This window comes from Rattus rattus, chromosome 9, assembly GCF_011064425.1.
Source record: "Rattus rattus isolate New Zealand chromosome 9, Rrattus_CSIRO_v1, whole genome shotgun sequence".
In the NCBI taxonomy this organism is placed as follows: Eukaryota; Metazoa; Chordata; class Mammalia; order Rodentia; family Muridae; genus Rattus; species Rattus rattus.
The window spans coordinates 31,299,473-31,587,830 of NC_046162.1; the positions used below are offsets into that span (position 1 = coordinate 31,299,473).

The 288,358-nt window shown below is 44.2% G+C and overlaps 8 protein-coding genes, 13 non-coding genes and 3 pseudogenes across 24 annotated transcripts; 13 read left to right on the top strand and 11 right to left on the bottom strand.

Moving 5' to 3' along the window:
* Positions 1–2,767: 2,767 nt before the first annotated feature.
* LOC116910720 lies at positions 2,768–2,886 on the top strand (annotated as a pseudogene).
* A 56,618-nt stretch (positions 2,887–59,504) lies between these two features.
* LOC116910252 (60S ribosomal protein L30-like) lies at positions 59,505–60,689 on the bottom strand. Its single transcript, XM_032914142.1, is given in 2 exon segments — positions 59,505–59,569; positions 60,353–60,689. Coding segments are annotated over 2 exon segments (402 nt in total).
* Positions 60,690–79,421: 18,732 nt separating this feature from the next.
* LOC116910706 lies at positions 79,422–79,562 on the bottom strand. The gene has a single exon (XR_004389233.1). It is a non-coding gene; the product is annotated as a small nucleolar RNA SNORA48 (small nucleolar RNA).
* A 21,800-nt stretch (positions 79,563–101,362) lies between these two features.
* Rack1 (receptor for activated C kinase 1) lies at positions 101,363–106,923 on the top strand. Its single transcript, XM_032912548.1, has 8 exons — positions 101,363–101,873; positions 102,901–103,072; positions 103,542–103,689; positions 104,500–104,595; positions 104,898–105,008; positions 105,230–105,370; positions 106,436–106,546; positions 106,816–106,923. The coding sequence occupies exons 1-8, from the start codon at positions 101,765–101,767 to the stop codon at positions 106,879–106,881; spliced, it is 954 nt and encodes a 317-aa protein (XP_032768439.1). The 5' UTR covers positions 101,363–101,764; the 3' UTR covers positions 106,882–106,923.
* On the top strand, positions 102,146–102,213 carry LOC116910662. Its single transcript, XR_004389194.1, has one exon. It is a non-coding gene; the product is annotated as a small nucleolar RNA SNORD95 (small nucleolar RNA).
* Positions 103,308–103,387, top strand: LOC116910650. Its single transcript, XR_004389185.1, has one exon. It is a non-coding gene; the product is annotated as a small nucleolar RNA SNORD96 family (small nucleolar RNA).
* On the top strand, positions 104,204–104,271 carry LOC116910661. The gene has a single exon (XR_004389193.1). It is a non-coding gene; the product is annotated as a small nucleolar RNA SNORD95 (small nucleolar RNA).
* A 721-nt stretch (positions 106,924–107,644) lies between the features above and the next one.
* Trim41 (tripartite motif containing 41) lies at positions 107,645–118,387 on the bottom strand. Its single transcript, XM_032912452.1, has 6 exons — positions 116,871–118,387; positions 113,488–113,583; positions 110,207–110,437; positions 109,625–109,647; positions 109,281–109,408; positions 107,645–108,869 (listed from the first exon to the last, which is right to left on the bottom strand). The coding sequence occupies exons 1-6, from the start codon at positions 117,675–117,677 to the stop codon at positions 108,268–108,270; spliced, it is 1,887 nt and encodes a 628-aa protein (XP_032768343.1). The 5' UTR covers positions 117,678–118,387; the 3' UTR covers positions 107,645–108,267.
* Positions 118,388–119,598: 1,211 nt separating this feature from the next.
* Positions 119,599–119,671, top strand: Trnav-cac. The gene has a single exon. It is a non-coding gene; the product is annotated as a tRNA-Val (tRNA).
* Positions 119,672–125,426: 5,755 nt separating this feature from the next.
* Trnav-aac lies at positions 125,427–125,499 on the top strand. Its single transcript has one exon. It is a non-coding gene; the product is annotated as a tRNA-Val (tRNA).
* Positions 125,500–133,691: 8,192 nt separating this feature from the next.
* Positions 133,692–133,764, bottom strand: Trnak-cuu. Its single transcript has one exon. It is a non-coding gene; the product is annotated as a tRNA-Lys (tRNA).
* A 396-nt stretch (positions 133,765–134,160) lies between these two features.
* Trnaa-ugc lies at positions 134,161–134,232 on the bottom strand. Its single transcript has one exon. It is a non-coding gene; the product is annotated as a tRNA-Ala (tRNA).
* Positions 134,233–135,707: 1,475 nt separating this feature from the next.
* On the bottom strand, positions 135,708–135,819 carry LOC116910765. Its single transcript, XR_004389274.1, has one exon. It is a non-coding gene; the product is annotated as a U6 spliceosomal RNA (small nuclear RNA).
* A 1,403-nt stretch (positions 135,820–137,222) lies between these two features.
* Trim7 (tripartite motif containing 7) lies at positions 137,223–151,057 on the top strand. Its single transcript, XM_032913738.1, has 7 exons — positions 137,223–137,777; positions 138,570–138,665; positions 143,689–143,919; positions 145,969–145,991; positions 146,588–146,703; positions 147,142–147,177; positions 150,006–151,057. The coding sequence occupies exons 1-7, from the start codon at positions 137,259–137,261 to the stop codon at positions 150,515–150,517; spliced, it is 1,533 nt and encodes a 510-aa protein (XP_032769629.1). The 5' UTR covers positions 137,223–137,258; the 3' UTR covers positions 150,518–151,057.
* A 3,160-nt stretch (positions 151,058–154,217) lies between these two features.
* Trnat-ugu lies at positions 154,218–154,290 on the top strand. The gene has a single exon. It is a non-coding gene; the product is annotated as a tRNA-Thr (tRNA).
* A 2,683-nt stretch (positions 154,291–156,973) lies between these two features.
* On the top strand, positions 156,974–157,045 carry Trnap-ugg. The gene has a single exon. It is a non-coding gene; the product is annotated as a tRNA-Pro (tRNA).
* Positions 157,046–157,332: 287 nt separating this feature from the next.
* Trnav-aac lies at positions 157,333–157,405 on the top strand. The gene has a single exon. It is a non-coding gene; the product is annotated as a tRNA-Val (tRNA).
* A 297-nt stretch (positions 157,406–157,702) lies between these two features.
* On the bottom strand, positions 157,703–157,784 carry Trnal-aag. Its single transcript has one exon. It is a non-coding gene; the product is annotated as a tRNA-Leu (tRNA).
* Positions 157,785–165,810: 8,026 nt separating this feature from the next.
* On the bottom strand, positions 165,811–174,409 carry LOC116909877 (immunity-related GTPase family M protein). Of its 2 annotated transcripts, XM_032913614.1 has the most exons (3): positions 173,991–174,409; positions 170,760–170,975; positions 165,811–167,506 (listed from the first exon to the last, which is right to left on the bottom strand). In XM_032913614.1, exons 2-3 carry the CDS (start codon positions 170,784–170,786, stop codon positions 166,298–166,300), a joined length of 1,236 nt encoding a protein of 411 aa, XP_032769505.1. In that variant the 5' UTR covers positions 170,787–170,975; positions 173,991–174,409; the 3' UTR covers positions 165,811–166,297. The 2 variants fall into 2 exon arrangements, with proteins under 2 accessions (XP_032769505.1, XP_032769508.1); XM_032913617.1 differs by lacking the exon at positions 170,760–170,975.
* On the top strand, positions 168,150–169,321 carry LOC116909878 (annotated as a pseudogene).
* A 17,224-nt stretch (positions 174,410–191,633) lies between the features above and the next one.
* Positions 191,634–216,367, bottom strand: LOC116909389. Of its 2 annotated transcripts, none has more exons than XM_032912950.1 (3): positions 216,237–216,367; positions 200,564–201,795; positions 191,634–193,116 (listed from the first exon to the last, which is right to left on the bottom strand). In XM_032912950.1, exons 2-3 carry the CDS (start codon positions 201,773–201,775, stop codon positions 191,794–191,796), a joined length of 2,535 nt encoding a protein of 844 aa, XP_032768841.1. In that variant the 5' UTR covers positions 201,776–201,795; positions 216,237–216,367; the 3' UTR covers positions 191,634–191,793. The 2 variants fall into 2 exon arrangements, with proteins under 2 accessions (XP_032768841.1, XP_032768840.1); XM_032912949.1 differs by lacking the exon at positions 216,237–216,367 and adding an exon at positions 215,479–216,147.
* Positions 216,368–234,629: 18,262 nt separating this feature from the next.
* Positions 234,630–248,020, top strand: LOC116910010 (T-cell-specific guanine nucleotide triphosphate-binding protein 2-like). 2 transcript variants are annotated; one of them, XM_032913796.1, is made up of 2 exons: positions 234,630–234,756; positions 246,302–248,020. In XM_032913796.1, the coding sequence occupies exon 2, from the start codon at positions 246,321–246,323 to the stop codon at positions 247,581–247,583; it is 1,263 nt and encodes a 420-aa protein (XP_032769687.1). In that variant the 5' UTR covers positions 234,630–234,756; positions 246,302–246,320; the 3' UTR covers positions 247,584–248,020. The 2 variants fall into 2 exon arrangements, with proteins under 2 accessions (XP_032769687.1, XP_032769686.1); XM_032913795.1 differs by lacking the exon at positions 234,630–234,756 and adding an exon at positions 240,873–241,068.
* A 14,967-nt stretch (positions 248,021–262,987) lies between these two features.
* Positions 262,988–263,961, bottom strand: LOC116910208 (olfactory receptor 2V2-like). Its single transcript, XM_032914083.1, has one exon. It carries the CDS (start codon positions 263,959–263,961, stop codon positions 263,050–263,052), a length of 912 nt encoding a protein of 303 aa, XP_032769974.1. The 3' UTR covers positions 262,988–263,049.
* Positions 263,962–266,167: 2,206 nt separating this feature from the next.
* Positions 266,168–268,303, bottom strand: LOC116910253 (annotated as a pseudogene).
* Positions 268,304–288,358: the final 20,055 nt, after the last annotated feature.

Below are 288,358 nucleotides of genomic sequence, written 5' to 3' on the forward strand. Positions count from 1 at the left end.
ATGCTCTTTCAGAACACCACCATCCCTCCACCACTACCACCACCACCACCACCACCACCCTCCTACATTCCATCCCCCACCCACACTCCCCACCTCACACCCCACCCCAACCCCTGAGCACACCCCCCCCAAGTTGGGTGAGGAATCTAGGTCCTTACAATTTGTGGGGATCAGGAAAAGCTAGTCTTGGGAAGGAAAAGCAACTCTCTGTTCTTCAAGGAGCCGCCAACACTTTCAGAACATGACCCTCATTCAAGGCAAGCTGAGTAGCATACACAATGACCTCCAGACAACATCTACCATGGGAATAAATACGTAAATAAACAGGCAAAGAGCAAAGCATTCCTGTGACCCTCTGGGAGGAAGGAGGGGAATCTGCAGACATCAACTGAACCTAGTCATTTATCCATTCGTCACTTTTTAATGCCTGCCATATGTCAAGCCCTGAGGTATGGCGCTTATGAAGCAGGTCCTGCGTCTATAGCAATTACAATAATAATGCTTCTTCTTTACTGTTTCTAAAGGAAGGAAGTAAAGATAGGGAAACAGAGAAGAGATATCAAATCACTTGAAGCCAGGATATATTCTCAGGTGATCTGTCACTTGTCAACCCAGTATGAAAAGGTGTTAATTTGAATGAAGAAAGGGGCAGAACAATTTCTTCCCCTAGCAATACATCAAGCTGTTCTCCTGGTGACCTAGCAGGCTTGGCAAACTGTGTACACTGTACAAAATTGAATTCCCAGGTTTGGGGAAGCCTAGGCAGGCTCATGGTACATGAGGATTTATTGCTTAACTCACTTAAAAATGCCTCCCACTAAATTTGTTGTGCCCTTCTCCCCCTGCCTACGGCCCCGAGTTAAGTACTGCCAGGGTAGAGCAAAGGTTAACGACACACCAAATAAACCAAAAGCAACCCCAAGAAGACAGGCTCTGGCTTCACAGCGACAGCAGAGCTTCTTCCTGTCCCTCAATTGCTTGGCTGTGACCCTCTCTCCACATTAGTGCCTTCAGCCCTTAGATCCCACCCCACCCACCCTGCAACTCTTCCTTCTTCTCCATCTTATCACATAGCACTTTGTCGTATGTCCCCGTCAAGTGCTGGTCTTTAGTTAATGCTCACTTTGCCATTGAGCTCATCACTATATGTTGGTGAGACTCAATCACCGTGAAAGCCTAGATTCAAACTGGAGAGACGGCTCAGCAGTTACAAGCACTGATTGCTCTTCCAGAGGACCCAGGTTCAATCCCCAGCAACCACATGGCAGCTCACAACTATCTGTAACTCCAAGATCTGACACCCTCACACAGACATGCATGCAGGCAAAACACAATGAGCATAAAAAGAACGAGAAACAGAAAGCCTAGACTATATTTCCTCACTGTATGCCCCTTTAATGTTGGATTCTTTTGAGCTGGTTATTTTGAAAGGAGAAGCAGGCACAGGAGAATCTCTGAAAACAGAGTGAAGGGCTAGCCTTTTGTAACAGCTAGGAAATTACGGCATTTAAACCTGATGCATAAGACAATTCTGCAGCCTGCTCATATTTCTCTCCTTGAGACTTCCCTGAATAGTGGTACATGTTTATGTATAGCTTGACTTTTTTCCTAGCTCCAGTCACCTGTGGCCAAACACAGTACAAAAACTGTTCCACAGAAAGTTTCAGAAATAATTCCAAAGTTTTAAGTTATTCCTTTTTCAGAGAAGTCTGAGGAAATCTTCTCCTTCCTTCTCCATCCCATGCACTACATGAATAATATCTCTGCCCAGTATATCCCGGCTCTCCATGATGCCCACCTGTTGGGTGACTTTACCAAAAGTGACTTCCTATTCAGCCCCAGATAAAGAGGGTCACAACAGACAAAAATCAAGGGGTCCACCCAACTCTAGCTCAATTAATCAATGAATTTATTGTGGATTACTTACAAGGGCATGGGTGAGTGGTGACTTATGGGATCAAAACAACCCATGACAGCTATACGACCCAAGAGTGTAGCAATTATGAACCACCTATATGTCCCTGAGCAGGAGCAGGGCCTTAGGAACCTCACTCTCTTCCTTAGCTCTCCCACCTCCTGCTGTGAGAGAATATTAATAGGCTCAATCTTGGCAGGGTCATATGGGGTGATCACATGTCGCTGCCATGTCAGTTTTCAGATGATTGTTACGGTACTATAGTGCTTACATAGAAGTAACTCTTGTTTTACTTAATCTGGGAGACACCTTAGTGTTTCCTATAAACAAAAATGTTTATAGATGTTCTCGACTGAACTAGGCATGGCAGCTCAGACTTGTAATCTCAGCACTTCCGAGGTGGAGGCATGTGTTATATGAGACCCTCACAGACAGACAGATTCTCAGGTCTACCTGAGACTGACCTGAATTCAATCCCCAAGACCTACATAGTGGAAAGGAAGAACTGTCTCCTACCTGCTATTTTCAAACCTCCAAGAATGTCCCATGACATGTGCACATGCACACACACACACACACACACACACACACACACACACACACACACACACTAATTTCTCCTTAACTCTCAACTAAATAAAATCATTTCCTGGTGTTAAAACCTATGATAAGAAAAGGCTTCTGTCTATAAAACTGAGGACAAAGTGGGAGACCTGCTCTTTTCTAAAGGAAAATGGGAGAGGAGTAGATCTGGGGGAGACGGAAGACAGAGGGAACTGGGAAGAGCAGAAGGGAAGGACTGTAGTCAAGATGTATTGCATAAAAGAAAAAGGGGGAAAAAAGAAAAAAGGTCCTGCCCCTAGAGATATTGTAGATGTGGCTGCTCTGCCACAGGTGGCAGAGAAGAGAGAGGTTATGTCTATGATCAGCTTTCTGGCATGTAACATCTGAATGATTAGTAGTCTAACATTCCCTGAAAGAAGCAAACCTGAGATGACCACCAGTCAGTGCTACACAGACCCAGGTAAACTCTCAGGGAGCAAGATGACCCCCACATTGGGCCACACAGGTGGCCAGGGTGAGGAACAAACCCAAAACAACCACACTTCCAGCACCATGGGGCCTGGACAGGAAGCTAGACTGAAGCTAGATGACACCATATAGCACCACACAGGTCGGGGGGTAAGGGCAAACCATGCCCAAGATGGCCCCTGCCTGGTGCCATAATGTACAGGTGGAACATGGCACTCCTGAGACAACCCCAGATAGTCACAGACCCTGAGTGCCACTAAGAAAATCAAGTAAGTGATGGAGAAATGAAAGAGTAAGAAACAGAAGGATGTAGGTGCAATGAAGAAAGGCAGAACCAGAGACTTGGGAGTAGTGAGGAACAGCCTGATGTGAGTAGCCAATGATGTCACTTGAGACCATGGTGGGGTCCTAGCCTGTGATGCCACTGGGGGCCATGACTGGGTCCATGGCTGTGATGATTTGCATATGCTCAGTCCAGGGAATGGCACTATTAGAAGGTATGGCCTTTTGTAGGAAGTGTGTCACTGTGAGTGAGAGCTTTAAGACCCTCAACCTAGCTGCCTGGAAGTCAGTATTCTGTTAGCAGCCTCCAGATGAAGATGTAGAACCCTCAGCTCCTCCTGCACAATGCCTGCCTGGATGCTGCCATGTTCCTGCCTTGATGATATTGGACTGAACCTCTAAACCTGTAAGCCAGCCCCAGTTAATTTTTGTCCTTATAAGAGTTGCCTTGGTCATGGTGTCTGTTTGCATCAGTAAAACCTCAACTAAGACAATGGCCTTGCAGCAGCATGGGTCAATTACCACCAAAGGCCAGGCAGATGTCCCTAGAAACATGTTGATGCCTGAGGACTGTGCATAACTGGCCCCACCCCTCACCTAGGCATTGTGAGAGAGCTGGCCCTGGGGGTTGAACAGAGTTGACACCTCCTCTAGCCAGCTGCAGTACTAAAGAGAGCGGCCCTACACATTGTCTAGAACATACAGTAGAGCTGGCCCTGGTTGTAGGAGTTGTGGCTATGCTGACCCTGAGGGTATGAGCATGGGAGAGCTGGCCCTGCCATCATTTGTCATACAGTGGCTTGAGTGAGGGAGAGATATGGTCCTACCTCTTCCCCATTGCCACCTAAGGCAGGCAAGAGACCTGGCCCTGGGATCATGATACAGGAGAGCTGGCTCTGCCCCTCACCAGCTGCAGCACTCAGAAGAATGGGCCCTGCACCTTGTCTGGGTAGCGTAGTAGAGCTGCTAGTCCTGAATGTAGGTGTTATAGGTGAGCCAGCCCAAGGGCATGAATGCTGTGTGGTGGCATCAGCAAAGGATGCCCTCACCAACTTCAGTGAGTGAAAGAGCTGGCCCCACCAGGGTCATGAGAGCAGAAGAACTGTCTCTGTCCCTTACCCGATGCAGCACTTGGAGAGCAGGCCCTGCACCTCACCTGGGTAGCACAGCAAAGCTGGCCCTGGATTGCAGATGACCCAGCCCAGAGGAGGTGAGCATAGGAGAGCTGACCCTGACTCTTGTCTATTGTGAGGTGGTGCAAACAAGGAAAAGATGTCTGCCTTGCCTCCCTGGTTCTTTACCACCTATAGCAGGCAAAAGAGCTGGCCCTGGGGTCATGAGAGTGGGAGAACTGGCCCTATCCCTCACCTGCTGCAGCACTTAGGAGAGAGGGCCCTGCACTTTACCTGGGCAGCACAGCTGAGCTGGTCATGATGGCACGGGCACAGATGAGCCAGCCCCAAAGGCCTGAGAGCAGAAGAGCTGGCTCCGCCTCTTGCTGGCAGCGGCAAAGGACGGGCCAGCCAGGGCAGGGTGGGAGAGCTCACCTTGATGGTGTGGGTGAGGGGGACTAGTGGGCTGACCAGTTCAGATACCTCTCAGGCCCAGATCAAGGGCTTAAAATTGGCCCACCTCAACATCTTCCCCACCAACAAACTGCTGGAGTGCATGAAGGGGCCAGTCCTATGGATACAAACTTCAGGATCTCCATGACACAGGGCAACCAAAAGATATCCAAGAGGAGTCCCAGTGAGGTTGCAGTGTAGCAGAAGCCCGAAGCCTCATACCAGAGCAACAACTCATTGAAATGAATATTTGCAAGCAGAAACATGTTGACCAAACGGTATACTGTAGGACACAGTGACACACCAGAGCTTCCACGAGTTTTTTTTCCCTCTGTGGGAGAGGCTACGAGGGTGGAGGGTGGGTATGAGGGGGAGTTAGAGATAAGAGGGATTGAGGTACATAATGTGAAATTTGCAAAGAACCAATAGAAAGGTTTTTTTAAGATTGAGGAGAAAGAACTAAAAGTCAGTGCTAGTTTTGCTGCTGTACCTTGACCTCCAACATTATAGCCTGCTAAGTAATTGCTTACTTGAGGTAGAAAAGACATCAGATTTCTAGATAGAAAGTATAAGTAGGAAACCCACTCTTACTGATGGAACATATAGTGTGCAAAAGCACTGGTGCCGTGGGAAGGCTTCAGCATGTCTGCTGTAACAAGTAACACCAAAGGCTACTTAGTCAACTTTTTATAATACATTATTAATATTGTTCTCTTTAGTAATCCCTAATAATATACTACTCTGTGGTTAAATCACAGGTTCTCAACCTTCCTTATATTGCAACCCCTTAATGCCTTTCCTCATGTTGTGGTGACCGCCAAGCCATAAAATTGCTTGTCGCTACTTCGTAATTGTAATTTTGTTACTGTTATGAACCGTAATGCAAATATCTGATATGCAGATGGCCTTAGGTGAGCCCTGTAAAAGGGTCATTAAACCCCCAAGGCGGTTAGGACCAACAGATTGAGAACCACTACGTTAAACTTTATCATAGTATGTTTGTTTGAGAAACGTGATATTTGTGGAGATTTGAATGTGAATGACCCTCATAGGGTCATGTATTTGAAGGCTTGGTCACCTAGGACTTGGTCAAGAGGATTACAAGAATTAGGAAGTGTGGTCTTGTTAGAAGTTTGTCACTAAGAGTGGCCTTTGAGGTTTCAAAATCTCATGCCAGGCCCAATCTCTCTCTCTCTCTCTCTCTCTCTCTCTCTCTCTCTCTCTCTCTCTCTCTCTCCTCCTCCCCTCCCTCCCCCCTCCTCCCTTCTTCTTCTTCTTCTTCTTTTCTTCTTCTTCTTCTTCTTCTTTTTCTTCTTCTTCTTCTTCTTCTTCTTCTTCTTCTTCTTCTTCTTCTTCTTCTTCTTCTTCTCTCTCTCTCTCTCTCTCTCTCTCTCTCTCTCTCTCTCTCTCTCTCTGTATCAGAATACAGATCTCAGCTACTTCTCCAGCACCATGTCTGCCTGCATGCTGCCATGTTCCCTGTCATGATGTAATAGACTAAACCTCTGAAACTGTAAAATGCTTTCTCTTACAAGAGTTACCATGGTCATTTTGTCTTTTCACAATGATAAAACAGTAACTAAGATAATATTGTGTATAGAGTTTATGGTTTCAAGCATCTATTTGAATTCTGGCAGCATATCTCCTAAGATTAATATTGGTTTGTTTATTGTTTACTGTTGCCCTTAGTCCCTAACTGTATACCTACTCTTTGGGTTATACCACTGATTCTCAACAATCTGAACAGTCTTACAGTCTGGCAGGACACGTTGGTCATTAAACATGAATCTCCCACGTATAGAGAAGATATGCATGTCACTAAACTTCGGCTGCTCCCTTGTTGGTTTCTTTTGTTACAGAGAATCCCAACTATGAACTAGAGAGGAGAGTGAAAAGTAGCATGTGGAGCCAGTAAAAATCCCTTGCAGCTAATATTTTGCAAGCAACCTGTTCTGCTTCACAGAAGCAGGCCAAGAAGCAGGAGTCAAAGAAATGATCATCCCACTCCAAGATAAAGAGTTCAAGATGCAAGGAGGTACAGCAACCTGCCATGCCACCAAACAAACAAAGCAAGGCCATAAATGAGAATGAGTCATGCCTCATTGCCTTCAGTCATGAGAATGGGACATTAGCAGTAGACCTGACATTTGGTAGAACCATCAAGTGAAGTTACAGAGTTGGGGAACACGGTAAAAACAGCCCCCCAAAGGGGGCTCAGACTCATACCTCTGTGTAAGTACATTATCCAATTTCAGCATACCTACAAAGTGAAAGGTATCTTTTTCCCTCTTGGTATTCTCATGGTGTTAAAGCAATGGATTAAATTTTTAGAATTAAAACTTTTTAAAAACTATTGCTTTTAGCCTTACTTTCCAAGTGAATTTGAGAAATTATGGCCTTCTAAACCTCATCAGTTAACACTCCCATTTTAAGTGGTTCCCAGGTAGACTTTAAGAATGAGTCCTTGGCAAGCGTTCATTATGCACCTACTGTTTGTCTCCACATTTGCTGAGCACCCACAGTGACCCAAGCACTGTGCTAAACACTGAGGACGGTACTGAGGTGACACAGCAGACTTCCGCCCTCAGGGAGTCTTACAATCTGGCAGGACACCCTGGTCATTAAACAGGAGCATACACGTCAGGATTTACAATCATTGTTCTTCACAACTCTGCTGGTGGGAGTTTAAAATAGTACAACCTTTGGGAGGGCAAATTGCAGCAGCTATCAAAAATTGTAAATGCCTATAACATCAGATCCAAGAGACATAAAGATAAAATAAGAGTCAAACTAAACTAAACAGAAGATACTAAAACAAGGGCACAATGTTTTAAACGTTACAGACATGAGAGTAGTCTCTGCAACACTGTTAGGAATATTTTTAAAAAGGGAGGAAGAGAAGAAGGAGGAAGAGGAGGAGAAGAAGATAAGAAGCTAAGGAGTAAAGGAGAGAGGAGAGAGGGAAGGAGGGGAAAGTGGTACGTGGGACAAAGAAGGAACTAGAAGTGTGGGCATAGAGGATAAATTTGATATAACACATCACTAGGGGAGAGGGAGGAAAGGAGGAAGGGAGGAGAGAAAGAAAGTTTCTTCAGGGGTATAGCCCCTGAGAAGCTATTCAATTCTAGTAATGTAGTCATACAGCCAGGCACGTACTGGCAACACTACATGGACTCAGCGGGTTTTCTTAAAGAGCACTTAGGGCTGGAGCAGTGTCTCAATGGTTAAGAGCACTTGTTGGTGTTACAGAGGACCTGAGTTCAATACCCTGCAACCAGATCAGGCAGCTCCCAGCTGCTTGAAACTCAAGTTCCAGGGACTCAGATGTTCCTCTTCTGGCCTCTGTGGGCACCTACGTACACATGCACATGCACGTGCACACTGAATACATACATACATATAGATTAAAATAATAAGTAAATGAATGATGAGATCAATCTTTAAAAGAAAAGGCACATATAAAGTTTGGAATGTAAAGTGGCAGGAAGACAAAGGAGGAACTAGATAGGAGAGGAGTAAATTTGATCAAAACATATTCTATGTATTTTTAAGACAAGACAAACGGAGCATTTTTAAAATGTGAAGAGTTTGAATATTCAACCATTCATGAAATGGCACCCTAAGGGGTGCTAGAAGGAACTTCTAGAAGGCAAAGAAATCATAAGTGAAAGCGGATCATAAGTATTTGCTAATGGTTGGTAACTGGTTAAGCTTCCATTTGGAGAATAGTTTACTCTCCTGGGATTCTCTAGGTTCTGGAATTCTCTCTGCTTAATAGGGTCCACATGTAATGTTAATCATGAGAAAGGGAGGAAAAGGGGAAATCTTTTTAATGTCCATCCAGAGAAGTGTGACTATAAAAAGTTATGACATAGCTGGTCATAATGGCTCAGATCTATAACCCCAGCACTCAGAAAACTGAACCAGGAGGATGGCAGTGAATTTAAACAGCTCATTCCACATAGTGAAACTCTATCTTAAAAAAAGAAAGAAAGAAAGAAAGAAAGAAAGAAAGAAAGAAAGAAAGAAAGAAAGAAAGAAAGAAAGAAAACTGGTCCTAGAGTGGTAGAGCAGCAGCTAAAAGCACTTATTGTTCTTGCAGGGGACCTGGCTTCAGTTCCCAGTGTCAGCATGACAACCCACAACTACCCATAATTCCACTTCTATGGGAGCCCTCTCCTTGCCTCACCAGGCATTGCACATTCATGGTACACATATTTACACGCATATAAAACACTCATACAGATAAAACAAGCAAAGATCTTTTTAAAAAATAAATAAAATTCACAAACATAGAATTCTATACAGTCAATTAATGTGTTAATAGACTTGTCCTTACTTAAAATGTTTTTAAACACACCAAGAGGAAACAAGTTTAGTAGGAATGCAGTGCACAGGTTATATGTGCCTATTATGAGGAAATACAGATATACTTATATAGGCACATAAATGCCTCTCTAAAGGCAAATGAAAAAAATCAAGAAAGAAACAGAAAACTCTTACCAGTATCTCTGAGGAAAGAAATGAAAATATTTGTAACTGATAAATTTCTTAACTACTTACAGTTAATATTATTTTGTGTTGCTTTGACAAGACAACTTACAAAATAAGAATGTTAAAGACCATGACAAAAGAAGAGGGGAGTCATCTTTGAGCATTAAGAAAGGATTAGAAACACCCTTCATTTCTTGTCTCTTAACTTACTCTTCTTCCAATCTGTACTCAAATCCCAGCAAGACTCAAAGCATCCTGCAATGTATAATCCCATCTAGTGGCAAGAAGTGGTCACTGAAGATATCCAACCATAAAGGAAACACATCTTACAGCTAAGGCTGTGAAACGCCATAGCTAATGGCCAATGGGGATCCTTGGGACCACCCCCATATTCTCACAGGGTTGCTGCGAGGATGAATGGGACAGCTATATAAGAAGTTATCATTCTAAGTTTATGCTCTCAGCCGTGCAACAAATTTCATTTCTTACAACTTCACTGAACTTCCATCTTGAACCCTGTCTCTACCAAGATGCCATCAACTTGTTCTCAATACCATCCCTAAACACACTTCCACATGGAACACTAGGTGTGATGGTTTATATATGCTCAGCCCAGGGAGTAGCACTATTAAAAGGCGTGATCCTGTTAGCGTAGGTGTGGCCTTGCTGGAGTAGGTGTGTCACTGTGGGTGTGGGCTTTAAAACCCTCATCCTAGCTGCCTGGAAGTCAGTCTTCTCCTAGCAGCCTTCAGATGAAGAAGGCTAGGCTTCTCCTAGCTCTTCCTGCGCCATGCCTGCCTGGATGCTGCCATGTTCCCTCTTTGATGATAATGGACTGAACCTCTGAACTGTAAGCCAGTCCCAATTAAATGTTGTTCTTATAAGAGTTCCCTTGATCACGTTATCTGTTCACAGCAGTAAAACCCTAAGACACTAGGATTGTATTAAAGCTCATGAAAGGAGGGGAGGTCTCTGAGAATGGATAAGCTAGGAGAGAAAATTTAGGTCTACCATAAGCTGTCCCAATGCCTCGTCAAAAGAAAGATACCCAAATGCTGTCAACAAGGAAAGGTGGGCTTCATCCAAGAGGACTGCTTGCTGCAAAGGGAGTTTGCTGCAAGGGAGAGATACGGCTTCACACCAAGGCAAGTGAGGGTTTCTGGGAATTGATAGCCATGAGGCAGAGTTAGGGGCAGTAAATGAAAAGTCCCTTAAAGGAAATAGCAAGTCTATGAGGATTTTACTAACCTAAATTAACAGAACCTTTTTCAAAAACCAGACTAAACAGGCCAAGGACTAAGCTTTAAACTAGCACTGATTCTCAACCTGCCTAATGAGGCAAACTTTATCACAGTTCCTTGTGTTGTAGTGATCCCCAGCCATAAAATTGTTGTTGTTGTTGTTGTTGTTGTTGTTGTTGTTGTTGTGGTTGTGGTTGTTGTTGTTTTCTTTTGCTACTTTACAACTGCAATTTTGCTACTGTTAGGAATAGCAATGTAAATGTTTTTTAGAGATAGTGGTTTGACCAAGGGGTGGTTTGAGAACCACCTGATCTAGAGGAACCTGACAGCGGTTAGTTCACAGGTCTGTCAGCCTGTGAGACTGACTCCTTCAGAGCCCATCCCACGTCTACATGAGAAAGTCCATGTGTTAGCTAGGTAGGAGATTATCTGTGGAAGAGATGATGAACCGGCCCCGGAGAACAGTCCATAGAAGGAATACAGGGTGAGGGATGTGTCTCGGTTGGTAGTGTGCTTGCCTACAAGCACAAAACCCTAGCTTTGATCCCCAGCACTATGTAAGACTGGGTGTGATATCACACCCCAACACTTAGGAGGTGAAGGCAGGAAGATCTGAGGTTCAAGGTCATTCTTGGCTTCCTAGTAAGCTTGAGGCCACCCTGGACTACATGAGATCCTATTACAGTAAAACAAAATAAAATAAACAAAAACAATAGATAAAGAAACAAGAATAGGTGGTGGTAGTCACTTGAGCTAGGCAAGCTTGGGGCCTTGCTATGGAAAAAAGATGTAAAGATAGTTGGTGGTGGTTGACCCCAGTGAGGTCAGCTTTGCTTGAAATACATCCCGGCCAGGTGACAGAGTGTCATTATCGTCCTGTCTAGTGAACCTCTCAACTTTAGATTACTTACATCTCTCTAGATATTTTTGCATCTTATACATCTAATTATACTTAATTCTAGGTAGAATGCGCTATTAGGATAGCAAGAAAAAGAAAAACACAAGCCCTAATTCCTGCCAGGGTCAAGGTCATTGTTGCTTGGCTCAGGCTAATCTTTTTTAAATGTGTCATTGCTAACTAAACTTAATTCTGGCTGATTCTGCTACTACTGTGTCCATTTGGTTTCCTCTTTTGGGGAGAGCACAGAATCTGAGCCAGCTACTGAGATGGATTGCTGCTGGGATTCAAGCCAGACTGTTAGAATGTGGGCCTGTCCCTTCAAGACACTGGTCACCGTAAGAGATGAAGGAATTAGTCCATACTCCCACAACTGGGGCAGAGAATTGGGGAGCTGTCCTGTGCTGTGGCAAACAGCTCCTAGTTTTTGGTACCTGGCTTTTCAATGCTCTTTGTCACAGAATGCTATAGTAAACTAAGTCACATCGTATAAAACTTTCCACCACATCAAAAACTTTAGATAGATATAGATATATGCCGCCCAGGCCTCCCCTCATCATCCTCTCATTGTGACTTTATCTCTACCTTACTCCTACCTTAAGTTATTACTCTTAATTAAGTTTCTCTCCAGATTTGAAAGGGAAACTGTCCTCTCCCTTTAAGGTCTCTTCTTCTATTTTTAATATACTTTACTATCCCTTTTTAGTGTTCTCTCACCTTAAAGACTTATTATCATGATCCTATGACCTTTGCTCCTAATAAACCTCATTCATGAAGGTTAAGTATATGTCATGCCCTCTCCCAAACCAACCACTGCTGCTCCATTCTAATATCTGACAAAGGCTTCCTCATGACATCTGCAAGACCATCTCTGTCCCCATCTAACACAACATTTCTCAGCCCATGGGTCACAATCTCTTTGGAAGTCAAATGAGCTTTCACAAAGGTCACCTAAAACCATCAGAAAGCACTGATGTCAACATTATGATTCACAACAGCATCAAAATTACACTAATGAAGTAGCAATGAAACTAATCTTATGGTTGGGGGTCACCATAACATGAGGAACTTTATTAAAAGGTCACAGCATTAGAAAAGTGGAGAACCACTGCTCTAACAGGATCGGTCTCATCAGATTTTTCTTTCTAACTTTCTAGGGCTAAGCCAAGACTAGAAAGTAACTCAGAAAACCATTGTTTTCATTACCTCCAATTCACTACACACACCACACAGGCACACACAGACACATACATACACACACACACACACACACACACACACACACACACACACACCTCAACATTGGTTGAAATGCAAATCTGTGAACCCTTCCCTAGACCTAAGGTCCTTAGTGGCTAGGTCTAGCAGGCTTTCCAGCAAGGCTTACCTTTTTAAGAATTCAGATGCATGTGAAAGCTGGGTGACTACTCTGAGAGCCGCTGGATTAGGGAAGCACGCAGCTCCCTAATGTGAAATCCCAGAAGGAACTCTAAATCTGAGAATTTGCACATTTAATTCATTCCCCTTGGGTTTACAGATGTCACAGGAACACATGCATTGACTTTTGACATACTCAAGAACTAAGCTTTTATATTTGTTAACATTCATTATTTCCATTAGATGTTACTTAGGAAGTTTTTGGCCTTGGAAGGGGAAGAGTTTTTCAAACTCCTACCCCTAAAATATAACTCCAGTATAAGCCATATGGACAGGATCAGAGAACTCATTAGTCCTACAAATTCTACACTCCCATGTCTCCTTACCTGTGCCCCAAGGATGAAGGTGATTCTCCCAGCTTACTCACTATTGTTCTGCAGATTTCCTCACTCTGCACAGACTCAGCTGTGTTTGCAAACTTGCATGTTTGCAGTCACTAGGCAACTGCTCCTATTTTTGAAGGGAAAGGAGCCACTGAGACTGGCCACTCTCAAACATTTCTAATAGATACCTAACTCAAACTCAGCCAACCATAGGCAGTCCTAAGAGTTTGAAATGGGAATCCTGAGATATCCAGTCAGTAGCTGAAGTTAGTTGAGCTAATAATTATGAAATAGCCAGATAGCCTAAAGAGGAGGAAAATGAGCACATGTTAAATATAATAACGGAGAGGCAGAAGATGGTTGGAGGTGATGGAGGAGAGGACATATAATTCACATATTTCCCTTCAGAAAGAAAGCTTAGTGGGATGAAGGTCATAATCAGGCCTGGAGTTAGGAGAGTTCTCTGAAGGCTCCTCAGGGCCTCCTCTCACCGTCCCTCTTTCTCTTTCTTTGTTAACTCTTTCAATGGAGATTCTCTCCAGGTTTAAACAAAAGCAACATCTGGCTTTTATATCCTTTCAGAGATGGCAGGAAGTTTCATACCACAGGACTAAATTCAGCATAGTGTATATGACAAAGAATATGAGAGACCAGTTATAGTTAGAACTATACATTAGAACTATACTGCTGTCGGCCGCACAGCACAGAACAGCTCCTTAGCTTTCTATTCCAAGGAAAAAGCTGCCAGGAAAAGGCCTAATTTTTTTTCAGGCTTTTGGATCTGGCTTCTTAAGAGTGATCGGGATCTTAGAGGGACAGGCTGTGGTCTAACAGTTTACAGGGAATCAGGCAAAGTTTCAAAGATAGCAACAGCTACTGGTATATCTACAGTGACACTCTGGCTTGGTTTACGTCTTCATGACATAACCATGTCTTTTGACGTGGGGATGGCTCATCCCCATCCTTGGGTTCCACGTAACATTTTATGTTCCATCTTCGCTTCCTAGAGTCCTTGCCTAAGTTAGTGGTTCCCTTAATTTGTCATGCATTCATTTATTTATTGAGCATCCCAGGGAATTGAGCTGGACCAGGTGCTGTCCTTGGTGCTGAATAAACTACAGCCCTAACCCAGATACCACAGAGTGTACCTGCCACTACTTCTGTACTCACAGCTTGGAGTATAGCAGCCTGAATATAACAAAATAGGAGTGCCCACATTCAGGAAGAGAAGTAAGGAGACAATCTATCAAGCATTCAGTCCGTATGAGGCATCCTAAGGGCTCTATGTTCACTTCGCAGAGCCCTGAAAGAGTTACTACCACACCCCACACCAAGCCATGGTGGTAAATGACTGTAATCCCAGGTATGCAGAAGGATCATAAGTTCAAGATCACCTGAGGATATACCGAAAGTTAAGGCCAGCCAGAGATACTTGAGACCCTATCAAAAGAGAACGGTGGGCAGAGAGAAAGAGAAAGTTAAAGCATACCTATGTGTCCAAAGATACATAAGATTCAATTTTAGGTCATCTAAATCTTCCAAGCCACTGAAAGACAAAACTTGAAAGAATATAACTCATGCATACATGTATATGCACACATGTGCACCCACGAGCTCTCGTGAATGTACATGCACGCACACGCACACGCACACACACACACACACACACACACACACACACACACATTCACACAGAATTCAGGTCCACTCCTAGCAGCATGAACTCAAACATTATCTTGTTCTCTGTAGGCACTGGCCTATCCGCTGCACCTCTACCATAAAAGTAGAAGAAGAAAAAAAAATAAACTCCTCCCTCTCCAGCAATAACCTTGAAGAGCAGCTGGACTCCATAATACTTTAATTGGACAAGAGCCTTCCAAATTTGGGCTCCTGAGCACAGCAGGGATGCATTTCTATCTGCCTTTTAGAAAATGTGTCCACCCTGATTGCATATGAATGCTCTTAGGATAATGCCAGAGAATCACTTTAAATGCTTTCCACCAGCAGGTCAGCACTTACCCATCGATGCCTCCCCAGGGAACCCCATTCCAAATGCTTTTCAGATCCATCCCTGCCAACTCCCTGCCAGGGCAAGGACTGTGGGGAGCTCTGGCCCAGGTAGACAGAGGTATGGATGGTCCCCGGCAATAGCCCTTAACTCCAGGGGTGAGCAAGCTCAGCACCAGGAGACTGGTCAAGATTTCAAGCCTGAAGAATTGGGGAAGGATACAAGATTCTAACAGCTAAGGGTGATCCCAGGAAGCAAGAACTGGAGGATCAACATACCCAGCCCACTCGTGCTGTACGCACTCAGCTTTCTCATCAGAAGTTTGTGGTGCTCTAATCTGTCTTAGTAGAAATAGACATCGCTCACATGAAGTTTTTAAGGTGACAGTTCCCAAACCAAGGATGCTCATGTGTTATTTTATTTTTATTTGTGTGCATGCTCAAGTGTGTGGTGTGTATATGTGCTATGTGTGTGCATATGTGGGCATATACATGTATATGTACATATGCGTGTGTGGGCATATACATGTGTGTGCATGTGTGTATTTGTGGAGGGTGCACATATGAGCGTGTAGACAGGCAGAGGACAACTTTTGAGAGTGAATTTCTCCTTCCACAGCGGATTCTGTGCTTAGCCTTAACTGTCAGCTTGACACAACCTAGAATCATCTTAGAAGAGAGTCTCGGTGATAAAACTGTCTACCTCGGGTTGGCCTGTGTGCATGTCTGTGGAGGATAATCTTAATTAAAGTTAATTGATGTGAGAATATGAAACTTACTGTGGACAGCAATATTCCCAAGACAGAGGACTTGGAACTGTTCAAAAAGTGGAGAAACTGAGCTGGGAATAAGCAGAAAGACAAATGGGGCTGCATGCACTCCCCATTCTTTTGACTTGTGGATGTGATAGGACTGGTTGCTTAAAGGTCCTGCCTTGCTTTTCCCTACAGTGACTGACTGTAACCAGGAATGGTTAGCTTATTACTCCAAGCTGATTTTCTTTGTAAGAGTATTTAATTACAGGGTTGGGGATTTAGCTCACTGGTAGAGCGCTTGCCTAGCAAGCGCAAGGCCCTAGGTTCAGTCCGCAGCTCCGAAAAAAAGAAAAGGAAAAAAAAGAGTATTTAATTACAACAACAGAGATAGAACTAAGACACATGGTAAGTATGTATCCACTAAGCCATCTTGCCAGCCCCTACTTGTTAGTTTTTTAACAAGCAGATAATCAGGAATAATTTTCTCCATTTTGTAAGTGACAAGACTGAAGATCCAAAAGGTCCTAGTGGCTTCCTTGACTTGTATTCGGGAGGTGGAACCAACAATGGGCAGGGAGAAGGGCAGGACAGATGGGACATTTTCATTGTCTCCATTATGCCCAATCCAGATTAATCTTCTTTACCTCCTGTGCCCCACTGTGAATTATCTCCTAACCCCAGTTAAACATTTCTGAGAACGATTTCCAGGATCCTAGGGCAAGACACTTGAAATATCTAATCCCGATTGTCAACATAATGAGATTTTAAGAATCGGCTAGGGTCAACCCTCTGGACATGTCTGTGAAGTGATTTCAAAGTGTAGCTGAGGTGGGAAGACTCACCCTGGATGTAGACAGCACCATTCCAAGAGCTGGAGACCCAAGCCGAATAAAAAGAGAGAGAGTTGAGCACCAGCATTCATCTTACTCTGCCTTCTGACTGGATGCAACATGGCCAGTTACTTACTGTATGCTCTCACCATCGCAGGTAGAACCATGATGGCCTGTCCCCTCAAAGGATGAGGATAAACCCTTCCTTTAAAGTTTCATCAGGTATTTTGACACAACAACAAGAAAAGGAAACTAATGTAACACTCAACCCCAGAAACCTCTGCTATCACCCAGCCCTGAAGTACCCAGGATCCTGGAACAAGTTTTCTGACAAACTCACATCCATCTTCATGCCTTTAGGGCAGCAGTTCTCGGCCTGTGGGTCACGACCCCTTTGGGAGTTACATATTAGATATTTATATTACGATCCATAACAGTAGCAAAATTACAGTTTTGAAGTAGCAGTGAAATAATTTTGTGGCTGAGGATCACCACTACATGAGGAACTGTACTAGAGGGTCACAGCATTAGGAAGGTGCGGAACTACTTCTCTAAGGCCTAACACCAAAATCCTAAGATGTGAAGAGAGTTGGGCAATGAGGACTGGTATCAGAGGTTTAGTTTCTATAACTTCTCTAAGAAATAGTCTTATAGGCCAAAGGAAGGGACTTTGGGATAAATTTGTGGAGGCTCTCTGCAACCTTCTTTCTGCCTTCCTATCCCCTCTGTTGCAAAAAGATGTGTTCCCTGTCCAGCTGGTTTCTGCTTTGCTCATGGTCTAGCTGGTTCCTGCTTCGCTCACCACCCAGATGTTTTCTGCTCTGCTCACTGCCCAGCTAGTCTGTGCTTCGCTCACTGACCATTACCCAGCTGTCAGAGTGGATCCTCTCTTTTCTTTGAGTTCTCAAATCCTTCTCGAGTTCCCAAAGTTTTTATCAGAAAAAAAAAAGCAAAATGGATACACAAGAGCTGGCAGGTGACTCATGGGACACAGGCACTTGCCACTAAGACTGGTCGCCTGTGTTCAGTCCTGGACACCCACACTATAAAAGAGAACCAACTCCTAAATCCACATTCATGCTATGACACATGAACACACACACACACACACACACACACACACACACACACACACACACACACATGATAGATAGATAGATAGATAGATAGATAGATAGATAGATAGATAATAGATAGTAGATAGATAGATAGATAGATAGATAGATAGATAGATAGATAGATGGAAAATAGATAGACAGATCAATGATAGATGTAATTTAAAACTCAGGCATACTGTACATACCATTAATCTCTTAATCCCAACACCAAAGAGGCAAAGGCAGGCAGATCTCTGAACTGCAGTCCAGTCTGGTCTACATAGCAAATTTCAGGCCAGCCAAGGCTACAAAATAAGGCCCTCCCTCCAAAACAAGCAAACAACCACACACTCAGCTATAGGGGCAAGGGTGAAACCCTCATAGGTATGTAACCAAGATTTTAAAGGCAAAAAAAAAAAAAAAAAAAAAAACAGGCTGTAGGAGCCTAGACAGACTAAACTTGCTCACTCAGCCTTAATAAGTCAATAGTGATGGTGAAAAGCAGAGAAGGGCATTTGATTCAAGGTGGCCATAGGAAGAACCGGTAGAAGGTTCCAGTGACCCAAGTGTGCTTCAGGGGCCTGATATGAGGCTTAGGCTTAAATAGATGGGAAGAGGTGTGTAAAAACAAAATGGCACTGCCAAAGTGTGGTTCCACCCATCCCTAACTCATCATTTTCTCAGAATGATCCTGAAAGGTTGCCCCATAGATTGTTGTTGTTTTTGTTTTTTGTTTTTTGTTTTTTGTTTTTTTTTTCAGAACTGAGGACCAAACCCAGGGCCTTACACTTGCTAGGCAAGCGCTCTACCACTGAGCTAAATCCCCAACCCACCCATAGATTGTTAATCTGTCAATCACTGTGATCAACCAAGAGAAACAACCCGGTTTCTACATGACAATTATTCTGAGTCCAGGTGCAGACTCAGCTCGTTGATAATTGCCCTCATCTAGTGTGGGAGTATGGTGACAATTTTGGAATTTTGGTTTCTTTAAAAACACAAATATTGTAAGACTATGTTTTCATTTTAATCCCAGGTGTGGAAGACAGGGCTGCTTCCTACTGTCCACAGCAGCTGACTATGTTTTGTCTTGTGCTCTAGCAGGGGCTTGATTTTGCCACTGCACATAGTTTTTGCAATTGTGTGATGTTTGGAATTCTGGTGTCTTTTCAGAGGATATAAATCCTAGGGCCTTGAGAGGTGGAGTGAGTTATTGGATGGTTGTTGGTTGTTGGTTGTTGGTGGCCACAGTGAAGTAGTCATGTGCAAAGAAGAAACAAGAAGAGTACATTAGATATCTTGACGGTAAAGATCAAACTTGCCTCAAGGAACTCAACCCCCCCCCTAATCAGCAGAAAATAGTCTAACAATAATGGCACCCCTTTTCTGACTCCTGATGTTATTCAGATATTTCTTTCCTTTCCTCTCTATCCTTTTTTTTCTCCCCTATCTAATGTTAAGGCATTGAAAGTATAAAAAGAAAAGGGGTAGAGAAAGTGGAAGAAAGAAGAACCCACAAAGTAGCAAAGACCAGCTACAGGAGGGTGTCCTCTGAGGTTTTGCTTTTTCTAGAATCCAGGGTGACTACAGGCTTAAGGTAAGGAGTAATCCCTATGCCTTGTGTCTTGAGGACAAGTGAGATGTATTAGATAAACTCTCCTTCTGTGGGTAACACGCCTCCCTGCAAGGTAAGAAGTGACCCAGAGTAAAGAGACAGGTTCTAAATGAAGGCTGGGATGATAGCTTTGAGCTCCCTTGGGGACCATAGGAGATCAATGATTTTTAGCAAAATCAGCTTCTCAGTGCTTATTTCAGACACACATCCCAGGGACAGAAAGAAACTTTTTATCCCACCTTCCTGGTACAAGAGACAACAAGTCAGCATCTTAGAACAAACTGTAACTCGGCTGTTGGCTTCTTCTGCCCTTGTCTTCAAGTTCCAGCAGGGTGCAGGTTTGCCCTTTGTTTCTATCACTGTGTCAGCTGTGCCTAGAGTAGTGCAGGTAGGTGCGCAATGCACACACATACATGCACACATGCATACACACACACACACACACACACACACACTCTCACACACCTCATATCTGCAGTATCATATATCATATATCTCACATCACCCAGTGACCCAATTTCCTATCATTTACATCCTAATTAGCCTCCCCTTGAGTGTGAGCTTTGTCTGGTGCCTTGCTTCTGGCTAAAAGAATTTGGCAAGGAAGGTGGGATGATATTCTTGTAGCTGATTCAGTTACCAAAGCTGGTGATTTCTGTCTTGCTAGAAAACTCTTTCACGGTGGCTTGGACAAAGGGAGATGCCGTGTTGAAGAAGCCCCTGTGGTAAAGACGTGGGACTAGAGACTTAAGCTAACAACCTGTGAAAGAGCACAAGTCTCAGCCCAACAGCCCTCAGAGAACCTTCAACTTTACCCAGAATGCCATGCCAATAACCTCGGAAAGACGCTCTCGTGCTGCTCAGTCTTCTTATGAGACACCTGCTGTGACTTCAGTTGATTTACAGCCTCATGAGACACCCTAACGCTGAGAATCCCTGACCAACAAAACCATGACATAATAAATGCATTCCTTTAAATTTGGGGAAATTTCAACTGTCTATTTCTTGTCACCAAAGTTTCCAGCTTTAGGATTAGATTACATCCAATTGAGTTGTTGGTCAAAGAGGACCTCACAGAAATTGTGTGAGATCCCAGCCCTCTATGGGCAGTGCCACCCCTAGGCAGGTGGTCCTTCCTGGGTTATATAAAAAAAGCAGGATAAGCAAACTATGGGCAACAAGTCTGAAAGCAGCATTTCTCCTTGGCCTCCTGACTCCGGATTCCTACCCTACTTGAGTTCCTGCCTTCATTTCTCTCAATGGACTGTGACTCTGGATATGTACAAATAGCCCTCTTCTCCCCGAGTTGCTTTTATTCATGATCTTTATTGTAGCATTAAAAGCCTAGGTAGGACGATGTGTGAAGATCAGGTCACAATATTTTGGACATCTCCTTTCATCAGGAGAATCTTGTATTTCCACTACTGTCTCTGCAGTGCCTAGAATAGTGCAGGTAGGTACACAACACACACACATACACACACATACCTGTACACACACACACACACACACATATATACAAATACACACACACAGGCACAAACACACACACACACACACACACACACACACACACACACACACACACACACACACACCATAGGAGAAGGCTTGGCTTTCAGCACCTTTACTGGCTAAGCCATCTCTCTAACCCCTAAAATCCTTTTTAAAGGATCATCTTTCCGTGCTTCCCCGTGGAAGAGCACAGCACCTGTACAGCAGTCTTGCAAAAATTAATCAAATATGAATGCAACCTCAATTCCAACTCCCACTAGACATGAAATATAAAACCAGAGGACCAGACTAAATGACAACACATGTGCAAGCAGCAAACCCACATGACACAGAGGCAGTTATATGCAGTGTGGTTTCACCTCTAAAACCATCTCAAAGATACATGTGATGATAAAACTGCAGAGTAAAAATAAATTTATGAATGAGCTGACATCAGTGAGAATTATAGTAAATCTGTCCAAAAACTATCTCCATTAAAAACAATGGGACTGGGGCAGAGATTATCAAAGAGTTTCAGAAATTCGCCAAAAGTTAGCAGCAACCTGTGGAGCATTGGTGGATGTCAGCAAGAACAGCCAGACTATTAACTTGCTCTCTCCCCTCCTTCCTCCCTAGCTCAGCAATACCTGAAAACCAATGGCCGGTGATGGAAGCTTCTCTGGCAATTGCTGCTGGGCAGAATAAGAATGGGGCTCTTTCAAAGCCTGGTGACCAGAGGATAACCAATTTCCAACCTGCCTGGTGGGTCCCTGGATGACTCCATTTGAGCGTCTGTCTTTGACCTGTTTTGGAACTCACTCTGTCTGGGCATAGTTTTCCCAGAGGCATTTGTTGAAAGCAATTGCTGACTGGAGCAGTAAATAACAGTTGAGGTGATCAATAGGCCAATCAAAAAGCTTAAAGGTGAAACGTAAGGAGGAATCCAAGATGGCAGACAGCAGCACTCTTTAGGGAATAAACTGAGAAATCTGAAAATCTGTTCTCAGAAGAGCAAAGGACACTGGAAAAATACTCAGGGCAGCAAGGACAGAAAGAGGTGAAGAAAATCCTCTCCTCTGGTTCTGGGTCCAAACAATGGATAACCAACAGAGCAGAAGCAAGGCAACCCTTCAAAAAGAATTCAGCTTGACAGCAGCTCAGACACTCAGACCCTCTGTGGAATACTCTCTCAAGAAACTCAGACCTAGTGTCTCAGAACTATACACTGAAATCTCACTAACTTAAGGCTGCAGAAAAGAAACTTGGAGTCAGATCCACATAGTATTCTGGGAGCTGAAAACCTAGGGGAACCAAATAGACATGGGAGCTTCCACACAGGATCTAAGAGCTGCATGGAAGCTGGGCCAGCATTCACAATTGGAGCCCTTGAGGGAATTTGATGCAACCAGATTTGAGACACCACCTGTAAAATGATTCTTATAGACCCACAAACCAGGACAGCATCGGGAATTGAATCCTTCAAATGAAGACTAAGAGGAGAGAAGGTTACATTACAGAGGATTCTTGGGGAGACAGCATTCCAGAAGCTGGGGAATGAGAGTCCAGAATCAATATCCAGAATATAAAAATAGCTAAAAACAAAATCTAAACAAGGAAACAAACAACCCAAAAGAAAAAATTTAAATGGGCTAAGGATCTGAACATAGAGTTCTAGAAAGAAAGAAAGAAAGAAAGAAAGAAAGAAAGAAAGAAAGAAAGAAAGAAAGAAAGAAAGAAAGAAAGGAAGAAAGGAAGGAAGGAAGGAAGGAAGGAAGGAAGAAAGAAAACCTAATAAATATTCTTTAAAGTATTCAGCATCTCTAGCCATCAGTGAAATCTAAATTAAAACTTTGAGATTCCATCTCATTCAGTCAGGATGGCTATGATAATGAAAACAAGTAACAACAAATGCTGGTGAAGAAGTGGAGACAGGTGAGCCTGTGTCCATTGTTGGTGGGAGTGTAAACTAGTTCAGCTGCTATGGAAATTAGTCTGGTCATATGAAATTGGAACTTTCATATGACCTGGCTATACCACTTCTTGGCATATACCCAAAGGGGGGGGGAAATATATATATATCCTGCCACAGGGACATTTGCACATCTATGTTTACTGATGGCACTACTCCCAATAGTAAGGAAACAGAATTGGCTTAAATGCCCATCAATTGATGAATGGATAGTGAAGATGTGGTACCTATACACAATGGAATTTTACTCAGCTAATAAGAGCAATGGAATTCACAGGAAAATGGATGATCTAAAAAATATACTGAGTGAAGTAATTCAGGCTCAGAAAGACAAAGCCCATACGTTTTCTCTCCTATAACAACCCTAGCTTCTGACTTTTATATATGTGCATTTATGTGGGAGTAAATTTTATGGAACCTAAGAAACTAAAGAGGAGGTCATGAAAGGTGGAGGAAAGGATTATTTAAGGGGTTGGAGGAAGATAGTGGGCCACCTCTAATATGAGAGTAAATGAATACTGGAGACAGAGGGGGGAGAATTAGATGGAGGAGAAAACTAAAAATATAAGAAAAATTAACAATATATAAATAAGCTGTAAAGAAATATACTTCAGAAAATCAGAAATATATATAAAGAAAAAGCAAACTTTAAACAGAGTTTCCCTCTATGGATAGATAAAACTGCTCCTAGATACCATAGGTCACTAAACAAAAATACTAGCACCATATGTGAGTTGCCTTCTTATAAGTTATTGGTCAGTGAGGCCCCTTAAGACTCCCTAACAATACAGGCAACTGCCACTCCCGTTGGTTGCCCACTGAAAGTAGATGTCAAGACCCTATTGCTCAATATGTCACACACTGGTTATGGGATGAGGACAAATCAAGCTGGAGATGGACTGGAGGCTTCCTCCTTGCTGGATAGCACTTGTGTTGCTAGAAGGTGCTCCGGAGAGTTTTATCAACAGTCTTACCCAGCTGTGGATGTTGGGTGCTTTGATACTGCGTGGCTAGGAAAGACAGGTCCACTGGTGCAACAGTGGCAAGTCTGTTACTGGGGTAACCAATCGCATGTAGATCCAATTTAATGCTCGTTCCATGCATGGGAATTTATTTCTGGTGCTGTAAACCCAGGTGAAGGCCAGTAGCTGGGGAGATCATAGGCTACAATTGGGAGGCTATTGTTGCTGATTCGCTAAGTAGATGACGTACCTGTCAAATTGCCTTCTAAATAACTATGTTTATGCCCATAGGTTAGTGCTACTGTCTGTCTTGATCAGAGAAGCTTCTCTTTTTTTATGGATTATCAGTGACCAAAAGAAGACACATCTGGTCAAAGCACTGAAATAAGCGACTGACTGTTGAATGCCCAGTCATAAATTAAATATCTCTATCACCCTCCCCCACCTCAAAAGCTCAAGAAGTACTATAGGGGGGAAAGTGGGGGGGGGAATGTAAGAATCAGAGGAAGTGGTGAAAGCAACATGGAATGTTGACTTCTGGGTGTGGCAAAGCTGTTGCATTCTTGAACTCACAGCTGCTGTGATCGCCTGCACAAGATCTACATAAGACTGGGCCCATCCACACCTTGTCACACTACAGGGAGGGGACTCATGGTGTTCCACCCCTCCCTGAGGAGCTGTCTGCAGTTCATGGTTGAAGGGAGGAGACACATTTTCTTCAGTGGTGTCAGCTACTGATAAGGTGTCCATGCCTCTATTAACAGACTTTGTTCATGCTCCTGTAAACATCCCTAATAACACACACACACACACACACACACACACACACACACACACACACACACACGTGCATGAGAATGAAAGTAGAAGGATGTTAGCAATCAGGCATTTCCATTGGCCTGCCCTGCTTATCTCATCACCCGCCACAGCCAAGTGCCCTGCATAAAAGGTCCCAGCTATCCTAGACCTCTCTTTCTCCAGTTCTCTCCCTACTTCTATCTTGTCTCCTTCTCTCATTCTCACTCTCTCACTCTCCTCCTCTCCTCTTTCCTCTCTCTCTCCCTCTCCCTCTGTCTTGTTCACCCTCTCTGTCTACCTACCTATCTCTACCTCTCCCTCCCTACTCTGAGACAGCCTTTCGCTCTCCCACTCCCCAGTAAACCTCTTACGCTAGATCTGTGGTGTGTTGTAATTTCTCAGTGGCACACCATGGCGCTGGCCACCAACAGTCCTACCACCTTGCCGCTTTACCCTATCAAAGGAGGCTACTTGGGAAGAGGGAGGAAGGGAAAGGGTAATGGGGGGGACATGATTGAAATACATCATGTGTATGTATTAGGAGGTGATCATGAAACTCATTATGTAATTAATATATGCTAACAAACAAGACATGAGATGTGTACAGCTGGTTTTGAAAACGTCTAACATACTGCTGTGTGTTTAGGAAGTTACATGTAGGTTTGCATGAATGCTAAGAAAAGACTCACGGAGGTCTTAAGCTCTCACCTCTAGCTAACAAGGGGACTGGAAGTCAAGAGCAAATTACTGAGCACTGAAGCTGTACCTAATTGACAGCTCCTTGGCAAGGACTGGAGAGGGATTGATTTTTTTTTTTTTTATCCCAGTGTTAGCTGATTGAGTGGTGACTTTGGCGACACATGTGTCCATGACTATAGATGGTGAGAATTGGCTTTTAAGGTTATCAAACAGTAAAGAACTGTAATAACAAATCTTCTGGGAGGGAAAAAAATGCCCCATTATATTACCTAAAATCTCCAGCATGTTCTCCAACAAAGAACATGAACTAGCGTCTAGCATATACAAGGCCTTACATTACATCCCCAGCAGGAAGTGGGAAAGAGCTGGAGTGGGGACCTGTCATCTTGGCCAGATTTAATTGATAGGTTATTTCTCCTCTGCTGATGAAATGAGACAATTCAAGCCAGATTAGATTAGATTAAAGGCAGGTTTGTTGGGAAGAGCTCTCAGGCAAATTCACTGGCCCCAAAGACTGAGGCCAGGGAAGTGTCCATGGAGTGAGGGAGTGGGGGAGAAAAAGAGAAAGAGTGGGTGCAGAGAGAAGAGAAGGAGAAGGAGAGGAAGAGGGAGGGGGAGGAAGGAAGGAACAGAGGGAAGGAGAGAGCAATGCAAAATGGCAAAATGTCTGGATTATATAGGGAGGAGCCTCTGAAGGAAGGGCAGGCCCACCCCCTGGGCTGGGAAGTTCAGGTTGGGGGCAGGGTATGCCAGGTAGGGACTGAGGAATACTGAGAAAACGGGGAGGCCAGGTCTGCTTTGATATACAATATACGCACCTCAGTCCCTTCTCTCCAGTCTGAAACCAAACACTAATCAGCTGTTTTAAATGTTACTTTAAAACTAAATGAAATCACACCTGAGGAACTGTGGTGGGACTGTCTTTGGACAGTCTTCCTCTCTTTTCCACATTACAAAAGTTCCTAGCTCCTGGTAGTCTGAGAGAAGAAAATGAGACACGTTTTTCACATGTAAAAACCCCATCCCCACAGAAATGGCAGCCGCTCACAGGGGGCACGCAGCAGGATGAGCAGTGGGGCTTCCACAGTTGTGTCTACTAATGAGTCTGGACCTGAGTGCCCACCCACTGGTCCCTATCGGCGTGAAAAGTTCTCATCACCACACTCAGCTTCCCTAGAGGCCTCTGCAAAGTCTCTGCTCAGCTCTAAGACCTAGAATGGACCGCCCACTGGTTCTTACCACCCCCTGTAGCTTCCCATTCTCAACACTCTCTCAATTGTCTATTTTTTTAAAAGTCCAGAAGCTACCAGATCTCCAATTTACAAGTGAACAAAGGACATGCTAACCACTCAGACCAAAATCTCAAGAGAAACAAACAGAGCTGACACCAGAGAGCAAGCTGACAGCCAAGTCAGGACAAGAAAATAGCCAAAAAATATTAATCGATGTAGAACAACGTGAACCACTATAATTCTCCCACATGCTGGAAAATGAACAAAGTCTTAGACTAGGAGCTCCACAGGAGATGATGGAAGGTCAGAGAATGTTGCAGACAAGTCAGGCACCAGTCTGTTTTCCAAGTCATTTGATGTGAGACGTTTGTTATTATGGCCCTCAACAGGAAAGCTCTTTCCAAACAACTGTGACAAGTGAAGCTGGTATTTAATAGTTAATGACCTCTGTTTGGTCATCAAAGGCCAAGCATATATAGACCATCACAAGTTCCAAGCCTTCAGATGAAGATGTAGAACTCTGCACCATGCCTGCCTAGATGTTTCCAGGCTCCTTCCTTGATAATAATGGACTGAACCTCTTGATCTGTAAGCCAGTCCCAATTAAATGTTATATTTATAAGAGTTGCCTTGGTCATGGTGTCTGTTCACAGCAGTAAAACCCTAAGACAGAATCTCTCTTAAAATTCAATGCTTTTTGGGGGGCTGGAGAGACAGCTCAGTGGTTAAGAACACATAAGGCTCTTACAGAAAACTGAGATTACGTTCAACACCCATATGAAATGGCTCACAAGCACTTGCAACTCCAGCTCCAAGGGATATGATGTCCTCTTCTGGCCTCCAAGAGCACCTACACTTAGGTGCACGGACACATATACACATAATTTACAAAAAAACAATAACTAACTAAAGAAGTAAGCTTCAGTATTGTTTTAAATGTGATCTCATTGTGTTAAGAACAGCAGGGCAGTGAGGGCACACACCTTTAATCACAGTACTTGAAGCAGAAACCAACCAAGCTCTGTGAGTTCAAGGCCAGCCTGGCCTACAGAGAGAGTCCCAGGACAGATAGCCAAGGATACACAGGGAAAAGAAGAACATAAAGTCAGTCCTAATGTTAACAAAATGCATAAGACTGTATTGCTAGCTATAGACACAGTGCTCATGAATATGGGAAAGATACTTATAGAGAGAAGAGGAAGTTAAAAGAGGTAGGAGAGTGACCAGAATGTATTATATACATGTGTAAAGTTCTCAAATAAAAATTTAGTAAACTAAGAAAAATTAGTAAATATATACATACATATAATATCATTGTGTCATTTGTGAAGGGCCCAGCCTAACATTACAAACTCCATTTTGTATCCAGACTCCATATCACATTGAGTTTTTCCTTAGGCTAAACTTGGGAACTGAAAAATCTACAACGTGTTCCGGGAACCAAGACACCTCTAGCAACAGCCACAACTTTCCAAATAACAGCTACTCCACCCTTCGTGACAGCCAATCAGCTCTTGGGAGGAAAACACCTAAGGTTCCAGATGTCTCAAAATAGATTGCTCGAGTCAGTCACAACTGCACCTCACAAACTGAAATCATTAGAAATAGAAATGTGCCAAGCTGTAACTTCTTAAATGTTAACCAACCATGTAACTGCTAAATTAGAAAGCCCCTTACCCTGCTGAAAAGAGGATAAAAAGACAAGATTTTACTTCCTCGGGGTCTTCCACATCCATCCACTGTTTTAAGTTGGAGAGGTCCGAGCTCGAACTCGAATAAAGACCTTTGCTTTTACATTTAAGTTGGACTCCTGGTGGTCTCTGACAGTCTGTGGGGACCCACAATCTGGGCATAACAATATGCTAATAGTTTGCTTCTTCCTTTCCACCTGAATGCTGACCTTCTAGTATTATTTTAACAGAAAAAAAAAATAAGACACTAAGTCTGGGCCTTGTTCATTACTGAGTGAAAACATTCCATTCTTTCATCCTTAATAATTTTAAAACGTTTTTATAAAAGAGAATTGAATTCTGATTAAATACTTTTTCTGTGTCTTTTACTCTGCTAAGTTGTTACATCACATCAAATGATGTTAATATGTTAAATCCTTCTTTCACCTCAAGGGTAAATCCAAGATAGCCAAGATATATGAGCCTTTTAATGTGATATTGCTTTGACTATGCTAGCATTTCTTGAGGATTGGCATAGCTAGTATTTGCTGAAATTTTTCACATCATTATTCGTCTGGGATATGGACCAGTAGTCTTTTTGTTTGTTTGTTTGTCATGTCTGTGGTAGATTCAGATTAGACTGATGGTAGACTCATAAAAATCTATCTGAAATGTCAATTCTTCTGAGCTATACTCCTACATATTGTGTTCTTAAAGAAATATAAGTCAGTCTCCCACAGAGACACCTGCACATTCATGTTTATCATGAATTCTAGCTATGATATCAGCTTAGCTCCCCAATCAATAGACAAATAGGTTTCTAAAACATAGTGCATATGTAACAATGAAGCATTGTTCAGCTGTAAAATATGCTCTTAAGGACTAAAGAGATGGCTCTGTTTTTAAGAGTAATTGCTGCTCTGCCAGAGGACCTGAGCTGAATTCCCAGCACCTATGTCCAGCAGTTTATAATTCCATCTGTACAGGTGTTATGGTTTGTATATGCTCGGCCAGGCAGTGGCCCTGTTGGAGTAGGTGTGTCACTGTGGATATGGGCTTTAAGACCCTTATCCTAGCTGCCTGGAAGCCAGTATTCTGCTAGCAGCCTTCAGATGAAGGTGTAGAACTCTCAGTTCCTCCTGAATCATGCCTGCCTGATGCTGCCATGCTCCCGCCTTGATGATAATGGACCGAATCTTTGAACCCATAAGGCATCCCCAATTAAATGTTGTCCTTATAAGACTTGCCTTGGTCATGGTGTCTGTTCACAGCAGTGAAACCCTAAGACAACAGTTATCTGATACATCTGCAAACACTGCACATAGATGCACATAACCCACAGAGACACATACACATAGACATAATTAATAGTAATTAGTGATAATAATAATAATAATGATAATAATAATAATAAATATCCTTTTCAGGAAAATGGATAGAATTAGAGAACATTGTGGTAAATAAAATGAATATAATTCCCAAAGATAAATACTTCATGTTATCTCTCATTTATAAAATCTAGAAACCTCAAAAGGATGAAAACAGAAGGGAGTTATGAGGAAATGGACTCCAGAAAGAAAGCCAAAAGAGAGGAAAGAAGAGATGACTATGAAAGTATCACAATGAAACGCCTCATTTTATAGGATTGTTATGTACTAATTAAAAAAGACTAAGAAATTAGTTGATGAGGTAGGGATGACAGAGGGATGATGGGTTAAAAGAGTCACAATGAGTGACTTTCTGGTGTAACTGAAATGCTTAATGTATTGTCTTAGTGCTGGTTGACCAAGTTATCAATTTACCAAACCAAACACTTAATCCGCAGTTTAATAAAATTGTTTCTCTATAAACTATAAACTGGGTTCTAATGGATCATATATAAATATCTCTTCCTATAATTATAGCAGATTCTCAGACCTGAGAGATTTGCAGAATGTAAATAAAGGACCCCTAGACTAAATGACTTCTAAGGTTTTCCCAATAATTCATAATTTCAATAGTGAAAAAAATACACCTGGAATCATAGTAGTATCACCAAACTGATGGGGGAAAAAAATGATTACCTAAATTTCTATTGACTCACACTTCATCTACAACATAAATCTAGAGTCCGTACATATATCCTTCATGGCAGGTTGAGTTAACTATGGTCAATGACAACATTCTGGCTCAGGAGAGAAGAGATGGCAGTCAAAGAATGCATTATAAATACAGATTGAGAAAGCTGCCAGCCGAATGCTTGCAGCAAACCATTGAACTGAGAATGGGGTCCCCAGTGGAGGAATTAGAGAAAGAATTGAAGGAGCTGAAGGGGCTTGCAACCCCATAAGAACAACAATGCCAACCAACCACAGCTCCCAGGGACTAAACCACTACCCAAAAACTATACAGAGACAGACCCATGACTCCAGCTGCATATGTAGCAGAGGATGGCCTTGTTGGGCACCAGTGGAAGGAGAAGCCCTTAGTCCTGCCAAGGCTGGATCCCACAGTGCAGGGGAATGTTGGGAGGGTGGGAAGGGGAGTGGTTGGGGAGGGGAACACCCTTATAGAAGAAGAGAAGGGAGTGGGATAGGAGGTTTATGGATGGGAAACCAGGAAAGGGAATAACACTTGAAATGTAAATAAAGAAAGAACCAATAAGAAAGAAAGAAAGAAAGAAAGAAAGAAAGAAAGAAAGAAAGAAAGAAAGAAAGAAAGAAAGAGAGAGAGAGAGAAAAAGAAAGCAAGCTGCCAGTCAGAGGAAACACATCATGAGACAGAAGTCCTGGCTTCAGAGCTTCAAACTTAGTTCTCACAAGGTAAAGGACACTGGAAGCATCACAAGCTGGCTTGCCATTGAACTCCAAAGATGTTCCTGTACCACCATACCCTGCTATATGACAAGCTATATTTTCTAGAAATTTCTTCTTCCTTTTATATGTAGGACCTGTTATCTGCTTTATCTGATCCATGGTTTGTGGTGAAAATATTAGCCTCTTATTCAGATTATGCCTGAATTTGCCAGAGGCAACAAGTGAGCGAGATGAGGGAAGAAAACCAAGAGAGGAGTGCATCTCTTGCTAACACTGGCTCCGTTCACACAATTGGGAGCTATTGGCAGAGGTCATTGCCTGCCCTGTGGTCTAGAATGCCCATGAGTCAAAGATGAAGGTTGTTGGTCAACTGCTGAGCTTCTGAGCTTTCGGAAATCATTTAAGAAGGGGCTCAGCTATGAAAAGGCTGTGAGCAAATTAAAGCTAATGATATCATTGAAAATTATGTGTTGGCATGTGAGCAAAAAAAAAGATAGTTCAGAAGCTGAAATTCTCTGTTCTAATGGGGAAGTGTGTGAAAAAATATGACCGTTCCGCATATACTTACTTACATTAGCAAAAATTTGGGAATCGATGTCCTAAAACAGGGCATGTGGCATGCCTTTAATTCCAGCACTCATGAGGCAGAGGAAAACAGACCTCTGTAGACTGAATCCAGTCGTTTCTACATAGCAAGTTTCCAGGCAGCCAGGACTAACTGCATAGTAAGACCCTATATTAAACCAACCAAACAGGAAAACTATGAGCTAAGTTTTGCTGTAGCCTTGAGATGAAGTATTATATATAAACACTAAATATCCTGCCCCAGAAGAATACTAAATGACTGTCATTTGTTTTAATATAATTAAAGAATTAACCAAAAAAAAACTACATAAACTAACTAAAAATAATCTAATTTTTTAAGAAGAATATGTGGTACACACCCATGGTGTGTACACGAAGGAGGTTGAAGCAGAAAGTCAGTTCCAAGTCAGCCTGGGCTACACAATGAGACCCTTTCTCAAAATGTATGTATATGTAGGTATGCCTGTATATGTGTGTATGTACGGATAACCACATATTTATGCCCATTATATCTATGTTCATATGAAAAGAACACAAAGAGAAAAATAGAATCACTGATGCTATCTCAGTGACACAGGTTACGATTTTGTCCCCCCTTGTTCAAGAGCTAAACAAGGCAACTTACTCCACCTCCATCGAGTCCATTTAAACTCACTTAGTTCTATGTTTCATAAAGAGACAATAAGCTGATGTGAGTTGTAAACAAAGGACGAAGAGTTGGCGCCAACACTGAGTCTTCTTAATGTTCTACTTGGTGCCACCTTGAGCTCGTAAGCATCTCTCTCAGGATACCATGGCTAGTAGTGGCTGCTTCACAATCGTCCCTCAAGATTACAACGTGCCTGTTGCTGGGTCCCTGCAAAGTGTGCTTGTTGTGGAAGAGACAAAAGGATCAAGGTGATTCACAACATGAGTATTCGGCAGGGTTCTCTGGAGGAACAGAGCTGATAGGAAGTGTGTGTGTGTGTGTGTGTGTGTGTGTGTGTGTGTGTGTGTGTGTGTGTGTGTGTGTGGCCCACAATGGCTGGCTCACACTGGAGAGGTCTGAAGTTGCTCAGGCCACAGGGTAGAATACCTCAGCAGTCCCAAACTAGTGCCAAAAACCTAGAGGGTTTCCTGGAAAACCACAGGTCCTCTGTTATCTTGGGAAACCTGAAAATTCTGGTTCTAACATCAGTGAAGGAATGAACAGCAGAGAAATAAACTAGTTCAGCAGTGAGAGGGAAGGCTGAACTTGGGGAGCAGGGAGGGTAGAAGCCGCTTTTTACTCCAGGCTGCTACCTCAAATGAGGCTTCCAACTCGGGTGATTCTGTTTCATGTCCATTTGGCATTAACACCCTCCCTCACAACACGCCGCCTGGTGGACGAAATGTGACCTGCAGCTTCACAGCCAACACCTGGGCCTGGTTTTCCCATCGTGCTCTCTGGGCCCTTGTCACAGCCGCCGATCCTAAACATTCTTATTGGAAGTAAAAGCGTAAATTTTGCTGGTCATTGACTCACACACAAGATAACACTCTAAATATTAAAATTTTACTTGGTCCATTTACCAGCATATCTTCTCTGCAGTGGTACCCTCGGGGTCCCTGCTGTACTTAGCCTCACCCTTTAAGTGTGGGATTCATGAGGTCTGGGCTGGAGGTGGTACTCACATTGGATCGGGGCAAGAGAAGACATGGGAAGAAATCACTAGTCACCCAAAGCAGCAGCCATTACCAACTTACAGGTGTGATTCCACACACAGGACAGTCATTAGAAACAGACACAGAGCTAGGCAGGAGGGGTCTCTGCTCTGGACTCCACCTCTCAGAAGGCCTGTGTCACTCACACACTTATTAAAGAACATGGGACAATCAGAGAGATGCTTCAGCAGTTAAAAGTGCTTGCTGCTCATCCACAGGACTGCTGTTCAGAGCCCAGCACCCACTTAGGCACCCTCAACCATATGTAATTCCAACACCAGGAAACCTGATTTTACCTCCTGGCCTTCAGCAACACCTGAATACACTCACACAGACACACACTCATAACTAAAATAAAATGAAATAAAAATTAAAGAACACAAGGGCACCTTCAGCAATAACAGACAGGACCCATTCTCTAAACACGTGCTGCCCTCAAGACCAGCACCACCCGGACCTCGAGAAAAAGCTCTTCCCTCCCATGAGACCCTTAGACTATGACTGAATCCACTTGTCACGAAGGCATGGGACTTGGTCCACTGCTGGCATCAAAGGGACAGCAATTCAACATGCCAAGAGGATGTGTGCAGTGGGAATGCTTGGTTAGAGAGACAACAAATTAATTAACTTGTCACTTCCTTCCACAAAGATAACATAAATACATAAACATGACAGATTCCTGAATAATGAAGTAGCATTTCCCAGCAGGGCTGTGTCCGTTTTATTTCTGATGTGCTCCGTGCTCCAATGTGTGTTTCAGAGATACTCACGTATCAGGACAGCATCCATAATTTGCAAGGGTGTGTGAAGAATGTTTGTCATTCTAAAGACACCTTCTATATGTTCTATCATGGGAAGGTACCTGAATCATATTAGGTTTTAAAGGGAGGAGAGGATCCCTTTCCCCATCAACACAGTGCGTGCTTTTGGCTCCAACCTTTACCATTTCATTCCACTGGATTCTCAACATCAAGCAACTCCTAGCCAAGAAAAAGAAAAAGAAAAATTGTCCCATCGCCCCTGTAAATACTAGAAATAAAGCCAAGGATAAATCCCCAACCCTAATATCTTATTTTAAAAGGAAACTCTTTGCACAGCAAGCCAACTTCATTTTCTTGTTATCCATATTCTCTCATTTTTCTTTGTTGAATGTGCATTTAGTCAGTAACTTGTTGAGCAAATAAGAGTTATAGTCCTGAGTCATTCTCTGTCTTTAAATAGATAAATATGCTGGTGCAAGATTTTCTCCCTGTCTCTACAGATATGAATATGCGTGATGGAGGACACACAGCTACTTCAGGGTGTGGTATCAGGTGACCAGATGGAGATAGAGAGGGGCAGTTCCCCCATCTCCCTGGAGAAACAACCATGGAAATCATTGAGAATGCAGACACAAGGACAATGTTACCTCTTAGGATATTGAAGAGATCTTCCTGCAGCTTTCTCCTCTGGAAAGGATCTCGGAATAATTGAGGACACTGAACACATTAACAAGTGCCAACACAGAGAAAGAAGAGAGTCTGGCATCAGATCCTTTGTACTGCAGGAGCCCATTCTTACGGTACAACGTGTACACTTTCTCAAGTGTCCCAGCATAGCCTGTCAGCCTCTGGCCCTTTGGCAAAAGTTGTCCAAGACTCTGAAACCAAGACAAGAAGCCTCTTTGGTCCAGAGCCTTACACATCCCAGCTTCAAGTCCTTCATTCTCCCCTTTAAAGATGTCTGCTAGCTCTGTTTCATCATTTCTAAAACCCAGCAATTCATTTGGGGAAACAGGAGTCTTTTGATCTCTGATTGCCTGCTCATTCATAATTGATAACTTTTTATGAAAAAAAAAGTTACCACTGGCTATCCCATTTGATGTTCCCAAAGTGTCAAATATAGAAGCTTCACTAGTTGAATCGAATCTTACTCCAGGAAGCTAGAGGGGCTCCATGGTTAAAAGCGCGCACTGCTCTTTCAGAAGGCCTGAGTTCAATCCCCACTACCTACATCAGGTGTCTCACAATCACTTGTAATTCCAATTCCATGAGCCTCTAACTCCTCTAGCCTCCAAGGGCACCTAAGTTCACATGCATGTATACACATACTTCAAAATAAAATATTTTTCTCCAACATGGAAGCTGGGTATGATGGCACATGCCTTTAATTTAAGTACTCAGGAGGCAGAAGCTGGTGGATTTCTGAGTGCAAGGCCAGCCTGGTCTACAGAGTGAGTTCCAGGACAGTCAGGGCTACAGAGAGTAACCCGGTCTCAAAAAAAAAAAAAAATCAACATGGTGAATCAAGGTAGGCTGGTAGGTTAACTGAGATGGGAAGCCTTGCCCCGTTGCCTAGATATGGATCACAAATGCTGTAAGATAGAAAAAAGCAGCTGGACACTGCCATGCATTCATCCTTCTCAGCTCCCTGATCAGGGATGCAATGTACTTCTTCAAGCACCTGCCGTCTTGACTCTCCTGCCATGATGGGCTATGAGTCAGAATTGCCCCTTTCTGCCGTAAGTTGCTTCTGTTGGTTTTACCAGTTGCTTTCATTTATCACAGGAAGAAGAGAAATAACTGAGACAATCAACACTGTAACCCACTCCAGGGGTCCACATGTGATGTGGAGACCTTGCATACTGGCCAGGCATCCGATGTGACACATCAGTCCTGCCCCAGCTTATGTCTTATTCATTCTCACCCTCCAAACCCCAGGGCCTTTGTTCCTCCTTCTGCCTCATTCTTTCTCCCCACAATGGGACAATCGACACTTCTTTCCCACTCTTCAAATCTCAACTAGATATAGTCACTGCACACCCCTTTTAGGAGTTAAACCTCTCCCAGGATGTCTCTTGTGTTAACAGTGATCTTGTTCGTCCCCTGTCTTCCAACAACAACCGTGAGGGCAAGAACCTTGCTCACCTTGCTCCTATTGTTTCCCCTGTGCCTGAAACACTGCCTAGTACCCAGTTGGTGACCCAGTTAAATAATTTCACTAGTACCCATAAGTGACCATGTGAAACAAAGAGAAATCGTTAACACCTCCATTGTACAGTTAAGGAACAGAGGCCCACACAGAGTGATATGCTCAAAACTACAGGAGGAAAATGTAATGCTTGAGATGACACAAGTACAAGTGACGGGGTTAGAGAAAACAGTATTCTCTTTTCATAAGCTAAATGTAGTACTACTATATAACAGGTGTGTGTGTGTGTGTGTGTGTGTGTGTGAGAGAGAGAGAGAGAGAGAGAGAGAGATTGAAAATGAGAAATTCTTACATCTAACCATTTACTTATTAATAGAATGTTTAGTCACTTCCATTTTTATGGGATTTCTGGGTGTACAAATGCATGTGTGTCAGGGTCTGTATGTGCTTCTTGTGCTTTTTCTTTGACTGGTTGGTTGGTTGGTTGGTCCTATTCTGGTTTGTGTTTATTTTATCTTATTTTAGGGGGTGGATGGGGAAGTGGGAGGATCTGGGGGAAATTGGGGAAGGAATAACTTTAATCAGAATATATTATATGAAAAAAACTATTCTCAATTTTTAAAAAAGTTTGGACACTAATTCTGAGTTATTATATTAAGTAAAATGGGCAATGAAGTCTATCAGGTAGGAGCTTTGACAGCTCCTGCCTTAAAAAAACTTAACGTCTTCTAAGGGAGTTATAATAAGCACATGAAATGGAGAAGCTTCAGTGCTACAAAGAACTGGATTCTAACCCCACAAAATATTCATATGTGGATGTTACATTTCCCCGGTGTCTCAGAGTAAAACATTATTTAGAGACAACATCTTCAAAGAGGCAATTGGGGTTAAGTGAGATTACCTGGTGGCCCTAATCCTTAGGACTGGCCTTGGAGATAGATCTTTCCTTGTAAGAAAAGCAACAGGAGGAGCTGGAGAGCTGGCTCAACAAATTAAGAGGACTGACAGCTCTTCCAGAGGTCCTAAGTTCAATTCCCAGCAACCACATGGTGGCTCACAACCATCTGTAATGGGACCCGATGCCCTCCTTTAGTGTGTGTACTTACAAACATAAAATAAATAAGTCATTTTGGAGGAGGAGGAGGAGGAGGAGGAGGAGGAGGAGGAGGAGGAGGAGGAGGAGGAGGAGGAGGAGGAGGAGGTGGTCAGCAGCAAAGGGAAGGCCAGGCAAGGATGCAGCAAGAAAACAGCGTCTGCAAGGTCAATATGGAAGCCAAGGCAAACCCCACTGACACCTGGATCTTGAGCTTCTAGCATCTGGAACTGCAAGAAAACAAATTCCCACTGTTTAAACCATCAACTCTGTAGCATTTTGTTATAGCAATCCTAGCAGACTAATATAACAAGGAGGAAACAGAGAACACTATACATAGACTAGGGAAAATTCTCAACTTAGAAGACACGGGAAAGGGGCTTGAAAGAGACAGAGTTTGTTCCAGACTCTAAGTGGAAGTCAACCATGGAACTGAGTAAATTAAGTAAATGGAAATCAGATTTGTTCCTGTGAAGACAGGCTGGGGTGGGATGCACAACAAAGGCTGGACCTCTGATGACCTGCGAAAGCCCCCAGAAGACTCTATAAAAGAACATCAAGAGAAAATCTAAGAATGAGAGATGATCTGGCATCTCAAATGAGATGGGCTGAAAGGGGAAGAAGAGGAATGCTTGAAGAAAAGCAGGGAGATTATAAAAGTGGTTCAAAAAGAAAATAATCAAGAATTAAGCAGTTTGGAGAAATGGTTCAGTGGTTAAGAGCACTCACTGCTCTGGCAAAGAACCCAAGTCTGATTGCCAGCACATGGTAGCTCATAGCCATCTGTAATCAGTTCCCAGGTATCCAGCACCATCTTCAAGCCTCTACAGTCACCAGGTATACACATGGTACATACATGTATGTGCAGACAAACATTCATGCAAATAAACTAAATCTTTTTGAAAAAAATAATAAAAGAACACATTATAGTGGGTACCTTAATTGACCCCTATGCAGCTTCTCATTCCTCCTTTCTGGAAAATGCTCCCCAAGTTTCCTTCAGGAGGCCACTTCCATAGCCTCCTCAGATTTGTTTGAGTGAAAAAATTCCATAGGTTGTTCTTGCATCCTGGGCCTGGCCAATTATCTTATTCTAGATCCCTAGCAATAATGACAGATTTGTCTCATCTCTAAAATGAGGCACATAGAGATGTAGGTCAGTTGGTCGGGTGATTGCCTAGAATACATGAAGCCCTGAGTTCAAGCCCCTGCACTCTATAAACCAGGCATGGTGGTTGCAGGCATGTAATGTTAGCACTTGGCAAGTAGAAGCAGAAGGATCAGAAGTTCAAAGACATCCTTGATTACCTATCAGGCTCCAGGCCAGCCTTGGCTACACAAGACCCTGTCTTAAACAAACAAATAAATAAATAATGAGGCATATGGACTTTGATGTTCCTAGGGGCCTTTTCAACATGACAGTTTCAAAATGCCATACCCATCCTGACCCAGGGTTAAGCAATTTTCTTCCTAGGAGTGTTATCTCCAAGGCAGATAGGGTAGCCCCACGCATTTGAACATAGTCATTAAACACCTGGCAAGAAATGATGCCCCACACACAGTTTAATAATTCATATCCCAATCCAATTACTGCACATTTCATAAGCAAGTGCTTATTAGAATATAGCCATTGCTTCTGAACAAGCAGCATTTTTAAGAGGGGAAATTACAATGATTATCTCCAAGATAGAGGCGTGAGTTATAGAACGGTCCCCCTCCTTCCTCATATCTATCACCTTCCTCCCATGTTCTCTCATGAAGCCTCCAGCTCCAGCTTGGTATAGCCCTCCACCCCTTCATACAAGGTCTTCCCTGTCTTTTCATCAAAATGCATCCCATCCTGAGTCTCCAGGGGACCCCAGTGTAAGACACTGTTCATTATCCTGATTATTATTAGTCATCTCTAACTTATTGTATGTGGAGGTAGAGGTCGTCTGGGGTCCAGAAGAGCAGCAGGCTGACAGGACTAGGAAGCCTTGGGTATCTGTGACCTCTTCTGAGCTTCTGAATCCTCATTACTAAGCAGAGCAGACTGGTTCAGACTTGAGTACTTTCAGCATGCAGTACATAGGTGGCCATCAGAAAGTTTAAGAATAAGGCTAAATAAGCTGGTTGTGGTGACTCAAACCTGGAAACCCAGCACTAGGGAGGTTGGGCTAGGAAAATCATGAGTCTCAGGTCAGCCTAAGCAACATAGTAAGACCCTATCAAACTCAGAAGAACTAAGTTTTTTTTTTTTTAAGATTTATTTATTTATTATATATAAGTACAGTGTAGCTGTCTTCAGATACACCAGAAGAGGGCATCGGATTTCTTTACAGATGGTTGTGAGCCACCATGTGGTTGCTGGGAATTGAACTCATGACCTCTGGAAGAGCAGTCAGTGCTCTTAACCGCTGAGCCATCTCTCCAGCCCGAAGAGCTAAGTTTTATCCAAATGCTATGTGTACTGGAACAGTCCTACTAGCCTCAGTTTCTGTTAGGAAATAATATGGTCCTAAAAACATGTAGTCTGTGTTAGTTTTAAGGGAGAGTAAGGCACAAAAGTGCCTTTTCCTGGGAAGAGTTGTAGCACAAGGATAATCATATCTCTAAACCTTGTACTCAAACTCAGAATGCTGAAGCAGTCAGCCTTTCATGTTGGACTTGGATGTTCAAAGCGTCTAACTCTTGGAACTCAGCAGAGAGCCAAGCTTGGGGTGGCGCTAACAATGCAGGAAGCATAAGAGAGAGACAGAGGAAATAAGAACACTGTGGAGCTGTTCAAGTGCTGCATCAACCCTTACCTGATAGCCTAGCATCTATGCTCCTGAAGTTTTTCGTTCCATAAGTCAATTACATAGTAATGGGATAGGGGCTGGAGCAATGGCATAGCAATAATCCAGTTACACAATAATGGGGGTGAGCCGGAGAGATGGCTCAGTCATTAAGCATCTACTGCTCTTGTGGAGGACCCAAACTCTGTTACTGCCATCTAAACTGGGCAGCTCATAATTGTTGGTAGCTCTGATTCCAGGGGATTCCAACACCTCTAGCCTTCATAGACACCTACATTGTCACGCTCACACATACACTTTAAAACATAAATTCTATTGATTAACCTGTTTTTAGGACAGCACACTGTAACTTAAAGCTAGAAGATACTTCAGTGACAGCATGTTTATACTGATATGTGCTCAGAAGTCATTGTTTCTAGAAGATTTACAAAAGGATATGTGATCTGCTCCCCATTTCCCCAAAAAATTTAAGATCCCCGCAGCATTAACATTCTGCAAACTTGTGAATCTGTGAAACTCAGATTTGTTGGTTTAAGATGGTACGTAATGAGTAACTCTTATCTTTGTAAAATGTCTTTTGTTTGTGTGTTTTAGTTTTAGTTTTAGTTTAGTTTGAGGTTTTCATTAGAAAGGAGATACACTCTCATTAGAGGAATACTGGTAAGCTCTGGAAAAACAAACACTAAAAAGACAGCCACTGTGTCCAATTTGAAAATATCCTCCCAATTTTTATTTCATTTTTCTGAGTATGATATTGAGGAAGTTCCAATATAGCTGAGTTCAAGTTATGTGTACAAGTTGTGGATGCCTCTTGACTCCTAAGATTATTTTATAATGACATATAATTTCCACACCATTACAACCATTTTAAATAGTTTCCCAAGCCCGCTAACTGGAGACTACCTCCCACAGTATGGCGCTATGCAAGCTGACAAGAGAGAAAGGAAATCGATAGTCCTACCCAGATGTAAAGCCGGTGAAGCACAACAGTGACTAGCCAGGCAAAAGATCCCCAGTGGTGAAAGAGTAGCACTTTTATCTGGGAGCAACCAACAGATAACTGATTGGACTTAATGCATACTCAACAGGAGGGAAGTCGTGCTTGGAACTATAAAACTAACCAATTACTCATGCTTAGAAAGGTCATGGACCCTAAAGGAAAACTTACTCCTGCCATTTTTCTAAACCAGTATGATTTCTAACTGAATTCTAAAAACTCATCCATATGCCTACCGATAAGTGTCTATCTCCGCCTGCATCAAAGAAGAATCTTTCTACAGCAGATAGATACTATTACAGAAAGCCACAACTGGTCAAAGTGCAGACTCGGGGAACTTTAGAGAAACAAAGATTTTAAGAGCCAGGAAATCGGGGTACCTATTGTTAACGTGACAGAGAAACTGTACTATGAACTCTCAACAATATGATTTCTTAAACAAGATCTGCATAATGACAACACCAGTTGATGTGGCAATATGGAGGGGGGAATTTAACAAGGCTCCACCCCAGATGAAGAGCTATAGGCAATCAATGGCTACTGAGAGTGGGAGAATCAGTCTTTCCCAGGGTTGAGTCCCTTGAAAGGTTATTGAATCATAAGTGCCAGCCATACACACTCACACATAGGAACAACACTAAATAGGTTTAGTAGGTTATATGTGTTTGTGGGTATGTATGTGTGAATGAATACATGCATATATGTAGCAGTAAGAAAAATAAAAAGAGTGGCTGGCATGGGAACCTAAGAGACCAGGAGAAACTCTCAGGATTCTACGAGGATGACCCATATAAAGACTCCTAGTAATGGAGGATGCGGAGTCTGAACTGGTCATCTTCTGTAACCCGGAAACTTCCAGTGATAGGACTGGGACACCAATCCAGCCACAAAACCTTCAATTTAAAATCTATCCTGCCTGCAAGGTCTGCAGGGGTGATGGAGGCCCAGAACTTATAGGAGTGACCAACAGATGACTGGTCTAATTTCAGGCCCACTCCATGGAAGGAGGCCATGCCGGGATGGCCAGGAACTGAAGGTTAAATAGCCCAAAGAGCTAGGATAGAAAAAAATCAATAAAATGATTCCTAATGATATTCTTCTATACGCATGGATTGGTGCCCAGCTCAGTCACCATCGGAGCGCCTTCCTCCATCAGCTGATGGAGGCAAATGAAGAACCCAACAACCAAACAACAGGCAGCGTTGGAGACGTCCATCGGTTACCTCCCCTCAGACCGAGAGAAACCCCACAGAAAAGGAAGAGGAAGAATTGCAGGAGCCAGCAGGATCAGGGACACCAGGAGAGAATGGTCTACAGAATCTACTAAGAAGGTATCATGGGGGGAATCATAGAGACTGAAGAGACAATCATGGAGCCTTCGTGGGTCTGCACAGGGCCCCCTGCAAATATGTTATGGTTGTTTACCTTGGTGTTTTCGTGGGACTCCCAGCAGCGGGAGTGGGCGTGTCCCTGACTCTTTCACCTGCTCTTGGGACCCTTTTTCTCCACCCGGGTTGCCTCATCCAGCTTTGATGCCAGGGTTTGTGCCTAGTCGTGTTGCCCCTTGTTATGCCATGTTTGGTTGATATTCCTGGGAGGTCTGATCTTTTCTGAAGAGAAATGGAGGAAGAGTAGATCTGGGATAAAGGAGAGGTTGGGGGAAGGGGTAGACTGGGAGGAGTATAGGGAAGGGAAACTGCAGTAGGGATATATTTTATGAGAGTAGAATTTTTTAAAAGGTCATGAATTTGAGAGGGAGTTTGGAGGAACACGGGAAGAATTAAAGGTGTGAGAGAGAGTGGTATAATGATGTAAATATAGTATTCATGGATGTATTATGTATGTATATATGTATGATGTATGTATCAAAAAAAACTAAAACTTTAAAATAAAAATAAAATGAGTTCCTAACATTCTTGAAAGAATATCTATAATTTCCTTTACCATTTCATGAATAAAGGATAAAATGAGGCTGTTTCCATATATTCCAGAAAAATACATTTGTTTTATTTCCTTTTTAATAAAGGACTCTTTTTTAGTGTAAAGATGTTGCCAGCAGTAGATGCCCACTGAGTGTCAGAGCAAGTGGGGTACAAGGTGAATACCATTCTATGTTGAAGTTAGGCCCTGATTCTTCCTCCCAGTCCCATGCCTCCAGAAATAAGACTCAGACTCAAAATATATTTACAAATATATTTGCTGTACAGATAGGCTCTTCTCTGACTAGATATAATGTAAAATATTCCATTTATTCTAGCCTACATTCTGCCATGTGACTGGTCACCTGTGCTCAAGTACCATGCGTCCATCTCATCACATCTCCCCAGCCAGACCTGTTCCTGACAATTGATGTAGTCTTCTTCTACCTTTTATAATTAATTCAGAAATCTGTCTTCAATTTTCTACTTTATGAACTATGAAAATCCATTCCATGCTACTATCTTCACTTTGCAGAAGACGACCAGTAAGACAATGAGTTGAAGGCAAAATGACCAGAATAAAATCAAGTTTAGGATCAATTCAATCCACACACGAATCTTGCAGTCTTTTTTTTTTATATATACAAGTTAATTCTTTTTTCTGCTTCAGCTATTAGATATCTTCTACTGTTTAGAGTTGAATTTCCTTGTAATTTTTGAAGCAAATTACTTAACTCATTGTATTTAATCCAATTGTAGGGCTTAGCCAATTAATATCTCCCATTAATTTTTGAAAATCGTTAAGAGTTTGCAATTGGTCCCTACTGATCTGTACCTTTTATAGTCACAATTTTTTGTTGATTGATTTTTTAGAACCTAAATAACTAAGTAAATCGCCTCCTTTTATCTTTTCTGAAACAATCTCTAACCCCAGTATGGCAAAATTCTTTGTGTTACTTTAAATATATTCTCTAAAACATCTTTGTCAGAATCAGTCAACAAAATATCATCCATATAATGATAAATTATAGATTGAGGAAATTCCTTACAAATTATTTCCAATAGTTATTGCACAAAACATTGACATAAAGTTGGACTATTTACCATTCCTTGTGTAATGTCCCTTCCAATGGTACCTCTTTAGTGGACCATTGTTGTTCAGAGTAGGTACTAATGAAGCAAACCTTCCCTTATCTTGCCCACACAAGGGTCTGGTAAGAAAGGCATTCTTTCAAGTCAATTATTATTATAGGCCACAATCTCAGTAACAAAGAAGGTAAAGGAAGTCCAGGCTATAAAGGACCCATTGGCAGAATTATCCTATTCACTGCTCTTAAATCCCTTTTCCTGATTTCTTTTTTACAACAAATACAGGAGAATTCCATGGGCTGGTAGACTCTTCTATATGTTGAGCCTCCAGCTGCTCTTGTACCAGTTGTTCAAGTGCCTGCAATTTTCCTTTTGTTATGGGCCACTGCTCTTGCCATACATGTCTGTTTGATAGTTGTTTTAGGTGCAAAGCTGATGGTACGTCAACAGTGGCCACTTTTATAAATTTGGAAAATCAATCCCTGTGGTGTCCTGTGTTTGGACAATGGGCATAGCTTGTGATTGTTCTCGATCATATCAATACCTACCAGGAGCATTTACCACATCACCCCTAATTTCCTCATTTGCTTTCTCTGGAATTGCAGGAATTTTAATTTTAGTGCCCCATTGTCGTAAAAGATCCCTTCCCCATAAGTTTATGGGTATGTCATTCACATAAGATCTCAACTTCCCTGTTTGCCCTTCTGGTCCCATACAGGTAGTCCATTGGATACTTTGCCTTGTTTGTGATACTTTACCAATTCCTATAAACTGTGTGTAAACCTTCTGAAGTAGCCAATCTGGATTCCAAGACTTTTGGAAAATATACTAACATCAGCTCCTGTATCCACCAAACTTTCTATTTCAACACCATTCATTTGTACCATTAATTTGGGTCTCTGATCATTTACCACCGTTTGCCAGAACATATGTTTTCCAATATTCCCAAAAGTCTCTGTTCTTTCTACTGCAGAGGCCTTGCCCTTGTAAGGAAACAACAACAACTGAGCAACTCTATCCTCTGCATTAATTTACATCTCCTTTTTCACATATGCTATGATTTTAGTTTCTTCCTTCCTATCCCCATCTACTATACCCAGATGCACAATAAATCTTTGAGAAGTTAATCCACTTCTTCCTATGATTATTCCCACTGTCCCTAAGAGTAAATGACCATAAACACCAGTGGTTAACTTATAACATCCAACTTTTGGGGATAGTGTAAGAGGCAAATCAATGGTCAGATCCAAAGCTACACTTCATTTTGTGGCATGTATAAGATCAGAAATATTTAGGTTTTTTTATTTATTTATTTAATATATATGAGTACACTGTCACTGTCTTCATGCACACCAGAAGAGGGCATCGGATCCCACTACAGATGGTTGTGAGCCACCATGTGGTTGCTGGGATTTGAACTCAGGATCTTTGGAAGAGTAGTCAGTGCGCTTAACTGCTGAGCCATCTCTCCAGCCCAGAAATATTTAGTTTTAAGTTTCTTGCCTGCTTGGTACCTTCTGCTTGATCAAAGGAAGACAGTTCATATTGTTTGCTGTGGGGCCTCAAGCAGTTTGTTTCCCAATTGCAAGAGGTTATCTCTTATATCTTTCTTGGATCTATAATCCTTTGACCAATGTTTGCCCTTTCCAGAGCAACTACAATACTCTGTTTTGAGGTTCATAGCAGCCAGAACCTGCTTGTTCTCTTCTATGAATGCTTTAGTCTCTGAAGTCAATGTACATGCTATTTTGAATTCAGAATGTTGGAAATGACCCAATTCACCACAATTAAAGCATCAGGAATTTTTATTCCTGAGACTTCTAGCTACAATTTGCTCAATGATATTGACATGGTGCTCCTGAGAACCAATACCAGCTGTCACTCCTATCCATTTATCTATCATATGCCTTCAATTGTCTGATTGCTCTCTGACATTCAGTATTTGCATTTTCAAATGCCAAAATTTCTATCAATGACTGTCTGGTTTCAGGATCTGATATGGTTCTATTTACAGATGATCCCAATTTCTACAAGAAATCAGCAAGTGCTCCTGCAGAATCTTGTATAACCTTGACAAATGAGGTAGATCCCCGCCCAGGCTCCTCAATCATATCCCAGGCTCTTAAAGCTGCAACACAAAATTGTTCAATTGTGACATCGTCAAATTGAATTTGTTCTTGTAGATCAGCATACCCTTCAGCAAGGAGTTGGTCTTTAGTAACATTTATCCCCCTTGCTGTATTAAATTGTTCTATTTTTGGGCTTCATAACTCCACCATGACAACCATTATAATTGTTGACCAGCTTCTAGCACAACTGACACTAATCCCTTCCACCTTGGGGAATAACTCTATACCACATAGCCCTGTTACTTAACATTTCTTTAAGGAATGAAGAATGCAAGCTATACAAGTCAACAGCCTCTTTAAAATGTTTTAGAACTAGCATTTCTATTGGACACCATGTCAACTCGTTATAAGCATGACCACCATCCTCAGCAGGCATATGCTGCACAAAGAATTTGAAAGCTTAAGGTGCCTATGTAGACCCAAGCAAATCCTCTTGTGATACACTTGGCTGAACACTAACCCAATGTCTCTATACCACCTCTTGCTCTTCCTGACCCCTTGTCTAACTGAGGTTGTTCTGGGTACCTAGAAGTCAAAGTGTGTGGAACAGGGCAGGGCAACAATTTGTCTTCCAACCTAGTTTGCTTCCTGCTTTCATCATGAGGTAAATTCCCAATCTCAGACACCAAGCCTAAACCCTGTTGTTCTCTTTCCACTGGTTCTTTTTTGCTTTCCAAGACCTTCCACCTCTATCCACAAACTCTCTACCTGCAAAGCCAACTCTATAATCCTTTCTGACACAAACAAACTGAATGAACCTTCTGATTTTTTCAGCTTTTCTCCCAATCTTTTCCAAAATAGTACACATGAAGACTGTGAAGCAAAAACCAGAAAACCCCCTCTAGGAACAAGGCAGCTGCTGCTATTTTGCCAGCTTCCTTAAACAACATTCCCAACCCCACAGAACCTGCCTTTTTCTCTACTACATTAGAAGTAGAGTTACCCAGTATGCCTAAGCCATATTGGGTACCCCCTGTAGGCTGATTTTTCAAAACATACTGTAATAATGGTTCTTAAATGCTTCAACTTCCCTTCTAAACCATCAACCAGAGGTAGCAGAAGAAGATGGTTAATAGGACAAGGGGAATGTGGGCCTGTTTAGAAGTAGTTCTTTGCAGCAATTCCAAACACAAATCAGTAGTGACAGTCCAGTCCAAATGGCAAACACCAAAAACGAATCAATAATGGTGGTTCAATCCAGAAGAAACCTTGAGGCTCCAATGAATTGATGTGAGTTCATGGAGGAAGCAGCCAGAATACCACAGAACTTTTTTGGAGGTTTTGACAAAGTCATGACAAGTGAAGATTGGTAAAGATCAACAAAAAATGTTGCAAGGTGAACCAATGCAAGAGTGTCATCCACTGTCTGTTAGGTTATATTTATACTCTTTCCAAACACCCATGTCCTCTCAAGTGTCTTTTTTCAGCAAAACATAACATGCCCTCTCACCAGACAGCTTCCAGAAAAACACCATATGTCTGCTTCAGCAAAATATCCTCTCCTAAGACTGTTTCCAGAAAAACATAACATGACACAACTGAGTTTTGAAAGAAACCAGACATTTCCACTTCAATCCTGGGTCTAAGAAGTTGGGGTCACAGAGACAACTCCTTGGGGCCCATGGCTGGCTAATAGAAAGTGGCATCCATTTGTAAGGTGCTCCTCCAGCATTCCTGGCATCAACCCTGGAATTGAGTGCCCACTCTAGGAAGTGTGCTTGGGAACCAGCCCTGGGCAGAAGGCTGCATTCCCCTTCTTCATTCTCTGAGGAAGAAGAGGCATTTGGCACAAGCTGCCCCTGTTTGAGCAGCTCTGCAGTGGTCTGGCTCTCTCTGTGCTGGAGAAGGAAGTCTTATTCTGTGTTTGAGCTGTAAAAAAGATTGTTCTAATGCCCAAATCAATGTGGTCAGTCTAGAGGTGACCTTGAGTCTAAAGGTCAGTCTTTAGGCAACCCCTGTGCTGAGGATTCTCTCTGAGTGTTCAATTGGTTTAGCACTCTCTTGGGTAGAGAGAAAAATGAATCTCTTCATGGAACCATTTCAGAAAGCATACTAAGAAAACAAGACACTCAACAGTTGTCTGAATCTACCGCCTTCCATAATAGGCTGTATGAGGTTGAGATTCTGTTTGAAAGAATTGATTAAAGAGTCCATTTTTGCTAATTCTAGATTTTAGCAATCCATGTTTAGGCAGATATGAGAGATAACAGGATTATTACTGATAATAACTACTTCCATTAGCAAGTCAGACCATATGCCACTTTGAGATACCCATGCTTAGCTCATGCTACAGAAAACTCTACCCAGTAGATAGTACCACTTACTATCAAGTGAGGAAATATGTCTGAGAGTTTCCACAACAGCCAGAATCACATCATCAATGGTAGTGGGTCAGGATCCACACAGGCCAAAGGCCTCAGAAGGCCCATACTCATCCCCACTGAGGACTGATGCAGGAAACTGTGAGTTCTGCCAGCAGTAAGTTCAGAGCAGGTCAGAGAGACCAAGAACTCTGCACCCCACAGTATCAATCAAGGATGTCCCAAAAACTACAGAGCCCATTCAGAGTCAACAGCTTTGCATAGGTCACCTGAGAAGGAGTTTTACATAATTTTGCTTCTGTTTTTTTTTTTTTTTTAAGAAAAAATTCATATCTCAACTTGCCAAGTTAAGTTGTACAGTTTAGGAGTATTTCACATATGCACAATGCTGTGCAATGGCCACTATTTAGTTCCAAAATATTTGCATCACTCTAAAAGAGCCATTTCTCCCCCAGTCTTCCTGCTGATCAGCCTCTGGCAGCCAATATCTTGCTCCTGGGGAATTGCCCATTCTGGGTATTCCATATCTACAGAATACCCTCTGGGAGCAACTGCCATACCCAACTTGTTCTGTAGGCAGTGGACCAAGACTCAAAGTATAAGGTAGTGAGAATTCGTCTTTCTATACCTGTCCTAAAATCCCACCCCCCTGATACTTGACTAGTCTTTCCCAAACTGGACATCCACATCCACCTTCAACATAACCTTCTCCATCAATAAGCTAGAGATTACACCCTCTCCTGAGCAATGACCTGAGAAATCCTAAGGATTACACCACTTTTTCCTTTGGCTCCCAATGGGCAAGACAAAGGTAGAACTGATTTTTATTGGTATCCAACAGTGTGAACAAAAGCCTTTAGCCCAGGCATAGATGTCCTCACTTTGAGCACACGTCCTTAAACTGTCTCCCTTACCTGCACCTCACTGGCCTTTGCCCTGAGCAGCAGAGCTCTGAGGACCACATGCACCCTTGTAGATCTTCTTCTAAAATTATTTCTGTGTTAGTATCTTTGGCAGTGAACAGTAAGACTAGTTCTCATCGTGTTCAATTATTTTCCCTTCTGGTTAGAGAGAGAGCAGGAGAGAACTTCAGAGCTTCTCAAAATGAAGATGAGAAGTTGGAGAGAGGAATGGCAATGTCGGCCCAGTGCCTGAATATTTCCCAGTAACACATGCACACACACGAGGGGAGGATCAGGATAAGGAGGATAAGGATAAGGAAGGAAGGAAGCATCTGATGGTCAACAAGGGATGGAAGATTTTGTCCTTTGAGACAACCTTTACATTTCCCGAGACCACCGTGCAGAAACAAATGGACACACAGAACGCCCTGCTCATTTGATGTGCTCTTTAAAGTGTGGGTAGAAGAAAACTCTTGATTCTCACTCCTCTGCAGGAAAGAAGTATTCTCCAAGACTGTCTAAATGCTCACAGTTTCCCAAGACAATTTCAGTTTATCTGCTTCTTAACCTAACAGTAGTAAGGTATGATATTTTTTAAAGATTTTATTATTTATTTCATGTATATGACTACACTGTAGCTGTCTTCAGACACAACAGAAGAAGGCATCGGATCACATTACAGATGGTTGTGAGCCACCATGTGGTTGCTGGGTTTTGAACTCAGGACCTCTGGAAGAGCAGTCGGTGCTCTTAACCGCTGAGCCATCTCTCCAGCCCGTAAGTTATGATATTTGATTACCTAGTATATTAGAAAACTTCAGAAAGCATTTATTTATTTATTTATTTATTTATTTATTTATTCATTTATTTTCTGGGGACTGGAAAGAGGGCTCAGTGATTAAGAGTGCTTACTGTTTTATCAGAAGACAAGTTCAGATCCCAGAACAACATTAGACACCTCACAACCCACTGTGACTCCAGCTCTAGGGAAGGCAGTGCCCCTTATCTACTCCATGAGCATACACACACACACACACACACACACACACACACACACACACACACACACACACACACACACACACACACACACACACACACACACACACACACACACACACACACACACACACACACACACACACACACACACACACACACACACACACACACACACACACACACACACACACACACACATACACACACACACACACACACACACACACACACACACACACACACACACACACACACACACACACACACACACACCCCACACATACACACACATACACACACACACACACACACACACACACAAACACACCTTCACACACCACACAATCACATACACACATACACACACACGACACAAACACACACACACACACACACACACACCCACACACACACACACACACACACACACACACCCACACACACACACACACACACACACACACACACACACACACACACACACACACACACACACACACACACACACACACACACACACACACACACACACACACACACACACACACACACACACACCACACACACACACACACACACACACACACATACACACACACACACATACACACACACACACATCAGATATACTACATCTACTTTTAAAGTATATATTTCCCATTCTCCTCACTACAATTTGTCATCTTCATCCTTCCTCAACTTCTCTCAAAGGTCCCACTTACTTCAGGGCTATAGACCGAAGTTGCCAACATAGCTATGCTCTCGGGTTCTCTGAGGAACAGGGCTCACGGTGAAGCACATACCCAGGTTAAAAGGAAGCAAAGGGGTCCACTGAGATGAATCAGGAGGTAAGGGTGCTTGACACCAGGCCCGAAGGCTTGAATTCAATCCTCAGAACCAACACAGTGGAAGAAGAGAACTGCCTCACCAAAACTGTCCTCCAACTGCCACTTGTCTGATGTGGCACGTACACCCATGTACGTACACACACACACACACACACACACACACACACACACACACACATGTAAATAAATAAATGCAAAAACATTAAATAAGTGAAAGGAAAAACAAAAATTTTGTTCATCCAGCATTGATAACCAGACATCCAAATCATCCAAATAGTTCAGAATTCCATAAACAGAATCCCCTAAAGCACTCAGTCATATTAAGGCTGTGATTGGCTGGGCTGCAATCACAGGTGTCCAGGGCAAGAAGAACCTCAATCTCTGTGAGATGTTCATTTTCTACATCTTTCTGTGCTGGAGCATGGATTATTCTTCTTATAACTCTTTTTTTGTTAACTGAGTCATAAAAATTATGCATATTTATAAAGTATCATATGATGTTTCCATATATATGTATATATATATTGCATACTGTTCAAATCAGAGTAACATTATAAATCTTTTCTTATGTTTTTTTTAATATTTATTGATTGATGCACTGTGCATGAATATCCCATCTGTGCCTAGTGCCCAGGAAGGCCAGAAGAGGGCACCAGATTCCCTGGGACTGGAACTATAAATTAACCTCCATTAATCCTCACAGACCCACCCAGAGGCTTGATTTCAGATCTAATTAAGTTGACAACCAAGATTAAACATCACAAGGGCATTACCGTTATCCACCATCACTGTAGTCCACATAGAATTACAGAACTCCGTGCCTGTCTTTAATCAACTGTAACACAGTACCCACGAGCCAACCTTTCCCAGCCGTTTTTCCCAGCATCCAGTAGCCACCATTTGACTCTCAGCAGCTAGGAGACAAAAGCTTTGACAATCCTTACGTGAGTGCAATAAAGCAGGGTGTGCCTCCTGTGCATGGCTTGTTTCACTTTTCATAATGATATTCAGCTCCATCCATTTTGTTACAGATGGCAAGACTTCATCCATTTTAAGCTGAATTGTGTTACATTCTATATAGATACTTTTTTTCCTTGTCTTTCCTTCATTGGGCAGACATGTAAATTTTTTCCATTTTTCAGCCATTGGAATAACACCGCAATAAATACTTGTCATACACAGCATGTGTCCATGATCCTCATTCCGGGACAACTAATTTGCTTGGGGGCCAAGTATACTCAATGGTTACATTAATATGCACAGTAAAATTAAACATTTATGCAACCTTTGTCTCCTCATTTCCAAAGAACAAGTCCTGTCACTGTCTGCAAAAGATATTTTCCTTGACACTGCTTATCTGGTCCCCTTGACTTGAAATTCCACTTAAAAAAAAAACAAGAATAACTTACATTTTTTAAGTGTAAACAGACTCCAGATATTTTTTAAAAAATCGGTCATACAAATTCAGTATAAGAAGACATGAAGAAATGGGTCGGAGCAGACACTCTATAAAGACTTCTTAGAGCCCAAGTAGAGAGCTCAGTGCTTAAGAGCACTTGTTGCTCTTCCAGAGGACCCAAGTTCTGTTCCCAGCACCCACGTCAGACAATTTACCACTATCTGTAACTCCAGCTTCAGGAGGTCTGATGTCTCTGGCCTTGGTGGACACCTGCGTTCATATATACATACTCACATACAGACACATTTGCCTATAATCGATTTAAAAATAATAAAAATAAATCTTTTAGGAATAACCTGATACAGGGGCCAAGGAGGTGTGAGGGTTCAGAACAATTGCTGCTTTTGCTAAGGACCTGGATTCAGATCCCAGCACCCTCATGGTGGCTAACCATCATCTATAACTCCAGGTCCTGGTATTCTGACTCCCTCTTCTGGCTTCCATAAGAATCAGGCACTCACATGGTGCACATACACACATAAAGGCAAAACACTCACACAAATAAATAAATCTATTCTTTTTTTTTTTCTTTTTTCTTTTTTTCGGAGCTGAGAACCGAACCCAGGGCCTTGTGCTTACTAGGCAAGAAATCTACCACTGAGCTAAATCCCCAACCCCAATAAATCTATTCTTAAAGAATAACTATTTTGCCTAGCAAGCGCAAGGCCCTGGGTTCGGTCCCAGCTCCGAAAAAAAGAAAAAAAAAAAAGAATAACTATTACTCCTCTTGAGAGGCTGTTTAATATGCAGCAGAAACTCTAGTTTTACTTTAGTGTCCAAACACTGGGTTAAGAAGTCTGAGCCCCTTTTCCCCAGTGTAGGGAATGCCAGGGTATTGAGATGGGAGTGGGTAGATGGAAGGGGGAGCAACCTCGTAGAAGCATGAGGAAGGGGTATGGGAGAAGGGGGAAGTGGGAAAAGGGATAACATTTGAAATGTAAATATATAAACAAAGAGAAAAAAAGTCTGAGCCCAGAGTATGGGAGTTGCTGTCCAGATTAGAACAAGCTTCTCTTTTTCGAGTGGGCTGTCTGCTCTTAAATGAGAATCAGGCTTGTAAGGTGATACATAAATGTCAACCTGGAAGTTAAAAAGACCCAACTGTGAGTCTTAGCTCTGTCACTTACTACCTGTGTGACACTGGAGGAGTCACCTAACCTCCCTGATCTTATTTGCTACTCACAAAAAAAAAAAAAAAAAAAGGAGAGGAAGGGGAAAAGGAGAAAGAACCAGAACTGTTGTGTAAACCACACGAGATGACATGTGAGAAGCACAGAGCACAGAACTACTGAACGCTGTCCAAATCAGAATGTTCAAAATCTTTTCTTAAAGCTTTTAAGTGTATATTAATATATTTACTGGTATTAGTTGGGCCTCTGTAGGGCAGATGCTGATCAGGGCTCAGCAGATGCCAGGAGAGGGCACCAGATCCCCCTAGACCACTTTGAGGGGTCAAACAACCCTTTCACAGAAGGCACATGTCAGATATCCAATATATTAGCTACTTCCATTATGATATATAATATATGATCCATAATGTAAATATGTATCAAAGTACATATTCATACGTCGTATACAAAGTAGCAAAGTTAGAGTTATGAAGTAGCAACGGAAATAATTTTGTGGTTGGGGGGGTCACCACAACACTAGGAACTATATTAAACGGTCACAGCATTGGGAAGGTTGAGAACCACAGCTGTAAAGAAACAGACCTGATAGAATGAATGTATATTAAGAGGGGTTCTGTTAGGCTGACATATAGAATGGCTGAGTAGACCATAGAAATGTTCTACAATGTAGGCACTGCTGTCACACAGCATGTACTTTCTAAAGCACTTACAGTAGTTATGCAAGATCCTAAGATTAAGCACTATGGGTTTCTGGTGTTTTTAATTGTTTGGTTTTTAGGTTAGGGTTGCTATTTTCTTTTCAGTACTAGTTAGTCCTTGTTGAACTTGTATTTTGTGCTAGGCCCTGTCCCAGCACTAGTTCGCCTGATTTTCATAGAATCCAGTCATTTCCTTAGTGGAAGAAAGAGAGAAAGCAGAATTAGGTACCAGGTTGCCTGGTCCCACATCTGCCCTCTAGGTCACTGTTCACATCAAGGAGCAGCTGTCAGTTTTGTATAATCCAAAATAATAATAATAACAATAACAATAATAATAACCAAGGTTATTTTTAAAATAATTTGAGGTTTTTAAATATATGTTTGTGAAAGGACTAGAAAGCCCTACTGAATGTCTAAGAACTGGAACAAGGAAAATCCTTTAGTGCAAGGGAACTATTTATTTATTTATATTTTTTGACGGAGTCTCACCAAGTAACTCTGGTTGGCCCAGACCTCACTATGAAGGTCAATCCATAAAGTTTTTCCTGCGTCTGCCTCCCAAGTGCTGGGATTAAAGAGGTCCCACTCTGCACACCAGTGAGTTTCTTTTTTATCTTATTTATTTATTTTTATGCATATGTATGATTTTTGCCTGAATATTTATGTGTTCCGCATGCTTTCAATGCCAGCAAATCCCAGAAGAGGACACCAGATCCTCCTAGAACGAGAGTTAGAACAAGTGCGAGCCACCCTATGGGTGCTGGCAATGAAACCCATTATCTTCTGGAAGAGCAGCCAATTCTCTTAACCACGATACCATCTATCCAGTGCCTGAGACCGTCTTTCTTAATCTATAGTATAGACAGTAGTACCCAATCCTATAAGGGTGCTTTAAAATCTAATAATATGGTATCTTTTTTTTTTTTTTTTTTTTTTCTTTTTTTTTCGAGCTGGGGACCGAACCCAGGGCCTTGCACTTCCTAGGCAAGCGCTCACCATGAGCTAAATCCCCAGCCCCAATAATATGGTATCTTAAAGCAATCTGTTTAGACCTGACTACTTCTGCTTCCTAAGTACTGGGATAAAATGCCCGCGTCACTACATCAGAGGGACATTTCCAAGGTTTAATTTTCTTGTGTGGGAGTGAAGCCGGGATTAAGTCTAGGCTTTGGGCATGCTAGGCAAGCACTCAACTATTGAGTTATATCCCAGTCGCAGAGGAACATACGGAGAACAGAGGTTTAAGGGCCTGACCTACTTGCTATGAATAGAAGAAATGATCTCTCCCCAGGACCTGTAGATATAAATAGTGAACTGTTACTGTAAACGCTGACGGTCCTCGGTACCCTGGTGTGCCGCATTAACGTGGGAAAGGAATCATTTACATGATCACATTCCGTGTTCGTAACAAACCACATCGGCATCCGTGAACCAGGAAGCCCACCTTTCAGAGGTTAATCGCGTGTTTGGACCTCAGTGCACAAAAACCGGCCTGGGTCTGAGAGCTACACGGTCTCTGCTGCTCTTTTCCCCACTGGCTCGGAAAGCTGCACGAGGGATAGGAGTCTGAAACAGTCTCGTGCAGTGAACACCAGCTTTTTAATAACTTCTCATCTCTAAGTATCAGTGCAGGTGCCAGGCTCTGGACTTTCGAGGCCGACACTCACAGAGCCAGCGTGGCCCCAAGTTCCACTCTAGGAACCTGTGGTTTCTCCTCTCCTGCTCTACCCACACCTACCTCTTCAAAGATGTTCAACATCTGGGTACAGGCCTGGGCTGCAGAAGAATCTGTCTCTCTGTGCTGGCTTGCCACCTCTCAATTCCAGAACGATGCACTACACCTGATTTATGGCCTGACAGGCGGCCTCATTCTGGTCCACGTCTCTGAGCTGGTGAAGTGCTCGGGGGGATATTTACTAGAGATGTGCTCCTCCGGGTGCACTGTAGGGAACTCTTTAAGTGGAAAAGGCTTGAGAGGCAGACACGTCTCAAAGAGCCAATTATGAGATGCAACTGTTTGATGACCACGTGCGGTGGATTTTGCCGTCCGTTCCGTTTCATCTAATTGAACCTTTCACTTCCGCGGGCAGCTCGCCTTACAAGCTTGTGTTTGCCTTTGTTGGCAGGAGGTAATCAATAGGGGAGATGTGGGTGCATTTCAGCATTTATTAGCAGCCCAATTGGAAGTTGTTTTATTTTAATAACATCCTGGCCTGCGTTCTGTTCAGGGTAAATCAACAGCTTTGAAGATTAATAGAAGACAAAGGCCTGCTTTATGTTAGCTCGTTAGGGATAGAGAAACCAGGGGAGGAAAGGAATCCCATAGAGAAATTGAAAAGTACCTTAAAACCACATTTCCTTTGTTTGGGGGGGGGGAGTAAAAGCAAGCAAAATGCCCTCTGTTTGTTCTGAAGGTCGGAAAATCCGACTTTCCAAAGATGTACCTTCCTAAACATAACAGGGAGAGCCTCCCTTCTGAGCCTCTCCACCGCTCTAACCTACCATTTTTACACTGTTGGCATCCATTAATCTCAATGAGAGCAACAACAGGGATCAGAAAGGGGAACCAGATGTGGTGATACACCCTTGTAACAGGCCATCCTTAGCTACATGGCAAGCTTGAACCAGCCTTGGCGACCTGAGACCATATTATAAATATATAAATAAATAAATAAATAAATAAATAAATAAATAAATAAATAAATAAATAAATAAATATTTTAAAAGGCTGGGCAATGGTGGTACATGCCTTTAATCCCAGCACTTGGGAGGCAGATGCAGATGTACCTCTGTGAGCTTGAGGCCAGCCTAGCCTACAGAGTGAGTTCTAGGACACAGAGAGACCCTGCCTCAAAAACCCATAGAGAGACAGACAGACAGACAGACAGACAGACAGACAAAGGAAACAGTTACATACTGCCATTTGTTAATCAGACATGAACCCAAGGCCTTAAATGTTCATACTCTCAAACGCAGGGCATGCTGGTGGAAACCGGAAGCCTTCAGAAGAAGCAGAACGCCATGGTGAGTTATTTATGAACTCACTGCACACCTTGGCCCCTAAGATTCAAATGACCAGAAAACCTCTTCATGGATCAGAGCCAGATGACTCAGCCTGTAAAGCACTCATTGCCCAAGCCTGGTGACTTGCGTTTCATCCTTGGGACCCAAATAAAGAGGAAGAAAAGAACTGACTTCGCAAAATTATCTTCTGACCTTCACATGCATGCCGTAGGGCACAGGTACACACCCAACAACAATAATAAATTATTATTTTATAAAGCCTTTTCTGAGATCCTAACCCATGTATCCCACTACACCCCCTCCGCTTTTATAGTACATCTAAAGCAGACAGACTTGTAGGAACATTCCATAGAATGACGGTGGGCAGGGACTGGGGGAATGAATGAGACATCGGTGTTAGAACAAGATGATTGGAGTTCAGCTGGATCAGATGCTAACGTTCTGGAGGTAGATAGTGACGATGGCCGAGCAACAGAGGCAGGGACGTTGCATGCTTAGAATGAGGATGGTGTTGTGTAGAGTTAGCCACGTCCATACTCTTTCATCTTCAGACTCCATTGCTCTCTTCTGTCTCCCATGACAATGGCTGTACTATTGGCCCTACTTCTCAAGACAGCCATCAGGAAACTCACCCTGACTTCACCTCATGACCTGACCACTCCAGAACCATCCTCCTGCCTAAGCGAGTGTCCACTGGTCAGCTTCCCCTTACTCTCTGCCGTCTTCCTGGCCCAAGCAATCCCTAAAGGACCTCGTTCCTAGTTCCCCAGCACCCACCCAGACCCTGCTTCCTACAGGCTGCTCTCCACCAGCAACAGGGATGAGCCTTCACAGACAGAAAATGGGCTGCCTTTTCCTGTGCGGAAGCTTCCAGCCACACTTGGAATAGAATCCAGAATCCTCTCCAAGCCTTCCTTGACCCTACACTTGGCAGGGTTATTCCTCTCGTGGCACATTCTCCCTTAACCTGCTTACTCCAACACTTTGAAACTCCTTTCATTTCTCAAAGCAACCAGGCTTCATGCTCACTCGGAGCTTTTATCTACAGCAATGCCTTTGCCTGGGACACCCTCTCCTCCGTCAGTTGCTTGGCAGAATCGTTCTTTGACTTCCGGTCACAGCGGAAGTGGAACTTTCCTAATGTTTCCCTCGGTGATGCCCTGTCTATCTTCCACCCTCCCAAGTGCTCTCTTCTCCCCCCTACCCGTGACACTTTCTATATATCCATATTAGTCTATTCGTTCCCAGACTATCAAATTCCTGAGGTAGCAGTCAGGGTTGCCTGCACAACCCCGGCACTTAATACAATAGGTGGCAAACAGTAGGTGCTCAATACATGTATGCTGAATGAATAAATAAATAAAGGAATGAGCGATCTTCTAAAGCACCCTAATAGACAAATGAGAAAACCTACCATTAGCCCAGACAGCCTCTGCCTTCTGTTTCCCTGGACTCCCAGAGAAGTTTCTGCACAGCTATCCAAGCCCACTCCAGATACACTATTACATGTACCCACTCAAAGTCACTCAACGAGGACACATACACTCCAAGGTCCTCACAAAAGAGCTTCACCTGTTTTGAAAGAGTGTCAGTGTGACCCTCACCAAGGACAAGAAGACTGCTTCAGCTCTTCTCCGGGCCGACATAAAGCCCCTGGCGAGTACCACCCATCTACCCTCCATCATCTACTCCCTACCCTTGATTTTCAATGGCATCCTGCCTTCTGCACTGGTGAACAACTTCCTTGAAACCACATGAGAACAGTAATAGAGACAGAACATAAGATGAGGTCTGTGGCTGCCAAGAGCCCCGAAGCCATCCCGATGCCTTAGTCAGCATAATGAGCCAGCCGGGGCTCCCTCTGCAGACGCTCCTCTTGCAGGGGACCTTCTCCTAAGGTAACGCTCCAACAAACAGTACTGGGGCAAGAACTGCTGCTACAGTGATTGTTATCCTTATTATGAACTCTAGTTTATTTTCATTTAACCGGTAATTATTTTAAATTACATGGCTGAAGGGTTGTTACAATGGATATTTCGTGGCTCATTCTCTATCAATGCGAAAATATGGGCTATTTTAAGTCCAGCCATTAGGAGTTGCAGTGATGAGCACCTCTCAGTGCAGTATGGGAAGTCTAAGCCTAATGGCTTTTCACAATAGTCTAACTTCTGTTGCCATTATAGAGAAAGATGTGAAGACTCTTTTCTCTTTAGACAATGACAGGCTCCTGAATGTCAGAGATGCAGCAGCCTATCTTGCAGTCCATTTGGATGTGGCCCTCTTCTGAGAGAGAGTGTGTGTGTTTAAACAGGGCATGATGACCTTTAATCTCAGCCTTGTAGAGGCAGGCTGATCTCTGAATTCAGGGCCAGCCTGGTCTACAGAAGGAGTTCCAGGACAGCCAGGGCTACACAGAGAGGCCCTGTCTTTGGGGGGGGGGTCGCAGAATGCTCAAGTTTACAAATTTACAGCTAACACTTAAGTGGTTATGACACGCACACCTCATCTTTCAGAACTGATCTGGTTACACAGTGAATTCTCAAACCTGCCAGTCTCAGATAATAGGGTATACATATAAAACAAAATGAGGGACTTAATTTCTGTTTGTTTGTCTTTTTTGTTTAAGGAGATCTTGCAACGTTTTATTAAAGGAAAGCTTTTCTGGTTTACTCTTACCAGTCTGTTCCAGCATGCTTCTAATAATATCAGACTCACCCGGGTCACTGATAGCCAGTATGCATACTCTGTACTATTTTCCTCATGCTGCACCCAATTCAAAATTATTGTCACTGTGATGACAGACACCAGTTTTAGCCACCATGGCACAGTCTACTATTTCAAACTTCCTCAAAGCTGGGCAGCTGTTGGCGAGGATAAGCAACTTCGCTTTCCCTTTTCCAGTCATCTTCAGAGTCTGTTTGTACCCCAGCACACGCTTTCCACTTTTCATACCCAGCTGGAGCCTTGAGTTGATGGACTCCAGAGACTTTTTCGTCTTCTTCGCAGCCACCATCTTCCTGCCTTAGGTACGGGATGGCAGGGGGATGAGAAAAGCTCTTTTTGCATTTTAAACATACTATCTTTAAATCATTGAATCCAAGGACTGAGTGGGATGAGCTTGGAATATCTTTTGTGACATAAAGTAAGGAGATGTTCCAACAGTGATAAAGAGATCAAAACAAAACAAAAAAACGAAACCAGAAACCAACTTGAAGAAACTTCCACTGACCAAATTGGGAAATTCTGAACATTAAAATAAATACAAATGGGCCTTCAGGATCGGGTGTGGGGAGGGACAGAAGGGAGGGGCATGAGAATTATTGGAAATCTGCAACTGATAGGAGTGGGAGGTGGAGAGGCATCTCCAGGACAAGACAGAGACCTGGAATATGGGAGGCACCCAAAAATCAATGGGGGTATCATTAGCTGTGACTCACAGTACTAGGGATATAGAACCTGAAGATGTCACTTCTGTAGCCAGGCAGGAACCCCAGGGGAGCAATAGGACATCACCCAAAATCATCCTGTCTATAGGAAATACAGAGACAGGGGATGGGGCAGACACTAAGGGAATGACCAAACAATAACCCGCTCAATTTGAGACCCATCCCATGGGCAAGCACCAATTCTTGACACTATTAATGATACTGTTGTGCCTGCAGACCAGAGTCTAGCATGGCTGTCCTCTGGGAGGTTCCACCCAGCAGCTGACTCACAGATGCAGACACCCACAGCCAAGCAGTGGATGGAGCTTGGGGAAGAATAAGAGGAAAGATTTCGGGCCTGGAAGGGAATAGAAACTCCACAGAAGACCAACACAGTCAACTAACTTGGACCCTTACGGCTGAATCACCAACCACAGAACATACATGGGCTGTGCCTAGGTTCTCCCACACATATGTAACAGATGTGCACCTTGGCCTTCATGTGGGTCCCGAACAACTGGAGCAGGGGCTCTCCCAAAAGCTGTTGCCTGTCTGTGGGATGTGTTCTTCTAGCTGGGCTGCCTTGTCTGGCCTCAGTGGGAAAGGATGCACCTAGCCTCACAGAGACTTGATGGACTAGGCTGGGGGGAATCCCTTGGGAGCCCCCACCTACTCAGAGGAGAGGAGGGAACATGGGGGAAAAGATTGTGGGAGGGGGGTGACCAAGAAAAGGGCAATGAGTGGGATATAAAGTGAATACGTTTAAAAATAAAATAAATAATAAATAAATAAAATAAAATATAAATGGAAGAGTTGGAGGACCGGCTCAGGAATTAAAAGCAGTTGCTGCTCTCCTAGTGGACCTGGATTCAGTTCCCAGCACTGACACGGTGTCTCACAGTGGTTTGAAATTCCAGTTCCAAAGGATATAATGCCCTTTTGTAGCTTCTACAGTTACTAGATACATGTGGTACACAGACATACAGGCAAAATACTCCATACACTTGAAATAATATTATGCTTTAGTTAATAAATAAATAAATAAATGCAAACAGGGTTGAAAAGATGACTCGGTGGTTAAAATGGTTATTGTTCTTGCAGGGGACCCAGGTTGGGGTTTCAGCATTCACACGGCAGGTTACAACCACCTCTTAATTTCAGTTCTGGGGGATCTGACACTTCTTCTGACCTCTGCCCACTCCTGCATGCATATGATATGTATACATACATTTAAGCACACACACAGACTCATATAAAATAAAAACTATTTTTAAATAAACAAAGGGAAAGGCTGGGAAGGTGGCTGCTGGATAAGAGTGATTTTAACAAAAGATGCCCCAACATACAACAAAGACACGTGCTCCACCATGTTCATAGCAGCCTTATTTATAATAGCCAGAAACTGGAAACAACCCAGATGCCCTTCAACAGAGGAATGGATACAGAAAATGTGGTACATCTACACAATGGAATATTACTCAGCTATCAAAAACAATGACTTTATGAAATTCATAGGCAAATGGATGGAACTGGAAAATATCATCCTGAGTGAGGTAACCCAATCACAGAAAAACACACTTGGTATGCACTCATTGATAAGTGGCTATTACCCCCAAAGCTCAAATTACCCAAGATGCGATCCACAGACCAAAGGAAGTTCAGGAAGAAGGATGACCAAAATGCAGATGCTCCCACTCATTCTTAAAAGGGGGAAAAAATATCCATAGGAGGGGATATGGAAGCAAAGTTTAGAGCAGCGACTCAAGGAACAGCCATTCAGAGCCTGCCCCACATGTGGCACATATACATATACATATATATATATATATACATATATATATATATATTCACCAAAACTAGATAGGATTGATGAAGCTAAAAAATGCATGCTGAAAGGGACTGGATATAGATCTCTCCTGAGAGACATATCCAGAGCATGTCCAATACAGAGGTCAATGCTAGCAGCAAACCAGTGAACTGAGAACAGGACCCCGTGGAGGAAATTAGAGGAAGGATTGAAAGAGCTGCAGGAGCTTGGAGCTTGCAACCCCATGAAAACAACACTGCCAACCAATCAGAGCTTCCAGGGACTAAACCACTACCCAAAGACTATACATGGACTGACCCAGGGCTCCAACTGCATATGTAGCAGAGAATAGCCTTGTTGGGGCACCAGGGGAAGGGGAAGACCTTGATACTGCCAAGGTTGGACCCCCAGTGCAAGGGAATATGGGGGGGCAGTAAGGGAGATATATAGGGGGAATACCCGTATGGGGGAGGGGAAGGGGAGGGAATGGGTACTTATGGACAGGAAACCTGGAAGGGGAATAACATTTGAAATGTAAGTAAAGAAATATATCTAATAAAAAATTTAAAAGGAGTGATTTTAATCTCCAACCCCTACATAAAAAAACTGGGCTCACACTCAGAACCCTAGTGCTGTGGTTGGCAGAGACAAGGACATTGCTATGGCCTGATGCCCACCAATCTAGCTCTAGATTCAGTAAGAATCTACAGAAAGAAAGAAAGAAAGAAAGAAAGAAAGAAAGAAAGAAAGAAAGAAAGAAAGAAAGGAAGGAAGGAAGGAAGGAAGGAAGGAAGGAAGGAAGAAAGAAAGAAAGGAAGGAAGGAAGAAATGGTGAAGCAGGATACCTGACATCCCCCTCTGACCTCCGTGTGTGTGTGTGTGTGTGTGTGTGTGTGTGTGTGTGTGTGTGTGCGCGCGCACATACAAGCAGAAAAATAAGCAGTAGTGTTTTATAATCCATGGAATAAGTTGAAAACCATGGCAACCATCATAGTGGTGACTACTTCAGGCAAGAAACATCAGTGGCTCTAGCAAGAGACAGGTTGATAAAGAAAGAGGCATTCAGGGGATCTCAAGGTATCTCCTCACAGGATACATATTAACTACAGTGAGAATGAAGAGCAGCGTTGCAGTAGAGACAGGGGCCAGCCTACGTGGTTAAAGTACAGCAACCAAGGGCTGGAGAGATGGCTTAGCGGTTAAGAGCACTGACTACTCTTCCAGAGGTCCTGAGTTCAAATCCCAGCAACCACATGGTGGCTCATAACCATCTGTACTCTTCTGGTGTGTCTGAAGAAAGCTACAGTGTACTTATATATAATAAATAAAGAAATCTTTAAAGAAAAAAAAAGTACAGCAACCAAATAGCCACACTGTGCCACTCCAGCCACAATAGGTTAGAGCAGAGCGCACCATAAAGAAACAGGGCGAGAGCAGAGAGGGCGTCTGTGAAATGCATGCCTTACAATCTTCATTCGTGTCAAGCTCATGGAAGTCCAGGATAAGCTGAGGATCTGTTTCAAGCTGAAAGAAACTAGAGAGACATGGAATCTGGATGCTACACATGAACTTGACCTGGACCCTCAGCGATCAAGAGCATCACTGAAACAGTTAACCTTAGTGGGAGCTGTCTGTGAAGGATACGCCAGGGTTCTGCTGTGCCCTGTATTTCAAATGTCCCTCATCAGTTCACATGTGTGAATACTTGGCTTGCAGGTGATGGATTTGTTTCGGGAGGTCATGAAACCTTTGAGGGGTGGAGCCTCACTAAAGGAAGTGGGTCACTGAAGACGGACCATGAGATCTTAAAACTCAGCCCCCTTTTCCCTGTTTATTTTCCACCATGAGGTGAGGAGGTAAAGAATCCCAATGGTACAACCCCTATCACCACACCTTCCCCACCATGCTCAACTGTATCTCAAACCGAGAGCCAAAATAAACCCTCCCTCCCTTAAGCTGTATTCAGGATAGGGTTTGATCAAAGCAACAAGAAAAAAATGTAATATTATCCCTAGAACTTGGGGGGTTTGAAGCTATTTCAAAGAACGAGGAATGCAGCTCGATGGTGTAGTGTTTGACATGCATGAGACCCTGGCTTTCATCCCAGAACTGTTTATTTTGAAAGCCTCTTTTCTTTAGGCCCCGTGTTCACTATTCTAGAAAAGGAGACCACCTCCTTTTACATGCCACTTTCGATATTGCTGTATATGAGATATGCTTCTATTTTTCCATTCCACAGACAAGCCTAACTATGAGGGAGAACGGCATTTGGCACGAGGAATATTTACTTCTTTGGACAACATAGCATCAATAAATGTTTACATAAGCCAAGGTTGGGAATTCAGGCTTTTACATGCAAAGATGTGTAAGTTAGCTCGTCGTTTGGAAAATACAAATCAAAGCCAGAATGAGGTATTTGCTCTGCCCCATTGTGATGGTTAGAATAGCAATACACAGGCAGAAAGTGCTGTCAGACATGTGGAGGAGATGGATCCTCTGTGCACTGCTGATAGAAATGTACATGGAGCAGATATCACAAAAAACATGTGGAGGTCCTAATTAGGAAGGAAGGAAGGAAGGAAGGAAGGAAGGAAGGAAGGGAAGGGAAGGAGGGAGGGAGGGAGGAAGGAAGGAAAAAAGAAAGAGAGAGAAAGGAAAATAGATAGGTTACTATATGACACAAAAATGCCCACTTCCAAGCAAATATTTCAAAAGTCAAGACAGGTATTTAGAGATTTGTGGACCAAGATTCAGAGCAGTAGCATTCACAACTAAAGGATGCACAGCCCCCAAGGATCCATCAGTGATGAACAGGCAAAACAAACAAAACAGCATCCAGTGGGAACGATGGAATGCAAGGTAGCCCTTAAAGAGAAATTTTGGCAGGTCCCGTAAGAGGTAGTATTTTTCCACCAGCCTCAGACAGCCCCTCCCATCCAGGAGGGAATGTGCCAATCTCATCTGGGGCAGTTCTTGGAGGTCGTCTCTGGGAGCCCTCACAGCAGGACTATCTCAACCTTATCTAAAGAAATGCATTTCAAGGACCCGCCCTGCTTTGTAGCAATCTAAGAGTCAGACTGAGTTCAACAATGCCCCCATATGCCCAATCTCCATCGCTGTAACCTGCCCTTTGAGGAATGTATAAAACCGTACTAACAGATTGTTCGGGGTCGCCTCTCCTCTTGAAGTAGGCGGACCCCAGCTTGCTGGAAATAATTATCCTCGTGCTATTGCATTGGTCTCTGGTCTCACGGCTCATTCCTGGGAGTCTCCTGGTAATTAAGACTCAGGTCGAGTCTTACAATCCTACAACATGGACAAACAAACCTTGAAGACATTCCATTAAATGAAATAAGCCAGTCACAAAAGAAAAAGTTGGGCATGGTATCGCACTGTTTCAATATCAACACTAAGGAGGCCGAAGCAGGCAGATTTCTGTGAGTTCAAGGCCAGCCATGTCCACATAGTGAACTCCAGGACTACCAGGAATATACAGTGAGATCCTGTTTATAAATAAGTAAGTAAATAAATCCAGCTTGGTCTCGTTCCATCAACATGAGATATCTGGAAGAGCCAAGTTTATAGAGGCAGAAGGTCAGGGACTCCTGGGAGGGAAAGTGGGGAGGCATCATTTAATGGGTAAATGATTCTAAAAATGATTAGTGTAGGTACTTTGAAAACATTACAGCTGTACTTAATTCCACAGAATTACCCACTTTAAAAGGCTAGAATGGTAAATTTTATAGTATCTGTATTTTACCACAATTTTTATTTTAATTTCATTATAACTGTGAGGTCAAACCTGAATTCAACTTCTAATTCTGCCACTGTTGAGCTATTGTGATCCTAGACAACTATTTCATTTTTCTGGCCCTCGGATTTATTTTTTAGTTTATTTTATCAGATTATGTGTATGTGGGGTTTTGCTCTCATGCATGTTTGTGCACCACTGCATGCCGGGTACCAAGGGAGGGCAGATTGAATGCCCTGTTACTGGATTCACAGACAGTTATGAGCTACCATGTGGATGCTGGGAGTCAAACCCAGGTCCTCTAGAAAAGCAACCAGTGCTCTTAACCACTAGACCTTCTCTCCTGACCCAGGTTTCTGGGTAAGAAAGCAGAGACCTGATTCAAGTCTCTAAAACAGGATGATTATGAGGAGGGAAATGCATAGCAAGCACAAAGCCTAGTACAGACTGGGTGTACTAGTGACCACACTGTAACAGTTGTAACACTTGTAACAGTTTAACACTTGTAACAGTGTAACACTTGTAACAGTGTAACAGTGACCACATTGTAACAGTGTAACAGGGACCACACCCGCAAGACTATAAAAGCACAAAGCACAAAGCAGTTCAGGTGTGAACTACATCAGGTGTTCTGGTGTGGTTTTATAGGCCAAGAAGAGGTGTGTAGACTTTATCCCAAAGCCTATAGAAAGCCGCCAGAGTCATTTGAGTACGCAGTAGAATAGTACAGAATAAGAGAGAAAGACACAAAAACTAAGCTCAGGATTCTGGGACAGAGATGCCTACGAATTTCACTAAGCCATGGCCTTTTTGCCCATTGCAGAAACAATTAGCATATTGGCCCAAGGGCAGATAAGTTAACAAAAGGAGACTGCAGAACACAGACTGTAACACAGAAAAGGCCTGGCCAAGGAAGGCCAAGCATGAACTCCCAAAAGACTGTTCTGTCTTCCCCTTCCATTTTAGACACCATGTGGGGTGTCCAGGGGCTTACCTAAGGTGTCCCACTGGATTCTCTATCTGTCCCCTACCCCATGCCAGACTTTTGTGGGTCTTCATCTGTAACGAGCAGGGCTGGGTCACAGAACAGTCCGGCTCAGGACCTACACCGCAGCCTGATGTCATTTCACATCTCGACTTCACTACCATCCACTTAATGTCCTGGGGTCTCCCGTGAAACCTCAGCTTGTGTGTGAAAACTCCAGGTAATGAGAAGGCACGTCCCATTCCAATGTCATTGATGGGAGCCAGCCTCTCACTACTCATGAGCACCCTGTGGGAACTCCGGAACTCTCTGGAACAGACCTGGCATCTGAGCGTGAACCCCTTTGCTCCCCTAACTCACCCACTAACCCACCTCTGTACATTTCGACAATGTTCTACAGCTCGACTGGCTGCTCCTCACTGCTTCACATTGGCAGCTTCCCCTCTCTGACAGAATTCATAATTATTATATATAAGTACACTGTAGCTGTCAGAAGAAGGCATCAGATCCCCACTACAGATGGTTGTGAGCCACCATGTGGATGCTGGGATTTGAACTCAGGAAGTGCAGTCAGTGCTCTTAACCACTGAGCCATCTCTCCAGCCTGACTCACCCTGTCTTAACGACAGCTCTTTTCTCTAGCTCTGCCAGTCAACCTTCAATCTTACAAAATGTCCTCACCCTGGGTTGGGGATTTAGCTCAGTGGTAGAGCGCTTGCCTAACAAGCGCAAGGCCCTGGGTTCGGTCCCCAGCTCCGAAAAAAAAGAAAAAAGAAAAAAGAGACAAAAAACAAAATGTCCTCACCCCTTTATTAAGCTTGCCAGGTGGCCTTAGATTGATATCATCTACTTTTAAAAACCTGGTGTTTTTTTATTAGAATTTAAATGGCTGGAACATTGAGTCGTGTGGTGTGCCTTACCAGTCACGCAAGCTTTCCTCCAAGTCCCTCAGCGATGCTTCATAATTTTATTTAAGTGTGCCCACGTGCTTCACTGATCCCTAAACATTTAGTTTTGCCCTATCTTTTTTCAATTGTTCCTTTTTTTTTTTTTTTTTATTTTTGGATGAGTGTTGATTTAAAAGGCTAAGCCTTGAGCTTTCCAACTTGACTTTAATACCAACTGCCTTCCGGAACTCTCCTTGCCTTGTAAGAGAGTGGAGGGGTCAATAGTGTGGGCGAAGGCTGCATACATGGGCACATGTGCGTGGAAGTCAGAAGACAGCCTTGAGTGTTACTCCTCAGGCACTCTCCAGTTTTGCTTGAGGCAGGAACTGGCCTGGAACGTCGCCAAGTAGGCTGGGCTGGCTGGCGTGAAACCTCCCAAGGTCCTTCTGTCTCTGCCCTTCTCGCCATTGGTGGAATTACAAGCAAGCCTCACAGTGCCCGGCTTTTTACTTGAGATGGGGGGGAAAGGGGGGTTCCTCCACTTGCACAGAAAGTGTTCACCAGTGGAGTCATTTCAGCTCCTTCTAAAATCCCTCATTGGCTTTCTTAGGTTTCTAAGTGATGTGCAAGCAATAATCTAGGTATTCACTTTTTAGTAAAGTCTCTTCGTTTGTTTTTCATTGGAGCTCTTAGAAGACGCTTAATAACAGTGGCTATTGGGCTCCACTACCCAGGGAGGCTGCCTGGGAGTGCCTACTGCATGGGGTGGCCGAACCAACTTGAATGCCATCAGGGCCTAGATCCAGGGCTTCCAGTTCGTCTACCCCAACATCTACAAACTGCTGGACCTGGAGAAGAAGCTGGTGCTGCAGAACCAGATCCCAGAGCACGTCATTACCACAGAAGATGAAAACCTGAAGCACAACTGTTATGTAAAAAGTCTCAGCAGTGGTCCCTTGCTTCAGAGACCAGAGAGACCTTTAGTGGAGACCAGTGATTCCTAGCAGTGAGTATATTTTTTTTTTCTTTTCTTTTTTTTTTCGGAGCTGGGGACCAAACCCAGGGCCTTGCGCTTGGTAGGCAAGCGCTCTACCACAGAGCTAAATCCCCAACCCCTGCAGTGAGTGAAGCTGCATATGGGGGGGGGGTAGCAGAGTGGTATTTACTCTGTGGAAGGAGACTGAGCCACATCGATGTCTAAGGCCTGAGATGCTGCCGGAGGCCATGTTGATGTGCGCCATGCTGCCACTGGGGGCCATGCCTGGATCGTATTCCAACTGCAGTGTCCCGGTGGCCTGTGTTAGCACCGAAGGCCAGGCAGATGTCTCTGTCTGTGCTGCCGCCTGAAGCTGCGAGCTGTGATGCTCCAGGGGGGTTCATGGAAATGTGAGTATCCTGTGCTGCCCCCCCCCGAGGCCATGTGGCCATGTTGCTATCCGTGGTCCATGCTACAGCCCCCTGCCTAAGCTGGTGTAGCTCTGTAGGAGAGCTACATCAGAGGGCTGTGTTTATATCCATGGGTCAAGCTGCCGCGGGAACCATGCTGAGGTCCACTGTTGTGTTTTATGAAAAGATAAGAAGAAAAGGAATATGTCTGGTGAATGTGTAGTCAGGTGTAGGGGAAGGTAGTGCCTCCTCGGGCCCCTGCTGAGGCATCCCTTCCCCGTGCGGAACCAGCCACATGACTGAGGGGAGTTGAGGGAGTAGAGACAGAAAAAGGCGGGGGGTGGGGGGGACACATTGGCCATGAGCACGTGGAGAAGGGGAAAAGGAATGGGGAGAGAGGGGCTAAGGAATGAGTTGAGTTGACAGAGCTAGCGCAAGAAGGCAAGAGAGAGAGGAGGAGGTGAGCAGCCCCCTTTTATAGTGAGTCAGGCACACCTGGCTGTTGCCAGGTAACTGTGGGGCGGAGCCTAGACAAAATGCTAACATCCGTGGCTTGTGCTGACACTAGAGCCTAGGTGTATGACTGTAGTCTGTGCTGTCACCAGATACCAAGTCTATGATCTGAGCTCCTGCTGACTGTAAAGGGCAAGGAAGCTTCTTCTGCCGTGGTATGGATGATTGCAGACTCACAGCTGAGACAGACAGACATAGGAGGCTTCTGTGACAGCACCCACTCCCACCCACCCTACCCCCACACAAATAACAACCTAGACAGGAAGCCATTGAAGAGAACTCTCAAAAATTGGGATGAGGATGCTGAAGTGTATCTAGTCACCATAGATGGTTACTGGCAGGGGTTGGAGTGGGGAAGGACTCACTTTTCTTTAAGGAGCTGGCCACCGTTGGATTGACCATGTTCCGGTGATATATCAACAACACAAACTGGACTTGGTTTGGTTTTTTTGGGGGGGGGAGAGGCTTGGGGAGGGGAGTCCCAAGGGTGGGGATCAGCAGACCTGGGAAGACTGGGGAATAAGGATGATCGGGACACATTATGTGAAATTCCCAATAATCAATAAGAATAGTATGTTAAGGGCTAGAGAGATGGCTCAGTGGTTTAGAGCACTGACTGCTCTTCCAGAGTTCAATTCCCAGCAACCACATGGTGGCTCACAGCCATCTATAATGGAATCCAACGCCCTCCTCTGGTAGTTCTGAAGACAGCTACAGTGTACATAAAATAAAAAATCTTAAAATTAAAAAAAAATAATATGTTAAGAAATAGTGGATGTTGGGTATTGCCTGACCCTGGTGGGAAACACCAGACAGTCAGCAAGTATGATTATACCCACCGTAGATAAAACAAATCATCTTTCTCACCAATCCCCTGCAGGTCCCCTAACCTGTACATGAGAGGCAGGAGAAAGTACACCTGGCATCCAGAAGCTGCCCAGATGCTCACAAGCACAGCCGTGAAGTTCTCTGTGGGACAGAAACCATCTCAGAAAGACAACCTCGAACAATGCGACCCTGAGACTAAAGGAGATGACGCACACCAGGTACGGTGGTGGCGGCTCCCAATCCCGGTGCTTGGGAAGTGAAAGCAGGAAGATCGGGGGTTCAAAGTCCTCCACAACTACACGGAAAGTTTGAGGTCATCAAACTTCAAGAGACCTCATCTCAGAGTTAGATGATAGACAGACAGATGGACAGACAGACAGACAATTAACCAACAAATAAATAAGATGAAGTTGGCCTCATCACAATTTTGTCTAATCAGACAATAGTAAGGTTATTGCGCTACCCATAAAGTGCCAAGCATCTCTTTGTTTTGGCCAAAAGAGTGACTGTTGGGCTAGCAAGATGGCTCAGTGGAGGAAGGCACTCGCTGCCAAGCCTGATGACCTGAGTTCAAATCCTTCGAACTTACATTGGTGGAAGGAAAGCCAACTCCAGCCACTTGTCCTTTGCCTCTCTGTCTCTGTCTGTGCCTCTGTCTCTCTCAGTCTCTGTGTCTCTCCATTCCTGTCTCTCTGTCTCTGTCTCTGTTTCTCCCTGTCTATCTCTGTCAAACATACTTATACATTTTTATTATAGACATGATAAAAGTGACTGTTCACTTGTTAGCCAACCATGCGTATCTTCCCAGTCTCACCCTGGCTGGGAGCTAGCAATAATCATCTGTAATACATTTTGTTTGCTAAAGAAGCCACAAAATCAGCGTGGGTCCAGAGACCCACCCTCGAGCCACATTGCAAAGAGCTCGCTGTGGCAGGCGAGGCTTGCGTGGTCAACATCAGGAGTCCTTACCCTTGAGCCTGCCTCGGACCCTCAGGATTTATGGAGCTGATCTTCAAGGGGTTTAGACATTTTCTCAAATTAGCTCCAGAATCCGTTCTTCCTCGCGTACATTAAAGAACACTTTTGGATCCGTGCGACTCTCTTGCCTTAAATTCTACTTCCTTCGACAGTAATATTGTCATCCCCTGCTTCCCAAAGTGGGATTTTTATGATTCTTCTTAGGCCATGAGTGAAAAATGATCATACATTCAAGTTTCTAATGGGAAAATATTTTAAATGCTTTATTTTAGTGCGCGTGTAATTCGCCCACCAATACTTCCTCTTTCGTTCAATGTACCTACCACACTATAACATTCTAAATCACACATTTAAGGAATTCATAGTAGACTTAAATAGAATATAGCCTAGGGCTGGGGTGAAGCTTAACCGATGGAGTATTTGCCAGGCAAGCACAGAGCCCTGAGCTAAGTCCCCAGCACTGTGTAAACCGAGTGTGGGCCCACACCTACAATCCTAGCACAGTGGGTAGAAGCGGGAGGACCAGAAGTTCAGGGCCATTCTTGGCTACATAATGAGCTCAAGGCCAGCCTGAGGGGCTGGAGAGATGGCTCAGTGGTTAGAGCAGCAAATGCTCTTCCAGAGGCCCGGAGTTCAAAGCCCAGCAACAACATGGCGGCTCACAACCATCTGTAATGAGATCCGATGCCCTCTTCTGGTGTGTCTGAAAACATCTACAGTGTACTCATATACAAAATAAATAAATCTTTTAAAAAAAGGCCAGCCTGGGCTACATGAGACTCTGTCTCAGGAAAATAAAAATAACCAAGTTCAGAGGCTCACCCCCAAAATTGTTAATGTCATCTGGTGTCACCTCCTCGTGCTTTGAAATCTGTCTGGATGCTTGCCTAACTCCAAAAACATTTCCTGTTTTAAAACCACATCGGTAAACCAATCCCCTTTTAATCAGCTAAAGTTGGTATTGCAACCTCTCTGTTAAGTAAGACAAAACGCATGGAAAATATCTAATTCTACCTCATCATTTAGAGATAAACAGATCCGTTTTATTTTATCACATCTGCAGGATATGCCATGTGTCTTTCCAATGAGACTTAGCCAGAGCCCTATATGGATTTTTTTAAACCCAGTCATTTCCAAAGGTCATGTGTACACAGTGCTACGTTTGTAGAGGGGTGGCATGATCCCGATGTACATACTATAAAAGCAAACGCCTTTGAGTTGGTATAGCTCTTTACTGAGTCATATATTTGCCTCTCACTGTGTCTCCTGTTATTTTAAAGGTCTTTTTAATTATGGTGCAGTGCCCACAGAGGCCAGCAGAGGGCGGTGGATCCTCTTGGAACTGGAGTTGCAGGTGGTTGGGAGCCATCCGATGTGAGACTTAGGATCTAAATACCAGTCCTTTTCAAGAGCGAGCAGTATGCGCTCTTAACTACTGAGCCATCATCACTCCAGCCTTCTTTGTACCTCTTTAAGGAAACAACTGCGCCCAGGCTCCTGTCCCTCCAAGTTTGTAACACACAACACAATCACCACTTTTTATGACTGATTTTCAGTCTTTCCTGTCAATAACGGACTCCACTAGGCAGAAAGAGTGTTTATTCTGTATCCCCAGCAGCAGGCAATAATGGGTGTCCAGAGAATTATGTGAAGTTGAACAAAACAAGAGCCGACTACCTTTTTTTTTTTTTTTTTTTTTTTTTCTTTTTTTTTCGAGCTGGGGACCAACCTCAGGGCCTTGCGCTTCCTAGGTAAGCGCTCACTGCTGAGCTAAATCCCCAGCCCCCGACTACCTTTTTAAAATCACCTTTTGTTAGAGATTAAGAGTTACAGCCAGGTGTGGTTGTACATTTATTTAATCCCAGCAAGCTGAAGGCAGAAACAGAAAAGTCTCAATGAGTTCCAGGCAGCCCTTGTCTACATAGCAAAAACCAGAATAACCAAAGTTACAGAGTGAGATTCTGTCTCAACAACAACAACAACAGTTACATTTGAGTAGAAAAAGAGTAGTAACTGAGTGGGAACAGGAAGGGGACAACCTTGGGCTTCTGTGACTATCCTATTTATCTGGAGGGACTTTTATTGGCATGTGCCCCAGACAATCAATACTGAGCGTTCTAACGTGCTTCCTGTTGTGTTTTATAAACCAGTGGAGTGAGGGGTGGGGGAGGGAGGATCTTGCTGAGCCCTACCAAGATGTTACCCGAAACAATCAGGCCATGCGTCAGGCCGAGTTTATCTGGAACCTGGAAAAGGGGGTAGAAGCAGAGGAGGGTGGGGGACAGAGAAGGACAGAAAAGAGAGAGGAGAGAGGAAAAAATAAAGAGGGGAAGAGACCTGCCAGGGACACATGGGGGAGGGAGGAAGGAGGAAAGGGAGGAGGGAAAGAGGGAGAGAGGGAGGGAGAGGGAGAAGGAGAGGGGAGAGTCTTTTTTATAGACTAGCTTGGACCTGGCTGTTGCTAGGTAACTGTTGGGCGGAGCCTAGAGGAAATGCTACTGCTCCTCCACGTGATCCACTCAGCAACAAGTCTATGTCACTCTGAAAATGAAAGAAAGAAACCCAAAGTATTTGAAGATTGTATTAAAGAATAATAGATTTTAGTTTTCTGAGCATGTAAAGTTAAACTGAGAGTGGGGCCTGCACTAGTCTCTTACATTAAAAAGTGCTCAACCCCGGTATGTTGCTGTACATCTTAACCCTGCCCTTGAGAGGTAGGGGCAGGAGGATGACAGTGAAGACCAAACCGGGTCATATAGCAAGTCTGAAGCCAGCCTGGGCTATATGCTTGTATCAGGTAACATGTATCAGGTCTTCAGCAAGCAAGCATCACACACACACACGCACGCACGCACGCACGCACACGCACGCACGTTTACAGTAGCTCCTGCTTGAAGCTTTGCTCATCACATAACTTTGAGTTGATGCATTCACCTGGGGAAGACAGACCTCCAAAGCTAAAAACGTCTGTGTCTGTGCTAACAACACAGTGAGTGCCTCTGGTCCACCGATTCTCCAACATGGAGATGGATCCTCGCAGCTTGTGTTCAAGTGGAAATCTCTTGGTCCCCAATACCGGATGGCCTGATTCGGTCTGGGAATAGGGAAAAGAACTTTCATTTAGAAACAAATCTTTCCTTCCTCCCCTTCCCCCCACCCTCCCGCTTTTTTTTTTTTTTTTTTTTTTTTTTTTTTTTTTTTTTGAGCTGGGGACCGAACCCAGGGCCTTGTGCTTCCTAGGTGCGCTCACCGCTGAGCTAAATCCCCAGCCCCTCCCGCTTCTTTTTGAGTGAGAGTCTCCCTGAGCAGTCCAAGCTGAACTCAAACACTCCTAAGCTGGCATTACAGATGTGCGGCTCCGTGTTTAACGCTCCAAGTCATTCATTCAGAAAACTGTACTCCTAGAACATTCTAGGCTCCAAACCTTGTTTTCTTTCTTTCTTTTTTTTTTTTAATTTTATTTTTCTTGGATATTTTATGTATTTACATTTCAAATGTTATTCCCCTTTCCCCACCTCGACCATACCCTCTCCCCCTCCCCATGCTTCTTTTTTTTTTTTTCTTTTCTTTTTTTCCGGAGCCGAGAACCGAACCCAGGGCCTTACGCTTACTAGGCAAACGCTCTACCACTGAGCTAAATCGCCAACCCCCTCCCCATGCTTCTATGAGGATGCTCCCACTCACTCCGACCTCAACACCCTGGCATTACCCTACAGTAGGGAAATGAGCCTTCACGGGACCAAGGGCCTCTCCTCCTATTGATACCTGACAAGGCCATCCTCTGCTACATATGTGACTGAAGTCATGGGTCCCTCCATGTGTACTCATTGGTTGGTGGTTTAGTCCCTGGGAGCTCTGGTGGGGGTCTGATTGGTTGATACTGTTGTTCTTCCTCTTGTGTTGCAAACCCCATCAGCTCCTTCAGTCCTTTCTCTAACTCCTCCATTGGGGTCCCCTTGTTCAGTCCAATGGTTAGCTGCAACCATCCTCATCTGTATCAGTAGGGCTCTGGCAGAGCCTCTCGGGGGATGCCCATATCTGGCTCCTGTCAACAAGCACTTCTTGGCATCAGCAATAGTGACTGGGTTTGGTGGCTGCATATGGAATGGGTCCTCGGGAAGGTCAGTCTCTGGATAGCCTTTTCTTCAGTCCCTGCTCCACTCTATGTCCCTGTATTTTGTCCTCCCTTCTAAGAAGGAATGAAGCAATGAACCTTGCTTTCTAATAAATAAAATTGGTAGGGAGAAAGGAGCTGCCTCATCCTTCTGGTAAAGGGCTGGAATAAAGACTGGCCTTTCCCTTCTCCAGTGTTACTTCTGTGACTCCAAGGTTATTTCTCTGCAGCCCAGGCCCCTGAAGAAACCTGGCCTGAAGCTTGGCTTATTCCACGGTCTTAAGACCTTTTCACGCATGAAATAGATTAGCTGGAGAGACCCCAAAGCCCATCTGTGCATTTGTTAAGAATGCAGACCCAGCCACTGTGGAAACCTAATTTAAATCACAGTGGCAATATTTACATGCTGCGTGACTCCGTGACAATTACTTGAAGCCTGTGTGCTTTACTTTCTCCCCTTGTAAAGAGGTAAAACAACACATTTGCCTCATGGTGTGAAGAATTGCATATTAATAAAACACTAGCGCCGAGCTCAGTAAATAATGAGGTCCCAGTAAGCAGTGGCTATTAATCCATCTTAAAACATGGCACCGCAACCACATTACATCCCTCCCTCAGAACGTTCTCTGAGTGCTGTACTGTTGCACGTGACCACCTGGAAGTGCTTGCCTGAACAGCACATTTCCGGAATTAGCCTGTCTGGAGACCTAGTGGATCACAACAGCAGTGGGACCCAGAAGTTTACATTAACAAGCAAGGAACCCAGATCCTTCCTTTACATACAAAAATCGCGAGGGCTGTAGAGCGAGTGCTTTTTATCAATGAAAACACGGAATCACAGAAGGCCAGGCACAGTTGAATGCTAACTTACTATGAATAAGAAATAAGTGAGCGCCACCTACTGGTTCATTTTAGAATGCTCAGCTGGAGTTGGGGAGATGCTCAGCGGCTCGCAGCTCTTCCAGAGGACCTGAGTTTGTTAACTCCAGTCGCAGGGGATCCAACACCTCTGGCCTCTGGAGGCATCAGCACTCATAAGCACATATCCACACACCGACACATACACACATCAGAATGCAAGGCTGGGCTGTGAGACAGCTCAATGGATAAAGACGCTTGCCACAAAAACTAAGTGGCCTAAGTTTGATCCCTGAGACCCGTATCGGTGAGAACTACTGAAGGTTGTCCCATGACCTCCATATGATATGTGCACCACTACACAGACAGACAGACAGACAGACAGACACACACACACACACACACACACACACACAAGTCAATCAGTAGAACAACAAGCCGAAGGTTGATTCAAATCCTTTCTCCATAATTGATTTTGCCTTGAAAAATAGGTTGGTCCCAAAGGTATCCAAACTGCAGGGAAAGCAATCTCCTCTTGAGAGGAAACAGGAGCATGCGATTCCTTTAAGTAGAAGAGAACTCTGAAAATTAAAGCATTTTCTGCAGTCTGAAGTTAATGTGGCTAATAACTCCTGTCATTTCAAGTCACTGCTGAGACGGTAAAGGAAGACATAATTCCTCACCCAATCGCCCATGGCGGTACTAAAAGGGAAAACAGAATCGCTAAGTGCCTTAAACCCGTGCAGTGAGACACCACAGAGCTCTCCCTCGCTTCCGACACCGCTTCCCCGGATCCCAGGGGAAAGGAAATTGGGACAGGCATTCTTGTCCTGGTGTTGTATTTGATTCTCGTCCCAACACTGCCATCTGCAGGACAGGACTCAGAAAGTTGACTATCCCCCTCCAAAAGTTACTCAAGATCCTGAAAATAACCAGCTGTTGCTATGTTGTTATGGGAGGTTTGGGGTGGGGGAGGGTGTTTTGGTTTGGTTTGATTTTGGTTTTGGTTTGGTTTGAGTTGAGTTGGGTTTTGTTTTTTGAACTTTTTTTTGATTTATTGATTTTTGTTTTGTGAACTTCATACTGTGCACCTCAGTCCCGCTCGTCTCCTAGAACCCTTGTATCTGCCCTCCGCCCTTGCAACCTCCCCATAAGAAGAAAATAAAATAAAATAAATAAATAACACAAGCAAAAAAAAAATAAACAGACCAAAACAAAGCATGGAAAACATCTCATCGTGGAGGCTGTAGTGTGTCACACTGTGTCCCACAGTTTATCCCTCTGTCCACACATCTTCACTTGCAAATGTTCCTCGCAATGAATCACTGGTCTGGCTCGAGATCTCCGGCTGCTATGACATCACCAATCAGTTATCCTGTTGTATCCCTGAGTCGCGGAGATCCCGCACCTTTGGATCAGCAAGACTGACCCTTTCACTCGAACCACCTTTCACGATTTAGATTGCAGTGGGCCAACTCAGAGGCCTGAATCTGGGCCCGGGTGGCAGATGAGCTGGCTAATCCACCAGCTCTCCCCAGGGCAAGTTCTCCAGCACTACTCGGGCTAGGCCACCCAGCGCCACCATCAGCAGGAGGCAGAGTCAGCTCCACTGCGCTACATGAATGAAGGGTTGACTCTCCAGAGAGCCAAAGCCAGTGAGGGGCAGAGCCAGTTCTGCACAGCCCCTGGACACCCTAGCGGTCCCAGGCAGCTGCCCCAGCCAAGAACATCCTCGTGTTCTCTAGTGATAATAGAAGCCATGGACGTCAACACTGACCCATGCTGCTGCCGAATAACCATGGACCCAAACATGGCCCTAAGCAGCAGTTAGGGCTGAGATCTCACCACGGTCCCAGGTGGCAGGGCTGGCCACTCACAGCAGGCGCCTCCTCTCCACCCTCGAATCTCCAGTTCCATCCCTCTTCATAATGCTCAGGCTGCTCACTTTTCTTCCTCTCTGACCACCACAGACGCACATATTGTGGTGGCTCCCACCGCAGGCTGGGCACAAGACTTGCAGGGGTCGGGGGGAGGGGGGGTGTTGCTCGGTGACATCCTCAGTCTGCACTGCATGTTGTGACCACAAGAGGGTGCTGTGCGCCGGAGTGAGTTCAGTGGGCGTCTTCCCCAGCCCTCACCACGTGGCTCAGCAGATCTCAGGTCGCATCTATCTTCCTCCTCCCTCGCGGCACTGCCTGGATTTGATTCGATTTTTATGAGTCCTAGGCATAAAACTGCTTTAGGCACCAAGCCAGGCATCAAGCCACAATGAACAAAGGACTGTCAGCTGTTCTGCCCCTGACTAAGAACAACAGCACCAACAACAAGGTATCTCTTTGCCTATGGCGGGGGCGGGGGGGAGGGGGCTGTTGCTATGTTTAAGGCTCACTTCTGGTTCTAGCTGCACAGGCCTACACATGGCCATCAAAGAAGACGGACAAAGCTTTCCAAATGATCATGTAAAACCTGCAACAGGGGCTTACGAGGAGACTCGCCCAGTGAAAGCTTTGCCACCAGGAAAGAACCGACCGTTCTCTGCCCTGCACGCCCACTCCATGCCGTTATATGCATGCACAATAATCAAATCGCAAAACGTAGAGGCTAGAGCAGCGGCTCAGCAATTAAGAACACCATTTGCTCTTCCCGAAGACCCGAGTTCAATTCCCAGCACCCACAGGATGGCTCATCCGCAATTCTAGTTACAGGGACTCCAACTCCCTTTCCACACAGGGCGCACAGACATACATGCAGACAAAATACCCATACTTATAAAAAACATCTTTTAAATACTTTTTCAAAAAATTAAAGTGTGAGTTATATGAGTTATATGATTCGTGATGAATCATAAAAAAAAAAATCGTTTAGTTTATTCAAAACTACACAGCATAACGCAGACATTGCGGAGTCCGAATCCCTGTCACAGCGTGTGAACGATGACACGGCGGCTGTAACGCACTTCATCCCTTGGGCAAGCATCCTTCTGAGTGCCTGTGCTGACTGGAGTCATCTGAGACCAGGGAACCGTTCTTGAGAAAATGCCTCCAGAAGATTGGCTTGCAGGCAAGCCGGTGGGGTATTATCTCTCTCTTTTTTTTTTTTAATTAATTAATTTATTTATTTATTTATTCATTCATTCATTCATTCATTCATTCATTATATATAAGCACACTGTCGCTGTCTTCAGACACACCAGAAGAGGGCATCAGATCTCATTACAGATGGTTGTGAGCCACCATGTGGTTGCTGGGATTTGAACTCAGGACCTCTAGGAAGAGCAGTCAATGCTCTTAACCTCTGAGCCATCTCTCCAGCCCCACAAGGAGCATTTTCATAATTACTGATTGTCATGAGAGGGCCCAGTCCATTGTGAGGATGCCACCCTTGGAAAAGTCTGGAGTATATAAAAAAAAAAAATCAGGCTGAGTCAGGGTAGTGATGGTGCATGCCTTTAATCCCAGCACTTGGGAGGCCCAGGGAGGCAGATCTCTGAGTTCAAGCCCAGCTCCGTCTACGGAGTGAGTTATAGAAAACCAGGGATACACAGAGAAACCCTGTCTCATAACACACTTACCCCACCCCACCGGAAGAAAGAACTTTCTACCAAGGCCTCTGCTTCAGTTCCTACCCTGGGTTTCTGTCCTGATTTCCTTCAGTGTGGAAGTCAGAGGACTTGTGGGGGTTGGTTCTCTCCTACCCTGTACCTTCTGGAGACTGACCTCAGGTCCTCAGGTTTGGTGGTAAACACTTTTACCTGCTGATCTATCTCATTACACAAATAATTTAAAAATTTTAAATTTAACTAAATTATTAAAAGGATTTTTTTAAAAATCGTTTTAAAGTTGTATTTTGTATATGCTTGAGTCAGGGAGTGGCACTATTAGGAGGTCTGGCCTTGTTGGAAAAATCTAATAATCCTTGGTAGATGGGAGGCAAGGGGATATGAGTTTGCATCAACTTGACCAGCAACACTCCCTCACTATGGCTATTTAATGAAAGAGGCCTTTTCTTCAGTTACCAGCCTTATCTGCTCTCGTTACTCTTAAGACCAAGAATACTGTCAGTGCCAGGGGGATGATGATGGTCTCCAGTCAACCAGTGAGAGCCTGTAACATAGGGATCCAGGCAGGTCAGGATCTCTGGTCAAGCTCTGAACCAGTCTCTTTTCTTGTAATTCTGTCTTTTTTGTTTAACTTTTTTAAATTAATTTTTATTTATATGAGTACACTGTCGCTGTCTTCAGACTCACCAGAAGAGGGCATCGGATCTCCATTACAGATGGTTATGAGCCACCATGTGGTTGCTGGGAATTGAACTCAGGACCTCTGGAAGAGCAATCAGTGCTCTTTACCACTCTCCAGCCCTAATTCTGTTTTTCCTCCCTCCCTTATGTAGGTGTGCCCGCCTTAGGGTGAGGCTAGTGCCTGAAAGACATCAGTTACCGTGAAGGAAAGATACCATTGGCATCAGAGAGCTTCATGGCTGCTGCCTTGTGAAGCGGGAGGGAAGACCCTCACTCCTGCCTGAGGTACTGTGTAGCATGACTGACAACAAAGCAGAGAGAAAAGAGTATTTTAGCTTACAACTCCCAGATCACATTCCATCACACACATGCACACACTCACACACAAACACATGTGCACACCCACACACAATAAATTTTTTAAAATATTTTTTAAAGAAAATAGGACAACTGTTACCATAAATATCAAATGGTAGATTCTTTACTCCTTTAAATATAAAGGTACAGGAGGCATGATAGCACATGTCTTTTTTTTTTTAAATATATTTTAAATTTTTTATTGATTCTTTGTGAATTTCACATCATGCACCCCAGTCCTACTCATCTTCCTGTCCCTCCATATCTGCCCTCCACCCTTTCAACCTCCCCCTCAAAGGAAAAAAAATTAAGAAATAAGAAAAAAAATTTCACCATGGAAGCTGTCTCAGGGTTTCACTGCTATGAACAGACGCCATGACCAATGCAAGTCTTTTAAAAGACAACCTTTAATTGGGGCTGGCTTACAGGTTCAGAGGTTCAGTCCATTATCATCAAGGCAGGAGCATGGCAGCATCCAGGCAGGCATGGTGCAGGAGGAGCTGAGAGTTCTACATCTTCATCTGAAGGCTGCTAAGAGAACACCGACTGATTTCCAGGCAGCTAGAACTAGAGTGTTAAAGCCCACACTCACAGTGACACACCTACTCCAACAAGACCACACCTCCTAATAGTGCCACTCCCTGACTCAAGCATATACAGAGTCCCACAGTACACCCTTTTGCCCAGACAGCTTTACTTGCAAATGTTCATTGCATTGAGTCATTGGTCTGGTTTGAGGCCTCTGGCTTCTGCTACACTGTCATCCTGGATCCTCACAGCGACTCCTCTTGGATAGTCTGTTGTTGCCCTGTTCGTGGAGATTCTGCAGCCTGGGTTCTGCAGAACCAGTCCCTTCATGTGCTCCAGCAGTTCATAGATGGGGTAGATTTTGGGATGGGCCAACTCAAAGTCCTGGGTCTGGGCCTAGGTAGAAGCTGAGTTGGTGAGTCCAAGAGTTCTCCTGTATCCACACAACCAAGACCAGCTCCCCTGCCTGCAGCAACCTGCAAAAGATGGGACCAGCTCTCCTTCCCCCAGTCCACCAGGACCAGCTCTCCAGCACGCCCCAGGTGAAGAGCAGGGCCAGCTCTCCAGAATGATGAGTGCTGAGTGCTGAGTGCCGCAGTCAGCTAGGGCTGGGGCTCCCTCACCGGCACCCATGCCACCAGGGCCAGGTGAGAGATAACACATGTCTTGCACTCAGGAGGCAAAGGCAGGAGAATCTCTGTGAGTTTGAGTTCAGCCTGGTCTACACAGCAAGCTCCAGGACAGCCAGAACTGCATAAAAAAATCTGTCTCAAAAAAAATTTTAGGGGTTGGGGATTTAGCTCAGTGGTAGAGCGCTTGCCTAGCAAGTGCAAGGCCCTGGGTTCGGTCCCCAGCTCCGAAAAAAAGAAAAGAAAAAAAATTTTTTTAAATAAATAAAATAAAGGTACAAGGTCAGGCATTTAGCAGATCATTTAGTATACTCTGAATTAAATTAAATACAGTAAAACCACAGTGTTATGATAGAACCTCCTAGAATGTTGTCCACTGTCGCGCCCACCTTGGCCAGCAAGGAAGACACAACATGGTCGGATTCTTCTCAACAGCCTTTATTGCAGGACCACCTCTTTGCTGATACGGGGACCTCGAGCTGCAAAAGCGCTCGCCTTATATACACCACAGGCTGTGGCTATGCTAATTGTCCTTCAAGGATTGGCGGAGCACGAATCACCCCACTATCACCCCTGCTACTTGTCCTCCAGGGATTGGCGGAGCACGAATCACCCCATTAGCATGATACCGCCCCGGCCAGATTGAAGCCAGGTGCAAACCCGTGCATGCGCAGTACTGTTATTCACCACAGGAGGGCGCCAGATCGCCTCATTATCCTACGGCCGCCCTGGCAAGGGGACAAGCCTGCGCATGCGCAATAAGTTGTTTACTACCAGACGGGACTGGATGTCGGCACCATCTTTGTTTTACCGCGCCACTCCCTACAGTCCACCAATCTCACTACTCAACTACTAGACTGCAAAGTAAAAACATAAAGATGTCATACACACATGCATAAATAAATATAAATTAAAAATATGGGCTGGAGAGATGGCTCAGTGGTTAAGAGCACTGACTGCTTTTCCAGAAGTCCTGAGTTCAATTCCCAGCAACCACATGGTGGCTCACAACTGTCTGTAATGGGATCCGATGCCCTCTCCTATTGTGTCTGAAATCAGCTACAGTGTACTCATACACATAAAATAAATCTTTAATAATACTAATTATATATACATATACATACATATATATATACTCTCCCCTGTCATTAAACTAAGGTTTATCACTTTGTATTTGGTAAATAACGATGTGTCTAATTTAAATAAGGAATCTCAGGAAAATATTTTTAAAACATACAACATCCCTAAGGAAATTAATAAAAGAGTGTCCTATAATCTACATATTCCAGATGGCTCAGTGGGTAAAGGTAGCTGTGATGGCCGGAGTGTGATCCTTGGGACCCACAGTTGTAGAAGGAGAGAACTGACTCCTGAATGTTTCCCTCTGACCTCCACAGATACACAGAAACAAACAAACAAACAAACAAATAAATACATACGTAAACAAACCTACACATAATATAAAGTATACATTTGCCTCATAAAATTCTGGCAACTCAAGATTTCATCTAAGCTTACCAACACACCTATGAAACAACTACCTATCTGGTGGTTAGCAAGATGACTTAGCAGTTCAGAGCACCCTCTGCTCTTCTAGGGACCCAGGTTCAATTCCCAGCACCCATTCCATAACTCACAACCTTCTCCAGCTTTTGTCCCAGGGACTCTGATGCCCTCTTCTGGCCTCCATAGGTATTGTACCCACATGGTGCATCAACATACACAGGCAGCACACTCAGACAGGCAAAATTAAGTAATTTAAATGATTAAAGTAAATAATTAAGGTGACAGACAAGAGAACACTCACTGTACATAATGATACAGTATGATAAAGCATGTGGCTAAATGAATAAATTATCCCCAGTAAATAACATAAATATTAATGAAAGTATTAGCATTTTTAGTCATAACAAGTGTAATTGTCATAACGGGTATAATCGACACCCAAATGTCGACTCGGTGAATATCATTTTAATTCAGAAAACGTTTGAAGTCCAAAGTCACAATTTGTGCTAACAAGAATTACTCAAACAAAACCTAATCAAGATAAAAATATAAAGTTTTTTTTTTCTAAAATGCTGACATAAAAATCAAACTGTGCCTCCATAAAGAATGTCCTTAACACAGACACACACATATGTAGACTGAATACACAACACAAAATAAATTAATCAGAACAGTTTCAGTAGACTCAGCACTAATAACTCCTTGCTCTTTTGCTAGGTTGAAGTAAATGGCTTAGTATCAGCTATTTGAATTTTGCCACTCAGGATGTGTCCTGGTGTGTTCTATTTTTAATATTAAAAAGATTGGCACTGTAAGATACAGGATGCTGTTACACTGTGCTCTAGATGAGTAACATCCTGATATATTAATATCTCAGTTCAAAGATCTCGGGTAAAGTGTATTTCTTTTCTTTTTTAAGATTTATTTATTTACTTCATGTAGGGGAGTGCACTGTCGCTGTCTTCGGATCAGATCCCATTACAGATGGTCCTTGTGGGTGCTGGGAATTGAACTCTGGACCTCCAGAAGAGCAGTCAGTGCTCTTAGTCACTGAGCCATCTCTCCAGCCCCCACAGAATGTAAGGAAAGCTCATTTAGTATGAAAAATAGCATTTGGGGGCTGAAGAGAGGGCTCGGAGGCTAAGAGCACATACTGCTCTTGCAGAGGACCTTAGTTCGGTACCCGGCCCCCACAATGGACAACTCACAATTGCCTATAGTCACAGCTCCAGGAGATCCAACATCTCTGGTCATCATGGGTACCTTGCACATACACATGTACACACACACACACACAACACACACACACACACACACTTAAAAATAATGAAAAATGGTGCTGGAGAGATGACTCAGAGGCTAAATGGACTTAGTGCTCTTGCAGAGGAGCAAAATTGGGTCACCTTTAGTCTCAGAAATCAGGAAGCAAAGGCAGGAAGATATCCTTGAGTAGCCTGATCTACAAATTGAGTTCCAATTGGCCCAGGATCAGGAGAATGGATGAGTTGGCCCTGCCCCTCACCAGGGAGAGTGGGCCCTGCACCTTGCCTGGGCAACACAGTAGAGCTGCCCTTGGTGGAAGGAACATGAGTGAGCAAGCCCCAAGGGCAAGAGGGAGGGAGCGCTGGCCCTGCCACTCCTCTGCTTCTGAGTGGGTCCACCTGCCTTGACTGGGCAGCACAGTGGAACTGGCTCTGGAGACATGGCTGAGGGTGAGCTGGTCCAGAGGGCGTGACAACAGGAGAGCAGACCCTGCCTCCTGCCTATGGCAGCACTGGGTGGCCTAGCCAGAGCAGTGCTGGAGAACATGCCCTGTGGTGCAGCAAAAGAAGAGCGCCGACCAGCTCAGCTACCACCCAGGCCCAGGCCCAGGGCTCTGAGTTGGTCCACCCCAAAAACTACATCATCTGTGAACTGTTGGAGCACGGGGAAGGGCCCGTCTTGCTTATCCAAGCCTTCAGGATCTCCATGACACAGAACAACAACAGAATAACTGGGAGGAGTCCCAGTGAGGATCCAATATTGATGGTGTCACAGCAGCCAGAGACCTCGAACCGGACCAGTGACTCATTGCAGTGAACATTTGCAAGCAAAGATGTGTGGACAGAGGAGTACACTGTGCGACACACTGTGACGCAACTCAGCTTCCATGATGTTTTCTGTGCTTAGGCTGTGTGTGTGTGTGTGTGTGTGTGTGTGTGTGTGTGTGTGTGTGTGTGTGTGTGTGTGTTGTTTTCTTTTGTGGGTGAGGTTGCAAGGGTGGAGGGTGAATACGAGAGGACGGGAGATGAGTGGGACTGGGGTGCACGGTATGAAACTCGCAAAGAATCAATAAAAAGTTTTTAAAATACATACAAACTACCATCCAAGTGTCCTCAAAATATTGTGCAAAAGCTGTACTTTTGCCATACATACTTAGGTTCCAATATTTTAACTAAAGAGTACAAAACTAGGAGTCATGGCCTAAGAGTGGAGACTGGAGGGAAATAGGCCTGGATCTGAATCTTCACTGATTTCCTGAGTGAGTGTGGTCTTGGGTATGAAACATAACTCCTACATCTCATTTAAAATAGATAGATGGATGGATGGATAGATAGATGGATGGATGGATGGATGGATGGATGGATGGATGGATAGATAGATAGATAGATAGATAGATAGATAGATAGATAGATAGATAGATAGATAGATAGATAGATAGATTGAATGAATAACAGCAACAACTTCACAGCTATCCTGGCTGGGCAGGGGTGGCGCACTCCTTTGGTTCCCGCACTTGGGAGGCAGAGGCAGATGGATCTCCATGAGTTCAAGGACACCCAAGGCTATACAAAGAGACTCTATCTTGAACCCCACCCCCAAAATATGCAAAAAAAAAAAACAAAAACAAAAAAGGTTAAGTTTGGGTATCGTTTTTTTAAATTCTGCACACACTCTGATGGACACTGACACACGCCTTTCATCCCAGCAGTGGGGAAGCACAGGCAGACCGATCTCTGTGAGTTCCAGGTAAGCCAGGGATACATAGTGAGACCCCCACATCTAAATAAATACACAGATCATTAATTAATTCTCAGTACAATCGTTCATGTGTGCATATGTCACAGCATGTATGTGGACGCTGGAGACAACTTGAGAATCAGTTATTTCTTTCTACCGCGTAGGTCCTGGGCATCAAACTTGGTAGCAAGTGCCTTACAGCTGAGCCATCTCACTGGCTGTGAAACAGATTTCTTTGTGACTTGTTATCAGTAAATGTTTTATCCTTATCTCTATCTTATATACCTACCGTGTGCTTTCAGTAAGAAACGTCTTCCATAGGCTCTTGTATTTGAATGCTTGTTCCACAGTTGGTGCTGTTTGGGGAGATAATGGAGCCTTTAGGCAGTTCAGCCTTGCTGGAGGAAGTGCATCCCTGGGAGCAGGCTCTGAGAGTTGATTGCACTTCCGGTTTTCAGTCTCTTGTTCCTCCTCCCTCTCCCGTAGGCAAATGAACACGTGACCAGCAGGCTTCCCCGGGGCAGCAGGACTCTACGGATTCTCTCCCCTTCTCCCCAACCCCAACCATAGGGCATAGCAAACCCTTTCTTCCTTAAGCTGCTTTTGGCTAAGGCATTTTGTCACAGCAACAGAAAATCAACTAATATATAATTCATATATCTCCGTATCCCAGGTTGCCTAAAAGGTTCTTGGGCAAAAGGGGTCACAAGTAGCAAAATTTTAAGATCGAGTTTAGACAGAATAGGATGCTTAGAGCCATGATACCTGGATTCAAATTCCAGTCTCTGACTAAGTACCTGGAGTTGGGCTGCTTACTTGATTTCAATCTGCCCTCGTGTGTAAAATAAAATTCCTACCTCAGAGGGCTGTTGTGTGAACAACTACAGGAAAAGATTTAAAACGGGGCCTCCCTGGGGTAGGTGCTGGCTCTGTTGCTATGGGTTAATCAATACAAACTTGAAGCTCCTTCCAGATTGCATACTTCCTACTGATAAGGACCTAATCTGGTCTCCCCAGAGCCTGAGGATATTACGTGGTAGGGACCACCTCTGCCTGAATCAATAGATGGGGGTGGGGTAGTAACCCTTGGTATTCCTGTGCTCACAACTTTCGTGAATCAAGAGTCCACAAGCCAGCCAAGCCACCAGCTTTTCTTTTTTTTTTTTTTTTAAGATTTATTCATTTATTTTATTTAAGTACACTGTAGCTGTCTTCAGATACACCCAGAAGAGGGCACCAGATCTCTTTACAGATGGTTGTGAGCCACCATGTGGTTGCTGGGAATTGAACTCAGGACCTCTGGAAGAGCAGTCGGGTACTCTTAACCGCTGAGCCATCTCTCCAGCCCGCCACCAGCTTTTCTAGCTGGGCACCCAAGCCCTGTGGTCCTGAAAACCTTACGCTTTTTTTTTTTTTTTTTTTTAATATAAAGATTTATTTATTAAATTATTTATTAAATTATTTATTAAATTATTAAATAAATTAATTTATTTATTAAATTTATTTATTAAATTAATTTATATATTAAATTATATATATATAATTTAATAAATAAATTAATTTTTAAAATAATTTAATAAATAAATAAATTATTTATTAATAAATATTATTAATTATTAATAATAAAATTATTAATAAATAAATAATAATTAAAATAAATAATTAAAAATAAATAATAATTAAAATAAATTAATTATTAAAATAATTTAATATATAAATAAATATATATATAAACACTGTAGTTGTTTTCAGACAGACCAGAAGAGGGCATCGGATTCCATTAAAGATGGTTGTGAGCCACCGTGTGGTTGCTGGGATTAGAACTCAGGACCTCTGGCAGAACAGTCAGTGCTCTTAACAGCTGAGCCATCTCTCCAGCCCGTGTACCAAAACCTTCGCTTTCCTCATCACCTCTCTCTGCTCCACGTGTGAGCACATTCCCTACCCAGAATTGTTCTCCATCCTACACTGCATTTCCTTCTACCTATTTGCCAAAATCCAAGCCAGATAGCACACTCACTCTCTCAGGGCTTTCTCCTGACTAACTCTTCTACTTCCTGTGCCAGAGCCAATCAAAATGAACCACCTAATTACAGAGGTTTCAGAATACCTTTACTGCCCTGAGGGGGAAATCCAAGGATAACTTAATGTGCATACCCATATATTTTGAAATAAAAATCAATATAATGTCCTAATCAGATGAAAAAATACTAAACTAAAAATTAGGGGTTGAGATTTAGCTCAGTGGTAGAGCGCTTGCCTAGGAAGCGCAAGGCCCTGGGTTCGGTCCCCAGCCCGAAAAAAAAAAGAACCAAAAAAAAAAAAAAAAAATTAAATGGAGGCCGGCGACAGGGCTCAGTGGATCACGGTGCTTGCCCTCAAGCCTGACTACGTGAGTTTGATCCCCAGGGACCTCCCAAGTAGCGAAAGGAATAAAACCCGCTTTTTCGCGTTGTCTTATGATGAAAGAGAGGGGGCGGGGAGGGACGACGAGAGACGAGAGACAGAGAGATACAAAGTCGGACAAGAGGTGGGGGGAGGAGGAGAAAGATTTCGTGCTTAATTTACAGACGAGTAAACTGGGAACAGAAGCGGACACAAGGTGGCAGCACTGAGCTCCAGAGTCCGAGATTTTTGTTCGGTTTTTGGAATGTTTGCTCGCCTGCTCTGCCTTTTTGTACCCCGTAGAAACCCTTCTTGGTTTGCCTGCTTACTGCCTGATGAGCGCTTTAAGCCTCTGAGCCTTCTCACAGACCGCCTCCGAATATTTTAATGTCCAAAAATACAAAATGAATCGTCCACAATTACAAAGGAACCCCCAAGTTCCCGAGTTGCTCTGAAGCTATTTTAGTTTTTTAATTTAAAAAAAAAAAAAATAGTTGCCTAGTTTTGAGCCCCAGCACCACAAAAAATGATAAAGATGTGGTAAGTAATACATATACCTCTGAGATAACACATTAAATAACTTACACAAAGGCAAGACCAGTAATTCCAAGCATTTAGAAGTAGTAAAGTGTCCCAGGGATCCATGACAGCCTTCATGGGTCACAAAAACACCCATGCTCTGTCCCCAGTCAAGGTTCAAGTCCTGCTCAGCCAGCTACACTTTCTTGTCTTGTTTCCTCGAGACAACTAAATGTTCCCTAGAGGTTCAATTTCCCCTCCGAGTTATAAATGTTTAGTTCACACAGCCCTGGTAGTCCAGTGGTTCGTGTCTCTCTCACGCCTCAGCCTAGCGTGTGTTCCCAGGAATACATAGGTACTAGCAGACTTGTGAGACAAGGATGAGAACAGGTGCGTGCACACAGGCCTCACAGCCCAGCTTGGAGAGAATCAGAGCAGACGCTCCCACAGAGAGAGGGTTAAAACCAGACACAGGCCAAATTTCGAGGAAGATAGAAAAGAGGAAGCCAGGTCCCTCTCAGGGTCTCTGGCACCAGGCTGAGAAGCCAGACTTGCATCTTCAAAAGGTGCTGCTAGGGAAATGATGCAAGTCTAAAGGATGAATAATAAGTCAGGGAATCAGGAGCCTCACAGTAACCTGGCTGGTTATAGAACAAGTCTGAGAAGTCGAATCTCTAACAGTTCCTAGGTGACGGTTCGTAGTGCCTGGGGACACTTTATAACACATTAGTCTACACAATCCTTTCTTCCTCGTATACATCACTGTTCTGGACTTCTGCTCACAAAATCCCTAACCCCTAGAACCCTCCCACAGCAATGTGCTCTCCAGAGCTGCCGGGGTCCAGCCTCGACACAGGATCAGAGTTCTCAACTGGAAGCAGGGATATCTGGAAGGTGCATAATAAATATACACAGACTACTCTTTGGGTACAAACCAACAGGCAATTTCAAGGCTTAAAGTTTTCTCTCTCTCTCTCTCTCTCTCTCTCTCTCTCTCTCTCTCTCTCTCTCTCTCTCTTTCTCTCTTTCTCTCTCTCTCTCTCTCTCTCTCACACACACACACACACACAGTTTGAGGGCTGCATGCACACTGCAGTCTCTTGTGCGCACTCTGCTTTTCTCCATTCTGCTTTTCTTTTCTCAAACTCCCACACTCATGCACACCTCTGTTCATTACCCTTTCATTCTCACACACGCTCTTCATACACACCTCATGTTCTCTCTTCACTCACTCTCCACATGCTCTTCCCCTGCTCTCTCCCTCGCTCTCTCATTCACTCTTCTCATGCTCTCTACCCTTTCTCTTGCCCCAGTCTTTTATTGATAATCCAAAAGCAGGTAGAAAAAAAGACATTGTATAATCATTACCAAATCAAATTCAAAAGAATAACCACATCCCACAAAGAACGAAGAATTACAATTGTTCCCCAAAGTTTCAAGCTTCCCCTATTCCCAAGCCTGTGGCCAAAATAATAATAACTGTAAACTTATTATTATTAAAACTTTAACTTTTAACTTATTATGGTTCAGAGCTCAAAGCTCTGAGGTCAGCCACTTGCATTTTCCTGTGAAGCTCTAATTATAAATGACATAGGCAAAGCTGCCAGGCAGTGGCCAGAAAGAATCAAGTTAACCCTTAACTCAGTGGTTCCGATAGCTTTCTGGTCCTTGCACACAATGACTCTCATAAGAGTCCCAGTATTTTGACTTAGTTCTTAGTATATAATTTTATCTATTCTATACTTCCTTATCCAGAAACCACTCTCAAATGTTATGTAAAACTTATTTCCTAACTTCAATAACTTTTCCTTTATTAGGGTCGCAATGTTGGCTCTATTTCATTTTCTAATAATTTTTGAAAGTTTCTTTGCAAGGTAAACCTTAATCTGGAACTACAATTGTGCAGTTATTACATTTTTTTCCAAGATGAGAACACACAGTATGCACCTGGGCCATTAGGGCTGTGCTGTGCTGTGCCCCTATGCCTCAATTTCCAATTGTTTAAGAATCATAAGGTCAAGGGACATCTAGTTTCACAGAATTCACCAGAGCAGAAGGAGAAAGAAGTAGGAAAGTCAGATATAATAGAATAATTATGCACACCAAGGCCAACTGAAAGGCAATCACGCACAAATGCAATCTATGCAGCCGTTGTCCAGGGCTAAGGTTAGGAGAAATGGGAACAATCAGTTTTTACAAAGAGCTGCTGGGGGCTACTGAGATGTCTCCATTCCGGCCTACTGCAGGCAGCCTCTTATTTCAGATGGCAGGTCCCCTGGAGGGATGTGTCTCCTGCTTCTCAGGTTCCCAGACACCACCCTACTTTACAAGGGCTTCTGAGATGTCTCCATCCCGACCTACTGCTGGCAGTCCCCGTCATCGTATGTTGTCCCCGGCACAGAACAACGTCTCTGCCCATACCTACCTTCTAGACTTATCAAGACTTCACATGTCTGTAACCCCCGTGCTGAGGGGAGGAGAGACAGAGAATTCCTGGGATTTGTTGGTTGCGGATCAAGGTCCAAGTTCAGAGATCTTTTGTGCTTGCTTTACAGAGGAGTAAACTGGGAGCCGAAGCGGACACTAGGTGGCGGCACTGAGCTCCGGAGTCCGAGAGTTGAGAGTGAGAGGACACCCAGGAGAGGGAACATAGACACCACACACTCAAACAAGAAAGCAGTCTTCCGAGATTCAAGGCCTTTGTTTTAAAAGACAATGTAAGTAAGTTAAGGAGATGGGAGAAGGAGGACTATGGTGTTTATAACGCAGAAACGATGCCTGCGAAGGCATGCTGGGAAGTCTGCAGTCTGTCCCGAAGCCAGGCCCCCACGTCCCTGTTGCCAGGTGTTATCACCTCTTATTTACCTTTACACACTTCTTTCTCAACAGTCTGCAAGACCTGCAGAGTATTTATGCCTTGAAATTGAAATACCTTCCCCCATTAACTCTTGCTGGTGGCTCCCCATGGAGCGGGTGGCCCACTTAGCAACGGTGGTAAAGGCAGTCCTAGCCAATTTAGAGAACAACCACCGTGACCTAGAGATAAGCCCATCTCCTGCAGAAGCGTGCAATGGCAGAAGCTGAGAGCCCGTTCTCTGCTGGGCTGTCTCCCTAAAGAACAGAAGGGGCAGAAAATGCAAAGACCTGGAGCCAAGTTATAAGACCTGACGTCCCACTGCCTCTAGTTTTTTTTTTTTTTTTTTTTTTTTTTTTTTTCGGAGCTGGGGACCGAACCCAGGGCCTTGCGCTTCCTAGGCAAGCGCTCTACCACTGAGCTAAATCCCCAACCCCTGCCTCTAGTTTTTTAAGAACATGGTGCCACAGTCATTTCCTGGGAAGCCCATGCTCGCCCTGGCCTGGTATCTGCCCTTTGCTCAAACACCTCTTCACAGTGACCCCCCCTCACCCCCATGAGGACCTCTCTAGCCATGAGGAGATAGCACTTCTTTCCTCTGCTTAGAAAAAAGACAGCAAGATCTCGTGAGATTGTCCTGGTTGCGCTCTCCAGAGCACGCTCGGTGTACTGTTGACCTCAGCGGGACACACAGATGTCCCATGTTTGCTTTCTTCCACATGTGATTATTCTTGTGGCTCCTGTACCTCCCTACTAAGGACTGAAATTGCAGGGCACGTGCCACCATGCCCAGTCCATGATCCTAGATATCACAGCCAGGGCTTTGTACCTGCTAGATAAGCACTCTATCAAATGAAGCACGTCCCAGACTCCCTCCCCCCCCCCCCGCTGGAAGAACTTTATACTCGTATTGAAAAATAGCAGTGATTAAGAATCAGTGTGCACCCGAGACAATGGCCACCAATCATTGATCACCTTATACAAGTTGCCATCAATTGAACTTCTCAGCAAGATGGCTTTTTTAGGGCTGACGTCCCAGACTTTTAATGCTGGGAATGGTGACAAATGTCTTTAATTCCAGCACTCGAGAGACAGAAGCAGACAGGTCTCTGTCGGTTCAACTTCATTGGTGTGGTTTATCCTAGGCCAGTGCTATAATAAGACCCTATCTCAAAAATGTACTTTTTAATTATGTGTTTGCCCATGTGTCTTCGAGGGGGCTGTCCATGACTGTAGGAGCTCTTGGAAATCAGAGGCTTCAGACGCCCCTGGAGTTGAAGTCACGGATGGTAGTGAGGCCATTCAGTGTGGGTCAGGTCCTGTGGCTGCTCAACCTCAGATCCAGCTCTCTAACTTCATCTCTCCTGAGCTCTTTTGGGTAGTTTTTAAATGTTGAGTTCTTTCAAACAGAATTCCAGGTGAAAGTCAAATTTATTTCCTATTTACCAATGCTGGGGAGTGAATACAAGGCTTTGCATATGCTCCTCAAAAACTCTACCACGGAGCTCCATTCCGTGCCATTATTTTTTTTAACTCATTTTGCTCTTTTATTGATTTTTTTTTGCTTTTAATTTTTCTTCATTTTTAAAAAGTTTCTTCTCTAGGAGTCTGTAATGAAGGTAGAGAAGGCCGCTCAGAAGATCGAATAGTGGAAGGCCTGGGGCTCCACTTTCTGCGTTCGTGGGACTTGAGGTTCTTCTTGGAAAAGCAGGGAAATAATTAAGAGCAATGGAGGGATTTTTTTTTTTTTTTTTCCGGAGCTGTGGACCGAACCCAGGGCCTTGCGCTTCCTAGGCAAGCGCTCTGCCACTGAGCTAAATCCCCAACCCAGAGGGATTTTTATTTGAGGAAATATTTTATCACAAAGATATTCTCAGTGGGCTGGGGATGGCTCAACAACGAAAGAGCATTAGCTGTCCTTCCAAGGGACCAGGGTTCAATTCCCAGCACCTACATGTGCCTTACAGACATGAAGACCTAGTCCATGCTTTGACTAGTGTAAAGTTTCTAAGCTCAGAAGTGATACTCTGAACAAGGTAATTCTTCGGGGTTGAGGGGCTGTTCTTTGTGTTGTCAGATTCCAGTTAACAGAGGTAACACTGGCCCCACCTCCCACCAGTTGTGACAGCATCAAGTGTCTCCAGACAGTACAAAATGTCACCTGCGGAGACATCCCAAAAAAGCAACGCCATAGGGCTGAAGAACTGGCTCAGCTGTTAGGAGCACTGGCTTCTCTTCCGGGGGGGGGCGGGGGGAGGGGACAGATCCTGTCTCAGCGCCCACAGCTCACAACCCCTTGTAACATCAGTTCCAGGGGATTCCCCCGCCCTCTGCTGGTCTGTTTGGGCACTGCACATATAGTGAGTGCACAGACAAATGCAAGTAAAACTCCCAAACACATTTGTTTTAAAAAATTGTTTAAATATCCAGTTGAGAACCACTAGTGCAAATGTGAGCCCTGTAGACTTATTTTAGACAGAGGCCCTATAGCCACAGTGTGGCATGGCATCGGCATTCAGACGCTCTCAGTGAAGGTCTAGCCAGAGCCTTACTAACAGTGCTCACAGCATCTGTGGATAACGGATATGTCACCTACTTCTTCAGGATGGAGGCAGCAGGATCCCCTCCATGTTTTTCAAATGTCAGAGCCGTTAGGTCATGTCCAGCTGAGAAAACAAGGACCATGACAGACAAAGCAGAAAAAAAAAACCAAGATCTAGAAACCGTTAAGTAATGAAAGGCACCTGCTCCGGGCAGTGGTGGCCATGCCTTTAATCCCAGCACTAAGGAAGCAGAGGCAGGCAGATGTCTGTGAGTTCCAGAGTTCCTGGCCAGTCTGGTCTACAGAGTGAGTTCCAGGACAACCAAGTCTACACAAAGAACCCCTGTCTTGAAAAACCAGGAGAAGGGGGGGAGAGGGAGGGAGGAGGGAGGGGAAAGGGGAGGAGGAGGAGGAAAGAGAGGAGAAAGATGAAGAGGAGGAGGAAGAGGAGGAGAGGGAGGAGGAAGATGAAGAGGAGGAGGGGAGGGGAGGAGGAGGGGGGAGGAGGAGAGAATGAGAGAGGTAAGGTAGCTACTATGGAGCAAGAGTTTCATTGTTTAGATTTCATGAAGAACCACAAAGTCCCAAGTCTCTCTGCAAAATCGCTTGAAGCTTCAGGACAAAGTTCTGACTCTTTAGCAACAAACACTTTCCTCACTAGTGTTCTTGACTATCTAGGGTTTCCTTGTCTACTTACCTGAATTCTCAAAGCCAAGACTCTACATCCATGCTGACCCCTCTATTTAAGAATGTTGGTTTTTTTGCCATTTAGCAGTAAGTCTGTGAGACTGACCATGAAGATTAGAATCCTCTACAGGCCAAGCCCTCAACATGGTACTGATAATACAAAATGTGGGCAGAAACAGAGCGGCCCCATACCCGAGACATTCATAAAGGAAGCCCTAAGAGTCCAGTAAGGGGCTGGAGAGATGGCTCAGCGGTTAAGAGCACTGACTGCTCTTCCAGAGGTCCTGAGTTCAATTCCCAGCAACCACATGGTGGCTCACAACCATCTGTAAAGAGATCTGGTGCCCTCTTCTGGTGTATCTGAAGACAGCTACAGTGTACTCATATATAATAAATGAATAAATCTAAAAAAAAATATTTAAAAAAAAAAGAGTCCAGTAAGTATGCACTGAGCTTGGGACCAATGATTACAGGCATGGCCACAAGAGAGCCAAAGGAACCTGACCTTAACCTGTGGGTCACCAAGGACTTCCAGGAACCTCAGACGAGATCAAGGAAATTTAATTTTATCCATGAGAACGTTAGGATTAAAAGGACTTTCTAGGCAGAAAAATTACCTGTAAAAGTCTGTGTGGAGGAAAATGATGGGTGTGACCACATAGGGGCCTTTTGAAACCAGTCACCAGGAATCTGCATAGCTAGGAGAAAGGTTTTGGCCATTATCTTGAAGCATGGAATGGCATCTGCCCAGGGCTTTAGCTGACTGATCCTGACCACACACCTCTCAGTCCCTCTCTCACTTATCTAAGAGCAGCCACCTCCAGAGGACTGAATGCTGGCAAAAGTGGGTGGAGCCCAAGGTCACAGAGCTCCCGTGGAACAGCCTGGGGAGCTCTCTCCAGATACTGGGTAGGTCCTGTGGGTTTCTACAAAAGAAAGACATGGGCTCTCTCGGAAACCTTTCCAGATTCTCAAGGGATGCTGCCCTTGTGTGGAAGGAAAGCAGTTCATGAGGACATGAGAGAAGGCACAGCCCAGCTGAACTTTCAGGCAATGGTGGGCACAGCCAAAAAGGGTTATGCCAACATGATATGGGCCAACCCTGAGTCTTTACCCCCAAAAGTGTGGGGCAGAGGGGCATATCAAATAGGCTTCCCATCTCTGAATGATTGGATAGGACCAGTGGGTGAGAAAAACCGGAATCACTCCCAAGATTTGCAGGCTTACTTTGAGAGAAGCATGGCTGATACTCAAATATCCTGCAGCTGGAGATGTCTCTGCCAGGAGGAGCCAGGAGTCTGTGATTCTGAGATTCCTCCCTCAGAGTCAGGGTTTCCTGACCCCGACTAGGCACTCGGGAGCTTTGGGAAGCAAGCGGTGAAGAGATGCTCAACTCCACTGGGTGAGGGACATTCATAAGTCTGTCTGGCCCATTCCCCAAGTTCACCTCAAGAAGTCAACAACATTACAAGACAACTGACCCACTAGACTCTATTGTCCTCCAGTGGCCATAATGGCCTGCATATATTGTCTTTGGTTCCTGTGAAGGGACCGAAGGAAGACTAGCAAAGGAAACCCCGTCCTTCAGAATCTGATCACCCACTTTTTCTCACACACTTTTCCCCAATGTTCTGTAGTTGGCATCACCGTCTCAGCCAGCATGGGTTCTGAAACAATGCCTAAACTCTCCCTGTAGGGCCTTGAAGAATGAGATGCTGCCAGAATCATTCCTGAAAGCAAGGGATGGGAGGCTGGAAGAGTGTGTGAGGATGAAGGCGGCTTCGGGTCTCAAGCCTCGGTCCCGGTCTTGCAATCCTGGGAAGAAGGGTGGCAGCTGAGAGGGATAGAGGCAGAATAACGTAGTGGTGAGCAGGGACTCTGTGGAAGACAAGGTCTATGTGGGCCTCCCCCCTCCCCCCCCACACACATACCTGGCCCCTAACCTACACCCGGGAGAGGCTTCTGCAGCGTTCTCATCTCAGGCATCCCAGGCAGGTCTGGGAAGGGTTCTTTGTAAACTCAGACTTCCAAATGCTATCCCAGAAACGTGCTGTTTCCTTGGGACAACCTAGGCAGAGACTAAGAAAAACAGCAGATAGCAGGACTTTGTGGAATATGGTGGGAATCTAAATAGTAAGAAGGTAGAGATCAGCCAGGGAGCTGCAATGAAACCCTGTCTCAGGAAGGGAGTAAAGCAAAAGAGAGAGGTAAGGAAAATGGGAGAAAAAGAAAAGAAGAAAAGGGTCTTGGCATGTGACTCACTGGCAGCGTGCTTATCTAGCAAGACAGAAACCCTGGATTCAAGCCCCAAGACCAAAGGAAAAAGAGAATGACTTTTTCCCCCCAATGGAAACATCAGTTTACCCTAAGGAAGCTGATATGAGGGTGTAGTGGCTCGCCTCTCTGTGTAGCACAGCACAGAGAGATAGACAAGTGTTCGCATGACCCGCTTAGTTTTAGAACAGTGAACTAGCTCAAGGGTAAGGAAGGACAGGTGACTTCCGGGACCACCAGAGAAACACTCAAGGATGGCTTAAGACTTGAAAAACTGAAAGACAGCCAGTTGGGTTTACCAAAGGACAAGTTGATGTACAACCTTGGGGTGCTAAGAAGGCACCCCTCTGGTTGTGAAGGAACTCATCCAAGACAGTACCCTGCATAACCCACAGAGCCTACAACAGGAGAGTCTGCAACAGGCCAGCAGGGCAAGTGGTCTTAGTTGAGAAACTTTGGCCTTACCAGTACCCCAGGGTGCTGCAGCTTTGAGCTACATTCACTTAACACATACCTTCCTTTCCAAATGCCTTCCAGTGAGCCCTGCTAAGGTCCTGCCCTAACCCTGGCAAATTCTGTGGCAACTGTCACTGCTCAGCCTTCAGACGCCAGCCAAGAGCCTTTGCAATGGAATGTTTCCCCACATACCCGCAAGGTAGTGTGCTTTCACATCTGCCTATGGCTTCCCTCCAAACTTAACCACAGCGTCTTACCCCAGCACAATAAGACATAAACTTCAAACAAAATGGCCATCCTGCTTCTTTCCTCTATACTTATCTGTGAGCTATACCGGCTTGCCTGGAACTTACCAAATAGACTAGGTTGATCCTACTTCTGCCTACTGAATGCTCGGATCCCAAACCTCTCACACCATGGTTAGTCTCCTGTATTCCTTTATTCTCCACACTACCATATTATAGAAGTACTAATTTCTTTTTTTTTTTTTTTTCGGAGCTGGGGACCAAACCCAGGGCCTAGCACTTGCCTAGCACTTCTGAGCTAAATCCCCAACCCCAGAAGTACTAATTTCAATCTCAAATCACAGATAAGAAACGAAACTCAGCTGGGTGATGGTGGTGCATGCCTTTAGTGCCAGCACTTGGGAGGCTGAGGAAGGTGAATTCACAGAGCTGAGCTCAAGGCCAACCTGGTCTAGAGAGCAAGTTCCAGGACAGCCAAGGCTACACACTGTCTGGAAAAACAAAAAGCAAAAGAAGAGGAGGAGGAAAAGGAGGAGAAGGAGGAGGAGGAAGAGGAGAAAAAGAAATTAAACCCAATGCAATTTACAAATTGCAAATTTACAAAAAAGAAATACAAATGCTTATGACTAGGGCCTGTTGCTTTAGGTCAATAATCCCAGTTACCTGGCAGGCTGAGGAAGTGGGGGGGAAAATCATAAATTTAATGCCAATTTGAGCTATGCAGATCCTGTATCAAAACAAGGTTGAATGTGGTGATGAATTCCACTAAACTGTTTTTTTTCTTATGATTTATTTTTATGTTATGTGCACTGGTGTTTTGCTTACATGTGCGTCTGTATGAGGTAGTTGGAGCCTCTGGAGTTGTTGTGACAGTTGTGAGCTGCCATGTGGATGTTGGTGAACTAACCCAAGTCCTCTTAGAAATGCAGCTAATGCTCTTAACTGCTGAAGCATCTCTTCAGCCCGACAAATGCCTTTAATCCCAGCATTCCCAGCACTCACAGGCAGGTGATCTCTGAGTTCCAGACCAGCTAAGTCTTTTACATAGTGAGACTGTCTCAAAAACGAACAAACAAAAACTAAACAAGATTGAGAGATGGGGGCGGGGCACGAGGGGGTAGATGTAACTAAGGCATTTTCCTCACATGTGGGAGTTCAACCCATAGCACTAAAATAATTAAATGCATCATTTAGTTCATATAGACATTAGTGGTTGGTTACCTTCCTGACCTGTGCTCCTTTTTAAAAAATATTTAAGCTGAGCAAGAGGAGCACGCATGGCAGAAAAGAAAATTCCTGACTTCAACCTGTGCACTGTGACGATCACAAGCGCACTCACACACAAATAATTTTAAGTTTTTTTTTTCTTTTTCTTTTTAGGAGCTGGAGACCGAACCCAGGGCCTTGTGCTTGCTAGGCAAGCGTTCTACCACTGAACTAAATCCCCAACCCCCAATTTCAAAACGTAAAGTTAAAATTTTTTGAGAGATCTGTGACATTTGGAGACACTAAATAATTCAAACAAGTGTTGAGGGGAGGGTCATCAGGTTGCCAGGTTATGAGTGTTCCTCTGCTTCCCTGTCCAGGTACACTTCTTTCAGGGCTACACAAGACGGACTAGCAGGCTTTTCTGAGGAGTGATCAGAAGCACAGAAAGGGCTTCCAATCCCCATAAATCTTAACCCAGCACTTTCTCTAAAGCCTCGCCCCGCAGCGGCCCGGTTCTTGGGAGACAGAAGACATCCTTGGCAACATAGTCAGTTTAAGACTAGCCTTCACTACATGAAACCTTGCCTTGAAACAAAAAAAGGCCAAATTTCGTGGCATACTCCTTTAATTGCAACTTTAATTGTACTTCCGTAAGTCAAAGTTAGAGCCGCTGTCTCCAACCGAGGAACTAAACACGAAGCGGAAAGGGCGGAGCTCCGTCAGTGCCACGTAGGGGCGGTGAGGCCGCTGTAATTCGGTAATGTGCTGTTCAGCCTCACTTCTGCTTCCACGGCATGTTTTAATCTTCCGAGAAGCCTTTCTAAAAACCTGGTGCATCTGGCTTCAGAATGCATTTGTACAGCGCTGCCTGTATGTTGCGTGGCAGAAGAAACGACGATACTGCGATCTACTTCTCCAGTTCCTCCCACTTCATAGTGCAGCCATCTTTGGGCAGCAGTGAATCATGGGAATCCCCGCCTTGCTCTCCGGGTATTTCCGGTTCCGGCGGAGGCCGCTCTTTCTTTTTCTCCGCAGGGTCGCGGTGGCAGCCGCTGCGGTGCTTGGCTCCCTAAGCTATCCGGTGCCATCCTTGTCGCTGCGGCGACACTCGCAACATCTGCAGCCATGACCGAGCAGATGACCCTTCGTGGGACCCTCAAGGGCCATAATGGATGGGTTACACAGATCGCCACCACTCCACAGTTCCCGGACATGATCCTGTCGGCTTCTCGAGGTACGGGGCTGCATGCCGGGTGAAACACCCGGTGTCCTGGGGACTGCATGTCTCGTGGCTAAGCAAGTGGCGCTCGTGTTGGCTGGCTCGGTCCGTTCCCCAACCCAGATGTGAGTTGGGGCGTGCAGACCCGAACTTGGGCCCCAACCAGGGCGATCCTTTACATATGAACGGAAACCGGGACTTGTCACGCAAGTGCACAGCATGGCGATTTTAAAGCATCTCTCGCTTGCTTTCTGGAGATGTGTTAATTACGTGGCTACAAGCCAGGCGGAGCAATGATGACCCCAACATGCCATCTGAGTTGCTTTGCTGAAATCCAGAGGCTGTTTCTGAGCTGCTGCCGCCTGGCCCTGAACTCTAGGTGCCTTGTTCCCCAGAATTCCGGGCTTGCCCGTCCTGCCCTAGATTTTCTTTCCTTGTAACTAACGCTGTTTTTTCTTTCATGATATGTCTCCATGTATTTTCCCTCTCTCAGGTCCTCCCTACTTGCCCAAAATTATGTTCATCCTCTCTCTCCTACCTAATGCTAGGCTTACGGGCTTTCTGTTGGTTTCTGTATAAGTCGAAATGGTCGTGACTAGGACTGTGTATGATGCTGCCGTAACTGCTGCCTTTCTGTTAACTCTCCGAGGCGGGAAAGTATCTCTGCTCATCCTACACCCAAGTGACAGTGCTTTTGCTATTGAGTTAGCCGGATCGATGGAGAAGGCTAGAGTTTGAACACCATAGACACATATAGTGTGCGCGCGCATACACACACACACACACACACACACACACACACGTAGGGAGCCACATTAAATAAGTTTTTTTATGTTGAACTTAAATCTCAACTCCAGGAAGTGTGGTGCCCATCGTCTCAGATTACAGCTTAGGTCTACGTCTCTGTGGAATAGTGAGCCTCTTTTACTTCAAATTTGCCGTTTTCCTGCCATTTACCACACCAGTGACCTTAAGACTGTAAGTTGTGCGTGGTAAGTAGGTTTTGGGGGTCCTCATGAGATTTCTTTACCAACCTTTTTAGACAAGACCATCATCATGTGGAAGCTGACCAGGGATGAGACCAACTACGGCATACCACAACGTGCTCTGCGAGGTCACTCCCACTTTGTTAGCGATGTTGTCATCTCCTCTGATGGCCAGTTTGCCCTCTCAGGCTCCTGGGATGGAACCCTACGCCTCTGGGATCTCACAACGCAAGTAGCTGCTTTGGGGCCTTCGGGGAAGGTGGGCAAAAGTGAGGTAGATTTCCCAGGGTGTGGTCTTCCCTTGGTAATCAGTCCTTTTGTTTGAGGGGAAGGCAACATTTTGGGGTGTTAGGCTTCCCTTGGAGCTGCTTTTTTTTTTTTTTTTTTAAACTGGGTACCATGGGCTATTAAGTTGTCTCAGGTTGTAAGTTGTCTTAAATGGACATTTGCAGATGTAATAGAGGATCCTAGTGATGACAAGGAGACATTGTCAACCAATCCCCACAAGGGAATGAGGACATGTCCTGCAATTCTGAATGGGTTCTCTGGTACATATCAGACATGCGCTAATAGTAGGTTCTGAACCACTTGTGGACTGTGGAGTATAATAGAGCCTACAGGGTAAGGGTGGACTAGGAAAAGGATCTAACTAGATGGGTGAAACCTGTCTAGAAAGTGACCAGGTTCTCCCTCTTAGGGGCACTACCACGAGACGATTTGTCGGCCACACCAAGGATGTGCTGAGCGTGGCTTTCTCCTCTGACAACCGGCAGATTGTCTCTGGGTCCCGAGACAAGACCATTAAGTTATGGAATACTCTGGGTGTCTGCAAGTACACTGTCCAGGTAAAGGGGTAAGGGGAGTAGGGACGGCGTCCAGGGCTGTCTCCCACCCCCTGGGGGCTTTGTTTTTGGGGTGGGTTCATCACTGTGTGGTCCTGGTGGCCTCAGGTGATCTGATTCCTAGGTGTACTACTACCACCTGGCTCTTTAACTTTCTCTTATGTATTGTTAGCCCTGTCTGGGATTTTGTTTTTAAACTTCGTGTGCCTGCTACCTTGTGACTGGACTGGCATGGGGCTCAGAGGAGTTGGAGGGATTGTTTGTTTGTGGGTATCTTTTTAGGTAGACCTGCATGAGATCCATGTGCTTCCAGACTGCTAGGGTTAAAAGGCCTTCTTTTCCCCCTTTAATCCCATATTAGGTTGAGCTGTGGAAACCCAAACCACGGCATCAGTTGGGCGGGGTCTTGGCACATGAGCAGATACCCAGATGTCTCTTATAACTGCCCTAAGGTTTAAATGATCTTAAGTCTCTCACCTATCTCCTAGAGAGGTGTTTAAGGGGTTACAAGCCAGGCCCAACAGTGATGAGCACAACATGCCATCTGAGTTGCTTTGCTGAAATCCAGAGGCTGTTTCTGAGCTGTGCCTGGTCCTGTGCTCCATGAGTAATGAGTGGGTGAGCTCTGGGGTCACCTTAGGACTCAAATGTCAGCAGGCTTGACAGGTGGCTTTGCCTCTGGTCTGTTGGCCTAAAGGTTGTGCTTCTGAGAAGTGAGTACAGGAGTGCCGTTGCCCCTCTTAGGGAAGTGTAGTAGAGATCTGTAATCTGAGGAAAGCTGCCGCCTCTTAACCTTCCCCTGCATCTTTGTAGGATGAGAGTCATTCAGAATGGGTGTCTTGTGTCCGCTTCTCCCCGAACAGCAGCAACCCTATCATCGTCTCCTGCGGATGGGACAAGCTGGTCAAGGTATGCTTGCAAGGGAAATATGTTCCCATTCCTCTCGGGGAATAATTCGTTGTGACTTGGGATATTCTGAAGATTAGTTTGACTGTGGCTTTTGGTGGTTGATCTCAATACTTTAGGGATGTGGTTTGTTTTGAGGCCAGGTTTCATTCTGTATCCCTTACTGGCCTGTCATCCAAACAGTCTCGGTCACTGAAGTGTTGGGACTGTATAGGCCTGCACAGCATGCCTGTTGAGTGATCCCTGTACCCTTTTTGTTGAGTGTAGACCTTTGTCCTGGTCACCCACGGACTCTTGTTTTGTAGGTGTGGAATCTGGCAAACTGCAAGCTAAAGACCAACCACATTGGCCACACTGGCTATCTGAACACAGTGACTGTCTCTCCAGATGGATCCCTCTGTGCTTCTGGAGGCAAGGTATTTGGGGCTTGTCCTCTCCTTTCCAGAGAAGGCTTTTCTCTGGTAGCGTGCACTAAACTGGGAAAGTTTCTAAGTACTACCTTAAAATATGTAGAAAAGTATATCAAAGATGATTGCTTTCAAAGTTGGGGATTTGGCACAGAAAGGTATCATGCATTAGAGGAAAGGGCTTAGAGCCATGAACACTATACCTAACTCAACCTTTTCTATCTGCCCAGGATGGCCAGGCTATGCTGTGGGATCTCAATGAAGGCAAGCACCTTTACACATTAGATGGTGGAGACATCATCAATGCCTTGTGCTTCAGCCCCAACCGATACTGGCTCTGTGCTGCCACTGGCCCCAGTATCAAGATCTGGGTAAGTGGTCTGTTGCGCATAGTCATTGACTTGACTGGTAGAAATCAACCTTTCTCGGATACCATCTTTAGGTTGCTATCAGCACCCCCCTTAACAGTTTGCAACAATGGCTGACATCTGCCTAATGAAAAGTAATGCCCATGTATAGCAGTTTATTGAGTGTTCTAATTGCCATTTGGGCCAAGGTAATTCTCTTGTGAGAGGCTTTTTTGACAGTGCAGGTGGCATCTAGCCACCAGATAATTAGGAGTTAAGCAGCTGCCATAAATTATGAAGGCAACAGTGTAGAGCATTGTATGCAGTAGAGCATCCAAATTCAATCCCTAGCAACATTTTAGAAAAGTCCTTCCTTGTGCTGCTAGTATCCACTTGGATTTAATTCTGTAATCTTTGTCACAGGATTTCTAAACTAAAAGACAAGTTCATACTGTGTAGACTGGCCTCAGGGAGGTCACAGATAATAGCCTGCCTCTTAATCTCCTGAGGGTAGAATTAGAGTATGCACTACTATATTGAACTGTTGGTAGTGTGTATAAATAGCATTTAACTTTAACTGTTTTGAATCCCTTTTGGTTTTGCGCCTTACACATTGGTAGCCTTTCCAAGGTAAAAGTGGCACCCTTTTTAGTTGGTAAAGCACATTTTTGTTGGTGGATGGGTGGTGCACACCTATTTAAGGAGAAGTCATTTGCAGTAAGTTGGCAATCTTGCCTCAATCTCCCAGGTAGCTCAGATTATAAGTCTGAGTCATCAGGACCTGATGATTGATTTTTTGCTAGTGGAGTATAGGGCCAATACTCAATATATCCTTGAAAGAAAAATAACCCTTTTAGACAGAAATCTGAGTTGTAAACTCTAAAAAAAACGTTCGTTGTCTGGTTATATACATGTGAGTCCCAGCTAGCTTGCCCATAGCAAATCTTTCTCAGTTGTTTCTGGGTGAAACTTAAGTTGCCAAGCAAGGAGCTTTCCCATGCAATGCCATCTTGCTAGTTCTATTGAAATGATTCGAAGAGTTGTTATTTGAGTAGTGGGTGTCCTTATGGGTTTTGGTCTGTTCCTCAGGACTTGGAGGGCAAGATCATTGTAGATGAACTGAAGCAAGAGGTTATCAGCACCAGCAGCAAGGCAGAGCCACCCCAGTGTACCTCTTTGGCTTGGTCTGCTGATGGCCAGGTAAGTGTATTTGGCCCTTCAGCTCAGTTCCCCAGCTTGTCGCCCTTTTTCTTATGTTTAGGCACAAAACTAAGGTCAACATAAAATGAAATCAAACCAGGTTAATTTAGGATGGGAAAAGATTATGGTAATGGAGTTTTTAAACCTGGAAGCTTAAAAATGTCTGAATGTGTAGCAAGCTGCTTTTAACATGAAAGAGGGGTCCTAAATTCTTTGGAATTTAGGTTCATTGCTGGGTGTGACATGACCCTGTTGTTGTTTTCTTACAGACTCTGTTTGCTGGCTATACCGACAACTTGGTGCGTGTATGGCAGGTGACTATTGGTACCCGCTAAAAGTTTATGACAGAGTCTTAGAAATAAACTGGCTTTCTGAAATTGGCTTCTATATGTGAGTCCTGGGAGCTGAGCCCTGTTTTATAAGAGCAGCCCATGCTCTGAACCACTGAAACATCTTTTGAGATTGGGTCTTGAACAAGGGCCTTCCTACTTCCCCAGTAGTTTATTATTCTGGTAATTGTAAGCAGCAACAGACAGAAGAGCTGAGTAAACACGTCAGCTGTCATATCACTAATAGGTAAAATCAACTTGGTCTTCTTTCATAATTCTCTCATCACCTCATATTCATATGCAAACATAGCAATTCAGAACAGACCTGGAACCTTAATCCCAGACTGCTGATACCAGAAACCTGATCCTGAATGGAGCAAGTGTGAAAGCCTGAGCTGGTTCTGCATGTTGCAAGGCAAAACGCACTTAGAGACAGTTCTATCAGAAAACAGAAAGAGTCCACAAAAGAAGCAAATAAACACTTTTTTTATTTTTTGCAACACAACCCACTTTCCCCAAGAACATGGACTGACCTCAGCCACCAAAGCAGAGGACAAAAGCTGTTGCTGTGTCAGAAGGCAAGGGGTTACTAGAAAAATAGATTATACCCAACAGTCTCCCAAGGATCCAGACCCCTGTCCCGAGCTCCCCTAACAGGGCTTACCACATGTAACTAAAAGGCATGGAGAAGGCCAGAAACCTCACTGAAAAGGGAAGAGAGCCTGGCAGTGAAGACTTGGGCTCCTACCTAAGGAAAAAAACTAAGATGCACAGAGAAAATAATTTATTGGGTAATGGTAGAGATGTCATGCTGACCATTCCAGATCTCACTGAAGCTAAATTCTGGCCAGTCTATGGAGGTAGAAATTGGGGGTGGAAGGAAAGCTTAAGAATTCCTACTTCCCCAAGAAAAGTAGACTTTACACAGCACTACCCTTTTGCCCAGTCTGACTTCCCACAGAGCCTCTAAAACTTAGCTGAAGTCTGCACCAAAACATGGGAGTGTTTTGCCCAAACCCTCCAGCCTCAGAATGACAGGGGTTGAGTAGGGGTGGAAAAGGAGGTTGCATTAAATAATCTCCACACACCCCATACTCCAACATGTGGGACCCAGAGCTGGACCGAGCTAGGTAGACAGGGAGGGAAGGTCATATCAGGCAGCTGTTCACTGGGACCCATGCAGACCTGTCAGACAAGGGTAAGAAAAGGCTGAGCTGGAGGGGTTTTTTTTTTTTTTTTGGCTCCTAGAGGGAGAAGTAGCCTGTGTACAAGAGGGAGCAGGAAGCAACTCAAACAGTGGGAGGAGTCTGGGCTCCCAAACAGTGGGCAACCATCCACCACCACCCGCCCCCCCAGTGGTGACCAGAGGGGCCCCTGCGGGTGGCAGGCTGATCAAGGGCAGAGCTTGATGCGGGTACCCTTGGAAAGTACCCGGAAGAAAGGAAAAACACGCTCGCCAAGGAAGGCAGCTGAGAAGGTGTGTACATGAGCTAAGGTATCTGCGTTGTAGAAGCCCAGGCGCCCAGCCTCATAGTCCAGGTACACGCCGAAACGCCGTGGTTTCTCACATGGGCTCAGCAGTGTCTGCTCTGTTGAGCTCTGTGCCTGGTATCGTTTGCCGTGGGTGCCCACACACCACACTTCCCGCTGAAGCAGGAGCTGCTGAGGCAGATGGAGCCGGCGGCGGCGATGGTGATGGCGTGAGGAGCTGGCATCCCCACTGCTAACAGAGGACCCCCCAGAGCCCACTTTTTCTTTATGATGGGTTGATTCACGAGCAGCACCCACTGCCCAGCCCCGCCGCCCACCCACCTCTACCTCCCAGTAGTGCCGGCCCGAGCGGAAGCCCTGGGCCCCTAGTACACAGCAGTCTGCTGAAAAGCGCTTGGAATGTTCAGGAACCTCCTGCCGACGTTCTGCCAAGCGGACTCCACGGCGATCAGGGGACAGCAGCAGAGCGGGGTGAGCTGTGTCAGGGTCCAGTGTCAGGTCCACTTAGAAAGAGAAGGATGGTACAGAAGAGCTAAAACACCTTCCCCTCACACCTTTTTCCTCACACCTTTTTCCTCCCCACCTATCCCATCCATCTCTCTTTTTTTTTTTTTTTTTGGTTCTTTTTTTTTTGGAGCTGGGGACCGAACCCAGGGCCTTGCGCTTCCTAGGCAAGCGCTCTACCACTGAGCTAAATCCCCAACCCCCATCCATCTCTTTGCCCCACCCTAATTAGAGGCCAAGTCAAGATCTATGTATGGGTTCGAACCACCACTCTAATTCTAACACCAACTGGCCTTCCCCTGTCCCTGCCTTTCCATCTCACCCAAAACCTCAGAATATACCATCCCAGCTCCCCAAATTCCCTCAACTTTATAAAAGGAAAGGCAAAGGAAGGTCATTGACCTCCCTACCTCTTGCAGCCTGACAGAACATGCGGCTCATTTTCCTCACGATGGCGTCTGTCAGAAAGTCGTGGCTATGGGGTTGGCATGGGTCAGGGGACCAAATCTCTGGGGGCTGCAACTGTATCTCTTCACACCTGGAGGAGGGGACCAGGTAGGGGGTGGGAGCATGATATTCCCAGAGTAAAGAATGAAAGCTAAGGGGGAAGGAGCAGAGGGTCTAAGAAGCAGAAACTTAGGTTCTGGGGAGAGGGTGGGAGGGAAGGAGAAAGGAGGGGAAAAAGGAAGTCCCAGAGAAGCAGGAATGGGGAACCAGACACTACTGGGTTACAAAGGGTAGAGTGGGAACACACCTATTGAAAGTCTCCTTGATGTCCTGGGAAAAAGAGAAAGAAAGTGTCAGCTGCACAGGAATCACTGCTCTCTCCCAGTCTCCACAGAGAAAGGTCTGAATATGAACAGGAAGGGAGAAAGCAGTACCTTCCAGGCTCACAAACAAAAATACTTCTCAACTATCATAACTAACATACTACCCACCACCAGATCTAATCATCCTACCATAGGCCCCAGTAACAGAATGCTATCACTATTCTTTCAATTTTTTTTTTTTTTCCGGTTCTTTTTTTCGGAGCTGGGGACCGAACCCAGGGCCTTGCGCTTCCTAGGCAAGCGCTCTACCACTGAGCTAAATCCCCAACCCCTATTCTTTCAATTCTTAAGCCCCTAATTGTTAACAACTGAATCTGCATCCTTAGGTAAGACTGACACATTCAATACTGTCACCAGCTTAAAAAAATGTCTTGGTCTTCAGACATTTTTAAAGTTAGGGTTCTTTCCAGTTAGATAGCTCTGGGCAGTAGTTGGAGAGAACTGTCTAACAGACCAAAAAAGGAAACAGGAGAGTGGATCAGGGCAAAGAGGGGGACAGTGCTCACTTGCAATAGCCGCAGGCCCCCCTGTTGACTCCGCTCTTGGGCTTCAGCAAGCAGGCGGCTTAGCTGGGCAGCCTGCTCTTCAAGGCGGTTGGCTGCTGCTCCTGCACGTCCTAACTGAGCTTCATGCATCTCCCGGAGGCGCCGTTCTAGTCCTGCCTGCTCTTCAGCCAGAAACCGTGTTAACCGTCCAAACTCTGAGGCCACAGCTGCCAGCTCTGACTTCATCTGGCTCTGGAAAGATGCAAAGGGAGGAATGGAGACACAGTTCTGTGATCCAGAGGAACCCAGTATGAGTCCCACCACCCATACGACAACTCATAACCAGCTATAACTCCAGTTCCAGGAGATTCGATGCTCTCTTTTGACCTCTAGAGGCACCAATCATGCGCATATATGCAGATGCATACATGCAGGCAAAACATCCATATACTAAGATTTAAAAAAGGAGAGATGCAGTGGGAACAGAGGCCACCTGTATACACAAAAAGGTAAACTTAAAGTGTTCTGTCTGGTGCCTCTCACTCTCAGGCAAAGGAGACTCATGATCCCTAACTCCAACAAGTTCTGAGAATGGGAAAAGAAGTCTCCTCCCCAGTGTTATTGTATGGACAAGAAATAGACCAACTCCTTGCATTCTGGTTCAAATTCACCAATGCCTTTCTGGAATAGTTATCTCTTCCCTATCTACCTAACTTTTCAGATGGAAGCTTCCATGTTCAAAGGAACCGTCTCTCCTCTCCAGATTTTTGTAACATCGCCTCTGTGTCACTGTGTATCTCCATGATATATGGTATTAGAAGTGCTATGTCATAATGTGGGGACACATGTAAAGATCAGAGGACAACTTGTAAGAGTGGGTTCTCTCCTTCCACCATCTTAGTCCCAGAAACCAAACTCAGGTAGCAAACTTGGTGGCAGATGCCTTTAGCAACTAAGCCATCTTGCCAGTCAAGTTTTGTTTCTGAGACACAGTCCTGCTCTGTAGCCCAGGCTGACCAGACAACCTTCCTGTCTGTACTTCCTTTGTTTAAAGAGAAACCATACGCCCAGCTCTGTAGTGTCTTTTAAAATTCTCTTCTTCTACGCCATATGTTCCCAGAGATAGAACCTGTGTAAGCCTTTACCACAGTGCCACCAGGGGCTGGCACAGTGCCAACAACAGGTAAGTATTTGTAAGAAAGTTTTGGAATTACTAAATGAGAAGAGTATAAGCAGCAAGATTTGAAGTGAAGATAGACATGGGGGGCTAAGGCATATAATACCAATACTCTTAAGACTGAAGCAAATGAAATTACTCCACATTTGAGGCCAGCTCGGGCTACAATATAAAATCCTTTCTCAAAACACAAAAGATGCCACTAAATTAACTCCTGACCCTCAGTGGTCACAGTCGTCAGAAGAAAGCAGTCACTCAAGTTCTCTAGACTAGGAGTCAGCAAACTCCTGTAAAAGTGCAAACAGTAAATGTTACACACTTAGAACAACAGGTAAAACGTCTTGTAGGTATAACTGTTTCTAGATATTCCAGTGGGTTTCCAAATCAGCAGACATGCAAATAATCCCTTTTCCTTCCATATACTTTAAATGTCTCATAACACCCTATACATTGTAAATACTACCAAACAGTATACTGTGGTAGTCTGAATGAGAACAGTCCCATAGGCTTTGCTCAGACTCGATCCCCTGTTGGTGGAACTGTTTGGAAGGATTAGGAGCTGTAGCTACACTGAAAGGATGTGTCACCGGAGGTGGGCTGTAGGAGCTATGGGCTTGTTGGAGGTGTGTCACCTGGGTGAGCATTAAGATTTCAAAAGCCCACACCATTCTCTGTTCACCTATTCCTACCCTGAACCATGAGACCCAATAAACATTTTCTAAGTTGCCTTCATCATGACTCTTCAAGGCAATAAAGAAAAGTAAGACAATACTGTAGAAAAAAATAACACTTTCTGGGGGAAGGGGTGGTGAGACAGGGTCTTACTATATGCTTGTGGTTGTCCTGGAAGTCACTATGTATACTAGGCTGGTCTCATCTTAAACTCATGGACATCTGCCTGCATCTGCCTCCCATGTCTGAGAGGAGTAAAGACGACAAAAAAATCAAACCAAACAAACAAGTGGTGGTACATGATTTGAGTCCCAGCACTTGGGAGGTAGAGGCAGGCAGACCTATCTATATGAGTGAGGCAAGCCTGGTCTACAGAGCTAATACCACGAGAAGCAAGAGCTACACAAAGAAACTCCATCTTAAAAACAAAAACAAAGAGGGCGAGGTTGGGGAATGAGTGTGTGTGTGTGTGGGGGGGGGGTGTTTGCTATTTCCTATTTGATCTTGAAGGAGTACATAGACAGAACACAAGTTAAACTTAGTCTCCTATAACAAAAGAAAAGTGCCTAGTCTCAACCCATTTGCAAGGCTAGACTACTTTAAATGACAACTATACTTTTTCCATTAATAGTACTTTAAACAAAGATTAAGTGGCCTGAGTAAGGAGGAGAACTAACAAGCAGGTAAGGTAGTAGCTGTCAAATTGGTTTCACTCTGTCTCAAAGACACAGATCCCAACATACATTTTCTAAAACACAGAAGACCCTAACAGTATCAGCTTGGAAGCTGGCCAGACATGACATTGTGATTGACATGTCACAGCACTGAGTTCCTAATGGTGAGTGAGTGTAGATGGCACAATGAGTTCTAGAAGTGACAAAGCCCAGTCTGACCAGGAAAGAGGGAAAAGGTGTCACCATTTGATGGCTGAAGCTTAGCTTGGCCACAGGACTAGTCCATTCCAGCAAAGCATGCTAGCCTTCTGAAAACAGATAGGAAATTGAGGGAGGCAAGCTAGTGTAAATGGGCTGCAAACACCAGGAAAGGACAGGGGTCTCTGCAATGCTGCTGATAACTAATTTTCCCTTTTCCTAACAGCTTGCCCTTCACCCAAGAAGCAGCAAGCCTTTCAGACCACAACCCTTAATATTTAGGGACAGTCTGCCTGCCATCTGTGTTTATCCTGGGACTTAGTACTCCTCTGCAGCTGTGGTACATATTTGCTCACTTGCTTTCTATGCTAGTCAGAGTCAAGGGCTGGGTATCCTCTGTAGCTTTAGACAGATAACCAGCCTCAATAAGCCACACCTCAATTTCCACATTGGATAAACTGGAAAGGAACATGCTTCCTGACTCTGAAGGCTGCATCACCACATATCTCTACAAATGAGGCAATCTCACCTTCCTTACCCTGACAATAGAATCAGTCATTCCACTCACACATATCACCCACCTTCAGCTCTGTCACCCGCCTCTCCTCCTTGGCCTTCATCTTCTGCACAGCCTCTAGATGCTTCCTTAGTGGTTCCACATGCCCTTGTAGCTTGGCCTGAGGGATCAGGAAAGGGAAGGTTAGTCAGGGAAATGATGAGAAGCACCTGTCCTACAGATCCTCTCTCCAATCCTCCCTACACTAGAGATTCAATGCTTTATATTACCACTGTTAAGTGTCCTTCCCATACCCCCTCTCTCAGATGACCTTAAATGTCCCCAACTCTCCTCTGCACTCATGATGCATAGGCCCTGTGTGTGCCTTCGAGAGGCTGAATGGATCTTTATGGCTGCAGAACTATATTCCCAACAGCTGGTGTACACATGGCTTAATGTCCTCACCACATTAAGTCCATCCACAAGAATATCCCTGCCACTGGTCACTTCCATTTGATAAGCCATCTTCCGTAACACCTACAAATCTTAAACACTTTTCCAGAGATGTTGTATCAATGCTAAAAGTCTTAAAGTGATTCTATGCCATTTTCAAAATATAAGCCCTACATTTCTATTGTCCCCTTCTACATGTCCCCATCCATGCTCTTGACTTAGGATTCTATGCTATTCCCTTGGCTTGGAAATTACCCTATTCCACTAGTCCAAGGTATTCTTCCTTTACAGCCCAGCTTCCCAAGCATGGTTCTGACTCGATGTACCCCAGCTTCCTCGGTGAGACTAAGGAACTTGAAAGACTCTACACTTCTTCCCAGGGCATAAACAATTTACAAATGTGCCTTACAGACATTACAGGGTCCCTTACCCTCTCTTTTCTTTCCTGAGGCAGGGTCTCATACAGTCCAAGCTAGCTGGAATGTGTGTTGAGGCTGAGGATGAGCTTGAACTTCTGAACTCCTACTCCTACCTCCCTAGTGCTGGGATTGCCATTTTTCTTAGTTTCTATGCTCTGGTTGTCTGCTTTGTTTTCCATTCAATTACCCACTGCAGGAAAAACAAAAGCGCTTTCTTCTTTTAGTTACAATTCTAACAGCAATCAGATACATGAGCAGTCCATTCCAGGCATTTATAGCCATGTCTTTCTCCTGCAGAGACCAGGATGGGTATAATAAATGCTGCCTTTTACTCTTTTTCAGTGTCTTTTACCTTTGACCTGTTCCTTCCTTTTCATTAGGGGAAAATACAGGATGAACATTTCGCCTCACTCCAAGGAGAACCAAAACTGCATGTGGGTAATCTGAGGCAAGCCCTGCTTCATTTCCTCATTTGAAAATGGGAGTAATGTCAACCTCACAGATAGCAAACTTAGCAAACTTCCTAACATGTAGCAAAAAATCAGTAAATGTTATCCAGCATTTGCCAACTATATTGTAAGCTGCCAGTGACATCCTGATAATGACCTATGAACTAAAAAGGTAACTGACCCCAGAGTACAAAAGGCAATTGTTACACAACTGTTGTGGGAAGTATCACTGGAGCAATAAATCAGTCATTCCATCAAATAGTACATACAAAATTATGCTTTTTGATATTATTGCTATTTCTCCACCAACAGAATCAGTCATTTCTATTCTATAAATTCAGAATTTACAAAGCTTAAATGTACCACTTAATATTTGTCTAAATTGACAAGAAATCACAAGTATGAACCTAAATAGACTATTACAGGGCTTTTGTTGTATTTTTGGCACAGTTCACTACGCAGCCATGCTGACATAAGACTTGCTGTGTAGATCAGGCTGGCCAAAAACTCACAGAAATCTGCCAGCCTCTGCCTCCAGAGTTCTAGGATTAAAGGTCTGTGCCATCACTCCTGTCCCCCCCCACCCCCACCCCTCTTTTTTTAGTACAAGTTCTCTGAGCTGGCAAGATAGTGTAGCTCTGAAGATAAGTTCAATCCTTCAACCCACAATGTGGAAGGAGGAATCAATTTCCAAAGTTGTCTGCTAACCTTTGCAAGGGGTTTATACTCACACAAAATAAAAACTAAGCCACACAAAATAAAAACTAAGCCAGGAGTGGTGGCTCACACCTGCAAAGGCTGAGTTTGAGACCAGCTTGGTCTACACAGGGAGTTCCAGGACAGGAAGGGCTAGGGAGAGACCATGTTTCAAAAACTATCAACAAATAATTGATTTTTTTAAAATTGAGTCTTGTGTAATTCACATCTCATGTAACTCAGGCTGGCCTCTATCTTGCTGTGCAGTCAAGGATGACCTTGAACTGATATTCCTGCTTCCGCTTTCCCAAGTGTTCAGATTAGAGGCTTGCATGCCCATCTTAGGCTGTTTTCTATAGATACTCTCACTGACTCTGAACTTCTGCAGTAAGGCCCACTGTACGTTTGCAAACCTCCTCAAGTAGCGGACGATCAGCTGTGAAGCCTCAGACTCTAAAGCTCTGTTAATGATGACCACCTAAATAAAGTTACTGATCGAATCACAAATAACAAAGCTGTGGCCCGACAGAGGCTCCACACTCCTAGTTCCTGGCTTCGAATCTGAAGGTAGTTCTGTGTTGGATGTCTCATAGATAAATGTCCTTCACATATGTCCAAAGGATCAGAGAAATAACCAGACAGTTAACCAAATGAAATTACACTCCAAGAACAGTCAAGTCAGAAAGTCAAACTAAATATCCAAGTAGGATGTAGGCCCCAAGGGGAGGACGTTCACATCAAAGTCTATCACTAAGGCTGTACAGCATATAAACTCCATGTTCAGAACTTAAACCTGTTTCCCAATCAATAAAATGAAAATAGCAAACATCAAACTCACAGTGTCTTTGAATTATAAATGATAATCTATAAAAAGTGGCCAGCACAGTTCTGACTATATGTAAGGTGTTCTGTGAATATTAACTAATATGCCTGTGGTAATGAAAGTTCAAAGACACTCTGAAACTTGAGCAAGATGGTTTGCCCTAAGAGCCTCTCTCTTTTCTGGTTAATACATGAGACTGGGTGCAGAGAAAAGCCAACAAAGCCATATCCTAGGAGAGGTGTGGAAACCATTGAGAGACAAGTGGTTTTTTTTGGTTTTTGTTTTTTTTTTTTAATCTGACACTTGGCTATTTCTATGCTCCTGTTTCAGACCCTTCACTTGTTCTTTAGGTCTCCATTTCTTGCCATCTTAAGTCTTACCCATGTCAGATTCATCCAGAAGAAAACAGTACTGGCAGTGAAGCACTCCCTGTCACTAGTCCCCCTATCCTTAAGCCACAAAGGAAATTAGAGGATCCTTCTCATTTACCCACCTTGAAGTCAGTGCTTAGACAGGGAGAATCAGTTTTCCAATGACAAGGTCCTGTTAGGAGAACCCACATCCCGTCCCCAATTCTCTTTACCTCCTCCCCATCCTAACTACATTCTGCCTCCTCTCTTTTACTCACCTTGTACTCCTGCACTACCTCCTCCAATGGCACCACACTATGCTGTTTGTGGCTCCTGGATTCGCGGCACACCACACAGATGGCTTCTTCATCCACCTCACAGAACAGCTTCAGGGCTTCTTGGTGTCTGGGACAGATGCCTTGTTCATTCACACGACTCCCTCGACCAGGGGTTGGATGCATCTGCCGAATCACCTGGACCATGTTGGCCAACTGCAGGTTGGGGCGGAAGCTCCGCCGAGGAAAACTTTTTCGACACTGGGGACAAGTGAAGCACCTCCGAGGGGCTGGAGGTGGTGGCAGTTGGGTGATCGGGTCCAGCTCCTCTTCCTCGTCTTCCTCCAGGACTTCCTCCTCCTCGTCCTCATCTTCCACCCTCAGGTCCTCCACATCCCCCAAGTAATAGTCCAGTTCTTCCTCCTCCTCCTCCTCCTCCCACACATAGTCCATGTTGTCCCAGTTAGACCCGCCTATACCACTACTCCAGAACACACCTTCCTCTTCCTCCTCGGCCTCCTCCTCCATATCACCCTCATAATCTTCATCGCGCATAGGGGTGTCCCAACCCCCGCCTGCCCCGACAGCCTCCACTTCTTCCTCCTCTCCGACCTCCTCCTCCTCCTCCCGATCCAACTCATCTCTGTCTTCTTCATCCTCCCCGCCCCACAACTGGGTTACACACACTCGGCAGAAGTTGTGCCCGCAGCCGATGGACACGGGGTCCGTGAAGTAATCGAGGCAGATGGCGCACACCGCCTCCTCCTGAAGGGTCTGCACAGGGTTGGGTGTCATGGCAACGGCAGCCATCTTAGTGTCCAGTCAGCCAGTGTAGAAGTGCGGTGGGGGGAGCGGGGGGGTGGGGCGGGGGGGTCTCCAGTCTCTGAAGCCCAGAAGACCCGTCCCCACCCCAAGCCCAGCCTCTCCACACCTTGCCTGCGGCGAGGCAAAGGAATGTCCTCCGACCAGCCCGCCCCTCCACACACAGTCCCCTACCCCGAGACGACAGCCTTGTCTCACAGAGGGGAGGGGACAGAGGTGAGTACCACCGACAAGTACTCAGGTGGACCTGAGTGCAAATCTGCCCCAACGCTCCCCTGGCCTCCTCATAAACCCCCGCCCCTCCTCACTTCCTGGCCCCGCCCCCCAGCTTCCGGCCTCCCTCCCAACGCTTCCGGCGTCTCCACACGACCTGAACTCACGAGTTCCCTTCGAGGGTGTGTTACGCCCCCTTCTCCCACGCCCAGCCCCGGAGCGACAGGAAACGAGGAGGAGACGCTCTAGCTGACACGCGGGAACAGGACGGGAGGGCTAGGACGGCGGAGGCCCACATCTCGGTGATGACTGGCCGCGAAGGACGCGTACAGAGCGGAAGAAGCCCCCATGCCCTGCCAGCGGGGACAGACGGCGGAGGGTAGCGAGGACGTTGAGCAGCGCCCTGTTCTCCGTGCTACAATCGCAGCGGCCTAGCGCCATCCTACCGACCAGGAACGGACGACTGCAGAAGGGACTCCCAGGACCAGAGCCGGAAGCTGAGGGGCGGGTCCGCTCAGCGTCCTCCAATGTTTCCGGCCCCTCTAGACCCAAAACTTGTTCGTTTGAGACTCCGGGGGTCCCTCCAAGTAGGATCTTGGGCGGAGCCTGACGGAATATGATGAGCCTGGAGTTAGAGAGGCTCCGCCCTCCTTCTATGCTGGGCATTTTCGTGCCCGTTTTAGGAACTGCAACATTGCCGGCGAACTACAGCACTCCTATAAACCCAGCACTTGAGAGGATGAGGCAGGAGAATTGTGACAAGTTCTAACCTGAACTACAAAGTGAAACCCTGTCCCAGACAACAACCAGCAACCAGTCAAAACAAACAAAAAACAAAACAAAAACCCTGTCAACTGGTCACTTCTCCCATTATTTATTATTAATATCCACGTTCATATTAAATGGGACACTGTTCAGCTATATAAAAAGAATCTTCGGAATAAATTAAGTAAAAAGTGCAGATTGCTGAACACTGGAGTATATAGGAGGGCAAGCAATGTTAAGTGTATTTGGTACTTTGAATGTCTACACAAAGTAAATATGTAGTAATATAAAATAAATCATATAAAGTAAATCATAGTTGCTACCTCACAGAATTTCGTGAGGATGTTGAGGTGTTGAAGTTAGCTACTCTACCATATTCTCGTCTGTGGAGGGAAGAAGACAGTAGAATTTCTCTAGGAAGGCTGGCCAGTCAGTAAAGACGCTTTTCCGATTACGTAGTTCTTTGTATATCCTTTGGAACAAGTCCGTGTGTTCTCTTTAGAAATATCTTCCAAGCGTAATGGGGTTATTCAAATTTTAATACTTTATGTGGCCGTGCACACCTTTCATGTCGTTCATCCGAAATGCTTTTGAGATTTGTATTCGTGAGAATTTCAGTCTAAGGCGAAGAGGAGTCCCGAATTGTGTTGTGGAACTTATTTGTGAGAGAATCCTATCCCTGTGGTCCCCAAAGCATTTCTCTTGCAGCTTTTTTTTTTTTATCTCGTTTTGTTAGTTTGGGGATCATAAATAATTGATGCACCATATCCTCTGAGCGCAGATTTAGTTGGGTACCGTGACCTCAGAACACCTCTAATTGAACGTACTAAGATCACGAACCTTCGTAGGGCAAATCTGGTTTTAGGAAGTGGACGCAAGCCTGTCCGATTGTAGCTTTAGGAGCTTGCCGAGCAGCCTTATAAGCAGCGCAGTTTCCGTAGTGTAGTGGTTATCACGTTCGCCTCACACGCGAAAGGTCCCCGGTTCGAAACCGGGCGGAAACAGTTTTAGACCGCTTTGCAAATTCGCTTTCACAAAAATGCTATTTTCTTGAAAAACTGTTCCTAGGACATTAGGAACTGAATTGGAAGTTAAAAGTTTGCGAGATAAACTCACTGCACTCTCCTTTCCTGAAGCCATTACCTCTGCAAGAGTAGGGCGCTTTTGGATGTCGGTGGTATTTTCATAAGACAGTAATAATTGAAACTGATAAAGCACGAGGCTCTTAATTTCAAACCGTTGTTTCTAGCCCTACATGGGGTGAATGTCCTTTTAGAAAGGACAACGAATTGAAGCACTTTTGTGACCAAAGCAAGAAGGTGCTCTGCTGTCTGCATTATTACAAAGATGGTCAAAGACCACTAAATTGGGAAGCCTGAAGATAAGTGAGAAATGGGTACCGTTTGACAAATTCCTGGAGGCTGGCCATCGACCAGTTCACCACGTTTTAGTCAATGCCCAGACGTCAGAACCGGCTGTGCTGATGGCTACCCTGTAGCTACTGAGACTGAGACCTATGTGAGCTTCCAAACCATCAGTTAGGATTTGGACTTGACTTCCCAGTCAGAGAAAGCTGTTCTGTGTGATGAGAACTTCCATGTTGTTTACTGAAAAGGAAAGAGAAGGGGGGAAGGGGGAGGGGAGGGGAGGGGGGAGGGGAGGGGAGGGAGGGGAGGGGAGGAGGGGGAGTGGAATAGAAGAGAAGAGAAGAGAAGAGAAGAGAAATGTTTCTAAAAAAAAAAAAAGAAAGAAAGAAGAAAGAAATGTTTCTAGTTGTGGTGTGACTCAGCCCTTAGCATACACCGTTAATCCCCTCTGGATAAAATATAGACACTCCTTTAGCACACAACTTTAATTCCAAACAATGGAGGTAAAGTTAGTATGTAGAAGGAAGCAGCCATGTTTGAAAGTGATGTCTAATTCGGTGGCAGATAGTGAAGAATCAGAGAAAGATTTGACAGAACAGGATCTGCCCAACTCTCTTGAGAAGAGAAAGGAAAGAGAGGCTACGCGAGGGGCAATGCTGACAGGAGAAGAAGGCAGTTTTAATGGGACAGTTATCGAGAGACAGAATAACAGGAGAACAAGCTAGACACAGGTGAAGACAGAATGAGCCAGAGAAATGAGAAGGGGCCAGAAGATTGAAACAGGTTGCTACTGTTAGTTTGAGGCCAGGCAGAGCAATTCAGGAGCTGAGAGAAGCCAGATTGAGTCAGGCAGCTTGGAGAGGAGAACAGAACAGCTGAGTTGACCAGCCATCCTAAGATCAGAAAGAACCAGGGAGAGGTGACATTATTCAGCAGTAAGTCTCAGAGGCTGAAAACATCCTAGGACTAGGAAACAGGCTAGAAGCTTCCAGAATTGGCCTAGGTTCGCAGAATGAGGCAGTAAGCCTTGGAGATGACAATTACATCAGATGAATAAAAAGCTACATTTACATCAGCTTATTTCTGTCCATACATTTCATCATAAGACCTTAGCCACAGTAACTCTCCAGGAATGTGCTGGGACCATGCTAGGAAGTGCCTGTTTTACAAGTTCTGACTAAATCTCCCTCTGGTCACCCTATTGGGTAATACACCCACTCCCTGGACCCAACTGCAGCTTTGACATGTTTCTGGAGTGGAAGTTTACTCTTTGTCTAGTATGTTTAATCAAGTAGCTCGATGCCATTATCAGACTTGTAGTAGCCTGACTTGCTTGTAGGGAAGACCTAGACAACTGATATAGGTAAAACCAGGATCAAATTTACAAGAGTAAGGAACGGTTAGTTGGTTTATCTCACTTGATAGTAACAAAGCACTTCCTGGAGTTGAAGATGTTTGTGTTAGGGCTTTTCAAAAACAAAAGAATAATTTTAGATTCCCTCCTGTGCAGTGGTAATGTGGAGATCACAACCAGCAGAGACAGACTCATAAAAGTAACTTTTTTTTTTTTTCTTTCCGGAGCTGGGGACCGACAGCGCTCTACCTCTGAGCTAAATCCCCAACCGTAAAAGTAACTTTTATTCTCTTGTTTTGTTTGTTTCCTAGGTTTGCTGCCTCCACCTGCTAACCTAGGCCTGGTCCCGGAAGCTTCTAACATCTGTACAATCTAATCCAGGCCCAGAATGTTTCCAGCTTCTGAGACGTGCTTGTTGATGTCACTGTCAGACTTGTAGAGGCCTGACAGGAAACCACACTTTCTTGTTCTTTCTGAACTCTGTCTGTTCTGTCTCAAACTCCTCTCCCCGCTGACTGACTCAGTCTTACTTTTCTCTTGGCCTCCGAATTGCTCTGCTTGGCCTCAAACTAACTCTGGCAATCTTTTCTAATCTTCTGGCCCCTTCTCATTCCCCTGCTCGCTCTGTCTTTACCCGTGTCTAGCTTTTTCTTTCTTCAATCTGACCCTGTAAAACTCTCCTGGTAAAACTGCCTCCTCCTCCCTCTCTGTGCTGCTCTCCTCTCCCTCTCAGCTCGACTGCACCGTGAACACTGCTGTATGCCTGTGCTGCCCTCCCTCTTCCGGTACTGTCTGTCTCTCCCTTATGTAGCTTCCCTTTCCCCTCTCTTCTCATGAGTTGGGCATATCCTATTCTGTCAAATCTTTCTCTGTCAAAATCTTTTAAATTCTCCACTTTCTGCCACTCAATCAGACATCACTTTCAAATGCGGTTGCTTCCTTCTACACACTAATTTCACCTTCCTTTTTGGGATTAGGGATGTGTGCTAAGGGCACGTCTGTATTCCATCCAGAGGGATTAAAGGTATGTGCTAAGGGCTCAGTCACACCACAACTAAAAACAGCTTTGTTTTGTTTTGTTTTGAGTTTTTGCTTTTGGGTTTTAGAGAGTATTTCAGTACACCACCCTGCCCCCCAACAACTGCAAATTTCCTAGCTAACCATGGGTGCTCAGAGCTACCTGAGAGACGGATGTGGAAAATTTAGGGCCCGTCTGGGCAATTTAGTGAAAGATGACTTAAAGCTCAGAGTCAGTATACTTGGCACTATGTGTGAGACCCCAAGTTCAATCCCTAACACCACAAAAGAAAAACACGCACACGCATGTGTCTATGTGCGTACTTGTGTATGTATGCATGCTATGCTACGGCCGTTGCACTCTTGAACACTCAGAGCACGAGACTGGGCCTGTTAACACTTGCATCACTAAGGTGTGGCTCATGAAGCCCTAACATTGCCCCTGTTCAAAGAAGGGCTAAGATGCTCCAGCCTGAGGATAGATGGGCCGTTGATAGTTGCTGGGAAAGGGGTTTAGGAGCTCCTGTTCATTTCTGAAGAGATGGCAGCAGTTAATGGTTTCCAGGAGAGAGATTCTCTTCAAGTAGCGTAGCTGCTACTAAGCTGCTTACATGGCTCTGAACAGCCCCTCGCCCATGCTCCTGTAAGTAGTCTTAACTAAACTCATTGGCTCACCAAGCTAGACAGGTGAAAGGTTTCTCTGTTCCGCCACTGGTGCCTCACCTGGGGTGGACGGCTATTTGTTCTTCTCCCCAGAAAAGCACACACAGTTAACTGTCTTCCCTTTATTTCCTGTGTGGTTATGCTGGCCCCTTTGTAATGGGGTTGGGTGTGCCTCTTATTATCTGCATTTGATTTTGGCTTTCCCCAGCACGCTGTTTGGTGTCTGGGAGGATCTGTCCTAAAGAAGAGCGCATTACAGAAAACACCCTAAACGAGCCTCATTCCTTTCACGTTCTTCTGTTCCTGTCCACTGTGTGGTGGGTGATCACACGTCTCATTTCTCTCTGGTATGTTCTTCAGACATTTCTTTGGAAGCACCAGAAGATAAACGCGCATTCTTTTCCACCACCACCCCTCTGTTCTAGAAAGGACAGCACACTGTAGACACTTCTTTACATTTTTTTTCCATTCCTTGTTTTGTTTTGTGTTTTGAGGCAGAGTCTAAGTAGCTCAGGCTGCCCCCTCAAACTTGCTATGTTTTTGAACTCCAGACCCTCCTGCCTCTACGTTCTGGGCACCAGGATTACAGGTGTGCACTGCCGTGCCCAACTACAAATGCCTTTTTAAACACACACACACACACACCCCACATCACATACACATAACCACATCTCACACCACATCTCTCTCTCTCTCTCCCCCCTATCTCTCCCTCTCTCTCTCTCTGCCCCCTGTCTCTCTCTCTCTCTCTCTCTCTCTCTCTCTCTCTCTCTCTCTCTCTCTCACACACACACACACACACACACACACACACACACACACACACACACACACACACACACACACACACCCCAAATCATCTTCCTGCACTAACAACGGCAGAGCTAAAGCATCGCATATTGGCAACTGAAACTAATAATGATTATAATGATTTGTTTTAAAACCTCAGCCAGCCATTCACCTGGCTTCTCTAAAGTTTATTGATGAAGGACACAGAATCCAGCTTCCCAGTCAGTTCAGTAGCAATGGTAAACACTAACTAACCTAGGAGTCGGAGTGAGATCACTTCAGACTTTGAACTTCTTGCACAGTTGCTTGTGTGGTCTTTTGCAGATTTTAGGGTCATCTCTTAAGATCATTAGTCGCACTGGAGGACTTTCCTCAGAAGCACGAGTCACCCACCCGGCACTGGGGAGGCAGAGGCATGCAGGTCTCTGAGTTCAAGCCCAGCCTGGTCTAGAGAGTTAAGTTCCAGGACAGCCAGACTTACATAGCGATACCCTGTGTCAAACACACCAAAAAAGAAAAACAAATATCTCTTTCCTATTAAAGAGACATAGAAGTGGAAAAGCTGCTCCTTCCCCTTCCCTCCCTATAAACATAATGCTGGCTTGGGCTCTAGAGATCGAAACTGGGCATAAATCGGTAAGCTCAGTCTTGAATAGGCTGTGAGAGACCTTAAGGATGTGCCCAAGACACAAATGAATCTGAGTCTTCGGCAGGCACAGTGAAGCCTAGATGGGACTCTCCGGGGATATGGAGAGGATGAATTGCCACAGGAAGAAGGAGTAAAGCTCCCACTGGATCCAGAGGGAGAGGCGTGGGGAAAGCTAAACAACGTGCTTGGCGTCTGGTAAGGCGAGACAAGGCATCCTTGGATTAGACACCTGGAGGCCTTTGCTGACCTCAACCAGAGACACAAGCTAGCCCAGCTGCTCCATGTTAAATGGTGGAGAGAGGATTCTGGGTAGAGCCCCTGCCTTCCGAATCCTGACCCGGTATTCGGGAATCAGTCTGAGTGCCCGAAAATCAAATTCTGATTTTAACTAATATTAACCAGTGAATGCTCTCACATTTGCAAAGCACAGATCCGCAAATAACATTTAACATATGCTAACCTGCATCTCAACTCTGTAATGAATGATAAGTTTGATGGGATTTATCTTGATTTTAAAAGTCCTTCGTTGAAGTTTTAAATTTTGGTAACACTTTCAGCTTACTACTTTCAATTTTGTCTTTACCTTAATAATCTTCCATACAATAATTTCTGAAAGCATACTTAAAAATGATTTCTCTTGTGACTTTAGAGTCCTCCTTCTTCCCCGTTTCCTCTCGATTGTTTCTGTCAACTGACCCCGGATTACGAGGACATTTAAAATCCTCCCGCTCTCTTCTTCGGAATTTAAAAAAAAAAAAAAAGCACAAATACAGTCAGTCGGTCGTTCGTTTGAGTCACATTTACCTTGTCTGCTACCAGACCCCCGTCGTCGTTCTTCTCTTATCCAGAATCTCCAAGACTGGTGTTCCATGCCTCAATGATACCATACCACTTAGTGAACAAGGGCCTTATAAGCGTGGGTTTCCGTAGTGTAGTGGTTATCACGTTCGCCTAACACTCGAAAGGTCCCCGGTTCGAAACCGGGCGGAAACAGCGCTTAAATTTTCTTCTCCCCTTTCTGTTAATGAACGGATATTTTAAATTTCATTTATTTATAGTTGGAGACAAAGAGGGAGGGGGCAAGAGGAGAGAGAGAGGGGAGAGAAGGAGAGAGTGAGTTACCTGATCCTAGGCCTCAGGGTACAAGAGGTGGTCTTTTTGTCATTAGACTTTGAATCCTAGCGGATCCAGCGCGACAGGTACGCCGTGCATCCACAAAAGGAAGCACATTACCAGAGCGGCAGTTTCTTTGGAAATGTGCGTTGGAAGTCCAATCTGCGGAAGATGCTCACAGGAGAGGTGGCCGCAGGGATAGCCACCACACCCACACAGTGCATCGCCGCTCCCTCGCAGGAACTTTTCCATCCATCTCCGTTTACCGCCACCATTACGAGATGCGTTGGGCAATTAGCGATTGCTGGCTAGGGGACAAGCGGTAGGATGAGCCAGCTTGGTCACACCCACCTCTGGTCCACGGTGTCCCAGTGGCGTCTGTCTCCCTTGCTATCTCCTGCTGTCCGCTCAGGTTCCGAAACTATCCTGGCTTCAGCCTCTCCCTCTTTGGTCATCCTTACCTGCAGTTGGGGACAGGTGAATTGAGAGGAGGTCTCAACCGCCACGAGGAAACTCAACTCCGCAGCCAGCGTGACCTCTGATTCCCCCAACCAGACGTCTGGATAGGGGGATCCCTCCGTTGTGTGGACACGACAGCTCAGTCTGCTCCCACAATGTCTTCACACACCGTACTCGTGCGCTAGGCAATTTGTCTCCCGGCAGTACTGTCGCACTTTAAAGTCACACAAAACATTCACCGAAGTAATCAGCGACGCAATCCTCCTTAAAGATCCACACATCCGAAGTTCAGGCACAGCATGATCCATATCAGCCCAGTGGTGGCAAAACTGCTCGGGCCACTAGCATTAGCACACTTTCTGCCAAACTACACCAACAAGGTGCTCATGGCTCAGTCACTGCTCTGAACTACAGATCACTAAGTCCAGGATCCAGAAGAGGCTTTTTAAAAAACAAAACAAAACAAAACAAAACAAAACAAAACAAAAAAAAAAAAACAGAGAAGGCAAAGATCCTAGACTCGTTTTGAGAATTATCTCGGAGTTCCTCTGCTTACGCCATTTTTCCCTTTTCCTTTTAGGTTTATTAGAAGTGTGTCCATCCCTTACCCCAGACTCTGGACTACCAAGGTATCCTCAGCTCCCCATCCAGCTGACCTACTTAGCCCATACTGGAACTTTGGGACCTCGGGATCCCATCACTCACCCCTTTATCAATCTTACTCGATTGGATTTAATTGATGTCCCAGGTAACTAACATAAGGCAGTTTTCAGTGATCTTCCACGTGGAGACAGGAAGTAAATCGATGAGAAAATAAACAGAGCTAACACCATCAATCAGCTGGGACTCCCAACAGCCCTTACAGGTAGCTGTCACTTTTGAGTCATTTGTCTTTTGTCTTTTAAATGACAATATATACAACCTTCCTACACTCTTCTTTTCTCTCTCTCTCTCTCTCTCTCTCTCTCTCTCTCTCTCTCTCTCTCTCTCTCTCTCTCTCTTCTTTCTTTCTTTCTTTTTAATTTTAGCAGAGTGAGTTTAGGGTTATCGAGGAAAAGTGAGAAAGGTCCCAAGAGACAGAGAGGGCCTCCAACAGCACAATAGCACATTTGTCTCCCTTTAACCAACTAACAGATCTTTTTAGTTAGGTGTGGGTGGAGCATGCCTAGAGTCTCAGCAGGGGGGATGTCACTACAGGTTCAAAGCCCTCCCTAGTCAACATACTGATCGCCTTCCCCCTACCTACCTGGATTGCCTGGTTGGGCTTCAGTGGGAGAGGATGTGCACAGTACTGCTGGGACTAGAAGTCCAAGGATGGGGTGGTACACATAGGTAGGAGGTGGTGAGGGTGGGGCAGGGGGATCTCCTTAGAAAAAAGGAGGAGGCATGGGGGGGGGGATTTGTTAGGGTAGGACAGAGAATAGAGGACGGGGGATGCGATCAGGATATAAAGTGAGTAAAAAAAATAAATTTAAAAATAAAAAAAACTCTTTTTGCTGTTTAAATTGTAGCAGCTTGTATCAGCCGGCACCTTAGTACACTGTGCCCTTTGTCTTTTTAGCGCTGGCAATCTGAAAGCACCCTTGTTGCCAGGCAGTCATTAATGTTTTGGCTTATCTGTCCTTTTCTCTGTTCTCTGTTGGGGGGTACTGTTGAAGGAGGTTGAGTTTCTGTGTGTTTTCACTAAAGTGTAAAAACCATGAACCACACGGTGATGGTGCACGCCTTTAATCTCAGCACTCAGGAGCAGAGACAGGCAGATCCCTGAGTTCGAGATCAGCCCAACTTCCAAACAGGGCAGCCAGGCCTACACAAAGAAACTCTGTTTCAAAAACCAAACCAAGCAAAACAAAACAAAAACATCTAGGCGGTGTGTGGAGCCCAAGATCCCCACGAAGCATCTCCACTTGGAATTTCCCTAGGGAAACTGTTGAAAGGCTCCAAAATCACCTGGGAAAGTCTATTTAATGACAAGGTGTGGAGCTAATGAAGCAGAACAGTGCTTCTCCAGCATTTGTGAGTCTCTTGGTTTGATCCCAGGGGACCTGAAAAGATTACAAACACCTCCTGCTACACATTACAGGTTCAATTGTCCGACTGTCCATCTACACATACACCGGCACATAAAAACCCCTGTGTGTGTGTGTGTGTGTGTGTGTGTGTGTGTGTTGTTTATTTGCTTTTTAAAGATTTATTTTATTTTACATCTATGAATGTCTGCCAATATCTATGTAAGTGCACCACATGCAGTGAATGACAGTGAGGGGTCCAGGAGAGAGTATCAGATGGCTGCAAGCCTTTTGTGTGAATGACAGGAACCAAACTCAGGTCCTCAGCCAGTGCTCCTAACCACTGAGCCATCTCTCCAACCCTCTATCTGACTATGTTTAAGACTAAGTATCACTGTGTTGCCCAGGCTGGTCTTGAACTCAAAGGGTCGTGTGATTGAGCATCTTGTTTCACTAGGAGTTTTAATTTTGTTTTGTTTTTCAAATAAACCTCAACAGACAGTCTACAAAACTGTCTACCTAAGTTTTTAATTGACACTCAAAACCCCTCATTTTCTCTTTTGAATATTGTTAAATTTTTTTTCATTTGTTTTTGTCTTTGATAGAGGGTTTTTCTGTATAGCCTTGTGCACTGGCTGGTTTTGTGTGTCAACTTGACACAAGCCGGACTTTTCACAGAGAAAGGAGCCTCCCTTGAGGAAATGCCTCCATGAAACCCAGCTGTAAGGCATTTTCTCAATGAGTGATCAAGGCAGGGAGGGCCCAGCCCATTGTGGATGGTGCCATCCCTGGGCTGGTAGTCTTGGGTTCTATAAGAAAGCAAGCTGAGCAAGTCAGGGGAAGCAAGCCAGTAAGTAACATCCCTCCATGGCCTCTGCATCAGCTCCTGCTTCCTGACCTGCTTGAGTTCTTGTCCTGACTTTTGTGGTGATGAACAGCAATGTAGAAGTGAAGCTGAATAAATCTTTTCCTCTCCAACTTGCTTCTTGGTCATGATGTTTGTGCAGGAATAGAAACCCTGACTAAGACATTTGATACAGGGTTTCTATGTATAGCCCTGGCTGTCCTGGAACTAACTCTGAAGACCAGGCTGGCCTAGAACTCAGAGGTCCACCGGCCTCTGCCTACCGAGTGCTGGGATTGAAGGCATATGCTTCCTACCAATGGCCAGACAAAATTTTCAATTCGAAGTTTTGGAGTGGAAGTCAGGAGTGGTTGCCCACTCTTTAATCCCAGCGCTTGGGAAGCAGAGGCAGGAGGATCTTCTGTGTTTGAGGCCAACCTGCTCTACATAGAGAGCTCTAGGACAACAGAGAAAGAACCTATCTTAAAAAAGAAAAAGAAGGAAGAGAACAAAGACGGGAAGGAGGAGGGAATGATGGTCTATATTGGAACCTACACCATGCATCACTCCGCTTCCAGTCTCCTAGCATCCCTCTTTCATCTCTGCCTCCCCCTACCTCCATTCCCACTCCTGGGCAACCCTCCCCTAGTCATTCACTGGCTACTATCTTCTTTTGACCAGTTCATGCATGTTTTCCTTTGTAGACTTCATGCTGTGCTCCTTTGTAGACTTGTGAATTGAGAGGTTAATACTGATAGTTGCAAATTAAAGTACTGAGCCCTTATTGTGAGTTTACCGTTGTTCTGAATGCTAGACACGCATCGGTACATTGCACCTTTCGATAAACCTGTGACCTGACACTGTTTTGTCCTTTCCTGTTGTGGTTTGCCCTGGAGTTATCTGTATTTTGATGCTATTCCACTGCTCCAAGGACAGCTGCCCTGTCACATACTCAGGAATCAGGTGACCTCACCAGAGCCTCCCCCATTGAATTTGTAAAGTACAGGTGAAGGGCAGGTACAGGATAGACGGAGGCCTGTCATTGGAGGAGAAGGAAGGATGGGTGGGAGAGAAGTTTGAAGGAAGAGGAGGAGACTGGAACAGAGACAGGAGACAGAGAGAGGGGAGAAGCCATGGCAGGTGATGTTAAGATTCTGCTCTGTGTATTTACAGGTTATTATCAATGTTCCTAAGGGATGGATGGTACCGGGCTTTGTATGTTTAAGTGGGCAATTATATCTTACCGATTGGGTCAAAGATTATTGTGTTGTGTGTTCTTTTATGTGAAAGTTTGAGTGTAGGAAAGTGTGTGGCTGGGATGTGTTTCCACCAAGGTATCTAGCAGATATCTTGGGGCACCGCGGTACAGAGCTAGCGGGGTAAAAGACTACTACTTTTTTATTTTTATATTTTTACAACAACACTTTCCTTTTGTTGCTGTGACGGAACACTGCCTTTCAGGACAGACTGAGTCCCTGCCTCTCTGAAGTTCACCTTTATCTGTTCACCTCAAATATTAAACAAGTGGTGAACAGATGTAGAAATAATGTCAGAGACTGATAACAACTATAGTGATTTGACAGGGTGGCATAAACAGTGTAGAGGTCAGGGAAAGACAGATCAGAAGATGAGACAGGAAAAGGGAGAGTGGGAGAGTGAGCCATCATCCAAAACGACCTGGGGGAAGAGGCCTCCATGAGAAGAAACAGAGAGGGTTTGGAAGAAGCTGTCTGTCTGTTTCATAGACAGAGAGAGATTGGTGGCGCCTGTGGAGGGAGAGAAAAGTTATACCTATATTTCTTTGGATCTGGATTCGGATGACTTACATTATTTGTTCATGTTTTATGCTTGGATAGAAAGATGAGCGGAGAACACTGGCTGTGCTGTCTCAGAATCTTGGCATCAGCACAAGATTTATAAAGGTGCATATTTCTCTTATGCAGGGGATCACAAAGAAGCAACACACCCAGAATTTCTAAGCATTATGTCTCTAAGCATATAAACTAGTGGTTAAAACAGGGTGCCTATAGGTTCAGACGCATCTCTCCACTTCTAGCTATGACCTAGTTAGCTTCTCCCGGCCTTATCTTCTCATGTGATATGTGAAAATTCAGAAATACAGACCTCGTAACTGCAACTTGACACATGCAAAGGATGCTTCTTAGGTGTTCCGGATAACACATTTGACAGGTAGTTAAGGAAAATACCAACCAAACGGATTGTTGCTGTTTCAAAAATTGCTACAGTAATCTTAGAGAAAACCAACAATATCTGTAAGTAGAATTTGAAAGCCTCAAGACAACTGGGTGTTAATATTTTCAACTATCGTAAATCGAATATCACAAAATATTCACAAAGAAGGTAGGTACTCTTTTCCCATTTATGAACACCACCCTTCGGATACTATCATCAGCAACAGTGGTAAAGTAGAAGGGTTTCCCAAAATACCCAGTGATTTTAATCCAACTTGTTTTTCCAGAAATACAGTGGAGGACTGGGTTATTCTGGGCCGTCCTTGGGCCTCTCTTCCTGTCCCGTTTACTCCTGTAGAATGATGTTGTTCACGTTGACATCTTGGCATCTTCCTTGTCTACTTCCCATGTTCCTCAGCACAGTGGCACATGACTGGCACTGATCTTGTGTCTGGTAGGCTTGCACCCTTACTCGGATGTGACACAGCAAGACAATAATAAAGTGAGGACTTGAGAATCGTTGGGTCGCCTCTCAAGTCCCACTGCAGACCCTGGGAGAACGATCCCCTCAAGTTAAACAAAACAAACAAACAAGCAAATCAATGATGGTTGAAAAAACCTGGGAGTAATTTTAGACTAGTTAGACAATAGTCACAAACATGCAAAATCTGGTGATAATTTTCTATATCCTACCCAACAAGGCTGCTTTTAAAGATTTTGTCTTTAGTATATAGGTATGACTGCCCGTGTTTATGTATGTGCACTACATGTGTGCCTGGGGCTCTTGGAGGTCATAAGATGGCATCGAATCCCCTGGAACTCCAGTTGGCGATGGTTGTGAGCTGTCGGAATGTGGGTGCTGAGAACCACATTTGAGCTTTTGTTTGTTTGTTTGGCTTGCTCCCCCTAACCCCCAGCAGAGTCCGTTTACACCAAGCTGGCCTCAAAGTCACAGAGACCCACCTGCATCTACCTCTCAAATGCTGGGATTAATGGTGTGCGGACACTATGTCGGCCCAAACTCGGCTTTTCTATAAGCACAGCAAGTGTTTTTAATCCCTGAGCCGTCTATCTCTCCTGGATCTCCAGTAACGCTTTTAAATACAAACTGTTCAAGTGGATAGTTGACACGGCAAGTGTGTGATACTCTAACGTAGGGAATCATAATTCAACAAGTCATTTAAGCATGCTTTCATTGCTGCCAGTCTTTTCTTTACAATTAACGCTCCAGTTACAAGGCTTGCAGTTAGTATTATTTTTATGCCGTTGCATCTGTGCAACTGTGGGATTAATTCCCAGAACTGAGATTTGCCGAGTCAGGGTTTATATTTAATTGTAGTTTTTGTAGACATGGGTAACCCTCCCATTTCTAAATTGATAATCCTTCCCCAGTCTCTCCCAAGACAAAAAGTGGAAGGAATTCCAATAACCCAAAATAGATGGATGAAAAAAAAAACAAACTGTGGTATAGACACAAAATGGAATGTTATTTGACCTTAGTGGACAGAAAATTTAATACACAGTACACACACGTGAAAGAACCTAGAAGATGACCTGTTCTAAGACTGTTAACAGCAGAAATCTAGCTAGCTGGCAGTGTAGTAACCTCAGCCTTTGGGAGATGAGCTCAGTAGAATCAGTTCAAAGTCACCTTGACTACATAGAGTATAGGCTAGCGTAGGCTACATGAGACTGCCTTAAATTAAATGGAGCCCTACATACAACACGTGCACACACACACACACACACACACACACACACACACACACACACAAGCACATTCGCGTGCACGCACATGATGATTCCAAACTCACACTTGATAAAATTTGATGGCTCCAGGAAAAATAGAATTAACAAAGACAGTAGAATGGCATTTTCAGGGCCATAGTTTTCAGGGAGTTAATATTTGATAAACAGTTTTGTGGGGACAGATGAAAAGGGCCAGTTGGGTCAGGCATTGAGGTACACTCGGGTCTCTGAGTTCATAGGCCAGCCTGGAATATAGAAGGTGTTCTAGGAAGAGGAACTCTATCTAGAAATACCAAGTGGGGTGGGGTGGGGCGGCGATGGGGACTCCGCTCTCCTAGAGAGGAATGAATGATAGTGAAGGCGACACAGCACTGTGAATGTAGTTAATTCTATGGAGCTGTACAGTTAACGTGCTTAAAATAAGGACTGGAGATGTAACGCAGTGGTAGAGTTCTTGCACAACGACCACGATCCAGGGTTTGATTTTTAAAAAGAAAGTATTGGGAGGGGGAGGGGTTAGGGGGATGTTGGCCTGGAAACCGGAAAAGGGAATAACATTTGAAATGTAAATAAGAAATACCCAATTTAATAAAGATGGGGGGGGAGCATTTGTTAAAATGGTAGATATCAAACATTTTTGCCACAATAAAACTGTTACTCTAGAGTAAGAATCCCACACCGGAAAGTGATCACCATTACTTTTCCTTTTAAGTTGTGAGAGGGCCATTTATTTGTGTTTTGCAGAGGACATTTGTAAGGTGTGAATTTGGAAAGTACAGAGTTGTCTTGTTCCTATCGTGGTTTAAAAACGTTTGCTTGCGCCCAACGTGGGGCTCGAACCCACGACCCTGAGATTAAGAGTCTCATGCTCTACCGACTGAGCTAGCCGGGCGCTGCGCAGAAAGCGACTTTATTTCGCCATCCCTACGTTTGGAAAAAAGTCAACCCTAAATTTGGAGTTGTAACCAGAATTTGATATAACTAATAAAATTCAGAAATGTTAAATCCAGCCGTCGGTGTCTGATCATCCCCCTTACTTCCTTTTATTTTCTGTTTCCTTTTTTCTCCCGCGGAGCTCACAGAACTGGGAAGGAAATATACACGCCCTAAGATCTCACTGTATTGCTTACCCTCAAATTTTGTCGCGAGTAGTCCCGAGCTGGGAGAAGCAAAGCAAATCCTCGCCTGCTCAACCCTTTGGGGGTGGGGGGAGTTGCTGCAGCTGTTGGCTGCACGCAGAAACTAGTAGGCAAAAAAAGAAAAGTATACGGCAAAAGCTGCAATCACCTGGAGATGCCGGGGATCGAACCCGGGGCCTCATACATGCAAAGCATGCGCTCTACCACTGAGCTACATCCCCACCTGCTCTCTCGTCCCTTCCTCAGAGGTACTCTAGTGCTTGCATAGCTCACAGCTCCTAACCATAGATTGAATTTGGTTTGTTTGTCTGTTCCGTAGCGTTCCACTGATCCTCACTAAGGAAATCGGTCACCCCCTAGGGATACAGAGGGCAGACAGATCCCGGGAGTAGAAACTGGGAAGTGGATGGAAAAACTGAGAGAGACTTAGTCATCAGGCACTTATGACAAAATAGAACCGTGACCCGAAAAAGAAGGATACGTTTGCTTTTTGTTTTAAACGCAGGATAATGTAGTAAAATATAAAGTGTTTAAACGAAATAACGAAGTTAATCGTTCTAAATGGGGAAAATGCCTAGGAGGTGGGCGGGTTTTCCAGTGCTCGATTTGGTTGTTGTTGTTGTTGTTAAAGACTTATTCATTTTATGGAAGGAGTGTTTGCCAGCATGTATGTATGTGTACTACGAGTGCCTAAGGAGGTCAGTAGGCACTCCATCCCCTGTAACTCTAGTTACAGTTGTAAACAGGTTTTGAGAACCAGGATTTTTTTTTTTTTCTGCACTTACCCACTGAACCATCTCCGGCCCCCAGTCCCCCAACCCCCGCTCCCTAAGCACAATCTTAAATTCACCATAGAATACTGCTCACACATGGCTAGAAGCCAATAGAAAGTCTTCATTAAGGTGTGCAGGATGCCAGTGTAGCCCTCCTCAGGGTGAACTTTCAAACACAAAAAAACATGTTGTGAGTTGACATTCTTCAGTTAACAAGAACAATTAGCCAGAGGCAGAGCTACAGAAGCTAAAAAACAAGGTTAGGATATTTAGAGAGTTTCTCAGAACTTTCTCAGACTTTGATGGAACGGGCCTTTGTTTTAGATTTGGCAAAATGTTCTGTCTGCACGCTGAATGGTACTTCCATCATGGAATCAGTTGTGCTAAGATCTCAGGGCCTACTGAGTCTGGGGCCCTGTTACAAAATCTGTGTGTGATGGTCTGTAGGCTTCGTGGATAAGGTGGCATCTGAGAGGAGACCTGGAGGAGGTGGGTATCACACTGTATGGATTTTGGCAAGAAGACAGATCAGCAGGGTGAACCCAAAGACTGGCTCACTGGAATCCGAGGCTATTTGTGTGTCTGGGTGACATTGGCAGGTCAACCATAAACTAATCAAACTGCTCCAATATGGCGTCCCCATGAGTCAGTAGCTCTGCTGTATATTGAAGAGGCCTTTGTCACATTAGATTGCATATTTTATATAGATGAGATATTTGAATAGGGAAGATGATCAAGTTAAAAAAAAAACCTGCAAAGGTATAAGTAAGCTACTTGAGAGCTATAGTCCACAGAAAAAACTCTTTTTTCTTTTGGAAGCTGGGTTTCATATAACCCAAGCCGACTTTGAACTCCTGATCCTGTGCCACCAGTGCCACCAGGCCCAGCAAATAACACAAGGTCTTTTTTTTTTTTTTTTTTTTTTAAATATGGAACGGAACGCTTCACGAATTTATGTGTCATCCTTGCTCAGGGGCAATGCTAATCTTCTCTGTATCGTTCCAATTTTAGTATATGTGCTGCCGAAGCAAGCACATAACACAAGGTCCTTGATGTCATTTCATTACTCTGAGTTCTTGGTGAACCAGAAGGGCCTTAGCTCCCCATCTACCGCCCCGTGCCTGAAATGTGGCATTCTTTAGTCCAGGGATTCACTTGTTTCTTCAACCGACTTAAAGTTCCTTATCTTCAAAATAATTGTAGCTGAGTTTGCAGAAAATTTAACGTCCCATGATGGAGGAGGAGAATCAAGCAAGAGCCATTACACAGGAGTCTTTCTGACACATAGGAATAGGAATTTCAAGAAGACTCACAGGGTTGCATTGTGGTCAACACCAAAAGTCACAGGAGATGAGGACAGGGAGATGTGGGTAGGAGCTGGGTACAAAGAGCAGGCAGAGCCTTGAAGTTATTATTTCAATGTCTTTCCTGAGAGTTAGCAGCCACTGGTGAGGTCTGAACAGAGGGCTCTGAAGAATACTGTGGAGAGATCAGCTCTGAAAGGCTTCTCTAAAGTCAAAAAGGTGGAAGCCATTATAGAATGTGGAGACTGAGGCCCAGGAACTGAACCAGGGCAGGGAGCCGAGTGGGGAAACTATAGAACCTAAGAAGAAAGTGGGAGGCCATGGACTGGAGAGAAAGTGAGATTGTAGCATCCTGAGTGTCGAGGAGAAAATGCTATGTGTGTGGAAGGACAGACACCACAGAGATGAGGTCTGCAACTTTGGGTTAGAATTGGGTGCGTGGATGGTGACATTGACAAGAGAGGTTTTGAGAGGGGCAGAGGAGGAAGCTTGACCCTAGTGGCCTCCAGAAAGAAGCGATAGAGAAACTACTCCGTGGAACCCAGCTGTGAGCCAGCAGGGGAGAGAGCCAGAGGGGTTCCGGGTAGGTGTGGAACGATACTAAACGAAATGAGAAAAATGGCTGTATTACTTGTTCAAAATTAAAGGGAGAAGAACTGTAAGAGATGTAGTTACAAAAGTGGACAAAAGGCCAAGCTGAGGTGGTAGAGCCAAATTCCAGACCCTAAGTTTAGCTCAGCACAGTGCCAGGATGAGTTGGTATGCGGGAAACCAGACACCGCGCCCCGGGAGCCAGGCCTTTGCCCCTGTAGTGCAGGGTCAGCCTAGGTCGGCCACTGAGAGCGGTGCCCAACTGGTCTTGCACATTCACCTGTCTCCGACAGTTCCCTACTGCTCACTGGGCCATACTGGGCCGCCTCGAGAGGCAGTGGAAGGGGGGTCGACAAAAGGGAGATCGCGGACTAGGTGATGGCTTTGGGAACCCAGAAAAAGGGCACCACCTGCTTCCATTCCCAGCTGGGTGCACCCACGGCTCACGTCTCAGCTTGCCCGCTGCCCGCCCTGCCCCTCCTCGCCCATTGGGTACTCGGAGCCCAGCCCAGCTTGGACCGTAGGTAGCATCCAGGGATCGCCCCAGCACCACAAGGCTCGGAAGTACCAAGGACAGGGATGGCGACTGTGGGGCCGCGGACCGGGCCGAACGCAGGAGCGGAGGCGCTGGCGCTGGCGGCAGAGCTCCAAGGCGAGGCGACCTGCTCCATCTGCCTAGAGTTTTTCCGGGAACCGGTGTCGGTCGAGTGTGGCCACAGCTTTTGCCGCGCCTGCATCATGCGCTGCTGGGAGCGTCCGGGAGCTGGGACCGGCACGGTGACCCGCACGCTGCCCTGTCCACTGCCCTGCCCTCAGTGCCGCGAGCCCGCTCGCCCCAGCCAGCTGCGACCCAATAGGCAGCTGGCCGCGGTGGCCTCACTCCTTCGGCGCTTCAGCCTACCCCCCACGGTCCCGGGGGAGAGCGGGACCCCAGCGGTGGCTGCCCCGGCGGCGGCTGCGCGTTGTCCGCAGCACGGAGAGCAACTTAAGCTCTACTGCCAAGACGACGGGCGCGCCATTTGTGTGGTGTGCGACCGCGCCCGCGAGCACCGCTCGCACGCCGTGCTGCCGCTGGAGGAGGCAGTGCAGGAGGCCAAGGTGGGTGTAGGATGTCCCGGAGCTCTGGCTCTGCTTCAGCCCTCCCAGCTCTCCTTGCAGACTGCAGGCGGGGTCCTACAGAAGAGCCCCGTTCTCCTTTTTTCTCTTCCTAAACTGTGGTTTCCCCTCATCTCATCTCGTCCCTCAGAGCCTCATGCCTGGCTGCCTGGGAGACGGCCCCAGGGACTTGACATTTTCTGTCTGTCCCCAACCGCTGTGGTAACTCTGCCCAGGAGAAAGTCTCTGTCACGCCCACACATCCCTTCACTCCTGCAGCGTTCCCAGGGGCGTGGCACTACACAAAGTATTAAGCTCAAAGAGGAACTCAGCGGGGTGTCTTGGATTAGGTGGTCTGTCACAAGAGCTGTGAAGCCCGGGGGTTCTGGGCACTTTTGTCCCTCGCTGGGTAGAGGCACAAGAAGCGTGTGCAGCCCCCAGTCTTTGCTGTCCTGTCGTGCTCCAGTCCTCTTACAAGTATGCTTTCTGTTGCTTGAGAGAAGAGCTGAAGATAAGATGGACTGAAGCAATGTGGGAGTCTTGAGTTTAGGCGCAGATCACGTGGCTGATGCCCTTGAGGAAGCGAGACTCCTCCAGCCATTGGAAATCCCCTGCATTTGCTCTGCACCGATAGGCTTAGTTTGCAAGGCTATGTTCATCCCACAGTCAGAGATGGTATCAATCCGGTCACCTGCTCCGAGAGCAGAATCTTGGCTTTCTACTGGGTGGCTCTAAGAAGGTACATGATAGAGTATCCAGAATTTTCTGACCACCATGTCTTCCTTCATACCACAGGAGCTGCTGGATTCCAGGATGAAGGCCTTGAAGAAAGTACTGGAAGACTATGAAGCTTTCAAGTCAACAGAGGAGAGGGAGAGCAAGGAGCTTCTAGTGAGTCCGAGTGTGAAAGGCATAGGGTTGTGGATGCCCAGGGCAGAGAGGGAGAGGGAGAGGGGAAGGGGGAAGAGGAGGGGAAGGGGAGAAGGAGGGGGAGAGGGAGGGGGATCCTCTCTGGGGGCCCATTTTCTAAGTCCTTCATATTCAAATAATCTTTAGGGTGCACAGTCATTCCTAACAAACCAGTTAGGACTTGTGGCAGCATCTTGTAATTGAATGCATTAGTATTTCTTCACAGAAACATGTCATATTAAGTAGGAACACGATAAGGAACCACACATGAGCCTGAGGCATGTTTTGCCACAGAAAAAAAGGGGGCGGGGCGGGGATGTTTTCTTTTCGGAGCTTTAATTTAAGAATTTGAGATTTGGGCCTGGAGAGAAGGTTCATCCGTTAAGAGCACTGACTGCTTTTCCATGGGTCCAAATTCAATTCCCAGCAACCACATGGTGGCTCACAATCATCTGTAATGGGATCCAATGTCCTCTTCTGGTGTGTCTGAAGGCAGCTACAGTGTTTGTATACATAAAGTTAAAAGAAAAGAAAAAAAAATTAGAGATTCCTGACTGGGCAGTGGTGGCACAGGCCTTTAATCCTAGTCCATTGGAGGCGAGGCAGGCAGACCTCTGTGAGTTCCAGGCCAGCTTGGTCTGCAGAGTGAGCTCTAGGACAGCCAACACTGCACAGAGAAACCATTCATGCTTAAAGGAGAAAACGCTGGTGCCGAGGAGGAGGATCGGAGCTGTTCCTGGCAGAGGACTGTGACTTGGGGACTTGTTTTGGTTACTATGGACAAACATGAGTCACTGTCATTTTCTACCTCACAAATTCAGTTCTTAGCCAACAAAAGGTGCTAGAAGAATGAAAGGAACCACTGGTGCCTTTTAAGGCAAAGTGATTTGTTTATGAAGCTGGGAATTAGAGAGAAAGCCTGGAAAACTCTCTTACTTTAAAAAAAATATCTATTTATTTGTGTTTCTTTTGTTGGGTGCATGTGCTGCTGTCTGCTTGTAAAGAAAGGTCTAAGGGCCATTTTGTGTCAGTTCCTGAACTCGAACTCGAGGTAAATTCTAGGGGTTGAACTGGGTTTATCTAACTAGCTTAAATCTATGGATTGAATTGCCAGACTTAGACCTGCTAAGGTATAGAAGCCCCAAACCCTTATTCTTTAGGTTGGGAAGGAGAGACTATGGAGCTCAGATACCCAAGCTCCTCTCTGGGCTCTTTGTGGTTGTTATTATTGGTGTTTGCTTGTTTGAGACAAGGTCTCTCTCTATAGTAGAGGACTTGCTACATAGACAAGGCTGACCTCAAACCTACAGAGATCCACAAACCTCCTTAGTGCTGGATTGTGAGCCACCACGGCTGACTCTTCCCTTACTCTTTTCCATTTTTTTTTTAAAGGATAAATTTTATGTATAAGAATACACCGTAACAGGGGTTGGGATTTAGCTCAGTGGTGGCGCTTGCCTAAAGGCGCAAGGCCCTGGTTCAGTCCCCAGCTCGAAAAAAAAACCAAAAAAAAAAAAAAAAAAGAATACACCGTAACTATAGAAGAGGGCATCAGATCCCATTACAGATGGTTGTGAGCCACCATGTAGTTCCTGGGAATCAAACTCAGGGCGTCTAGAGGAACAGTCAGCACACATCTCAGCCCTCTCTCCTTACTTTTTTTTTTTTTTTTTTTTTTTTTTCTTTTTCTCAGAGCTGGGGACCCAACCCAGGGCCTTGCGCTTCCTAGGCAAGCGCTCTACCACTGAGCTAAATCCCCAACCCCTCCTTACTCTTAATTGCTTTTCTATCTGCATCCATTGGACAGCCCAGACTTGTGCATCTGACCATTCATTTCCCAAAACAGAGTTCACCCATGCAGACCTTTGTTCCAAGGAAGAGGGACATAGTTCTTTGGTTTGCATCTGGGATGAAGGGGACATTTTCTATGGTTTGGGCAACTTCGAAGCCTCTGACCCTCCTCCCGGTGACATTGTTTAGCACCTCCCATCCCTGCCCTTTGCCAAACCCTCCCCTAGCCTATCCAAAGTAGAGCCTTTCACAGCCAGGTCATTGTTCTACCACTGAGCCATGTGCCCCTCATTCTGCTTACCGTACAGCAACTTTCACCTGAAAAGTGCCCTTACCCCAGGGGTCATCCAGTATTGTCTACAGGCTTTTTAGTTGTCAGCACTTCGAGTGCCATTGGCATTTAGTGGCAGGGGTCTTAGGTGTTAGATATCCCAGAATACAGAGGGAAGCCATCAGAGCCAGGAATTATCTGGCCCTAAGTGTCGATAACATCGAGACTGTAAACTTCTGTTTCCAGTTTTCTTGGTCTGTTAGTCACACAGTATCATCAACCACATGCTTTTTAAGGAATACAGGCCTGGTGGTGGTGGCCTGAGCAGAGGCAGGCAGCTCTCTGTGTGTTCGAGACCAGCCTGGACAGAGAGCCCAGGCTATACAAAGAAACTGAAAAACAAAACCAAAGAATAGCATTTAGAGTTTAGCTGGGTATGGTAGCTCATGCATTTAATCCCGGTGTTTAGGAGACAGAAGCAGATGGTTATCCATGAGTTTGAGGCCAGCCTGGTCTCCATAGTGAATTCCAGGACAGCCGGGACTATATAGGCAGCAACAATAATAAACAGTTATTCGGTTTACAGTTCTAGAGGCTGGACAGCCTAAAGAGGTGGTGCCCATAGCTGCCCCAGCACATCACGAGAGCTGTCTTACTGAACCAAAACAAGACAGAGGGCATCCTGTGGCAAGACAGAGGGAATAGGATCTCAGGGTTTTCACTCCCCTATTCCCTTCCTCCGCATCTTCCTCCGCTCCCGTTTTTTAAAGGTGGTGTTGTTAACTGTGTCTTGTGTGCCAGGAGGAAGGAGAGAGGATACACCAGTGGCTTATTGGTAAAACTGCAAATCCTTTTATCATTCACTCCACACAAGCCGGTCACTGCTCCATCAGGGACACCACACAAGGCCTTGGTTTCCCTGGCAGTGTGAAGTAGGGCTGAAGCTGGGTTCATAAGCATAAAAACCACAAGCATCTGTGCTAAGTTATAGTTACAATTCTCACCATCAGAATTCTGGGATTAGGCTACACGTTTCACCACTGTCAACTGACGCAGAAGGTAAGCTTTCTAGACCAACAGATTCATCTGTTTTGTTTTGTGGTTAGGAACAGGAATGATGTTTTGAGGAACTATTGTTGCTTTGCCAGTACCCAACTATGCCTCATTATGTAGCTCAGGTTGGCCTGGAACTTGCTAGGTAGTCCAGGCTGGCCATGTATTTGCAGAGCCTCATTCTCCTGAGTGCTATACTTATAGATAGTCACCACCAGGCACAGAGAGACAGAGAGCTCTTTTGAGAAACACTTTTGCTTGGGTTGTTCCCTTGGGAGTCAACACCTCACGGTTAGCAGAAGAACAGAATTTAAATTCAGACCACCCTGCCTTAAAATCTTAGCTTAACAATTACGAGGATGGGGTTTCCTCACCCTGAAATGGAATTGGAAGTGTGCTGACTTCACTGGGTCAGGGCGAGCGAACTAAAGTGTTCCTTGCTGCTGCAGCTCAATGTCTGATTATGGAAATGAGGCAGATGTCTTGTGAGAAGCCTTGGGACCTACGATCTGAACCCAGGGCTCCTGACTTCACTTTTTCCACAGTCTCCCCTTTTACCCATCTCCCTTCTTCTAGTAGCTGGGAGAGGAGCTCTCATAATTGAGCTTGTCCGATGAAGACAGGGTGCTTGCTTGGTGATAGCCACAGAGTCCTTGTTTACTATATTGGAATTTTGCCACACAAGTAAGTCTGTAAATAGAATAGCACATCTAGACCCGAAAAGCCCTGAGTCCGATAACGGGAAGAGGGTGCGGAGCGGCCATGCTGCCACCTCCGCTAACAGGAAGCTTTCTTCTCCTCTCCTTGCATCTATCTCATTTCAAGGTCGCATTTCCGTTTGTAGGCAGCGTGTCCCCGGAGAGGAGATAAGAAGCCAAGCAGATAAGGAGTCAGGTGCAGTGGTCAGGGGACCCTTGCAGCTCTGGCTGACCAGCAGACTGCTTCGGCAGCCTTGAGAGATAACCAGGAACCTCTTTATCTATACAGGTTTCACACACACAGACCAGTGATTATCTGAGAAGTACGGATCATGTGTTTTGATTTTTCATTACGTGGTTGATGTTAACAAGTCCAGTCACAAGTAGAAAGCGCAAACAGAACAGGTTTTACCTCTTACTGTCAGCCCTAGAACTCCAATGTAAAGAATCTAAAGAATGTCTCCTCCAAAGCAGACACATTTATTATACGATGGTCTGCTTTCAGGCTGCAGTGTTTGCAGTTTTAGAGCACTCTAGGCAAACAGAAAATGTCTGGATGGGTCTTTTTCTGAGTAGCAAACACTAATACTTAGTACCTTTTACTATGTGGTTCCATCGTCTACCCAATAAAGTAGGGAAAGCTTATTGCAGTCAATCTATCTCGCTTACTGAGTTCTGTTCCTCCATGGCTGTGCCATATATGATACCCCTATCTTTACATTTTCAGAGAGTTCTAATCGTGTTGTAGAAAGAGGCCTCAAATCTGTAACTTATTCTCGGGGCCAGTCAGAGTTTGTCAATGGTCTCAGTTTACCCTGCACCAGTTACTAAGGTAGAAGAGTCTAAGTCTTAAGAGATGCCAGGGGGCTGGAGAGATGGCTCAGTGGTTAAGAGCACTGAACTGCTCTTCCGAGCTCCTGAGTTCAAATCCCAGCAACCACATGGTGGCTCACAACCATTAGGGATCTGATGCCCTCTGAAGACAGCCGCCATGATATACTTATATATAATGAATAAAATAAATCTTTAAAAAAAAAAAGCTATCTTAATTAATATGCAGTATGCATGTATGGGTGTGTCTCACTGGAGAAGCAACCCTGCCCTGGAGAATGCCTCCTCCAAGTCCTGTCTTAATGTCTTGTCCAAGTGTCTTCCCCTCTAAGTCATGTGCCAACTTCTCTTCCCATGACAGAAGCAGATGGCAGCAGAGAAAGAGAAGGTAGGGGCAGAGTTCCAAGCCCTGCGGGCCTTCCTGGTGGAGCAGGAGGGTCGACTTCTAAGTCGACTGGAAGTACTGTCCCGGGAAGTGACACAGAAGCAGAATGAGAACCTGGCCCAGCTGGAGGGTGACATCACTCAGCTGTCCAAACTCAGCAGCCAGATCCAGGAGACAGCTCAGAAGCCGGACATAGAATTCCTCCAGGTGACGCAGGCTCAGTCAGAGCCTTGAGGCATTTGTCCTCGGCTGTAGGAGAGGCTACTGGAGAACAACCAGACCCTGGGAGAAAGGGGATTGGAAGGGGTACTGAATCTCCTGCGATTGGAAGGCTAGCCAGGATATGATAAAATTTCATGATTATAAGCCATTATAGTTTATTTTACATTATTCAGAGGCCAAAGTCTCTGAAGACAGTCCTTACAAAGCTACCTGTAATTCACGTTAACGTGCTGTATGATATTCTATTTTATTAAGAAATAATAGTTGGGGCTGGAGAGATGTCGCAACAGTTAAGAGCACTGGCTGCTTGATCCCCAACGACACACGCTTTGTGGCTCAGCACTAGGAAAGGACCACGGTCACACAGGACACACCAAGACCAAGTTCTCAGCACAAAGGGGCAAAGGGCAGGGAATGAGAGGCAAAGACAGGAGACAGAGGATGAGGGAGAAGGGAAAAGAACAAGGAAGAAGGGGAAGGGATATTTGCCTTGAAGGACAAACACCGGCCTCTGGATGGAAAGGAGACAGGGCTGTAGGCAAATGGCAGTTTATAAAGGGAACGGGGAAGGGGAGCTAAGAGGGTAGTAGGGCTGAGGGGAGGGGTAGAGAAATAAAGTGGAGGCTGACCCAGCACATGGAGAAAAGCGGGGAAGAATGGGAAGAGAAGGGACAAAAGGGACAAGAGAGAGCAGAGGAAGCAGGAGCAAGTGCAAGAGAGTGAGGAGCCCCTTTTATAGTGTCAGGCAACTGTGGGAGTAGAGCTTAGACAGAATACTTTGATAACTGGGCCTTGGTGGTCAGCTTTAGGAGGAGGGAGTAGCCAGTAAGGGGAGGGAGAGGGAGTAGATCTTGGTGGCTAGCCTCAGGGGGAGGAAGTGGCCAATAGGGGAGTAGACCTTGGTGGCTAGCTTTAGAGATGTAATCTGTGGTTCACAAGGGAGAGGGAAGGGGGGGGTGGCAAAGCCTTCCAGGGCCACGTTTATCATGCTCTGGCCTATAGAGCCTTTCTACCTGTAACTCAGTTTCATGGGATCTGACACCCCCTTCTGGCCTCCATAGGCCCAGGGGATGCACAGACATACACACGCAGGCAAAACACCCATGCACATGAACACTTTTACAAATAATTAATTTTAAAAAGTAGTCACCAGACCAAGCATAGTAGCACACGCCTTCGATCCCAGCTCTCCGTTTTCGGATATGTGCTGCCGAAGCAAGCACTCGGGAAGCAGGGGCCGGCAGAGCTCTGTGTATTTGAGATGAGCCTGGTGGAAATAGTGAATTCCAGGACAGCCAGAGCTTCGTAAGGAGGCCCTGCCTCAAGAAAAACAAACAAAAAACCCGAACAAACAACAACAAAAGGCCACCAGCATATTCAGATAGACTTCACAAACCACAAGAAAGTCAAGAATAAAAGACAGGGGGCTGGGGATTTAGCTCAGTGGTAGAGCGCTTACCTAGGAAGCGCAAGGCCCTGGGTTTGGTCCCCAGCTCTGAAAAAAAGAACCAAAAAAAAATATATATATAAATAAATAAAAGAATAAAAGACAGAAAAGACACTGAGGCACTGCCCAGTGTGGTGATGTGTACTTTTGGATCCCAGCACTTGGGAAGTGGGAATAGGAGTATCAGGAGTTCAAGACCACCCTCTGTTCCATATGGAGACCAGCCTGAGACTGAGAAGGGGAGACCAACCCTAGATGTGAGAGTCTGTTTCAAACAAACCAACCAAACAAAACTCAAAAAGACATTGTAGCTTGTCTGGGCTGGTAACCATGCTAGCAGTAAACACTGGGTCTTGTTAGATGGCCCCAGGGAATATTTTTTACCATAAAAACTTTGCATATCTGTGAGGGAGGGAGGTTGACTGTGGTAACATCCAGTAGCCAGCCACAGCTGGAAACCAGTGTCACCTGTGTTTAGTGGGGGGTGGCTTATTTTCTGTGTGTCAGGTAAGGGGCAGTCACGTTTTCTCAAAGGTGAATGGAGGTTATACGATGTTGACTTGATTTTCTTCCGTGTTTTCTTCCAGGAGTTCAAAAACACATTAAGCAAGTGAGTGAACTTCACACTTTATTTTTTTTTTTGGTTCTATTTTTTCGGAGCTGGGGACCGAACCCAGGGCCTTGCGCTTCCTAGGCAAGGGCTCTACCGCTGAGCTAAATCCCCAACCCCAACTTCACACTTTCTAGTGCCTTTCCAAGTTGCTTTGTTCTCTCATCAAAGCTTTCCCCTTTTAACCTAATGTCATCTCTCTCCTTCTGACCTGACAACTGCTACTTCCTTACCTGGGTACCTTTTGAGGCAACGGCCCACCTACCTAGCTGTGGGAATCCCTGTGTAAATTTGGATTTCCTGTTTTCTCTTACTGGAAGCAACTGGGAAGGTGGGGTGGAGGGGAGTGAATAAGATTGTTTGCTTGACGATAGTCTCATCAAAGGCAGTTCTCCAATCATGTAAACTCCCTACCACAAGCCCCACCTCCTAAAAGTTGTGATATCCTCCAATAGGGACACAAGTTGGCAATCAAGCCTTTATCACATAGGTCTTTAGGATTACGTGTATCTAAGCTATAGCACCAGCCTGGTTACCATGGAGCAGCAGGAGTGGGATGCTGTTCTTGGGACTTCCTCTGGGGTCTCGTCCTGCAGGTGCAGCAGCGTGCCCAGCTCCAAGCCAACCACAGTTTCATCCGAGATGAAGAATAAAGTGTGGAATGTTTCCCTCAAGAGCTTCGTCTTAAAAGGATTGCTGAAAAAGTTCAAAGGTAGGGGCCTGGGTGCGGGCTGGGCCAGGTGGTGTTGGGTGGAGGGGGATGGGCTCCTGGTAGTTCACGGGACCTAAAGCTATGTCTTTCTTGAACTGAGAAGAGGAAACAGGAGTTGGGGCTTAGCAAAGTCAGATTGAGCATCCTGCTTCCTATAGGGTAGCATAGGAGTACTATAGAATACTGGTGGCAGGAAGAAAGCTAAAGGGGCAGGGGGCAGGTCAGACCAGTTCTAGACAATAGAGGGAAAGAAGGATCTAGGACACTTGGGTGGGTGGGGGGTTCCCTCCTTCCTATTCTCTGGTCTTGGCTCTGTACAGGTAACTCAGCCTCTGGAGTATCTGGGGTCAGACAAGTTATAAGTGTGGGAACAGAGGAGTTCCCTGGCCGGGCAGTCTCCCACTTGGTACACATTTGCTGTGCTTTGTCTTTCTGTAGAGGATCTCCAGGGAGAGCTGGAGAAAGAAGAGAAAGGTACGAATTGTGATCACAACTGTGAGTACAAGGCTGACCACGTAGGGAACCCGCTCCCTGCCAGAGTCTGTCTCTCAGGGCTTTACAGATGGTTGGTTGACCCTGTGCCTGTCCACCTCAGTGACTGTTACTCTGCCCCCATCCCAATCCATGGTTGACATCTTTTAGCCCTCAGATGGTAGTGGGACCCTTTGGCTCATAGGCAGAGAGGGTGGTCTGCATCAGGAATGAGTTGGCCTCGGGTTGCTCGGGGGCAGAGAAATCTCAATTTCCTGAATGAAACCTACTCTTACCTCCACATCTAAACAGCTGAAGACCTCTTCTGTGTGTGTGTGTGTGTGTGTGTGTGTGTGTGTGTGTGTGTGTGTGTGTGTGTTAGATACGTGTCATTATATAACAAAAGCTATATTTTATTACACCGAGAGTCACCATACAATGTTCGTTCTCTGAAGTCCTAACTGCTGTCGTAAGCCTATCTTCACAAGGCTGCTCTCACCTCCAGGACTATCTTAGCTGAAAATCAGGTCCAGTTTCTAACAGAAGTCTCAGTTTGAGGGTTGTGAGCCACCATGTGGTCACTGGGATTTGAACTCAGGACCTCTGGAAGAGCAGTCAGTGCTCTTAACCACTGAGCCATCTCTCCAGCCACTCCCCCCTGTCCCTCCTCACCCCCCCCCGGGCGCTCCCCTCCTCCACTCCAAGCTATTTTTATGTCTAACAGGCGTTTAAAAAAAAAAAAAAAAAACAAAAACAAAAAAAAAAAACCTATGGTCATTACAGGGGGACAGTGGAAGCAAAGGGAGCCTATAGAGATCTGAGGTGTATGATCCAACACTGGAGGGAAGGAAGCAAGAGCCCAGGGTTTACCTTCGTAGGACCCAGTAATGGCACCTTTCACTCATTAAGCCCTCAGCCCTCGGTGGATCTAACCTCACTGCATATCAGGTCCTGACTTATGTAGCGCCCTCCTTGCTGCTTCTAGAATGCACCAATCACATACGAACTTCAGGCCCTTTGCACTGCCCTGGCCATCCCTCGGCCAGGGTCAGATTTTCCTGTCATAAAGCTGGCTTCCTCACTTCCTTTAGATTTTTGCTCTAACATACCCTTCCAGTGAGGCTTTCCCGGCTACTGTAGTTGAAATTACACTTTGCTCTCCAGATCTCTCTTACCTTCTGCTGATCATCCACTGCCTATCTCACAGAGCTGGGGAGAAAGTAACAAAGGGGCAAAGGTTGTTCACCTGCCTTGATCTCTGTGGTATTTCAGGGTGACGTTGTCACGGTTTTATTGCTATTGTCTATTGTGAAGAGACAGCACAGCCAAGTCACTCTTATAAAGGAAATCATGTACCTGGGGGCTGGCTTACAGTGTCCGAAAGTTAGTTCATGATCATCATGGTTGGAAATGGACAGGCATGGTACTATAGCAGTGGCTGAGAGCTTTGTGCTAGGATCTGCAGGCTGCAGGCAGAGAGAGAGGGAGAGGGGGGAGAGGGAGGGGAAGATGGAGAGAAGAAGAGGGAGGAGCACTTGATTGCTTGATTCTGGCTTCTGGGCCTGGGCCTGGGCCTGATTTGGACTTTTGAAACTTCACAGCTCAATTCCAGTGTCACACCTCCAACAAGGCACACCTCCTAATCCTTCCCAAACAATTCTACTCTCTGATAACTTAAATTCAAATATATGAGCCTATGGGAACCATTCTCATTCAAATCACTACAGGGGGCCTGGGAGAAGTCCTACAATTGTGTTCACAGCTCAGTATACTTTGTAGCTTTTTGTTTTGACAGTTTTCAAACACTCCCAAATGGAGAGAGAAAAGCATAATGCACGCCACACATGTTCATGTCATGTATCTTCAACTGTCAATTGGTGAACAGTTTTCACAGACATTGTGTCCAGTTTTACACTAAAACAAAGACGCTGTGTTTCCACAAATATTTCAGAATGTGTTATCTCTAAGGAGACAGCTATTTTTAAAATAGTATTTATTTAAAGTATTCAGACACACCAGAATAGGGGATCCCATTAAAGATGGCTGTGAGCCACCATGTGGTTGCTGGGAATTGAACTCAGAGTCTCTGGAAGAGCAGTCAGAGCTCTTAACCTCTGAGCCATGTCTCCAGCCTAAGACAGCTATTTCTAATTTAATTTAATTTTGTATTTTTAAAGGCAGCTCTCACTGTACAGCCCTGGCTGGTCTGGAGCTGACTGCGACCACCAGACTTGCTCCCAGTTCACAGACATCCCCCTGCCTTTCCCTCCTAGGTGCATAGGGTGGACCCCCACATCAGACGAGAGACAGACTTTCTAAAACCAGAGCCATCACACCTAGAGAAAGTGATGATGCCTTCTTGTAACTAATTTTCAAATTCCCCCAAATGTCTTTGTTTTGGAACAGGATCTCTTATAACCCTTGCTGGCCTCAGGCTGGCTGTGTAACTGAGGCTGGCCTTGAACTCCCGATTCTTCTGTTCTCAGACCTAAGCTCAGGCTTTCTTTCTGTCAAGGCTCCACAATTATCCTTGAAATCAGATTTGCTGACCTGCTCAAGTTGAGATCCAAACCATGCCCACTCTATTTCTTAAATTTAAATAAGTGTCCGTTAAAGATTTTAATACAGGTTTGTTAAATTGAAGAGAGAGAGAGAGAGAGAGAGAGAGAGAGAGAGAGAGAGAGAGAGAGAGAGAGAGAGAGAGCGCAAGCGACCTTCCACCTGGTGTGGAGGGAGGAGGGTTGACGGGTGACGGGAAGGGAATATACCGTGAGTGTAGAGACTGTGCAAGCAATGCGTGTGAAGATATCCTTCCTTTTCTCTCTCCTCAGTGGAACTCTCTTTGGACCCGGACACGGCCAATCCCCGCCTCATCTTGTCCTTGGATCTAAAGAGCGTACGTCTAGGACAGCGCGCCCAGGACTTGCCTAACCATCCTCGCCGCTTCGATACCAACACCCGCGTTTTGGCGTCCTGTGGTTTCTCCTCAGGGCGACATCACTGGGAGGTGGAAGTGGGCTCCAAGGATGGCTGGGCTTTCGGTGTGGCCCGCGAGAGTGTGCGTCGCAAGGGTCTCACACCCTTTACCCCCGAGGAGGGCGTCTGGGCTATGCAACTCAACAATGGGCAATACTGGGCGGTGACCAGCCCAGAGAGGACGCAGCTCAACTGTGGGCAGCTGTCGCGGGTGAGGGTGGCTCTGGACCTTGAGGTGGGAGCAGTGTCCTTCTATGCAGTGGAGGACATGCGCCACCTTTACACTTTCCGCGTCAACTTCCAGGAGCGAGTGTTCCCCCTTTTCTCTGTTTGCTCTACTGGCACCTACTTGAGAATCTGGCCTTGAAGCTCTCTGTCGGGCTTCCTAGGAGGGGACAGGATAGTGGTGAACTCTCCCCCGTGAGTCTGAGGTTCTTTATCTTGGACCTTCCTTCACACCCCCCACTTCAGCTGCCTAAGAAGGCACAAAGCACAACATAGGCTCCGAAGGCTGACTAAGCAAAGAGACGCTATGGGTAACTAATTGCACAGCGAAGAGATACCTTGGACCCTTGGCGCCTGCTGGCTCCTTGTAATGTTCCTGCAAATTGTGTCTGAACTATGGAAGAGGGGTCGCTCCCTGGCACAAAAGCCCAGCTTTAAGCAAAGGTGCTTCCTACCACGAGGGCTTACTGCCTTGATTCAGAAGGGTCCCTGTTTACACAGAACAATGTCAAAGACTGGTACCCTTGCAAAGGGTGTGATTTGGCCTTGGGCCCTTCGCGTATTACTTTACATTTGTGACAACTGCAGGCTCTGCCTGGAGAGGTCCCTGAGTCTCCCGGATCCAGCTGGCCTGGCTGGGTTGTTTATTCAGGGAGGAGCATCGTGATCCCCCAATTAGAAGCCAGTCGGAACTACAGTATACACATATGAGCACATCGCTGTCCCCCGGCACTCTTTATGTGCATCCTTTACAACACTGGCTGCCAACGTGCGGTCACAGATGCCTTAAGCCTCACATTTTCCTTTGGGTAAGGAGATCAGAGGTTCTGGAACTGTGAAATACAAGTTGATACTTAGGCGTTTACAGGTGTAGCTAGCACCAGGGTGGAGATGGACGCAGCACAAGGGCAGTCTTGACAAACCCTTTCTGGAACTTTCTAAGTCTACGCAAACACCAGAACATCCTGGTGGCAAGGATTGCTGGGCATCTGCCCTGGAGGGAGTTGGGCAGGCCAGCCTCTTTAGCGGATTGACTGGCTACTGTTGCATAGCGTACACAAAGCTGGGCCAAGAGGGGCGGGAGTGGGCAGTTCCGGGCTCAGTGCTACACTTGGCAGTGAGAGAAGAGTTGCAGATATAGATTGCGAGCACATTTCTAGGGGTGTCTGGACTCATTCTTGACTCCGTGGTTTGACTGCAGGAGGATATGCCTGAGTATTGATTTCTGCTAGAATGATCCCAAGTGTCCTGTATTTGAGGTGTGGGAGCCTGTGTGGTTTGGGGGAAAGGTTATGGAGAGGGCGTTTATGAGGAGCTGGATTGGGGTTAACCGATGGAAACATCCACACAAAAACAGTTTCCCACTTACTCTGAAATCATGAGGACCAGACTTAGGATTCCAGCACCCATGTAACAGGCATCGTGCCTTGCAAAATACTCAGGTCTCCAGCTTCAAGGGATATGATGTCCTCTTTTGGTCGCTGTATGCACACCTCCGAGCCTGTGTGCATACATGTGTGTATACATTCACACAGACCAACGTGTTTGTCTTAGTTAGGGTGTTATTGCTGTGAACAGACACCATGACCAATGCAAGTTTTATAAACATTTAATTGGGGCTGGCTTACAGGTTCAGAGGTTCAGTCCATTGTCATCAAGGCAGGAGGAGCATGGCAGCATCCAGGCAGGCATGGTGCAGGAGGAGCTGAGTTCTACATCTTCACCAGAGGGAAGCTAGGAACAGACTGAGCATCCTCAGGCAGCTAGGAGAAGGGTCCCCCACCGTGACAGATTGCCTCCAACAAGGCCATACCTTCTAATAGTACCACTCCCTGGGTCAAAAATGCAAACCATCACAACATTTAATAAAGCAAAGCAAAGCAAAACAAAACAAAACAAAAAACCAACAACAAACAAACCCACAGCTTTCACTTCAAAGGGACTAAGAGATAGTTTATTCTGGTGTGGGGAACGTGACAGCCAGCCTCAACCTGAGGACACTGTGTTACTGCCTGCTCTGTCCTAGTCAGTTGGTGACACTTCCCCTAGAGTGCTCAGATCTGTGTAATAATTTACATACAATTCCCCCATAATAGCTAAAGAAACTTAATATGGTACCAGGTATCTCTTAAGGGCCACTGACCTTTGCCCTGGAATGCCCTGAGATCTTAGTGGCCTGCTGGTGAGATCAGAGAAAGATAATGGTGTCCCTGCTCTCTGCTTTTGTAAACTCCATCATTGTTATGTGACTAGAGTAAGTGATCTTTTCATTATTATACACAGGAAAAAGAAACAACGGGGGGTAGGGCGAGCTGGAGAGATGGCTCCGTGGTTAAGAGCACTGGCTGCTCTTCCATAGGTCCTGAGTTCAATTCTCAGCAACCACATGGTGGCTCACAACCATCTGTAATGAGATCTAGTGCCTTCTTCTGGTGTGTCTGAAGACAGCTGCAGTGTACTCATATACATTAAATCATTAAATAAATAAACCTTAAAAAAAAAAGTGAGGGGAGAAAACCAATTTTCCTGCCCAGCTATGAATTCCGTAGATAATTTTAATGAGCACCTTTGGCGTCCACCTTTATAAACGCTTCCGTTAGCTCCCTCTGGCACAGCACGCTGTTTGTCTCTAAAGCTGCCTTTGGCTATCGGTGAGAATAAACTCATTTAATCTAAATTTGAGTTGCGTCCAAGTCTCTGCATTCAAATGCCACAACACTGGAGTCAAGCCTGCGCTATTAGGTTCTGGGGAACAGATTTAGGTAATTCCAAATACAGTGTTTTTAAAAGATCAGGTCTCACTCTGTATCTTTGGCTGCTCTGGAAGACTGGCCTTGGAACTCAGAGATTCTCCTGACTCTGCCCCTGGGATTAAAGGTGTGTGCCAATCACACTCAGCTTGCTTTTGGTGATCATTAATTCCCTTTGCATCACTTAATAGAACTATGCTTGGAACGACACGATATTGCATGTCACAAAAAGCGGGTTGTTGGGTGTAGGCGTCTTGAGTGTGTGTGAAGCCAGGACTGAGAATGGTGGGCAGCTGTTTATATGTATACATGATTGTGTCTGTCAGAGGGTGGTATTTGTTGAGTAATTATACATTTCGGTATAATGGCTACAATGCGACAACAGTTACTGTGACAATTACTTGGCTACAGGACGACTTAGTGACTTGGCTGCACATGCTCACATGAGACTGTGCATTCGCTCTCTCATCTTTTGGGCATCGCGAGATTTCTAGCATTATTAGATCTCTGAGAATAACTGGCCTATAGCTCAGAAATCTACGACTCTGCACCTTATCTTCACAGAACTCCAGTCCTCAAATGAGTGGCACCCAGGGACCTGCTTCTGGGTTGTACAACTAGTGACCCGCCCCATCCAGCTTTACAGAAACCTTAGGGCTGGCTAGCCCCCGGGCCGAGGGCTATGGACTGCCGCCACTGCTTTTTATTCTTTCCCAGATTAGGACTCCTGTCCTCCCCTCAGGAGGCCCTTAGGGGCCCTGACAATCTAGGCCATTGCTGGCATTAAGATGTACCATAAGAGTTGGTTGTCTTTTTCAAATTTGCCCATGAGTATAGACCAGGGGACTCTAGGACTTTGCCCTTGTTCTCTTTTGAGCACCTCTGAAGAACCCGACCGCTGTTGTCACCACCAGCTCGTCTCAGGTACCACCTTGACATCTCTGACTTGGCGGCTTGTAATTCTGTCGACTGTTGCCACTCGATTGAAAAACTAAGATTAGATTTGATTTCCCAACTTGATACCAGGTTCTGCGACTGCGCAATGATTGTGATCTTGTTAACTACTCAGGCACAGGAGCCACTTTCGTGACTGGCTCCATAGCTCAGGGGTTAGAGCACTGGTCTTGTAAACCAGGGGTCGCGAGTTCAAATCTCGCTGGGGCCTACCAGTAACTTTTTCACTATTGCAGTCCAGACCAGAACGTGAGAGAAAAATACTGAAACTGCGTTTCTCTGTCATTTTGTTTCTCATGAAGCCTCAGCCCAGAGTTGAATTCCTGCTTCCTTGAAGTCAGACTCACTGCAAACTTCCTCGGCACGTTCCTGCGTCCAGCGCCATTTTCCTGCTGTGCCTCGGTTATACGCTCTTACTGAGGTCACTCGCCCTAACTCCCTGTCGCCCCACTCGGCTAGGCTGTCTTGCACTTTTATAGCTCGAACCCACTTCCCCTTTCCCGACGTAGAGCTTTGCGCCCGTGCTCCCCTTCGCCACTAGGACAGCCTCCGCGTCTCCCGCAGCGCAGGTCACTGTGTCTGCCGCTCTCGCAAGTTGCCAGCCAGGGCGGCGTTTCGCGAGACGGTAGGTCCCGGTCACCTCCTTGTGGAAAGAAAGAAAGGAAAACGCAAGTAAGGAAACGCCCACTTTCCTAACATCTGGCCCAACGACTAACTTTGTCATTTTCACTTGATCTTTTAAGAAAAAGACAAACCCAAAGTGTACAGAATGAAGGTAAACTCTCAGTTGAATTCTGTGTGGTTGTCCCGCAAGGGCCAGGAGCCAAGCTTCTGTAAGAAATTCCCCTGGGGAGACGGGAACAAAACATATATTCATTCCAGATAGTGCACAAAGAAAGACCAAAGAAACAAAAGATTTTATTTATGACTTGCTTGACAAATGTTCTGCGTGGTCTTTCTTGTGCCAGCTTGGCACACGAAGTAGAGATAGCAGAAAGGAAATAACCTAAATTGAGAAAAATGCCTTCCTAACATTCCCGATTAGTGATTAGTTCCTGATTGGGAGGAGCCTAGCCCATTGTGGATGGTGTCGCCCCCGGACGCAACACTCCTTCAAGGCTTCTGCATCAGCTCCTGCCTCCCGGTTCCTGCTGCCCGGTTCTGTATTCCTTCAGTGATGAACAGTGCTATGGAAGTGTAAACCGAGTAAACCCTTTCCTCTTCAACTTGCTTTTTGGTCATGGTGCTTCTTCATAGCAAGCAGTAACCCTAAGACAGCGAATCTATCAGTTTATGGGGGATAACTTCCAGGACTGTGGGTGGAGGGTTATTTGCGGGGAACATAGCTGATTGAAAAACAGTTGCATTTCTGAAAAACCCATCCCAGCATGGACAGTGAGTGACCCACTAAGGTTACATCCCAGGAGCCCCCTACTGTACTTGCAAGCAGCCCCACAAGAGTCTCTTGTACTCCAGCAACTGATCCCGGACTTTATTGCCTTAGGGAGAGAGGCTTTGTGCTTCTTGGACCTCTCTGGGCTTTCAGAGCCTGTCATAAATGTACCGAGTTTTAACAAATTTCGTTAGCTTGCCCCCTGGCATGGAATGACTCTGTATTCGGAGGAAGGAGCTAGACAACCCAGGAGTTTCAGGTCTGGCGTTCCGGACTGGCCACAGCTGCCCTTCAGTTAGGCTCACGTCAGAGAGAGTGACCAGCCTCTGCAGTGAAAGAATGCTCCTGCCTCCAAACTCCGGATCCAGAAATTCTCCAACAGGCCAAAGAAGGCTGGACATTTACGCTGTTCAGAATTAGCTATGGCTGAGTATGGGGATGGATACACGGTTAGACTGTCAGGGGATAGCGTTGCTTTCCTGGCTCCTACATATTCTCCAGACGAATGGGGACCTCGGAAAAGCCCCGAGTGGGCTGTGGTAGGTGGCTCAGGATTTAAAACCACAATCTACATTTAGTAAACTGGAGCAAAGAAAATCTCTAGCGGGCGGAGGCTGGAGGTGAACGCCGTGAGTACGGAGAGGGAGCGGGAATCAGTGTCACCCGCTGTTTGATAGCAACTGTTATCAAAGCTCAACCCGAGGCCGGGTTCTGAGCGAGTGGTTGCGAATTTAAACGACGGGGAACCCGAATCACTCTCTTCTGCTATGAAATGAACCAGAGCAATCAAAGCCGCTTAGGTGAGGCTAGGTCGGATGCGAAGGAGAGGGGAACGCTTCCCAGCATCCCAGGGCCTCAGTCTGTGCAGCAGGTGGTTCCGGGGCAATCCCAGGAGAACTTGGCCAGTGCCAAGAACCCCAGAGTTTGTGCATCATCTACTCCGGTTAGATTCACCGCGAGAGGGCATTTTTTAGCGTTTATGATTCCCTGTGGCTTCTTTTGCAAATAAAGCATTTCTTTTTGCATTGCTTTTTATGTTTTCATAAAGTGATAGAGAAGAACCCCTACCTCTTTACCGGGATCCCCAACCTAAAGGATCCCCAACCACGTTTAGACTTGTCTCGCTTCATTCACCACCCAACTAACCTGTCATCCTTCAGGCTCTGCGTTCTTCCAGAGCGTTCGGGACTGGCCACAGCTGCGCTTCAGTTAGGCTCACGTGAGAGAGGGTGCCCAGCCTCTGCAGTGAAAGAATGCTCCTGCCTCCAAACTCCGGATCCAGGAGTTCTCCAACAGGCCAAAGAAGGCTGGACATTTACGCTGTTCAGAATTAGCTATGGCTGAGTATGGGGATGGATACAAGGTTAGACTGTTATAAATACATTTAGGAGAATGTCAAATCTTGAAGACTCTGTCATACTACCAAAGACAATTCTATTGCTTCGATGGAATGTTTCGTATACAGAACGATTATGAATTATGTGAACCTGCCATATCAGCTGGCTCGTTGGTCTAGGGGTATGATTCTCGCTTTGGGTGCGAGAGGTCCCGGGTTCAAATCCCGGACGAGCCCAAATGTTTTAGTTTTGGTCTGGGCAGTAGTTAGGGCTCTCAGCCAAGATTTCCGGAAGCGCTGGACAGTCTAGAAGAAACTCGGATGGAAAGGTACCCGAAACTCACGGTTTTGGCTAAGATTTTAAGCGCAGAACCCTGGGTAAATGCTCGTGTTCATGCACAAATTTCCCGCCGTAAATATAGCTATATCATATGAAGTTTATAGACCAATTACCAACAAGAATAGAATGACAGAAGAGAGATTGCTAAGAATAATAGAGATGCAGAGTAGCCGCATAGACATGAGTTTCCGTAGTGTAGTGGTTATCACGTTCGCCTAACACGCGAAAGGTCCCCGGTTCGAAACCGGGCGGAAACAGAGGTCGTATGTTTTTTTCTTCACTTTCAAAAAACTGGGAAAGAATCGCTCGATCTCGTCTTGTGAGAATTGTCCTGTAACAGACTCGAGGTCACAGAAAATAAAACAGCTTCAGCCGGCTTGAATACGTACACCTATTTTGCTGTTCCCAGCAGCAGCGGCCTGCGCATGACCTATTTCAAATGGACCGGGACATTGCGCCACCTTCCGTTAAACGGAATTCCAGAATCTCAGGAAACTCAGGGTGGTAGGCAAATATTTTTCCTTTGGAAATTCATTGCAGTGATCAAAAGTTATTGGCAGCGGTGGGATTCGAACCCACGCCCCCGAAGAGACTGGAGCCTTAATCCAGCGCCTTAGACCGCTCGGCCACGCTACCTTGATGCTCTTGGCTCTTCTTTGATTGCACTCGGTCCATATACGTCCTCGGGGGTGGGGGTGGGGGTGTCTCAGGTACAGAGAATCTAAATGCGGTCTGAGGTTGGATTGGCAGAGCCGCCCACATCAGAAATTCGCTTCACTCGCGCTAGGAAAGGATTCGATAAGCGCACATAAGATCTGTCTTTCTGAAAGAAGGCATTCAAAAAAAAATGTCGCCCTGTTCCCCTCTGACAAATGGCCTTGAGCACAGAGGAAACCTATTCATTCTCTGGTAAAGACAGGTCTGTGTATTGCTTTTATAATTTCATTTTAAAAGAAAGAGTAAATCCCACATTCTCATTTTAAAAAGTTTATAACTGTTTTTTTTTTCTTTCTGTAACACACATGCATAGGTGTGGGGATTCCTCTGTCTTCGGTTTCTATTCTTTAAACAGGTTTTCCAACAGAAGGCACCGATCTTGAAAGGACTTTTGTCAAAATTCACTTCCCTGCACACTGCATTCCCCCTCCGCCTGAGCCCCCCCATGAGTGAAATGTCAGTTTTTTTATTTTTAAAAAAAGCAAGATTAGGAAAACTTATAGAAAAAAATATCCGGAAATCCATAACTTGGAATAAACGAAGTCTTAGTTTTGTTGTTGATTTCTCCCTGCCCTGGCATCTCTGTATCTTTACTTGAGAGACTTAGACTTGGGTTCGTATTTCACTTTTCGAGCTTATCTGTCTGTGTGTCTATCTTTCTTTTTATTTTTCTATCTAGCTGTCTATTTGTCTTTCTGTCTGTTAATCTATCTATCTATCTATCTATCTATCTATCTATCTATCTATCTATCTATCTATCTATCTCTATCTATCTATCTATCTATCTATCTATCTATCTATCTATCTATCTATTTTGGTTTTTCAAGATGGGGTTTCTGTTTAGCCCTGGCTGTCCTGGAGCTTACTCTATAAACCAGGCTGGCCTCGAACTGCGAGATCCGCCTGCCCTTACCTCCAGGCTGTCACTACTGCTTGTCTTAGATTTTTAGTTTACAGACTTTTTAAAAACTTCATTGGAATGGCCGAGTCAAACTTAACAAAATGAACCCATCCATTCCCACAAAGAAAGCCACATTTTCCTTATTCATTTCTCTTCGGATGCACTTTTACCCATCGTGAACGAAACTGCCACGACTGTCCCATTTGATACCCTGAGGTTGAGACACTGATCGATTCCACGGCTCTCTTCTGAGGTCCAAACGCTCCTTGAGATCATGATGTCTCTATGTCCCAACCAGCGTCCCTCACATTTACTCAGAAAATAGTGCCAGCCGTCTAACCCACGTGCCTACTGGGTAACCCTATCCCAGTAGAATGCCAACCCTCTCCAGGATTGTCACCGACTCTTGCCAGGAGTCCCACCAACACTTCCGGCAATCTGGAAGAACGGCATGGTGCCCACTAAACTTAAAGGAATGCCTGGTCAAAGTGCAGAACTCACTGTGAAATAAAACAGAACAGCCACTCAGGCGGGTGCTAGAGATAGGGGTTCCCCAGGAATCAGGGGTGAGCGCCTGATCTCATCCTCTACTGCCCTAAGAATATGCGAGTTCCTTCAAAGCAGGGACGTACATTGTTCCTCTTCTTGTTGCCTCATCCTCTACTGCTCTAAGAATATGCAAGTTCCTTCAAAGCAGGGACGTACATTGTTCCTCTTCTTGTTGCCTCAGACCAGTGGTTCTCAACCTTCCTAATGCTGCAACCCTTTCATACAGTCCCTCAGATTGTGGTGACCCCTTACCCGTCACTGTAAAATTATTTTCACTGCTACTTCCTCTCTGTAATTTTGCTACTGTTACGAATTGTAATTTTATGAAGTGGTATTTTCTCGTAGTTCTTAGGGTCCAATGTTGTGATCCACAGGTTGAGAACCTCTGCCTTAGACTGTGCTGAGGACAGATGTGCAGGACGACTTGATGTTTCTATCTTTGTTTTTGTCGATGGATTGTGGATGAAGTCCTACCTCAACGCTCGTTTTCATAAGACAGTCAGTCACATTTGACACAAACACATTCTATGTTATGATGAGGCGACAGTCATGCTGATACCCTAAAGCTCTTCAATCATATCAAAGTTGGTCCCTGCTAGTAGCTTTTACCAAAATCTGCTGGTCCTACAAAATTTTAGTTCTTAACAGGCCTGGTGGCTTTCACGGTAGCCAGGTTACTTGGAAAGTTGAGGTAGGAGGATTGCCAGAGCCTAAGAGTTTGAGATCAGCATTATCTGAATAGCAAGCAAGCAAACAAACAAAAACAAACCTGTCTTCAAAGGCGTTTGTAATTCAAATGGACAGAAACTCCCTAGTGTTAGGGTAATGGCGCCATCTGCTGTCAATAGTTGGTGATTGCAATGTCTTCTCCCACAGATGGTGCAGATTTCTCTTAATCGCCTCTGAGAAATAAACAATAGTTCTTCCCTCCTTTTTTCTTGACATCTGATGCCCAAGTGATGATAAAGTCCCCTTGAGAAGAAATCGATATTCACTCAAGACCAGAGGCCTAAGTTGTCTTGGGATATAGTCTCAATGGAATTGTGGGCTGGGCCTAGACAGAGTGTTGGACGGGGAGAGAAGTAGCATCAGAGGATACTATGTGTAGGAGACTTTTGGGCTCTGTACATCCTGTCTTTTAAATTTTCTCAGGGACATCCTCACTAAGCTTTAAACTTGGTACTCTCTTGTCAGTGTTAACAGGGCATCGGTGATGGTTGAGGCCCTGCTCTAGATGCTCGGGTCAAGATGAATCAGTTAGGTTGTTACTGACTTGTTAATAAAATGCCAATTGTATGTTATTTATTGCAGTGAGAACACACCAAAGAGGCCCAGTGTATGTGGATTCTCTGTGAGATGGGCCTGGTCCAGGCTGACAGCTAGGCTCGCGAACAAGCCCGACTTAGCCTACACGCCCAGGTACATGGAAGGTAGGGCCTTTCAACTACTGCAGGATGGAAAAATTCAAGGTCACAGCACAGCATTTTTATTAATTCTGTCCTGGAATGGAGACTGCAGGAGTGTGAGGCCTGATCTCTAGGAGACAGTGGGGCAGTTAGAGGACCTGAGGTCCAGCAAACCTTGAAGGAATGCATATATAGAATGCAAGTTAAAATTTACCTAATATACACACTGTCATAAGTCATAAATATATACAGCCATTATGGTTGTATATGTAGAAAAAACTTTTAAAAATTAAATACAAATTGATCTTCTTCAATCTTCTTCATTACACGTATTCACATAATTGAGTCCTTAGTGATAAAAATGTAAGGACTTACCTGTAAAAGTTCCACTGTAAGATTTTGTTTGTTTGTTTGTTTGTTTTGTTTTGTTTTTTTGAGACAGGATTTCTCTACGTAGCCCTGGCTGTCCTAGATCTCACTCTGTAAACCAGGCTGGCTTTGAACTGAAAGATCTGCCTGCCTTTGCCCTCTGAGTGCTGCGATTAAAGGTGAGCATCCCCTCCCCCGCACACAGCTTGTAACTTTATTTTGGCTTTTTGAGACAGAGCCTTTGTACCTAGCTCTGGCCATCCCAGAATTCACTGTGTAGTCCAGGCTGGCCCCAGTCTCACAGAAATACACTGGCCTCTATCTCTTGAGTGCCAAGATTAAAGGCATGTGCCAACATGCTCAGTGTAAGCTTTTTTTTTTCTTTTTTCTTTTTTTTTTTTTTTTTTTTTTTTTTTTGGGAGCTGGGGACCAAACCCAGGGCCTTGCGCTTGCTTTAGGCAAGTGCTCTACCGCTGAGCTAAATCCCCAACCCCTGTAAGCTTTTTTAAAAAATTATTTGTGGGCTGGAGAGATGGCTCAGCGGTTAAGAGCACCCGACTGCTCTTCCAGAGGTCCTGAGTTCAATTCCCAGCAACCACATGGTGGCTCACAACCATCTGTAAAGAGATCTGATGCCCTCTTCTGGTGTGTCTGAAGACAGCTACAGTGTACTCATATATAATAAATGAATAAATTTAAAAAAAAAATTATTTGTATAGATCAGGTATGAAAAGTGCCTTACACAGCACAGCTCATTTGCATCTTAACATCCCTATATGCACAGTTGTGCATGTTGAATGACAATGGCCCCATTCATGTATTTGAATACTTGGTCCCCAGTTCATAGAAGGGTTAGGGGGTGTGGCCTTGTTGGAGTAGATGTGTCACTGGGGGGGCAGGCTTTGAGGTTTCCAAAGCCTAGGCCTTCCCAGTTAGCTCTTTGCCTCCTGCATGAGGATCAGTGTGGTGGTTTGAATATGCTTAGTCCATGGGGTAGCATTGTTAGGAGGTGTGGCCTTGTTGGAGGAAGTGTGTCACTGTAGGGGTGGGCTTTGAGACTCTCTTCCTATATCCCTGTGAGATGGTCTGTTCTCCTGGTTTCCTTTGGGTGAAGATGTAGAACTCTCAGCTCCTTCAGCACCATGCCTGTGTGGACGATGCCACACTTCCTGCCATGAAGATAATGGACTGAATCTCAGAACCTGTAAGGCCAGCCCCAATTGAATGTTGTCCTTTATAAGAGTTGCCTTGGTCATGGCGTCTGTTCACAGCAATGGAAACCCTGAGGCAGTCAGGATATATGAACACTCTGTTTTTTTTTTTTTTTTTTCTTTTTTTTTGAGCTGGGGACCGAACCCAGGGCCTTTTGCGCTTGCTAGGCAAGCGCTCTACCACTGAGCTAAATCCCCAACCCCATGAGCACTCTTAATATCTCCGCCGCCATGTCTTTGCTCCGCCATCTGGGACTGCAACTTTCTGAATCTGTACGCTCAACTGAGCACTTTCTTTTCTAAGTTCTTCTGGTCATAGTGTTTTGTTCCAGCAGTAGAAGAGTAACTAAAGGCACAGACATAGTTACGCATGCCTTTAGTGCCAGCACCAAGGGAGGTAGAGGCAGGAAAGTCTCTGTGACTTTGGGGTCAGTCTAGTCTGCATGTGAGGTTTCCGGAAAGCCCGGTCTACATAGTGAGATCCTGTCTCGAAAACTAAAACAAGCAAGCAAATAAGCAAACAGGGGGAAAAAAAAACTGAGTGAAAGAAAGAAAAGAGAAAGATAACTAATAGTTTAATTTTTTTTTTTTTTTGTTCTTTTTTCAGAGCCAGGGACCGAACCCAGGGCCTTGCGCTCCCTAGGCAAGGGCTCTACCACTGAGCTAAATCCCCAACCCTTAATTATTTTCTTGAAAATCAGGGACAAAGGTGATTGTTCCATTGTTTCCTACAGTCTAGATCTAACAGACTGGATCTTCTCTGGGACAATTTTGTGTTGGGAGTGATGCCTTTAAAACTCTCCATTATTGATGTTAATAGTATAGTTAGAGTTAAGTATGACTGGGTTCATGGGAAATCTCCAGCCAGCTACAGAAGACTAATACAAATCTGGTGGTCAGGATGCCCAGTGATATGACAAACTTGTGACCTTTCTGAGAAACCAACATCCTGTTGACATCAGCTGACCACATGAGTACTGTGTCCTTGGCTTGCACAGATGCTTCCCACTCCCCCTCCCTCTGCTACGCCTGCTATGGTATAAATTCAGCCTTGGGAAAAAATAAAACTGCCGCCTTGATCAGACTCTTGTCTTGGCGTCCTTCTTCGAGTCTCTTGTCCCCCATTCTCTCCTAGGTGGTCCCCAACCTCTGCTGACTGCCCTGCAGACTGGGGCAATTTTGTTTTAAACTATTGGACTAGACCGAGGCAAACAATATTTTTTTCTATAGCAGAGTAAACCTGTACTCCCCTTGTTTTTAATTAAAACTTTTTGATGACTCTACATCTGGCTAAAAACAAGGCTGAAGGCTTCCTCAGTGCCTTGCTGCTCTCTGGCCACACCCTTCCTCTCTGACCCTATTTTCTACCTTGGTCTCTATAGAAGACCAAGTCTTTTTCCCCTCCACCAGGCTGTGTTTGCTGTGCTCTGGTCCCAGAAACACTTCCTTTCTGAACTCAATGACCTAATCAGGAATCCCACATTCCCCCTTTGCCTGAATTTGGTCTCAGAAAACCCGTGTATTAAAGTTACAACCATCTTTACTTTTGGCTTCTCCCACTTCACTTGGCTCTCTCCTCCTTTTCCAAGTTCTTAGCTCGTTCAGTCTGGGTTATCTCAAACGATGTTCACAGAGGAAATGATTATATATGCATATGTTGGATAAAAGGTAAAGGAAGAGTCTTGGAGATAAAGAAACAAAGGGGGCTGGAGAGATGGCTCAGCGGTTAAGAGCTCTGACTGCCCTTCTGTAGATCCATGAGTTCAATTCCCAGCAGCCACCCAAAGGCGGGAAGTGCCTGGGATATTGGTGGGAAATGAGAGACACCCAAGCAGATCCTTTTAGATTTCTGATTTCTGACCTACTACACATTATTGAATACATAGTATACAGGTATGAATGAAGCCTATTTGCGGATCACGGTGTCATGTCACAATGTCAAAGATCAGCCATTCTGAAGAAAGACTGTTGGGATTCTGATCAGTGGGTATCTACTCTTCCTTCCAGGTACCTTGGGACCACGTGACCTCAGCCACAGCTTTCATATAGCTGTTTATTACTGTCAAGAACCACTCTGGTGTCCTGTTCTGGGGTAGGCAGGTTTTACACCTTCTGGTGCTTCATGTACTGAAGGGTGATGAACCTCATTTTGGAGGGTGGAAATGGGGTAACCTTTAAGAGGGGTGCCTGGCGGGAAGTAACTATGTCCTGCAGTCATTGTTCCTGGAAGAGACGAATGGTGTTCTTTTACACTGAATTACTTCCCTGTAAGAGTTGGTTGTTGGGGTTGGGGATTTAGCTCAGTGGTTAGGAGCGCTTGCCTAGGAAGCGCAAGGCCCTGGGTTGGTCCCCAGCTCCGAAAAAAAAAAAAAAAAAAAAAAAAAAAAAAAAAAAAAAAAAAAAAAAGAGTTGGTTGTTATAGAAAAGGGAGAGGCTGGTCCTTAAAGCTGCCTGGCATCCTCTTTCCTATACAAGCCTTTCCACAATGTGATCCTGGATCTGCTGTTCTGATCCTATCCAGAATGAGAACCTCACCAGATAGATGTTAACCGTACAGGCCACTCTAACTGGGTTTTCACCTCTGAAACTGTGGGAACATTTCAATGTGTGTGTGTGTGTGTGTGTGTGTGTGTGTGTGTGTGTGTGTGTGTATGAACATATGTATGTATGCTTTCCTACACACAGGGTTTCTCTGTATAATAGTCCTAGCTGTCCTGGAACTCACTGTGCACCAGGCTGGCCTCAGACTCATAGAGATCTACCTGCCTCTGCCTCCTGAGTGCTAGGATTAAGGTCATGTACCACCACACCCACCTTCAACATGCATTTTTTTTTATTTGTGTCTATGCATCTGTTTGAGTGTACACCACCTAAGTGTGGATGTCCACAGAGGTCAGAAGGTGACACTGGATTCTCTGGAATGACAGGTAGTCGTGAGGCATTTGCTGTGAGTGCTGGGAGCAGATCTCAGATCCTCTGGAAGAGCAGTAAATGTCTTACCCACAGATCCATCTGTCTAGCCCCCCAAACAATGAATGAGTTATAAACCTCGTTTCCCTTTGTATCACCCAACCTCAGCTTTGTCTCTGCCCGTTGATGCCTTGCGAAGGTAAGTCTTCACTGTGTTGTCTCAAGAGTCAACACTTTCTCTTGGCAATGTCCTTGAGACCCCCATCACACACTTGGAGGAGAGATCCTAAGCAAATTCTCCTCAAATGGTCCAGCATGAAGTCCACTGATGCCAATACTCTCTCACTATGATAGTCACTCACGTAAACCTGAGTTCCTTCCTAAGACCCTGTTTTTTGGGACTTGGCAGTTGAATGTGTGGAAGGTTACAACCTTGCTTGAGGAACACTGTCTGGAGTTCTGTCTCCAGTACTAAATAGAATCCTGAAAACACTTGCTACCACAATCTTCTGCTGCTTCCAAATGTGAAGTAGGTGTTCCTCTGTTCTAAACGAGTCCTTAGCAGGGAAAGGAAGAAGAGAGAGATACAAATGCATCAATGAAGAGGAACCAACCGACTTTATTGTTTCAGAGGAAAATTGATTTAGACATATATCACACTTAATAGCTGAAAACAAAATGTCTATATTCCATCTAAGAATCATGGTCATTGATTTTTTTTTAAGTTTATTTATTTAATATATGAGTGCTCTGCTGCATATACATCCGCCTGCCTGAAGAAGGCATCAGATTTTCCTAAAGATGGTTGTGAGCCACCATGTGGTTGCTGGGAATTGAACTCAGGACCTGTGGAAGAGCAGCCAGTGAGCCATCTCGTCAGCCCCCAGTCATTGATTTTTAATCATTACCTGTCCCTGTTCCTCAGTAGAACAATACATTAGAGTCTGGGTGGCGGGGTATGAGTGATTCTAACTCCTATCGAAGAATTTATCTCTTGATTTCTAGTGGAGAAATAGGGATGTAAGGAAGAGGATCCTAAGGTAATTGGCTTCTATATGAGGAGAAGGGTACCAGGCCACCCTTACACTAGATTTGTGGTGGAGCGATGGCGTCCATCAGGATTTTCTTCAGGATGTTCTTGGTGTCCTCGGCAACTAAGAGGAGCATGCGTTTATGTCTCATGCGTTTCAAACAGTGGCATAAGCACGGGAGAAATTTAAACAAACGGAAGACTGCATTCACAGGTGCACAGGTCATCAGCCGCAGTTTCCAGTCCGCTCTGCGGAGAGTGTGGAAGTCTTGGGACTTTATGTTGGCCTTGTACTCCATGACTACTGTCCCCATACCGTGGGCTATCTGCTGAAGTGATTCATCATCGATACCAAATATCAATCGGTACCTTTTCAGACACTCCCCCATGTCATCATCATCTCTGACCCCGAGAGAATTCTTCAAGCGCCCGTTGGCTATTATCTGGTTCCAGTTGGCTACTTTGTCACCGATGATCTTCTCATAAATGACATAAAGGGTCCTTAAGGGTTCACAGCACCTGATGTTGGACAGGTCTGTCCGAAGTGTCTTCCTAAGTTCCGGGAAGTCATGCAGGAGAGGGTCTAGATTGGATACTAGGAATATGGGAACTTCCTTCACTCCCACCTTCTGGAGATTCTCCCGTATATTCTCCTGGATATTCTGTATGAGCCGGACCTCTGATAGGACGCTCGTGCTGAGGTCCCGGTCCAGCTTGGTCCAGATGACATAGAACCTCTTTCCCATGCTCTGGATGATTTTGGCCAGCTTCACGTGATTTGAGCTGAACTGCTCCGAGGCGACGATGATGAATAAGTGACATGTACTGAATTTCATCTCTTCTATATAGTTCTCTACGGTTTGGGCTGTGGCCCCCAATCCAGGTAGGTCCCACAGTACCACATTGGGAAAGTGGGATGAGGAGTACTCAGCCCGTGTCTGGGTGGTCCTTACTACCCCAGTGGGAGCCGAAGCATCTTCTTCATGGCCAATGATTCGAAGTGCATTGATGAAAGATGACATGCCATTGCCCGAGTCCCCAGTCACAAAGATGCTCACTGGGATTTGGGACAATGTTGCCACAGTCTCCTTGATTCCATAGACCAGTTCCGGTAGTTTTCCTTCTTTTAAAGCTCTTTCAGTGCTCCTACTGATCTCAGGTAAACTGCTACAGCCTATTTGGTATGAAGGGACGGAGGGGAAGGACAAGTTCAGTGGAGCATAATGGGTACTGGTCTCTGGCATCTTGGGGAGTAGTGGAGCAGCCTGTAGGAGTAAAAGGTTGGGGCATTAGACACAGGATGGTCTACGAATTGACAGGCTTTACAGCACAGCCTCCGGGTTTCAGACACTCAACCAGAGAAGTCACAAAGACACTTCATTTACAAACAGAACAATTTAGGAGACAATTGCATGTCACAGAGGGATGTTCCTGGGGATGGCTGTGCAATCGTTGTGTGAGGGGTTCTATTTCAAGAGCAGAACGGCAGATGTTACACATATCACACAGGCCCTGTACCAAGCTAAATGAGCAGACAGGATCAACAACTGAAAGTGCTAGCAGCCAGCTCTCCTCACTAAGCTCCGTGCTGGTAAGGAAGAGCCTGTAAGCCTCAAGTATAATTTATTCTTTTCTAAAAAGCACACATTCTGCCCTTTCCTCTTTTTTTTTTTCTTTTTTTTCTTTTTTTTCGGAGCTGGGGACCGAACCCAGGGCCTTGCGCTTCCTAGGCAAGCGCTCTACCACTGAGCTAAATCCCCAACCCCCCTTTCCTCTTTCAAATGATGTTTTTATTCGGGATCATCTCTCCCACCAGCTTCATGAAATAAGTCAAGACAATTTCTAAATGGCCTACTACTGATTCTTTGGTCAGAACTTATATTCCTACATTTCTGTACATTACTGTTGGTAGTGTTATTGTTATTGGGAGTGCACAAGTTGATGTATGAAAGTAGATTTTTCTTGTTGGCTGATTCCTTGCAATGAAATTATAGCATTTATGAGAGTAGGGCATGACCAAGAAGAGACTTGGTGATATTGAACTCGAGTTGGAAGAGGCGAGTCCGGTCTCAAAATGAAGGGCCACAATCCAAAGGAACCAGAGCACCTGAGGAAGCTGTTTATTGGTGGTCTGAACTTTGAAACCACAGATGATAGCTTAAGAGAACATTTTGAGAAATGGGGCACACTTACAGACTGTGTGGTAATGAGAGATCCTCAAACAGAACGTTTCAGAGGCTTTGGTTTTGTGGCCTACTCTTGTGTGGAAGAGGTGGATGCTGCGATGTGTGCTCGGCCACACAAGGTTGATGGACGTGTGGTGGAACCAGACAGAGCTGTTTCTAGAGCTGTTTCTGTACAGCCCAGTGCCCATTTAATGGTGAAGAAAATTTTTGTTGGTGGTATTAAAGAGGATACAGAAGAATATAATCTGAGAGACTACTTTGAAAAGTATGGCAAGATTGAAACCACAGAAGTTATGGAGGACAGGCAGAGTGGGAAAAAGAGGATTTGCTTTTGTAACTTTTGATGATCATGACAAAGTTGATAAAATTGTTGTTCAGAAATACCACACTATTAATGGGCATAATTGTGAAGTGGAAAAGGCCCTTTCTTAACAGGAGATGCAGTCTGCCGGGTCACAGAGAGGTCCTAGAGGTGGATCTGGCAACTTTATGGGATGTGGAGGAAACTTGGGTGGCAGAGACTATGGTGGTGGAGGTGGTGGCAGCAGAGGCAGTTATGGAGGTGGTGATGGTGGATTTAATGGATCTGGAGGTGATGGTGGCAACTATGGTGGTGGTCCTGGTTACAGTAGTAGAGGAGGTGGTGAACCAGGATATGGAAACCAAGGTGGTGGATATGGTGGTGGAGGAGGAGGATATGATGGTTACAATGAAGGAGGAAATTTTGGTGGAGGTGGGAACTATAATGACATTGGAAATTACAGTAGACAGCAACAATCTAATTATGGACCCATGAAGGGGGAGAGTTTTGGTGGAAGAAGCTCAGGCAGTCCCTATGGTGCTGGCTATGGATCTGGAGGTGGCAGTGGTGGATACGGTAACAGAAGGTTTTAAAACGAAACAGAAACAAATGGCTACAGTTCTTAGCAGGAGAGAGAGGGAGGAGTTGTCAGGAAAGCTGCAGGTTACTTTGAGACAGTCGTCCTAAATGCATTAGAGGAACTGTAAAAATCTGCCACAGAAGAAAGGATGATCCACAGTCAGAAAAGTTACTGCAGGTTAAACAGGAAGCCCTTCTTGTTCAGGACTGTCATAGCCACAATTTGCAAAAGTGCAGCTATTGATTAATGCAATGTACATTCCTGAGGTCTTTTATCTGTTGTAGCTTTTTCTTTTTCTTTTTCTTTTCATTATGGTAGTGGTACCAGGAATAAAAAAATTAAGGAATTTTTAACATTTTTTTTAAAAAAAGAAGAGACTTGGTTTGGGAATAACCAAGTGGATATCGATTAATTGATTGATTGATTGTTTTTGTTTTTCAAGACAGAGTTTCTCTGTGTGGATGGCCCTGGCTGTCCTAGAACTCACTCTGTAGACCAGGCTGGCTTTGTACTCAGAGATCCACTTGCCTTTGCATCTTTGGGATTAAAGGTGTGCATCAATGCCACCCAGCTAACCAAGTGGATTCTACATAATGTTACAGCACACAAACTGCTCCTTACTGATGAACTCGCAAAGTCCTCCTGTCATGAGTGATTGTTATGCTATCCTCTCTTAAAATTCACCTTTCCTCCTGTACATGAATACAAATAAAAACATTCTATAATTCGGGGCTAGTGAGATGGCTGGCTCAGTAGCTAAGGGCACTTGCTGCTGAATCCAGTGACCTGAGTTCACTTGATCTTAGCCAAAAGGCCGAGAAGCAATGTGACGTGAGTTCAATCACAGGAATGGGAGAGAGAACTGACTCTTGAAAGCTATCTTCCAACCCACCCGTCACATGTGTGCTTGAGCATATGTACACACACACAGACACACGCGCGCGCACACACACACACACACACACACACACACACACACACAAAGCAATAAATTAAGACAATTCTAAATCCAAGGCCTTTTTTTCTCTTTTGCCAGTAGAGCCTTTCTGTCCCATTGGGAGTACCCAGGGGGACATCTGGGAACATCTGGAGACTTGTTTTGTCCTCACATCAAAGGAGGAGGTTCCCCTAGAACACTTACTTATTTATCTGTAGGACATCTGTGGGACATGCTCATGGCCACAGTACATCCACCAGCACAGCCTCTCCTCTTGCAGCCTCCTCTGGCTTGGGTACCCCTTTCACTTGAACCTTTTCTGTGACAGCACCTGAATACAGTCCATCTGCTCCCCATAGCCTGTTTCTCCAGTCTTGGGACTTGTATTCGTCCTCTACCGAGGACAACGGTCAAGAGACCATTCCATGTTTGAGGAGCTCAGCTCTTTGCAACATGGACCCACTCTTGGAATGCCAATTGTCTACCTCCAGCACCGAAAAGTCGTGCTACCCACCTCGCAGGACTTGTGTGATGGTTTCATGACAAGATCCGTGTGACGCTTTCTGCACCTCTCAGCTCCCTGGTGAGGCTCTCTGGTTTTATTAGGGTCTCTGAGGAAGCCGTTCCTCAGGTTCTTCCTCCACTCTTAGACTCTAAGCAAGAAGGTCCTGTGTCTTGAATCTGAGTTGGTTCCTTCGAATGCCTTATCTCACTTAATACTCCTCAAACCCTATTAGATAAGTGGTATTCATTATTGTTGATTGGGGACAAAGAAATAGAGACATATGAGTAAATAGCCTTTTCTTTTTTTGATACACGGTCTTCCTTTGTAGCCCAGGCTGACCTAAAACTTATGATTCTCCTATCTCAGTCTCCCTAGTGCTGAGATTACAGGGTTATAACACTGTGTCTAAGAACCATCCCTGAATTATACACAGAGTATGTAAGAAATCCAAAGGTTGATCCCTGCAGTGTGACTCCATGTTTCTGTTTGTACAGTGAAGACAATCCTACTTAACAGAGGATTTGATGCATGCTGAGGAATTTTGTTTGGGAACCCTGATCTACTCACTGCCACCAGTTGTCGCTTACCCTTTATATGGACACACATTTCATAATTTCGGAGACTAATTTTTCTGTCCTCTTTTGCATGCATCATATAACCGAATTGCAATGATAAAGGAGATACCTCCAGCCTCTCCAACTATACAGAAACTTGGTTTAGGGTTAAACTCATCAATAGATCAAGATGCTTTATCAAATGACTGCAAAGATGTCCAGAATTCAGTGAGGGGGGGGATATGGGAAAGGTTGTCATATCACATCTGCATGGAGGCTGCAAGCCTGACAAGCCTCTGACTATAGACACGATTCAGGGTCCTCCTCCAGCAGTTCTTATTATGTTAGACTGGAGATGCTATGGAACAGCTGGGGTTGTACTTCCTGCTTTAGAGTCAAGTGAGCTGGGTATAAAAGCATCCTAGTGGACTGGTATATTCTGAGACAAAGCTTGCTGCAAGCCAGGGGAACGAAGCTGGACAAACTTCAGGAGAATATTCTGTAATGGTGTGCAGAGATGGGGGGGAGGGAAGAATGAGAAAAGAAGCTGTGTGACATTTAGTAGTGTCTCGTCCTCAAGGCAATCATCTCCTCTCCTCCTTGCCTGTCATTGGTCAGGGTCAACTTCTGTAGTATCTGCTCTACTTGACTGTGAGTTTCATTCACCAGAGTAGATGAGGAGCAAACCATGCTCTTCTCAGAACTACGTATGTAACTGTGCCTGGAGATGGAGACTTCCCATCTGCCTGCACACCTGAGCACCCTGTACTGAACCCTGACGGGGATGGCGCAGGTCACAGCTGCACACAGGAGTCGGTAACTCTCCAGAGGGTTGCTGAAGTCCATATATTACGAGCAGATTGGGAAAGGGCATGTGGATAACTGTGTGAAGCTGCAGGGTCCTCCAGGAGCCACACAGGCATGTTGGTGTGGACAGCCTTGGGATAGTGTAGCTCAGAACACCAACCCAGTATTTACAGAGAGCCCCAAGGATTCCTTCTGGGATTCAAGCGACCCTCCACTTCTTTTTTTGAGGGTCATGCCCAGATTATACTCCTATTTCGCCTCTCTGCACAGGCTTGAAAAACCCCAAAGAAGAGGATAGAGCCCTGTGGCTGTCGACCCAACTAGAGGTGGGGGTTAGGCCTGGAGAAGAGAATCAGACCAGGGAGGAATGTCTTTTGAGTCTCCTCACAGACACGCAGAACGGAGAGCATGCTCGCCCACACCTGCCCGTAGCTGCATGAAAGGTGGCAGGCACCACACAATTCCCTCTGCTGCCACCCATCTTAGTTCATCGAGCAGAGTTTTGCTATTTTCTACTTCAATTAATTAGCTTGGAAACATGCTTACTATAACCCACTAAATAAATTTCATGGCTTACCTGATGTAAAATTTACAGGTGGATTTTTTTTTCTGCATAGGCTCTATGCGTGGTTTGTGTATAAAACAATTGTTATGAATCTCTCTCAGAAAGACTCAAGGAAACATGGGAACCAGACTGGACTAGTAATGAACCAAAAATCAAGGATTTTTAATAGGACCCCCGTTGAAGGAATCAGAGAAAGAACTGGAAGAGCTTGAAGGGGCTCGAGACCCCACATGTACAACAATGCCAATCAACCAGAGCTTCCAGGGACTAAGCCACTACCTAAAGACTATACATGGACTGACCCTGGACTCTGACCTCATAGGTAGCAATGAATATCCTAGTAAGAGCACCAGTGGAAGGGGAAGCCCTGGGTCCTGCTAAGACTGAACCCCCAGTGAACCAGACTGTTGGGGGGAGGGCGGCAATGGGGGGAGGGTGGGGAGGGGAACACCCATAAGGAAGGGGAGGGGGGAAGGGGATGTTTGCCCGGAAACCGGGAAAGGGAATAACACTTGAAATGTATATAAGAAATATTCAAGTTAATAAAAAAAAAAAAAAGGAAAAAAAAATCAAGGATTTTTGTGAACTGGTATCCTTGTGTGTGCTAAAACCCTCATTAATTCTTTGTTTGATTACTATTAGGAAAGACAGAAAAAAAATCACGATGTTTATTTGGAAAGTGTGACAAACTTCCTCATGGTGAATGGGGACAATCCTGAGCCCACATGCTCTGGGAAGATGGTATTTGAAAAGCTCCCACCTCACTAACTATAAATTTACAGATTGGTGAATGAGGTGGTTCCTTAAACAGAGCCATTTTTTTTCAGTGCAAATAAAACATTTTAATGGAGTCAGACAAAAAAGTCATTAAGATACCTTATACTCAAATCCCACCCTGAGTTCTATCCCACTGATAAGAAACAAATTCTTTTTCTTCCCCCATATTTTTTCATGTATTCTGATCTCGGGCGTTTACTTTGTGCAGATATGAAGAGGCCCTATCTTAGATTCCAAGAGAATATGAGTTGCCACACTCTGCCTTCCTTCTTCAAATTTAGCCACCATCAGAAGACCCACAAGGCCGAGAATATACAGGTGAGGTAAACATTTGCCTCCAGTCTGGTGGCTTAGACGGATCTGAGTAGCAAAGATTCAGCAGGGCTGTGTGGTACTGAAGACAGTCAGAGAGAGGCTCTGCTGTAGACACTGCATGAGCAAAGGAAGCCAGGCCCCAAGGTCACGTGACCTGGCTTCACGGGTTTTTATCGTTCATATTGTAGGGAAGAAAAGTTGGGGGTGGCCAAGCTTACTTACCTGATCCAGAGGAGTTATGTGTGATTCAATGTTAGTGGGCTTCCTGTAACGTCACCCCTTCCTTCTTTCTTAGAAATAAACGTTGCAGTCCTCCGGCAAAAGTTCTCGACAGAGAGACCCAGAACTGGAATCTAGACCCGGATGTTTAGAGATGAGATGCAGAGGTCTGGAGTTCTGAGAGGAGTGAACCAAGACGAGGTCTGATCGGGTGGATTTCCTTTCTGCCTCTGGTCTCTAAGCAGTTTGTCCTGCAGTTTCTAGATCTGAGATCTGTTTGCCAGGGCCCAGCCGGGAGGGGACTCCGATAGAGAGTCGGTTTCAGTTTCTATTCCTTGAAACGAACTGGTTTTCAGAATTGGGCTGGGCCAGCTGCCTAGTATTCTTCAAATAGGAGCAGAGCCCTGCTGTGCTGACCCAAGTTCAACAGGGCTGAGATGAGGGATTGGGGGGGGGGCGGGTGGTGGAAGTGGGGGTGGGGCCATTGGGGTGGGAGTTGTGTCCGCTTAGGGATTTTAACAGCCAGCCCAACATCAGAGCATTCTGTGCCTGAACCCTTTTCACATACATGGACACCACCTGTGGAGATGCTGGCCCTGGGTAATGTTAACCTCAAGACCCAGCAAACTCAGGCCCCTCAAGTGCTTGGAGGTGGCACTGAGATCTCGTTCCGTATGATTTGTTTTCCCTGTTTACTCGCTCACTTGGTTACCCTCACCTCACTGTCTTTTTGAGGGAGAATGTCAGAACACCGGCGCCTTGTCCTTCCTAGTGTTTGAGTGGGAAGAGGGTCTGAGCTGAGAGGGGGCATATTTCATTTTCCTTAGATCCTGGAGGTAGATTATTAGAGAGTCAGATACCTGAGCAAAAAGCAGGGATTGGACACTTTGACGGTGGCATAGAAGCACTGACCCCTGTGTGATGTTCTTCTCATGAAGAAAAGCAGAAATGTTTTCTAGCAACCGGCTACGGTCACAGTGTCAAAGCGGGCAGTGAGGAGGAGTGGAGCTGCTTTCAGAGTCGTGGGCGGCTCCGTAATTCTCTTTGCTGCTCTGCGGTCCGGGCGAGCTCTCACTGCACAACTGAGCAAAGAGAAACAGAGCTGAGCCTGTTCGTCCTCACTGCGGGAGGGAGGGAGACAAATCGAGCCAGAGGAATGAGGAGGCCCCTACTGGCGCTTTCTGGTGTCTCCCGAACACAACGTCTGCCCATTACAGGCTCAGTATTGACCAGAGGTTTGGGCAATGCGATCCTCTGGTCACAAGGAGCCCTCTCTGTCATCCCTCCAAGTGACCAGTAATGTGATCCTCTGCTAGTGCTGGTGGCTTTCTCTTTTTCCTTACTGGAAAAGACTGAGTTGCTGTGAATAGGAACAAACGTCAGCTGCTTTCACTTTCCTGTTTAACAAACTGGAGGGTCTGAGTGAAAGCTAGCATCTACCTTTGTTTGATCTCTCTAAGCCCTCAGCTTCTCTCCTTAAAGCCTGAGGAGAAACCAAACTGCTGCAAATCTCTGGCTAATTTCGATCTTTAGAGACCGGAAAATTATATGTCCTGCTTTCTTTATGTGATTTCTATAAGAACAAACAGGAACAGGTCTGAGGACAGTACAGGAAGGTCAAGAAGAGAGTTTCTGGAACCTTCTGTCTCAGTGAGCCAGCATTTCAACTCAGGAGATCTCATTACTCCAGAGACAGTGTCTCCCTTGATCTCAGAGAAGTCCTCTCAGGCTCTTGCTCCTGAGGAGGAGCTGAGGCCGGCCACAGCAGGGGTTGTTATAACTGGGTGTCAGGTAAAGGCAGGATGATGTTATGGCTGGATGCAGCGGGTACTCAGAACGCAGACAGTCTGCCCTTAAAAACATGCCACTTGCTGAGAATCTTTGGGTGGGAGCCTGGGGTTAGGCTTCCCCGATGGAGGCAAGGCTGAGGGCTAAGTTCAGGTGGTTGCCGGTTTAGAAGCTGTGAGCGTGAACTGGGCCACAGGGACACAGGCATAATCTTGCCGGTTGAGAAGTGGAGGGGGGAAGAGCTTGATGTGCAGACTACCTTGTGTCTCACTCGTATAATAGTGAGTTCCAGGCCAGCTCGGGCTTTGTGAGTGAGACTTTGGAAGAAAAATAAAATAAAAAATAAAATAAAAAAATAAAAATAAAATAAAAATAAAAAATAAAATAAAAAAATCATATAAACAAAGAAAGAAGGTACACATTTTAATGAGTTTGCTATGCAAGGAATGTGGGAGTTCGGTCATCTCAAACTCAGAGTCTGTTACTGTCTTCTTCACTGTGTGTGTGTGTGTGTGTGTGTGTGTGTGTGTGTGTGTTTGTGTCCTTTTGGGAAAAGATTACTAGAAGAATTATTAGCACCATAGAAAGACAATTGGTGGGGGCTCTGAGGAAAGTTCAGGCCCTCAAGGCAGAGTAGAGGTCCAGGGGAAGTGGTAGGAGGATCTCATTTAGTTAATACGTAGCCCTCACATGGGCTATGCCACTGATAGCCCCTGATAGCTTGGACTCTGGTAGGCTGGGCTCCTCTGTATACAAACAGCCATGAGGGTGGACAGAGACAGATGGGCGTGACCTGAGAACATCTGGTTTGGATTCTAACTTTTTTACATGTAGGGCGTTTGAGACAACCTTTCTCTGTATAGCCTTGGCTGTCCTGGAACTCACTCTGTAAACCCGGTTGGCCTTGAACTCAGAGATCTGCCTGCCTCTGACTCCCAAGTGCTGGGATTAGGGTGTGCAGCACCACTGTCTGGCAAGATTCTAACATTTTTTAAAAAAAGATTAATTTATTTTTATTTCATGTATACGAATGTTTTGCTTTTGTGTATGTGCATGGTGCCTGCAGAGGCCAAAAGAGGCCAGATCCCCAATTGTCCTATCTGGAGTTAAGGACAGTTGTAAACTACTATATGGGTGCTGGAACCTGAACCTGGGGTCCTTTGCAAGAATAGAAAGTGCTTGAACAAATGGTTTTGGCATAGCATGGTGGTTTGACTATGCTTGGCCCAGGGAGTGGCACTATCAGGAGGTGTGGCCTTGTTGGAAGAAGTGTGTCACTGTGGGAGTAGTTTTAAGAGATCTTACTTCTAGCTGCCTGGAAGCCAGTCTTCTCCTGTTTGCCTTCAGATGAAGATGTAGAACTCTCAGCTCCTCCTGTACCATGCCTGTCTGGGCACTGCCATGCTCCCGCCTTGATGATAATGGACTGAACCTCTGAACCTGTAAGGCCAGCCCCAATTAAATGTTGTCCTTTATAGGAGTTGCCTTGGTCATGGTGTCTCCTCACAGCAATGCAAACCTTACCTAAGACACCTAGAATCTCACTGTGGCCCTCCTTGGCCTGGAACCGTCAATGTGTACCAGGGCTGGCCTTACAGAACTTACAGGATTCATCTGCATCTATCCCGAGTGCTGGAACTAAAGGCATGAACTAGGAAGATCAGCTCAGGCTCTTAACATCAGAGTTAATCAGGATCCTGCTTTGTAGGCTCATGCTCTGGTTAATCATTCATTCACCATAGAGAGAAAGGGGAAGAGTCTCGGACTACAAACACACACAGCACAGGCATTTCTGTTTACTTTCTCTGACACTGAAGTGCAGGGACTTGCCTTTCCACCCTTTTGTTCATCAGTGACATTCTGGTAGAGTTCACCAATCACCACACCATGTTACACTTTGCAGAAATATTCATGGTGATTCACTCTTGAGAACCAGGGTCCTATACATAGCTGGGTGACCTGTCAATCACGATCTCACACCTATAGCATATGGAAGCATACACATGTACAGACAGACAGATAAGCACAAATCTACACACACACACACACACACACACACACACACACACACACACACACACATTTGAGGTCACAGAGCCTACAGAGTCTTGTACTCACTACTGTGCCAGGATAGTGAAATCATCTGCCACTTTCTTTGTGACTAAAGAAAGACCCTAGTATTTCTGTCAGGGATAGTGTCGGTGTCTTAGCGTCTCACGGACCTTGTTTCTGTATGTGACTCCAATTCACTCACGGAAGGCTGGTCTGCTGCAGCACGGAGAGGACTCAGATAGAAAGGCCTTTCCCAGTCTACTGCTCCTGCAGAGATCTCAGAGATGCATGCCATTCTTCCTTTCCTCTTCTTCTCACAAAGCACCGACAGAGGTGACTTAACTCCTCGAACTGTCGTGTTAGGGCTCCAGCTATCACGAAGACACACCTCAGTTCTTCAGTATCTAGATTAGCACTTTGACTCGCACGAGGAAACTGAGTACCTTAGAGTTGGGGCTCGGCAAGGATTTTATCTGCAACCGCCTTCTGCTGTGGTTTGCTATTGGATCCTGGACACGGGAAGTCTGTGGTGCAAAATATGTGAGGTGTCTCAACACCCTGACCCCACTAGGAGGAGGCGTTTTTCTCTCTGTACTTCATGGCATAATCCAATCAAGGTGGAACAGTCTTTCTTTGTCTTCTTTTCAAAATCACATTGTGTGTGTGTGTGTGTGTGTGTGTGTGTGTGTGCGCGCGCGCGCGCTCATATCTCAGCTTTTGTCATTTCATGTCATGCTACCTTCACAGATCATATGCAAACTAATTGCCTTTCCATTCTCTGAAGGCAGAGAAAGTGGGATATTTCCTCATGTAATATTTTGGTTTTCTAACATTGGACTCCTCACTCTGCCCTCACTCACATATTTCAGATAAAAAACTTCTCTCTTATGGGGAATTAATCTGGGGATGAGACTTGTGGTGGATTATGGGTTATGTAGTCCCAACCGAAAGCGATCAACCCTAAACACTTATCCTTACAAGCAATACTAAATGAACGCGGCGGGACTTTTGGGGTATGTGTAACAATAAAAATTAAAGAAGCGGGGTTGGGGATTTAGCTCAGTGGTAGAGCGCTTGCCTAGGAAGCGCAAGGCCCTGGGTTCGGTCCCCAGCTCCGAGAAAAAGAACCAAAAAAAAAAAAAAAAATTAAAGAAGAAGAGGAATGTGAACGGAAGTGGAGGGATGTGGGAAAGATTGGAGGGGGAAGGGAGGTAGGGAACGGTGTAAATAAAATAGTCATGTATGGAAGTATCAAAAAAAAAATAATCAGAAGCACACACGGGGAAAGCCACTTTCCTTAAGTAGCCTGTAGGGGTCGCTGTGGTTCCCTTTTCCATTTCCTCTAGCACTAACAGTGCTGCGTGGATAAAGACAGTGATAAAATCTCAGTTGTGTGACTTTTCTGGAGAGTCATCTCTTCCCCGCCAGATAGAGCAAAGACATTTCCTCCAAGTCTGTCCTAGTCAACCAGTAAACAGTTTGGGGTTCTTTGCAGTAGCTTGGGTGACTGAGGGCAATGACCTTACTGATAGCCACTCCACCCGACCAGGAGTGAGGACTCATGAACCCCAGATCCTTAGAAGCCCCTGCCCTGGTTGTAGGCAGCCCCACAGTAGGATGTCTCCTTTCTTCCAGCGAGTGTTTACTGCTTAGATGACCTTGGCGAAGGGACTTGTGAGTCTCTAGCCTTTGAGCTTCCTTAGGTTCTTGGGTTTTATGAGCCCCCCTCCTCTCCGTCTCTCTCTGTTTCCTGTCTGCCGTGAGCAGCACAGTCTCCTGAACCACATGCTCCCAAGTCCGTGAAACTCTCCCTGAAATCATGAGCCGGTGGCCGAAGACTGAACCAACTGTATGTAGCCTTTTCAAACCGTGAGTCAAAAATACTTTCTTTCTTTCTTAAGATGTTTTTTTTTTCAGGTATTGCAACCAACACGAGTTTTCCCACGTCTTTGTCATTTCCTCTTGTCAAGTCAGGACTTGTGAGTTAATTATGGTGGCCAAATACAAATTGGTCACTCAAAAAAATTTTTTTTCTTTTATTGAACATAACCTATTCCTGGTACTGGAGGTTTCATTTGGTGACAAGAGATATCCAGTTGGGTCTCTGTCTCCCCCATTATATGGCTATTTCATTTAGATCACCTTGGTATATACGTGTGTGTGTGTGTGTGTGAGTGCACGTGTGTGTGTATGTGTGTGTGCGTGTTTGTGCGCACGCACGTGTGTGCATGTGTGTGTATGTTGTATGTGTGCACGCGTGTGTGTATGTTGTGTGTGTTATGTGTGTGTATGTGTGTATGTTGTGTGTGTGTATGCGTGTGTGTGTGTATGTGTGTGTGTGTGTTTTAGGAAGCATCTACTGTATTAAGTTTCCATACTGCCACTCAAATGGCCCTTAGTTTTGTTTCCCTTGTTCCTGTCTTCCCTCCTCCACTTTATCCTCCAATTCAAAACCAAAAAATATTTTAAGTTGATTTATCTTTCACATGCATAATACATACATACATACATACATACATACATACATACATACATACATATATACATATCCATTCACAATGTATTTCAATCATACCCCCCCATTTTCCTTTCTTATCCCCTTCCCTCTCCCAATAAACTCCTTCTTTTGTGTAGGCCCCTTTCCTACTTCCATGTTTTGTTTTTTATTTGTGGTCCACTCCATTTTTTAACAGGTTGTTTGCATAGGTAGAAGCTATTTCTTTGAGCAAGAACAACATACCAGTGATCACACTGCTGAGACATGGCTTTTCCTCAGCCAGTTACTACTATACTGCCACGTCTCCCGAGGAGGACTGGGGCCTTATCAGTCTCCCTATCCCTGATGGAACGTCGGAGCTCATGATCTGGTGCACATCTCTTGCAAGTAGCTATGATTGCTGCGAGCTCTTGGCTACAGAAGCTATGTCATATTCGGAAGGCAGTGTTTCACATCATTCCTCCCTATACGTACATGCAAACACAGTATGCAGGGGCCAGAAGAGGGTGGTGGATCCCCCCAGAGCTGGAGTTACAGGCAGCTGGGAGCTGTCTGATACAGGAACTGAACTTGTGTGTGTGCTCTGGAAGAGCGGCACTTGTTCTTAACTGAGAAGCATCTCTCTAGTCTCTACCAGTCAAAATTTTAACGAGCACATTTTTCTTCTCTTACTAGAAAAAAGGTGAAGCATTTTATTTTATTTTATTTAACATGGTGGTCAGTGTGGTACAAACTAGGTTGAAATTTATTTTTCACTCGGTTCACATCCTTTCTCTCTCTCTCTCTCTTAAAATTTATTCTTTTATGTTATGAGTACACCATAGCTGTCTTCAGACACACCACAAGAGGGCATCATATCCTATTACAGATGGCTGTGAACCACCATGTGGTTGCTTGTAGGACCTTTAGAATAGTAGTCAGTGCTCTTAACCCCTGAGCCATTTCTCCAGCCCCTGTTCACATACTTTCTACGGGTTGTTGTGCTTGCTTCCCTCTGGGTGTCATTTATGACCAAAAACTCACCATTTCCGATTAAATCTGTCTGTCTGAGCAATTTCTGTTTTAAGTCAACACAGTGCCACCTGATGACTGTCAATTGATCAATACCACATCTAGTGTTTTCTACAAGAAAATGAGATCAGTAGAGTTAGTGATTTTGAATGTTAGATTTTTATCTGTGTGCCATAACCAAGATCTTACACACTTGTGCACATCTCCATAGTGGGCACACAACAAGGTCAACATCAATATGCTACAGACCCTGGAGAATTATCTCTAATGACATGGGTTGGAAAGTGGACACCCTATGCAGTTTGGACTTCCTGGGAGACCCTTTACGGAATGTGGGTCCAATGTAGATACTAAATTCAGTAAGAGAAAGAATTAGCCAAACCAATCTCACCCAAGGGGAAGGAAACCATTCACACCCAACGGGGAAAGAAAAGTAAGGCTTGTAGCCATAGTATTTTTAGCAATACCAGACTACCACACTCTTAAGAGCACATGAGTCTATGAGTTTGCTTCACCTATCTACCCATGTATATTTCCTCCTTGAAACTATTAGAGCTCAAGATAGGAGATAAGAATGGGGAGATCTATCAAGGCACAACAGAGGATTATTAGGGGAAGGAGGCAGGGAGGCCCGCACACTGTTGATGAATGACAGTAGGAGGGGCTGTGTGTTCTAGGATGTGGAAGTGACCAGATTCTGTGGGCAGCATTTCTCTCTCTCTCTCTTTCTCTCTCTCTTTCTTTCTTTCTTTCTTTCTTTCTTTCTTTCTTTCTTTCTTTCTTTCTTTCTTTCTTTCTTTCTTTCTTTCTTTCTGACATTATGTATACACAGCGTTCCACCTGCATATATGCCTGCAGGCCAGAAGAGGGCATCGGATCTCATTACAGATGGTTGTGAGCCACCATGCGGTTGCTTGGGAAATCGAACTCAGGACCTTTGGAAGAGCCGACAGTGCTCTTAACCTCTGACCCATCTCTCCAGCTCTGTGGGTAGCATCTTTACAGTCTTACGAGTCATAGCGACAGGAAGAGATCCATTTCACACGGAAAGATTCAAGCGAACACACCCGGCCAAAGAGTTCACCGCTCAACCATGCACTTGGGCATGTCCTCCCATGTTCCACTGAATTGCATTAAAGTTAGTCTGCTCCAGTTGGATAGCTTAGACGAGTTATTTGTGGGCTGGAGAAATGGCTCAATGGCTAAGATTACTTGCTGCTATGGCAAATAACCAGGGTTTCGTTCCTAGCACCTGCATCAAGTGGCTTACAGCTCCCTGTAACTCCAGGTCTGGGGACTTGACTTGGATGTATATGATGCACACATACATATACATACATAAAAACAAGAAATATATCTTTCAAAAGTCCACTTATATTCCACCAAATAAAACTAGTAGCTTATGTAATATAGTGACTAATATTCCCTGGAGCATTTCCTGTGTGTCTTTCTACATAATCATGCCCTGCTGATCTTGACAGAGTTCCCATCAAAGGGACTTAGTGATACAGCTAACCAGCCTGGTAGTCATGAATTAAAACTCTTTGTAAACATAGATGCTAGTTTAGACCACATCCTTGGTTTTAGTCCCCATTTGTCCAGCAGGAGGATAGAGTGAGCTAAAACTAGTGCACTGATTTATTTAACCCAGAAAGATTTGATATGCTTCCTCGTGATCAGCAATGCCAGCGGTGCACAAGGCATGTGTTGGGAAATTGGTGAAACGGGAATTTGAAAAGCTTCCACTGTATTACCACAATGCTCAAAGGCCTGGCTTCGTGTCTGACCATGGAGTTGGCTTCTCAGTGCGGATGAAATACTCAAGCTGAGTCAAACCGGAAGGGTCAAACAGACAGCGCCATATTTCAATCCCATCCTGAGACTCCATTCCATGGTTGGTGTAGGTGGGGGGGCTTGTGAGTTCTCAGCGCCTTCACGGTAACCCAGATACTGTCTGCGGGTGGTTCTGACACTGAGTATTTAATTCTGTGAAGAAAAGGAGGGCATTACAGCACAGATTTCCTTAGATCTGTGCAGCACATTCTGCTTCCTTTCTCCTCAAACTTGAGCCCTATCAGAAGACCCAGAAAGCATGGATAGGCAGATATAAGGAAGGTACGTTGCCCCTTACTGCTGTGTTGGACGAGATTAATCGGGGAAAAATTGCATGGTAGTTGGGACAGAAGACAAGCAGAAGGGTGAAGAGTTAGTGCAGAGGTTACGAGAACTTGTTGCTTTGGCAGAGGACCCAGGTTCAATTCCCAGCACAACCATCTTTGACTTCCATCCCAGAGGATCTGCTGCCTCCTGTGTGTACTTGGCATACATATGGTGAACTTTATACGCAGGCAGGCAAAACACTCATATACACAAACAGAACTAAATAAATATTTAAATATTTAAAAAGATCCGCAGAGGGGGACTGTGGTGGTTTGAATATGCTTGGCCCATGGGAAATGGCACTATTAGGAGGTGTGGCCTTGTTGGAGGAACTATGTCATGGTGTTGGTAGGCTTTGAGGTATTCTCCTAAGCTCAAGCTCTGCCCACTGAAGAAGAGAGCTCCTCCTAGTTTCCTGCAGAAGCAGGTCTCCTTCTGGCTGTCTTTGGATCAAGATGTAAAACACTCAAATCCTAGAGCACCATGTCTGCCTGGATGCTGCCATGCTTCCTGCCGTGATGATAAGGGACTGAGCCTCTGAAACTGTAAGCCAGTCCCAATGAAATGTCCTTTATGAGAGTTGCCTTGGTCATGGTGTCTCTTCACAGCAAAAAAACCCAAACTAAGATAGGGGCCTTGCTGTGACCTCCTGAGTGGAATACAACCAGACTTCCAGTTCTACTGCTCTGGTGTCAGGAGTTCATGTTACATGATAAACGGGGTTGTAATGGTTCATCTTCACTGTCATTTTATTGGATTAGGTTATATAGAAAGCAAACTTCTGGTTGTATATGTGGGTGCACCTCTAGGGCGGTTTAGTGGTGGTAGGAAGACCCACCCTGAATGTGGGTGGTATCATTTCCTGGGCTGAGGGCATGAATGGAATGAGATCACCTGCATCACCATTTATCGCTCTCTGTTTCCTGGTAGCAGATGCAATGTGACCAACTGTCCTATGCTCCTCTTTTATACCTTGGTGCCACCATGGGCTGGGTGGTGGTTTGAATGAAAATGGCTCCTACAGGCTCATAGGTTTAAAATACTTGCTCTCCAGTTGGTGGGATATTTGGGTAGGTTTAGAAGTTGTGGCCTTGTTGGAGAGGTGTGTTTCTTTTTTATTGGATATTTAATGTATTTACATTTCAAAAGTTATCCCTTTCATGGTTCCCCCCTCTCCCATCCCTTCTCCCTCTGCTTCTGTGCGGATGCTCTCCCTCCCACCCACCCACTCCTATCTCACTGCCCTAGCATTTCCCTAGGCTGGGGTATAAAGCCTTCACAGGACCAAGTGCCTCCCCTCCCACTGATGCCAGACAAGTCCATCCTCTGCTATATATGCAGCTGGAGCCATGGGTCCCTCCACGTGTATTCTTTGGTTGGTGGTTTAGTCCCTGGGAGCTCGGGGAGGGGACTGAAGGTGGGGGAAGGGATCTGGTTGGTTGATATTGTTCTTCCTATGGGGTTGCAAACCCCTTCTGCTCCTTAAGTCCTTCCCCTAACTTCTCCATTGTGGTCCCTTTGCAGCAAGCATCCTCATCTGTGTTGGTCAGGCTCTGGCAGAGCCTCTCAGGAGACAGTTATATCAGGCTCCTGTCAGCAAGTACTTCTTAGCATCAGCAATAGTGTCTGAGTTTGGTGGCTGCATATGGGATGGATCCGCAGGTGGAGCAGTCTCTGGATGGCCTTTCCTTCAGTCTTTGCTCCATTCTTTGTCCCTGTATTTCCTTTAGACAGGAGCAATTCTGGGTTAAAATTGGCCCCATCCCTCAACCTCTAACTGTGCCTAACCTCTGGATATGGTCTCTACAGGTTCTCTCTCCCCTTTGTTGGGTATTTCAGCTAGGCTCCCAGCACCCAACAGGGATGACATTAGCTGGTCATGGTATTTTATCAGTACAATAGAACAGTACCTAAGACAGACTATAACCCATTCTAAATCATAAACAAAAGTAGTCCCTTGTTTTTAAGTCACCTTTGTTGGAGCAACTGATAAGAAAAGTAACAGAAGTCCTTCACTTACCTGCTACAGCAGTGACCATAGTCAGATGCCACTGATCCTCTGGAAGTGTTCCACCCACCCCTTAAAGAAATAGCTAGAGCTTAGGTAGGGCCCTAGGGAAAGATTTTCGAATGATTCTTAGTAAAGGAAGGGGTGAGGTATGACGCTCTGAGGTCCTTCTAGGAAGTATGGGGCCAGTGATAGAGGAAGAGGAGAAGGAGAAGAAAGGAGGAGGAAAAGGAGGAGAAGGAAAAAAAGGAGGAAGGGGAGGAGGAGGAATAAGAGGAGGGGAAGAGAAATAGGGAGGAGGAGAGGAAGAGGAATAGGAGGAGGAGGAAGAGGAGGAGGAGGCACACAGAACTGGGGCCTCTGATATCCTGCTTTGAAAGTATGATCATTAATCTAATCATTAATTCTCTATAGAAGGTGAAAGCACATAGCTGATCAGAGTGAGGTAACCCCAACCCAAAAGTACACACTACCTTGCTACAGCACCCAGATCCAAAGAAGCCAAATAACAAGGAGAGCTCAAGGGAGTGCAGTTGAATCTTTCTCAGAAGGTGAAACAAAACAGGTATTGAGGCGGGTGGAGGGAGGAAACTGGGTGGAAGAGGGGATGGAGAGTTGGGAGGGGTATGGGGAGGGGTCAAGTGTAGGGCAAATAGGGAGAGAGAATGGAAATTGGTGGTGAGGGGCATTTCTAGGACATGCCAGAGACCTGGGATGTGGGGATGCCCAAAGGTGTCAATGGGGGTGACTCTAGCTGAAACTCCTAGCAGTGGGGATTATGGATCCTGAAGTGGCCACTTCCTGTATCCAGATAAGACTAGGCCAGTGGAGAGATAAGGACAGCAACTCACCCACAAAACCTTCGACTTAATATGTGTCCTGCCTACAAGATGTTCAGGGACAGGGACAGAGCAGAGACAGGGGGAATGGGCAACCAATGATCCGAACGGGATGAGAGAAGCGCTGTGTACCCAGTGAGCACCTGGGTGTTAAACACAGGCTTCTGAGTAGCTGCAATCTCTGGTCATTGCTCACACTCAAGCACATACATACAAACCACACATGCACACAGATGTTCACAGACTCACACAGATGCAGATGCACCCATGGGAACACATGTGGGCAGACACAGAGTCTTGAATACTTGGCTGGGTAAGAAAGATGAAGTAGCCCATCGTTTGCTTTGTCGAAAGAGCCTCAGTGTCCCCCTCAGACAGTGGAGAAGTCTTCGATCTGAGCTAAGTGGATGTGGTTTCTCTCAAACTCACCCATCTTTAGCCTGTCTCACCAAAACGCAGAGGTAGAGGCCCTGTGAGGCTCTAAGGGAGCAGGCTGTCTGGGTCTTCTGCTGTCCAAGGGACGAAGGAGGTCCCTCCTCTCCCTCTCTGTTCTCTTCATTCTTTGAGTCACTCAGAGCTGTAGTTACGATGAAGCCAGCCACTGCATTCCAATTTTTTACCTTCTAGAACTATATTTTGACTCCCCTAGAGAAACCAAGGAGTAATTTACGGTTAGGGGTTGGACAGGAGTTGACTAAGGCTATGACAGAGTGCAAGGGAGAAGGGGTGAGTGTATGCCCCTAGACAATTAGAAACAGGCAAATGGTCTCTCTGCCCTCCCCCTCCATACTATCTGTACCAACTCAGCTGTTCAAACAGCATAAACAGTCTGGAAATTTGCAACCCACTACACATTGAATTGGTAGAATCTCATTGGGCAATCGGTAGGCAGTTACTCCCCCAGCCCCCTAACCTCTTGGTTTTAGAGAGAGAGTTTCTCTGTGTAGCCCTGGTTGTCCTGGAACTCACTCTGTAGACCAGGATAGCTATGAAGAACTCAGAGATCCCCATGCCTTTGCCTTCTGAGTGCTGGGATTAATGTGCCACCATCGTCTTTTTGAGCTGGTTCTTGAATTAGATACTCCCCACTGCTGTAATAAAATATCCTGGCAAAAACAATTTAAGAGAGAAGGTGTTTATTTTGGTTCACAGTTCAAGTCTGCAGTACATTGTGACAGGGAAGGCAGCTGGTCACATCACATCTGCAGTCAGGGAGCAGAGAGAGATGACCGCTGGTGGTCAGCACTCCAGGGCTCCAATCTAGGGATGGTGCTGCCCACATTTATTTTGGGTCTTCCATCTTAATTAACAATCAAGATAATCCTGTATCAGAAACATTTAAAAAAGGGCGTACCAACCCATGCTACCCATACCAACCCATACTACTGCATGCTACTCTCTTGGGCCCAATGGTCTCACTGCCTCTATGGCTAGCCCCAGTAGCAACCACCCATCTTGCTAAGTTCCCACGGCAGGTCACTACCACGACAACTCCATGCATTCAAATTTCATGGCTAACTGAGGTGTCCTGTACCTTTCTCTTGAACTCTGTTGAGTCACCGTGTGAATGAAAACACCACATAATCTTAGTTTAAAATCAATTCAATCACTGAGTGTAACTACTAATATCCTAATTAGCAAGCCATATTAGATTAACTCCTCTGATGCCATCTTATTGAGGGCCTCTAGTTTGTTATATCTTTTACCCCAAGCTCTCCCTCCATCCCAAAAGCTGAAGGTCCCTCTTCTCCCCCTCTCTTCTCCCATCTGACCTGGAAGTCCCCTCTACTCCTTGCCCAGTGATTGGTCCCCTGAAATATTTATTCATTAGGGGAAGGTCTTTGCCACACAATCCCTCACAGACATACCTGGAGATTTGCCTTCAAGGTGTCTCTAAGTCCTGCCAAGTTGAAAATCAATAGACCACCACACACATACCTGCAATGTATTGAAACATTTCCCACGAACAGGGCAAAACACATCCCATCCTCAGAGACTGACTTCTTTGCTGACAGCTTCTCCTGATGCATGCATGCTAGTAATGGCTTTCCATTGTGACTATCAGTGTTAAAGCACAGAGATAGATTAATGGCTGGGCTGAGATAGGGACCTGAGATTTTTACATGACAGAGCGGTAGGTAAATGGTCACCAGGAGTAGACTGCTCGGTAGATGATGTCACTAAGGAAAATGAGTTAGAAGAGGTTATTTATTAATACTGCTCACTTTTAATGGTTGATTCCAGTACTGAACAGTGATTGCTAGAAGCTGGAAGGGGTACTAGAGAGGAAGAGAGAGTTTGGGTAAGAGGTCACAAAAGGGTTAAAGGAAGGAGCAAGTTCTACTGTGCTGCAGTACAGCATAGAAATTCTTTAAAGTAGCCCATTATGCTCTTTATGAATAAGCAGAACAGAGATGTTCAGCTATGTCAAAGACTGGGAAATGATAGGAAACAGTAAACACATCTTGCATTGGTCAATATCTACTGGGTACATGTACCTAGTGATTTGAGCAATTATTATCTGTTAACCACAGTAGTTTTGATATGCTTAAGAATATGGAAATCTGGGCTGGATAGCTCAGAGGTTAAGAGCACTTCCAGAGGTCCTGAGTTCAATTCTCAGCAACCACATAGTGGCTCAAAACCATCTGTAGAGGAATGTGATGCCCTTTTCTGGTGTGTTTGTACTTACACAAAACAAACAGATAAATCTTTAAAAAATAAATCTTAAATGAAGAATATGAAAGTCTGATTCCCCAGATTTTTTAAAAGAATACTTTAGTCTTATTTAATGTGCATTGGTATTTTTGCCTGTGTGTACGTCTGATGACAGTGTCAGATCCTTTGGGACTGGAGTTACAGGCAGTTATAAGGTTTAATGTGTGTGGACTCAGGACCTCTGGAAGAGCACCCAGTGCTCCTACTGCCAAGCCATCTCTTGAGACTTGATAATTATTTGTTATTTATTTGAGTAAGTTGTCACGTGGTATCTCACAGGTAAGTACAATAGAAGCTGTAAGTATGTAGCTATATGTATGATATATATATATGCATATATATGTATATATATGTATATATATATATTATATGCTGGTATAAAGTGGATCCGGATAATTATGGGACTTGAAGAAATTTATTTTACACAGTGTCTTGTCTAAGTAATTACCAAGTACCAGTGGAGATGTCATTATGAAAGTAGTTCTTTTATAGTTTATTTTAAAACAATTTATTTATTTTTACTTTATAAGCAATGGTGTTTGGCCTGCATATATGTCTCTGTGAGGTTTGAAGGCCACTGAAATTGGCATTACAGACAGTTGTGAGCTGCCATGTCAGTACTGGGAATTGAATTCAGTGGAAGAACAGCTAGTGCTCTTAAGTGTTGAACTACCTCTCCAGCCTGTGAAAGTAATTTTTGGATGAGATTAAATTTTAAAACAGGAGGCTTTTAATATATCAGATGACCTCCTCTACTGCAAATGCCACTGTCTAACCAATTGAAGACCTTAGAGAGAAATGAAAAGCAACAACAACACCCTTGGCAAATCCTAGGAAAGAGAGGAAGGAGAATTCCTGCTTCTTGGACAAAGCTGTAATATTAACTCTCCCAAAGATTTCCAGGCTACAAGGCTGCCCTGTAGATACTGTGTTTGTCCAGTCTCATGACTGAGTGGGTCAATGAGAGGCATAGGCGAGGGAGAGAACCAGAGAGAGAAGAGGGGAGAAGAATGAAGAGGAAGGAGAGGAAGGGGGAGAGGAGGGAAAGAGGAAGAGGAGGAAGAAGATGAAGAGAAAGGAGAAGGAATCAGAGGGAGAGATTATAGGCTCTTGTAGTAAGTACCTGCTGTCCAGCAGGGGCACTAGTTTAGATGTTGTTTAGCATTTCAGAGGTAGGGTCTAGTTGATGGAAGTAGAACGTGAGAGCTGGGACCCTGTTACTCCTGCCCCTGGAGTCTTCTAGCTCTTTCTGCCACCCTGCTCACAGCCTTCTTCCCTGACATACTGAGTCATCTCTTTTACCATTTCACTCCATGGTATGAAAGTGTACAGTTGTGTGGAATTAAGAGCCAGACTAATCCTTTCCTCTCTTAAACTGATTCTGTCGGGTATTTAGGACACTGGGGCATAAAAGTAATCAATACAAGTACTATATAGATCCAGGCATAGGTATAAGGAGATATGGATATTAGGTACTGCTTCTTTTTTCTCTGAAGAATCTTAATGCAGAGCGGAAATGTGCATGCTTGATTTCTGCACATGGAATCCCAAGTACGACTCTTTACCTATGTTATAGAAGGGAAGCTATAAATACAGGAAACAAGCCTGGGATTTTAACAAAACGTGATGCTAGATGTTCAAAAGAGACCTTGGTTCTCAATAGGATGCTAAGCACAAATTAATTATCAGCAACTCCACGTGCTGACCCTTCACAAGTAAGGGCAAGTAAGTACCAACAACCTCCTGGAGATTGAAGTGGTAAGGTATTTTTTTTTTGGAGTGACCTTATCACAAGAAATGACAATTTAATTAGAACCTGTATTGCCTACAATCCAAATTGCAAACTCGTCTGGTTGACTGGTGAAGGGTATGGGATAAATTGCCCCTGTCTGCACCGATTTCCAGGTGTGTTCACTTATCCATGCATTACCTAGATCTTCCTGGAGGGAGCATGGAGCATGGACAATGGTCATCATCCTATCTGCTGTGTGGTTACCATGTCTACAGAGATACCAGCTCATGGGGAGATGTGTGTTGGGAACCAGCCCCCTGTACTTCCTGAACCCCAAAAGAAATTTGTCAAGGCAGGATTGTAATGAAAATCTCTTGTGCACTACGTCAAAGCATCATCTGTCAACAAGGAGCTGAATGGCCCACAGAAAGGCAGGAGAAAATGGGTGGGGCAACTTGCAGAGAGAGAGGGGAACTCTGGGAAAGAGTCAGGCTGAAGAGATTCACCACCAAGTTATGGAGGAAGTTGAATGTATGAAACTGAGAAGAGGTAATCAGCCACGTCTCAGAGAGAGAGAGAGAGAATAGTACAAACAGGTCAATTTAGTTATACGCTAGTTGGGGAACAAGCTTAGCATTGATGCATAAGTAAATGAATTTCCGTGTCATTGTTCGGGAATCGAGGCAGACAGAGAAAAGCACGAATGGTTACACAGTCTACTAACTTAGGAGAGTGAGGTGCTGCTTGTAGAATCTCCTTGGGACAAACACTCCAAGTTTAATTAGACGAAGATATTACAAATCATATGTATACAAACATGTATTCTCATACACGACCTTTAATGGAAGACAGTTCTTACACTGTGAACAACTCTTCTTCCACTCGCCACAGTGATAGTCTGTCTCTAAAAGAGATGAATCCTCCGGTCTTTCCCAGAAAATGTTTGCTGCTTAAAAGTAGGCTTTAAGTGAGTGACTGAAGCCAGTCCAAAGGTTAGAACCTTATAGTTCCATCCCTGCCTCCCAGTATTCGGTGTGGTCAGACACGCGCAATCCTGGCTTCTCTGATAAAAACTCTTCCTTATTAAGGAGAGCCTTGGCATCGTTTGCCACAGTATCAATGAAGAGACTTTTCCAATAGTAAGTCTTTCTAAAGTAAAGGCCTGAAGCAAGTGGTCCCCCAGTAACACTGGAAATATATTCAATATATTTCAACAGTTTTTCTCCGAAGGACATGTCTCTGTTCTCCGTTAACAAATGGAGAGACTTAATGTGTGCCTTGACTTCATCCACAGACACATTGAAATCATTGGCAATCTTTTCCAGCGAGGCTTCATCCAGGCCAAAGTAAGACCTGTAGAGATTCAAAGTGTCTTCCAACGTCTGCTTTTTATCACGCACTAAGCCCCCAAATGGAATGGTGGTCCAGGCTCCAGCTTTCAGGGCCTCTAGCCAGATCTTCTGTTTGAGGAAATCCCTCTTCCGGTCAATGGCAGTCTCAGTAACATTGTGCAAGGACAGCATGAAGATGTGACGCTTGTGGGCTGGGAGCTCCCTCAGGAGGGTGGTCTCCAGCTTTGGGAAGTCAAAGTCAGACACATCAAAGTTAGAGACTAGGAAGATGGGAGGCTCACTGGAGAGATCCTTCTGAAGATGTTGTGTACAGTCATCTCTAATTTTCTTTAATACACCGTCTCTGTTGAAAACTTTAGGTTTACTCCTCTCTTCATTACGGAGATCTTGATCTATCTTGGTTCGGACAAAGTAGAACTTTGTGTTCATCTTTGCAATGGCTTTGGCCAGATGTGCATCGGTTTCTTTGAAGCGCGTAGCCGAGATGATAACAAAGAAGTCGTACTCACCAAACTTCATTTCTGCTAGATAGTTTTGTGGTGGGAAGGTCGTGGACCCAATGCCAGGCAGGTCCCATATTGTCACATTGGCGAGCTTTGGGTGTGGGTATGGAGTTCTCTCCTTGGTTTTCTCTACCACACCAGTGGGGGCTGCACATGCTTCATCATCCCTCACTCCCCTCAGGGCATTGATGAAGCTGGATTTCCCTGCCCCTGTTTCTCCAGTCACAGCGATGTTGAGTGGGGCCTTGTCAATGTTTCTCAGAGCATGACTAGTTGTAGACAGTGCCCCCTGAAGGTTCTTATCCTCCAGATGGGATTCGATCAAGGTGACGGTTTCCTCAGAGAGGATTTTGCTTTCCTTCTTGAAACTCTTAAAAAAATTTTTCAAGCCGAGTGACAAAAGTTGAGCTGTTAAAGGAGAGGATCTGCTGGAGGAAGACTTGCATGTAGCTGTGTGTCCTGGAGGATGCTGAATAGGGAAGGACAGACAGACACCGTACTTATTAGTTCAGCAGGGCAAGGCCTAGGAGTTTGTTCTTATGGTAGAGAGGGACCTCAGCTGCTGATACCATTATCAACAGAACACCTTCCTCTCTGTTCCTGGCTGCTGGCTCTGCATGTCACGTGTCCTCATCCAGCCCTTACCTTCTGTAGTTTTTCCTCCTCCTAGGTTGTTCTGTTTTAGTCACGATCAATCCACGTGGTTTCCTACACCAGTGTTTACTTCTTATTTTAAGCTGTCTTTGCATTCTGTTTACTCCTATCACAATTAATACCCATAGGTTGTAAAACCCTTAAGGGCATAGATCAGCATCATATCTCATGGAAAGGCTCCCTGCTTCTTTTGAGTGCTTTGGGGGCATTGCTTCCTAGGCCTCATGACCTCTGGTCCTTCAGCACAGCCATTCTAGTTTCTCTTGCGTAGTCTGTGAACAAAGGGAGAAGGGGCATGAGGTGGGGAGCAGAAAAGATTCTTGACACGTCCAAAGAGGGTTGGATCCATTACTATATGTGTGTAATAGACTTCTTTTTAGCCACGGAGAAGATCAAAATTATGTCATTTGTAGAAAACTGGATGTAACTGTAGGTAGTCCTATTAAGACAATAAAGCCAGCCTCAGAAAGAGAAATGCATTTTCTCATTCACAGCGTTTAGATTTTTTTTTTTTACAGATACATAAGCTATATTGTAGAGTGTAGATTGTTGTCTATGTGCAGGCGAGGGCAGGCACAAGCTAAGGCTAGAGCCTGTGATTGGACAGTGGAAAAAGAAGGCAGGCTGAGAGTTTTAGAGATGGGACAGATAGGGACAGAGAGGACAGAAAGACAGAAGATGGAGGAGGAAGGGGACAAACTGGATCCGCCTGGCTTTGAATAGCCACAGGTAGCCATGGATATCTTAGAAGGGATAGAATAATATAGGACAATTTGTCCAATCTAGGTGGGCAGATTATATCAATATCAGTTGGCTCTGAGTTCATTGTGTGGGTGTTTTGCGGGTTGAGAATTTACTGATATAAATCTGATCGGTAAATTACAAGCCCCTAGAGTTTTGATTTCACTGGGTTACGGGGATTTGTGACAGGTAGTCCCAGGGAGTGGATGGATGGGAGGATAGTGAGCAGTTCTGAGGCAGGCGAACTACAGGGAACAGGGGAGACCACAGCTTGCAGCTCCTAATGGGGGAGGGCCAACCACGTTACTGGACTGTAGCTGGCATTAGCGTGGTTGGCTAATTTAATATTACATGCAACAGTAGATATGACATGAAAGTGCAAGTGAGGTAGCCTAGGCACTCGCCTTTAGGGACAAACTTAAGATTGGTCGTGCCGGAAAAAAAACCTCTTGCTTTTGTGTCGATCTGTGTCTCAGTGTCTCACTCAGGGGCATTTCGAAATGAGTACCATTCACCAAGAGTGGAGATCTTGCATTTGGGGGACCCTCCCCCGAGCGACCACCGACTAGACTGATAGGAGGCAAAAAAAGACCAAGCTTAGCAACAGGCGCCTACTTGTAAGTGTCTGTGTTGTCTCTCTGTCTTTAGCTTTCACTTTTGGCTCCTAAGTACAGTACTGGCTGCTAAGCCTCTGCTCTGGTGAGGTCAATTGTGGCTGGCAGATGTGCCTTACCACCGTGACCGTGGGGAGTCTGGAGGACGCTTCAGGCTCCCCGGAAGGAGTCAGAGGACTTTGCTCCTTTTGGAACCTGCTAGACTGGATTCTCGCCGGTCGACTGATCACCTGGTTTTTGGGCCTGTGGCAGAGGTGAACTGCCTTGTGTGTTGATTGTCTTTCTCTGTGTTTGTTGGTATCTCATTCTGTTTTTGGACTTGGACTGATGATATTTTTGGACATGAGACAGACTGACTCTACCCCGATAAACATCCTGGTTAACCACTGGAGGGAAGATAGGGAAAGAGGAGGAAACTTGTGAGTAGTAGTAAAGAAGGGCAGGCTAGTTACTCTCTGCTCCTCCGAATGGCCCACCTTTGGAATAGGGTGGCCATCCATAGGGACCTTTGATTTGCAGGTGATCAAAGTAGTAAAGAGTCTTTAGGCCAGGATTCCTTGGCCACCTAGATCAAGTGCCCTATATAGTTAACTGGGAGGATCTAGTGGAGGACTCTCCCCTCTTGGATAAAAGACTTTTTTATCTCTGAAACTCTCATAGGTCCTGGCCATGATGGAGAAGAACCCCATAGAGACCAACAAGTCTGTAAAGAACATCCTCCAGGACCCTTCCACAGTGGATCTGCTGCTGATGGATCCTCCACTCCCTTACCCTCCTATCATAGCCCCGGCTCCCATGGCCCCTTCTCAAGGATCTCCCTTGAGCTCTTGTCCAGCGTCCCTTTACCACCCGCTTCCTCCGGTCCCAGCAAGGGGGAGAGGGTGGGGAGGGACCCTTGGAACTGGGAAGGGCCACGGGGACCCAGAACGAAAGGGCCACTTCACCTGATACAACAGTGGCCTTCCCCCTCAGAGCCTATGGGCTCATAGATGAGAATGGCAATCAGGCCATGCAATCAATATTGGCCTTTCTCTTCGGCCAACTCGTACAACTGGAAGGCCCAACACCCCCTTTTAACCCAAAGGGCTGATTAATCTCTTTGAGACTGTTTTATTTACTCATCAGCCCACCTGGGATGCTATCCAACCACTCATGAGAGTGTTCTTCACCACTGAGGTGAGAGAAAGGATCCTCAATGAGGCCCGAAAAAACAAAAGTGTCCTTGGACATGGGGGCTCCCTCGAAAACCCAGCAGTCATTGATGCAGGATTCCCTTTAACCCAACCTGATTGGGACTTTAATTCAGCCAAAGGTAAGGAACACCTTAAGGTCTACCACCAGGGCTCTGTTGACAGGTCTCAAGGCAGCCACCAGTGGCCCACGAATTTGACCAAGGTACGTGAGGTTAGATAGAGATCAGACGAGTTATCTGCTGCCTTTCTAGAGTGGCTCATGGAGGCATTCTGCTAATATACGCTCTATGACCCCAGCAGTGAGGAATACAAAGCTACTGTCACTATGGCTTTTATAGACCTGGCTAATAGAGATATCAGGAAAAAGCTTCAGAGACAAGAGGGATGATAGGATAAGTCATTGAGGGATTTAGTACAGATTGCTGAGAATGTCTACCATAACAGGGAGACAGAGGAAGAGAAGGAGCAGAGAAAGAGAAAGGAAGAAGATGAAAGGGAGATGAAATAAAAGAAAAGCAACAGGAAAGGCATTTACAGAGAATCTTGGCTATAGTAGTTAGGGAAAGCAGAGAAGAGAGACTCCAACCAGAGAGACAGAAAACCCCTTGAAAAGGACCAGTGCACATATTGCAAGGAGAGGGGCCCCTGGGCCTGATGATGCTCCAACAAACAGAAGCCCAGGCTTTGGGGAAAGTGTCCCTAAGTGGTGAAGGTGCTAACTCTGGGGGAAGACAGCAACTAGGAAGGACAGGGTTTGGACTCCCCTCTCTGAACCCAGGGTAACTCTAAGAGTGGAGGGAAAACCCACTGAATTCCTGGTGGACAGGAGGCCTCATATCCACCTTGTTAGGGCCCTTAATTGTTCTCCTGCTACTGTTGACCTTTGGACCCTGTGTATTGAACAAGTTTATAACCTTCATAAAAGAGAGAATAGGGACAGTAGAGCTGATGGTCCTGAGCCAACAATATGAGACCGTGTGGACAGGACCTGAAGAATGTAAGTTAGTCACGAGAGAAGCCCTGAGTGTAGCTCCAAGATTGGAGCTTGTATAAAGGAACCTCAGGGCTTTTGCCAGCCTTACATCCACCTGCCTTGGGGCAAGGCTAGGCCAGCTTCCAGCTTCCTGCCTTGGGTTAAGGGTAGGTCACGTTCCATTCTCTACTCACAGGAACATTCTTGAGTAGAAAAATTCTCAGAATGTACTTAGTCGTGCTTGCTAGCCAATACATTTAAAGGTCAATATGCTTAGCCAATAAGTTTGAACTTTTACCTGACTGAGGTGACTTGTGCCCTTGACAAGTATAAAAACTGCTTGTAAAAGCCATTCGCAGTTGCCTTCTAGTCACTTGTCTTGAGGGACCAATTGAAGGTTGACCCTGATGCTGGAAAATAAACCTCCTCTTTTTGTACAGGGGTGTGGCGGGGGAGAAAGAAGGTGCTGGTGAACCTGTCTGGGGAACAAAGGAACTGAGGGTGTATTCATAACATGCAATGTGTGCTTGTTTGAAACTTCAAAACTAAGTGTTAAAAAGATTCATTTGAAAGGAGATATGCAATGGGGGAGGGTTGGGGGAACACCCATAAGGAAGGGGAGGGGGAGGGGATGTTTGTTCGAAACCGGAAAGGAATAACACTTAAAATGTATATAAGAAATACTCAAGTTAATAATAATAAAAAATAAATAAATAAATTAAAAAAAAAGAAAGGAGATATGCATCTATATTATTTCTTATTTTTCAGCAGGGAAGATAGATTGCCTCAGTTATAAGCAGAATCTTAAGAAATTGTCTGAGTGTTCCTGTTTTCAGTCCACAAACCTCAGGGTAATACCAATCCCCTCCCCCCCGAAAAAAAGAAGAAAAAAAAAAAAAGAAAGAAAAGAAAATCCCAACCGGATACAGAGGAAAGTAAGGAAGGAAGAAACTTAGGAAGAGATGTTAAAGAAGACACTTAAAAAAAAAAAAGACTTTTTTAAAGTTAAGAAACCTGACTAAAAAAGTATTTCCATCAAAGCCCTTCCTTGAGGAAGCATCAGTTCTTAAGGCAGAAGAAACAGGATAATGGTCAGGTGTGTTTCCTTTAGGAATCCACATACTACATATATGTCCATATATTACATATTTTGGACTTTTAGGCCACATTGATTTTTTGTCTGATACTCCTAGGTTATTATAGTCTTAGAAGGACATTGAAACTATATTTCATGAATTGTGGAAAACCAGACTTCATGATAGCTATGACTGTAGATCAAAGTTTATCAACACTGATACTAAAAATACTAGAACTTTAGGATGAGGGATATAAATCTATATTCTTTTCTCTTGATGTTAGAAACACACACAGGACTTTGGAATTAGAGTTGTAACAGAAGGAAAATGCAGGCAGTCAGGATAGATTGTCTTCAGTTTGCTCTAATATTCTGGTGTATGAAGATTTCAATATAGAACTTCAAGTACACAGAATTCTATTCTTGAGTCAGCTAATCACCTTTTTGGAAGCCATGTCACCAATAAAAGTACGGGAAAGGAGGGCATCATTGGGATAGATCCTACTGTCACTAGGAATAATATATTAAAATATCCAATCTCTCAGGGTAATTATTTGAGAATAGCAGTCCAGAGCTCTACCCATCACTGCCTCTCTGATGCTGGGACGTTGCCCACAATTGATTTACGAGTAGAAGCAATATTTAGGAACTCCTGGTGAGTGTGGCTACATAAATGAATTTAAATTCTTGTACAATGCATTGTTAATACCCTACTATTTATGTCACAGTTGCTTGCAGTATATGAGATTCCCAGTCTTGTGTGACCATCTGAAACAATATTTCTCAACAATTCTGACACGGATTAAACTGAGCCAAAACTCACTAGTTGCCACCAGAATAGTGACATGACATCTACACTGCGATGGCCAGCTGGAAATAAACCTAATATTACATAACAACTCAACCTCCTAAGACACACATTTCTGGAGGAATCCTCTTAATAAGGATATCCTATATACGTGGTAGGTATTTCCATTGAGAAACACAAATTGCTACAAAGAACACTATAACAATTCAAAATAGCCAAGGCAACAATGAGCTCAAAAGATGGAGAGATGACTGGGCAGTTGAGAGGACTGGCTACTCTTCCAGAGGTCCTGAGTTCAATCCCCAGCAACCACATGGTGGCTCACAACTATCTGCAATGGGATCTGATTCTCTGTTCTGAGTGTATGTAAAGACTTATACACACACAAATAAGTGTATAAGTACATATTCAAAAGGATTCCAAAGAAATTGAAGTAGATTAAATTTCTGTCGAATACTTTGAAAATAATGAAAAAAAATCTCAGTCACATGAGAGGCGAGAAATGTTGAAGGAGGAAATGTATCTGCTGAGCAACAGCGTATGTTGACAAGAACGAGAAGAAGGGACTTTTGGGGATAAAAGGGAACTAGCTAGATAAGGGCGGAGCATGGCAGAGGGCAGTAGGTAAAGGAATGAATGAGAACAGATAAGAATGAACGACGCTGTTTAATGGAATACGTGTATGGAAATGCCGTAAGGAAACTGACCATGTCATACATGCACCTAAAAAACCTCAACGAGATCCAAGAAAATACCAATGAATGAAATTAGAATGAAAACATAAGATTTGCCTGAGAAATTCAGAAATGTAAAATTTTGAAAGAAATCTTAAAAGTCCATTTACAATTGACACAACACACACGTACCAGATAAGAAGGCAGAGTAAGAAGGTAGGAAGAAGGGAAGGTAGACAGCGAGCAAAGAAGGAAGCAATCGAGTTTCAATAAGTAACCAAGGAAGTGACATGCTCCAAAGCAGTGATGAAAGAAATCTCAGAGAAGGCAACAAAAGATGCTAAGATTCCCCTGTTTAGTTCATAAACCTTAATGTTGTCAAAGTGCCCATGCTTCACAGAGTAATCTATGGACTCAATGCAATCTCAACTAAAACATCAATGCCATTTAGAATAGAACTGGACTGTGGAATCACAAATCACATGGGAACACAGAAGACTGCAGCTAGCCCGAGCAATATTGATCAAAACCAACAGGGTTGGGGGTCTCTGTAATACCTGATTTCAAGGCCTAGCACAGAGCCACAATGACAAAAGTAGCCTAACAGTGGCATGAAGACAGGTCCATAGACCAACAACCTGACAGGAAGAGCAGACCGAGAAATATATTCATAACCATGTAGCCAACAGAGTGCATCTACGGTCTATCAATATCTCAGCAAGGCTTCCAAATACTCACACTGCACAAAGGGCACATGGTTTGAAGAATGGAACTGGGCATCAGGTAAGACTAAACCTTGGCTCTCACCCTTCACCCTATAGAAAAACCAACCCTAAGTGGGCCAAAGAACTTAATATAAGATGGAAACCTTGAAGCTCTTAAAGAGAAATGGGTATGAAAAACTTCATCGGATTTTCCCAAATGGGTCCACAAAGCATAGGAATCAAAAGAAAATTAACAAGTAGCATTCCATCTAACTGAAGGACTTCTTAAAAACAAAGCAAATAAACCCCACACTAATGAAATGATTTAAAATGAAAGGTCTTAGGTGTGCATCGTCAACAGGTGCAGAAAATGGATATGACAAAATTCATCAGAGTCACTTTGAAACATCTCAACGAAGTGAAATAGAAAGTTGCTTCCCAGAACAACTGTCTAGAGACATTAGAGTTGAATGACCTCACCTTATTTGTCAAAAGCTCTTCTTTACTGAGGATAAGTTTAACATCACTTGCAACGGCGTCAATGAAATAATTTTGCAAGTGGAAAACCTTTGAAAAGTAAGGATGACTAATGTACTTCAATAGTTTATCTCTTAAGGATATATCTGGCTCATATGAGAGCAAATGGGGAGACTTAATGTTCGCCTTGAGTTCCTCCAGTGTCACGTCCAAATCCTCAGCAATGTTTTCAAGTGATGCCTCATCCAAGCCAAAGGAAGATCTATAGTCATTCAAAGTCTGTTCCAACATCTCTATGTCATTTTGGGTCAACCCCCTGAATGGTATGCTCGCCCATGCTCTTGGCATTATGGATTCCTTCCAGATCTTTTGTTTCAGCATATCCCTCTTCCGGTCTATGGTGGACTCTGTAACAGTTGGCAAAGTGAGCATGAAGATGTGGCGTTTGTAGGCTGGGAGCTCTTCCAGAAGGGTGGTTTCCAGCTTTCGGAAGTCAAAGTCAGACACATTAAAGTTAGAGACTAAGAAGACTGGGGGTTCCTGGTAGGTAACTTCCTTAAGTATACTTGAAATGGAATTTAGAATCTCCTCTAAGATGTTCTCTTTATCGAATCTCTTAGGAGCACTCAGTTTTACAACCATTAGATCAAGATCTATGTGAGTTCGAACAAAATAGAAACTCCTATTCATTTGCACAATGGCTTTGGCAAGTTCTGCGTCATTATGCTTAAAGCGTCCAGAAGAGACAATAATGAAGAAGTCATACTCCTCAAACTTGATTTTCTTCAGATAATCATGTGGTTGGAAGGCAGGAGACCCAATGCCAGGCAGGTCCCACAGTGTCACACAGGGAAACTTTGTGTATGTGTATGGTGTTCTTTCAGAGGTCGTATGGACCACCCCAGTGGGAGCAGCTGTACCTTCTTTATCAGCCCCCACTCCCTGTAGAGCATTAATGAGACTGGACTTTCCAGCCCCAGTCTCCCCTATCACTGCGATGTTCAGCGGGGCTTTCTCAATGTCACTCAGAGCATTGCTGATTGCAGAAACTGTTTCCCGAAGGTTTCCACCCTCTAGGGATGATTCGATGAAGGCGATTAATTCCTGAGACAGGATTTTGGTTTTCATCTCGAAATTCTGAAGATTTGTGCCAAAGCTGGAGGTCAAATCAGGATCCTCCTTTGGAGGGGTTGTAGAAGAAGAAGTCTGACCCATGCTGGGAAATGTCGATGGTACTAAAGGGAGGAAAGAACCAGAAAGGTCAATAAATTAGTGCAGCAAGAACAACCAATGGGAGAGCAGGGCCCAGCACCTGCCCCTACATTATAAATAGGGACTTTCTCCCTTTAATCAAATGTGCAGCACTGAACAGCACTTACTCCTGGCTTTGGCTTTAAATTTTGGTTTGACTCACACTCCTTAACCTTTGACTATTTTCTTTTTTACAGTGTTTTTTAGTTCTTCAAGACCAAATTCAAGCCTGTAACACCATCATTAAGGAGGTTGTGCAATGGATGACAAATTTGAGCTTAGCCTGAGCTATGACACCAAGATGTTGTCTGGAAAAGAACTTATCCAAATTCAAAGCTCTGTCACTCTCTCCAAATAAGGTCATGTCATGACATGCACACTCACTTTCAGGTTTTCAGTTTTACTTCAATAATTGACATGAATGATAGCAAACTCAATTGGAGAACTCAGCTCACAGTCAGAAGGAGTAGCCTAAGGATGTGGAGACTCTTGATGTATCCTTCTTGGGTTTACTACGACTTTGATTTCTATGAAACTCCTTTCACTCTTTGGTGCTGAAAACCCTTTGTTTTGGCAATTAAAACCTTGTGGTTGTGGTGGTCACAGACACTGGTAGGGAAGCTGCTACTGTGGTTTTGTCAAATGGGCATGATAATGCCCATCAATTTGTCATTTATATGTTTATGTTTATATTCATGAATTAGTATGGCTGTCAACTTTGGCAATAGAAGCTGCTCTGTACAGTAAATAAGAACGTTGTAAGACCCCATAGTGGCCTTACCTCAGGAGCGCCACCCACAGAGCACAGATTGACAAAGTGACCGCTGCAATAGCATGAGGGTATAAGGTTTTTAATCCACGTACGTGGGGTTGCTCATCCACACAGGGAGAGGCAACCCTGAACCCAAAAAGCACACAACTTTTATTCATTACAGAGGGCAGACTTCAGCAACAGGGTTAGCTGGCCATTCTCATTGATGGTGCACAGGACAAAGGAAATGGTCAGGTATTGGCTGGCCTGCTCAAGGGGCTGTTCTTGGCTCAGTTGGTCACTTTCCTCATCCAGCCCTACACCTGGCCTTGGTCAATCAGTAGGAAAGGGCTAAGTTGGCACTTCCCTTAGAGGGGGAGTGAACTGGGTGGTCAGGCAGGGTCAAGATGACATCTTGCAGTTGTTCTTGGAATTTACCACAGGGAGGAGTAGGGGGCCTTTCCAAGAACAGTTATTTTTGTTTTGTCTTAATTAGCTTAGTCAGAATCTTGATCACCAAAACTTTATCATATCACTGGGCATCATGACATTAGACGTATCTTTTAGAAAGGTCACAAGTTTGTCATAGGCATCCTGACCACCAGATGTATTTCTCAAAACCTTGTTTTTATAACTTTGTTTCTCATATCTATGAAACTTTGAAACTTTATTTCTTCAAGAATAGCTTTAAAGTAACTCATAATTGTCAAAGAGTTGAGTGTAAGTGACTTTTGAATGCTCAGTCTTAAATGTGATATCTAAATGATGAGACAACAGAAATGATGTGAGAACTGGGGGAGGGGTGGAGTATTTTGACAATATAAAAATCCTGAAATAGTAAAAACCCAAATTATTCAGTCAATTAGTGGGCTAATGAGTTGTAGAGACAGTGAAGAGACTCAATGAAATAACTAATACTTACTTAAATTTTTACTCAATATCCTGAACTATCAGATAAAAGGCAATAAAATTAGAATGGTACCACCATGAAACCACCACCACCAAATGTAGAAAGGAGGAACCATATTCCCTGTTAGAAATTGGGGCAGTTCCTTCAGAACTTGATCACTGTCCCAGGTACACTATTCAATTCAATCTGAAGGACCTTTAGTCAACAAACCACAGAAATGCAAACACATGCATGGTATAGCTACTCTGTTGACGGTTGTTATAAAATCAAATCGGTGTAGATATTCATATACAGATGAATGGACAAAGAAATTATGGTACATATGCTTAATACAGTTCTAGGCCATCGTGAAGAAAAACGAAACCATGACATTTTCAGGAAAAAAAAAAGTTAGTGTAACTGGAAGTTGTTGTTCAGAGAAAAGACCTCAGAAAGACAAATAGCCCATGATGTCTTTCACAGACTGAAGCTAACCTTACCAAAGTGTGTGTGTGTCCCCCAGAAACGTGGCCTAAGAGGCAGATGCATGCAGATGAGTTTAAGGTCAGCCTGGTCTACAAAGTGAGTTCAACATCCAGGGCTGTTATATAGAGAACCTTGTCTTGGAAAAACAAAACAAAGCACATGCCCTCCAAAATTTTTGGTGTTGTTTTCCCTAATGGTACAGCTGCTGGAAGACTAGGTAGTGGAAAAACTATGTTGTCACTGGGTATCTATTTCCTGTCTAGTCATTCATTTTATGCTGTTACAATCAAACTTGCTCACATGCTATTATGACTGTTACAAGGAAACTTCCTCATGTACTGTGAGTAGGAACTTTTTCACGTCCTAGTTAACTGTTAACCCAAAGTCTGTTATGTTCTATGCTTTATTGTTCTTGGAAGCAAACCATAATGGAGGTCAATTAGACTTGCTTTATATAGTTAGTCACAATAAGCTTGGATGCATGACCTCCCTGGGAATCCACATCCTACTTTCTGTCGTGTGTGTGGGTAACTGGTTGTCAAGTTAGGACATGAATGCTAGGCAAGTCAAGGCACCCTGCCACAGTTGAATAACCCAACCAATGAAGGCAGTATAAGCATGCCACCAACATATGTTCCTTAGGAAATCTCCTGTCCATAGATACAGATTGGTGGAAGAATTTGGCACAGAGATTTGCCAATTTCAGGCTTCAAAACTCTGTATGAATCTGGGTCAGAGTTAGTTGGCTCCCAAGTCTAGTCAGTGGCACTGATCGATCAGTCTTGGGGCAAATTCTCCATAAACTATCCCTGGCTGACTGCAATTGGTGTACGGTGGTGTGGTTTGTGAGGCAACTCCTGGACCCCAACTTAAGTAAGTGTTGTAGATTTGTCTTTTAATATACCCCAGGTGATGTCTCATCTTGATTGTCAACCTGACTACATCTAGAATTAACTGAAACCCAAGCAACTGGGCGACCTGTGAGACATTTTTCTGTTTTGGGTCATTTGAGGTTGGAAGATCTACTCTAGATCTGGGCTCCATCTTCTGGCGGCAGCTCACATAAAGGGCCATGGAAGGACACATTTCTTCTTTGTCTGCTTCCTCTCATTAGCACCGGCGAGTCTATCTGTTCTGCGGCTGAGGCTTTCCTTCTCTGGAATTAGAGCCCATTTCTTAGTGGATACTGAAGGCGGGCTGTGACATTCAGCCTCATGGACTGCATCTTGGCCTTTCTTTCAGGACGTACATACTGTTAGACTGGCCACTCTATTAAATCTCCTCTAATGTATATAGATTCTTGTTAACAGTTCTGCTCCTGTGGAGAACCTTGGGCTAAACTATGCAGAAATGAGAATATTCTCCCTCTATCATCCTAGTTGAGAGAAAGGTAAGATGGACGGCCAGCATTCGTGGATCTTACTAGTCACCTTATAGAGAGTTTTCAGAACATCAGCTGCAGATGACAAGTTGCCTCTTGATTCCAGCAACACAGAACTGTATCTGTGTTCTGGATATCCCAAATTGGAACATATGTCTCTTATATAGAGCAGATTAAGGCTGGATGGTGTACAATGGTACTTTTATAGGAAAATAGGAAGATATTAGGTGCACAGTCAGACTTGGTTTCTAAGTTTATGTTGGCTACAGGAGAATCAGGTAGGTTTTAGGAAACAGGGTCTCAGAGGGAGGACTTAAGCTTAGGCTGGGGACAATTTTAGTTTAGTTTAGTTCCTAAGAGTCCATGGATCTGACAAAATCAAACATCCTCTTCCTGATAACGTCCTGAAGAAATTGGGAAAGGAGGGAACACTTCTCAACATAATAAAGGTTATGTATGGAAAACATCTAGCCAATGTTTGCGAAAACCTTCAAGCAAACTCAAGAGCACAAGAAGACAAGGGTTTCCATTTATTATCCACTTTGTTTTTCTTTTTAAATCCTTTTTGTTGGATTTTTAAAAACTTACATTTTAAATGTTATCCCCTTTCTTGTTTTCCCCTCCAGAAACCTGCTATTCCATCTCTCCCCCTACTTTTATGAGGGTGCTCGCTCCCTCTCTCACCCACCCACTCCTTCCCTCCCACTGTCCTGCCCTGACATTCCTCTACACTGGGGCATCGAAGCCCAAAAAGGCCATCCTCTGATACATATGGGGATGGAGTCATAGGTCCATCCCTGTGTACTCTTGGGATGGTGGGTTTAGTCCCTAGTTGCTCTGGAGGTCTGGTTGGTTGATATTGTTGTTCTTCTTATGGGGTTGCAAACCCCTTCAGCTCCTTCAGTCATTTCTCCAACTCCTCCATTGGGACCCCATTCTCAGTTCAATGGTTGGCTTCGAGCATCTGCCACTGTGTTTGTCAGGTTCTGGCCGAGCCTCTCAGGAGACAGCTATATCAGGCTCCTGTCAGCATGCATTTCTTGGCATCAACAGTATTGTCTGGGTTTGGTGGCTAAATATGGGATGGATCAGTGTCTGGATGGCCTTCCCTTCAGTCTCTGCTTCACACTTTATCTCCATATTTGCTCCTGTGAGCATTTTTGTTCCTTTTCTAAGGAGGCCTGAAGCATCCATACTTTTGTCTTCCTTCTTCTTGAGCTTCATGTTGTGTGAATTGTATCTTGGGTATTTTGACCTTTTGGACTAATATCCACTTATCAGTGAGTGCGGACCATGTGTGTTCTTTTCTGATTGGGTTACCTCTCAAGGATTATATTTTCAAGTTCCACCCATTGGCCTAAGGATTTCATGAAGTCATTGTTTTTAATAGCTGAGTAATATTCCATTGTGTAGCTGTACCACATTTTCTGTATCCATTCCTCTGTTGAGGGACATCTGGGTTCTTTCCAGGTTCTGTCTATTATAAATAAGGCTGCTATGAACATAGTGGAACATGTGTCCTTGTTATATTTTGGAGCATGTTTTGGGTATATGCGAGGAGAGGTATAGCTGGGTCTTCAGGTAGTATTATGTCCAATTTTCTGAGAAACCTTCAGACTGACTTCCAGAGTGGTTGTACCAACGTGCAATCCCACCAACAATGGAGAAGTGTTCATCCTTAACAGCATCTGCTGTCACCAGAGTTTTTGATCTTAGCCATTCTGACTGGTGTGAGGTGGAATCTCAGGGTTGTTTTGATTTGCATTTCCCTGACCACTAAGGATGTTCAACATTTCTTTAAGTGCTTCTTGGGCATTAAACATTCCTCAGCTGTTAATTCTGTTTAGCTCAGCAGCCCATTTTTATTTGATTCTCTGTAGTCTAACTTCTTGAGTTGTTTGTCTATATTGGCTATTAGCCTGCTATCAGATGTAGGATTGGTAATGATCTTTTCCCAATCTGTTGGTTGCGATTTTGTCCTATTGACAGTGTCCTTTGCCTTACAGAAGCTTTGCAATCTTATGAGGTCCCATTTGTTGATTCTTGACCTTAGAGCATAAGTCACTGGTGTTCTGTTTAGGAAAATTTTCCCTGTACCAATGTGTTCAAAGCTCTTGCCCACTTGCCCTACTATTAGTTTGAGCGTATCTGGTTTTATGTGGAGGTCCAAGATCCACTTGGACTTGAGCTTTGTACAAGGAGATAAGAATGGATCGATTTGGGTTGGGGATTTAGCTCAGTGGGAGAGCGCTTGCCTAGCAAGCGCAAGGCCCTGGGTTCGGTCCCCAGCTCCGAAAAACAGAAAAAAAAAAAAAAAAAAAAAGAATGGATCAATTTGCATTCTTCTACATGCTGACCTCCAGTTGAACCAGCACCATTTGTTGAAAATGACATCTCTTTTTCACTGGATGGTTTTAGCTCCTTGATCAAAGAGCAAGTGACCATAGGTGTGTGGTTCATTTCTGGGTCTTCAATTCTATTCCATTGATCTACCTGCCTGTCTCTATACCAATACCAGACAGTTTTAATCACTATTACTCTGTAATACCGCTTGAGGTCAGAGATGATGATTCCCCCAGAAGTTCTTTTGTTGTTGAGGATAGTTTTGGCTATCCTTGGTTTTTTGTTATTCCAAATGAATTTTCAAATTGCTCTTTCTAACTCTGTGAAGAATTGACTTGGAATTTTGATGGGATTGCATTGAATCTGTTGATTGCTTTTGGCAAGATGACCATTTTTACAAATATTAATCCTGCCAATGTATGAGCATGGGAGATCTTTCCATCTTCTGAGATCTTCAATTTCTTTCTTCAGAGACTTGACGTTCTTGTCATACAGATCTTTCACTTGCTTGATTAGAGTCACCCCAAGATATTTTATATTATTTGTGATTATTGTGAAGGGTGTCATTTCCCTAATTTCTTTCTCAGCCTGTTTATCCTTTGAGTAGAGGAAGGCTACTGATTTAATTTTAAAACCAGTCACTTTGCTGAAGTTGTTTATCAGGCTTAGTAGTTCTGTGATGGAACTTTTGGGGTCACTTAAGTATACTATCATATCATCTGCAAAAGTGATATTTTGAATTCTCTTCCAATTTGTATCCCTTTGACCCCTTTTTGTTGTCTAATTGTTCTGGCTAGGACTTCGAGACCTATATTGAGTAAGTAGGGAGAGAGTGCGCAGCCTTATCTAATGCCTGATTTTAGTGGGATTGCATCAAGTTTCTTTCCATTTAGTTTGATGCTGACTACTGGTTTGCTGTATATTGCTTTTACTCTGTTTAGGTATGAGCCTTGAATTCCTGATCTTTTCAAGACTTTCATGATGAAGAGGTTTTGAATTTTGTGAAGTGCTTTCTTCGCATCTAATGAAATGATCATGCATTTTTTCTTTCAGTTTGTTTACATAGTGAGTTACATTAATGGATTTCTGTATATTGTACCATCCCTGCATCCCTGGGATGAAGCCTACTTCATCATGATGGATGATCATTTTGATGTGTTCTTGGATTAGGTTTGCAAGAATCTTATTGTGTATTTTGGCATTTATATTCGTAAGGGAAATTAGTCTGAAGGTCTCTTTCTCTGTTGGGTCTTTGTATGTTGTAAGTATAAGTGTAATTGTGGCTTCATAGAAGGAATTGGGTAGTGTTCTTTCTGTTTCTATTTTGTGGAATAATTTGGACAGTATTGGTATTAGGTGTGTATGAAGGTCTGATAGAATTCAGCATTAAACACATCTGGTCTTGGGCTCTTTTTGGTTGGAAGACTTTTAATGATTGCTTCTATTTCTTTAGTAGTTATGGGACTGTTTAGCTGGTTTATCTGATCATGATTTAACTTTGGTACTTTGTATCTGTCTACAAAATTGTACATTTCCTCCAGATTTAACAGTTTTGTTGAACATAGGCATTTTTAGTAGGATCTGATGATTTTTTTGAATTTTCTCAGTTTCTGTTGTTATGTCTTCCTTTTAATTTCTGATTTTGTTGATTTGGATACTGTCCCTGTGCTCTCTGGTTAGTCTGGTTAAGGGTTCATCTATCTTGTTGATTTTCTCAAAGAACCAGCTCCTGGTTTTGTTGATTCTTTGTATAGTTCCTTTTGTTTGATTTCAGCCCTGAGTTTGATTATTTCCTGCTGTCTACTCCTCTTAGGTGTATTTGCTTCTTTGTGTTCTAGAGCTTTTAGGTGTGCTGTCAAGCTGCTAGTGTATGCTCTCTCCAGTTTATTTTTGTAGGCACTCAGAGCTATGAGTTTTCCTCTTAGCATTGCTTTCATTGTGTCCCAATGTGGTTATGTTGTGCCTTCATTTTCATTAAATTCTAAAAAGTCTTTAATTTCTTTCTTTCTTTATTTCTTGACCAAATTGTCATTGAGTAGGTCTTTGTTCAACTTCCATATATATGTGGGCTTTCTGTCATTTTTGTTGTTATTGAAGACCAGCCTTAGCCCATGGTGATCTGATAGGATGCATGGGATTATTTCAGTATTCTTATATCTGCTGAGGTCTGTTTTATGACTGATTACATGGTCAATTTTGGAGAAGGTAACATGAGGTGCTGAGGAGGTATATTCTTTTGTTTTAGGATGAAATGTTCTGTAGATTTCTGTTAAATCCATTTGGTTCATAACTTCTGTTAGTTTCTCTGTGTCTCTGTTTAGTTTCTATTTCCATGATCTGTCCATTGCTGAGAGTGGGGTGTTGAAGTCTCCCACTATTATTGTGTGAGGTTCAATGTATGCTCTCTTAGAGTCTGTATGACATCTGTCTAGGATCTTCTGGCTTTCCTTGTCTCTGTCGAGAAGTCTAATGTAATTCTGATAGGTCTACCTTTATATGTTACTTGACCTTTTCCCTTTACTGCTTTTAATATTCTTTCTTTGTTTTGTGCCTTTGGTGTTTTAACTATTATGTGACAAGAAGAATTTATTTTCTGGTCCAATCTATTTGGAGTTCTGAAGGCTTCTTGTATGATTATAGGCATCTCTTTCTTTAGGTTAGGGAGGTTTTGTTCTATAATTTTGTTGAAGATATTTACTGGCCCTTTAAGTTGGTAATGTTCACTCTCTTCTATACCTATTATCTTTAGGTTTGATCTACTTGTCATATCCTGGATTTCCTGAATGCTTTGGGTTAGGGTCTTTTTGTATTTTGCATTCTTTGATGGCTGTGCCAATGTTTTCTATGGTATCTTCTGCCCCTGAGATTCTCTCTTCTATCTCTTGTATTCTGTTGGTGATGCTTGTGTCTATGACTCCCGATCTCTTCCCTAGGTTTCCCATCTCCAGGGTTGCCTCCCTTTGTGATTCCTTTATTGTTTCTATTTCCATTTTTAGATCCTGGATGGTTTTTCTCAGTTTCTTCACCTGTTTGGTTATGTTTTCCTATAATTCTTTAAGGGATTTTTGTGTTTCCTCTTTAAGGGATTTTTACCTGTTTACTTGTGTTGTCCTGTATTTTAAGGGCATTACCTGTTTAAGGGAATTATTTATGTCATTCTTAAAGTCCTCTAACACCATCATGAGTTGTGACTGCAAATCAAAATCTTGCCTTTCTGTGTGTTGGGGGTATCCAGGGCTTGCTGTGATGGGGGAACTGGGTTCTGATGATGCCAAGTCACCTTGGTTTCTGTTGCTTAGGTTCTTGCCCTTGCCTCTCACCATCTGGTTATCTCTGGTGTTAGCTGGTCTAGCTCTCTCTGACAGTGGCTTGACCCTCCTGTAAGCCTGTGTGTTAGCACTCCTGAGAGACCAGCTCTTTTCCGATGAGATTTGGGTACATAGACTTGTGGCACAGGGTCAGCTCCTGGTGCGGACAGAAACCAGAAGGATCTTGTCCCAGAGTGCTCCTTGTTTTCTCTGTCCTGAGGGCTTTAGGTGGGTCCCTCAGAGCAGAAGTGGTGGGTTCACCTGTGCTCTCAGGTGTGTCAGCACTCTTGGGTGACCAGCTCTCTCCCAGCGGGATGCAAGCACAAAGAGATGTGGCCTGTTATCCACTTTTTATTCAGTTCAATATTGGAAGTCTTAGGTAGTACAACAAAAACCAAGAAAAAAGTTATATAAATAGAAAAGAGAAGAGTCAAAGATAATATAAAGTTCTATCCATAGAGAACCTAAGGTTTTCCTCAGAGAACTCTTAGAATCTTAGAATCATTTCAGCAAAGTGACAGAATTCAAAATTAGCATACAAATCTTGGTTACCTTCATGTATACCAATGACAAACATGCTAAACACGAAACTGGGACTCAGTCTCATTGACACCATTAGCCAGCACCTTTTCCCTAGTAACTTACCTTGGAATAAGCCTATCCAAGGAGGGAAAAGCCCGCCATAATGAAAACTTATAGTTTCAAAAAAATTAGAAGACACTAAAAAAAAAAAAAAAACCCCAAAAAATAAAACTACTCATGCTAAAGGAGTAGAATTTATGTCATCGAAATGACTGGCTTAAGAAAATCAATCTACAGATTCAATGCATTTCCCATCAATACTCTGATGCCATCATTCATAGAAATAGAAAATTTTTTTTAAAAAAATATTTATTTATTTATGTATGCAAGCACAGTGTCTCTTGTCTTCAGACATACCAGAAGAGGGCATCAGATCCCATTACAGATGGTTGTGAGCCACCATGTGGTTGCTGGGATTTGAACTCAGGACCTGGAAGAACAGTCAGTGCTCTTAACCACTGAGCCATCTCTCCAGCCCTAGAAAAATCTTAAAATGTAGTTGAAAGCATGAAAGATCTCAGACAAACAAAGCAGTCCTGAGATGGGAAAGTGCCAATAACATCACTGTACTTGGTTTCAAGCTGTGCTTCAGAATGAGGTAACAAAAGCATACGGTAGTGTCTCAAAGCAGACGTGTAAAAAAGCAGGAGAGTGCAGATGATACGGATGTAAATCCACAGGGCTACAACCACCTGACTTTCTTTGCTTGTGTTTCTGTTTCCTCCTTTTCCTCTTTTTTGTCTTCTAAAGGATCTTATTGGAGAAAGGACTTTCCCTTAAGAAATGGTGCCCAACTGACAATGCTTCTTAGGAACTATTTGGGACCTAGAAGTAGCATGTGTGTGACCACGAAAAACTGGTGCTTCAGATGACAAACCTGTGGGATTCAACTTGGGGGCTCTTCCTGCCCCAGGGAAACTTGACTACAGATGGGACTGAGGTTCTGCATTCTCCACTATGCCACACAGCCACAGCTTCACGCCTGGGCAGTCTCCTGCTTCTGCAGCCTGTGAGTGAAGCCCCGAGCACTGTGGTGTCTTGGCCTCACTACAGACAAGGAAGCCTGTCTGGAGCCTCCCAGTCCCAGTGTTTCTCATGACTTAGAAACCTGTGGGACCTGGAATTGACCCAAGCTATCCTGCAGTGTGTGCTCTATCAGAGAGTGGGACAGGGCCCCAGATGCCGCATGGATCCTGCAGTACTCTGGACTCTGTCCCACAATGCCATGTGTTAGTGTTAGTATCTCTTGATTATGAAGATATAAAACTGCTTTAACTCTTGAACTGATTTCTATTTACACAGAAAGGAATAGGACTGTCCCTGGTTTTCAGGGACACTAGCCAGGCCCTCATGGTTCAGATGCTCAGTATGTACAGATAACCCATGCACACCCTCCATAGCCTCCAGTCACTGAGATTACCTATAATCATATAAAGCACAACACTGCTCCATTTGTGTCAATTCAGCACAATACTTGATGCATAGCAAATGCTAATTTTGTCTTCTAGAAATTTCTGAATTCTTTTCCGTCAGGTATTTTCAATCCATGGTTGGTTTATCTCAAGGCTGTAGAAACTGTAAGTGCAAAGAGTCCACCATCTTCATCACAACATCAAGACAGGCTTTGTCAGGGTTTGACCCAGTTTTGGAAACTGTGTTCCTAACAGCAGAACTGCTTGTGGTTTTTAGGGATACACATCCAAAACTACCGTGTGTTCACTTGTATCATATGCTGGGATTTATGCAGTATATTACAACCTCCTTTAATGTACTCAACATCCCATACATTACTGAAGACATGAATACTAGACACCAAGAAGTGCAATTATTCGATTTACTTATTTTTATTTTTGGCCAAGTTCTGATGTGTTTTAGCAACTTTGTTAAGAAGATTGGGGACTGTTTGTTTTAAACAAGATTTTATTAATGTAAAAAAAAAAAATGGTGCCCAAAACTCTGGGAAAAAAATACACTTTAAGAAGTTGGGTTAGGTAGGGGGCTTTCCCAGTAGGGTTCCAGCTGCTTAGGAAATAAGGCCATGGACTACAAGCAGGAGCTCAGGGAAGTTAAAAGCTTCTGTACAGCGAAGGAAACAGTCAAGTAAAGAGACAGCTTGCCCAATGAGAGGGGATCCTAGTTAGCAATTCATTCAACAGAACATTAATATTCAAACTATGTAAAGGACTTAAACAAAACCCTGATTAATAAGAAAACAAACAGCCCAATCAAAACATGGGGCATGTAACCGAACAGAGTTCTCAGAAGAAATACAAATATTTTTAAAAACATGTTCAGTATCCTCAGCCATTGAAACACAGGATTGTAGCTACTTTGGGATTTTATCTCACAGGAGTCAGAGAGAAAATGGCAACAGAGGCTGGTGTGGATGTTGGGTAAGGGGAGTCCTTATTTGCTGCTGCGGGGTTGTAAACAAGGGCAGCCATTGTGGAATCAGTAAAACCATTCCTGAATGTAGCCCCAAAGGACTCTGTATCCTAGCACACAGATATTGGAAGATGTTCATTACTGCTCCAGAGACAATAGCTGGGAAATGCAATCAGCCTGGATGCATGTCAGCTGATAAATGGAGAATGAAAATGTGCCACAGAGGCACAATGGAACTGGATTCATGCATAAGGTAAATGCAAATATATAATTTTCAGAAAAGCTGGCCGGGCTACTAAACGTTAACTGAGTTCACCCAATGTCAGAAGGGCAAACCTGATGTTCTCTCTTAGATGTGGATTCCAGCCTCTCATTTTTTAGGTGTGTAGATCTATGTTGTAGGAAGTGTTTGCAGAGGCCTGGAAACTGGAAGCGGGTCTGTAAGAGGGGTAAGAAACAGCTTTGGGGGATAGATAGTAGCGTAGAGGGATGTACGAGTGGACAGTGGGATAGTGGGAACTGAGAAGTTTGAACAGGGAGGACAGCCGGAGAGCTGCGCCACAGGACTGGCTGTGGTGGAGCCAAGCAAAAACCGGTCTGTATGAACAAGCTATAAGGAAATAAGCTCCTTTTCAAGTTCATAAAAGCAAAATAAAATTTGGACAGAGATATCCTGAGCGGGTGGGTGAAGCTGCTCCCAGAAGCCAAAGACCCAAGAGTGGCCTACTCCACCATGATTTGATGATAATGAAGGCTCCAACCCCACTGCCCCAATAGTCAAGGAATTGTTAATGCTGGTTACATCAACAGTAGCTTCTCACGGTTCCCTTCCAGACAAGGAAATAGCAGTGAGTGTTCTGGGTAGGATTTTATCCTTATGGGGTAAATAAAGTAGTTTCATCATAGCTGGGTGTGGTGGTTCATGCTGTTAATCACAGCCCCAGAAGGCAAAGAGGCAGAAGTAGATGAGTTTGAGGAATGCGATTTACACATTCTAGACCAGCCAGAGCCACACAGAGTGATCAGTATCAGCCAAAACCAAAAACCAAACCAAACCAAACCAAACCAAAACAAAAAAAACCCCAACAACTACAAAAAGCTACAATAACAACCCTCCACCCCAAACAGACTCTAGCATTGACTCTGAGGAATCTGGTCACACAATCTGCCTTCTTTCTCCAAGGTCAAACTGGGATCAGAAGAGCAACAGACCGGGTTGGGGATTTAGCTCAGTGGTAGAGCGCTTGCCTAGGAAGCGCAAGGCCCTGGGTTCGGTCCCCAGCTTCGGGGGAAAAAAAAAGAAAAGAAAAGAAAAAAATAGAAGAGCAACAGACCCAGGATGGGCAGGTGATAAGGAGGTTTGTTGCTGACTGGCTGTTGGGTTGGTGCTCTGTGGTGCAGAAGACAGAGAAGGGCCTTTCTGTGAACAACCCCTGAGTGAAATCAGCCATAACAGAACTACTCGGTACCAGGAGACTACCTTTGATACCATATAAGTAAGTAGGATTTCTGGTCAAGCTGCACTTAAAACCCTTCACATACCTGCAGTGATGTGATGGCAGTGGCCCTCCTGTGATGTCACCTCTTCTCTGGGAGCGAGGTCACTGGTTCAGCTTTCTATGGAATCCTCTAAGCTGGGATGTTCAGGAAACAGATGCTACAACACAGAGTGTTGGCGTCTTGGTGCTCTGGAGAGAAGAACAGCTGGGAGGTAAAGGCGGAGTTCTCTGATTCCTTTCCAGATCTCGGTTCACACAGTCTTTGCTCTTTGCTCTGCATTCCTCAGATCTGAATCCCACCTGCCTTGTCCGTGAAGGAAGGGACTGCAGTGAGGGTAGGCTTTAGTTTCTGTTCCCAGATCTCTGTGACTGGCTTACACAATCAGCTGAAAAGGTTTCACATCCTTCAACAGAGAGGGAGGCGGAGCTCTGCTGAAGTGGCCAACTTCCGGAGTGCTGTGGTGGGTACTCTGGTAGCCTAGCCCAGTGTCAGGGCTCCGCGCCCCCGCACTGTCCACTCTGTTTTCCTATCTCAAGACCCTCTTTTCAGATGATGTCATCTATTGCTGGACAGTACTGACTTTCAGAGCCAGTGAGCCCATGGTTCAATGATTGCAGCTTGCTGTAACCCTGCCTGTGCCTGTTGTTCTGTTGACATACTTTTTTTTTTTTTAATTTTCTTTTTTTTCCAGAGCTGGGGACCGAACCCAGGGCCTTGCGCTTGCTAGGCAAGCACTCTACCACTGAGCTAAATCCCCAACCCCAATATCATTCTTCTTATTTTGAGATAGACACACTTACTGGCCTGGACTTCACCAATTAGACAAGCTAGCTTCAGGGATCTGTCTCACTCCTTCTTCAGGGATTTGTCTCACTCCTTCCTCAGTGCCGGAAATACAAAGTCACTCTACTATGCCTATCTTTTATGTGGATTCTGGGTAACCAAGTCATAACTTTCTCTTTGAAAGGCAGTTACGTTACCAGTTGATCATCTCCCTAGCCACTCCTAGAGAAATCCATGGTGATGGTGAACATGATGTTTAATGTTGTTAAAGTTACTGTGTTAGAGTTTGTAAAAAAAAAAAACAAAAACCAAAGTTAATTTTTAGCTTGTATAAGCCATGAGGAAGTTGCTCCTACTTTGCATGTACTCTGTCAGCTGGCCGGATGGACTATTTCCTGGTGCAGTTGGGCTATCCTTAAAAAAATTGCTAACTGTTCAAAATTATTTCACTAACCCCAGATAATCTTCCAAGGTCACAAGATTAAACAGGCTAATTGCTAAGCTCTGCTGTCGTGTGAACTGTTTGTATGGCTGAGGGCCCTGCTGGGGGTCTGTTACTGAATCAAGACTTGCCCACACCCAGATTGGATATGAGTTAATTTGATCCCTCACATATAAACTGTGGTTCTGTAGCTTTGGCTAACAATAGCTGGGACTTTACCTAGAGCATTCTTCCTGGTTTTGTCTTGGTTAGTCTCCTTCCTAATAAAACACCTCTAATTTATTAAAACCAAAACTCCAGCCAGACTAGTGACTTTCTGAATGACCACAGATGCATAGCATCACATAGGAAAATGCTGGAGTGGGGAAGGGCATTGGTTTAGACTCCTGTCCCTACAGTCTGTGCCCCTGCGGGTAGGAAGTCTGTGCCTGGTGTGGCCAGGAGTGAGGTTGGTGAGAGTGGCTTTCAATATAATGCCACTCTCATTTTAGTAGAGTCATTTTAATAGAGTGGACTTCTGGGTGGGATCAGAGACCGGTGCTCACAGTGAAGATAGAGAAAACATTTCTCACTGAAATTATGTAATACAAGGGCAGGGAAGAAGAGCCATGAAGCTCTCAGAGATTCAGGGCAGTTCTGCAATATATAACTCCAAACGTGTACTGGCAGAATCTTACTAGAAAGGCAGGTAAGAGGAACAGCTGGATAATGAGGGAGGGGGAGAGAGAGAGAGAGAGAGAGAGAGAGAGAGAGAGAGAGAGAGAGAGAGAGAGAGAGAAGAAGAGGAGAAGAGAAGAGAAGAAAGAAAGACAGAGATACACAGAAAGGGACAGAGAAACACACACCACATGCCACACACATGCGCGCACACACATACACACACACATGCACCACACATATACAGAGATAGAGAGGAGAGAGAGACAGAGACACACAGACACAAGGCTGAGGACCACACACCACACACACACACACACACACACACACAGAGAGAGAGAGAGAGAGAGAGAGAGAGAGAGAGAGAGAGAATGAGGGCTCAGGCATGGGCAGACAGAACCGGAAGCACTGAAATTAAAACTGACTTGTTTAACTAGAACCTTCCCTGCTAGGGTAAACAATAAAAGCAGAGAGTCCTTCTCAGACTAATGAAGCTGAGCTGCAAAGAAGACTCAGCGGCCAACGGGCTTCCCGGAAGAAGCAGAAACCCAGTGAGATACCTGGAAGAGCCTTAGACCAGAATCACTTGTAAAAGACACTCTTTGACCTATTGAGCTGTTCCAGTTTCTCAGCTCTTGGGGGCTGTCACTCATGCAGTGGTGGGCCTTGTCGATGCAGTTGCCTTTGAGTATTTCCTGCTGCTGTTAAACTACACACTAGAAAAAGCAAGAAAGTAATCTTCTTGAAACAAACCCAAAAGAAGAGAGCCACACAAACACAATTCCACTTCTAACAACAAAAATGACAGGAAATAACAATCATTATTCCTTAATATCTCTTAATATCAATGGACTCAATTTCCCATTAAAAAGACATAGATTAACAGACTGGATACAGAAACGGGACCCAGCATTTTGCTGCATACAGGAAACATACCTCAGTGACAAAGACAGCCACTACCTCAGAGTAAAAGGCTGGGAAACAATTTTCCAAGCCAAGGTCCCAAGAAACAAGCTGGAATAGCCATTCTAATATCCAGTAAAATTGATTTTCAACCAAAAGTTATCAAAAAAGATAAGGAAGGACACTTCAGATTCATCAAGGGAAAATCCACCAAGATGAACTCTCAATCCTGAATATCTATGCTCCAAATGCAAGGGTACTTACATTCATAAAAGAAACCTTACTAAAGCTCAAAGCACACACTGCACCTCACACAATAATAGTGGGAGACTTCAACACCCCACTCTCAGCAGTGAACAGATCATGGAAACAGAAACTAAACAGAGACACAGTGAAACTGACAGAAGTTATGAACCAAATAAATTTAACAGAAATCTATGGAACATTTCATCCTAAAACAAAAGAATATACCTCCTCAGTACCTCATGTTACCTTCTCCAAAATTGACCATGTAATCTGTCATAAAACAGGCCTCAGCAGATATAAGAAGATTGAAATAATCCCATGCATCCTATCAGATCACCATGGGCTAAGGCTGGTCTTCAATAACAACAAAAATGACAGAAAGCCCACATACACATGGAAGCTGAACAATGCTCTACTCAATGATAACTTGGTCAAGGAAGAAATAAAGAAAGAAATTAAAGACTTTTTAGGATTTAATGAAAATGAAGGCACAACATACCCAAACTTATGGGACACAATGAAAGCAGTGCTAAGAGGAAAACTCATAGCTCTGAGTGTCTCCAAAAAGAAACTGGAGAGAGCATACAACAGCAGCTTGACAGCACACCTAAAAGCTATAGAACAAAAAGAAGCAAATACACCCAAAAGGAGTAGATGGCAGGAAATAATGAAACTCAGGGCTGTAATCAACCAAGTAGGAACAAAAAGAACTATACAAAGAATCAGCAAAACCAGGAGCTGGTTCATTGAGAAAATGAACAAGATAGATGAACCCATAGCCAGACTAACCAGAGGGCAGTATCCCAAATTAACAAAATCAGAAAGGAAATGGGAGAGATGACAACAGAAAATGGGCAAATCCAAAAAAATCATCAGATCCTAATTCAAAAGTCTATACTCAACAAAACTGGACAATCTGGAGGAAATGTACAATTTTGTAGACATATATCAGGTACCAATGTTAAACTAGGATCAGATAAACCATCTAAACAGTCCATAACTCCTAAAGAAATAGAAGCAGTTATTAAAGTCTTCCAACAACAACAACAACAACAACAACAACAACAACAACAACAACAACAATAACAACAACAACAAAAACCCAAAAACCCAAGACCAGATGGTTTTAGTGCAGAATTCTACCAGACCTTCATAAAGGACCTAATACCAATAGTGTCCAAACTATCCCACAAAATAGAAACAGAAGGAACACTACCCAATCCTTCTATGAAGCCACAATTATGCTTAAACCCTAAATCACACAAAGACCCAACAAAAAAGAGAACTTCAGACCAATTTTCCTCATGAATATCAATGCAAAAGTGCTCATTAAAATTCCCACAAACTGGATCCAAGAACACATCAAAACAATCATCCATCATGATCAAGTGGGTTTCATCCCAGGAATTCAATATACAGAAATCCATCAATGTAATCCACTATGTTAACAAACTCAAAGAACAAAACCACATGATCATTTCATTAGATGCTAAGAAAGCATTTCACAAAATTCACCACCTCTTCATCATAAAAGTCTTGGAAAGATCAGGACAAACCACATGATTGTTTCATTAGACATTGAGAAAGCATTTCACAAAATTCAGCACCTCTTCATCATAAAAGTTTTAGAAAGATCAGGAATTCAAAGCTCATACCTAAACAGAGTAAAAGCACTATACATCAAACCAGTAGTCAACATCAAACTAAATGGAAAGAAACCTGAAGCAATCCCACTAAAATCAGGGACTAGATAAGACTGCCCACTCACTCCCTACTTATTCAATATAGTACTTGAAGTCCTAGCCAGAGCAATTGAAAAACAAAAGGGAGGCAAAGGGATACAAATTGGAAAAGAAGTCAAGCTATCACTTTCTGCAGATGATATGATAGTATACTTAAGTGACCCCAAAAGTTCCATCACAGAACTTCTACAGCTGATAAACAACTTCAGCACAGTGACTGGATATAAAATTAACTCAAGGGGCTGGAGAGATGGCTCAGCGGTTAAGAGCACCGGACTGCTCTTCCAGAGGTCCTGAGTTCAATTCCCAGCAACCACATGATGGCTCACAACCATCTGTAAGGAGATCCGATGCCCTCTTCTGGTGTATCTGAGGACAGCTACAGTGTACTTATATATAATAAATGAATAAATCTTTAAAAAAAATAACGCAAATCAGTAGTCTTCCTCTACTCGAAGTATAAACAGGCTGAGAAAGAAATTAGGGAAATGACACCCTTCACAATAGTCACAGATAATATAAAATACCTTGGGGTGACTCTAATCAAGCAAATGAAAGATCTGTATGAAAAGAACTTCAAGTCTCTGAAGAAAGAAATTAAAGATCTCAGAAGATGGAAAGATCTCCCATGCTCATGCATTGGCAGGATTAATATTGTAAAAATGGCCATCTTGCCAAAAGCAATCTACAGATTCAATGCAATTCCCATCAAAATCCCAAGTCAATTCTTCACAGAGTTAGTAAGCAAGCAAATTCATTTGGAATAACAAAAAACCAAGGATAGCCAAAACTATCCTCAACAACAAAAGAACTTCTGGGGGAAATCATCATCTCTGACCTCAAGCTGTATTACAGAGTAATAGTGATAAAAACTGTATGGTATTGGTATAGAGACAGGCAGGTAGATCAATGGAATAGAATTGAAGACCCAGAAATGAACCACACACCTATGGTCACTTGCTCTTTGATCAAGGAGCTAAAACCATCCAGTGAAAAAGAGATGTCATTTTCAACAAATGGTGCTGGTTCAACTGGAGGTCAGCATGTAGAAGAATGCAAATCAGTCCATTCTTATCTCCTTGTACAAAGCTCAAGTCCAAGTGGATCTTGGACCTCCACATAAAACCAGATACACCCAAACTAATAGTAGGGCAAGTGGGCAAGAGCTTTGAACACATGGGCACAGGGGAAGTTTTCCTGAACAGAGCACCAATGACTTATGCTCTAAGATCAAGAATCAACAAATGGGATCTCATAAAACTGCAAAGCTTCTGTAAGGCAAAGGACACTGTGGTTAGGACAAAACAGCAACCAACAGATTGGGAAAAGATCTTTACCAATCCTACAACAGATAGAGGCCTTATATCCAAAATATACAAAGAACTCAAGAAGTTAGACCGCAGGGAGACAAATAACCCTATTAAAAAATGGGGTTCAGAGCTAAACAAAGAATTCACAGCTAGGAATGGTGGCTGAGAAAACACCTAAAGAAATGTTCAACATCTTTAGTCATAAGGGAAATGCAAATCAAAAACAACCCTGAGATTTCACCTCACACCAGTGAAATGGCTAAAGATCAAAAACTCAGGTGACAGCAAATGCTTCATGCGAGAAAGAGGAACACTCCTCCATTGTTGGTGGGGTTGCAGACTGGTACAACCATTCTGAAATCAGTCTGGAGGTTCCTCAGAAATTGGACATTGAACTGCCTGAGGATCCAGCTATACCTCTCTTGGGCATATACCCAAAAGATGCCCCAACATATAAAAAAGACACGTGCTCCACTATGTTCATCCTTGTTATTTATAATAGCCAGAAGCTGGAAAAGAACCCAGATGCCCTTCAACAGAGGAATGGATACAGAAAATGTGGTACATCTACACAATGGAATATTACTAACTATCAAAAACAATGACTTTATGAAATTCAAATAGTTGAACTGGAAAATATCATCCTGAGTGAGCTAACCCAATCACAGAAAGACATACATGGTATGCACTCATTGATAAGTGGCTATTAGCCCAAATGCTTGAATTACCCTAGATGCCTAGAACAAATGAAACTCAAGATGGATGATCAAATGTGAATGCTTCACTCTGGGGACACAAGAATACCCTTGCAGGGGAAGAGAGAGGCCAAAGATTTTTCAGAGACTGAAGGAACACCCATTCAGAGCCCGCCCCACATGTGGCCCATACATATACAGCCACCCAATTAGACAAGATGGATGAAGCAAAGAAGTGCAGACCGACAGGAGCCGGATGTAGATCCTGAGAGACACAGCCAGAATACAGCAAATACAGAGGCGAATGCCAGCAGCAAACCACTGAACTGAGAACAGGACCCCGTTGAAGGAATCAGAGAAAGAACTGAAGAGCTTGAAGGGGCTTGAGACCCCATATGTACAACAATGCCAAGCAACCAGAGCCCAGGACTAAGCCACTACCTAAAGACTAATCCACTGACCCTGGACTCTGACCTCATAGGGTAGCAATGAATATCCTAGTAAGAGCACCAGTGGAAGGGGGAAGCCCTGGTCCTGTAAGACTGAACCCCAGTGAACTAGACTGTTGGGGGAGGGCGGCAATGGGGGGGGGTGGGGAGGGGAACACCCATAAGGAAGGGAGGGGGGAGGGGATGTTTGTCTCGAAACCGGGAAAGGAATAACACTCAAAATGTATATAAGAAATACCAAGTTAATAATAAAAAAAAAAAAGAATCAACAAATGGGACCTTATATAAAGCTTCTGTAATGCAAAGGACACTGTGAATAGGACAAAATGGCAACCAACAGATTGGGAAAAAATCATTACCAATCCTACATCTGATAGCAGGCTAATAGCCAATATAGACAAACAACTCAAGAAGTTAGACTCCAGAGAATCAAATAACCTTTTAAAAAATGGGCTGCTGAGCTAAACAGAATTCTCAACTGAGGAATGTTTAATGGCCAAGAAGCACCTAAAGAAATGTTGAACATCCTTAGTGGTCAGGGAAATGCAAATCAAAACAACCATGAGTTTCTCACACCAGTCAGAATGGCTAAGATCAAAACTCAGTTGACAGCAGGTACTGGTGAGGATGTGGAGAAAGAGGAACACTCCTCCATTGTTGATGTGATTGCAAGCTGGTACAAACTCTCTGGAAATTTGTCTGGAGGTTCCTCTTAAAATTGCACATATTACTACCTGAGGACCCAGCTATACTACTCCTGGGCATACACCCAAAAGATGCTCCAACATATAACAAAGACACATGCTCCACTATGTTCATAACAGCCTTATTTATAATAGCGAGAAGCTGGAAAGAACCCAGATGCCCTTCAACAGAGGAATGGATACAGAAAATGTGGTACATCTACACAATGGAATATTACTCAGCTTTTAAAATCAATGACTTCATGAAATTCATAGGCAAATGCATGGAACTAGAAAATATATCCTGAGTGGGGTAACCCTAAAAACCACATATGGTATGCACTCACTGATAAGGGGATATTTGCCCATAGGCTGAGATTACCCAAGATACAATCCACAAACCACATGAAACTCACGAAGAGGGACGACTAAAGGATGCTTCAGTCCTTCTTAGAAGTGGGAACAAAAATATTCACAGGAGGAACTATGGAGACAAAGTTCGGAGCAGAGACTGAAGGAACAGCCATTCAGAGACTACTCCACCTGTGGATCCAGCTCATGTACAGCCACCAAACCCAGACAATATTGCTGATGCCAAGAAGTGCATGCTGACAGGAGCCTGGTATAGGTTTCTCCTGAGAGTCTCTGCCAGAGCATGACAAATACAGAGGCGATGCTCACAGCCAACCACTAAACTGAGATCAGGGTCCCCATTGGAGGAGTTAGAGAAAGGATTGAAGGAGCTGAAGGGTGTTAGCAACCCCACAAGAACAACAATACCAACCCACCAGAACTCCCAGAGACTAAACCACCATCCAAAGAGTACACATGGACAGACTCATGGCTCCAGCTGCATATGTAGCAGAGGATGGCTTTGTTGGGCATCAATGGGAGGAGAAACCCTTGGTCCTGCCAAGGGTCGACCCCCCCAGTGTAAGGGAATTTCAGGGCAGGGAGGCCGGAATGGGTGGGTGGATGTGTGGGGGAACACCCTCATAGAAGAGAGAGCGGTGTGTGTTAGGGGGCTTTATGAACAGGAAACTGGGAAAGGGGATAACATTTGAAATGTAAATTAAAAACAAATTCTATAAAAAAGGAAAATAAAACCAAGAAACTCCAATAAAGATGCTGGTTGATCATAATTTTCAACCTTGTCTTATTAAAAATAAACGTTCATATCCATATTTGGTAGAACTGTTAACCTAGAAATGCAGCTTGCTGATAAGGTAGAATGATTCAGAAGTGAAGTGGTAGCCATGTTGCAACACTGACGGCCACACGCATTTAGGTTCGGGGGGACCTTTATGTCTTGTCAAGACGTCTAAGCCCATGATGATTATTTATGATGCAGTGTGGAATAGTTCTTTTGTTAAATCCACTGTCTGGGGATTGATGCCAACTGATTTAAATAGCATTTTCAGGGAGATTGACCTTTTCACTGAAACATGGTGCCTTCACTGCTCCCCTCCTCCTACCTCAGTCTCTGGTAGTTTCTAAGATTTGGAATATTAAGCAGAAGCAAAAAACAAAAAACAAAAAACCCTCCCCCTTAAGTTTTGAGCATGTCAACTGTACTGGCTAGTTTTGTGTGTCAACTTGACACAGGCTGGAGTTACCACAGAAAAAGAGCCTCAGCTGAGGAAATGCCTTCATGAGACCCAACTGTAAGGCATTTTCCTAACTAGTGATCAAGGTGGGAGGACCCAGTCCACTGTGGGTGGTGCCGTCCCTGGGCTGGTGGTCTTGGGTTCTACGAGAAAGCAAGCTGAGCAAGTCAGGGGAAGCAAGGCAGTAAGTAACATCCCTCTGTCGCCTCTGCATCAGCTCCTGCTTCCTGACCTGCTTGAGTTCCAGTCCTGACTTCCTTTGGTGATGAAACAGCAATGTGTAAGCTGAATAAACCCTTTCCTCCCCAACTTGTTTTTTGGTCACGATGTTTGTGCAGGAATAGAAACCCTGACTAAGACATCAATGATCACAGAAGTCATTTTAAGGGGAAATATGTTCTTAACATAGTTTCTCTAAAAATTTAACTATTATTGATCATTGTTATTTAGGGGTTTTGTTATTTGTTTTTTTTCTTTTCTTTTTTTCTTTTTTTCAGAGCTGGGGACCGAACCCAGGGCCTTGCGCTTGCTAGGCAAGCACTCTACCACTGAGCTAAATCCCCAATCCCTTGTTAATTGTTTTTTTTTTTTCTGTTAGAAACAAGTAAACTGTTTGAAAAATACTTTTTGTCTGTTTACATGCATAGTGTAAAACAAACTGAATTTTGATGTTCACAGCACTTGACATGCACTGTATCAAAATCTGCCTGTTCTTCATAAGGGAGGCTTGCTCTTTATGCCTCAGTTCACTCACTAATGTGAGACCAGTTAAGAAGAGGCCATTCCTAGGCTATTCTGTGGTGCTGTGAACTTGTGGGAAAAGTTGAGTTTTATGCAAAAGGCACATCACTTAGTTTTTGGTAATGTAGGACATGACTAAAAATAACAAAATGATACCCTTAAATATTTATAATTTCTAGTACTTCTCTTCAAGATAGTTTTGGAGGCAATAAAGTGACTTGAAACGTCCAGTGTCATTTCAGAATACAAAGCTAGGGTCTCTAAGATCTTAGACTCCTTGCTTATAGAGGTGAGGGAAGATGGGGGGGGCAAACCTCCTAGAGGATTACCTTTTTTTTCTTTCAATTTTGTTTTTAGAAATCTAGTCCATGCTTGTAGACAACAAAAGACAGTTTTATGAACTGTTTTTGGAATGTGTTCGGAGGGTTAATTCTCGAACCTTTGTATATTTAACAGTATTTCCAACTTTTGTTTCTTTACTGTTTGCATTTAATGTTCTCGTCCTGCTGTACGATCATTTATATGCACATTTCTTTAATTCTTTTAGATTTTCCTGGATGTATAGTTTAAATAACAAAATCTATTTAAAGCTATAGCGGTAGTTTGCAGTTCTAGCAAAGAGGAAAGTTGTGGGGTTAAACTTTGTATTTTCTTTCTTATAGAAGCTTCTAAAAAGGTATTTTTATATGTTCTTTTTTAACAAATACTGTGTACGACTTGTAGAACATCAATGTTTGGATCAAACAAGACCCAGGTTATTTTCTGCTTGTTGTAAATTAAGCAAAGATGCTATAATAAAAACAAAATGAAGGAAAAAATAGGAAACCCTAATAGAACCCATTGGCTCAACAAGTTGAACTTTGGTGGTATCTGTGCCTTGGTCTGTGCTGGGCTCCTTCTCTGGTGAACAGACAAGTGTGTTGTGACCACCCATGATAAAATTTGTCACTTTACACCCACCTGTCCCTGGACACAATTTATACCATTGTCTCAGGCTCATTGCCACTTCTCTGTTAAACTTTCACCTTTGTACCATCCTCCATTCCTGAAAACCCTGTCATGCCCGGAACCAGACCCCTTGGTCCCCATGTTTCGAAATATCCAGGGAATGCATTCAGATTTCTCTGCAGCTCAGAACCCAGTCTGCTCTCTTTCAGATTCTACTCTCCCCTGAGCTCCAGTGTCTGACTTCTCCAAGTTCATCTATCAAGGAGTGAGGGTGGCCTCAGGCCCCAGCATCCTCCACGTAACAGAGTTGTAATCGTGACACCCTCCTGTACTGAGCAATGGCTCTGGACACTTTTTTAAAAAAATCTTTCTTACTTTCTTTTAAAATCAATTGTGCTGACATTATTCATAAGTATTTACATTATGTCATAAATTACTGAGGTCAATACACGTAAAATGACACACATCTTTCGTAGTTCTCCACTGTGATGTCTTCATTAGAAGGCAGTGACACTTTGCCACTCAAAGCTTACCTGGGCTTTCAGAAGCACGGGTTTGAAAGGCCTGTAATGTTTCCTGCTCTTAGCAGGATAAACAGGAAGTGAGATGGGGTGATTTATAACTGGCTCTGCCGAGTTCAGTGCTGGGTGGAGTAATTAAAGAACTGGGTTCCAAGGGTTGGGGATTTAGCTCAGTGGTAGAGCGCTTGCCTAGGAAGCACAAGGCCCTGGGTTCCGTCCCCAGCTCCGAAAAAAGAACCAAAAAAAAAAAAAAAAAAAAAAAAAAAAGAACTGGGTTCCAACATGGGGGACTCTTTAAGATTCCTGGAACCATGTGTGGAAGGAAGATGAGAGATGAAAGTGAGGGCTAGACGTGTGTGTGTGTGTGTGTGTGTGTGTGTGTGTGTGTGTGTGTGTGTGTGTGTGTGTGTCTGCGCGCGTGTGCGTGCCTGTTCAGATATTTCTGTTCCATCGTTAAGAACTGTGAGTGTTTATCTTGAATTTTCTTTCTTCCCCTGAGACTTTTATCATCTCGAGCTCACAAATCCCCAGCAGAGCTGACCTTTTCCTTTTTTCTCAGTTCTGAGCTTGGGTACCCAAGCCTCACACATGCATGGGAATGCCCTGCCACTGGGTGTTCTTATTTCATTGGGCAGCTGCATTTATTTACTGAACCTGGACCCATCCTGACTTGAGGCTTGGTGGGAGGTGGGGCAGACAGTGCTCACTGGCCAGGGCTTGGTTTGCTCACCTCCCATGCAGTAGGTCCTGTGCATAGCTGGCATCATTCCCTATCCAGTGCTGGCTCTGGCCTGTTCCCTGGCTTGTGCTCCCAGTTCCTCTTGTGAAGGAGCCGACAGTGACTGTCCTTAACAGTGTAGTGAAACGGGTAAGAGCCACTCAATATATTCAATATATATTCCATGTTATAGCCACCCAAGCCCAAATATATGTCTTTCCATACTCACACACGTTGTACACACATACACACAAAGACATCCGAATGTTTACAGACTCAAGTTGATCTTGGGTGTCCATGTCACTTTTCTTTTCTTTTTTTTTTTTCTGAGTCTGTTGTTTTTGTTTTTAATTTTCCCCCATTTCTCTCTTTTATTAATCATTCCATTTATTTACATCTCAAATGATATTCTACTTTCCGCTTATCCCCTCCACCAACCTCCATCCCACATATGCCCTCCCTGCTCCCCTTTGCCTATATAAGGGTGCTCTCCCACCCACCCACCCTCTCCCACCCCTCTGCTCCATCATCCCCCTACTCTGGGGCATCACACCTCCTTGGGACCAAGGGCATCCCCTCCCATTACTGTCAGTCAAGGCCTTCCTCTGCTACATATGTATCTGAAGCCATGGATCCCTCCATGGACACTCCTCGGTTGGTGGTCTAGATTCTGGGCGAACTTTGTGGTCATGCCAGCCTTTGTTGTCCTTCCAATGGGGTTGCAATTCTCCTCTGCTCCTCCAGTCCTTCTACCTGCTTTCCACCAGGTTCCCTGAGCTCAGTCTGACGGTTGGCACCAAGCATCCACATCTGCATTGGTCAGTTGCTGGCCGGACCTCACAAGGAACCCGCACACTAGGTTCCTGTCAGCAAGTGCCTCCGTGGCACTTTCCATACTGTTTTGTCCGACATTGTTAGACCAAGGGGCAGAGTCCACAACCACTTATTGTTTACAATGAGGTTGGCTGCAAATATAGACCTTCGCACGGTCACTGCCTGTTTGTAACCACAGAGAGCAGAAACTCTTCCAACTCTTCTTCCAAAACAACTCTTCTGTCGTTTTCCTGGTTAATCATGGATTCACTGTAGAAAGAAGACAGGGAAAGTTGACCATTGCAAACTGCACATGGCAGGTATTTCTCCCTTTACTTTCTTGGGTTTTGCAGTAGGTGACGAGTCTCTTTGTCGTCCTTTCAGTCCTGTGTTCAACCCTCTTGTCCTCACAGCGATTTGATCATTAGCCATTTACCACAGCATTTCCCCAACCCAAGAACCTGCTGAGCTCACGGTCTTCATACCTGACTATGAGCTGTGGAGGCTCGTGTATAGCTACAAGTATTGGGTCGTCAGTTACACACAAGCATACATGCATGCAGACTGACCCCTATGCAAACACACATAGGAACACATCCACACACGTATATGCACCATGCATGGTGCCTTGTACCATTGGTTGCCCCAGGATGATGGCCTCCCAGGATTTCCTTTGTAACTAAGAATGGTCCTGGTGTTCCTCTTATAGAAATAGGTGTCTCCTAGCACTGAGGTGAGCAGATTTGGTTTTTCACAGCCTCTTCCCCTGTGTGACCCTAACTCACTCTTTCCTTGCTGGTCTCAGCTCATTATGACATCAAGGTTTTAAAGTATAAGCTTCCCTGGTAGCTATCCAGGGGCAAAGGTGTCTGCTCTCCCCTCTCCCCTCCTCATCTCGAGATATGTTAGCACAGAAACATGAGTCAGGGCTGCAGGTCTGACGAAGTCAGCTGCTGTACCGAAGTTCTTCAGCTCCTAGAATTGTGTCCTAACTCTCACAATGAAACCGAGGAGGGGTTATGTTCAGGGCTTAGACAAGGCAACACTTAAGAATGTGACAGGATGTATGTGGTAGGGGAAGCGATGATTTTTGTCTCCAGATTATCAGAGACACAGCCTCGAGACATCGGTCCCTTTCCTGCAGGTTCTGCTTCTACAGCCATTCTAACCTGTCAATGGACTAAATAAACCACAATCAGGGTGTGGGGATACTAGGGAGATGCCACAGTCTGAGCAGGCAGAAGCGTATTGTTACCTGTGGGCAGTGATGTGTACTTGTAGTGTACTTACCTGTAACTAGGACCAGGAGGCTCCCATCCTCAGAGACAGACTTCATCAAGGGCAGGATGAAAGATCAAGTTCTCAGCACAAAAGAGGTTCATTTGTCCTAGAGGGTCAAAGGGCAGGGAATAAAATACAGACACAGGGGACTAGATGGAAGAGAAGGGAAAAGTAACAAGGGAGAAGGGGAAAGGGTATTTGTCCCTGAGGGGGACAAAGATCTACCTCTGGATAGAGATGAGGCACACGTGGCTCATAGGCAAACAGGGAAACCCTGTGTTAGGACGAGGTGTTTACTTTTCCTCGAGCATGTTAATTTAGGGCAGCCAAAATCAGCTTTTGATGACTCAATGCCAATTCTTTGACTGCTGGACCTTGACATTTAACCTCAGGAAGAAGTGGTCAACTAAACAGAATAGACCTTGGTGGCTAGCTTTAGGAATGGAATCTAATAGTTTCTTGTTGTTGCAAAAATATAAAAAAAAAGAACCAAAAAAAATAAATAAATAAAAATAAAAGAATAAAGTTGTCTTTCACCCTGCTAGCTCTGGCACTGTAGTGTCCCAAGGTATCTGCTAGGTATCTTGGCGGAAACACATCCCCACTCCTCAGCGGCCCAGTGTCTCTTGCCGCGACACACTTTCCTACACTCAAACCCTCACACAAAAGAACACACAACACAATAATATTTGACCCAGTCGCCGTTTATTTGTTTTTTGTTTTTAGCAAGTCAGAGGGAATGGAGGAGAAGGGCGGAGCCTGCCAGAGCCATGGTTGCCACCTTGGGCTGGCTAGCATCCGTCCCTTCACAGCCCGTGCCAGCTGCTGACAACTTCTTTCTGCAAGATGTCAGCAACAGCTTTCCTCTGTGAAGTATTGAAGCATACAGAAGCAGATTAAAATCTGATCTAATGTTGGGTAGCGGGTAGCGAGTGCTCTACCACTGAGCTTCTCAACAGTGTTTTCTACAATGAGTCAGGGGTGTGTATTTTAGAAGCGTGGGAGGGCACGTCTCTCCACATGTTCATATTCAGGACACACTGTAGGTGTGGGAACCTCTGCCAAGGGACAGAGAGGCAGGTCAGTGGCTACCAGGGGCAGACCGTTCAGTGGACAGTGTTATGAAGGAAAATCAGAAAGAGAATGGGATGTCAATGCTTGTTCTCTCATGTGAGTTGATGGTTGAATTGAATGGAGAAAGGGATCTAGTAGAGTCTTGAAAGAGGGAGGGCCACAGAGTACAGGGAATAAATAGGTAGATGCAAAGAATAAAGAAAAGGCTCATGTGGCAGAGCACATCAGAGTGACTAAATTAAAACAATCTTTTATACATTTATAAACCTATGAATGAGCAAAGTGGAAGTGCTTAAATACCTTAATGACAAAGCACCAATACTACTGTGGTCACCAAGGACCTGGATTTGGTTTGTACTTGGGGTTATTAGTATTAATTGTTAACCTGACAACACCTAGACTGGGACACCCAGTTCTGGGTATCGCTGCTGGGTTACACCATATTTACCTACCCTGTATAGGGTACCAGATGCTCCTGTTTCAGAAACCCTCTCTTAGCAATGTGACAAACAGAGCTGCCTATGAGAATGCAGAAGCACGTGAAGACTTTCACAGGAGTAAAAGGTCCAGGATTCATTTGAGGAGAAAAATGTAAATCAAATCCATGTCACCATATGTTTTTTTAAAATCATAAGATTTTAATGGAAATAAACTTTGCTCACCTATTTGCACAATGCTGAAGACTCTTCTACTACTATAGCATGACTTACCATGGTGGTCTTCTGGCTCAGGAAAAGGAAAAGGATCAATCCGCTAGCCCTCCACACACACAGGGTTAAGCTATGGGTTAGTGCCCAATATGAGGCTGAGTAAACACTGATTGGACTTGTGCCTCATTTTTCCATTACTCCGTACTCAAGGGGCTCATATATATGGTCCCACCTTCTTCTCAAAAAGCCCTTCATTATTCAGAAGAGCAATGGCATCATTGGCTGCAGTATCAAGAAAAAGATTCCGGAAATAGTAAGCCCTCTTGTAGTAGATGCTGATAGCAACTGATCCACCAGTAACGGAAGTAACGTATTTGATATATTTCAATAGCTTTTTTCCCCTAAGGACTCATTGTCTTTTGCAAACACTTGGGAAACCGAAGGTGTACCTTGAAGTCATTTACAGATAATGTTAAAATCCTTGGTAGTGTTTTCCAGTGAGGCATCATCCAGCCCAAAGTAAGACCTGTAGAGATTGAATGTCTCATCCAGATTCTCTATGTCATCACTGATCATGCCACCAAGTGGAATGGTGTCCTATGATTCAGCCTTTACAGCCTCTAGGAAGACTCTGTTGTGTTTTATAAAAAGAAATAACCAGGAATATGTTTGGCAGAGGTGAGGTATGGTGTGTGTGTGGGAGGAGGCCTCTGCTGGCCCATGCTGATGCACTCCTTCCCCCTGAGGTACTAGGCATAGGAATAGAGTTTATTTAGGGCATGAAAAGGGGAGTTGGGAAGGGGGGGAGAGAGAGAGAGAGAGAGAGAGAGAGAGAGAGAGAGAGAGAGAGAGAGAGAGAGAGAGAGGGAGAGGAGAAAGGGGAGAGGGGAGGGGGGAGAGGGAGGAGAGGGAGAGAGGGAGAGAGACAGACAGAGAGACAGGAGGCAGAAACAGGAGACAGGGAGACAGACAGAGGGGGGAGGGGAGAGGAGAGGGGGAGGAGAGAGGGAGAGGAGATAGGAGGCAGGCCATGAACACATGAGAGGGAGGGAGGGAATGGGAGAGAAGGAACAGAGAGGGAAGAGAGTAAGAGAGTGAGGTGGGGGCGGGGAGAGGGACCAGTCTCTTTTATAGTGAGCATACATGGCTATTGCTAGGTAACTGTGGGACAGAGCCTGGAAGGAATGACCCACTCCATATAGTCTCCTTCAGATAAGGTCTTGTATAGGTCAGGTTGTTTGAAGTTTAACAGAAGGCCTTACCTAATCTGAGGGGTGATCTTTTTAGCACAGCTCATGGTAGACACCCTGGCTTGCATGGATGACTAAGGCATCTGGGGGACCTCAGTTAGAGTCAAGCCTTGCCTTATCTTTGTTGTTACTACTCCACGCACAGTCCTTAATCTCCACACTTTTCTGCCTGGATCTGAGCCCCATTTCTCTAAACCACCCAAGGAGGCAGCTGCAGTCAGAGTAGGTTCCGGTTTCTATTCCTGGAAATGGGCTAGTTCATAGGAATCAAGCAGCAACTCCACACGTTCTCCTTCAGAGAAGATCACAAAGGAGCCGAGTTGTTATGACCCTCTGGATTCCTCTGGGAGACTGCTAACCCAGTGATGGCATCTACCCCTGAGAGAGCTGTCCTGCTGTGGGTCATGGGTTTAGAGATTTAACAGTCTTTTTACTTAAGTTTTCTTTAAGTAAATTAGAGCCTTTTCTTTTTTTATTAAAAAGAGACTGGCCAAGACAAAACCAGAGAGTTTTCTAGGTATAAGGCCCTAGCTATTGCCAGCCGAAGGATTATAAAGGGAAAGCCCACAAAGTTAATATTTTGGGCAAATTAACTCATATCTTGTCTGGGTTTTGGCAAGGCTTGATTCTGTTACAGACATCCAGCGGGTGCCTTAGCCATCCAAGCATGCAAAGCACCAAGCGAGCAGTATGCAGGCAAGCAAGGCTTAGCAGTTAGCCTGTTTAATCTTGCCACCCATAACTTGTAGAAATATCTGGATCAGTGAAATATTTTTCAACAACTAGCAATTTTTTAAGAACAGCCAAACTACAGCAGGAAGTGGTTCAATACGGGATAGCTGACAGGGCATGTTCCAGATAGGAGCAATTTCCTTATGGCTTATATAAGTTAAACATGTTATCTCTACAAGCCTAACACAGGAAATTTATGCTCTAAACCTAGTGTTCACCATGACACTTCTCAGTGAGCCCTGAATGCAGACTTCACACAAGAAAACCTAGGAGCAATGAGGAATGGCTGGTCAGAACCCTGGTCCTGAACCATGCACATGTTCAATCTTCCATAGCTTAAGTGCAGTCCCCAGAAGCAGTTTGAACGGCTATACTCTCCATTGTTCTCAGGGACATAATCAGAAGTCAGGAGGTTCAGAAAATAGAGACGTGGCTATGGTGGCTCATAGCTCATACGGCTGAGCTCAGGGCTCTGCAGGGTCATTTAAGGACAGACAGAAGCCCTAAACCGGAGTCAAATGAGGCAGGCAATGCACTGCTGAGTTCATTGTGAGTGTGAAAGGACAGAAGATGGGGCAAGAGAGCAAGGCGCAGACTTGAGAGGTTTCCAGTCATTTCTGTTTCTGTCTTTCAAAATCCAGAGAGCTTGGATCAAATTTTGTTTCTTCAGTCAATTCTGGCCACCCTGAGACTGCCTCATTCTGTGTTCCTGTATCCCTCCTGATACTGTCTTTTCTTTGAGTCCACCATGTTATTTTGTTTAACTAATTAGTTAATTAGCTAGTTAATTAATTAAGCCCCCTCCATGGCCCCACAGTGTTGCTATGTAACTAGGTGTCACACCTATTTGCTAAACCTACAAGAGAATTGGGTGGGAACCTGTGTGAGAAAGCTGTGAACTTCTTGTGAACTATGGGTGGGGCAGAGTAGAGAATGCTTTTTCCACAAGGCATTCGTTCTTCAAGGAAGAGGTACAGGGACTTTGATAAGTTGAAGACTCTTGAGAACAAGAACACGAAAAGAATTCCCTGGCCTGCCGACATTGTCTCTGGAAAAAGCAAAAGCCTGGGACCAGGTATGCTTGGCTTTTTTTACAAGACCAAAGACAAGGTATAGCATCAGGTTCTCTCTCTCTCTCTCTCTCTCTCTCTCTCTCTCTCTCTCTCTCTCTCTCTCTCTCTCTCTCTCCTCCCCTCCCTCTCCTCCCCCTCTTTTCTTGGATGTTCTGAGGCCAACCATAGATCTCATTTCATGTTTTGCTTTAATAATAAAGATGAAACGTGGTTTGTTTCCAGTATTCCTGAGCTCATATTCCCGGAATCCCCAGATGCCCCAATGTTTTTGGAATATCCTTCAATCTAGAGAGACTTTGATTTGACAGCCATAGGGTAAGTCAACAATATCGATTTGGAGTTTGGTACTGGGGGTGGAGATCAAATGGTGGGGGATGGTCAGGGATTAGTTTGCTTATCCCTCTTTCTTGCAATAGCTGCCATTATTCTCCACCCATAGTTGAAGCTGGGGTTTCTTCTCGCTTGCCATTGCCAGTTTGTCAGCTGAAGAAGTGACTATCTTCAACAGTGCAGAGGAGGGGCAAGTTCGAGATCAAAAGATTATTTCTACCTCCTGAGAATTCAGTGTACTATAGACTATAGTCACCCAAGCCCAAATATCTGTTTCCACATGTATGTGAAGGGGGACTAACCTTCACCCCTGCTGGTATGCAGCCTGTCTTAGTTAGGTTTTCTACTGATGTGATAACACCATGACCAAAGACAACCTGGGGAGGAAAGGGTCTATTTTATCTGATAGTTCCATATCATTGAGAGAAGCCAGAGTAGGGACTCAAGGCAAGAATGTGGTGCAAAGAACTGAAGCAGAGGCCATTAAGGAGTGCTAACCACTGGCTTGTTTTCTCCTGGATTTCTTGGTTTGCCTTTTATAGCACCCAGAACAACTAGCGCAGGGGAGACTTTATCCATCATGAGCTGGACTATCCTATATTAATCACTAATTAAAATTGCCTCACGACAGGCATTGTGAGGTGTGTCTTCAAACCCAGCACTCAGGAGGCAGAAGAGGGGGATCTCTGTGAGTTCAAGTTCAATCTGGTGTACATAGTGAGTTCTAAGACAGCTATGTAGAGACACATTGTCTCAAAACAACAAAAGGAAAACAAAAAAGAAAAAAGAAAAAGAAACAAAGAAAAATGCATTACAGACTTGCTTTGTGGCTAATTTTATGGAGGCATTTGCTTAGTTGTGGTTCTCTCTTTTCAAATGATTCTAGCTTGTGTCAAATCCACATAACACTAGTCAGGATACACTGCTCACACTAGAGCTGGCTTCAGCATTTCTCTGCCTTTTCTTGGTTCTTGACAGGGGGCCACTGCCATGCCTTAGAAAGAAAACCTACACATGTTAAACACAGAGCTCGGTGATCAGCTATGTGTACTGGGTTATCTGTCACATAGGAATACATACCTATTACATAGATACATATACCAGCTCATAGAAATGCACACATGTATAGGCCCAGCATGTGTACACATAAATGAAGACACAGATTTGCCCTTGATCCAGGATGATGAGGTCACTCACCATTTGCTTTGTAACTAAAGAGACAACCATAGCGTCCTTCTCAGAGACATCGTAGGTATTTTAGGTCTGAATTAAGCAGTTTTGTTTTCTCCTGGACATTGAGACCTACAGCTCATTCATTCTTCTCTTGTCGCACTGTAACATGGGAGCCACATGATGCTGAGGATTGCTCTCCACTGGTCTCCTGCTATCACAGTGATAAAGATAGACCCTTTCTCCTCTTTTCATACCTCAGAGCATCTTCATGGTGAAGCTGTGACACTTTGCTGTATAATTGAGTCACGGCTCCAGTTATCTGGAAGCCGGGCACTGGACCCCAAAATTTCAATTTCCAGGACTATATTTTGATTCCCATGCAGAAACCAAGAAAGAGATGTAGTTAGTTCTCACACAAGAACCCACTAAGTATGTGTACGGGAGGAGACAGAATCATTGTATACTTTCAGATAATCAGAAATAGGATCCCTAGACTATGGTATCAACCTCCCACTATCTGGCCTCACCCAGCCATTCAAAGTGAGAATAAACTCAAATCACACAGAGCTGGAAGAAAAATGACACAGTTCGAACTAACAGGAGCATGTACTCTATTCTTCATGTCTGATTGCATGTGTTAAAATTATGCAGAAGCACTGTCAACACAACCCAAACCATCCACGTTCACAGACAGACTTCCCCAAGGACAGAACCTGTCAGCAACAGCTTCTTTTCCCAACACGCAGCAAATGTCTTTCCTCCATGGTGATAAATGTTAAAAACAACAGAAACCTGTGACGGGTTATCTTTTTTTTTTATTTATTTTTTATTTTTATTTTTTTTTTATTAACTTGAGTATTTCTTATTTACATTTCGATTGTTATTTCCTTTCCCGGTTTCCGGGCAAACATCCCCCAATCCTCCCCCCTCCCTTCTTTTGTTGTTCCCCTCCCATCCTCCCCCATTGCCGCCTCCCCCAACAACAATCACGTTCACTGGGGTTCAGTCTTAGCAGGACCCAGGGCTTCCCTTCCACTGGTGCTCTTACTAGGATATTCATTGCTACCTATGAGGTCAGAGTCCAGGGTCAGTCCATGTATAGTCTTTAGGTAGTGGCTTAGTCCCTGGAAGCTCTGGTTGCTTGGCATTGTTGTACATATGGGGTCTCAAGCCCTTCAAGCTCTTCCAGTTCTTTTCTCTGATTCCTTCAACGGGGTCCTATTCTCAGTTCAATGGTTTGCTGCTGGCATTCGCCTCTGTATTTGCTGTATTCTGGCTGTGTCTCTCAGGAGAGATCTACATCCGGCTCCTGTCTGCCTGCACTTCTTTGCTTCATCCATCTTGTCTAATTGGATGGCTGTATATGCATGGGCCACATGTGGGGCAGGCTCTGAATGGGTGTTCCTTCTGTGTCTGTTTTAATCTTTGCCTCTCTATTCGTGAGGGGTTATCTTGTTGCATCAAACCTATCTTCACTCTGTGTCAGACAAAGCTCTCATCAGGGAAACCCAAGATGGATAAAAAGAAAGGGAAGCGCGTCCTAGGAGGAATCCATTGCTTTCTTTCCTGAGTGGATGGGATGTGACCAGCTGCTTCAGCCAGGATGGACTAACTATATGTTGAACTGTGAGCCCATATAAACCCTTTGATCCTTAACTTATACTCTATAACAGGTTATCTTATCACGGCAGCAGAGTGACTTTACATAGCCTCTTGCCTAGATCATAGTACTCAGGTGTTTAGTTGGTCCCTAGGGGAGATATTATCACAAAGGTTTTGTTTTTTTTAAAAAAGATTAAAATTGAAATCAGGAGGCTTTGAATACAGCCATTTAAAATTTTCGCAGAGAAGAAAAACCATATATTCCCTAAGAAAAATAAGAGAGATTTTTCCCCCCTCCAGGTTATTTGGACTCAGGTTTCAGGATTGACTCTCTCCTGGGTTGCCAGCCTGGAATGAAGGTGTGCTTGCCAGATGCGGAGCACAGCAGTGTGAGTCAATCCAGATGCGGAGCACAGCAGTGTGAGTCAGTTCAACAGGAGAGAGGGGGATTGGGGAGAGGGGAAACAAAGGCAGAGGAAGAAAAGAAGAGGGGTAACAGAGGGGAAAGAGTTGAACATGGCTAGGTTTATTCCTAGTTTATTGTTTAGAGGCTGCTGTGAATGAGAGAGTGTTTCCACAATCTCATTCTCAGTGTGCTTGTTATTTGCCTATAAACAGGTTACTGATCCTTTAAAGCTAATTTTGTATCCCGTGATTTTGCTGAGAGTGTTGATCAAGAAGTTTCCTAGTGGAGCTTTTGGGATCTCTTATGTATATCATACCATCTACCAATAGAGATCATTTGACTTTTCCTATTTGTATCCCTTTAATTTCCTTCTCTTGTCTTATTGCTCTGGCTAGTACTTCAAGCATTCTATTGAAAATGAGTAGGATAGTTGCAGCTCTGTCTTGTTCCCAGCTTAACGGGTTGCTTTAAGTTTTTCCCCAGTTAGGATGATGTTGGCTGTGGGTTTGTTGAATGTAGCCTTTATTGTGTTGAGATATGTTCTCTTAACTCTATTTCTAGAAAAAAAATGAAACAGCCTATCTTTACTTAGCCCTGGATGTCCCTGAACTTACTTTGTAGAACAGGCTGGCCTCAAATTCATAGAAATCTGCCCATTTCTGCCTCCCAAGTGTTGAAATTGTAGAGATGTTCCACCATGCCTGGCTTCTCTAGGATTTTCATATAAGGCACTTTGGATTTTGCCAAAGGCCTTTATTATTGCATCTATTGAGAGGATCAGGTGAGTTTTATCTTTAAGTACATATATTCGATACAGTATACTTGAGTCATATAGGTTGGACCTTCTCTGCATCTCTTGGAGAAAGCCGATGTTATCATGGTGGACGATCTTTTTGAGATATGCCCGTATTCAGTCTTTTAACTGAAGATTTTTTGCAGCCATTTTCACCAGTGCTATTTCTTACATATTCTGAAATATTGAAGTGGCTTGATTTTGTGCAGGTCCTGTGGGAGTAACCACAGTTATGGTGAGCTCCTGTGTGCACCAGCCATGGCATGTCCAAAGGACAGCATTTCACACTACCCCACATTTCCCAGCTCTTACTGCTTTCCCTACCTCTCCTCTGTGATGTTTCCCAGGTCCTGAGGTCAAGGGAAGAGAATATAGATGTTTCAGTCCACAGCCGAGCTCTAGTCACCATTTTTCAGTACTTTGTGGAATGATGACTCTTTGTAGTAACCCACTAGAATAAGAAGATACTCTGCCTAAGGTGGAGAGCAGAACACGTTTATAAATATGAACGTAAATGCTTAGCAGGCACTTTGGCAAGATGGCTATTTAGGGAAACAGCATCAGTAGGCCCTCCCCTTGGGCCAGTGAGTTCTCTAATCTGGTATAAATTCCCTCTGTGAAGCAGGCTTCAAAACTAATTGAGAGCTGTTCGTCACTCCCACACTCAGTATGGACACTATTCTATCTGTGGGCACATCTCGCCTGATAGGTTTGTATTCTAGTATGCAGGGCCCAGGCAGTTTTCTTTAGAAGAACATGACACCCTCGAGACTTTGGAGAGCTGAAACCTGGAGAACAAACCCAGGTGACAAGAGGCTTGTGGCTGTGAGTGTAAAGAGATATGGTTCATAGCATTGAGGAAGGATTGGTGATGGGTGAGGAACGTTTTTGTATTGGATATTTTATTGATGTATTTACGTTTCAAATGTTATCCCCTTTTTCTGTTTCCCCTCCGGAACCCCCATCCTATCCCCCTCCCCCTGCTTCTATGAGGATGCTCCCCCTCCCACCCATACCTCTCCACCCTAGCATTCCCTACACTAGGCAATCAAGCCTTCAAGAGGACCAAGGGCCTATCTGCTGAGGAACTTTTTATACTCCCCACCTCGCCTCCAGTAGCTCTTTCTGTCTAGATCTGTATGCCTCCACACATCCAGGAAACCCACTCAGTTCTCTCCACAGCCCAGCAGCTGACCTTTTTCATTCCTCTCAAGCTCTACCTTTGCTCCTCATTGCCTTTGAGAAAGCATCAAGGGCTCCAGAGCCCTGCAGATGTCTCACAGAGACCCCACCCCTGCCATAAATGTCTACCTCATGGAGACCCCCTGCAAACATCTACCTCATGGAGCCCTCCCCCCGCCTCGCAAACGTCTACTTCACGGAGTAATTGCCAGGCTCTTATCAGAAACACACGATTCTATCATCATGTGGTCTTGAGTTGTCTTGGTAGCTCTGAACCCTGTGAAACCCCAGGTTCATGGGTGCCTTGGGGCTGAAATGAGGTTAGTCAGCCACAGTGTTCCTGAGAAGGCAGACCCCTGGCACGGTCCTTCCCGATGGGCAGTTATTTCAGTCATTCACTGATGTTTTTGCAAAGTTATCACCTCTTCTCCTTGTCCCCAGGAATCCTTTGGCTTCAGAGAACTTATTCCCCCTAGTTTCTTGGTTAAGTGACCCTTCACAGTCAAGAGGTCTTCCTGGCCTTGAATCTTCCAGTCTTCTTTAAATTCTCTGACCAAGTTGAAATCATGAGGAATTCATTTTCCTGGAAACGTTTATGCCTTACCAGAAAGCACAGAAAGGTTTAGTTTCACTTTTGTTTCCTGAAAATGCTTATCTTCCCTTCTTTCTGTCCACTGGGGCTCATTGCTCCAGACTCCGTGGAGGCTCTCCCTGTCTTCTGTTTTCTTTCATACTTTCCTGAAGGAGGGCAGACCTGTGCGGGTGGTGGTGGCTGTGCTGTGGGCTGCAGTGAGCAACAGACTCGGCATTTTCTACTTTTTGGATCTGGTAAGTGAGAAAATTCTTTGCCTCCATAGTGACCTGGGTTTTGGCTTTATGGAGGGGAGGGCAGAGCTGGCTTGGATAGGCAGCAGGCCATGTCATCGGTCTTTCACAGATGGGAGTCGTGGGTCTGGAGCTGCCTTTTGTTGCCAGCTGTACTGTGAGAGTTCTGAAAAACTGGACTGAGCAGAATGACTCTCAGAGGAAACCATACAGCACTCACTGTCAAAGTAGCTAGATTTCAGCACCCGAGAGCTAGGTCATAACCCTGTGAGCTTTTCACAATTAACCAAAATCTAAGTAATATTTCATCGTCGGCCCATGAGCAAAGCTGATTTGTGGAGGTCTGAGATGACCAGCGTTTTCCATAAAAGACAGCACTTTAACCACCACCTTCACACTTACAGAATACACTTGAGAGTGTGTCTGTTTTTTTTTTTTTAAGATGCTGAGCGATCTCTACTTGTTCTAACATTCACCTTATATAATTAATAATCAGACATAAGATAATTCCTCCTGTTCCTGTCCATTCCCCCTGCCCTTTTCCCCCTTGCTTTCCTCCTTCCCTTTCTTACCCTCTGTCTCCTCTTTCTTCCTTGTACTGAGATTGGTCTTTTGGCTTCATAAACCTTGGGCTATATGCAAGGGCTCTACCACTAAGCTGCACTCCGAATACTTTTGTTTTTTATTATCGTCAATTAAAAATATATTTGTGTGATATTTGTGTGTGTGTGTGTGTGTGTGTGTGTGTGTGTGTGTGTGTGTGCGTGCATACATGTGTTTCTGTCTGTGTGTGCATGTCTGTGTGTGTGGTCACACAAGGGCTATGGTGCATATGCCAAGGTCAGGGAACAGTTTTGGAGAGAGACTTCCCTTCTACCTTCTGAAGGTGGACTCTCGTGTTTCTGTGGCTGGGCCGTGTATTCTAGGTAGCCAACCTGCAAACATCAGGCTGCTTTCTCCTGTGACTTTTATCTCAAAGGAAGATTGGGGAGATCAACAATGTGAATCTTATCTGGGCTTTTATGCTGGTTCCAGGGATTAAAGGTCACCATGCCTGCACAAGTGGTTTTACCCATTGACCCGTCTCCCTGGCCCTGTTTTTACTTTTCTTTGCCAACAAAATGATTTTATTTTGATCCCTCACACATGATAGACATGGCAATTGTGCTGTGCTTGGTTTCTAAATATTACTTAAGTATGCATTAAAGGACTTTTATAGTAAAATCTCCTATAAACAAGACCCTTTCTTAATGCATTCCCCTATATTGTTTCATATGTAAATAGCTGCAAAACCAGACATAAGACTATCAACTCTAATGACCTAGAAGTCCATATGTATTTTGTTGTCTCCTAACTTGGTCTGCCAAGAGTAACCCTTCAGTTTGTTTGGTAGAGACACCCTAGGTTTTTAAAAACTCAAAAGTAGCCAAGCCATTTTTTTTTTTTAAAGGCAAGATTTCACTATGTTGCTGATGTAGCCAAGGCTGGCCTTGAACTCATAATTCTGTTTCAACCTCCCAATTACTTGTGCACTTAGCATTATACTTAGCCAAAAGCTGAGGTTTGTTTAAAAACAGCAGAGAAGGTGGTTTGTCAAAGTCCAGCTCCGATAGTGAGATCAGTGATGCAGGATTGGTGACTAGTGTAAAACTGTCTCTGTCTCTGTCTCTCTGTCTCTCTCTGTCTCTCTTTCTGTCTCTGTCTCTCTGTCTCTGTCTCTGTCTCTGTCTCTCTCTCTCTCTCTCTCTCACACACACACACACACACACACACACACACACAAAATCTGATAGATGAAGCAAGGTTCCAGCAACTTTATTTGTTTTCTTAGTCCTTACATAACGAAATAAAATCTGAATGCGGGAAAAAAAATCACAACTCGATCACTTCTTAATCATGAATTTTAATTATACAAATGGTTACAAGTTTCCTATTTATTTAAAAAACAATTTTTTCTAAATCCCACATCTGATCACTCAGCTTCTCATGTGGTTCCTTCCCATAGCTCGTCTACGTCCTAAAGTAATCGCTTTTCTATTACAGATGAACAGAATTTGAGTAAACCAACATTCTAACTCAACACAATTCTTATTTGTCTGACATAGGTAACCGCGTACCTATCCTTATATTGTTTTCATAGAAAAGTAAATGTACAGCTAACTAGAGAACTGGAGGCCAGAGATTTGTTTTTTTACTCTTCTTAACACGACAGAAAAAGAAGAATCTATTCAGTCTGCACGCTGCACACAGCACCAAGTCCCCAAGGTGCACAGCAAAAACTCATCGGTGAATGTATAGTTATAAGACCAGAAAATTAGATTTTACAACAGACACAGAAGCCCAATCTTAACAGTGGAGACTGAACCTCAGTTACTGTCTTTGATCATTAGTCTGTCTCCTGTGGGTGAAACTTGTGAACCTTAGTAATCAGGCTTGCTCTGTTCTTGTTCTTTGACCTTAGCAAACATTTCATAATAACGAAGAAAGTGTTTCCTAATTTTATATGTGCCATAGGTTTTCTGCTACAAAGCAGCTGGCAAGACACCCCAAACTATCTCCTTAATCTCTCTTATTCATTGCCCTAACTTCCTAAGACTATTTAAATCAAATCAGGAATTTTGTAAAATCATCAATTCATTTAAACAGCACCATTTTTTTTTCTTTTCTTTTTTTTTCGGAGCTAGGGACCAAACCCAGGGCCTTGTGCTTGCTAGGCAAGCGCTCTACCACTGAGCTAAATCCCCAACCCCAAACAGCACCATTCTATGAAAGTTCATCTTCATTGACCTGCAGGGAAGTTGCCCAGTAGAGCGGGGCTGTCTCCCATGAAGAAATCACAGTGAACTGTAGACAGTGAGGGTCACCCCATGCCCATTCACACCATGCAGTCAATATTCAGGAAGAAGACAGCAATGACAAACATGAGAAGGCACAGTGGCAACAGGAAGCAATCCAGAGATGAACTCCCCCCCACCCCCATCCCCAGGCTGTGCCTCTCTGAGGTACATCCCTCTCAGCTGTGCCGAACGGTGGGCTGTCTCCAGGAAGCTCCCCCTGCTCACTGAAGTTCTTCCTGCATGGTACCTGCCAGTGATTATTTAAGTATCAATTTATTTGATCTTTTAAAAAAGAGCCTTACTGCTGTATATTATGCTTTCCAATTTGAGTTTTTACAGTGTGTGTGTGTGTGTGTTTCTTTTAGTTTCTCTTTTTTTTTATTAGTTTTTAACAGTTTAAAAGCCCTTGTTCGTCTATTTTATTTTCCTGTTTTCTCAAGAGAAAACAAAGAAGAAACAAGGAAGGAATGGAGCTGGAAAGTTATGAAAATAACTTTATTTTTAATACAAAATTATTAGGCAAGCATACTATGTACCTTTATGCAATAAACCTAAAAAGGAATTTTGACTATTATAGATCTCACCTTATACAACATTCTGTAGGGCTTTTATGGACGTAAAGCTTAGAAAGAAGAACTTTCTCAAAACGCTCATCAGATTTAGGTGGTCCAAACTACAAGAGACACTAAGCTCAACAGTGGCATTGCTTTTAAAATAGAAGTTTCTAGAAGTTTTAATTCTTAATTTAAGGATGTTCTGGTTTACACCACTTAACCACTTACCGTGTTTTGCTTTGGTTTGTTTTCGGTTTTTGTTAAGTATTTTCTGCTAAAGAGCAGAGTGGGAGAAGTGTTTTCTGTGCTCTTCACTTGAAAAGGGAGACTGTGGAGCACCAAGGGAAATGGACAAAATTCACAAGTGGTTCCTGGCATCCCCGTCAGCTTCTCAGCCCAATGCAGCAGAGTCCGGAGCTGTGGAGAACACTTAATTCTGTTTTAGGGTGGAATTGTTAGCACCACTAGGCGGTTCTAGTAACTTCAGGTACCACGAGGTGTACATCTGGCAGACAGGCTATCACTAAGAAGGAGGAACACGTCACACACAGTAACTAATTGTGGGTCATTAAGAACCCAGTGGTAGGATCTACAGGATATATCTCTTCGTTCTCTCTGCCACCCACGCTCTACTCACTCACACCACCATGGCTTTACAATTCCTCTGAGAAGGAACGTCTTCCATACCGTTGCATGCAGTAATCTCATGGCCCACTCCACACTGCAACGAGACCTCAGCTTTTCTTGCAGAGCTTCGTACATCTCAGTGGGACTTCTCTAGAAGGTCAGTTTCTCCTGCTTCACCAGCCTCTCCTGCTCCAGTGGTTCCTGGGTCCGTTCCTTCCTCATAAATTCATAGGCCGAGCCCGTGTGTGTAAGCCAGTGTTCTCACCTTATTTAGCTCTGCTTTGATGGCCCTGGCACAGACAAAAAGCCTGCCCTGGAATTGAGGCTTTCCTTTGTCCTGGGCAATCACAGGGGTGACTTTCTGCCAGAGGTGGGCCCCTGTCGGCAGCCCAAGGATGGTTTGAGTTGTATGTTTTACATTTTGCAGTAGTCCTTCCAATTTGCTCAAGCTGCTCATGAACTCCTTCTGGAGGCCAGGCAGGCCTTGAACTTGCTGCTTTCCTGCCTTAGCCTTCTGACTAGTCAGGGGTATAGGACATAATAAAATTAATACGTTCATCTTATTTTGTCTTGTTTGAGAGCTAAAGTAGTTCTTTCCTGTCCTGAACGTTGTTTTTGAACGATCTGCACGAGGAAGGAGACAGTTGTTCTCCATTGAATGACCCCTTTGTCTTCTCTTAGGAACGCTAATGTATTCGTGTATTTGAGGTGTTGACTCTGCTAATTTTACCACTGGCCATTTGTACACTTGTGTGGGCATATCACCTGTTACCACTCCATGAATATGGGCAGTTATGATGAGACAACTGAAACAACAGAAATTTATTCTCTTTTAGTTCTGGAAGCCAGAAATCTAAAATTGGTTCAAAATTAAATTTGCACTTGAGTTCATCTGCATAATGCAATGTATTGGCCTTGCCTGAGAACTGTTAATCACAGCAGCCAACTCACTTCTGCTGCGTAAATTATATATTCACAGATTCTGGGGGGGGGATTTGATGTGGACATTTTTGGGGATCATTGTTCTGAATCTGAGACACAGAAATCCATAAGAAAGAGAATACCTGTGTCTTCTCCCAAAATACAAATGAGTTATGGTGATGTGAACCAGCCTGTGAGGACAGGAGTGGCCCACAAGGGCTAGTGTGTCTGGAGAGGTTGGATTCTCTTTTACCAATCCTCTCTCCTCACCTCTTTGATCTTTCTCTCTTCTCCCAGATCTTCCTTGGTAACTGCCATGGATCAGTTCATCACAGCCTTCCTGAAGGGCGCTTCAGAAAAGAATTTCCAACAGTTAGCCATGGAGTTTCTGCCTCAGTACTCTGCACTAATCAGTAAAGCAGGAGGCATGCTCTCTCCAGAAACTCTGTCTGCTATTCATTATGCCCTCCAGGAGGGAAGACTCTCTGATGTCATGAACCAGATTCAGGAAGCGATTAGTGCTGCAGAGAATGCTGTCCTGGAGGTGGCTGTGATCGGGGAGTCTGGGACTGGCAAGTCAAGTTTCATAAATGCCCTTCGAGGGCTGGGTCACGAAGAAGCGGAATCCGCTGATGTCGGGACTGTGGAGACCACTATGTATAAAACCCCCTATCAACATCCAAAATATCCCAAAGTGATCTTCTGGGACCTGCCTGGGACTGGGACTCCCAATTTCCACACAGACACTTACCTAGACAGAGTGGGATTTGCCAACTACGACTTCTTCATCATCATTTCTTCTTCCCGCTTCAGTGTCAATGATGCTCTCTTGGCCCAGAAAATTAAGGATGCTGGGAAGAAGTTCTACTTTGTTAGGACCAAAGTGGACAGTGACTTATATAGTGAAGAGAGAACCAGACCCAGAACCTTCAGGAAGGAACAAGTCCTTCAGAGTATTCGAGACTACTGCCTGGCTAATCTCACAGATATTGGAGTGTCTGAACCGCGCATCTTCCTGATCTCTAACTTTGATCTGGATGCTTTCGATTTCCCAAAGCTGGAGGAGACTTTGCTGAAGGAGCTTCCTGGGCACAAGCGTCATATGTTTGCCCTGCTCTTACCCAATATCTCTGATGCCTCCATTGAGCTAAAGAAGCATTTTCTGCAGGAGAAGATCTGTCTTGAGGCCCTGAAGTCAGGAGCTGTGAGCTTCATCCCCTTTATGCCCTTCATCAGCGGCTTTGATTTGCCTCAACAGGAGCAGTGCCTGAAGGATTACCGAAGCTATTTTGGCTTGGATGATAAGTCGATTAAAGAGATCGCTGAAAGGCTGGACACACCCTTGGAAGACATCAAGGGCCAACTCAAGTGCTTGGATTTCTGGTCCTTTGTAAAGGATGACAGCATAATAGCAAGGGCCAAGAGCGCTGCTGAAGCTTTTTGTTCTGTGAAAGGAGGCCTCGGGTCTTCTGTCGTCCAGGCTTTGAAAGTCTACTACACGCGCACACAGTTCCTTAACGTGGTGGTCGAAGATGCTAAATGTCTCCTCAGAAAGATGGAGACAGTCAACATTGCCTAGCCAACCAGGAAATGAATTTCAGGGCTCCCATGTCCAAATTGGCAAGGGGCTTGTTTGTCTTTCCACCAAACTCCTAGACTAACTCTTCCCTAAGCTCTACAGAAGTGGCCCATGGAGAGGTCCATTGCTTTCCTTTAGAGATCACTACCATGAGTGAACTGTTTTTTTTTTTGTTTGTTTTGTTTTGTTTTTGCCCCATGCCCTGTTTTCTGTGTTCGTTGACTTATTATTCTTGATAATAGCCAGCAATACCATGCCAGCTGCTTCTCCATGTTAAGAGATAACCTATTTCTGATCCATTTACACCAATAAAAAAAAACAGTCTGTAATAACAAGGTGAGTCTTAGACATCACCATTTCCCAATTCCTTTTATCACTCATTTTATCCTTTCAACTCCCTCCTCACTGAAATAAAGAATGGTCTATAAATCTGTGAACATGGTTAAAGGCATAGTGAAATGTTTGCTGTGGGAAAGTACAACATGACTAGGAGGTGGTGGCAAGATGAGATAGTGAAGTAGGAGAAGACCAGGGAAGAACACGATGAGTAAGAGGTCAAGGGGGAATCTGTAGTTAGGAATATGGAACACTAATGTGAGAACAGGTGCAGCTGGTTGCAGAAATGGGAGAAATCTGATCGGGATAAAGGACAGCAGGGGAAGTCAGAGGGTGAAAAGAGGGAGAGAGGGACTAAGCAGGGGAAGTCAGAGGATGGGTAGAGGGAGAGAGGGAACTGGAGCCACTTCAAAGAAGTCCTAATGTATGAGATTGCTTTTTCCTCAAGGGAGGCAGAAAGCCCATTGGATAGAGGAATGGTCTGGCAGGTCCGCAATAGAGGATCACTTTAAGCATACTTGTGGAGAGACCAGGTAGAGCTATCACTTCTGGGAGGCTCTCTGTAATCATCCTAAAGCAGGTCATGAAGGTAGTCGGGGTTCAGGAGGTAGTGATGGAAACAGAAGCGTTTGCTTTGGAATAAACATGGACTACAAAGTAGCTGCACTGGTCATGGGGAAGCTGAGGCAGGATTGTGGGGATGACCCCTGGAGAGGAGTATCACCAACACCTGGCAGACAGAGAGGAATAGGGTTCAACTATATTCACATAGTCAGGATCTTCCTACACATGCAGACTAGAAGGAGGGGTGTAAATAATGTAATAATTGAGGTAGGTGGGGGAATCCTGGATGATCTGTGTTGAGTTGGGTGAGTGGGTACAGTGAGATCAAAGTCTTGATACCCTGGAGACACCCTGACTTCCAGGTCTCACTGTGGAGAGGTTGGGCTGGACCTATCTACTTTATGTTTCATTTTTTTTAGATTTTATTTATTCATTTTATATATGATGAGTACACTGTCACTGTCTTCAGACACACCAGAAGAGGGCATCGGATCTCATTACAGATGGTTGTGAGCCACCATGTGGTTGCTGGGAATTGAACTCATGACCTCTGGAAGAGCAGTCAGTGCTCTTAACCGCTGAGCCATCTCTCCAGCCCATGTTTCATTTTTTAATACTGGTAATTCATTGGATTTTTTCTTTTGACTTTGGGATGGGATGAAGTGTATTTCCTTCAAGACCTAAGGCTCAGACTGCAAGTTCACTGATACATCCCACCTTGAGGCTGAGGGTTTTGTGGTAAGTGTAACAGAACCTTGGAGAGGACCCATTCCTTCTTCTTCGTGTGGCCTGAGACATGGCCACAGTCTCTCTATTTCCAGAGAAACACCCTGGAGAAATTCCAAACAAGGTGGTGGAGAAACACATGGCTGTTCAATGCTCACTTCCTGGTGTGAAAGGATCGAGTTTGGGTTTTTGTAATGAAACACTTAGAAGGAGAACCTAAGAGGTGTCATCTAAGGGGACAAGTGTGGTACACCAGATTTTCTCCTCAGGTTCTGACTGGGTGTCTGAGGGGCTTTGAAAGATCAGTTACCCAGCTGGTGAGATGGCTCAGTGGGTACAAAGTATTTGCTACACAGGCCTAGAGACCTGAAGTCAAATTCCTGGAGCCATGTAAAGGAGACAGGAGAGAACCAACTCCACAAAATTGTTCTCTGACATTCACACATGCGCTATGGCACAACTATCCATCCTCCTCCCATTCCCCCAACAAAACACATAGACAAGTAATAGTAATAACAATGATAAACACAAAGCCTAAAAAGAATAAATCAGATGGCATTGAACATGTGTCTGTTGCAATCTGACAACATTAAAGAAAAGAGTTAGGTTACTTAGCTGAACCTGGACATGATGCAAAACAGCAGAGGAAAGCTTGCTGGAGTAAAGGGACATGTGGTCTGTGTGTCCCATCTGGCTTGAGTGTAAGAGAGAGCTCCTGAGGAGTCATCTCAAGCCCTTTCCTGAGGCATTCTGGGAAGGCCAACTCCAAATGTGATGTGGATGGGAGAGAACATTGGTGTCAGACTTTGTGATTCTCTCTTATGTGAAAGCCTAGATTTAAAATGGTGTGTGTGTGTGTGTGTGTGTGTGTGTGTGTGTGTGTGTGTGTGTGTGTACACTTATATGTGAGAATGTGTCTGTAGGTCACGAAACCAGAAAGGGGAACATGAAAGGGGAAGAGATCTTAGGGCTAGTGAAAAACAGAAGCGGTAGTGAAGCATACACAATACATAGGCAGAAATTGGAACTAACAGAGGAAAAAGAGGGAACTGACTGTGGGGAAGGGGTCGTGGGGGATGGTAATGGGGGAGGGAAGTGAATGAGGACAAAGTTTAAAGACATGTGTTGGGGTTCAGACCCAGGACAAGCGGCTGAGGTGCATATTTAACTTACCAAAGTGGACCTGGCCTCCAAGTTCTCCCAGCATTCCTCAGCCCCTACCCGTGACAGGGCATGGATGGATGGTGTACCTGCCCTCTGCCCTAAACTTTCCAGCTGAGGGGTTGGGCTTCCCCTCCCCAAGAAGACATTTTGGTTTCCTTCTTCCCATCTCTCTGCATTTTCCTTCTCTGCTCATCTCTCTCTCTCTCTCTCTCTCTCTCTCTCTCTCTCTCTCTCTCTCTCTCTCTCTCTCTCTCTCCCCTTCCCTCCCTGTCTCCTTCCCCACCGGTACTCCTCTGGGCCTCATTCCTTGGGATCAGTGAATTCATTTGAGGGCGTTTCCCAATAAACCAGCTTTTATTATACTCTGATCCGGATTGAATTGGCTCATGTATCAGCAGAGAATAACTTATCGATGTGTATGAAAGTGCCACGACTAAACCCTTACTTTGTATGCTAAAGACTTGATTAATTAACCTTCCTTGTTTTTATGCCTCTGCCTCCAACTGGCAGATCCACCAGGGAACATCAAGTGTGGTCTTGGAAGCTCATGAAATCCATCTCATCTTCTCTCCTTCCTAAGGCCAACACCCAGAGCCTCTCGCCTTCCCTTTATAAATCATTCCCACTCCCCTACCTACCTTTGAGTCTCTGCCAAATGCTAAACACAGGCTGGCTGACTTCCTCGCCTCCTTGCCAGCAGGCTCTGAGTAAAGATCCCATGTTTGCTTTCCCTTTGGATTTTCATTGTCTATTTCTACAGGTTCCAAGAAGGATCAAAAAGGAAGCTGGAAACCAAATGAAGACGAATCACATATTATCCAAACACATGGGCTGCGACTGAGGTAGGCCTGATGGAAATGTATAGTTATAAATGCCTGTATTAAGAATACAAGAAAAGAGCTGGATAGATGGCTCAATGGTTAAAAGCTCTTCCAGAGGTCCTGAGTTCAATTCCCCACAACCACTTGGTGGCTCACAACCATCTGTAATGGGATCTGATGCTACCTATGGGCATGCGAGTGTACATGCAGATAGAGCAAATAAAATAAATAAGTCTTTAACTAGCTAACTAAATATGTCTAGTAGCAATTTATTATGAAAAAAGAATACAAGAGAAGGAAGACTTGGTAAAGAACCGTGATGTTTTAAAGGCCTTACACCAACAACCTATCCAATCTCCTGCCCTACACACAGTTTAGAAACTTGAAGACAGAAAAGCAAAGTCCGTCTGAGAGGAAGTGGAGAAGTGAGGATCAGAGCAGGGCAGAAAAGATTGGCAAAAACCAACTGAAGGAACAGAAGAAAGAAGGGAAGGACATGGTCCCAGGTTTCAGCCCCAGATGAATGAAAAACAGAAATAAAAATGAAAGCAAAAGGACAAGTCTTAGGTAAGCTGTAGGAGAAATTTTATGATAGATAAAGAGCGTTGTCAGAAGCAGAGACATCTGGGAGAATCCAGAGTGACCATACTGAGATGAATGTAAGAGAGAGGGAGGCAGAGGGGAGAAGGGTCCAGGTTCAGCAGCCAGGAGGCCCAAAGGTACAAAGAGAAGGTAACCAAAAGCGTTGGATTACATAGGGAAGAGCTAGGGAGAGATCTCCTCACAAGCACATAATACCCTTCCCGGCAGAAAAAAAGAACATGTCTATTTATCTTTGTATGTTTGTCTCTCTGCTGATACATAGCCACAATTCTTTAGATAAATGCCACTCCATTCTAAGGTATAACGAACATGTGACTTTCCACCACGGGCTGTAAAGCAGGACACTGGGTGCAGGGGAGGGGTTTTCCCTATAAGCAACGCGAGGGCTGAAGCTGCCGGACTGCAGGTGGGCTGTGGTTCCTCAGGAAGGTGGGGGGGAAGCTAGGAGAGAGGAGGGGAAAAGGGAGCCAGTGTCTTTAAGTTGCCCACGTGGTGGTGGGGCCCAAAAGGGGATAGTAGCAGGTTCCAGGAGCCACAGAGAAACCTACAGAGCTCCAAGTGGGGGAAGGGTTCCAGGCTGCTGCAGATGGCGCTGCAGCCCCTGCAGTAGAGAAGGAGATGGGGAAACCAGGAGAAAAGGGAGATGTCCTCATGGGTGTAGGTCAGAGGTATTAGCAGGCTGCAGGACCAAGAGAGGTGCCCACCGGGAGGGCACAGCAGGCCAGAGCCCAGAGAGATGGGAGCCGTTGTTAGAGAGCAGGTAGGGAGAAGCAGCAGAGAAAGGCTTGGACTCCAGAGCTTGGAATCAAATTTTGTGAGTGGCAGAAATAAATACATACCTTAGGAGCGTTAGACCAGCAGCTTGGTTCGGAGCAGTTCGGTTCCTTCTACTCCAGTTTATCTGGTACCGGCTGCTTGCTCGGGTTGTTGAGGTCCTCACCATTGTGGTCCATAAGTTCTGCCTTGTATTTTCACTACCTTATAAGGGCCCATTTTATACAGATCCCAACACGACCGTGGTAGCCTTGGTAACTATAGATATTCTGGCCTTTATGGTGGGGCCGTTGGACAATGCTGTGAAGTGATGTGCATTCAGCCTAAATGGAGTGGTAGCTGCTGGATTTGGGTCCTTCCCCAGGCAACCTCACGTGTTGAAACCTTCTTGGGAGGGTAGCCAGCCACAGTGGGCTCTCAGCTCGCCTAGCGGCACGAGGGCACACGGCTATTTTGCAGTTACCAGCACATTTCTCCTTTTGCATACGGATATTTAACACACTGCACGAGATAGCATAGTGTTTACTGTGCACCAGGCTGTAAGACAATTTCACCTAAGTGCAAGCAAATACATGCTAGCAACTTTTTAAGTAGGTTTGGCTTGGCTGTGATACTCCATACATTAGACAGATGGAAGTTATTTTTGTATTATTTGCAACTAACTAAGACCATACAGGTGAGTTGTTGAGAAGCATTCATATTAATTAGCAACATTATCTAAAGGAAATAGCTTAAGGAAGGAGACGTTAATTGAGCTCGTGGTTTGAGAGAAGCCACTGAAGCCTGGGCAGAACGGCTTAGTCCCCGGTTGCAGACCTGTGTGGCAGACTGTTAACATCTTTGTGGGCCAGAAATTAGAAAGTGTGGGGACAGAACCAGTGGCTGGCTTATCACTTTCAAAGAGCCATCCCTGGTGACTTCCTTCTACCAGCTAGGACCCACCTTCTAAAGGACCCGGAGCCTCTTGATTGACAGCAGTAGAGGAGCAAACATTCAAAGCAGGAGACAGTGGGGGATGCTTTTTACATTAAGCCACAGCCACAATAAACAGGGCTGGGTAGAGCTCAGGGGGAGAGTACACTCAGCATGAGGAAGGCCCTGGGTCCTGTGTGCAACATCAAACCAAGAGGCAGAAGCCACGGACCCCGCCGAAATAGACAAACTCAGCTACTCTGAAGCAAACACTTTTTTCTTTTTTCTTTTTCTTTTCTTTTCTTTTCTTTTTTTTTGCAGCCTTTGACATTGAGTGGAAAGTCTCACACACACCGAGCAAATGCTCTGTCCTGGCTTTGCCTCCATCCCCATTTAATAGTTAGGGACACGGATGTATGGAGAGTCTGTGAAACCTGTCAAGCAAAACAGAGCGATCTGGACCCCATTCTCCCGTTACCTAGCACTGGATCTACATTTCAAGGCTAGGCTCACATCTCTATGAAAATGTTTAGGGATGTTTTATTGATAACGAAAGCTCATATTTTGGCAACAACAGTGAAGAAAACCTAAGGAGAACAATGCCTACTATCACCTCTTAAAACAAAAGCTAACCGGGCATGGCGTTGTATGCCTGGAAACCCAGGATTTGAAAAGTATAGACAGGAAGGTCAGGAGTTCAAGGTCATCTTGGTGCTAGTAAAAACTGGGCTATGTAAGATCCCCTCCCTCCAAAGCCAAACCAAACGAACCAAAAGAGAACCAGAAAGAAAAAAGAAAAAAGAAAAAAAAAAAAAAGAAACAAACAAACAACACCCCAAAATGAAAGCAAACAATCTCAAAGCCAGATCCCGTTCTTACTCAGGCCTGGTTGCTCTCTTCTTGGCTCTCTGCTGACCCCCTGTGGGAATTCGCTTTCCTAGTCGGTGAGACTACTCTGAGCTACTGACTCACAAGACAGTCCTCCACTATGGCCCTGGAATGATCTTGTCCTAGGTAAAGTGCCATGAACAAGTCTTCCTGGTCCATGGGGCAACATCACTCCATTTTCCTCGTCAGTTAGTGACAGGTTTGACTGGTTGCAGGTTACCACACTGGAGTTATTCTCAAGGGCTAGCCTTCGCTAACTCGGTCATTCCATCATCAGAGGCTCCTGCTGACCCTTCTAAAACATTCCCTGACTTCTTCTCAGTTGCCACTTCCCACCTGACACCAGCACCTGTCATTGTTATTGTTCATGGGTGGCAATGCTCCCTAACTGGGCTAACCTAATTTAGTTATGTTGTGCATGTCAGCACCTCTGGGATTCCTTGTTTGATTTTTCCATCATTGCATAGGCTGTCCGCTACCCCAGGCTACTAATGGTGATGCTGCTTTTGCATACCGTATGGATCCCAGGCTGCTTAACAAAGTGACTGTTATGTTCTCAGCAAATATCCTTTGAGCAGCATTCATATTGTCCAAAAAAAAAAAAAAAACCTGTGAAAATTTTTGTCTTGGCTCCCATGTTTCAACTCTGTCTGCTCGGTGTTTAGGCAGTGGTTTTGTTTTGTTTCCTTTGGATGAGAGAGCAGCAAAAAGCCACTTTGTCTCCACACTGTTCTTTGGAGGAAACATAGTCTCTGTTCCATATCAGCACTTTTCTTGATACCCATTTTTCTCTGTCTTTGTGCAGTGCCTTCCTACTGTACACAATTCCTCAATTCAGGGACCCAGAGATGGTCCCACAGACAGAAAGAAGGAAGGTAAAGGAAACATCAATAAGACATTAAGAGGGGCTGGAAAGTTGGCTCAGTGGTTTAGAGCAATGGGTGTATAGTTCCTGAGTTCAATTCCCAGCAACCACATGGTGGCTCACAGCCATCTGTTATGGGATCTGATGCCCCTTTCTGGTGTATTTGAGGACAGCTAGTGTACTCTTATGCATGAAATACATACATACTTACATACATACATACATACATACATACGTACATACATACATTAAAAAAAAGACACCAAGGAAAAACATGGGAAGAAATTGGAGGGCCCCAAAAAAGAATGGGGGGCTGGAGAGAAGACTGCTCTTCCAGGTTCCCAGCAACCACATGGTGGCTCACAGCCATCTGTAATAGGATCCAGTGCCCTTTTCTGATGTGTCTGAAAAGACAGCGACAGTGTACTCACATACATAAATTAAATATTTCCCCCTTCCTCCAACAACAGTAGGACAGACAATAGGAGGAAAAGGATACGCTGGTTCACAAAGAGAATCTCACTTTCCTTTGGTTGGGTGTCCTGAAGTAAACCTAACTCAGCATGACTACCCTGTAGAGGGAGTTCTAGCATTAAAATAACCATTTTCCTCTTCCCCCTGCTTGCTCTTACTAGGTGAGAGGGACAGGAAATAACTGCTCCTTCTGACCCGAGCTCCTTACTTAGTCTCCACCAACCCAGAGAGAGGGAATACGAACACATGGCTTCCATATTCACAAATGTTTGGAATTGATCCTACACCTTGTGACCTACTTCTATCTGGTCGGGAAGTGTGCTTCATAGGTGTGCACAGGGCCAGAGTGTACAACCATTGTGTCTGCCTTCCCTCATAGGTTATAGTGCACAGGACCAGAGTCTACATTCATTGTGTCCTACATCTCTCATAGGTTATAGAGCCAGGACCAGCATCTACATCCTTTGTGCCCTACAGCCCTCTCTAGTCCTCGCCTTTCTGTTTTACCCCAAAAGTGTCCCAGACTTTACAATAAACTTTATCATCAACGTTTTGATTTTTTTTGACATGTGCCACCCATGTAAGTCCATCTTCTCACTGGCCAGTCCTGTCTGAGAAGACTAATCTTTTACCCTGTGACCTCTATTTCAAGAGCAAAGAGATTCCTCCAGGCTTAGAAGAGGGCAAGGCTAAGGGACAAATGTGAATGTGACAGATTAAACATCTGCTCTCATGGAATTTCCTGTTTAGATTTAGTGGAGCACAATAAATATACAATTTTTGCCTGTATGAAAAGGCCACAACAAAATCCACTTTTTTTACAATGAATATATGCTAAGAAAAATAAAATAAGTGACACAATAATTTTATAGCTAATATTAATGTCCCTGATTGCCAACGTAAAAAATTATGAGGAAATAATGGAGAGGAAAAAAAATCTGAGCACAGGAAAATGGAAGAATCAGGAACCATAGGTGTTGATATACTTGGTCCATTTTGCACACACTTAACATTTTTTTTTAGGGATGGGGAGATGGCTCAGCAGCTAAGGACACTGGTTGCTCTTCTGGAAAACCTGGGTTTGGTTGCCAGCATCTGCATGGAAGCCTTTTATTCTTCTCTCCCACATTATGTCCCTTCCACCATTTCCCCTTCCTTTCCTTCTCCCAGTACCTGCCCTCACCTCCCCTTTCCTCCAAATCAACTCCTCCTCTGTTTCCTCAAAAACAAAATACACAGAAACAACAACACAACAACGCAAGTCCCCCCAACCCCAGAGATATCCGTCAAATATGACCCCAAAAGATGCAATAAGACTGGACACAAACGTGATATCATGGCTGGACATGGCAACCCAGCAGGAGGAAACGACTCCCAACAGCAGGAGAGAGTCAGAGACTCTTTTACTCTCACTGTTGTGTGTCCCAAAGAACAGCAAGCTACACAATCATAAGCTGTGTGCAGAGGACCTAGCTCAGACCCGTTCATGGTCCAGGTTTGTCACTTCCATTTCTGTGAGTCCTTGTGAGCCCTGCTTAATTGATTGTATGGGTTGAGTTCTCATAGTGACCGTGACCTTTCTGGCATCTACAATCATTCCTCCTCATCTTCTACAGTGTTACAGGATATTTGATCCCCCTATGAATTTAATCCCTCTGGCATACAGACATGCCTTTAATCCCAAACAATGAAGGTAAAGTTAGTTTGTAGAAGGAAGCAGCCATGTTTGAAAGTCATGTCTTATTGAGAGGCAGACAAGGTAATGGATCAGAGAAAGATTTGACAGAATAGGATATGCCCAAATCTCATGAGGAAAGAGGGGAGGGAGAAACTACTTAAGAGAGGAGAGAGGGAGGGGGAGGCACTTTTACCAGGAGAGATTTACAGAGTCACGTGGAAGAGAGAACAAGTTAGATACAAGTAAAGACAGAACTGAAGAGCCCAGAGTAATTCCACCCATTGATCTGCCACCATTTTACTGCCCTCAAGTACTATATTCTTTTCAGCTTTTACTAAACCACCTGACCTGCCTTAGCCCCACAAACATTGAGATAAGATGGCTGCCTTAGAATAGCCCAGAGCCTGTGCAAACATCCTGCTATCCTCTACACCCTAGGCCTAAGAACTGATCCTCGATTTATGAATTCTTTCTGTATTATCCCCTGAATATCTGCTCATGGGTTTATGCTTCAGACTTCCCCCAAGCTTCAAGGTCCTCATTGTCAGGTCCCCAGCCTGACCTTGACCCTGGACTATTAGAAGTGTTTCCCTGAGTTGAGTAGGTGGTCCTTTCTTTATTATTTTCATACCGCATGTGCAGAATGAGCCAGAGAATGAGGAGCCATTAGACTAGAACAGATTGCTAGAGTTAGTGTGAATCAAGCAGAGCAATTTAAGGGGTATGTATGGGGGAGCAGATTGAATTGGTCAGCAAGGAGTGAAATTTGAGCCAGAATAACTGAATTGAAATCATCCAGCCCGGGATTGGAAAGAACAAGAAGGGTGAGCTTATTCAGCAGAAAGTCTCAGAAGCCAACAACATTCTAGCCCTAGATAAGATTGTATGGAGGCTAGAAGTTTCCAGGACTAGGCTTAGGTTAGCCGATGGAGGCTAAGCCTCAGAGATTTCAATTAATGCAGGAGAATAAATGATACTTTTACACTGAAGGGTCCCCTGGCTCCACCTAGTGGGTGGCAGTGGTCTCTGCATCTGCTCCCATAAGCTGCTGCTTGATGCCTCTCTGATGACAGGTGGGCTAGGTCCCAAACTACAAGTATAGCAGAATATTATTAGAAATCATTTCATTGACCTCTCCACCTTCTACTCCAGTGGTGTTTGGTTCTATCCTGGGCCTCTAGGGTGTCCTGATGCTTCCGGGCCATTCAGGCAGTGTCAGACATAGGCTCCCTCTTGAGGAGGTCCAGTCATGGGTTGGTCACTCCCACCACCCTCATTTCATTAGTCCCTCTTGCAGGCAGGAGAGATTGTGGCCAATACCGTTCTTACATGCAGACCTACATGCAGGCAAAACACCCAAGCACATAAAAAGACAATAATAAGTTTTTCTCCAGTAAATAACCTGGACTTTCCCATAGGTCAGTTGCTTAGCACCTGTAGTGGAATCTCTCTCTCTCTCTCTCTCTCTCTCTCTCTCTCTCTCTCTCTCTCTCTCTCTCTCTCTGTCTCTCTGTGTGCTGTGTTCTACTAAGGCTAAGCTAGACATTTCAGGAAAGCAGGGTGTACATCTCTCCCTTGTTCACACTTCCTGTTGGTCTCCATTTTCTCTCCAAGTAGCATCCCTCAATCCTATTTTTTTTAAATCTGCAGTTTTGCAGACAGAAAAAAAGAAGATGTTCATCCTTCTGAGTCTGTTTTATTTTAATAGCCTTTCTTATATAAGACACATTTTCCAGTTAATTGAAGTATATGCCTAGACAAAAGGAAAGTCTCTTGTGATCCCGTTTCCCCAAATGTCTCAGGGGTAGCAGCTGACCAATAGATATCTGTCAATTGAAAACCTGATTTTGAATTAAGTGTATCAGCTCATGGTAAACCTCTGTATAGCTTTTCCAGACCCTGGGTTTAAGTCTCATGGTAGATCTTTGTGCAGCATGTCCAGGTGCTGGGTTTGCTGCAAACAGAATAAGAGCAAACTGGCTTCTGTCCGGGCAATGCAGTGGATACATAGTTCATGCCCTAAAGGAGCAGGTAGAATAGGAACACCCCAAATCACCCTGACTTAGGCAAAAGTTAGAAAAGCATTTTAATGCTGTGTTTTTTAAAAGTATTTGTTTATTTTTAGATTGAAACAAGTATCCAAGGCTGTGCTGAATTTCTAATCCTCCTGCCTCCACCACACATGTGCTGGGATTATAGGCATGTACCTATATTGCCCAGGGCTTTTGGTATATCAGGCAGGTCCTTCATCAACTGAGCTATGTCCTCAGCCCACCTGAACTGTTTATTTTTCCAGCAGGAGTCTTATGCATGCTGGGCTGGCTTTGAACTTGTAGTGTAACTGAGGGTGATACTAAGTTTTTGAGTATTCTGCCTCTGCTTTTTTTTCTTTAACCCAATTGGTAAGATATAATTGCCCACCTAAACATACAAAGTCCAGTACCATCCATCCCTTAAGAACATTTGTAACAACCTGTAAAGGTACAGCGTGGAATCTTAACGTCACCCGCCATATTGTCCTGCCACGGCTTCTCTCCCTCTCTCTCCTGTCTCTTCCTCCTTTCCATTCCAGTCTCCTTCTCTTCCTTCAAACTTCTCTCCCACCCATCCTTCCTTCTCCTCCAATGACAGGCCTCCTTCTATCCTGTACCTGTCCCCTCACCTGTGTTTTACAAATTCAATGGGGGAGAAGGTTCTGGTGAAGTCACCTGATTCCTGAGTAGTGACTAGGCAGCTGTCCTTGGGGCTGTGAAATTAGCATCAAAATACAGAGAACTCCAGGGCAATCCGCAACATTTGCCCCTTTTTGTCCAGTTAAAAAGCCTTCTCACTTATATATAAATTGAGTACAATTATTACCATTTTACAATTTATAAAACATATGATATACTCAACACCCAGTCCATCACTATATCAGTTAAACAGAGCATTTAGTTATCCATTCTAGCTTAAGAAAGGCTTAAAATCTGTATTATATCTTGGCTAGCTTGTATACTATCTGATAACTATCCAATAAAATATGTATTTTCAGAGTTAAACAGCCTGATAAGCTATGAGAGTGTAATCAGTCTTCAACCCTGTCAGAAATCTTTGAATGACCGAATCTCTCTACACATAGGAAGCCTAACACAGCTTCCAGAACTGAGAGGTTGTAGAGACAAATCTCCACTAGCACAGTCCCCTATTAGCAACATGTGAGTGCAAGTCTTCAGCCTTCTGGCCCAAAATCAACTGACAGACTCTTGAAATGCAGGTTTTGAAGGGCTGATCACCCTGTCTTGGCAGAGTTGACTAACTGTTCAGCATAATTTGTCCTTTTCTGGACAGTATTAGTCTGTAGATGAAACAGGTAGTTTTGTCCAGTGGCTGCCTAGCCACAAAGTATTGTCTCATCTAGAGGTAGAGATGTTCAAATTCTTTGTTAAATCTGCCAAAGGGGAACTGTTAGGAGCAGATATGTCTACAAAAAAAAAAAAATAAATAACTTGCTTCTTGAGTCCCGGATTATTAGACATTTGCCACCAAACCAAGTTTATAGCAGAACATTTTTCAAAATTTTATTTACTGATAAAGTCTCAATAATTTCTAGAATCTAGCAACTCTCCTGTCCAAAAGTATCTGGAACTATAAATCTGAACCCTCACAGACAGGTACCCAAAACTTGTAGTGCAAATTCGTGTCTTCTTGGAAGAAGGATAATTAATTCTACAGGTTCAGTGCTTATGGATGAATAGTTCTGGTTGGTTCATACTATGTATGGTGTAATACATGCAAAATATGAGGGAGGTGAAAGGCATGAACTTAAAGAGGAACACTTTCTGGAAGAAGAGGATCTGGTCAGATTAAAATTTGGACAAGGCAGGTGGTTACAATAAGAACAAAAGAGGATCCAGAAAGGTATTTAGTACTATAAACACTGAAATCAGTTGGCTGGCTTGGCAATACCAAAGAGGCATCAACAAGAAACAAGTATGCTCACACAATGGAAATTCTGGCTGCTACAAGGGCACACAGCTTCTACTTTCACAAATCCTTGGAGATTTCCTTTGTCAATTAGGGCTTCCAGAGAAGGAACCCCCCCACCCCCATGAAGTTCTTGGAAATAAAGCATGTTCACTACAAAATGCTTGTTTTGAGAATTTAGCTCAGATGGCCAATAAGTCGTGTTCCCAAAGTAGTAATGTTTTGTCTCTGTCTCTCTGTCTCTCTGTCTCTCTCTGTCTCTGTCTCTGTCTCTCTCTCTCTCTGTCTCTCTCTGTCTCTCTCTCTCTGTCTCTCTGTCTCTCTGTCTCTCTCTCTCTTCTCTCTCTCTCTCTGTCTCTCTCCATCTCTGTTTGTCTCCATCTGTTTCTCTCCTTGTCTCCCTGGTGCTAGGACTGAATTTAGCATCCCACACATGCTAAGCAGACATTGTACCAATGAGTTCCATCTCACCCATTCCACTTCTTAAAAATCGTATTTTCTAATGCCATTCTTCTCCATGACCAGAGTCTGAGACTGACCAAGCACCTTCCTGGGGCTTAACTTCCAGCACTTGGTTTGAACCCTCCCTCCCCCACTTTGCTCTCTGCTCTCAAAGAGATAACTGGATTTTTCAGAAAATGATTTTATTACAAACGTGGGCAAACAACTGATGCTTGGCTCAACACAAAGAGTGTGAGTCCGATTTATACTCAGACTGTAAATGGCATTGAATAAAAGGTCAAATTTTGCTGATGTCTTCAACTTCAAGGGAAAGCATGCTAGTCTACACAGTCAAAGTGTGAGCAGGAGACCTGCCGCTGCCCGGATGACTAGAGTCAGGCTAAGCATCAGATTGAGGTTCAGCCTCAAGCAAAGGAAAAATGACAAGAACAACTGAAAACAGAAGCGATAGACAGTTGCATTTTTTGCTACAGTGCAAAAAATAATGTGCATCCATTACTTCCATGTGTATCTTCTAGGTCCCACATTCAGAATAAGGAATCAAACCCGTCTTTAGCCTGTTTCTCCTGAATAGCACAATATTCCATTTTTACTGCTTGAAGCAACTGTAAAAGATTTCACACTATTAAATGAGAAGTCTCTAAAAAAAAAAAAAAAAAGAGCCTTGCTTTCTGCCATCTGGAAAATTTTTCATTCATGCCACTAATAGGAGGCTGTATTGTATAAATAACAGATTAGTGGTAGCTTTATCAACAAATAAAGTACAGGGCCAGTATGTAAATTAGAGAAAAATGATCATGTGTGTCTCGGCGCCTGGACCTTAAGAGACTCTGTGAACATCAGTGAGAAGGGTTACGTCTTCTGGTAAGGGAAACACTAAGTGATGAACAACACAATCTCAATGCTCCAATCCTGCAGTGCTTGGGTCGTCAGAGGTTTTCCTCCCTCCATAATGTACTTAGCAAAAAGTCTGCAAAAGACTGAGGGGGAAAACTCATGGATCACAAGAGATACAGTTAGTACTGCCTTAGGGTTCATTAAGTCCTGTCCCAAAATGCACGTGTCACGCACCTCACTGTTAATGATTAAACTGTGTGATTACACATAGACAAGGAGTTATTTACTGGTCATAACACAGCTACAATGAGACAGAGTCCAACTCCAGAGCTCAGTGCTGGCTGCCAATCCTGCAGCGGTCCAGCCATTTTTGCAGTGCTCCTATCACATCACGATTCCTCAAACTATAAATGAGGGGTTGAGCATAGGAGTAAGGACTGTGTAGAAGATAGACACCATCTTGTCCTGACTTGGGGTCCGGTATTGTCTTGGCCTCAGGTAGATGAACATGGCTGCTCCATAGAAGAAGGAGACAGCTGTGAGGTGGGAGGAACAGGTGGCCAGAGCCTTTTTCTGGGATTTAGCAGAGTGCATACGGAGAACGGTTCCTAGGATGCGAGTATAGGAGGCTACAATGATGGAGAAGGGAAACAAAAGCATGAAGACACAGCAGACAAACACTAACTTCTCAAATAGGGATGTGTCCACACAGACCAGCTTCAGCAAGGAGAGTATCTCACAGAAGAAGTGGTCCACCTCCCTCAACCTACAATAGGGGAAGGTCATGACCACCACCATCTGCACCAGGCCATCTACTATCCCAAAGGCCCAAGAGCTCCCAACAATCTGCAGACAGACCTTCTGATTTATGAGGACAGGGTAGTGGAGTGGATGGCTAATAGCCACATAGCGATCATAAGCCATGAGTCCTAACAAGAGACCCTCAGAACCCACAAGAGAGACATAGAGGCCAATTTGTATGCCACAACCCACAAAGGAGATGGACTTCTTGCCAGACAGGAAGTTGACTGCCATCTTTGGCACATTGGTACAGACCAGCATGAGGTCCATGAGGGAGAGCTGACTGAGGAAGAAGTACATGGGGGTGTGAAGTCGGGGATCAGTGTAGATGAGGAGGATGAGGAGGACATTCCCACAGAGTGCCACTGTGAAGACTAGCATAACCACAGAAAAAAGAAGAAGATCTGTTGGGCTGTAGGAAAAAATGCCCAAGAGGATAAAGTCATCTGTGAATGATTGGTTCAACCACATGGCCATGATCACCTGCTGTACTGGACCATCTGAAAACATAGACAAAGACATATTAATTGACTCTCCTCTCCCTTGAGTCTCATTGCAGACTGAAACTTGCATTTGGAATGAAAAATAAATACAACTGCATTTCTTTCTGGTGTTATAACTGTAACTCTCTAAGCTGTAGCTTTATCCCATATCCTGGAAAGTGCTATCTCATCACCTCCTCTCCTTTCATTAAAGAAAAAAAAAGAAAAAAAGGGGGGGGGCGAGGAGGTGAGAGGAAGAGACTGGGTACAGAGGAGGGAGGGGAAGCTATGATTTGGTTATAAGGTAAATTAATTAATTAAGTTAAAAAACCAAGAAAAACCTCAGCAACAAGCCCTTGATAGAGGCAGAGGATATGCTAACATATAAATAGAAAAGGGGAAATGAAACAAGTACTGGGAATAGGGATTTTATAAAAAGAAAGAATGTTTATGTGGGTGTATGCGTTGGGGCATGAAAGAGTGTTGGACTCACCTCTTATCGGGTTTCCTGCAGGAAAACAACACAGAAATGTAATACAGATACCCAATGGGGGTACTTCTACCAAAGTAATTCGATTGTCCTTTTCCTGTTCTCTCACTTACTGGGTGAAAGAGGACAGGCAGTAGCTGCTCTTCACAGATCTGATCTCCTTCCCCAGCTGTACCAACCTCTCAGCCGGGCTATGGGTATTTATACCACCCTTGGAACTCTATTTCAGTGAGTCTCAATAAGCAGAATCTTCTTATGAGGAGAACGTTGACCAAATAATAAATACTTGACGTGATAGAGGTGACAGTTCCACAATCTGATCATTACATATTGTGTATGTTAAATAATATACTCCATCCCATAAATATGTGTAATTATTATGCATCAAAGCAAAGGAATAGAGGAGAAAGTGGACTGAGTTAGTGAGATGGTGATGACGGATCAGAACCAGCATCTGAGAACTGAAGATGACTCACTGATGGCTGCCTGCCCCCCTCTTCTGTCTTTTACTCGCCTTGCAGAACTGCCTCCTATTGTCCACGTAGGAGCTTAATACCAAGAATGAGTAAGAAAGTCTCATGAGAGTCCACAAATGCCCGCTCTGGAACCAGAATCCCCAAAGCTTACAATTAAAGCCCTCAAAGAGGAAACTTGGAGAAATAGCAGGGCCAGAGCCAGTGGGGATAGATGAAAAGGTACCAGAGTTTCTACCCTCTGGGCTAGCCAAGCTCAGGAATATACAAATTTAAATTGGTTTCTTCATGTTTTATCACCATATCCTTGTTATCCTCAGGGGCCATGATAGGACCTCTACTGTGCCTGTGCCCTCAGACCCTCTCAGCCAATTGTGGCCCTAACTTGCTCTTTCTTTTCCATCACAAAGGCAGCCTATGTCCACTAGCTGCCCACGATATGTAGAGAATTTGGTGAGATCTCATGTTACATATATATATATATATATGTATATATGTATATGTATGAATATAATTGAATATAATTTGAGCACTGGCTAGTGTGATGGTCCATACTGTAATCCCAGCACTTGGAAAGCTGAGGGAAGAGAATAGAAAGTCCAAAGCTAACAAGAGCTATTTAGTTACTATCTGTTTCTGTGAAGAGACCCCATGACCAAGGCAACTCCTAAATGAAAGCATTTAATCGAGGGCTGGCCTACAGTGTCAGAGGCTCAGTCCATTATCATTATGACAGAGAGCATGGCAGGAGGCAGGTGTGGGGCTGGAGGAGGAGCTGAGAGCTACATGGTTATCCAGAAGTGTGGAGGGGTGGGAATTCCTGCCTCTGGGATCGTTTTTTTTAACTTCTGGGAAATAACTTTAATCCAAGAATTGTGTATTTTCTTCCCACATATCCTGCTTTGAGTTAGGAAATGATATTGTTATCCATTTCACTACAAGGAAAATATTACAAAAATATTTACACAAAAATATTAAACTCAAACACAAAAGTCAAGGTGAAATAAACCTTTTGTCTCCATAATTCTCTACTCTAGTGCTATGGCACGTGAGTCAAAACAAGTAACTAAGACCTCCCTGACAGAACTCCCAAAATGGAGAGAGGAAGATGGGGAGGAGATGGTGGTGTCCAAGGGAACAGGGGTTAGAGGCAGTGCTTCACATCCTGGTTTATTATAAAGAAGCACCTTGTGTGGTGGGATTCCAGGAGGCAAACATTAGGAGGTTCCTGGAACTGGATTTGGAAAATACCTGACAGTGGACATTGTTCTTCACTCTAAGTTTAACAAAAGTCTATTTGTCCACAAACCAGTACTCTGAGCAGAAGCCTGCCTGGCAGATCTGGAAGCTGCTTTGGAGGACCAGATATGGAGGGCTGCTTTGGCAACAGACACAGCAGAGTCATCCTCTGACTTTCTTTGGGGAGCAGCAGTACCCTCCATATTCTCTCAGCAAACCCTCAGTGCAGTGGCACAAACCGTGTGACCTCTGCTTTGAGATTGGTGATCTGGGGCTTGACACTGGTAGTTGCCGTGGATTTCTCCTCAGTGGTGGCTGCAGTCCCATTATCTGCCTTTGGTTGGTGAATGAAACTGGGTGGGTCACTCAACACCCCTGGGTTGGGCAAGGGAGCTGGTGAGAAATGGCCATGTGGGGTAGCTCCAAGAGGAGGCACAAAGGGTGTGCACATCATGCCAGGATGACGATGAGGGATACCTGGAGGTGCAGGAGGAGGTAGCCTTGGTGGGGGTACATGAGGATGGGTTCGGGGGAGGGAAGACCTGGAGGTGGGCCTTGGGGAAGACCAGGAGATCACCCTGGTGGTGGTCCTGGAGGTAAAATTTTGGTAAAGACCCTAGGATTCCTGGCATTCCAGGTTTTCTCTGGAATGGAGGAGACCCTGGAGGTGGCCCAGGAAGAAGACCTGTAGGTGTGGATCCAGGAGGCTGTAAGGGTGGGGCAGGTGGGCTCCAAGAGGTGGTGGTCCTGGCTTGGGAGGTGCTTGTGTCTGAGAAAGAGGAAAGGACTGTGGAGGAGCCTGCTGCTGTGAGGAGGCAGCAGATGAGCCATCAGAGTGGGGATCTTCTTCATGCTGCTTTTGTGATTGCTTCTCTGCTTCAGAATCATCGGAGTCGTCGTCGTTGTCATCCTCCTCCTCCTCTGAAAATTCCTCCACTTCCCGTTCTTCCTCAGGGATTTCCTTACCTGCTGATCACAGCATCATGGCTTGAAGAGGAGTCAGCTCCTTCATGGTCTTCCTTGATTTCCCAGGCATATCAGCAAATCGGACCCTCAAATCTGACTTCTCACTGTTGTCACACTCACTGTCACTGATGATGCCTGAACTCATCCCACTTGCTCTTTGCGTCAAATCTGTCAGTGTCACTGTCCTCAGTACTGTCATCGTGCTTATCCTGACACATGTCCTCAGTATAGCCGTCGTCTTCACTGGTGCTGGACTTGTTATCATCATTACCCCACTGAGCAAGTTCTGGACTGTACAGCTTGTCTTTATCTTGCCTCTGAGGGGTAAGATCTAAAGCAAAGCCCACTTAATGGCTGTACATCAGCAGAACTTGAGGAGGAGGTGGGCTAAGAGGAAGGCCTGGCAGCTTTCTGCCAGGAGACAAATGTGGAACATCATGTCCCTGGAAAGGAAGGATAGAAACAGCTCACGTTGGAGGCCCATATGCTGAGTTTTCTTCGGATGGGGGGTGGCTGGGCACCAGGAAGAGGAATGTCCTGGATCAAGATGTTGGAAGGATCACGTGGCATATGTGGCAAAGGGATGCTCTCTACTTCCATGAGCTGAGCGTTCTTGATGGCATCAAAGTACCGGCTCAGTTGAGCTCTCTTCTGTTCATATTCCACTTCTAGCTTCCTCAGTTTTGTACATATCTGGATTTTTTTTTATAAAGTTTTAGAATTCATTCAAAGGTTTCCCGCAGTTTTTTTACGCTTGTCTTATAGTACTTTCTCATTCAACTGTGGCTGTTGCACTGGGTTAAAATCCATTTCCTCTAATTTCTCCATGTCTTGAAAATCTATTTGGGATCTTTCATCTTCAAAACTGCAGCTTGGACCATCATGCGCTGCTTTTTGTTCTTTTCAACTCTCTTTTTTGGACTTCTTTTCAGGCTTGGTCTATTGGGGTTCATAAACTTCCCACTCTTTGTGGGGATGTTGATCTTTGTCCCATGTTGACAATTTATATGATTTACTTTTTAGTTAAAAACAAAACAAAATGACTGTGAGGTTCCCAGAATGGCAACAGCGACTAGCTAGCGGTCCCCAAGTACTTTCTGCAAAGGGGCTTTTACCTCTGCCTCTTGGTCAACCACCAAGGCACCACCATCTTGAAACCCAGGGTGGGTTTTTGAAACCTCAAAGCCCTTCCTCAAGGACATATTTCTTCCAGCAACACCACACCTAGTCCTCTAATCCCTCTCAAGTAGTAGCACTCACTGGTGATTAAGCAACCAAATATATGAGGCTATGAGGACAGTCTCCTTCAAACCACCACAGGCACACGGAAAGACTCTGGGGAACAAAGGAAAAGAAAGAAAGAAAAAGGTGGGTACTGAACACAAGCGTGGCCCTGAGGCATTTGTAAACTACAGGAAAGAGAAGAACTGCTGATATGCTCACAAAACTGTGTGTAGTGCCTGTCCTTTATGTTAGAGAGGCCATTTCCAGAATAGATATCACTATCTTCACCACTTTCCACTTCGGAGAAGTTTTCTAGAGACCAGAAGGGTGGCTTTGTAATAGGTGGAAAATCAAACACATTGGTGTCTAGAGCAGTGAGGATAGGAGGAGAAAACTCATCATCTTGAGAGAAGATGACAGTGGGATCTTGATCAGAATGAAGAACACAACACTGCACACAGAATTATGGAGAGGAGGAGGGAAGGAACAAGACACCATTCAAAGCAGTACAATAGGAGGGATGACCATCTCATGTATGGCAATCCACTTTCTGGTAACCCAAGAGAGCCGGGACTGTTCATCGTTGTGCAGAACAAGGAACAAAACACCAAACAGACCTGAATCTTTGTCTCTCTGGGAGTGCTTTTAGAGACTTTATACCCACAGGGAACTGATGGGCACTCTGACTTCCATCTCATCAAAGGAGGAATTAAACCCACATGAAAGTATGGTGCAGATGAAAATGAGGACAAGTGGATTATTTTGCTGCAGAAGGGCTTACCCTTCTCTGAGCCTTCCTTCTAACCCTGGCCTTGTTGAGGAAGCATGATACTCTGGTCTGTCTACTTTCAAAAGACATGGTCTCTGTTGCTGTAAAATTAAATAAATGACTTTCTTTTGTCCCGCAGTAGATCCGGCACAACACTGCCCCATGACATCTGTTTGATATTTTCATCTCACTCAACAAAGCATCTCATCCACTTTGCTCTATTCCATATCAAACTACTGATGGCTATTCTCTGAGCCTCGCAACAATCTCTCCACCCATCTAGTTACCAAGGCAGGTTGCCACAATCCAGACATACACATCCCAATTCTGTGGCAGGCCCAGTGTCCTGCCACCACACACACTCTCTTGAACTCAAATTAAATTGCCACATGAAAGAACACACAACACAATAACCTCTGATCCAATTGATAATATATAATTTGCTCATCTAGACATATAAAGTCCTGTATACATCCATCCTTTAAGAATATTCATAACAACCTGTAAATATGCTCTCCTAGCTGCTCTCCTCTCCTCTCTAAAACTTTTCTCTGCCCATCCTTCCTTCTCGTCCATTGACAGGCCTCGTTCTATCTTGTACCTGCCTTCACTGCATTATGACATCATCCTACATTTCACCCTTTCTATCTAATTAAAAAAAACTTTTCTCCCAAATAAGTTGAGCACAGCTACTATCATTTTGTAAATTAAAAGCATAAAATATACCAAACACGCAGTCCAATACTTTATCAATTAAACAGAACATTTAGTTATCATTCCAGCTTAAGAAAGGCTTAGAATCTATGTTATATTCTGGCTAGCTTGTATGCTATTTGATAACTATCTAATAAAATATGTATTTTCAAAGTTAAATAGCCTGATAGACTATCTTCAACCCCCTCAGAAATCTGAGAATGACCAAATATCTATAAAAAGAGGAAGGTTAATAAGGCTTGCAGGACTGAGACAGGTTGTAGAGGCAAACCTCCACTAGCACAGTCCTCTGTTAGCATCATTTGAGGGCAAGTTTCAGCCTTCTGGCGCAAAATCAAGTGACAGACTCTTGAAATGCAGAAACTTCGAAGTGCTGATAATTCTGGCTCAGCAGAGATTATCAGTCAACAACTATTCTGTATAAAGTGTCCCCTTTTGGAAAGTATTAGTCTGTAGATGAAATAGGCAGTTCCTTCCCAGTGGCTTCCTAGCAACAAGGTATTGTCTCACCTGAAGGAAGAGATATTCAATTTGTTCTTTAAATCCACCAAAGGGGAACTGTTAGGAGCAGATGTCTCAAGAAAAGATAAATAACTTTAAATCTCATATTTTGTGAAGTTTTTGAAAACCATATATATATATGTATATATATTTGGAAATTAAACCATTTCCAAATTTCTCATAAACCAACCTTAGAATAACCCCCTTGAGCCCTCCAAAAGTCCTGGGAGTCAGGGTGATGACTCTTACAAGTTGTACGTGGGCATTAAGATATCCTTGGGTAGTAGGGGGTAGGGAAAATGGAGCAAATATATATATATATATATATATATATATAAATCTGGACTGTTGTCCATTAACTATTTTAATATATTATCTAACAAACTCAGAGCCATGAATTCATGAATTTGCTATTTGGCCCTTAACTCACATGTGTAATCAACTCAGAAGTTTGTAATGGCATCAACAGAAGGACTGGCTCTAAACCTCTTACTTTCATTTTTTTTTAACAAATAATATAACTATCTCCTATATGTGTATGTATATATGCATTTATGTATGTATGTATTTATGTATGTATGTATGTATCTATCTATGTATCTATGTAGATATCTACAATTCTTGAAATTCTCGAAGGCAGTTATGCAAATAAAGAAATATTCCTTTTGTAAAAAAAAAAATATCCACCTTCATGTTCTCTTGTCTGCTCTCCTCTCCTCTCTCCCATCTCCCCCTCCTGTCTAAAACTTTTCTCTTGCCCATCCTTACTTCTCGTCCAATCTTACTTCTCGTTCTATCTTGTACCTGCCTTTACCTGCATAATGACATACCTCATACCTCAACATGGAGTCACACTGACAGAGATTGGGCAACTGTTCAAGGAGCACTTATCCTGCTTCTCAGCATTATCACTTAATACAGAAAATGCCAGCAGCATCAAAATACCAAGCAGGTTAGGTCCAAGGGTCCTTCTGTGGAAACTGATGTGATGATTTATTGCAGGATATTTGATCCCACTGTTGCTTCCTGGAAAAAAAACCTGTTTCTAGTTGTGGTGTGGCTCAGCCTTTGCACACATCTTTAATTCATAGGGATTTCTGCTTATTGTACACAAGATTAAATAAAATCAACCATAGGTCTAAAAGCAGAACAAGTAACCAGTTGACAGGGAGTGATCATGAGAAAAAAACCCATATAGAGTAAACAATTAAACACCTTCTATCAATTCTAATAGCAATAAGTAAGCAACTTATAAATCTAGGACTTTAGCCCAAAATATATCGATCTGTCAAGCTCTCTACCCAGAGCCTCAGATTTTTTATTTATTAATAACTTCTATAATATATGTCTGTACTTACTCTGCCTGGTGTACAGACTTCTATTACCACTGTATACTTGTATTCAGTGACTAATTTTCCTTAAGTTCTGAACTTAGGTGAAAATCTTCAGGTGATTCAGGTAATCTCTGTAGTCTCTTCTTCTAAAAGCAAATTTAAGCACTTTTTAGTTATACCTGTCATTAAGAAGCAAGCAGCTTGTCTAATTAGTATTTTTAACCCAAAATTCCCGTGGAGCCCATGTTAGAAGGAATATGAGTATCCTAAAAGAGTTTCTAAACAAAACTTGTTTAAAAAGTAGCTTTTCGGTTGGGGATTTAGCTCAGTGGTAGAGCACTTGCCTAGCAAGTGTAAGGCCCTGAGTTCGGTCCTCAACTCCGGAAAAAAATAAAAAGAAATCGTATTTCACATTTTTAAAAAAAGTAGCTTTTGGACTATGGTAGAACTTATCTGATCCTGGCCCACAGCTCCCTGTTCCCAAATCCCGTGGGAGAGAGAGCTGAACACATAGAAGTTTGGGCAGTCCTGAGACTGCAGGGCAGGACACACTGACACTTCTGCCCACCTTTGTCCACATCCCTGGCCCAAGAGAAAACTGCATAGTGCCTCTGGGCACAGGAATGTAGGAGCAGTCAGCTGCAGGAGCCCCGTGGTCTAGATCTGCACTCAGATCTGAACTGAAGCCGTCAAACAGCTCCCTGCACCCAAATCCTGTGGGGTTTGGGAGAGCTAAACCCTCAGAAGTGTGGACACTCCTGAAAGAACAGGGGAGATTACTCTCTGCCCACATTCCTGAGTCAAGAGGAAAACTCCTAGAGCCATTTGTGCCCCCTGTGCACAGGGACCCAGGAGCAGTAGGGGCAGGACCCTTCCAGGTGCTGCCCTCCCAGAGAGCTGAAAGCTAGCCACCAGGAGCACTACACACCTGAGAGCAGAACACTTTGTTCCCATAACTGACTGAAAGGAAACAGGAAAACAGGTCTACAGGAATGCTGACACACAGGCCCACAGGAGGATCAAGCCATCATCAGAAACAGCAAGACAAGCTAACACTAGAGACAACCTGATGGTGAGAGGCAAGCACAGGAACCCAAGCAACAGAAACCAAGATTACTTGGCATCATCAGAGCCCAGTTCTCCCACCAAAGGAAACACCAGATATCCAAAGACACTGGAAAAGCAAGATTTAGATTTAAAAATCACATTTTATCATGATGATGGAGGACTTTAAGAAGGTCATAAATAACTCCCTTAAGGAAATTTAGGACAACACAAGTAAACAAATAGAAGCCCTCAAAGTGGAAACACAAAAATCCCTTAAAGAACTACAGGGAAACACAATGAAACAGGAGAAGAAAATGAACAAAACCATCCAGGAGTTAAAAATGGAAATAGAAACAATATAAAAAGCACAAAGGGAGACAACCCTGGATATAGCAAACCTAGGGAAGAGATCAGGAGTCTTAGATACAAGCATCACCAACAGAATACAAGAGATTGAAGAGAGAATCTCAGGAGCAGAAGATACCATATAAAACATTGACATAACTGTCAGAAATAATGTAAAACAGAAAAAGCTCCTAGCCCAAAACATACGAGAAATCCAGAACACAGTGAGAAGATCAAACCTAAGGATAATAGGTATAGAAGAGAGTGAAGACTCCCAACTTAAAGGGCCAGTAAATATCTTCAACAAAATCATAGAAGAAAACTTCCCTAACCTAAAGAAAGAGATGCCCATAAACATACAAGAAGCCTACAGAACTCTAAATAGACTGGACCAGAAAAGAAATTCCTCATGTCACATAATAATCAAAATACCAAATGCACAAAACAAAAAAAGAATATTAAAAACAGTAAGGGAAAAAGGTCAAGTAACATATAAAGACAGACCTATCAGAACTACAACAGACTTCTCACCAGAGACTATGAAAGACAGAAGATTCTGAACAGATGTCATACAGACCCTAAGAGAACACATATGCCATCCCATGCTATTATATCCAGCAAAATTATCGATCAACATTGAGGGAGAAACCAAGATATTCCATGACAAAACCAAATTTACACATTATCTTTCTACAAATCCAGTCCTACAAAGGATAATAAATGGAAAAACCCAACAAAAGGAGGGAAACTACACCCTAGAAAAAGCAAGAAAGTAATCTCCTTGCAACAAAACCAAAAGAAAAGAAGCACACAAACATAATCCCAGCTGAAAATAACAGTAAGCAACAATCACTATTCCTTAATATCTCTCAACATCAATGGACTCAATTCTTCAATAAAAAGACACAGATTAACAGACTGGATACAGAAAGACGACTCAGCATTTTGCTGCTTATAAGAAATACATCTCAGAGAAAAAGACAGACACTACCTCAGAGTAAAAGGCTAGAAAACCACTTTCCAATCCAATGGTCTGAAGAAGCAAGCTGGAATAGCCATTCTAATATCGAATAAAATTGACTTTCAATCAAAAGTCATCGAAAAAGATAAGGAAGGACACTTCATATTCATCAAAGGAAAAATCAACCAAGATGAACTCTCAATCCTGAATATCTATGCTCCAAATACAAGGGCACCTACATTCATAAAAGAAACCTTATTAAAGCTCAAAGCACACATTGCACCTCACACACTAATAGTAGGAGATTTCAACACCCCACTCTCATCAATGGACAGATCATGGAAACAGAAATTAAACAGAGACCTAGACAGACAGAAGTTATGAACCAAATGGATTTAATGGATATTTTTAGAACATTCCATCCTAAAACAAAAGGATATACCTTCTTCTCACCACCTCATGGTACCTTCTCCAAAATTGACCATATAATTGGTCACAAAACAGTTCTCAACAGATACAGAAAGGTAGAAATAATCCAATGCATCATATCAGATCAGCACGGACTAAGGCTGGTCTTCAATAACAACAATAAGGAAAGAACGCCCACAGCACATGAAAGTTGACCAATACTCTACTCAATGATAACTTGATCAAGGAAGAAATAAAGAAAGAAATTAAAGACTTCTTAGAATTTAATGAAAATTAAGGTACAACATACCCAAACTTATGGGACCCAATGAAACCTGGGCTAAGAGGAAAACTCATAGCTCTGAGTGTCTGCAGAAAGAAACAGGAGAGAGCATACATCAGCAGCTTGACAGCACACCTAAAAGTTTTAGAACAAAAAGAAGCAAATAAGTCCAAGAGGAACAGAACACAAGAAATAGTCAAACTCAGGCCTGAAATCAACCAAGTAGAAACAAATAGGACTTTACAAAGAATCAACAGAACCAAAGCTTTGAGAAAATCAACAAGATAGATAAACCCTTAGCAAGACTAAACAGAGGGCAAATTAACAAAATCAGAAATGAAAAGGGAGACATAGCAACATCGCCCAGTGTCCTGCCACCACACACTCTCTTGAACTCAATTAAATCGTCACATGAAAGAATACACAACACAATAACCTCTGATCCAATTGATAATATATAATTTGCTTATCTAGACATACACCTCTATCCCTTAAGAATATTCATAACATCCTCTAAATGTGCAGAGAGGAATCTTAATATACACCTTCATGTTTTCTTGGCTGCTTTCCTCTCCTCTCTCCTGTATCCTCATCCTCTGTAAAACTTCGCTCCCACCCATCCTTCACTCTGTTCCTATGACAGGCCTCGTTCTATCTTGTACCTGCCTTCACCTGCATAATGACATCATTCCTACACACTTCAACATGGAGTCACACTGACCAAGATTGGGCAACCAGACCCTGAATCTGTGATGAGCTTCAAGGAGCACTTATCCTGCTTCTCAGCCTTATCACTTAATACAGAAAATGCCAGCAGCATCAAAATACCAAGCAGGCTAGGTCCAAGGGTCCTTGTGTGTATTGCAAAATATTTGATCCCACTGTGAACCACAAGATTCTGTTGCTTCCTGGAAAAAAAAACCTGTTTCTAGTTGTGGTGTGGCTCAGCCTTTGCACACATCTTTAATTCAAAGGGATTTCTGCTTATTGTACACAAGATTAAATAAAGTCAACCATAGGTCTAAAAGCAGAACAAGTAACCAGTTGACAGGGAGTGACCATGAGAAAAAAAAAACCCATATAGAGTAAGAGGGAGTTGGTAGACAGATAGAGAGACACCCAGGAAGTAGAAGGGAGGGACATACAGTTTAAAGGTTTTTGATGGCTCATTAAGGAGAGCTTCCTTTTCTTTTTGGGACATCCACTGTGGAGAAAGGTCAGCTAGGTGGTTTCTCTGCCTCTCTGAGCTATCAGGCTTTCACCCCAGCATCTGGCTCCCAAGTTTTTATTGGTAAAATTGAATGTTGAGATTTTGTTAAAAGTAACATTTGGCACTCCAGTAGGTGGCATGACCACAAAGACAGAGAAATCATGTCAGCTTAAGACAAACTGAGAAGCCATAAGATTTGGTAAGTCACCTAGAAAGTCCTCAAGGAGAGTAAGGATGGAAAATACCATAATACAAGGCATTAGGACCCTGTATAGTGCTACCTTAAATGGCTTGAAAATAAAAGCAGAAAATGAAAGGCTAAATGATTTAACTGTAATTGGCTCAATCCTAACTATGATTATTATCATTTCAATATTTTGTATTTTATCCTTAATAGCCATAGTGGATTTCTGTACACCCTCAAAGAAAAAAGTTTTTCATATACAGGAAAAAAGAAAAAAATAGAAAATGGATTGATAAATTAAAAGCTTTAGAGAAAAAATTAGAGAGACTTATAAATAAAAATGAGAAAAATACTCAGATACAGAAGGAACATAGACAAGAATCTACCATACCACACATGATGAAACTGAAGGAGGGTGGCCCACAGTTGTTAGAAAACCAAACTTAGTGTATCCAGTTACTACAAAAGACCTACCAGGAGATAATAGGCACCCCAAGGTTATGAAGAAGTTAAATGGAATCTTATAGGCATATTAGACTTGAGGAGATTCAAGGAAACAATCATTTCATATGGTGTTCATTCCCTCTATGTGAAGCAGATACTAAATTCATGGGCAACTCAGAACAGGATTATCCCCCAAGACTGGAAAGATTTGGCAACAGCTATATTGGAAGCTGGACCTCAGCTATACTGACGAACATGGTGGAAAGAGGAATCTAGGTTTGCAGAACAGTGAAATAGGGCGAGAGGTATTAATATTTCCAAAGGTCAATATGCTGCAGTACAAAGGTAGCTTGACTTTGATGATCACAACTAGGCACTATGTTTTTTTTTAAGAAGTTTTAAATGCTTGGATCAAGGTTGAAGATTCAAGAAAGAGGTCTGAGTCATTTACTAAAACTATACAAGGGCTCAAAAACAGCATTCACTCATTTTTTTTTTGCAAAGACTGATTTCAGCTTCTTAAGAGCAATACAACCTTTGCATTTTGTCACAGTCTGATTCTATATGCTCACAATATGTTTTAAGTTGTCTTTATGACATTATCTGTCTTAGTTTTACAGTATGACTCTTATCTATATAGCTTTTCCCATAAAGATCAGAAACCAACCAATAACATTTTTTCCATTAACCCACACCATTTCTTTCTTTTATGTAACCCTTATGTAAGGCAAAGATGAATCTATTCAACTTATATCTCTTTTAAGAGCATAGAACATTTTACTTACTAACTTAAGTTAAGAAGAAACTTGTCCTGAGAATGAACTCTTTATCATTGACCTTTAAGCCCTATGTCTTTAGGCCTTATCTTCTCTTAGTAGGTTTTCAACTTACCCTTACTACAATGTATTGGCATGCTTAGGTTCTCAGAAGAAGTAGCTAGCATTTCTGGGCTATTTTCTTTTTCATCATATATTCCTATATGATATGATATATATGATATTTCATTATATATTCCAGTGTTTGACATCATTTAATAAGATTTTTCAAAAGGTCTTGCTCAATCATAACTTTAACCTTTTAAGTAAGCAGAAATCATAGCCACATCTCCCAAGGATTACTGTAGTCAGTCATTCCCACTGATCCTTGCAAAGTGAACGGAAAACTTCAAGGGCCTTGCCTCCAGGAGATCATTCTAAGATCATGCACCTTTCCAAGGAGATACAATTAGGTTCCCTCAAATCAAGGAAAGAACAGTTTCAGTTGATAAAGAAAAATTCAGAAAAGACCCTCCCAAAACAAAACAAAACAACAATAAAACCCCATTTTGGCAAACTTCTATAAATGATCTGAGACCAAAGCTAAAGATACAAATAAATGGCATTAAAATTGAAGATTTTGTAGTCACAGGAGCAGATGGAACAATAATTACAGCAAAGTATTGGAATCCATATTGACCTCTTTAGGAGGTAAATATCAGCTTCTAGGGGTTGAACTTCATCTCAGGTAAAAAAAACGTACAAAATGTGTCTAGTGTATGGGACCAGAAGGCCAAAGAGGAAAATTAAAGCCATATGCTTTAATTTATATAGCCATGAACATATGGAAATGTGATTGCAGCAATGGAAAACAAAGATTAACACTCCTCCAATCTCAGAAAGAAACCCATAAAATAAAGAATGCTTCACAGAAAAATATTGAAAGGTCTTATCAAGACTAGTCACACACTGTCCAGGTGGTCCATAAACAACACCTCTAAAATGGTTACCTGAAAACCCATATGTGTGGAACAATGGTCTATGACAATAGAAAAATGACAGATACTTGAACAGCTGGTACAGGAGCAACTAAATGCTCAACACATTGTGGAGTTTACCAGCCCATGGAATTTCCCTGTGTTTGTTATAAAAAAGAAATCAGGAAAATAGAGGGTGTTAACAGACTTAAGATCCATAAGTAAGATGATTCAGCCAATGGACTCTTTACATCCTGGAAACCCCTTGCCTTCTTTATTACCTATATCCTGGTCTATGATAGTAATTAATTTTAAATATTGCTTTTTACAGTCCCTTTGCATAAGCAATCAGGGAAATGCTTGCTTTCTTAGTATTTACTTATAATAATGGTTGTCCAATAAAGAGATATATTTGGAAAGTCTTACCACAAGAAATGTTAAACCTACCCTGTGGTAATATTTTGTACGACAGGCATTTGAAATAATTCACAACTGATTCTTTGATCTAAAGTTTATTATTATATAGATGATATCTTACTGGCTGATTCAGATGCAAATACGTTAGGAAAAAATGTTTGATGATGCAAAGAGGATTTTGTCTTGCTGGGGAATCATAAACTGCTCCTGAAAACAAATAGACAACAAACAAACAAACAAACAAACAAAAAATACAATCAATTATCTAGAATATAAGCTATGTCTCTTGTTTATAGGTCTTGTTAGTAAAAACTCAGCCACAGAAAGTGTAAATCAGGAGAGATCAATTACAAACTACTAGTGATTTTCAAAAATTGCAGGGAGATATGAACTGGCTGTGGTCCACAATTGTGTTAATTGCTCAAGAGCTAAGTAATTTACTTCAAATCTTACAAGGTAATTAGCACTTAAATAGTCCAAAAGAATTATCAGCTGAGGCTGAAAAAGAATTGGCTCTGGTAGAAAAGAAATTACACACGTGTGGAATGTTTGGGTGCAAAGATTGATTGTATTTTGATTATTTTTCCCTCTACTCACTCTCCCACAGGAATTCTTATACAGAGAAAGAGACAATATCTTACAATGAATGTTTTTAGCACACAGAGTAAAAACCAAAGTCCTGTGTAGAAAAGTTTTTGGGATTGATTCTCAAAGGAAAAATGAGACTTCATCAACTACCACAAATAGACCCAGCAGAAATTGTGGTACCTTTTACTAATACTGAAATTGCTTCATTATGGCAGAAAAACGAACATTGGCAAAGAGCTTGCAGTAATTTTTTTGGCAGAGATCAACAACAAATATCCCCCAAACAAGCGACTTCAGTTCATAAAAACAATTAATTGGATTCTCCATCATATAGGAAAAAGGGAAACAATTTGTTGAGCACTTACATTCTATACTGATGCAAATGAGTCAGCAAAGGCAGGTTATAAGTCAGGAAAAATAAATAAAGTATTTCAGAGCTGTTATGATTCAGTTAAAAAATCAGCTATATGCACTTAATATTGTATTATATGATTTTCCTCAGTCTCAATAGTTACTAATTCTCAGTATGAGGAAGTTGTTTTGCATATTGAAATCACTGATCCTATTCCAAATGATTCATAATTAAATTTGTTATTTATTCAACTACAGAAAGTAATCAGAAATAGAAATCACCCATTGTATATCACACATATCAGTCCCTTTTGGGTCAACAAGACCCTCTAGCACAATGTAGTAATGAAATTAATCACTCATTAATAGGAAATGTGCTAGAAGCCTCAGAATTTCTAGAAAACACATTTAACATCAAGGATTTGAAGAAAGATCTTTCTAATATTTGGCAAAGATCCAAGGAAATTATAAGGCTATGTCCTACTTGTTCTTTGTATAATAAAACTCCATAACCTGTGGGAAGTAACCAAAAAGCACCCAAAGAAATGAAAGTTGGCAAATGGATGTGTTTCATGTTGCAGAGTTTGGAAAATTAAAGTATATGCACCACATGTTGTAGGGATTTGGCACTGGGGTGTTCTTCACAGCATCTCTTGCCTGGCTAGGCATGTGTGTTCGGGCAAGGAGAGAGAGAACAGCTTTTGCTGCCCCCAGCTGCTGGTCCTTCTCCTTTGCACCACTGCTGCTTGGGTTGCTCAGGCTGGGCTGGGCCAGCAAGGGGCTGACTAGCTTGTTCGGGATGCAGGGGAGCTTCTGACAGCAATCACTTGAGAGCAGATCTCTTCCCCAAACAGTGGTGTTACTGCACTTATGACAGAAGCTCTCAGATGACGGAATAATTCCTGCACACCTTTAATTCTGAACACGACCCTTAGTATAGTTGTTTTTGGATGAGTCAGACCTCATCTACATATTCAGGGGCATAGTCTTGTCTCTCCGTCTGATTTGTCTTGAGTCTACTTGTCCTGTGGTCATGTCCTTACCTGAGGGGCTTGGGACATTGCTCTATGTGACTGGTCTGTCTCAAACCTCTCTATGAGGGTTTGTGTGTGTGTATGTGCGTGGTGGTGGGGGGGCTGCAGCTAGTAAGGCCCTGATCTGGGAGCCTGGGAATGTACCTGCCATCTCTTTTAGGGTCCCTGGGGATTCGACCTATCTCAACCAGGAATCAGGGTACCTTTTACTACCCGCCACCCCACAACATCACAAATACATATTCAGGATTACAATGGACGACTGCCTTATGTTCTGAAGAAGGTGATTCTCTAATTACACTTTTATTAGAAGTTATTGGGATTCCTGTACAAATTAAAACTGACAATGCTCTAGCATGTGCCTCTAGAAAAACGAAACTTTTTTGCATGTTACAACATAAAACATACTACAGGTGTACCACACAACCATAGGACAAGCAATTATAGAAAAATCAAATCTCACTTTAAAAGATATGCTTAATAAACAGAAAGGGGTAGGGGAGGGATAAGAAAAAGATTTAGAGATAGACTACACAGTGCTTTATTAACACTACATTTTTAAAATGCTAATGAGAAAGGAACGACAGGTCCAGAGAGTTTAGATAGTAGAAAGAAAACCTGTTGAATTAAATCAGCCTGTATATTTTAAAGATGTATTGACCGGGGTTGGGGATTTAGCTCAGGGGTAGAGTGCTTACCTATCAAGTGCAAGGCCCTGGGTTTGCTCCTCAGCTCTGGAAAAAAATAAAGATGTATTGACCTCAGCATGGAAACCAGGATATATGTTATGTTGGGGAAGAGGTTTTGTCTTTCTTTACAGAGGAGAAGAAAAGCCGTGGGTATCCTTAAGATGAATGAAGATTAGATTTGCATAGGAGAGACCTCCTGAGTAAGGAGAGATGACCATCAGACAGTGTCTCGCCCACCTCAGCTGGCAAGGAAGATGCAACACGGTTGGATTCTTCTCAACAGCTTTTATTGCAGGACCACCTCATTGCTGATATGGGGACCTCGAGAAGCAAAAAAAGCGCTGCCTTATATACACAACAGGCTGGAACTATGCTAATTGTCTTTCAGGGATTGGCAGAGCACGAATCACCCCACTATCACCCCTGCTACTTGTCCTCCAGGGATTGGCAGAGCATGAACCACCCCATTAGCATGGTACCGCCCTGGCCAGATTGACGCCAGGTGCAAAACCCGTGCATGCGCAGTACTGCTGTGTACCACAGGAGGGCGCCGGATCACCTCATTATCCTACCACCGCCCTGGCAAGGGGACAACCCTGCGCACGCGCAATAAGTTGTTTACACAGACGGGACTGGATGTCGGCGCCATCTTTGCTCCACCGCGCCGCTCCCCACAAGAAAGCTTTGTCAGTCAGTCTAAACTGTAACTATAAACACCAACAAAAGCCTTGAATCATAATTTACCAAAGGCATACTTACCTTACTGTCATGAAATGAAAAAAAAATGGTTTTTCCTAAATCACATGTCTCAATTTCATGTTGGAATGTTAGAGTTTTCTTCTTAATAAAAAGGATATTCTTGTTGTTTCGGTGTTAAAGACACAGTTAAAAGACTTAAAATGTTTTAAGTAAAATCGAAGTGTTCATATAGTTCAGACTTGTTTTCTAAATTTTTAGGAGGTTGAGTTGAAAGACCCCCGGAGTGGGGAGACCCTCACTCAAGTCTCGGGATGACGCAACCCCCCAAGAACTCACACAAGACCGTCCTTGTTGTAATCACATGAGGTTTATCGATAGCAACCAGTGCACTGGGGTCGAGACTTGTATCCCATGCAGGGGCAGTGGAGTTCGACCCCGAGAGGCTGGGAGAAGAGGTATTTAAAGGAGAAACCACAACCCGAGGGGACAGGGATGGCATCATTGGAAAGTGTGTAGAATAACAGTGAAAAATCACAAGGAAGAACTCTCTGTCTCCCAAGATTGTTTCCTAGGAGAAGGTGTCTCCTACTTCTCAGATTGTTTAACTTCATGGTCTGCTAGTTCCTAGGAGAAGTTGTTTCCTGCTTTTCAAGATTGTTCTCTAAGATTTATGGTCAGCTAGTTTCTGGGAGAAAGCTGTTGAGCTGGCCAATGTAATTATACATTCTATAGCCCTAGGAGAGGCTTCTTGGAACATACAATTCTGGGGCCTAACCTGTTTTTTTTTTTTTTTCTGCTCTAAACTTTGTGTCTAGGGGGGCAACTTTAAAACTTTTATCTTTCAGAGTGATTTGGAGGTAAGATAATTTGAGTTGGGTGGTGGTTTCCCATGATGTAATCTCACCAGAAACACACACATTGCTATAAATTAGTTTTTTTTAATTATAGAATTATAGTGAATAAGGTGGTGGTGGTGCATGCCTTTAATCCCACCACCTAGGGACAAAACTCAGATACAGCACCTAATTGGTATGTTTACACATTAGAGAAATCACATACCGCATTTACAGATTACTATAAAAACTGTCTACAAGGTTTTTAGAAAGGCATCTCATTTCCACTGGGGACCAAAAGAGCAGCTTTTGCTATTGCTGATAAGCTCATGTCCATGCCTGCAACCCTAGTCAATACTGAGCCAAATGATGCCCTAATTATGGATATCATATTTATTGGTATATTGGCAATGGGGGAGCAAAAGAATTCCACCAATTACTTTTGGCATCTATTGTAAATGCTTTATACATGTAGAGAATAAATATTTCTGCCTTTGAGAAACAAATCTGGACATTTTAGGAAACATGGAGAGCCTTATATTCCGTCATTGCCAACCTCCCTATAGTCATAAGCAAGCTCCTTACAGTGATGGATTGTATCCATTTGAAGGTAGAGACCTTTGCATGCTTGGCCACAGAAGGAAATGTATTGTGGAATCCTATGCTCCCAGCATAGCTGTAGTCATTTTGTTCCATGCCTGCCTGAAGTGGAGATTTCTGGTTTGTTTAAAAACTCAGTTGCGTCATGAGATGTTTTTATGGAAGTTGTCTTCTGAGAGGGCATGTGATATTTTGTGGAAAACAGACACTTGAGAGGGTACGTGAAGTTTAGAAAGAATATTAATAGAACAACTTAGACAGCAAGAGGATGCCCTTGCATTGCAATGCTTTTCTGGTCTTCACTGGTCTTCCCTGGTCTTCACTTCATAGAGAGAAGTGTGGTAAAGAACTTCTTGAGGTATTCTGGCTGATTCTGGCCACTTCTGCTGACTCATGATGATTCACAGGAGCCCTCCTGTTTCTGTTGGATTGTGCTGCTGCTACTGATGCTACTGATTCTTGTTTGGTGTTTGCTACTGGACTGGACTGCTGCTGTCCTGACAAAGAAGAGTGGAATCATCTCAAGGAACTACTTCTAAAAGGTCCACAACCCCTTTTTCCTATTAACCTTCCTACTCTTTGTTGGGAGGTAATAACCCTAAATAAAAGAGGTTTTGACAAATCAAAGCCTATACCTACCAGTCATTTCATATTTTTACTGACACAGAAAAGTAGCTTGACTCAGAGAGGAGTCAGCCTGAGGTTTTTAATCTCAAGAAATTTCACCACCATAATCTCCACTTATCAGACCAATCAGAAGAAAGGTCCGTAAGAACCATTCTGTCTAGGTGGGCAAAATAGCTTGAGTCAGAGCCAACCATTGGATAGTGCTTCCTGCACCTATACATGAGCTCATTTTGGCTTTTGCCATATAAACTGGCCCTGAGAAACATTTACGGTCACACTCAGCTTCCTAGTCTGGGTTATGGCCTTGATTGATCAGTCTTAGGGTGCACTTGCATTCAATAAACCTACCCGAGTTTAATGTCTGAGTCATTGGTGTGGTGATTCCCAGACCTCAACAGTATTACACTGGGGTGGGTACCTATCTGAATCTCTTCTTGACAGGGATTGGTAGCAAAGAGCTCTGTGCTGTTTCACACAGGGGAAATAGCTGTTTCCTATAATCCCCATCCCTAAACCACCCACTCTTCTCCCCAAAAAGGCAGTCATTGAACTGTGGGGACCATTGGAATGGTCACAATATTTCACTAATGCACTGTTTACTGATGGCTCATCAATCACTGATGGAACCAAAACTAATGGAAAGTGATATTAGATCCCTATAGACCAGTGGGTGGAAAGGCCAATACTGAGGAAGAAACCACAAAATCAACACAACACTATTGGATGTAAGACAGGCAACTAGGAAAGCAAAAGGAAAAGGAAAAGGACTCTTCTTGGGCTGCCCCCATGTGTCTCTTTGCTTTCCTAGTAGGTGAGTCTACTCTGAGCCACTGAATTACAATACAGTCCTTCACTATGGCCCTTGAATGATCTTGTCCCAGGTAAAGTGCTGTGAACATTCTTCCTCGTCCATGGGGCAACATCACTCCATTTCCCATGTTAGTTAGAGACAGGTCTGACTAGGTGCAGGTTACCACACTGGAGTTAGTCTCATCATATCAGTCATTCCACCATCAACGGCTCTTGATGACCCTTCTAAAGCATTCCAGTTCCTGTCTCCTTCACAGCTGCCACTTCCCATCTGACACCAGCATTTGTCATTGTTACTGTGCATGGGTGGCAATGCTCCCTAACTGGGCTAACCTAATTTAGTTATGTTATGCATGTCAGCACCTCTGGGATTCCTTGTTTGACTTTTCCACCATTGCATAGGCTGTCCCCTATCCCAGGCTACTGACAGTGACTCTATATTTGTAAGAATGAAAATTTTATTTTGAAAGACTTACATTAGAAACCCCACCCCCTTCACCACCCAGTGTTGTAAAGTATAATGTAGAGTTGGGCAGGGGTACCTGGCAGATCCATGCCAAGGTGCTCTCCCCGAGAAATCATGCCACATGACAATCCAGGTATAAGGGAGGTTTATTTGGGGAAGGGCAGGTTGTGAGGACCTTGAGAAGGGGTAGAGGCAGACAGAAGCAGAGTTATAAGGTCGTGAAGGGGGATCACAGGAGGGGAGAAAGAAGGACTAAAAGAGAGAGGCCAGCTGGGAACACATGGGATGAAAGGGAGAAGGAGGAGGATTGGAGGGGGAGAGGGAGATAGAGATGGAAACAGAGACAGAGATAGAGAACTGGGGTTGAAAGCAGTCCATTTTATATGCTACCTTTACTGGGTGTGCAACCTACACTTGGCAGCAGATAATGATGTAGGTAATGACATAAGTCGCTGGTAGGTTCCCTGGGAGGAGCCTAGCGGCACTGCTTATAAGCTAACACCCAGTCCTGCTTTCCTTTTGGTCCCCCATAACTCCCTCATGTCCAGTCTCATTGGCCACCATGTGTTCCCTCAACATTGTAAGCAGACACCAGCTTCAAGGCCTTGACCGGTCAATGTTACACTGCACAGAGGGCTTTCTCCAGACATATCCCTCCTTTCTCACTCATCTTCTCCAGTCCTTACTGAACACTCCCCTCACACCATAGTTACAGTCGACTTTTTTCTTCCACTCTGAATCTCCTTTCTGCCTCGTGTGGCCCAGCAAGCAACACCAGTGTCTGGTGTGTTCTGTCTGTATAATTTTGCTGATCTCAGGTCCTCATTAGAACTTAGGTTTCCTGATGCTGCTTTGCATACCATATTGATCCCAGGCTGCTTAACAAAGTGACTTATGTTCTCAGCAAATATCCTTTTGACTGAGTAGCATTCATATTATCCAAAACGACCCTGTGAAAATTTTTGTCTTGGCTCCCATGTTTCAACTCTGTCTGCTCGGTGTTTAGGCAGTAGTTTTGTTTTGTTTCCTTTGGATGAGAGAGCAGCAAAAAGCCACTTTGTCTCCACACTGTTCTTTGGAGGAAATATATTCTGGGTCCCATATCAGCACTTTTTTTGATCCCCATTTTCACCCGTCTTTGTTTGTGCAGTGCCTTCCTACTGCACAGGATTCTTCAACTCAGGGACCCAGAGATTGTCTCACAAATAGAAAGTAGGAAGGTAAGGAAACATCAATAAGACATTAAGAGGGGCTGGAGAGATGGCTCAGTGGTTTACAGCATTGGGTGCTTTTCCATAGGTCCTGAGTTCAATTCCCAGCAGCCACATGGTGGCTCAAAGCTATCTGTAATGGGATCTGATACCCCCTTCTGGTGTATTTGAGGACAGCTAGTGTACTCTTATGCGTGAAATAAATGAATAAATATCTAAAAAAAATACCAAAGAAAGACAAGGGGAGAATTAGGTCAAAGTGGAGGGCCCCAAGAATGAATTGGGGGGCTGGAGAGAAGACTGCTCTTCCAGAGGTCCCAGTCACCACATAGTGGCTCACAACCATCTGTAATGGGATCCAATGCCCTCTTCTGATGTGTCTGAAAGACAGCAACAGTGTACTCACATACATAAATTAAATATTTTCCCCTTCCACCAACAACAGTAGGACAGACAATAGGAGGAAAAGGATATGCTGGTTCACAAAGAGAATCTCATTTTCCTTTGGTTGGGTGTCCTGAAGAAAACCTAACTCAGCATGACTACCCTATAGAGGGAGTTCTAGCATTAAAATAACCATTTTCCTCTTCCCCCTGCTTGCTCTTACTAGGTGAGAGGGACAGGAAATAACTGCTCCTTCTGACCCGAGTTCCCTCCTTAGTCTCCACCAACCCAGAGAGAGAAAATAGGAACATGTTGCTTCCATAGTCACAAATATTTGGAATTGATCCTATACCCTGTGACCTACTTCTATCTGGTCGGGAAGTGTGCTTCATAGGTGTGCACAGGGCCAGAGTGTACACCCATTGTGTCCACCATCCCTCATACATTATAGTGCACAAGACCAGAGTCTACACCCACTGTGCCCTACATCCCTCATAGGTTATAGTGCACAGGACCAGAGCCTACATCCTTTGTGCCCTACATCCCTCTCTAGTCCTCTCCTTTGTGTTTCACCCCAAAAGTGTCCCAGACTTTACAATAAACTTTATTGTCAAAGTTTTAATTTTTTTGACATGTGCCACACATGTAAGTCCATCTTCTCACTGGCCAATCCTGTCTGAGAAGACTCCTCTTTTTGTGTTTCACCCCATGTCCTCCACTTCCCAAGACCAGAGATTGTCCAAAGCTTTTTTTTGAGGAGGGCAGGGCTAAGGGGTCCATTTAGCTCAGTGGTAGAGCCTGCCTAGGGAAGATTAAGGCCCTTTTAATTCCATCCCCAGCTCCAGAAAAAAAAAAAAAAAAAAGAGGAGGGCAGGGCTATGGGACAAATGTGAATGTGACAGATTAAACATCTGCTCTCATGGAATTTCCTGTTTAGTTTTAGTGGAGCACAGCAAATATACAGTTTTTGCCTGCATTAAAAGGTCACAACAAAATCCACTTTTTTTATAATGAATATATGCTAAGAAAAACAGAATAAATGACACAATACTTTTATAACTAATATTAATGTCCCTGATTGCCAATGTAAAATATTATGAGGAAATAATGGAGAGGAAAAAAATCTGAGCACAGGAAAATGGAAGAGTCAGGAACCACAGGCGTTGATGTTCTTGGTCCATTTTGCACACACTTAACGTCTTTAGGGATGGGGAGATGGCTCAGCAGCTAAGGGCACTGGTGGCTCTTCTGGAGCACCTGGGCTCAGTTGCCAGCATCTGCATGGAAGCCTTTTATTCTTCTCTCCTACATTACGTCCCTTCCACCATTTCCCCTTCCTTTCCTTCTCCCAGTACCTGCCCTCACCTCTCCTTTCCCCCAGATCAACTCCTC

What these genes read in the sequence shown, in the direction of transcription:
- LOC116910010 (XM_032913796.1), top strand. Translation starts at nt 246,321, where the DNA reads ATGGATCAGTTCATCACAGCCTTCCTGAAGGGCGCTTCAGAAAAGAAT.
- Trim41 (XM_032912452.1), bottom strand. Translation starts at nt 117,677, where the DNA reads ATGGCTGCCGTTGCCATGACACCCAACCCTGTGCAGACCCTTCAGGAG. An exon ending in GGCGGGTGACAGAGCTGAAG is followed by an intron (nt 110,438 to 113,487) that starts GTGGGTGATATG and finishes GCATCTTTCCAG; the next exon opens with AGCCAGATGAAGTCAGAGCT. An exon ending in GGGGCCTGCGGCTATTGCAA is followed by an intron (nt 109,648 to 110,206) that starts GTGAGCACTGTC and finishes TCTTTTTCCCAG; the next exon opens with GACATCAAGGAGACTTTCAA.
- Trim7 (XM_032913738.1), top strand. Translation starts at nt 137,259, where the DNA reads ATGGCGACTGTGGGGCCGCGGACCGGGCCGAACGCAGGAGCGGAGGCG. An exon ending in GGGAGAGCAAGGAGCTTCTA is followed by an intron (nt 138,666 to 143,688) that starts GTGAGTCCGAGT and finishes TTCCCATGACAG; the next exon opens with AAGCAGATGGCAGCAGAGAA. An exon ending in GCTGGAGAAAGAAGAGAAAG is followed by an intron (nt 147,178 to 150,005) that starts GTACGAATTGTG and finishes CTCTCTCCTCAG; the next exon opens with TGGAACTCTCTTTGGACCCG.
- Rack1 (XM_032912548.1), top strand. Translation starts at nt 101,765, where the DNA reads ATGACCGAGCAGATGACCCTTCGTGGGACCCTCAAGGGCCATAATGGA. An exon ending in CGCCTCTGGGATCTCACAAC is followed by an intron (nt 103,073 to 103,541) that starts GCAAGTAGCTGC and finishes TCTCCCTCTTAG; the next exon opens with GGGCACTACCACGAGACGAT. An exon ending in GCCCCAGTATCAAGATCTGG is followed by an intron (nt 105,371 to 106,435) that starts GTAAGTGGTCTG and finishes TCTGTTCCTCAG; the next exon opens with GACTTGGAGGGCAAGATCAT.
- LOC116909389 (XM_032912950.1), bottom strand. Translation starts at nt 201,775, where the DNA reads ATGGGTCAGACTTCTTCTTCTACAACCCCTCCAAAGGAGGATCCTGAT. An exon ending in AAGAGCTTTTGACAAATAAG is followed by an intron (nt 193,117 to 200,563) that starts GTGAGGTCATTC and finishes TTCCCTATTCAG; the next exon opens with CATCCTCCAGGACACACAGC.
- LOC116909877 (XM_032913614.1), bottom strand. Translation starts at nt 170,786, where the DNA reads ATGAAACCATCACACAAGTCCTGCGAG. An exon ending in CATCACACAAGTCCTGCGAG is followed by an intron (nt 167,507 to 170,759) that starts GTGGGTAGCACG and finishes TTACTCCTACAG; the next exon opens with GCTGCTCCACTACTCCCCAA.
- LOC116910208 (XM_032914083.1), bottom strand. Translation starts at nt 263,961, where the DNA reads ATGTTTTCAGATGGTCCAGTACAGCAGGTGATCATGGCCATGTGGTTG.